Here is a 249,809-nt window from a genome sequence, read left to right on the forward strand (position 1 = left end):
GAGGACAGCGTGGGAAGGGGTGGGCAGGATGGCCTCAGGAGGTCTGCAGCTCCCATTTGGGCTCATGGTCCGGGACTGTCTTTCACCACATCAGTTGTTTCCTCTGCTGTGGGAGCAGAGTTCCGTGTTTGACATCCCAGCAGTCAGGGTGGCCCCAGCCAAGCCGCTAGGGTTCTGTGTCTGGGTCTCAGTGCTTTAAGCCAAGGACTCTTGGATGAAGTTTTTGGGTCTGGGATGTGGCTTTCCTATCTATACAACATACTAGGGGGTCCCCATGGATTGTCAGTTTCCTCTGTGTTCTGGTCTAGATTTCGTAGTATTTGGAAGAAAGGCTCCAGAGTTTGTGGTTTGGAGCTGTGGTGATTTCTGGTTTCAATAAAAAAGTTAAGGAAACATATTTCCCCTATATTCAGATTTTTGTTTTATTGCCTTTAGTTGATTTTGAGAGATGAGTGGAGTTTAAATGTTCGATGCCATCATTTTTACCTGGAAATTAAATGCTTTCTCATCCACATCTCTTTTCATCCTAACACCGCCCCTGGTAAGTGAGCAAGACAGTGTCACCCTGGGCTGGATGACAGCAGGGATGACAACTGGAAGACCCAGGGCCTGAGCATGGAGCACAACTGTATGGTTGCCTTAGGTAAGAGCAGGTGTCCTCACAGGCACCCTGCCCTGCCACAGGGAAAAATCCTTATACATCAGCCAAAATTCTCTCATACTTTGGGTTTGGGTATATTTGAGACTTGTGTGGCAAGTACATAGTACTCACACTGCTGCCTCTGTGGGCATCAGGCAGTGGCAGACATCACTAATCAATCACAGTACTTATCCCCCTGCATCTTTTCAAGATTACATTACAGGAAGACATTACCAACTAGCGACACTGGCAATTGAGATGCAACCTATGTGCTACTCCAGTACCAGAGATTCTTTAGCTACATCGAGCGTTGACAGAGGAGTCAGAACAACCTGGGTTGAATTTTAGTTCTGTGATTACTACCAGAATGGATTCAGGCAAGTCTTTTCTTCTCTAAGCCTCAACTTTTCTATTTGTAAAGTGGGAGTCATGTCATCACGTGATTAGAGGGAATACATGAGACAATGCATGAGTCATGATTACATAAAAACTACTTCAAAACCTAGGAGCTTAAAACAATAAACCCAGGCCAGGCATAGTGGCTCACACCTGTAGCCCCAGCACTTTGGGAGGCCGAGGCGGGTGGATCACCTGAGGTCAGGAGTCCGAGATCAGCCTGGGCAACATGGCGAAACCCCATCTCTACTAAAAATATAAAAATTAGCTGGGTGTGGTAGCACATGCCTGTAGTTCCAGCTACTCTGGAGGCTGAGGAAGGAGAATCACTTGAACCCAAAAACAGAGGTTGCAGTGAGCTGAGATCCCATCACTGCACTCCAGACTCCAGCCTGGGTGACAGAGGGAGACTCTGTCTCAAGAGAAAAAAAAAATAAGCCTTATTTAGCTCATGAGTCTACAGCACAGCAGGAGATTTCTTTAGCTCTGGACAGACTCAACTCATCTCAGCTAGACTTGTTCTTCTGTCTGTGGTCAGTGGGCAGGTGAGCTGGAGTGGCTGGTGTCAGATGGCCTTTCTCAAATGGATGGGTGGTTAGTTGGCTTTCATCTGGGGCAATGCGGGTGATTAGGCCCTGGGGTCTCTCATCCTCTAGCAGGCTCTCCCAGGCTTGTTTCCATGGCAGCAGTAGAATTCCAAGAGACTGGGTGGAAGAATGCAAGGCCTCTTGGAGTCCAGCTCTGAAATGACACTCTGTCGTTTCCATCCCATTCTGTTGCACGAAGCAAGTCACAGGCTGACCCAGGTACAGGGGGTCACCCTTATTGCCTGGCAGCTCACCATAAGCAGTTAGACCATAACCACACAGTTGCCTGAATGTTTTGCTGCTGAGAAATTTCTTCTGCCAAAGATTAATCACTCTTAAATATGTCATTCCAAGGCCCTAGGACATGGACACAATGCATCCAACTTCTTTGTTATAGTGTAATAAGGGTTACCTTTACTCCAATTTCCAATAAGATGTTCCTCATTCCCATCTGAAACTTCATCAGTATGGCCTTTACTGTCCACATTTTTGATCAACATTTTGGCCACAACCACTTAACCAATCTTTAAGAAGTTCCGGCTCATCTTCTAAGCCTCTGCCAACATCACTCTTAATGCTCCATTCCCAGCAATACAGTCTTTTTCTAGCCTATTCCTCTTCCAACCTCTACTCATTACCCAGTTCCAAAGCTGCTTCCACATTTTCAAGTACCTGCATAGCAACACCTGGTACCAATAGTCCATTTTGTATTGCCATAATAGAATACCTGAGGCTATGTAATTTATAAAGAAAAGAAGTTTATTTGGCTCACAATTCCAGTGGCTGAAAATTCCGAGACTGAACAACTGCAACTGGTCGGGGCCTCCTTTCTGCTTCTACTCATGGCAGAAAGTGGAAGGGAGGCCAGCATGTGCAAACAAGTCACATGGCAGGCCAGGCAAGGTGGCTCACACCTACAATCCCAGCACTTTGGGAGGCCAAGGTGGATGGATCACCTGAGGTCAGGAGTTCAAGACCAGACTGACCAATGTAGTGAAACACCATCTCCACTAAAACTACAAAATTAGCCAGGCGTGGTGGCACACACCTGTAATCCCAGCTACTTGAGAGGCTGAGGCAGGACGATCACTTGGACCCAGGAGATGGAGGTTGCGGTGAGCCAAGATCGCACCACTACACTCCAGCCTAAGTGACAGAGTGAGACTCCGTCTCAAAAATAAATAAATAAATAAATAAATAAATAAATAAATAAAATCACATGGCAAAGAGGAAGCAAGAGAGAGAAACTGAGGAAGCCAGATTCTTTTTAACAGCTCACTCCCAAAAGAGGGAGAACTCACTCACCCAGGAGGGTGAGAATTAATCTCTTCTTAAGGAATGTACCCCCATCACCCAAATACCTCCTGCTAGGCCCCACCTTCCAACACTGCCACTCTGGGGATCAAATTTTAACATGAGTTTTGAGGGTGGGAAACAAACCACATCCAAATCACAGCAGATGGAGAATTGTAGCCACTTTTGCAGTGAGTCTAACATAGTGTTTCACACTAATGGCCACGATTGAAACTCAATAGTAGGTTTTAGAAAAATTTTTAAATCCCAAATTGTCTACTTTTTCTCTTGGTTGATGGAGTTCTCTTGGTTGATGAAGACTGAGTATGCAAATAGGTTTCACCTTGTAAGTTAACTCCAAGTGAAGATGGGGAGATCTACACTTACTGGGAATGGTGCTGAAGCCAATTGGCACTGTCTGCTCTGGGTATGCAATAAGTGCATTGCTGGGGAAGGAGCGAGCAATAAGGTCAGAGTTTAGAAGAGCCAGGTTCTGCTCCCTCACACAGTCTCTGCTGTTTCTGGTGGACCACAGAGGTATAGGGGAAGAAGGACCTTACATTTTCTAATAACCTGATGACAGTCTAATGGCCCACATTTTTTCACCAAAACTGATGGGGATTAGGATTAACAGGTGCACTGTGAATGTCACTGAACATAGCATGAGAAGGCCTATATTCTAGCCCTAGGTCCCCATGGACCAGCTGTGTGACCTTAGACAAGTCTCTTACTTCCTGGGAATGGGGGGTGGAAGGAAGACGTGATGGAAGAGGAATGCCATCCAACCTTGAAAGTGGGGTTAGTCCACATCAGCCCTGAGTTATACAATGAATTAATTTTTCAAAGAGAGGCTGCCACCAACTCACATCACCTGACACACCCCATCCCAACTTTCCTACCCCTCCCAGTTTCCTAAGCAAATTCTAGAAGGTCACTGTCCCTATAAAATCAATGGGCCTGGACTTACCTCCTAATTTAATGCAAATCCCAGCCTGCCTTATTGTGCTGGAGTTTCTGTTCATTTCAACTTTCTTGGTGACACAATCTGTCTCATTTCCAGTTGAGTTTCTAATCCCTGCAATTTTCATGGTGCTAGTAATTACGGGGAAAAGTCTGAAGCACAGAAATTCTGCATCCTGCCTATGAGATTACACACTTTAGTGGAGTTTATTAAATTTATTTTGCAGTTACTGAGGAGATGAAACTCACTGTACAACTCCAGAGGGCAAAGCAAGGACTGGTCCATAGAATCTACCAGGAGGCAGCTTGGAATTCAAGGGGAAGAAGCATTTTCTGACAGTCAGAGCCGCTCAGCATGGAGTGAGCCATCCCAAGAGACTGGGGTGAGACTGGCAGGGCCCAGGCCTGGGGTGGTCAATGTGGGGCCAATGAAGTGCAAGGGCTTTGGGTCAGACCTGGGTTCATTTCTTCACTGCCCACTTTCCTGGAGATTCAGGCAAGTGAGCTCACTTTTGTAAGCCTTGGTTCCCCCTTGAGCAAGATGGTGTGTGCTGGCCCACCCCACACCCAACCATGCAGGAGCCTGAACCCTGATCAGAGGGGTCAATGCACCTCTGATGGGTGGTTCCTCCCTGTCTGGTCCTGGGGTCTGTGAGGAGGGGGCATCCACATTCCCCCAGGGTAAGCACCATCCTCCAGCATCAGCCTTATGGGTGATAAAGGGGGTTCATTTCTATTCAACATGCCCTCGACCCTGTCAATTGAACTGAGGAAGGGAAACCAGTGCCTTTATTGAGCCCCTAAACCTCAATGCTATTGCCACAAGGGCTGAAAGCTCGGCCACCATCTCACCTATATTCAGAGGAGAGAAGTCCAAGCCCATGGAAAGACGAGGAGAAGGACGGACAGGCTGCACCAATCCCTGCTGTTGGCCTGGGGGCCAGGCATGCACCCGGAGGGGGCAGCGTTAGCCGACTGAGCAGCCACACAACTGGGTATGTGAGTTTGAGGACCGGGATCAGCAGAGGAGAAGGGTTGAGGGGCAAATGTGAAGCTGGAGGGGTGGGATGGGGGCCTGGATATAATAAGGGCACAAGTTTACCATCACTGAGACCTGAATGGAGTCCTGTTCTCCCCCTTCCTAGCCATGCAGTCGTGAGCACATCATTTAGCCTTCCTAAACTCCACTTTCCTAGACTGGAAAATAGGGAAAACAGGGTATAGGGAGTAGTAAATAAGGTGGTGCATGCAAATCCCAGAGCGCAACATGCAGCAGCAGCTCCATAAACGTTGACTGCTGCCTTTATTCATTACTGAGTGGACATCAGTAGTCACCTACCATGGCAATTTGACAGAGTTCTCTCTGACCTCTTGACCTAGTTCAGGTCCTCTTGTCCTATATGTTTATAGAGCTGTCTTCTGCCTCTTTTCTAAGGCTCGTTACCCTTGCTGTGTGTCTACCTCCACCTCCAGGACATCTACTCCAAAACGGCAGGGAGCAGGAAGCCCTTCTTCTCCACTGTCTTGCCCCAGTTCCCAGCACAGTGCCTGGCACATAGCAGGTGCCCAATAAAGATTGCTGAATGAATTTTGCTGCCATACAGTGTTAAGAGCCATGACAGGGATATGCACAGAGGGCTGTGGGGTCTCAGTGGAGGTGGGAGGCGGAGTGTGGAGGGTAAGAGTCATAAAGGGTCCCACGAGCTGAATTTTGTCCCCCACAGAATGCATATATTGATATCCTAACTCCCAGTGCCTCATAATGTAACTGTATTTGAAGATAAGTTCCTTAAGGAGGTAATTAAGTTAAAATGAGGTCTTTAGGGTAGGCAGGAAACTTTTCCTTATAAGAAGAAGAAATTTAAACAGACATACACAGCACAGAGGAAATGCCAGATGAGGACATGGCAAGAAGGCAGCCATCTGCAAGCCAAGGAGAAAGACCTCAGAAGACACCAAATCTGCTGACACCTTGATCTTGGGCTTCCAGCTTCCAGAACTGTGAGAAAATAAGTTTCTATGTATAAGCTGCCCGGCCTGTGGTGTTTTGTTATGGAAGCCCAAGCTGATTAATACAAAAGGCTTCCTCAGAGGGTGGCTCTGAGCTGAATCTTCAAAATGAGACAGAGAGAAGAGAGTCCAGGCAGAGGTAACAGCAAGACCATGCTTGTCAGAAACCAGCTGGGCGGCTTGAGGTGGAGGCTCAAGTCAGGGAATGACAGGAGAAGAGATCAGAGATCAGCAGAAGCCCCACAGTAAACAGCCTCAAATTCCAGGCCTGAAAGATTTTAGTCTGAAATTCTTGAGCTATTTTTTTCCTGAACCTAATCACTTGATGTGTATTGACTCATTGAATCCTACAAGAATCCTGCGGATGTTCATTATCATCTCTATTAGCAGTAGTGGAAACTGAGGCAGAGAGCGTTTAGGGAAATTACCAAAGGCCACACAGCCTAAGTGATGGAGAAGGGAGTCGAACCGGGGTGCTGAGGGTCTGAAATCCATGTTCCTAGCTACTACACTGTTCCTCAGCAAGGGAGGGATAAAGTCAGGTTTTATTTTAGAAAGAGTCCTATCATGACAGCTGTCTTGGTCCATTTTGTGTGGCTATAACAGAATACCTGAAGATGGGTCAATTTGTAAAGAAGAAAGCTTTATTCCAAGAGCATGGCACTGGCATCTGCTCAGCTTCTGGTGAGGGCCCAGCGCTGTGTCAAGACATGGAGAAACAGAAAGGCATGTGCAAAGAAAAAGCAAACATGAGGAGGAATCTCACTTTAGAACAACCCACTCTCACCGTAACTAATTCAGTCCTGCGATAGTGAGAACTCACTCCCACAAGACAGCATTAATCTATTCATGAAGGATCTGCTCCTGTGACACAAGCAGCTCCCATTAGGGCCCACCTTCCAACACCACCACAGTGCAATCAAATCTCAACATGAGTTTCAGAGGGGACAAACCTTATCCAAACCACAACACCAGTCCAGAAAGTCGATTTGGAACATAAAACTCGAGCCTGGTGATAGGTTTAGAAGCAAGTGACTATAGTCCAGTGAAGAATGATGCAGTGACCACATTCTACCAGGTCGGGCTTAGCTGCAGAACATTTGTGTGGCAACCTCTCTTGATTCAAATAGCAATGTGTCAAATTCCTGTGTTGACCTTAGATCAAAACTCCTGGGGAAAGTAGTATAGGAAGCCCCCAAGCAAGTGATTAGGGGCCAATACTTCCCAGAGGACAAATGTGCATCTCAGGCGTGCTATTGATGAAGACTCAGATTTAGGTCAAATGCTAGAAAAGGCCTATGTCACAAGGAAGTGACATCAGGAGACAAAGCGATATGAGCAGGAGCAGCAGAGACCCTCAGAAGCAAGGACCCACGGAACCTGGAGACCGTGGGACCAGGCAAGGAAGAAGAGAACAGAAACCACCGTCCATGCAACACCTCAATGGAGGAGTTTTCGCTAGTTGCCTAGTAAGGAAACTGAAAATTTGTATAGAGACTTCATTCCGTCATTCGTGTATACTTCTTTAGCAGCTTCTGTATGCTTTGTTATGTACTGGTGCCTCAGTGGTGGACAAGACAGACAAGGTCCCTGTCCACATGGAAATTACATTCTCACAGCACCCTGTATCAGTCAGATTTATTAATGTTGGCCACCGCTGTAAACAAACCCCCAAACATCAATGTCTTAACACAATAAACATTTCTTTCTTCTCTGTCTTGTAGCTATGCTGTCTGGAACAGGCAGTCCCCTGAGTCACCTCTGCATGGGAAGAGAGGGATGGAGGAGTCACATTAGCTCCTGGCCACCTCAGCCTGGAAATGACACACCGATATGGTTTGAATGTCTTGTTCCCTCCAAATTTTATGTTGAAATGTGACCACCAATGTTGAAAGTGGGTCTAGTGGGAGGAGTTTGGGTCAAGGGAGCAGCTCCTCCATAAACCACTTGCTGCTGTCCTTACAGTAATGAGTGAGTTCTCATTCTATGAGTTCACAGGAGATCTGGTTGTTTAAAAGAGGCTGGCACTTCCTCCCTCTCTTTCTCACTCCCTCTTGCACCATGTGACACGTGGGCTCCCCTTTGCCTTCTGCCGTAATTGTAAAGCCCTCACCAGAAGTAGATGTCAGCACTATGCTTGATGTATAGCTTGCAGAACTGTGAGCCAAATAAACCTCTTTTCTTTATAAGTTTCCCAGCCTCAGGTATTCCTTTATAGCAGTGCAAATAGACTAACACACACATATTGCTTCTGTTCACAGTCCATGGGTCAGAACTAGTCACATGGTATGAACATAAGTGCAAAGGAGGCTGGGAACTGCAGGGCAGCATGTGGGCTATTTGGCAAATAACGTCTTGGCCACAGGCTCCATTGAATATCATTCAAAGTTGTATTTAGTCTGCAATTTCCTATATGGTGAATTGTCAACCGCCCTCTTCTCACAGGTTGATTCCATCTTTCTCAAGGAGCCATTCAGTCAATGCCTAAAGCCCTGGATCCAGGAACTCTTACAGTTCAGGTGACATGATGCCAAATGGAGGGGGATAGTCCCTCAGGGCCACAGCCAGGATTCTGGAGCCCAGAAAGGATCCAGCCAGAAAGACGACCCCTTAAAGAATTTCACCTCAAAAGAATTAACTATTGCCCTGGGTGACAGATAACTTGAGCACCATCTTTCTCCTGGATGTGACAGGAACGGAAAAGAGAAACAAGATTGGGGTGAGAGTCGGCGTATCCAAGCAGAATCTCATTAGTGGGAAGAAGCAGGTGTTAGCTTTGAGTGAGGTGTAGGATGAGATACTGAGTGACCAAGCTTGGAGCCTGCATTAAATGTGACAGCAAGCAAACCAGGAGACATGGCCAACCTATCACAGATTTCTCACCTGAGGGGTGTTAACATCTCTGAGTGACCAGGGCCACCCTCCCAGGAAGCTTCAGGAACCAGGAAACCGAAGAGCATGGAGTCATGGGCCTGGACAGGACCCAGAGCAGTTTCCACAATTTAACAATGGCCCATGCTCCTGCAAAGCTCTCACATTCATTACCTCTCTTAATTACCCAGGGGACCTACGTGTGTGTTGGAGAGGAGGAGAGAACATTCTTGTTAACCCCATGTGTCAGGAGAGAAAATTGAGCTACAGAGAGTGTACCACCTGGTCTAAGGTCACACAGCTGGCGCATGGAGCAGTGAGTGTGGTCTCTGTTAGCTTCCACATTGCCATCCCTCTCCAGGAACAGAGGAGAAATGATAAGTGGACCGAAGTCAGTCAGTGACAGCAAGATCTGCTCTGTCCTTACCAGATATTGTTCTGCTATGTGATTAAAGGGTAGCCTTACCAGCCCCCTGTAACTGTATCAGTCAGAACAGGCCGGCTCTGCCATGTAACAAACAGCCCCAAATCAACAAAGGTCTGTTACTCAGGCTTCTTGTCCATTGAAGCTCAGATGAGGCTCTGTCCATGTGGTCCTCACTCAGGGACCTTGGCCAATGAGTGGCCACCGTCTGGTACCTTGCCAGTCCCTGAGGCAGATGAATAAGAACTCTGAGGGGTCTCAGTCACAACAATATCCAGCTCAGAACTGGCAGGCACCACTTTTACTCACAACAAATGGGCCAGAATTATTTGTTCCACTTCTCTCCCCACAACCACAGGGACCAGGAAGTCAATCCTGCCTCATGCCAGGAAGAAGTGTGAGCTGGAGCACTGGGCAAGTGCTACCAATGGCCTCCCTATCCAGCTTCCCAGCACAGGTGATGGAGAGGATGATGGCACCTTTGGGCAAGTCCCAAAACTGTGGAGGAGAAGCACAGTTGAAGGGATAGAGAGAGATAATGCCCCACACTGAAAAATTGCTGCCTGTGGGCCCTACATATGCATATGTAACATGCAGCCAATTATCCATGCAGAATATCACATATACATAAGTAATGTGCATATATACGAAGCATATCCACATTGTCTAATTTAAACATCACAATAAATGTATGGGGTAGGTGGTCCCCCATTTTACAAATTGATTTGCACACAAATAGTTATGGATCATCTACTGTGTGCCAAGCTGTACCCTAGATGCCAGGGAAATAGTAATGAGCAAAACTAACCAACTCCTTGTCCTTACTGAGCTTACACTTTAGTTAGTGCAGGGTGTGGATAAAAACCAGATCAACAAAGGCATATATGACACAATCCTGGAGCAGGACATGTGCCAGGACGGGAATGAAGCAGAGGGAATGAGGGAGCCATGGGAGGCTGCAGGGTGCAGAGGGAGGGCAGCCCCTGAAGAGGGGGCACCTGAGCAGAACTAATGGATGAGTCATGTGGGTCTGAGGCAGACAATCATCCCAGGCAGAGGGAAGAGTATGTGCCAACGCCCTGGGTTGGGAATGTACGGAGCCTGACCCAGGATGGCCAGGAGGCCTGTGAGGCTGGAGCAGAGTGAGGAGGACATAGCTAGACAGGAGGTCAGAGAGATGGGGATTAGATCAGGCCAAGTCCTTGGAAAGGCCTCAGGAGAGGCCTTAGATCTCATCTGGAGTGTGATGACCTGGAAGGGTGAGGTGACCTGGAAGGGTGAATAAGGAGTGAGGCAAACAAGTGATTTCCACCCTCTGTGCCTCAGTTTCCTCATCCTCTGGGGTGACACTGCACCTGCTTCATGTGATGTTCAATTGAGGAAGAGCATGTGAAACACTCAGCACAGGAGCCCGCACACCAAATGCTCAGTGCAGGATGGCTGCTGGGTTCGAGTCCCCATGACACTTGTTTCACAAATGGAACCCAAGTGGCTCTCCTGCTATTCCTGCCCATGTCTTCCATCCTCCATCCTTCAGAATAACTCCCTTAGATGCCTAGGCAGGATCTAGTACCACTGAGTGCCATGTAAATGTCACTGTTTTGAGGTTGATACAGATTAGCCTGAGGCCCGAGATTCTCAAACACAGCAGCAGCACAGACACTTCAGGAGGCTGGCGCCATGCCATCTGCTAATGTCTATCTCCCAGGCTGGTGGCCTGGGGTGGCCAGGCTGTTCTGAACAATGACACACACCTGTTAACAAGAGGTCTAGAGAGAAAATGCACACAGGCAAGTCCGAGCCACCTGCCAAAGTGGAGTGCAAGTGAGGACCCAAGAAAACAAGGGCTGGTCTAGGCAAAGCAGCAGCCGTCAGGGCATGTTCACCAGGACTCACTGGAACGGCCAGGGCAAAGATGTCCATATTGGCTAGTAGGGGTTGCCACCCTGAGCCTCAGATGCTCCCATACCGCCCCAGCCCCTCACCTGGTGCCCCCTGCCCCAGCTCCTCACAGTCCAGCACCCAGAGAATTTATTTCCCACCCTGCTCTGGCAGCCTCCCTTCTGATTGGTCAGTGCCTTTGATAAAAATGGTGAATCTCATGCCTACTAAAAAGGCTATTTTTGTCGACTTGACACCCACTTCTCCTTTCTCTGGAGTTATGGCTCCTCCATTTGGGGACCCACTGTCACCCCCTCCTAGGTCCTTTGAGTTCCAAGAGGTGGGCTCATGGCCTCAGCCTGGCCAATTAGAGCATCCTATTCCTCCGGCCTTAGTACTTAGCTCAGGCATGGGCACATGACTTAGCACTAACCAGTGAAATTCTATTCTAAGACTTTTGGAATTACTGGGCTAGTGAAGCTCTACCTTCTCCTGCAATTTCTAGGGGCCACCAGGAAGAGCAGGCCTGCCTAGTAGACAAGTAAGGAGAAAAGCAGAGAGAGGTGGATTCCTGAAGACCTCATTTGAGCACCTGGATTCAGCCATACCTGAAATTCCTCTAGACTTTTTACTTAATAAGCCTATAGTTCTGCTTCTGCATTTCTTTCCCTTATAATAAAAAGGGTCCTAATTGATACAGTTATTATCTCCATAAATTATTGTTTCCATGAAGTAACATATCAACTGTCACATACCTGGTCACACACAGGCATGTAGTAAGCTCAAATTCAGCTGTCTTTAATGGTGATGGTCTTTAGGAAAACTGTAAGAGCTAATAGGGCTCAAGGAAGCACTATAACAGACCCTGCTCAAGGTGCAATTTGTAGAGCCTGAAATCACTCACTGAGGCAATCTAATTTGAGTGGTCCAAATTGCAGGCAATCTCCACAGTTTCCTGGAATCTTCATTGCTCACCTCCCAGGGCCAGTCTGTCCCCAGACCATGACAGTCCTGTTATCAGGCTTGGCAGGACACAAGCTATTGCTGCAACTGTCTGGCCAAACAGGCAACAACGTATGAAAGGTAATTTTCCTCCCTCTCACTTCCTGGGGAGCAGCCCCTTAGCTGCCATCAGAGCTGTTTGGTGGGGAGCAGGGGTTCTCTGGGAAGCCCACAGCTCAAATGAACCTTGACAGGTAATCCTTCTCCAAAGCAGCAGGTGAGTCGTGATTAGCGCTGCCAGCTGGAGAAGAAGTGGCCTGGAGAAGAAGTCTCCACTAACTCACTAGGTAAGACTCTGGCCTGGAAATTGTTTGAACTAGTGCAGATGTGGGGAGGCCTCCAGGTACTGGGAGATCCTCCTGTGATTACAGCCAGGATCCACCACCAAAAGGCCCTTCTAGATTGGTCTTTGTTCATGGATTGAGGGTTAAAGGTCAAGGTGAAGCAGAGGCCATGATCCCTAATGATCCTGTCATCTGTCTCTCCTTCTACATGATCTGGAAAAGTCTCATTGAAGACATTGAAGATGGGAAATGTCTCATTCACTGTGGCTAAGGCCTACACAGTACTGGCAACTAGGAGAGGTGTGTTACATGGTTGTTGATAATTGAATAAATGAAAAAAAAATTGAGAACCCCTCACTTCACAGGTGGGGAAAGAGAGGTCAACAGAAAACTCAGTTCATTTGTAGTCTGGATTTTGCAACAGCCACCACCAGCTGTAAAGAGAGTGGGCAGGGTGACCATATGATCCACTTTGCCCAGCACAGTCTAGTTTATGCCTATTACTATCCTAGTGTAGACATTAATTATGCTTCTTTTGCTCTCAAAAGTGGCCTCATTTGGATAATTTTTTCAGGATAATGGGGATTGGGGGTGGGGCAGGAGTAGTCTCTGGAGTGGAAGGGGAAGCTCCACTAACTGGTCACCAGAAAATACTTGAAGCTCACCTTCTTCCATTTGATCCTCACAACAACCCCTGTCTTAGGCGCTTTTTCCCGCTCCCTGGGTTTTCAGGTGTTAATGGATGATCCATGACAAAGACACGCCATGGCCAAGCACATTTTGGAAAGACCGGATTAAACAATGACGGCCACGCACATTTTGGAAAGACTGGATTAAACAACAACTACCTGGCAAACTGGTTTCCTTGCCACAGACTTTCTCAATGCCTTAAAATGTTAACACGAGCAATAAGAATAAAGAAAAGATACTCCCCCGATAACACAACTCCAGAAAGAAGGAGTTCATTGGGGAATAAATCTTCATACTATTTCCCTTTCATTTATTTTCTTACCCAGACAAGTAGTTTACCCACTTCAGAATGTTATTGAGTTAGCTGGGGAAAGGGGAGCCCACATACAAGCATCTGAAGAGTAGAAGCTCAAAATAGATGGTTTTTTGCTCAGTCAAGCAAGGCGGGGGTTTTGGCTCAGAGCTTAGTATGAGGTGGATGGAGGTGGGGAGGAAAGTATAAGAAGGAGATGGAAAAATTTAGCAGGAAAAGAAAATCAGGGTAAGCAGTGATCAGGAGACCCAGCCCCAGGGAATTTGTAGACCCCACAGGGAGTCCCCTGGACATTGCACAGTGCCTGAGATGGGGCTTAAGCCAGTTTATAAGACATGAAAGGAGACAGTGACACCAGGAATCCAGAGGACTTGGGACACCCCAGCTGGAGACATCTGAGGCCTTGGTGTTCTGTGATTTGGTTGTGAGTCTGCAGTGTTACAATGGTGGGTTGGGTGTTTGTTCCCAACTCTTCATTCCCTTCCCACCTCTGCCATATGCCCTTGCAGAGCACCGGAACAGGCAGGGTACGGTCTCCTGTCCCTGATCTTGGACTTGCTTTGCTTAATGTAACACTGATAGAAGTGGCAGTTACAGGTCCAAACTGAGGCCTTAAGAAGTAAGGGGGCCCTTGGGAGTCAAGAGTTTTGGATAAAAGCACAGGGAAAAGGGAGCTTGAGAAAACCATCCAGTAAAGTTGTGCATGAAGACTGGATCCACCCACAAGCTATGCAGGTATGGAACTGACCCAAAACAGCTCACTAAATAAAGGCTCTGAGAACTGAACTAGAATATAGTGTGTCCTGGGAGACACACACAGGTAATATCCCAATAGTACTGAAAAGTCTTTAAAAACTAAACTGAAGTTGAAACCACAGCCCACTAAAGTAGATCAGTCCTTGTGCCCTGGGCCCTATAAGGTTGACAGTATGCTTTAAGTGCCCTATTCAACCAACAACATATACAACATATATACAACTTCAGGAAAAATCCTCCCCTACAAAAGTAAATTCAAAAAATTAGAAAAAGCAACTGTTCCACAAGATGAACAGATACATGTATTAATGTAAGAACACGGGAAACATGAAAAAGCACTCTGATTCATAAAGTGAATGTTACTAGATCTAAAGTGAGAGATAGACTCCAATACAATCATAGTGGGGGACTTCAACATCCCATGCTCAGCATTAGACAGACCATTGAAACAAAAAAATCAACAGAGAATCATTGGATTTAAACTGGACTTTAGACCAAATAGACCTAATGGATATTTACAGAACATTTGATCCAATTACAGAATATAGAAATCAATATAAATAGGAACTTTGGAAACTGTACAAATACATGGAAATTAAACAACATGCTCCATTGGGTCAATGAAGAAATTAAGATGGAAATCAAAAAAATTCTTGAAACAAATGGAAATGGGAACACAACATGCCAAAACCTGTGGGATTCAGCAAAAGCAGTACTTACAGGGACATTCACAGCAGGCAACACCAACATCAAAAAAGTAGAAATATTTCAAATAAACAACCTAACAATGCTCCTCAAGGAACCAGAAAAGCAAGAACAAACCAAACCCAAAATTAGCAGAAGGAAATTAATAATAAAGATCAGAGTAGAGCTAAATGAAATAGAGACTAAGAAACAATACAGAGGATCAAGAAAATGAAAATTTGGTTATTCAAAAAGTTAAACAAACTTGATAAACCACTAGTTAGACTAATCAAGAAAAGAACTAAATAAACAAAATCAGAAATGAAAAGGGAGGCAATGCAACTGATACCATGAAATTCAAGACCACCAGAGACTATTATAAAAAACTATACATTGGCAAACTGGAACCTAGAGGAAATAAATAAATTCATGGAATATATAATCTACCAAGATTAAACCCAGAAGAAATAGAAAACTGAAGAGACCAATTATGAGTAGTGAGATCGAATCAGTAATAAAAGCCTCTCAACAAAGAAACGCCCATGACTAGACTGATTTAAAGTCAAATTGTACCAAACATATAAAGTAGAACAAATACCAATCCTCTTGAAACCATGACAAAAAATTGAATTGGAGATAACTCTTCCTAACTCATTCTACAAGGCCAGCATTACCCTGAAACCAAAACCAGACAAGGACACAACAAAAGAAAATGACAGGCCAATATCTTTGACGAACATAGACACAAACTCCTCAATAAAATACCAGCAAATCAAATCCAACAGCACATCAAAAAGATAATACAGCATGATCAGATGGGATTTATCCAGGAATGCAAGGATTATTTGACATATGCAAATCAATAAACATAATATATCATATCAACAGAATGAAGGACACAAATCATATGATCATCTCAATAGATGCAGAAAAAGCATTTGATAAAATTTAACAATTCTTCATATAAAAACTCTCAACAAACTATGAACAGAGTATCATACTGAAAGGGGAAAAGCTGAAAGACTTTCCTCTGTGATCTGGAACAAGAAAAGGATGCCTGCTTTCACCATTCCTATTCAACATAATACTGGAAGTCCCAGCCAGAGCAATTAGGCAAGAGAAAGAAATAAAAGGCATCCAAGTTGGAAAAGAAGAAGTCAAATTGTCCCCTTTTGCTGATAATATGATCTTATGTTGAGAAAAACCTAAACTCAACTAAAACACGTCCTACATTTGATCAATAAATTCAGTAAAGCTGCAGGATACAAAATCAACATACAAAAATCAGTAGTGTTTCTAAACACCAATGGTGAACTAGATGGGAGAGAAATCTAGAATGCAATCCCATTTACAATAGCTACAAAAAAAATAAAATACCTAGAAATAAACTTTACCAAAGAGGTAAAAGATCTCTACAAGGAAAACTAAAAAACACTGATGCAAGAAATTAAAGAAGATGCAAACAAATGGAAAGATATCTCATACTTAGGAACCAGAAGAATTAATATCATTAAAAAGGCCATACAGGCCGGGTGTGGTGGCTCATGCCTATAATCCCAGCACTTTGGGATGCTGAGGCGGGCAGATCACCATGTCAGGAGATTGAGACCATCCTGGCCAACATGGTGAAACCCCATCTCTACTAAAAATACAAAAATTAGCTGGGTGTGGTGGCATGTGCCTGTAATCCTAGCTACTCAGGAGGCTGAGGCAGGAGAATCACTTGAACCAAGAAGTCAGAGGTTGCAGTGAGCCAAGATCGTGCCACTGCACTCCAGCCTGGCAACAGAGCAAGATTCCATCTCAAAAAAAAAAAAAAAAAAAAAAAAAAAAAAAAAAAAAAGCCATACTGTACCAATGTCATTTTTCACAGAATTAGAAGAAATAATCTTGAAATTCAAATGGAACCAAAAAAAGAGCCCACTAGCCAAAGCAATTCTGAGCAAAAGGGGAAAAATCTGGAACTACCACACTACCTGACTTCAAAACATATTACAAGGCTATAGTAACCAAAAAAGCATGGTATTGGTATGAAAATAGACACATAGACCAATGGAACAAATCAGTTCAGAAATAAATCCACACATTTGCAGGCAACTGATTTTTAATAAAGGTGCCAAGAACATACACTGGTGAAAGGATGCCCTGTTTAATAAATGTTGCTGGGGAAACAGGATATCCATATGCAAAAGAATGAGACTAGATTCCCTATCTCTCCCCATATACAAAAGTCAACTTAAGATAGATTAAAGACTTAAATGTAAGACCTGAAGCTATTCAACTACTAGAAAAGAAAACATGCGGAAAACACTTCAAGACATTGTTCTAGTCAAAGATTTATTAAGACCTCAAAAGCACAGACGACTATAATAAAAATAAACAAATGAGACTATATTAAACTAAAAAGCTTCTTCACAGCAAAGGAAACAATTGACAGACTGAAGAGATAACCCGTTGAAGAAAATATTTGCAAATTATTCACTCAACAAAAGATGAATATCCAGAATTTACAAAGAACTCAAACAACTCAACAATAAAAAAAGCAAATAATTCCATTAAAAACTGGGTGAAGGACATGAGCAGATATTTCTCAAAATAAGACATACAAATGGCCAACGTGTATATTTAAAAATGCTCAACCTCACTAGTTATCAGAGAAATGCAAATCAAAACCACAATGAGATATCATCTTATCCCAGTTAGAATGGCAACTACTAAAAGACAAAAAATAACAGACGTTGATGAGGATGTGGAGAAAAGGGAACTCCTATACAGTGTTGGTGGAAGTGTAAATTAGTACAACCACTACGGAAAACAATATGGAGATTTCTCAAAAAGCTAAAAATAGAACTACCACATGATCCAGCAATCCCACTACTGGATATTTATCCAAAGGGAAAGAAATCTGTATGTCAAAGGGATACCTGCACTTGCGTGTTTAAGGCAGCATTATTCACAGTAGCAAAGATAAAGACTCAACCTAAGTGTCCACTGACAGTTGAATAAAGAAAATGTGGTACAGCTACTGAATGGAATACTAGTCAACCACAAAAAAGAATGAAATCCTATCATTTGCAGCAACACGGATGGAACTGGATGTCATTATGTTAAGTGAAATAAGCCAGGTACCGAAAGGCTACATGTTCTCACTCATATGTGGGACCTAAAAAATTGTTCTCATGGAGATAGAGAGTAGAATGATAGATACGAGAATGGGAAGTGTGTGGGGGTGGGAGGGGTCGATAACGAAAGGTTGATTGGTGAATACAAACTTGTAATTATAGAAGAAATAATCCCCAACATTCAAAAGCAGAATAGCGTGACTATAGTTAGCAACAATGTATTGTATGTTTCAAAGGAGCTGGAAGAAAGGACCTGAAACGTTACCAACACATAGAAATGATAAATACTCAAGATAATGGATACAGCAAATACTCTGACTTGATCATTACACATTCTATGCATGTAACAAATACTCATGTGTATACTATAAAAATGTAAAATATTGGCCGGGCGCGGTGGCTCAAGCCTGTAATCCCAGCACTTTGGGAGGCCGAGACGGGCGGATCACGAGGTCAGGAGATCGAGACCATCCTGGCTAACACGGTGAAACCCCGTCTCTACTAAAAAAATACAAAAAAACTAGCCGGGCGCGGTGGCGGGCGCCTGTAGTCCCAGCTACTCAGGAGGCTGAGGCAGGAGAATGGCGTGAACCCGGGAGGCGGAGCTTGCAGTGAGCTGAGATCCGGCCACTGCACTCCAGCCTGGGCGGCAGAGCGAGACTCCGTCTCAAAAAAAAAAAAAAAAAAAAAAAAATGTAAAATATTTTGTATAAATCAATATAAATAAATAAATGAGCCGAGTGAAAGAAGCCAGACTCATAACACCACATACCATATGATTCCACTTGTATGGCATTCCAGAAAAGGCAAAACTATAGGCATAGAGAACAGATGAGTGATTGACAAGGCTTAGTGGCAGAGAAACAGTATAACCAGAAAGGGGCAGCAGGGGAAACCTGGGGAGGTGATAGAACCATTCTGTGTCCTGATTCTAGTGACAGTTACAGGATTGCATGCATGTGTTAAAACTCACAGACCAGCGGGTAGGGAGCTAGGGGAGGAGGAGCATTAGGACAAATAGCTAATACACGTGGGGCTTAAAACCTAGATTACAGGTTGATAGGTGTAGCAAACCACCATGGCACATATATACCTATGTAACAAATCTACACATTCTGCACTTGTATCCTGGAACTTAAAGTAAAATTTAAAAAAAAAAAAAAAAACCTCATAGACATGTACACTGAAAAAGGTGGATTTTGTATGTAAATTTAAAATGTTTTTAAAGACAAAATGATATTTGAAAAAGAGTCATTGAATGTTCCTGTTCACCCCTCTGGTGCTCCTGTCATTTGTTGTGGCTGAAGAGCTGCTGATTCAAGGACAGAACTGAGGACAGACCTAGAACCTCCTTTACCCAGGAGGGTACCCTGCTTCACCCACCCTGGGGAACCAACCATGAGGAAGAAAAATACACGTTTGCTATTGAATCCGTTGGATTTTGAGACAGCTAATCATGGAGCAAAAAACTAATAAAGTTATGCAAACTGACTTGACCATAGAATCACCTTTTGGAAAACACCTGTTAGCATCTCTCAGAACGCAGCATTCCTTGGAACCTGCTGTTCTGGGCAGCTTGTTCTCCCAGAGAAGTGGTAGCTGACTCCAGGCCAGAATCAGGTCTCCTTTGTGTGCAGTCCAGGAATTTTCCTCCATGATCCCAGTGCGTGGAGGCTAGCTGCTTCCCTCAACTCCCAGGCCAAGTCCTGGGCTTTGGTGGCCTTGGTGATGCTGACCAGAGGTGGGCGGTTAGGGGCTCTATTCTCCAGGAATTCGGGGATCAGAACTGAGAGGAAGGGAAGGAGAGAAAGGCTGGCTCCTCAGGCCCTGCCTTGGCCACCTTTTTGCTGTTTGACCTTGGACAGTGACAGCCTCTCTGAGCCTTGGTCTCACTAGCTCTGAAACTGGGACAATTGTGTGTGGTGAGGACGGAGTGAGATGAGGCAGGTGGATGTGAGGGCTCCTCCGGCTGGGGTTCAGGAAAGCTTCATGGAGGAAGCTGAATCTGAGCCAGGCCCTGAAGCACTCTGGGCAGGGAATAGAAACTTCTTGGTACCATGGGCAGAGGGGCCCAGCAGGCAGGAAAAGTGTTTCTCTTGAGCTCAGCAGGGAGGGGCTAGGAGTAGCCAGGGAATCAGTGAAGATATCACCATGGCCCGTTGTGGGTCCCGCACTTGTCATGTGTAGACCGTGACCTCATCCACTGCTCACAGCAACTCCATGAGGCAAGGGTCACATGTGGGGAAACTGAGGCTCAGAGAAAGGAAGTCCAGGTTTGAAATTTGAGCTCATGTCTGATTGCCTCTAAGTCACAGCCCTTTGACAAAAAGTCTAAGGATCTTACAGAAATTGCAAACTGGCAGCCTGCAGCAGAATACTGCTCCCAAGATGAAATTCATTTGACACCTACCATGTAATAAAAATCTAGAAATTTCAAAAAATCAAGATCTTCAATTTCTCTTGAAAACTCAGGAAATTGGGGCCCTGCATTCTAACAGTCCCATATGGAAACCATTACCAAGAGCCAAACTCATCTTCAAGAGCATCTCAGGCTTCAGAGCCAGACGCCTGGGTGACCCTGGGCAAGTGACAAGCCCTGGGCCCCAGCGGCGTCATCTGTATGACGGGTATATCACCAGCTCCTACTGCACAGGGGTGTCCTGAGCAACAAATGGGTTTACCACAGGGGAAGTCCTTAGAGTGAGGCAGCTCACAGCAAGGGCGCCCCTGCACTCCCTCCTGTCCTCCTCTGATGGGACCTGCCCTCTCCCACTGGCCACAGTCCCATCCTCTGCCTGTTATCTCCACTGTCTTCACCCTTCACTCATTCAGGTGACCTGCCCACCCCCACCCGCCAGCCACTAGTTTGTGACCCCTGCACTTCCAGGGCTACGTCCCAGTCCAACAGGAGAAAGATTTTGGCAAGACTCAGCTATGAGTCAGAAGTATCCAGGCCAGAATGTTCTCAACGTGAGTTCCAAGCTAGATTCTGCCTTCAGTCTGTGTGTCAGAAACTGCCCGCCTGCATCTGGGGTGTTCTCACCAAACCATATGCGCCTATTCACAGGTGGCAGGGCGGCCTCCAGCATCCTGGGATCAGGAGAAGGGTCTCCAAGGAGCAGAGGCCCTGGGAGCACCCACCTGTATCCTGGGGTGATATCACTGTGACCGTAAGGACAGGCATGACATCTCCCACCTCCTGGCACCCAGGGCATCTCGAAGCTCTCTGCTGCTCCCCTATGTTGTGTCCAAGCCCTCTCTGAGCTCTCACCAGGAGCTCCAGGCCAGGGGAGGAAGAGGAGCCCCCGCTTCACCATCCAGAGAAACATCTGTCTGTCACCACCAACAGGATGGTGTGAATAGTCCGCTGGCTCCCATAGACTGTCACTGGAGCCAAGCAGGGGGCCTGGGTGAACTTGGAGAGAGAAAGGTTGATTTTCAGATTATGTCCCAATCCATAGTTGTCAAGGAAGAAAAAAGACCTCAACAATCGTGAAATTAAATGAGTTTCTGGATGCTGAGTAGTTTCTCCCCTCCCTCATGGACACCTTCCGCCTGTCCCTAGGGAAGGCATGATGAACGAGCTTACTGTGTGTTTGTTCACTCACTGGTCGTTCTGATCATCCGTGCATCTCTGCAGTCAGCAGAGATTCACTGTGCTCCTACTGTGTGCCCAGCTGTGTGCTTGGTGCTCAGAATCTAAGAATGAACAGGACAAATGCCAGCCCTTCCTCTGGGATCCACCGACCGGCAGGAATGAGCAGTTACCACTCAAGATTAAGTGCTGTGTTGGGGGAAGCCCAGGGCCCTGTAGGAATAGTCCAAAAGGATGGGAGAAGACAGGAGGACTTCCTGGAGGAGGCTGAGCTCAGTACTTTGAAGACCAGTGAGCCTGGCCAAGTCTGGGCTAGCTAATGGAGGCGTCTGAGGAGTAAGCTGTCAGGACTTCGGACTTTGTTCTGAGGGTAATGGAGAATCACGGGACGGCTTTAGTCGGTAGAGTGACATGATTAGATTCATGTCAAATCTTCACTCTGGCTGCTGTGGGGATAATGGGTTGGCGGGGAGCAGCACAGGGCGTGGAGAGGACCGACAGGAGCGTCTGCATCCCTGAGATGAGAGGTGATGGCAGCCTGAATTCAGGTATGTAAAATTCCCAGCACAAAGATGCACGAACCACCCAGCGGCGATCAGCACGTGGCAGTGAACAACCACTGCACGTGGAAAGCACTCCCTCTGCCCCGTCCTGTCTTCCCTCAAAAGCCCCCTAGGTATGGCCCCTCCCAGCCACCTCTCTTAAAGCTGCAGTGGCTCCTCCAGCTCCTCCAATCCTCCTTATCTTTCTCTTACTCCCTTCAAACGTGCAGTTTAATTTATTTGTTTATTGTGTGTTGTCTATGTAAACGCACACACAGAAGAATGTAAACTCCAGGTCAGTGAGGACTTTGTTGTGATTATTTGTCCTCTGGTGCATCCCTAGCACCTAAAAAGGTGCCTGGCACATAGTAGGTGCTCAATAAATAGTTACTGAATGAATGACCATTGACTGGTGGTCACCGTCATCATCATCACCTACCAGAAATGTGAGGTCCTCTTCTGGCCGGGGCCGGCGCTCAGGGAGTGGGCGTCACCTTCCTCACTGCCACTGGGGGTCAGTGGTAGAAGGGGTTTGCAGCTCCAGGTGGGAGGGGACAGCCAAGTAGGTGGTTTAAGGACCAGGAATACAATCGGGTGGAAGAGAATGAGTGTCAAAGGAATGCACCCAAGGGAGGGGAAGCAGAGTGTGTGACCAAGCTGAGAACAGCTGCGTAGCTGATGGTGCTAGGGGATTCAGGGAGGTACTAGGTCTAAGTAATGCCCAGACTAAGAAAGAGGCTGGAGAGCAGGGTCTGGGGCCAGGCCACGTCACAGATGGGGCCGTGTTAGCCCGTGTTAGCTCCCCTGTGGAGTCTTCAACCTGCCCTGTGCCAGGACATGGGGTGAAGGGCTGCCGTCAACCTGCACAGGAGACTCAGGCTCTAGCCTTCTCCCAACCTCCTCCCCGTCCTGACATCTCCCTCACCTGGCACTGGTCTGGGCATGAGAGTGGGCCAAGGGCACTGAGCACATCACCCTCTTCAGACTTTCAGACTGTCCAGGCCAGCCAGGCCTTCGGGAAACCCTTGTGTACCCACCATGGTACTTATAAGGAAACTGAGGCTCAGAAAGGGCAAGGGAAACCCCAGGCCACACAGTAGGTTGTTTTGCTCCCTCCGCCTTTCTTGCCTCTGAAGAATGGATGAGCCTGGATAGGAGGTCAGGAGGCCTAGCCTCTCATCCTGCCCTGCGTCCCTGCCCCTGTGCCATTGGGCAAGTCATTATGCCAGCCTCAATTTCCCCATCTGTAAATTGAGTCCAAGAGGACTCATCTGGCTTCCCGTGCACCCGTACAAAGCCATATCCTCCAACGTCTGCTTGTACTGTTTTGAACTGAACAGAACGTACCTCCTACTTCTCCTCTGCTGGAGGGGAGGGGAACTCAGATTTACTGAGCGACTCCTACACGCCCTGACATCTTATGACAGCCTCAGGAAGATTCCCCATTTTACAGATAGAGAAACTGAGGCTTAGAGATACGAAGCAACCTACCCAGCAACACAAACCCAGTGGGTGGCAGAATGGGGATAAACCCAGCTCCACATCAGATCAGCCCTACTGTTCATTCTGCACCCACAGCCTCCGTGTCCTCCAACCCTAACTCCATCCCCGCCCTGCAGGAGTCTGATCCCTCCTGTCAGCTCAGCCTGGCCCTGCTTGGCAGGCTGACTCGGCCCCTGGCTGTGCTGATCACTCCCTCCCTCTGACTGAGTCCCCAAGGCGTGCAGTGTCTTTGCAAACAGAGCTCTGGACTCTGCAGTCCAGGATCTGTTTGCTTTGAACTCCTCCATCCCCTTTGAACAGTGCTGCCAAGGGACCTTCTATTTTGAAAACACTAGGGCAGGAGGGACTTCTAAGCAGTCTGGGAAGCGGCTCTGGAGTTCCTGCTTCTGCCCACGACTGGGCTCTCAGGAGTCCTGCCAGCCCCAGATACTTCATTCTGCCCTCCTGCCCAGGGTATCCCCTCACGTGGTAGTCCTGATTTCCAGATGGAGGGGAAGGAGCCCTGGTTTGGGAGTTTGAATCCTGGCTCCAGCACACAATGCAAATGGTAGCCTTGGGCAAGTCAGGTTACTTCCCTGGTCTCTCCTTCCTCATCTGTAACATGGGGATTACATGGCAGGGTTGATGAGAGGATCCAAGGAGAAATGGCGAGGAATGTTTCTGGTTCTTTATTCATTCAAATTCATTGAGCATCTATTCTGAGCCAGGCATGGTTTCAGACCCTGGGGACACGAACCTGGGGACACAACCCTGAGCAAAATGAGCCTCCTGGATCTCAGAGTAGAGGCAGACAGGCGATGTCTAAGCCATGCAGTGCCAGGGGCTATGACATGGGGACATGTGTGCTATGAAGGCACACAAGAAAGGGCTGAGCAAAAGAATGATACCAAGGCATGGCGTTATAGACAAGGTCGCCAGGGCTTCCCTTAGGAGGTGACAGCTGAGCAAAGACCTGGTGGGTGCTCAGATGATGTGAGTTCCCTCCTCTCCCCACCCCTATTTGTCCTGCAAATGACTAATGCCAGCTGGACCACCTGCCCAGTACATCCCAGCCAGGGCTCAAGGGAAGACACAGTCCCTGTGATCCAGCAGGCCCAGGGTCAAATCCTGGCTCCCTTTCTACTTGCTGTGCCTTCTTGGAGGACTCACTTCCTCTCTTTGAGCCTCAGTTTCCTCCTCTGTCAATGGAGGTCATGGTCCTCACCTCCAAAGAGTCCTGGGAGAATTTATGAGAATCTGTGCCCAGCACAACAATAGTAGTGAGCGTGGCAGGCCCAGGACGAAGCAGCTCTCCCGAGGAGTGCATTTGCAGGGAAATTTGCCCAAGGTGAGCCCAGCTGGCTGCTCAGAACCTCCTATGGTTGTTTCACTGTGGCCAGGGGACACGTGTAGAGAACCCAGCTCTGTCACTCACAGGCTCGGATGGGTGACCCTGTCCTTAATGCTCAGTCTACCCTTTGACGAATGGGGCGCAGAGCACCACACTGGTCCCCACAGATGCGCGGGCTGCCCACAATTCCCTCCACAGTGGTGCCTTCTCTACAGCCCTAAGGCACAGCCAGTCCTCCTGGGAGATGCTGGGCCTGGAACCTCCAAGGTAAGAGCTGCCATGCCAGGTATTGGCCACAGGTAAGCCTAGGTGAGTGCTGGAGGCAGCAGTTGGTAAAGGGAACTGATGAAGGAGGTTCTGATGAAGAAGAGCGTCTAGAGGATAGAATCTCCCCTAACGTAGCAACAGCCAACAGTTCCACAGGCGTGGTGAGGGCAGCAGCCTTTGGGGCTGAGCTGGGAAGCAAGTCCCCACTGCCTGACTCTCCAAAGCTGCCCCTGGCACAGAGCCCACCCACCAGGCTCCAGGGCTCTCTCTCTCCTGGTATTTTCTGAAAATGGAAATCTTCCACTGTTACCATTCTCGTTACACCAGCCACACCCACTTGACATAAAACTTTCAATGCTGTCAGAGGGGTCCTGGAGGAAGGGATGAATACTCAGGACCTGCCTCCCCAGCTTGTGCACCCGGAAATGGAGCAGCTCAGGGACTACTGCCTGGGTTCAACTACTGGCACCACCAATTACTGTCACACATTCTTTAGCCCACAGTTTGCTTCTCTGTAAAATGACACGATAATAGCACCTATGTTAAAGGGTTGTTATGAGGATTAAATGAATGAACGTGCTTAGAATATCCAAGAAATATTGATTATAAGTGGTAAAAATAATCTTGTCCCTACAGAACAGAATAAAGAAAGTAAAATTCTCTCACCACCGTCTAGAGATGGCTACTGTTATACCCACATTTGGGGCCATATCTTGGCAGCTTTTTTCTGTGCATATCAATATACCTATTATCTCCTTTATTAACAAAAAAAAAGGAACCATGCTATATATATATTGTTTTGAACCCTGTCTTTCCCACATCACAATATATAGATTTACACATCTCATTGTTTCTTCTCCTGCAATTCCAGTTGAAGACCTGCTGTGTGCTGGACCCTCCACTAGGCGAGGGCAGAACAGAGAGTGGGGCAGGGGTCAGCTCTGCCCTCAGGTGTTCATGGTCCCGTCTGTTGGGCCTTTGTTGTCTAAACTGTTAAGTGTTTATAAAGCACACCGGGAGGAAATCCATGCGTGACCACCTTAATTTGTGCCTTTTTTTTTTTTTTTTTTTTGAGATGGAGTCTCGCTGTGTCACCCAGGCTGGAATGCAGTGGCACAATCTTGACTCACTGCAACCTCCACCTCCTGGATTCACGCCATTCTCCGCCCTCAGCCTCCCAAGTAGCTGGGACTACAGGCACCCGCCACCACGCCTGGCTAATTTTTTTGTATTTTTTTTTTTCAGTAGAGACGTGTTAGCCAGGATGGTCTCGATCTCCTGACCTCGTGATCTGCCCGCTTCGGCCTCCCAAAGTGTTGGGATTACAGGTGTTAGCCACCACGCCCGGCTCTAATTTGTGCCCTTAATTTGTTCCCATGGAATAAACCTATCAAGGGGGACGAGTTTCTGGCCACAGAGTGCAGGTGTTTTTAAGGTTTTTAATGCATGAGGTCAAATCACCCTGCAAAGGCTGTGCGGATTTCTCCTCCCAACCACCAGGTTGGGTTTTAAAGGACAATTCCAGCTTCAGGCTCACAGGAGGAAGCCACAGAGAGCTGGACCCAGAGGAGCCAGCATGCTGAGTTGGTCATAATAGCCCTAGCACCTGCTTCCCCGGGTTCTTATGACATACTCTTTCCCTATTCCCTCTTGATTTGCACACAAAAATAATAATAATACTGGACATGTTAAGATTTTTATGTTTTTCACCTGCCATCTACTTTGCGGTAAGTCTGTAAAGACTAAGAGGATGCTGTTTATCAAAAGGTTCCAACGTGCAGCAGGTGTGCAGTCTATAGGGAGCGCTGCAGCCAGACAGCTGGCTTCAGATCCTGGCTCTGCTACTCCCTGGCTGTGTGGCCCTAGGGAAGCTATTTAAAACCCTGGGCCTGAGTTTCCTCAGCTGTAGAATAGGAGCGAGGCTAATACACCTATGTAAAGCGTCTGAGACAGGGCCTGGTATACAGTGCATGTGACATGTGCTCACTGTCGTTGATGACGACGCCGCACTCAGTAGACACCAGGTTCCCAACCTCCTACGTGTGGCCAGTGCCTAGGAGGCAAGCCTCAATTCCTGCCCACATTGAATAATGTGGGGCAAACACTTATGACCAAAGGAGAAGGGGTAAAGGACTTAAAGTTGTATGTGCAGGATGACCCCAGTTAAAAATCGTACTTACATGGGCATGTACACACTCACGCACACACATTGGCAGCAGGTGGCTGCCTCTGCATTGCTCAGGAGCTTCATCAACTGTGCCTGGATAAATATCTCCCTGCTGCTGCCTATTTGCATGGAGTTGCCTGGGCAGGAAACGCTTGATCATAAGTCAATGCACCTGCCTCTGTGACTCACGTGACAGGTGGCAGGTGAAGCTTCCATCTTTCCGTCTGTTCTCTCCATCCATTGCATCTGATATGGATGGCAGGTCGAGACCAGCCTCACAGGCTTCTCTGGTCCCTGGTTTCAGTTGTACTTCTTGGTGGCTGTTAATTTTTTGTGGTGCCCCGTGCCCCACACCAGTGAATTTTGAGGAGTCCTCACTGCTTTCGAGTCAGATCATCCAAATGAAGCCTCCAAATTTGATGAAAACCTACAGAGCCATTTTCACCTGCTGAGATAACAGACAAACAGGAACTTGATTTATAGTCATAGACATAGAATAAAACTTCAAATATATTCACAGTGGCCATAATATAAACAATGGTCATCTCTAAGGAGTGGGATTTCGGGCAACTGATACTTTCCTCTTTATGCGTTACTTTCAGAATCATCTCAAAGCAAACAGCACGAGTTAAAAGGCTGCTCTGTGGTTCATGTTTTCCTCCACTGAGTCCCAGGCTCTTCCCCTGACCGACCACCCCAGCCCCACCCCAGCCAGGTAACTGCAGACAGGTGTGGTACACCTTCCTCACCGTGGGGATGTCAGGACTGGTCAGTATTGAGATTGTTACCCAGGTCAGGAATTTTCCAGAAAGGCAGACGTTACCTGCATCTTCACAGCCTCTCTGTCAGCCCCTTTGCACATAAACTTTGCACATAAACTCCACTTTTTCTGTCCAGAGAACTCTGGGTGCGGTCCAGGAGTGGCTGCAGCCACAGGCCATGACGACTGCGACCGGTGATGGTGGCCACCCTCCGGTGACCACCATGGGCCTGGCTCTCTACCGGACCCTTGGCAGATATCTCATTGCATCTACCCCAACCTTGGGCAGTGGGCACTGGCAGTCCCATTTGACAGAAGTCAAGTATCAGACAGGTGAAGTTACAGAACTAAGGCTACGCAGCTGGGACATGGTAGAGTCAGGATGCCAACCAGTGGACCCCAAGGCCTGATATAAGGCTCAGAACACCCCAATAACCTTCATCGTTCTGCCCCCACAAGCCTTCTTAAATAAAATCATTGAGGAAGGTAAAACATAGCTTCAAGACAAGAGCTCTGGCTTCCCCCAGGCTCACCTGTGCTGGAATCCTGGCGCAGCCCAGGGTTAGATCTCAGGGGCCCTGCTCCAAAGCCTGCCCCCACCTCCTCTCCAGGTGACCACTCAGACTCGGCCTTCGCAGCGAAGAGCCCAGAATCGGCTGACCAAAGCTCCTCCCGGCTTATGTGAGGGAGAGGTACAGGGAGGGTACCTTCTGGCTGTGCCAATGAATCCAGGTGCCAAAGGAGGCAGGGCTGGGATGGGGACATCTCTGAGGACAGCTGGTCAGTCAGTAAGCCTAGACTGCCTTTCCAGTCGACGCATCTCTAAGCTGTTCCCTCTTTGCCCTTCCAAAGACAACCTTGGGGAAACTGAGGCAGTTTGGGATGAACCTTTGGGATGACCCTCGGTTATCTCTCTTGTAACAAACCCAGAGAGCAGAGCTGGAGTCCTGGCACTTCTACTGAACTCTGTCCCTCCCTCCTCCACGACCCAGCGAGCAGAAAATGTGGGAGGAGGCAGATCGTCTGACTTGCTGGTCCTCAGGGCCTCGGGCCAGGGTCAGGCTTAGGAGGGGTGAAGTAGGGAGGAGGGACAGAATTTATGCCTTTAGGTTATTGCAGCACACATGTGAAAAATGAGGCTAATTGCAGCTCATCAGACACCACTCAACCTTAATAAAATCTAAGGCTGCTGTTTCTGTTCAGCTGTGGTTTCTATCCCAGCAGCGCCTGGGTGGTTATTTCAGCTCCTCATCCTGCTCTCATTGAGTTGGGAAAAGGGAGAGAGAAAGATCCCTTTCCGATTCAATCTTAGCATCAGCAAAACTCCGGAATGAGAGTTACCTGTGGGTGTTGGACGTCCCTGGAGGTTTTGGAAACTAGAACAGATAAAATACATAATAAATTATATTTTATGGAGGGACAGGGATTTGTGTTCCCTTGCATTCTCATATCTGCTGCCTTATTAAATCTCATCCTAACCAATGTAGGGTAGGGATTATGATATGCATCTTATGGACGAGGAAACTGAGGCTCAGAGGGCACATGACATGGTCAGTGGCATCAGCTACAGCAGCACTGGCCTCCAGCCTCCAGTCAGAGTGACTCCGGTGCCTGCCCTGTTACCCAAGGACATCTGACAATAACACCTGCACAAAATGTGGCTTTGTAATGACAAGCTTTGCAACAGCCCTACAATGTAGAGCTCTTAGCCCCACTCTTCAGATGAGGATGTGTCACAGAGAAGTAAAGTGACTGCATAAAGACACGTAGCTAGTGAGTAGGCCGGGTGCAGTGGCTCACGCCTGTAATCCCAGCACTTTGGGAGGCCGAGGCAGGCAGATCATGAGGTCACGAGATCGAGACCATCCTGGCTAACACGGTGAAACCCCATCTCTACTAAAAAATACAAAAAATTAGCTGGGCTTGGTGGTGGGCGCCTGTAGTCCCAGCTACTCTGGAGGATGAGGCAGGAGAATGGCATGAACCCGGGAGGCGGAGCTTGCAATGAGCCGAGATCGTGCCACTGCACTCCAGCCTGGGCAACAGAGGGAGACTCCATCTTAAAAAAAAAAAAAAAAAAAAGACACATAGCTAGTGAGTAACAAAGCTGGGACTCAAACTCTCCATTCATCCGTCATCACCTCCTGCAAGGTGGGCGGAGTGGGGACCAAGATCCACACAGAACGGATGGGAAACCTGAGACAAGGCAATGCAAGTAACCCATCTAAGTCAGTACTGCAGCTTGTTTGCAGCAGGGCTTATTCCAGAGCCCAGAGCTTCAGCTTTTTAGCCGGAAATGCATGAGACGAAAACATAATCTATTTCATTGCACTCTTGGTCCTTGGTTCTCCGTCTTTAGTTTGCTGAAAAATCACCCGCCATGGGGTGAGGGGGATCAAAACGCAGGCTCCCAGGCTCCTCCCAGAGATTCTGACTTAGTATGCAGGGGGGCCAGGGAATTTGTATTTTAAACAAAACATACCCTGGTCAACCTAGGTAATTCTGGCAGACTATTCTTGAAGAAACTGGCTTAGGTTGGTCCAGGCCCCATACGAAGTATCCTATGGGTATTTTATAGCCCAGTATTTGAGATCAAAGATTCTGGATCTATCTGGACTGGGTTTTAAGACCAACTCCTCCACTCACACCTTTGGATCCAGGGGGAGTTACCTAACAGCTCTGTGCCCGGTGTGCCTATCTAAAATTGAGAATAATAATAGTGCCTCCTTCATAATGTCCCTTGAGGAATATTGAGTTGATTAAACAGAGCACCTAGAACAAAGCCTGCTTAAAGTGTGGCTCTACAAGGACAATCTTTGCAATAGCCCTATAATGTGAAGCTCCTAGCCCCTACTCTACAGATGGAAAAACATGGCACAGAGAGGTAAAGTAACTTGTATAAGGACACACAGCTAGTGAGTGACAGAGTTGGAATTCGAACTCTCCACCAGCCATCTGAAACTCAGTACTCCTAACCAGTAGGCTGCCCTGTCCCAGCAGCACAAGCACCCTGGCCCTGCCCTTTGCACCTACACCTGCAGGGTAATGCCACACAGCAGAGAGTCAGGGGAGACCACCTCAGGCACTGGGCATAGATTTGCTACAAAATCCTGGAAATCTGCAGTTTGATTCTCCAACTGGTGCTGGCCAGAGGCTCCAAACAGCATCCTTTTTGGCCACAGATGCTTTGAGAGTTGTTGGAACTGTTATCTCATAAGGCCAAAGGGGTAAAACAGTTTGCACTGCAGCCTAGAATTGCTACGGAGACTTCTCTTCCTATGGTTTCCACTTAGAATTGGCAATTGACCCTGTTGTTGGATCAAAGTTGCACATTCGAATGTGGTATATGTAGCCTCCAAGATTCAAAAGGCCTAGGAAGCATTGTGCCTCTTTTTCATGATAGGTAATGTAAGGTGCAGGGGTTTGTCTTTCTTCCAGAAGGAGATATCTCAACATACTTCAGACCATTAAACCCTCCAGAAGGAAGAGAGAGGGGAGAGGTGATACATACTTTCAAACAACCAGATCTCATGATAACTCACTCATTCACTGTCACAAGAACAGCACCTAAGGGATGGTGCTAGCCCACTCATGAAAACTTTGACCCCATGATCCAATCACCTCCCACCAGGCCCCCACCTCCAACACAGGAGATTACAATTTGACATGAGATTTGGTGACGACACAGATCCAAACTGTATCAGACAGTCTCTCCAAGCCAGGGGCTGGCAAACTAATCTAACCCACAGCTTATTCTTGCATGGCTCATGAGCTAAGAATGATTTTTTATCATTTTAAAGTTTAGTTAAAAATTATAAATACCATCTTTGCTAGTCTATATCCCAGCACCAGTCTTAGTACCAATTCTGTGTCAGTTGGGATCTAGTCAGAAGGCAGGATCACACAGTACTTTTATCAGGAAAAGCTTCATATAAAGAATTATTGCCTAGAGCTGGGAGCAGTGGCTCAAGCTTGTAATCCCAGCTACTCGGGAGGCTGAGGTGGGAGAATTGCCAAGCCCAGGAGTTCAAAGCTGCAGTGAGCCATGATCGCACCACTGCAGTCCAGCCTGGGCAACAGAACGACACGCCCCTCTAAAAAAAAAAACAAAAGAGAGAGAAGAATGATTGCCTAATGATGCGATTAATTACTAACGAGTATAGAGAATGCTAGGCAGACATAGCCAATATGTGGAGTTGAGGCAGAGTACTCAAGGGATAAACAAATTTGAAAGAACTCCCACTCCCGTGCTATGATTCAGACCTCACTGGAGAGGGTGTGGCTGTAGCCACTGAATGGTAAGGAAGTTTCTGAGATTCCACAAGCTGAGGTTGGCAAGCGGGAAACCCACTGTGGTGCCAAACAGGCTTGCCAACAATCTGCTCTCTGGGGTGCTACCGTACCTTGTGGGGAAATCCACCTCCTCTGCAAGATGGAAATAACAATAGAACCCACAGGGTGGTTATGAGGGCTATATGAGTCTATGTATGTGAAAGACTAAGAACACGTGATGTTTTTCTAAGTGTATTAAAGTGTAGTTAAGCTCTCGATGAATGTTAGCTATGCTATCACTATTATTATTATTACTAGAATCATCATCATCATCATCACTTCATCACCATTATTACTGCCATCTCCAGGGAAAGAAAAGGGAACTTTCGAGAAGTGGTCTGCCTAACGCCACTCCCAGGACCCAGCACGCTGGAACCCAAGCCCCAGGCTATCTGGCGTCAAAGACCATGCTGTTTCCACTTATACCAAGCCAGAAGCCCCTACTTCGGTCTCTGTATTCAATAAACAGGGAAGCTGAGGTTCCGAGAGTAGAAGGGACGCGCCTGGAGTCACACAGTGGGAGAACTGGGTCCAGGCCACCCCCGCAGCCTTCTCCGGGAGGAAGCCTGAAGGCAACAGTAATCCTGGTCACCTGTGCGAATGTGAAACCCCTTGACTAATGTCACCAGCAGCTCCTGTCCTTTACTTTCTGTCTCCCTCTCCCCCACCTCATCTCATGTTGATTTAACCTGCAGTTTTATGGTCAATCATCTCATAGTAAATCCGTTTTAATCTCCCATTGGGTCACCCAAGATGTCTTTTTATTAGGAAATAAATAATGCAGCACTTTATGCCACACTGAGGGTTAGCCCTGGGAGCCTGGCAGTGGGAGGACAGGCTGCACAAACCTGGAGGAGTCTCGAGGCCCCCAAGACAGAGAGAAGTACAAGAATAATTACAAGACGACAGGTGTGTGGGCATGGATTGTGCAAGACATGAAAGCTGTAATAAAATCAGCTTTGTCTCCAAAGCTCTAGGTGAGATTTTAAATGAAAGGGATCAGCTCAGGGATGCTAGCTGTGCTTGGAGATAAGAGCTCTTGACCTAAGACTCTGCCTGTTGCTTACATGCCAAGCCACCTGAGCCAGTCTGGCCCTCTCTCGGCCTCAGCATCCTCATCTGACTGACAGGAGTGATTCACCCACCCTGATAATGAGGTCCAGGTCACAAGCTCCACCCAGAGAACCCTGGGTTGATGGCTCCTAAGTAGCCCCAGAGGTCAGCCTTGCCCCTCTTAGAGACCCCTAGGTTAAGGAGCCCTGGAGGTCAGCCCTGCCTCTCTCAGTTTCATCTCTCCTGACTCTCTAAGGAGAAAGGGCACTGGACAGGGAGTCAGGAAACCTGGGGCCTCAGCCCAGACTGGACAATGATTTGCTGCATAACCTTGGGCAAGGGTCTTCCACTCTCAGGGCCTCATCTGTAAAATGGGGGACATGCTGGACACTAATGTTCTTTTCAATGTTCCAGTTTCTGGGGCCTGCCCAGGTCGACTCACTCAATGGGAGGAAGATGTGGGGGCTGAAGGGAGCCTCTCTGGCCGGCTGCCTCTGCTGCTGCCCGTCTATGCCCCTCCACCTCATTTCCTTATCCCTGGGGGCCCCATCTGGCCCTGTCTTCATTCCTGCTCCCCAGTTGCCAATGGAAGCATTTCAGGGCATCTCAGTTGGATGCAGAGAACTGAGTCTCTGCCTCCAGATGGCGATGTCCTCTCCTGCTCCAAGCCCTAAACTTAGACACATTAAACATGAAAATCAGAAGCTCTAGCTACTTCCCCGAGCTGTCATCCTGCAAACTGTGCCTGGAAACGTGGTGCCAAATAAGAACAATAACAACAATGCTGCGACTCACTGAACGCTGACTATCGAGGCACCGGGCACTGCCTTCAGGAATTCACACGCATTCATCCATTTACTGCTCACAACACGCCTACCAGAAAGCAATGATTATCCCCATTCTACAGAGGCAGAAATTGAGGCACAAAGAAGGTCAGAGGGCTAATAATAGCCAAGCTTGGACAGGACTAGACACTCTGGCTCTTGAATCCTGATCATGACCCATGAGACCGGCCTTACTAGCTCCAATTTCCTGGACTTTGTCCCACAAGACCCCAGAGGCAAGCTCAAAGCGATGTTGGCTCCATAGGAGGGCGAGGACTGGCCCCCATCAGCCCCTTCGCTGAGGTCCCCAGAGCCTCCCAGGGATACTTTCCCTACAGAGAGTGAAGCACACTCAGCCCAGCCTCCAGGAGTCCCCAGTACTGCCCAGAAAGGAGAGGCGGGGGTTGGGCTCACCCCCGGGTGTGCAGGCAGAATTACATCAGATGGGGCTGGACCCAGAGCAGCCTAAAGGCCCCATGACCCTGAGAAGAAAGTCACGGAGACTGAATGCTCTCAGTGAAGGGAGCACCAGGGCTTTCTGGGTAAGAAAAAGTTCTGGAGTCTGGTCACCCTCCTGGAGGCTGGAGACAGCTCTGGCTGAGCCCAGGGAAGTCACATATCAACACCTCATCTTGCCCCTCAGAGAGTCACTCAGCCCAGTACTGGCCAGCACCACATTCAGGAGGTGACCAACTGGCAAGGACCAGCTTCTTTCTTGTGTCTGTCTGGTCCCCTAAGGACCTTCCCAACTTACTTCACAGATTATTATTGTCTTAAAGACAAAAAAAAAAAAAAAAACCAGAGCTGATTTCAGAGCTGTCATGGGACAGTGGGGAAGAGGAAGGGCTGGAGGTCAGCACAGAGGGCTGGGTGACTTAGTAATGGAATGAACTTGTGGCCTCCAGCAATTCGCTTCCCACCTCAGCCTCGGTTTTCTTGGTTGTAAATGGGAGCAATGACCTGACCTTACTGGCCTCAGAGAATTCAACGTGATCACGTTGATAGAGCTTTGACACTTAAAACTGTGCAATCACCTCTTTGCTTTTGATGGAATGTCTTTTCGTGACCTGGGCGGGAGGGAGGTACCAGCCAGTGAGAAGGAACAAGAAAACACTTAAAGTAAAACATGCAGCATGCCTTAGCTTTGAAAATCAAACCTTCCCTCGCAGGTTCAGGTCCAGGCCAGGACGCTCCCGCTGAGTTCTGGCTCTGCCCCTGCTCCCCACACTCAGGGGCTCCTGCTCAGCTTCTGTGTCTGGGCCAGAGCAAAAGAGACGCCTGGAGCCCGGCCAGCCCCTGGGTTGCTGCCCAGAGAAGGGCCAGGCGTCCAGGGAGTGGGAAGGGGCTAGGAGAGGGGCCAGAAGCCAGTGGGGAAGATTGTGTGTGTGTGTTTTTGTGTGTGTGTGTGTGTGTGTGTGTGTGTGTGAGAGAGAGAGAGAGAGAGAGAGAGATTGAGAGAGAGAGAGAGAAGCACAGAGAGAGAGAGAGAGAAAGAGAGAGAGAGAACAGGTGGGTGCAGAAAGAGAGCGACAGAGAAACACACACAAGAGATTGGCCTGGCCTGGCCACCCTTCCTCCTATCCTTGTCCTCTCCCACTTCCATGTGGCCTTGGGTGACCTCAGAACCTTGGTTTCCTTGGCTGGGGAACAGCATGATGTCCGTCTCACAGGGAAAGTGGGAGGCTAGAGATGAGGGATGTCAAGGGTCTGCTCGGTGCCCAGACTGAGAGGGCAGTTTAGCCTTCCTGCCTCTGTCCACCTGGAAACTTCCCTGACCCTCGTCCATCAGCAGAGCTGAGGTCTGTGGTGGGCTCCAAGCCAGCCTGCCTGGACCCCCTCCTGGACCTACTGCCTTTTCGCTAGGGCCCTGGGCTGTGGCTTGGCCCCTGTGACCTGGCGGCTCCTCTGTACCTGGGGTGATCACAGCCCTGTCCCATGCTCGGTGAGTCCCCGCACAGGGGTGCTCAATACAGGGTTCCCACGGGTCCCCATGCTCAGGGATAGGGGGTGGCACCAGCCATGAGGCTGTGCCCAGAGGGTCCCAAGGGAGCACCCAGAGGAACCAGGTCCACCGGGCACCTCTGTCGCCTCGTCCAGGAAACCAGGACTGTTGTCAGGTATTTACTGCTTGGTAAACATTTTGATGTTTCATTCACGAAACCTGCCTTTCCTGAGGCCTCCTGCAGTACAGGTTGGAGTGAAGAATTTAATGAGAGTTGGGCCTGCGGTCCCTGAACAGCTCCAAGCACGTGGCTCCCAGGAGGCCGTGTCTGCACTTGAAGCAGGAGTCTCCATCCCCGTCCCGCAGGTCACAGAGCGAGAGGGACGTACTGCACAGAGAGGTGAAGTGGAGTCACCTCAATATATACAAACACACACAGTCGATGGGTGGAAATAACAGTTCAGGCTTTTTTTTTTTTTTTTTTTTTTTTTTTGAGGCGGAATCTGGCTCTGTCACCCAGGCTGGAGTGCAGTGGTACAATCTCAGCTCACTGCAACCTCTGTCTCCCAGGTTCAAGCGATTCTCCTGTCTCAGCCTCCCGAGTAGCCGGGACTACAGACGCACACCACCACGCTCAGCCAATTTTTAGTAGAAATGGGGTTTCACCATATTGGCCAGGCTGGTCTCGAACTCCTGACCTCAGATGATCCACCTGCCCCGTCCTCCCAAAGTGCTGGGATTACAGGTGTGAGTTACAGCGCTCGGCCTCAGTTCAGGCTTTTCAAAGCACATAGTAGGTGCACAACAAAGATTGAGGAAGGAAGAGAGGAAAGGAGAAGGAGGGGAGGAGGGAAGGGAGGAATGGGGAGGGAAGGGAAGAAGGGAAGAAGGGAAGGAGGAAGGGAGGAAGGGAGAGGGGAAGGGGGAGGGAGAAGAAGAAAGGGACATTCCATTCACAGATATGTCTTGGTTTCCAGAATGACCTTGTGGATTGAGGGGGTGGCTGCTGTTATCTCTACTTTCTAGATGGGGAAGCAAAGCAAAGGCTCAGAGAGATTAAGTGACCTGCCCAAGGACACACAGCATCAATAGGTACTTCTGACTGCTGGGGAGCACGGGGTCTGCCTCACCTTTGACAGACAGGGGAGCTCACACTCAGGAAAGGGAAGTGATGAGCCCAAAGGCACAAGCCAGTGTGATGCCAGAGTTGCCAGGGCTTGCACCCAGGACTTCTATGACCCAGGACAGGCTCAGCTCCTGCACCCAAGCTGCCTCCTTCCTCTAGGCCACTCCGTACCCCCTTCCTCCTTCTCCTCCCACCCCAAAGCCTGCAACAGCCTCTGTCCCAGCCCTACGCTGTCCGCAGTCTTGGGAGACCAGATGTCTGGTGCTTGCCAGGCAAATGGAGATATGAAGTCCCTCCAGCCCTTTATAGTCCCCAGTAAGATGTTCTCCTTCTGTGTCCTGTCCCCATCAAAGGCCAGGGGAACAAGGACACTCAACAAATGTTCCACGTCATCCCAGAAGTGGGCCACACTACCCCCTGATGCCAGGACTCCAGATTGCCAAGTGCAGTACTGAAATACCTCTTAGGACACTGACACCAGACCTCACTGCCAGGCCTCTGCTTACATACCTCCTGTGATGGGGAGCTGACTCCCCGCAAGTCACCCACCATATTGAGAGAGCCCTGTCAGAAAGCCTTTCCTTAGCCTTCAGCTGAAGTCTGCCCCTGTGACATTTATTCTGTCCTAAATACAATTCCAGGGGCTACACAGGATCACTTTGTCCTTTCTCCCTTTGCCCTAAGGCAACTCTTTAAATATTTGAACGAATGATGCTTGTCACTTACTCATTCATGAAATGTTTACTTGAAGGCAACATCTTAGTTTTTTTCATTCTTCCATCCATTCACGCATCCATCCATCCATTCATTCATTCATTCATTCATTCATCTGACTGAGTGCCAGGCCCTGGGCTGCTTTCTGTGGGTACAGCTGTGAACAAGCCACAGTCTCCACCTGCAAAATGCCCCCAGCAGGGTGGGGGAGACCACGAATAAACCCGCGATCGCGCAAAATGTTTAAGTGCTATGATGGAGGGTGCAAATAGCGGGGGGAGACCAGAGAAGGCCCAGGGGGTAGGGAGACGTGAAGGGCAGAGGCAGCAAGGAATGTCTTAGGGTCTGAAGTTGGACAGAGACTCCTCCACATCCTGGGAACTGAAAATGGGAGGGAGCAGCCTGAAGCTGGGCAGGGATGGGGTGGAGGGACATGTGAAATCAGACTATGTAGGGCCCTGGAGACCATCCTTCCCACGTGACCCTGCAGCTCTGTACCCCACGTGGATTTCCTCTGCATCCTGGACAGCCCAGGAGGCCAGCGCTCTACATGACCTTGGTGTTCACAGGCAGATGTGAGACCCAAGGGACCTCGGAGCCAGGAGCAAAGTAGAGAAAAGGCTGCAAGGGACTCAGGAGTCCAGGCCAGGGCTGGGGGGCCAGGCCAAGGCAGGAGTACAAAGGGACCTATTTTGAGCCCTGTAGGAGTTCCAGGCCCTGTGCTGGGTTCCCCCATGTGTAGCATCCAATCTGGTCCTCACTACAGTCCTACAGGACACGGCTCATTAATCCACCTGACAGGTGAGCTGAGGGAGGCGCCCTCACGTTTCATCTCCTGTCATTCCCACAGCAATCCTGTAGGGAGTGGATCATTCGCTCTACTGGGGACTTGGAGGCTTTTCCTCGCTCATACAGGACTCCAGCCCGAGCTTAGCCTGTGTTCAGGACTCCACTGGAATGGTGGCCAGGGAGACTGGACTGTAGTGACTGGATAGTCCAGTCCAAGGATAGGCCTTGGCCTTGGGCTCGGGCTCTGGGGCTGCCCAGCTCTGCCCAGGGCTCGCTTCCTGAAGACAAGGATCACTGGGGCTAAGGGCTCAGGTCTGGGTCAAACAGACCCAGGTTTAAGTCCTGCCACAGTACGCACTGGCTGCTCCCCCACCAGGCCATGGACTCCAGGGATCAGAGGGACAGTAGCTGGGGGCCTAGAGGGCTGGGTAGGAGGGTGGACTCTGCTGTCAGATGCACAGTTCAAGTCTTGGTTCCCACACTGAGCGGCCATGCCCTAGGAATGCCACGTAAGCTCTTGAGCCTCAGTGTCCACATCTGTAAAATGGGGTGATAACAGCACCTGTCATCAGCTGCTTGTGAGAGGTCAGTAACCACGGGATGGGTGTAGCAGAGTATTCAGCACTGTAAGTGCCCCACCAATGGCAGACCAGATACTTATCTCCACCTCTTGGTTCCCGGGCAGCCCTGAGAATGTCGTCAGTGGAAGAAGCCCTTGGGTGACAAATGAATCCCTCCCTGCTGTATGATCCTCCCTGAGCCTTTGATTCCTGATCTATAAGACAGGGCTGGTGACACCCATGTCACAGGGCTGTGCTGAGGATAAACCTGAGACCCTGAAGGCCCCACCCCAGTGACTAGCAGCAGACAGGGCCCAGGGGATACGGTGCCCCACTTTCCCACTGAGCTTGCCCCGTCACTACTGTGAGGGATTTCCTTTCTCTGAGTGTCCATGGGGAGCCTGGGAGGGGCTTCTTCTCTATACAAGGTTGGAAGGCATTTGGTGCATTAGACAGTTGGTAATCCCATGAGCAGGCATTTGTCACGTGCGGGTGATGAGCAAAGCCGTTTACAACGCTATTATCCCACTGAATCTCCCCACATCCCCAACAAGGCAGGGACATGATGCCCCCACTTTGCAGGTGAGCAGGTCAGAGGTGCAGAGTGACTAGCCCTAGGCCCCATGGGTGGCAAACAGTGAGACCCAATTGGAACCCAGCCACCAGCCCCATCGACAGCCCACTCTCTCAGCCACCCACCCTCCCTGCATAAATAACCGTGATGAATGACCAGAGGTGACCGTCACAGAAGGAAGGCTGAGAGGACAGAGTCCTCTGCTTGGTGGGTCTCAGCTCCACTGGGATCTTGTGGGAGTCCTCAGAGAAGCCAGATAATCCCCACTTTCAAGGGGTAATTTTCTAAGAGAGGAAACTCTCACAGTCTCTGGTATCAGATCCAGAGTCTCTCAGTCCCCTAAAGGGGTTCCTGTAATGGGTAGTGGTCTGGGAGACAGCCCAGAGACCCAGAGCCCAGCAGGGGCATTGCAGAGACCTAGATACCCATTTCGCAATGCCTGCTGGGAATGATGCCAGACAGTAAGCCTGGCAATACTGTGCTCAGATCCAGCCCCGCCGCAGACATGCTGTAGGCTTGGGCAAGTTCTTTACCTCTCTGAGCCTCAGTTTTCTCATCTGTGAAATGGAAACACAGTATCTACAGTATGGAGGGCTATGAGGAATACTTGTAATATTTTATATGGGGTGCCTGGCACTCAGTAGGAGCTCTAGTGCTCTTCCCTCTCAGCCCTGACTAGCCTGGTGATTTGGATGACCCCTGAGAGATGACCCTCTGAGCGAACTGGCCTCAAGGCTTCTGCCCTCCTCCCTGGCACAGCAGCTCGGGGTCCAGCAGGCCACATTCTCTCTGTGAACTCCTTACAGATCAACAGTGGCTTGCTCTGAGGGCCAGGCCAGGCGGCAGTGGGTGGGGGTGGGTGCAATAGTCATTCAGAGGAGACGGGGGTGGGTAAGGGTCACCAGGGAGAAAGAGACTGTCCCCCTCACTGATTGAAGATGGTGGTGAAGAGATGGATGGTGATTATGATGGTAAGGAAGATTACAGATGGGAAACTGAGACTCAGAGAGGCGGAGTGATATGGTTTGGCTCCGTCCCCACCCTAATCTCATCTTGAATTGTGGTTCCCATAATCCCCATGTGTCATGGGAGGGACCCGCTTGGAGGTAATTGAATCATGGGGGCTGTTACCCTGATGCTGTTCTCATGATAGTGAGTTCTCACAAGATCTGATGGTTTTATAAGGAGCTTTTCCCCTTTGTTCAGCACTTCTCCTTCCTGCCGCCATGTGAAGAAGGACATGTTTGCTTCCCCTTCTGCCATGATTGTAAGTTTCCTGAGGCCTCCTCAGCCATGAGGAACTGTGAGTCAATTAAACCTCTTTCCTTTATAAATTACCCAATCTCAGGCAGTTCTTTATAGCACCATGAGAATGGACTAATACATGGAGCAACTGGCCCAAAGGCTCAGTGATGGAACTGGGATTTAAACATAGCTCTGTCCAAAGCCTGTGCTTTTAATATCTTTAGAAGGCACAAGATGGAGTCAGGAGCCCTCCTCTGTCTGCTTCTCACTCACCGTGCGACCTTGGGCAAGCTGCTTACCCTCTCTGATCCCTGCCAGCCCTCTGAGTTCATTCCACTCCTTCCAATTGCCACACCCTCTCCCTTTGTAGATGCCTTCTGGAGCCTCCTCCCTCCTGTACACCCACCTATAGCCCACATGCCCCTTGAACCCACCCATCCAAACCAACTCCCTAGACACTTCCCCTTACCCCTAGCCCAGGAAACCACCCACCCAAAGTCACCACTTATGGGTCCTCAAGTCTCGTGAGGTGTCCAGCCTCCCTTCTGGTAATCAGAGCAGACATTGTGATATCATCTCCAGGTCTTCCTTTTTCTGTCTTGTTCTCCCCACCTTCAGTCCTATATGAACAATTACTGAGCCAGTTCTTCCCTCTAACAGAACGGAGATCAGAAGCATAGGCTCTAGAGAAGAGCAGACTTAGTCTTGGGAATCTCAACTCTACCACTTGCTGTGTGATCCTGGACAAGTTTCTTTACCTCTCTGAGCCTTAACAATATGCCTGCAAATTGTAGATGACAATAATATTTACCTTACAGAGTGGCGGTAAGACTTAAATATGATCATGTATAAAGTGCCTGAGCGGTCGAAATTCTCAGTCAAGGATAGCTGTTAGTATTCTTATTCTCAGCCACTCCTCCACATTTCAGTAGCCCCCACTCTAGTTCAGGCTTCCATCTCATCTCTGTCCTTGCTTAACGAAAGGACCTCCTCCTCCTCCTCAGATCCCCTGCTGAGATGTTTCCCTCCCCATTCTTATCCTCCTTGCACACTTCTAGCCACTGACCCCAACCTTTCTTAGCTCCAAGATTTTCTTCCCCAGCCTCTGCCAGGGGCTCTCACTAAAATGACTTAGGCTGGAATTCATGGTTCTTCCCCTTTGCTCCATCAACCACAACCTGCCCTTGCAGCCACGGCTCCCACAACTTCCCTTCCGAAGGGTGACCAGTGCTCCAGGCAATCCAAGCTCCCCCATGGCCCCAGGATTCCTGGCGGAGGTTTACCTCTGTCGACCCTTTGCTCAGACTGTTTCCTAGGCTGAGACTATCCTTGCACTTATCTCCACATCTCCATGTCCCAGCTAAACTTCCAGACCTAGCTTGAGTGCCTCCTCCTGCAGGAAGTCTGCTCTGATTTCCCACCTTACTCTTGGCCCTGCTCCATTCTCACTGGGTAAGAGTTCTCCCCCTGTTTCCTCGTCCTGACTTCCAGAACAGTTCCCTGAACTTTCCTTGTCTATAGCACTTACCACAGTCTATTCAAATGTTCAGTGTACATACATAGTATATCCTCTGCTTTGAGAGTATGGTGAATTAAAGATGGAATTCTTTGCTATTCCTTCAGTCAAGAAGTGGGCACTAGGTCCCTTCCCACTGAATGTGAGCTGGCCTGTGACTGCTTTGACCAACTGAGTATGGTAGAGGTGACATTATTCCAGGTCTGAGTCTAGACTTCAAGGAGTCTGGCAGCTTCTGCCTTAGTCTTCTTAACTTAAAATTTACACTGGACTTTAAAATCACACAATTTAAGGTGGGCATGATGGCTCATGCTTGTAATCCCAGTGCTTTGGGAGGCCAGTGAGGGAGGATTGCTTGAGGCCAGGAGTTGGTGACTAGCCTGGGCAACATGGCAAGACCCCATCTCCACAAAAAAATTTAAAATTAGCCAGGCATGGTGGTATGTGTCTGTACTCCCAGCTACTCAGGAGGCTGAGGTAGGAGGATTCCTTGAGCTCAGGCATTCAAGGTTGCAGTGAGCCATGATCGTGCCACTGCACTCCAGGCTGGGCAGCAGAGCAAGACCCTGTCTCTAAATTTAAAAAAAAAATCACACAATTTATAAATTGGAAAGGAGACTTTATTTCTTATAAATGATTACAGCCTGCAAAGTGGCCATTTCGCAAGCTAGGAAGCATTGCCTCCTACCAAAGACATTACAAGGCCTTTCAAAGGAGGGCAGGATAAGACAGAAATTTAAGCTGAATAGGTTGGCCAAATATACATATTCAACAGTTTATGGGAGGAGCTATGAATATTCATGAAGGTGGTCACAAAGGCATTTAAATATGCAGTCTCTGTAAACTGGCCATGGTAGGTAGTCTTCTTATCAGGAGAAAGTTACCGAAATCAGTCTCTTGCCCAATCAAAGCCGTAGTTATGCCTTGTGGAACTGGGAGTCAGTTAGTCGGTGTCTGGTGGTTGGTGAGCTGTAGCTGCTCTAACATTGCTTATCTCAAGGTCAGTGCTTGTTTGGCTGATAGGGAAAAAAGAAAACCTGTGGCAATTAGAACACAGATTATTCTTGAAGTGTAGGGTTGTGTGATTTAACCCTTTCCTGGCATGGCCTTAGGTCCTGTTTATAATTTGGTATCTTTTTGCCACAGATAATCAATTCTGTCAGCCTTATGATCTCTACTGGTCAGCTGTTATGTCTAAGCTGTAAAAGGAAGCCAGTATAACTAGGCACGTCGGACTTCCTACCCTGTCAAGGCCGGGACTCCGTTTTTAAGGTTTTTCTAGGGTACCCTGGGCCAAGAGGGGGTCCCTTTAGTTGATTGTGGGCTTGGGATTTTAATTTTAGTTTACAGTCTCTTGCAGCCCTGTGCCTCCATGTAAGAGCTCCATCTATCATGATGCTATCATCTGGTGAGGAAGCTAAAGGCACGCAGAAGATTCTGGAGGAGATGCCATCTGAAGAAAGAGCCAAGAAGCACCAAAATGCCAAATGGTGAAGACGTCATCTTGGAAGGGACCCTCCAGCCCCAACATTGCTCCTGGCTGACACCAAGTGGCCCAGCTGAGCCCCTCCCAAATTCCTGGCCCACAACATGATGAGCAAAATAAAATGGTTGTTTTAAGACACTGAATCTTACGGTAGTTTGTTATGCAGCAATAAATAACTAGAACAGAATTATCTTCCCCACCCTATTTACTCGAGCAGGGGTCAGCGCCTTCCCAGACTTTGGCTTCTTGGCTCCAAATCACCTCCTTCAGGAAGCCCACCTTGACCTCCAGGTGAGGTCAGACCCTGGATCCTATGTGCTCATCACACCCTATACTCTTCATCACCACGTGTGGTCATCTGCATGTCTTGCGGTGCTTGAATTGTCTCTATCTCCCCCACTAGACTGAACCCTCTGCTGCGTTGCCACCCTTGGCACAAATGAGGGCTCAGTGAGTAATTGTTAAGTGAGTGAGTATGTCTGTCCCAGCCACAGGCACTGGGCAGGGGCAGGAAGGCAACCCCAGCTAGGCATCTACAGCACAAGCTCTGATTCCCTCCGAACTACAGGTTGGAGTCCAGGGCCTTGGTCACTCTGCCAACCCTGGCAGACCTTGTCTCCAGCTTTCTACCTCTGAGGAGCCCCTGGGGTGGCCCTCCCTGGAGAGAGGGACTGGGAATACCTGGGGTGTGGAAAAGGGGGTCTGGGCTAAAGAGGGAGGCATGAACATCAACCTCCTGCTGCCCCCATGATCCCAACCCACTGTCCGATATCCCCGTAGCCTGTTCTCTGCACCTGCCTCCAGGACGCCTACTTGGCTCCTTCCTTGACCTCCAGCAATTCCGCCAGCCAGCATCCCCCTGTGGGCCTTTGTCCACTTGGGGCCAGCTTTCGAATCCTGGCTCATCCATCTCTTCATTGCACTCCCTGCATCATGCACTGGCCTTCCAGTTCTATAGCAATGAACTCGTTTAATCTTTACAACAGCTCCATTTTACTAATGAAGAAACTGAGGTCAGACAGGTTCAGGGACTTGCCCGAGGTCACACAGGAAGTGGAAGAAGCAGGCTCCCGCTCTGTTTCTCTGGCTCAGAGTCCAGTGTTTTTCCCGCTGCCCCGGATGAGGTGACTCAGGGCCTCCCCTTGAATTTGGAACATGTTCCTTCCTTCCCCATGCCCAGCTGAGAGCTGCCTGCCTGCCCGAAAGCTGGTTCCCCCTTCCTTGGAACTCAAGGTCCTCCCGTCTGAGTCTCCCAGGTTTCCATGTTGGTACCAGCAGCAAATATGGAGTGGGAGGAGCAAGCGAGTAAGAGAGAGAGATTCCATCGATTCGTTGAGTAACAGAGAAGAGACATCAAGAAAGCCTTTATGCACTCACAGACACCACGTGCACCCTCCACACACACTCACACGGAAGGAAAGAGAGACACACACACAGTGCTCAGTGGGGGCATGGAGATGAGACCACACATAGGAAGAGGAAGGAGAGGGGGAAAGGAAGAGAAAAAACAGATTCACACGAGGAAGTAAAACCACAGAACGAGAAATGCCCAGCAGGAGATAAAGATAGAAAAATCAACTACACGAATATACGAAGGCAGTTACAGACAAATCCACGAAGAGAGAGCCGTTGTGAGAGGATATAAATGAGAAAGAGGCACAATCTCAGAGAGAGGGGGGATGCTCGCAGGACACACCCGCAGGCAGAGGCGGACGGAGATAGGAGAGAGAAACATGTCACAACAGATGCAGGCAGAGGGATGGAGGAACGAGCCGGGGAAGATGGAAAAGGCCACAGTGAGACCGAAGAGACGGGAGAGAGAATAATAAGCACAGAGAAAGAGCGATGAGGAGAGGCAGTGGAGAAGCCACAGATGCCGGAGCGTCAGGGCTGGGAGCTCGCACCTTCCCCTCCCCACCCCCCGCTCCACTCCACCACCTCCTGACTCTGCTCACAGCAGCCTGAAATGTAAGCCCTGAGTGGAGAAGTTAATTCTCCGAAGTCCAGCCGTCAAGATGCACTCTGCATTCCACCCGCGTGCCCTTAGCGACACAGAGGCGGAGGGGGATGCATCTGCACCTAGCACAGGTTTCTTCTCCTCTTGTCTTAGTTTTGAACCACTGAAAGGAGAGAGACCTGCCCAGCATTTGGTCATCAAGCCCACGCCCAGAGCCGCATGGTTATACCTGCTGATTTCTGAGCCATAGGCAGCTGGAGGTGGGTACAACCCACAGCCCCCCAACAGGCACCCACAGGGTACCCACCAGGGACAAGATACAGCCCCTGCACTAGGGACCCTCCACGTGGGAGGCAGACAGTCCTGGGTCCACATGTCCCTTACTGGTCCCTACCTGTGATGACTCACGTGATCTCCCTAAGCCTGCACGTCCACCTCTGTGAACTGGGATGGTCATGTCTACCTCATAGGTTGCTGGGAAAAATCAAAAGTGGATCCTGGTGATGCACATTACACAAAAACTGGCATATAGTAGGTGTTCAATAAACATTGACTTTCTCTAATTGGGAAAGTCTGGGAAATACAGAGATAACAGCAGAAAGTGAAGGGTAGCCACAAGACTATTCAGTCCTTCTAGTTGAGTCACAGGAGACTTTGATGGCTTTTGAACCAGGTCTTGAATGTAGGGAATATTTTAAAGTGAGAGATGGAGACGGGAAAAAGGGGGAGCTCTCTTGGCAGACGGATTGGAGTGCACAAAGGCGGGGAGGCGGGGATGGTCTCCAGAGTAGAGACCTGCCTAGTTTAGTTAGAGTGGAAGATGTGTGGACATGGGAGTGATGATCTAGTACAATATTCACATTTCTTGGATGGAGAAACTGAGGCCTAGAAATGTTAAGTGACTTGTTCAAACCCACATATCTAGCAAGTGTCTGATCCATCTCTTGAATCCAGAACTCAGTGACTTGGGGATTCTCCTCTTTACCAAGCCAAGTCAGCCCCTTGCAGGTGAAAGCAGAGACCCAGACTGAAGGCATCTTGGGTCTTCAGAAGTTTGGTATTTTTCTAACAGCTGAAGTCCCAAAAACTAAGCCTCAGGCAGGAAAGTAGGTAGCAGTTCCTGACTACAAGTGTCAATGTCTGCCAAGCCTAAGCTTTGACTGTAGATGCCACTGAGGTGGGGCAAGGGAACCCCACCAGGCCTGGGGGTTCAAAGGTGGGGCTCCACTTCTGACTGGGAAATCCTTCATTAGACATGGGTGAGGTCCTGGAAAATGTCCCATGAGCCTCTGGGAGTTTTCTGGCCTCGGGTAAGAGTTGGGGTTATTAATCCGTGACTTAGGAATGACAGGGTACGATTCAAGGAGATCGAAACCCCTGAAATGTAATCAAATTTAATATTACAAATACATATATAATTCCTAATTATATAACTCTAATTATATTCCCATATACCTTCTAAGGAGGGTAGGTGCTGATACATGAGGCCCTTCATTCTTCCGGCCACTTGGATGGGTTTGGACGCACACTCAAGGAGTAGGAGCAGAGAGCTGGAGCTCCCAAAGGCCACCAATGAAGGAGAGCAAGGACAAATAGCAGTGACGGGGGAGAATACCACCATCATTACAAATCAGGTCACAGAGGGTGAATTGGCAGTGACTTGAATCAATAATTCCTAGATCTGGGCCAGGTGCAGTGGCTCATGCCTGTAATTCTAGCACATTGGGAGGCCAAGGTGGGAGGATTGCTTGAGTCCAGGAGTTTGAGGCCAGTCTGGACAACATAGTGAGACCCTGTCTCTACAAAAATGTTTTTAAAAAATGATCCAGGTGTAGCGTTGTGCACCTGTGGCCCCAGTTACTCAGGAAGCTGAGGTGGTAGGATCGCTTGACCCTGGGAGGTTGGGGTTGCAGTGAACCATGATCATGCCACTGCTTGACCCTGGGAGGTTGAGGTTGCAGTGAACCATGATCATGCCACTGCTTGACCCTGGGAGGTTGAGGTTGCAGTGAACCATGATCATGCCACTGCACTCCAGCCTGGGTGACAGGGTAAGGCCCTATCTAAAAACTAATAATAATAATAATTCCTACATCCGAGGTAGGAAAAGAAACCCCAAGAAGGTAGCCTAAATTTTATTTTTATTTTATTTTATTTTTTTGAGATGGAGTCCCATTCTTGTTGCCCAGGCTAGAGTGCAATGGTGCAATCTTGGCTCACTGCAACTTCTGCCTCCCTGGCTCAGGCGATTCTCCTGCCTCACCCTTTCTAGTAGCTGGGATTACAGGCGTGAGTCACCCTGCCCAGCTGAAGGTACCCTAAATTTTATGATTATATGTAAGCGCACGTTTTCCTAAGGGGAAGATCCATAGTTTTCACCAGATTCTCAGAGAGATCAGTATTAATCAGGATAGGCTAGTGTTATGCTATAGTAACAAACAGCCCCAAATCTCACTGGCTAGGAGTTTATCTCTATTTCTTTATCTCTCACAAACTGCACTGCAAATCAGGTGATTCTCCAACGCTGCTGTCTTCCATGTGTTAACCCAGTTATCCAGGTTGCTTTGATCTTATGTCCCAACCATGTCAACATGCTGCTTCCATTATCTCCAACAAAGAATAAGGGAAAGCTGGAAGATCCTGCAGGGATTTTTCACTGCTTCAGCTCAGAAGTTTCACATGTCAAGTCCACTCACTGTCAATTGGTCAGAACTAGTCATAATGTCTGCCTACCTGCAAGGGAAGCTGGAAAGTATAGACTGCCATGTATCCAGGTAGGAGAGGAGAGCTGGATATTGATGAACAGTGGATATGACTGGGACCTCCTCTCCTTTAAAAAAATAAGTTAGGAACACTAAGGTTAGAGTAGTGAGTCCCAAAGTCTGAGTCATAGACTACCTTAATCAACACTATTCTGAAAGCTTTGGGGAGAGGCACATTCCCAGGCCACCAGCTTGGAGAGTTACGTTCTGTGGTCCAGGAATCTGTGTTTTCGACAAGTCTCACAGACAAATGTGCAGAACAAGTTTGGCAACCCATAGAGTAGACGGTCCTCTGGTCACAGGGCTAGGAGTTGCCTCAGAGAGCATCCTGGGTTGGCATCTTTAAAAAAAAACTTCCAGGCTTCTGGTTCCAAAATAGCGGTGTCGTAGCAAGCTAGTTTCACTCCCCCACCATAGAAAACCGGAAACAACTAGACAGCACTGAGATTATTGCCAGCAATATCCCAAAATTCACACATAAAGAGGCGACAGCTCCCAGGGCCACAAGAAGCGAAAAAACTCTGAGCAGATGCTAAGAGAATCGGACTTCCATATCCATAACATCCCTCTCCCAAACTGCCCAGCACCAAGTGCACGGAAAATTTCTCCGTGACTCTCATTTTCTACATCAGAAAAAGTGAGATTGAAGTAAACCCACCATCTTTGGTTTCTTTGGTTTCCTAGCAGAAGATGTGTCCCTGCCTCAATCCATGAGAAGTCTCAGGAATGCCTGAAGGGAGAAATATCCCTGCAAAGAGTCAGAGACAAAGAGGGGAGGCAGGACTACCATCCCCAATTCTGGAACCTCTGCTCAGTAACTCGGCCAAAGGAAATGCCAAATCAGAGTAGCCATTAAGCAGTACCATGCTGTAGGAGGTTCATTCCACAGGTTCCCTGGGCATGAACCCCTAGCCAGGCTTCCTGCGCTACTGGGGTATTCCCCTTTGGGACCTTCCCCGCATTCAGTAAAGGCAGCGCTCTAATTGCTTGTTTAGAACCAAGGCAAGCATGTGCTTAAGGCGCCATCTAGTGTCAAAAACGAGGCAGCAACAGAATGCGGGGAAAAAAATAAAGAAAGTCAACAGGTAAATTACAAACTCTCTGACAAGCGTGTCTAATAAAAACCAAAACAAACCAGCCAGAAAAGACTGCAAAAAATAATCCTTCAACGAAAAGACATAAACATATATCCACAATAAACAAAAGCAAAAAAGAGAACCATGACCTATTCAAACATACAAAGCAAGGAACCAGTGACTGACCCTAACAAGACAGTGATGTGTGAACTCTCTGACCAAGAATCCAAAATAGTAGTTCTTAAAAAACTCAGTTGTTGTGGGAAGTCAGGGACTCTGAACGGAGGGACCAACTGAAGCCGCAGCAGAAGAACATAAATTGTGAAGATTTCATGGACATTTATTAGTTCCCCAAATTAATACTTTTATAATTTATTACACCTGGCTTTACTGCAATCTCTGAACATAAACTGTAAAGATTTCATGGACATTTATCCCTTCCCCAATCAATACTCTTGTGATTTCCTATACCTGTCTTTACTTCAATCTCTTAATCCCATCATCTTCATAAGCTGACGATGAATGTCAACTCAGGACCCTGTGATGATTGTGTTAACTGCATAAATTGTTTGTAGAGCATGTGTATTTGAACAATATGAAATCTGGGCACCTTAAGAACAGGATAACATCGATTTTCAGGGAACAAGGGAGATAACCTTAAAAGTCTGGCTGTCTGTGGGCTGGGTGAAACAGAGCTATATTTCTGTTATTACCAAAACCAGGTAAGATAAATATCACTGAATTCTTTCCCCAGTAAGGAATATTAATAATTAACAGCCCTGGGAAAAGAATGCATTCCCAGAGGAGGCCTCTGAAATGGCCCCTCTGGGGGTGTCTGCCTTATGCAAATATAGATACGGATGAAACACGGCCTAGTCTCCTGCAGCACACCCAGGCTTGCTAGGATTAGGAAATTCCAGCCTGGAAAATTCTGGTCAGACCAGTTATCTGCTCTTGAAGCTTGTTTATCAATGACAATGCATGCACAGCTAGACATGGAAGTTCATTACTGATTCTAGTTTTGCCCTGACCTTGTGAAATCGCCATGACCTCCTGCCTTGTGATCTTTTTTCGCCCTTGAAGCATGTGATCTCAGTGACCCACATCCTATTCGTGCACTCCCTCCCCTTGGAAAATTGCTAATAAGACTTGCTGGTTTTATAGCTCAGGGAGCATCATGGAACCTGCCGACATGTGATGTCTCCCACGGACAACAAGCTTTAAAATTTCTCTCTTTTGTACTCTTTCCTTTTATTTCTCAGACCAGCCAACACAGAGAAAATAGAAAAGAACCTATGTGAAATATCAGGGGCTGAATTTCCCCCGACACTCAGTGATCTCCAAGATAACACAGAAGAGTAATTCCAAAATTTATCAGAGGAATTTAACAAAAAGATTGAAATTTTTAAAAATCAAACAGAAACCTTGGAACTGAGAAATACATGTGCCCAACTGAAAAATTCATTAGATGGTCTCAACAGCAGAATGGATTAAGGAGAGGGAAAAAAATCAGTTAGCTTGAAGATATGCTGTTTGAAAAATAATCCAGTCAGAGGGGAAAAACAAAAAAGAATGAAAAAGAATGAAGATCACCTACAAGACATGGAAAATTATCTCAAAAGACCAAATCTAAGAATTATTGGTGTTCAAGGGAGGGAGCTGAGCAAGAGCAAGAGGTATAAAGCTTATTCAAAGAAATGATAACAGATTGGGAGGCCGAGACGGGTGGATCACGAGGTCAGGAGATCGAGACCATCCTGGCTAACACAGTGAAACCCCGTCTCTACTAAAAAATACAAAAAAACTAGCCAGGCGAGGTGGCGGGCGCCTGTAGTCTCAGCTGCTTGGGAGGCTGAGGCAGGAGAATGGTGTGAACCTGGGAGGCGGAGCTTGCAGTGAGCTGAGGTCTGGCCACTGCACTCCAGCCTGGGTGACAGAGCGAGACTCCATCTCAAAAAAAAAAAAAAAAAGAAATGATAACAGAAAACTTTCCAAAACTTGAGAAATATATAAATATCTAGCTCCAGGAAAGTCAGAGGACACCACATAGATTCAACCCAAATAAGACTACCTCAAGACACATATTAATCAGACCCTCAAAGGTCAAGGACAAAGAGGGGGTCCTAAAAGCAGCAAGAGGAAAGAAGCAAATAACATATAAAGGAACTCCAATTTGTCTGACAACAGACTTCTCATACAGGCCAGGAGGGAGTGGGGTGATATTTTCAAAGTTCTGAAAGAAAAAAAAATAAACTGCCATCCAAGAATATAGTATCCAGCAAAGTTATCCTTCAAATATGAAAGAGAGATAAAGACTTTTCCAGACAAACAAAAGTTGAAGGAATTCACCACACCCAGACCCATTTTACAAGAAACGCTAACAAGAGTTCTTCAATCTGAAAGAAATAAAACTAACATTCAAATAGAAAACACTTGAAATATAAAACCCAGTGGTAAAATTAAGAAACCCAAAATACCCTAATACTGTAATTGTGGTGGAAATGAATTATGAAATCCACTCCTAACTCTATTGTGAATCCCAAAAGATAAATCTATCAAAAACAATAATAGCTACAGCAACCTGTTAAGATATTCACAATCTAAAATGTGTAAATTGGGACAACATAAAGTCAAAATTAGGGGGTGGAGTTGAAGTGTAAAGGTTTTTCCCATTTGTTCTTTCTTCGTTTCTGTTCTTTCCTATGTGATCTAAGAGAGTTGTCATCTCTTCAAAATAACTTGTCACATCTATTAGATGGTTTTATAAGCCTCATGGTAACCACAAAGCAAAACACCTACAATAGATTCATGAGATATAAAAAGCAGTGAATTAAAATGTACTATCAAAGAAAATAATTTCATCACAAAGTAAGACAAGGAAGGAAAAGATTTATAAAACAACCAAAAAACTAGCAACAAGATGGCAGCAGTAAGCCCTTACTTATCAATAATAACACAGAATGTAAATGAATTTAATTTTCTAACTAAAAGGCATACAGCAGCTAAATTGATAAAGAAAAAAGACCCAACTTTGTACTGCCTTAAAAAAAAATCCACTTCAGGCCAGGCAAGTGGCTGATGCCTGTAATCCCAGCACTTTGGGAGGCCAAGACAGGTGGATCACCTGAGGTCAGGAGTTCAAGACCAGCCTGGCCAACATGGTGAAACCCTGTCTCTACTAAACATACAAAAAAATTAACCAGGCATGGTGGCACGCTCCTGTAATCCCAGCTACTCAGGAGGCTGAGGCAAGAGAATCATTTGAACCAAGGAGGCACAGGTTGCAGTAAGCTGAGTTCACACCACTGTACTCCAGCCTGGGTGACAGAGTGGGACTCTGTCTCAGAAAGAAAAAAAAAAATCCACTTCACCTATAAGGACACACATAGACTGAAAATGAAAGGGTGAAAAAAGATATTCCATGCCACTGGAAACCCAGAAAAGAGCAGGAGTAGCTATATTTATATTGGATAAAATAGACTACAAATCAAAGACTAAAAAGAGGCAAAGGGCAGGGCGTGGTGGTTCACACCTTTAATCCCAGCACTTTGGGAGGCTGAGGCAGGTGGATCATGAGGTCAGGAGTTCAAGACCAGCCTGGCCAAGATGGTGAAACTCTGTCTCTACTAAAAATACAAAAATTACCCAGGCACGGTGGTGGGTGCCTGTAATCCCAGCTATTCAGGAGGCTGAGGCAGAAGAATCCCTTGAACCTGAGAGGTGGAGTTTGCAGGTTGCAGTGAGCCAAGATCACGTCACTGCACTCCAGCCTGGGCATCAGAGTGAGACTTCGTCAAAAATAAAAAGAGGCAAAGAAGGTTACTATAAAATGATAAAGGGGTCAATTCAGCAAGATGACATAACAATTATAATTATCTGTGCACCCTATACTAGAGCTCCCAAGTATATAAATTAAACTCTGATAGTTATAAAGGGAGGGACAGGCTGCAATACAACAATAGTAGGAGACTTCAACACCCCACCCCCAGTAATAGACAGATCATCCAGACAGAAAATCAACAAAGAAACATTGAAGTTAAACTACACACTAAACCAAAAAGACCTTACTGACCTTTACAGAACATCTCACCCAGCTGCTGCAGAATACATATTCTTTTCATCATCACATGGAACATTTTCCAGAATAGATTATATCTTAGGCCACAAAACAAATCTCAACAAATTTTTAAAAATTAAAATCATATCAAGTATCATTTATGACTGCAATGGAATAAAACTAGATATCAATAACAAGAAGAATCTTGGAAAAGACACACAAACACATGAAAATTAAACAACATACTCTTGAACAACCAATGGGTCAATGAAGAAATTAGGAAGAAATTTTTTAATTTCTTGAAAAAAATGAATGGCCGGGTGCGGTGGCTCAAGCCTGTAATCCCAGCACTTTGGGAGGCCGAGACGGGCGGATCACGAGGTCAGGAGATCGAGACCATCCTGGCTAACACGGTGAAACCCCGTCTCTACTAAAAAATACAAAAAACTAGCCGGGCGCGGTGGCGGGCGCCTGTAGTCCCAGCTACTCGGGAGGCTGAGGCAGGAGAATGGCGTAAACCCGGGAGGCGGAGCTTGCAGTGAGCCGAGATCGCGCCACTGCACTCCAGCCTGGGTGACAGAGCCAGACTCCATCTCAAAAAAAAAAAAAGAAAGAAAGAAAAAAATGAAAATGGAAATATACCTAAATCTATGGGATACAGCAAAAGCAGTACTAAGAGAGAAGCTTACAGCAATAAACATTTATATTTAAAAAGCAGAAATAAACAACTTGTGATGGTTAATACTGAGTGTCAACTTGATTGGATTGAAGGATACAAAGTATTGATCCTGGGTGTGGCAGTGAGGATGTTGCCAAATGAAATTAACATTTGAGTCAGTGGGATGGGAAAGGCAGACCCACCCATAATCTGGGTGGGCACAATCTAACCAGCTGCCAGTGTGGCTAGAGTATAAGCAGGCAGGAAAATGTGAAAAGAGAGACTGGCCTAGCCTCCCAGCCTACAACTTTCTCCTATACTGAATGCTTCCTGCCCTTGAACATCAGACTCCAGGTTCTTCAGTTTTGGAACTTGGACTGGCTCTCCTTGCTCCTCAGCCTGCAGATGGCCTAGTATGGGATTTTGTGATCCTGTGAGTTAATACTTAATAAACTCCCCTTTATATATATCTATCCTATTAGTTCTATACCTCTAGAGAACCCTGACTAATACACAACCTAACAATGCATCTCAAGGAACTAGAAAAGCAAGAACAAACCAAACCCTAAATTAGTAAAGGAAAGAAATAATAAAGATAGAGCAGAAATAAATGAAATTTAAACAAAAAAAAAAATACAGAAGATCAATGAAACAAGAAGTTGGGGTTTTAAAAAAACAAAAAAGATAAAAAATAGACAAAACTTTAGCTAGAATAACTAAGGAAAAAAAGATAGAAGACCCAAAAAAATAAAATCAGAACTGTAAATGGAAACATAATAACTGATACCACAGAAATACAAAGAATCATTTGTAACAGTACAAAGACTGCTACAGACAACTATGTGCCAATAAATTGGAAAACCTAAAAGAAACAGATAAATTCCAGGACATATGTACCCTACCAATATTGAACCATGAAGAAATAGAGAATCTGAACAAACCAATAATGAGTAACAAGATCAAGGACATGAGTTTCCCATCCAAGAAAAGCCCAGAAGTTGATGATTTCGCTGCTTGCTGAATTCTACCAAATATTTAAAGAAGAACTAATACCAATTCTACTCAAACTCTTCAAAAAAACTGAAGAGGAGGGAATACTTCCAAACTCATTCTACATGTCCAGCATTACCTTGATACCAAAACCAAAGACACAACAAGAAAAGAAAACTACAGGCCAATATCACAGATGAACAGATGTAAAAATCCTCAACAAAGTACTAGCAAGCTGAATTCAACAACATATTAAAAAGATCATTCACCATGATCAAGTGGGATTAATCTCAGGGCTGCAAAGATGGTTCAACGTACACACATCAATAAACATAATACATCACATTAACAGAACCAAGAACAAAATCCATATGCTCATTCAATAGATGTTGAAAAAGCATTTGATAGTATTCAACATCCTTTTGTGAGGAAAACTGTCAACAAGATCAGTATAGAAGGAACACACCTCAAAATAATAAGGGCCATATATCACAAACCCACAGCTAAATCACACTGAATGGGAAAAACTGACAACATTTCCACTAAGATCTGGAACAAGATGCTCACTTTTACCACTTTTAGTCAACATCACACTGAAAGTCCTGGGCAGAGCAATTACGGAGAAGAAATAAGGGCCATCCATAGGCCATTGAAAACCACCTATGGGGGGGGAAAAAAAAAACAAAAAAATAAAGGGCATTCAAATTGGAAAGGAAGAAGTCAAATTCACCATGTTCACAGATGGCACAGTTGTACTTAGAGAAGCCTAGTGACGCCCCCTAAAAAACTGTTAGAACTGATAAATTCAGTAAAGTTGCAGGATACAAAATGGACATACAAAAATCAGTAGGATTTATATATGCCAACAGTGAACAACCTGAAAAAGAAATCAAGAAAGTAACTCCATTTACAATAGCTACGAAGAATATAAGGTAACCTAGGAATCAATTTAACCAAAGAAGTGAAGGATCTATACAAGAAAAACTATAAGACACTGATGAAAGAAACTGAAGAGGACACCAAAAAATGGAAAGGTATTGCATGCTCATGGATTAGAAAAATTAATATTGTTAAAATGACAATACTACCTAAAGCAATTTGCAGATTCAATGCAATCCCTATCAGAATACCAAGCACATTCTTCACAGAAATTCCAAAAACAATCCTAAAATGTGTATGGAACCACAAAAGACCCTGAATAGCCAAAGCAATCTTAAGCAAAAATACCAAAGCTGGAGACATCACACTACCTGACTTCAAAATATACTACAAAGCTATTGTAACAAAATCAGCATGGTACTGGCGTAAAAACAGGCCCATAGAACAAAATTAAGAAGTCAGATATAAATCCACACACTTATAACTGACTCATTTTCAACAAAGGTGCCAAGAACATTCAGTGGGGAAAGGAGTCTCTTCAATAAATGGTGGTGGGAAAAAAACGGGATAACCATATGCAGACTATACCCCTATTTCTCACCATTCCCAAAAATCAAATCAAAATGGATTAAAGACTTAAATCTAAGACCTGAAACTATGAAACTATCAGAAGAAAACAGTGTGAAAACACTCCAGGACATTGGTCTGAGCAAAGAATTTTAGTGTAAGATCTCAAAAGCACAGGCAACCAAAGCAAAAATAGACAAATGGATTACATCAAGCTAAAAAGCTTCTGCACAGCAAGGAAAACAATCAGCAAAATGAAGAGATAACCCACAGAATGAGAGAAACTATATGCAAACTATTCATTTGACAAGAGACTACAGAATATATAAGGAGCTCAAACAACTCAATAGCTAAACAAATAAATAATCTGATTTTAATTTTAAAAGAATCAGATTCTTCTTTTTGTCTTAAAAGAAGACATACAAGTGGCCAGTAGGTATATGAAAAAATGCTCAACACCACTAATCTTTAGAGAAATGCGAGTCAAAACCACAATGACATATCACCTCACACCTGATCAAATGACTATTATCAAAAAGACAGGCTTGAGACTAGCCTGGCCAACATGGTGAAACCCCGTTTCTACTAAAAATACAAAAATTAGGCCGGGCACAGTGGCTCATGCCTGTAATTCCAGCACTTTGGGAGGCCGAGATGGGCGGATCACGAGGTCAGGAGATCGAGACCATCCTGGCTAACACAGTGAAACCCCGTCTCTACTAAGAAATACAAAAAACTAGCCGGGCAAGGTGGCGGGCGCCTGTAGTCCCAGCTACTCAGGAGGCTGAGGCAGGAGAATGGCGTAAACCCAGGAGGCGGAGCTTGCAGTGAGCTGAGATCCAGCCACTGCACTCCAGCCTGGGCAACAGAGCGAGACTCTGTCTCAAAAAAAAAAAAAAAAAAAGGACAACTAATAATGGATGCTGGTGAGATGCGGAGAAAGGGGAACACACACACTGTTGGTGGGAACGTAAATTAGTACATGCACTGTGAGAAACTGTTTTTTCCTCAAAAAACTAAAAATAGAACTACCATATGATTCAGAAATTCCACTACTGGGTATACGCAAAAGAAAGGAAACCAACATAATGAAGAGAATAAGCATGCCCATGTTTATTGCAGCACTATTCACAATAGCCAAAATATGAAATCAACCTATATGCCCATCCACAGGTGAATTAATTTTTTTAAAAAGTGGTACATATACACAATGGAATAGTATTCAGCCATAAAAAATGACATCCCATCATTTGTAGCAACATGGACAGAACTGGAGGTCATTACGTTAAGTGAAATAAGCCAAGCACAGAAAGACAAATATCACATGTTCCCACTCATATGTGGGAGCTAACAAGGTGCGTCTTATAAAAATAGAGAATAGATTGGTGGTTACCAGAGGGTGGGAAGAAGAGGGGGGATGAAGAAAGGTTGATTAATGGGTACAAATATACAGTTTGGTAGAAGTAAGACCTGGTGTTTGATAGATCAGTAGGGTGACTACAGTTTGTGATAATCTATTGTATATTTCCAAATAGCTAAAAGAGCATAATTCAAACATTTTGAGCAGAGAAAAAGACAAAGGAAGAGGCAAATGTCTAACCCTGAATATTCCAAACTGCATCCCCAGGAGATCTGATTACCTGGTATTTTCCAGGGCAGTGGGGCTTTAAGATGCAGGATACTCAAAGTACATCAAACAGCCCCATTATGACCAATTCCCTCTTTGCTGTTGTTTAATTTCTCCTGGAGAATAAGATTGGAAAGGCAGTGCTAATTTAATTTGCCAGAATGAATAAAGATAAGACAGTAACAGAGGGTGATGAAGCACTGGGAACACATAATTCATATCCCCGAAACCCAGTCTCCTTCCATCACAACTGCCTTCCCCATGCTGCAGCTAATTAAGCCAGAATGATGGCAGTTAATTATTTTTCTCTGTAGCTAGGGAAGGCTGGCTTCCCCGGCCAGGCAGTGGGCATGAGGGGGTTTGTAAAAGGGAAAATCAGATTAAAAGGAGGAACAGGGGCTTGTGGATCCCCTAGGGGCTCACAGATCTCCCTTACGGGGAGGGAGGTGGCACTTAGATAACATGTTCATTAGCTAAAAGTTCACCTGTCAATCCTGGTCTCTGGAGTCCAGTACTCCTGGAAGATGCATACGGGTGTATGTGAAAGTGGGTTCATCATTAAGCCCAATACTAGGTAGTCTTGTCAGGCTGGGTCCAGAACACAGAATGGCGTTCACAGGGACGGCATCACTATGACCTAGGCAGGCATCCCTGTGTGCAAAAAGGCTTTTCATCCATGCACGCAGGGGTGTTGCTCATCAGAGAGAAAAAAAGAGTAGCTTCATGGTACATGCTGGGGTCCTCATTGGTTTCAGAAGAACACATGGGTATACTTGGACACTGGTTCAGTCCTATACACATGAGTATGATATAATTAGAAACACTGTCTGTATTCAGACAGCCCTGAGGGTCCCTGCCCCACTGCTAACTAGTTGCATGACCCTGGTGAAATTGCTTCTGTAAGCCTCCGTGACTTTGTAGAGTAGGGATAGTCATAGCACCCGCTTTATGGAGTTTTGATGAGGACTAAGAGAAAGTGCCTGAAAGAGCCCAGCTCAGCACCCAGCCCATGGGAAGGGCTCTGATCATGAGTTATGATCCATGTTATAGTATGATGATCACATGGCTTCTCCTTTCTGAGTGCAGGTGGAGGGTGGGCCCTCTGGGCTGTTCATGCACTTCATAGAGAGTTGTATTTATGGCCAGAGGGGAGACCTTCCTGTCATGTCCGAGATGCTTTTTTGTGATCCTCCTTTGTGACTCAGATAATGAGGACTTGGTGCCTGGCTAGGAGGGAGGGAAAGAAGGTGGAGAGCCAGCCGCTCCTTCAGGGCCAGGAAATTTGGACTTTATGGAAAGCTGACAGTCTGCTTTGCTGAAATTGAAGGCAATTTGCAGCCACACAAAAGGGTGCATTAGAGAGGGAGGGCCGGGAGCCCCAGCAATGGGAGACTGGAGGCTGGAAAAGAAGAGAATGAAACTGGCCCAGAGAAGAGCAATTTAAAATGCAACCAAAGCACGAACACATCTGCCAGGGACCGGGGTTTCCATTCACATGGAATGAAGGACCCACGAGGCAGGTGCCTTGTCTGGCTGGTGGAGCAGGGGAAGGAAATCTCCACAGGGGCCAAGTCTCGGTGGGCTGGGCTTTATTTCCTTTTTCATGGAGTCCAAAATGAGAACAGCTGGTGTTGGGCCTGGGATTAGACTTAGATAAGGACTGAGATTTTTTCTTGGCTGAGGGAAAAAGTAGAGTCACAATCAAAGATGAAGGGGGTTTGGAGCTGGAAAGGTATCGGCCCAAGAGTGGATGCGGGCTGCGAGCGGGAGTTTCAGGGAGTAGGTAAGACTGAGGACAGTGGATGATTCCCAGCAAAAGACTCAGGACTGTGAAAGGGGAGGGTGGGATGTGGCTCCAGGTTTGTAAGGAGCCTAGCAACTTAAAGGAACAGGAGCCTGGATGGCAGTACCCCCACCCCAACCCCAGCTCACCGTGGGTTTCTGGGACCCCTTGGGAGCCCAGAAAGTCCCAGGTGGGAGAAATGGAATAAAATTCCACTACTCCAGTTTGGAGAATCATAGAGTACTGGGGATGAGAAAAGTCTTGGAAATGACCCAACCCATAACCATGCACAGGAAATTCCAAGGGCTAGAGATGGGCAGTGACCTGACCAAAGTCTCTGCAATAGTTTAGATTTCTTTCAGCAAATATTCACTGGCCTCCCTCTTAAGGCAGAGTATATTTATCTACCCTACTGATGTAGAAAAGCTTGCCCATGTGACTTGTTTGGGCCAAGAGAATGTGAGTGGAGGTGACAGTTGCCAATTCTGAGCCAGGACCTGAAGAAGCAGCCTGTGGTTCTGCTCACTCTCTTGGCCTGGTGCCATTTTCAATGAGAAGAACACGACCTCGGGAGCCACGACCCACAGAGGATGAGCAACACGTGAGGCAGACCAATGCCCGGCCCAGCTCAGAGCCAGGCACCCCCAGCCTGAACCTGGAACGGAGCTGCCCTGGTCAATCCCCACACCCACGAGCAGGAAAAATAAATGCCTACTGCAGTCAGCTACTCTCCTGGAGGCGGTGCTAAACAGCATTACAATAGAATAGCTGACAGACAGCCACACAGTAAGTCAGGGACTAAGCTGGACACAACCCAAGCAGCCCAGGAAGAATAAAGGACTCTTTCTGTCCACCTCTGTCCCCTGACCGGGCCATCGCGCCTCTGGATAACATGATGGCCCAGGTCCAACTCCTAAGAAGTGGTGTGTGGCCACTGCAGCCAAGTGCGCTGTCTCCGGGAGGCACCTGTTAAAACTCACATTGCCTGGAAGGGGTGAGCTGACCCCCCTCCCATCAGCCCAGCAGCAGGGACTCCTCTCAGACCAGGCAGAGATGCTGCAGCAATGGTGGGTGGCCTAGCAGGGGGCCTGGAAGCAGAGCAAGCCCAGGAGGGCACTGGACAGCAGCACCAGGGTGAGGGGTGGGAGCCTGAGTGCTGACAGGCACAGGAGGGAGAGGGGCGGGGTGCTCTGGAAACGCTGTGTCCCAGGGGCCACTCTCTGCAGGGAAGAGGCCCTGGGTATGGAGTGAGTGGAGGGAATTGGACCCTGCTCTATGCACACAGCTCCGTGGCCCTGGGCAGCCGGTGACCTCACTGCTCTGAGCCAGGGATGGGGATAAGAATGTCCCCTCCCAGGACTGCAGTGGGCAGTCAGATAACCTTTAACAGGTAACATGCTCAGCCCAGTGCCTGATAGATGGGCTCCCTCCCCAACCCCCGGTCAGGACACCCCAGGGATCAGGATTGTGGGCTCCCCAGTCTCACATCTGGGAATTGTGTCCTGCTTCACTGCCTCTGGCTGTGTGACCCGGGGCAGGTTCCTACCTTTCCCTGAACCTCAGTTTCTTCTTCTGCAAAATGGGGATCATAATAGCACCTCCCTCCGAGTTATGGTGAGGACACAGGGAGATAATCCTCATAAAGTGCCTTGCACAGGGCCTGGCACAGAAAACTCGCTCCATCAAAGGCAGTGGGTGTTGCCCCGAGCTGGGGAGTCTGAAGGGGACTTTTAAGACAGTGACGTCTGGCCCCGCAGAAGGGGTTGTTATTACCACAGCTCATTTGCTCTAGCTGTCCCTTCCGGGATTCACGGGTCCATAGCTATTCTTCTCCAACCCCCAAACACCTCTCTCTCCCTCCCCATCCAGCTTTGGCAGGGCAGGTCTGGCTCTATGTGAAAATGGATTTTTCTGTTCACATGAAAATCTCATGGAAAACAATATCTTTTTTTTTTTTTTTTTTTTTTTGAGACAGAGTCTTGCTCTGTCGAAATATCTTCTTTATAAACAAACACTCTGTCTCCATGTGTGGGAAGATTATTAACACAACTACCTGGGAAAATATGGTTCCTCCTTTCAAGCCACATTATGTTCAAAGCAGTGTCCACTCCACCATCTGTTACCTGTTTCCTTTCTTTTCTTCTGAATGAGAGCAGCCTGGGTTCATTGCTATGGACTCAGTTGTGTGACCCCAAAAATTCCTATGTTTCAGCCCTAACCCTCAATGCAATGGTATTTGGAGATGAGGCTTTGGGAGGTAATTAGATTTAGATGAGGTCATGAGGGCGGGGCCTCATGATGGGGTTAGTGTCCTTATAAGAAGAGACTCCAGGGAGTTTATGTGCTCTCCTTCTCTCTCTTGCGTGCCCGCTTTCTCAGTCTCTGCCATGTGAGGACATAGCAAGAAGGCGGCCATCTGCAAGCCAGGAAGAGAGCCCTCACTAGAACCCAACCCTGCTGGCACCCCGATCTGGGATTTGCAGTCTCCAGAGCTGTGAGAAAATTAGTTTCTGTTGCTTCAGCCATCCAGTCCATGGTACTTTGTTCTAGCAGCCCAAGCTGACTGACATTCCTTCTTGTAAAAGATTTGCTAGGGGAGATGAATCCAGGAAATTCACCAACTCCTGGAAAGATGACTCTTGGAAAAAGCATTCATTGTAAATGTGGAATAGGATTGAGTGTGAGTGGCTAAATCCAGGCAAGGGCATGGGACCATCATTGTGGGGGTTGAATTGTTTTCCTGGAGTTCTGTCTGTAATTAATTACCTGCTCCTGACTGGTTCTCACGGCTTCCGTGAGTGAAATGGTTGAAGTCTGGCTGGGTCCGTCAAACCGTAGAAGGCAGGCAGGTAAAACTCTACCTGTATCTTACCTGTCCAGCTCTCTGGAACCCAGGCCCCTTCTCTGTCTGACTCTACCCTTGGGCCTCCATGCCCTAACTGGGGTCCTATCTCTGGTCCACGGTCTTAGCATGGGGTCTGTGAGTCTTACTCTGGCTAGTGGCTTGGTCCAGCCTCTTGGGTTCATCCCACTGCAGAGCCAGGCACACAGCCTGGCAAGTGGAGCAGGGCTGATTTCACACCATCCTCAAACCTGGCCAAGATGGATCCTTGCCCCAGGTCCCAGAATTTGAGGACTCTGCTCTGTTCCTCCTCTGGCCATGCCTCTCCTCATAAGATGAGGAATCTGTGTGGCCAAAAGGATGTGACCTTTGGAAACTAATCTCCAATTGAGACACTAGTTTGGGTACCTGAGACTGCAGCATTCCCTGCCCGGATATCCCAAAGCCGACTTCCCAAGCCCAGGTGGGCCTTGTCACTGGGTCCCTCCTCCTGAAGGTGGCCTGCACTGCGGGCGGGGACCCAGGCCTGGGTTGGAGGGGAGGGGGTGTGAAAGGAGTTTGAACGTGCGCTGGTGTCCACAGGCATGGGAGGCCCTTGAGGTGTGGGAGGGACCTGAGATAAGAAGAGAAGGGGGCGGACCAAGGAGGGGCTAAGTCCGGTTCTTCCTGCATCTCCACACCTAGGGTGGGAACTCAGGGGCCTGAGAACTTTAAACCCAAAACTGGCCTCCTAGGTTGTTATAAAGTTTCATTTGTTAAAGGAGGAGGGTAGGACATCTTTTCTTCACCAGTTTGTTGGTTTGGTTTTAAATATTTTAAATTTATTTTAAAATAAATAAATTACCTTCATTTTAAATATTTGGAAATGTGGGCATCCGTTTGTCCTCTTGCCCTGGGCCCCCTAAATGTCAAGGATGGCCAGAGCATCCACTGTGCACAGACAATGTGCTTGTTCCTGGGGGTCAGAGCCACAGGCCACATCAGGCACCTCCCCATTACACGCTTAGGAGTGGGGGAGTCAAGGTGACCTTTCCAGTCTGGTCTGACTGAGAAGCAGAGAGTGAGGTGTAGTCCTCACTCGTATAGCACTCCCCCTGCAGTACCCGCCAAGGTACCTGTCCTGCCCATGGGGGAGCATTTGATGGCACCACGTGAGAGGGGCACGCTCTGCCTAAGTGCAAGTTCACTGATGTGCTCCAGAGAGAGCAGGGCCCTTTAAGGAGGTGTGGCTGGAGGAGGTGTGGCTGGAGATGGTGGCAGTCATCCTTCCTGCCTCCAGGTGAGGGCACCTCCAACCTCCTTGTCTGAAGAGACCAATCCTCTTCAGGGTCAGCAAAACATCAGGAGCATGGGCCAAGAGCAGATTCAGAGGCTGTGGTGGGGGAGCTTTGTCAGCCGGGAGAGGTCTTTGTCACTCCTGCCCCCATCCTCAGGAGTTTTAATGCCCAGCACAGGGCTGAGCACAGAGAGAGCCCCTGAGGCACATGGTTGGTGAAGGGATAACACAGCTGCGGGGCCAGGGTAGGGAGATCCCCCGGGACCCATCATCCTGACCCCTCCTCGTTCCTCAGCCTCTGCCTTCAGCATCTGGGGCCTTCTCTCAGTCTCCCAGAATGCACCAGGCTCCCGCCCACTGCAGGGCCTTTACACGTGCCCTTCTCTGCCTAGATTCCTCCCCTGGTCCCTGTGGCTCTTCTTACCTTCTTGGGGCAAGTCAAGTCTCTGTATTATTGGGCCTCTTTCAAAGCATCAGAGCCCCCTCTTGCCTGGCACTCACTCCAATTGTGATGAATTAATGATGTGGGCAGCAATTTCTTCAGCACATCCCTCCTCCACTGGCTGCAAATTCACCAGTGAGTCTATGCCACAGATTTGGCTGCAGCCCTCCGAGGTCCTGGGGGAGATTCAAGAAACAAGATGGTGCTCAGTAACTGAGGGGTAAGGAGGAGAGACGTCTGGATAAGCGTCTTGGTGAGGCTGATGGCCCTCCTCCCAGTCCCTCTCTCCTCTGATAAGAAGCCACACTGGCACACCTGAGACTGTTCTCCAGTGGCCTGAGGGCCTGCAGAATTGGTAGTATCTAGGAAGCGTTGGTGGAGTGACGGCTTTTTACTCATCCCATCCCCTTGAGGTCTGACGTCTTAAAATTCATAGAATCACAGCATTTCAGGGCTGCAGGGACTTTCCTAGGCACTTGCTGATAACCTGCCATGGCAGGAACTGATTTATTATCCTGTGCATATTTCAACCATTTACACGTACACACATACACAAGAATGTTATCTTTCCCCACTCAGTTTCTCCCCTTCCCCTGCCTTCTAAATGAGAATATTATCTTTGCAAGATGGTTTCTGATGTGGGTGTGCATGTGTGCGCATGATGCCAAGTCAGGAGAATAGGCAATGGAGAGAGGAAGAAAGGAGGAACCAGAAAGAATAAGCTGATCTTTCCACATAATGAAGATGAGAGGAGGTGACAGAAATAGGAGACAGAGAGAACAGCTCTGCAAGCTTGTCTGGGGAGCTGCTGGAGCTTCAGCTTGTGAAAGGGTCTGCAGTTCTTGATGGTGAAGAATGAGGCCTTTAGAGAAGAAAGAGAGAGAGAGAAAGAGAGGAAGGAAGGAAGGAAGGAAGGAAGGAAGGAAGGAAGGAAGGAAGGAAGGAAGGAAGGAAGGAAGGAAGGAAGGGGAGAGAAAGAAAGAAAGAAAGAAGAAAGAGAAAGAAAAAAAGAAAGAAAAAAGAAAGAAAGAAAAAGAAAGAAAGAAAGAGAAAGAAAGAAAGAAAGAGAAAGAAAGAAAAAGAAAGACAGAAAAGAAAGAAGAAATGGAGGAAGGGAAAGAGGGAATGAAGAAAGGAAGGAAGGGAGGGAGGGAGGAAAGAAGGAAGGAAGGAATGAAGGAATGAAGGAAAGAAGGAAGGAAGGAATGAAGGAATGAAGGAAGGTAGGAAGGAAGGAAGAAAAGGAGCCTCTCCAAGGGTGTGGCTTTGCACAGCTCCCCCAACCAATGGGAGTCAAGTGCATGGACTCAGTTTAGACCTATTTTCAGCCCCTCAAACTCTTGTTACCTGTGCTCTATTGGTAGCTGACTCCCAGCCCTGCCCTGGGGCCCTGAGAGCTAGGCTAAGGGTGGCCCAGATCTGTGCATCCAGGCTCAACAGGCCCCTCAGACTCCATCTGCCTGCCCCTAAGCCTGTCACCCATGCAGCCTCCTCAGTCTCTGCCCCTTGGACAGTTCTTAGCCAACTCAACAGCTGGGGTCAGTGATAAGAGTAGCTATTTTGAGGAATAAGAATAAGTCGATCTTTCCATATAACAAAGATGGGAGGAGGCGACAAAAATAGGAGATCCAGAGAGAGCAGCTCTGAGAACATGTCTCAGGGTACTGTCCTGCCCATTGTCCACATTAAAGCCACAGTTTCCTAAAGCACCCATCAGACCAACTCACTGCCCTGTTTACGGCCCACCAAATCTGGAGCCACTACTGCCACCCAGGCTCCCCCACCTCCCGCCACCACTGTGATTGTCCTGTTGTTCTCACCATGGAGGAAACTAACCTGGGGCTGTCCAGGTGTGACCTACACTTGTAAGCCACCCAGCAGCCTTGCCATTGAGCACCAGATGAGGCTGCAAACAGTGGCTTCGTCTGACCACTCACCATCTGCTCATTTCCAGCCACACCCCTCCAGGTCTCTGTCATTCGTCTGTGGCCTGGACTTTCTCCTGGGAATCAGGCCTCATGTTTTCCTGTAGAATATCCACTGGGCGCAGCCATCACTCACTCTCTGGGGACTCGGCACAGGACTCTCTGTCTCTATCTGTGCCCAAGTCAGGGAGAGTGTGTCCTCCAGTTCAGGGGCCACACTCAATAGCTCTGGGAGGAGAAGGAGGGTGGTGGCTGGCCAGCAGCCACCACCTGCCAGGTACCTGGATTTCCACCATGAGCAGTGGGTCTTGCAGGAGCCTCTTCAGACAGGCATATTCTCTGTGAAAAAAAATACATCATGTTTCTTCTGTTCTCCAGTTTTCTTCTCAATCATCGGAGAATGCTGAGCCCTAGATCCCCAGGCCTCTGTCACTGGGGGTCAGGTGCTGATATCATGTGACCTGGAGCCCCTTCCTTGACCACTCTGGACCTCAACCTTGCATCTGTCCTTGGGACAAAAATATGAGACTGAAAAGACAAGGCAAAAAACAGCCGCCTCCAAGGGTGAAGGAGAGGAGTCGAGGAGAGGAGACCTGTAAGCGCTTAGCCCGGCGCCTGGCAGGCAGGAGGAGCTCCATACGGGTTGGCTGCTGCTGTTGTCACTATCACGGCAGCAGCAGTGGGCATGGAGTAGTGAAGGGTTCAACCTCCAGAGTCAGCCTGGCTGGGTTGAAATCTAGGCTCTGCCATTTCCCAGTGTATCATTGGGGCAAGCTACTTAACCTTGGTGTGCATCAGCTTCTGCATTTGTAAAATGGGGATGGTGACAGAAACCTCACCACAGCGTTGTTGATTCAATGAGTTAATACGTGCAAAGCATTTGGCAGAGGTCTAGGCACACAGCACCTCCTCTGCTCACCTCCAGCCGGGCCCTCCCTACCCTATTAAGAGCAGCTGTTTGGGGGCCTGTCAGCCTCACCCAACCCCAGGCTCCTCAAGGGCCATGCGTGTCTCTATTAGGGTGATGAACGCATCCCACTTTTTCCTAGGACTGTCCTGGTCTTATCACCGAATGCCCTGTGTCCCAGGAAACCTCTCAGTCCTGGACGAACCACGAGGGTTGGTCACCGTAATCTCCATCCTTGCACCCCCCCAGGTTTGTCCCTTTGGGCCCAGCTCTGTGTCGCCTCCTCAGAGAAGCTAGCCCTGACCCACCACCCAGATAGGAGTGTCTCCCTCCTGGTTCCTCTGTCACCCGTCACATGGGTTTGTCTCCACGGCCACTATCAGGCGTCTTGTCCAGTGATGTTTCCACTTGTTTCCTATCCTCCTTCTCCACCTTGGGAAAGGAAGTAATCTGAGACCGGGAGTCCCGTTCCCCGTTTTCCACAGGATCCCCACAGAATAGGGCCTGGTATGCAGTCAGTGCTCAATACATACTTGTTAGATGAATAAATATCCATTTCCTCAGCACTATGTCCGAGGGAGGGGAGGCAGCACTGAGCAGGACAAATTCAGCACCCTGGGCCAAGCCCAGTGGCTTATGCCTATAATCCTAGCACTTTGGGAGGCCAAGGTGGGAGGATCGCTTGAACCCAGGAGTTCGAGACCAACCTGGGCAACATGGCAAGACCTTGTCTCTACAAAACAGAAAAACATGAGGGAATCAGTTACTTTACCCAGGAGGAAGCTGAGGCTCAGGGAGGGTCATAGGCCTTCCCCAGTCACACAGGAGTTGGTGATGAGGTTGCTGGGCTGGAAGCCCACTGCCCTGACCCCTGGCCAGCCTCTTTGGCCTCTGGTCTTTCTCTGCATCCTGAACCACCTCAGCTTCTATCAAACTGATCCTTTTTCCCTCTTCTCCAGCAATTCCTCGTTCACCTTCCACCCCGGTAACTGAGACCATTTCTCAACGTCCAGTCAAAGGAGTGAAAATTATTGGATGTGACTTAATAAAACAATCACTGCTGAACCATCCAGGTGCTGGAGAGCGGGGAGCAGCAGGCATGGCTGCAGACATGTGCGTCCACCTCGCTGCCTTGCCCAGGATGAGAGCTCAGAGGGGCTGGCTTGGGGCACTGGGCCTGCGCTGAATCTGCACTTCCCCAGCTAAGTGAGCCTGGGTCTGCCTTCAGCTCTGACAGCCTCCACTGCGAAAAGTGGAGTCTCACTGTGCACCCCACAGGGGTGGTAGTGAGGCCTGAAGATACCATGCAGCCCCAGCCCTGGGTGCGAACCAGCCTACTCCTGGAGGCCCTGGCGCTCCAAACCCCTACTGGCAAGGAGTGCTGTGGGTGCAGTGGTGCTGGTCCTGCCCCTTCACAGACGGGATGCTCACTACCTAGCCGTGCAAACCCACATCTCAGTGGCTCTATCTGGATGGAAACAAATCAATACACCCCACCACCACCACCACCACCACCACCACCAATTCTCCTGGCCCCAGAACAGGCCCTCTGAGTCCCTACTCTGCACACAGGGAGGACGGGGCACTGAGCAGAGACTAAGGTTCAAGTCCTGGCCCTGCATCTCCAGGGAGCTGCTTCACCCTCAAGGCACACCTGACTCATCTGTACAATGGGGTTGTTGTCCTGACCTCTCCAACTTGTTGAAGGGATTCTGATACCCAAGCTCCCCGTAAACCCCTAACACTCTGCCGCCCCAGGTTTTGGGGTTTGCTATTGATCTTGTTACTTTTCCGCCCCATGTCTGCTGCAGTTTCTCCCAGACCTTGGGAGCTCTTCCTCAGGGAGCTGGTCCCGGCTCCCACGATCCTCTCTCTCTGGGCCCTGAGTTCTCCTTAACAAGGTTTAGTCCCCATTTTTCAGCCTGAAGTTCATTCTTTTCTACTTGTTTTTCAGTCTGGAACAGCATTTATACTAGAGATCATCTGGTACAATTCCCTGATTGTCAGGTGGGGATATAAAATCCCAGGAGGTCTCTCAGGGACTCAGAGCTGGGATTAGGCAAGGGGTTCCGATGCCAAGTCCAGGGCTCTCTCTCTACCTTCCAGGTGGCCATCCTTTTGACAGCCCTCCTCTGAGACCCACCCATATGGGGTCTCTACACACAACTATGGCCCAGATCAGGCCAGGGCAGATGTGCAGCAGGGCCTGGGGACACAGCCGTGCCCATTGGAGAGAGGTAGAGGGGAGCAGGGGTTACAGAAGCATAGATTCCTCCACCTATGAAGTGGACACAGTAAGATCTCTCTCTCAAAGGTGCCGGAACAGAGAGGATTACTTGAAATTATCCCAGTCAAGGGACACTGCCTGGTTGAATGTGAAAACTTCAAGAACGGGGTTGAGAGGAACAGGACATGATGTTTTCGAGGAAGCTGATGAATAAATTGCAAGTCATTCAGAGGTATTTGAAGCTTACCTGCCTTCACTGAATCGATCTCCAACTCTTTCCCTCCTTCTAGCGGAGAGTGGAGTGAGGAATAAACAGCAGCTGCCTCCCACACACACTCACAGAAAGAGAGAGAGAGACCAGCCTCAGTGCAGACATCCCCTATGAGGGTGGTAGGGCTAGAACAGGGAGCCAAGGCCAACCTTCCTTCTGGGATCAACCACAATCCTAATACTAACAGCTACTGTTTGTTGAGTACCTACTTTGTGCCAGACACCGTGGTATTTTATATGCATTGTCTTTTTCTATTGTCTTTCTTTTTAATTGTTTGTGGGCACATAGTAGGTATATATTTAATATATTTATGGGGTACATGAGATAGTTTGGTACAGGCATGCAATGTGTAAAAATCACATCCTGGAAAATTGGTTATCCATCCCCTCAAGCATTTATCCTTTGTGTTACAAACAATCAATTTACACTCTTTTAATTATTTTTAAATGTACAATTAAATTTTTATTGACGATAGTCCCCCTTTTGTGCTATCAAATACTAGGTCTTATTCATTCTTTCTATTTCTTTTTTGTACCCATGAACCATCCCCACCTCTCCCCTGCGGCCCCATTGCCCTTCCCAGCCTCTGGTAACCATCCGTCTATTCTCTATCTCCATGAGTTCAATTGTTTGGATTTTTAAGTACCACAAATAAGTGAGAACATACACGCATCGTCTTGTTTCCACCTCTCAAGAAGACAGTGAGGTGAGCATTATGAACAGCCTCATGTTACAGAATTGCAAGAGGGTTAGATAGTGACAGAGAGAAGGCTCTAGATCGACATCGGGTTTGATTTCCACCTGTCACACTTGGCCATTGTGAGAACTTAAGCAAGTTATTTAGCCTCTCCAAGCCTCAGTTTCCTCATCTATAAAATGAGGGTTGACAACTTTGCTGGACTCTTTTGAGGAGTCTACGAGCAAACGGGTCAGTGTCTGGCATGTAGTAATTATTCACAAGTGGTGGTCATGGTTATTCATATTGTCATTATTGTTCAAACATTGCTTCTACATCATTCCTTTCCCCTGTGCCGTCCCAGTTGCCCACGCTGGGGAGAACTTCAGAGATGAAACCAACCAAAAATAGAACACTGAGATGTCTCATGAACTTTAAGTGACTACAGAGAATTAAGACTTCCCTGCTGGGAGGCAACACACACACACACACACACACACACACACACACACACACACACTTTTCTTCCAGCAAGGAGAAGGGAGGTGGGGATTCCCTGGACATTCTACAGTTCCTGGACATTCGGTAATTCCTGATGATTGCAGGCCCAAGCTCCTGGCATGTCTGGACCTGGGACCCTATTTGCTGGCACTAGGAGGAGGGTGAATGAAACCAGTGGGCAGGGACGTTTCACTCTGCCTGAGGGGCCTGCCCAGCTATGGCCACCTCCTCTTCAGCTCCAAGCCTCCACTCCTGCTTTAAGACAATCTGTCCACCTGACAGCTGCAGAATTGTGCCAGTACCCAGCACAGAGCCTGGCACAGAGTGGACATTCAGAAAATATTTATTGACTGAATTAACAAATTCTAAGATTCTATAATTCTAGGTGTCCACAATTCTATGACTCTGTGATTTGAGAATCTTGAACTACGATTATTTTAACCCAGCATCCTACTCTCCAGTGCCAAAGGGGGCCAGGCAGGGAACATGTATGAGTGAAATGAGCCTTATGTATTTGTATAAGAGCAAACACACACTGTGCAAACGGGGCAGGCTGGGAGGGACTCTGCTCCCCATCATGGCTGTGGCCCATTCTGAACCTAGTGTGCATAGATCTTCCAATATTTCAGGACATGGCAGATATATGGGTTTTTTTTTTCTTTTTCTGTCTTCTTTTGTTTGGTAGACATGATGGCCCTGTTTTTGCTCACTTTTAAAGAGTGGCATGTTTTGAACAATATAATAATGAGGGAAACTGAGTGCTGGGTTTATGGGAATTTTCTGGACTATCTTTAACTTTTCTGCAAATCTAAACCTACTCTAAAATTTAAAATTTTACTAAATGAGGGCCAGTCAAAGGAAATGGATCTGTGAGCAGAATCAGCCCATGGACAACCGTTTGCAAAGTCTGTTCTCAGCAGTGGTAAAAGTGAGTACTAGGTGTACAGCCAGTGCCCATGTCCTCAAGCGGCTCAGACACTCCCACTTCCCAGTCAGGCTGGGGAAGGTGGGGCCACCCCCAGAGACGGGCTGGGGGGACAGAGGGCGGAAGCTGGGGAGAGCAGGCTTGGCTGGGCTGGAGGTGGAGGTGGTTCCAGGCCGACACATTGAGAGGCCCGTTAGATGTCCAAGTGCAGAAGTGTGGCAGGAGCTGATGGAGTCAAAGCCCAGGTGAGCAGTGTCAGTTTGGGGGCGGCGAGTGTGTAGATGGTATTGCTACGGGACTGGGTGGTCTCATCTAGGGGAGAATGTTGATGGAGAGGAGGAGAAGGTGGACGACTGAGCCCTGGGCTCTCCCATCTTGAGAGAGCAGGAAGAAGAGAAGGACCCAGCTACGAGACTAAGAAGGGTCAGCCCAAGAGGTCAGAGGAAGACCCAGCGCGTGCATGCCCTGGACACAGTGTGGTGAGGTGGGGGATGTACTAGACTTTGACACCTGATGGCCCTATTTTTTATCAGATTCAGTACGAATTCTGAGATTCCATTATTTTAGCAGTCTCTGACTCCAGCAGTTTAGGGGAAATCCTGCAGACCTCAGGCTTGAGTCTGACAGAGTCTGAATCCTGATTCTGCCCCTTTCTAGCTGTGCACCCCTCTTTAGGCCTCAGTTTCCTGATCTGTCAGGTGGAGATAATAACTCTCTGTGGAAGTAGGAAGAGAAGGGAATGCTGGAGGGAGTGAAGGTCTGGACTCAACCCCCACTACGGTCCCCATAGTCCTTGGAAGAGGTAATGTCCTAGGTGTTCTTTTGAGCTCTGGGCCTCAGCTAGACTGCCCCCTTCAGCTGCTGGCAGAATGGACACACAATAGGAAGGCGGGTGCCTTATATAACCCAGGACTGAAGAGGAAAGTATTTATCACACAAGCAAATCACAGGAGGAACCAATCAGCAGAAACCACCAGTCAGATGGATCAATCTGATGAATTCGTTTATTCAACCAATCACGTGTTGAGCAGCTGCGGTGAGCTCCTATTAGGAGACAGGTGGGCTTGGTGGTACCTGCGGGTTCCCAACAGCCTTGGGCCTCCAGGCGGCTCCTACCTCCCCCAACAGGGAGCAGGTCTCACCAAACAAGCAAAGGAGAACTGGCCTCCTATGGGTGGAAGCCGTTCATCCTTTCCAGGCATGAGGGAGTGTAGGGAACTCCCACCTGACATTTCAGTGGTGCCTCGATACGCTCGCATCTCCAGGCCCCTGATGATGTCAAAATGTTATGATCTTGCTGGAAGAAGTGATGAATGGAGCACGGTGGAATTAAATATAGCCCTGAAACAGGATGTGGGCTCCCGAGCATGTAGCCATGGTGACAGCATCCCTGCTGACTTCACTCACCAAAGGGGACACAAGCACTTGGGGGGGAAAGGCACCTGTCAGGCCTTCCTGGGGACACTGCCCCAGAATATCTGTCTCATCAAGAGACTGAGGATGTTCAACTTTGTTTACTCATTCACTCACTCATTCCATCTATTTACCTAGCACCTATTTTGTGCTAGACATCGTGAACATCACAGGATGTTTCCCGTCCGGAGACAGCAAATAGTCTAGGAGAGGAATGAAACATAAATAAACATAATTGAAAATGTGTATGCTTATTGCGAAGTGAGAGAATAAAACAATGTGAGGGAGAACAAAAAGAGGGATTGATCTGGGGAGTCCAGGGAACACCCCACTGAGGAAACATTTGAACTGAGACCAGGAGGGTCAGAATGAGCCAATCAGGTAAATAGGAGGAGAAGAGATTTTCTGGTGGCCAGAGTGGTCTATGCAAAGGCCCTGAGGCAAGAAGGAGCCTGGGGCATCCTGGGAACACAGACCCCAGCGAGGTTGCAGCAAGGCTGGAAACACCACCAGGACTGGGTCAGGCAGGACTACGAGGGCTGTGCCAAGGCCTAGCAGCTTAACAAGGGCAGGAGTAGGCCATGGAAGAGGTTGAAGCTGGGTTGTGATGCCCTTGGTATCCTGTGTTTAAAGATTCTCTGTCAGCAGTGTGCAGAGTGGGCTGGAGAAGGGACAGGAAGAGAGAAGAATATTCCAGGAAGAGGAAGCAGCTCACAGGCAGGTCAGGCTGAAGGCGTGGGAGAATACGTTCCAGAAACTGCAGGAGCAGGTAGCTGGGAGCCGTGAGGGAGGGGAAGGCGAGGGTGGGGATTTGGACAGGGCCATGCAGGCTTCATAGCTGCTGGTTCAGAGTATGGCTATTAAATGGGGAGAGATGACATGATCCCTTTTGTAAGTTCCCTTTAAACTCAGCCTTACTTTGTCCTACAGCCACCAGTGATCACAGTGTAAGGAGGCTCAGCTCCTATAGGATGGGGGAAGGCATCCAACAGATAACAGTCCCAGCACTAACCTTTCTACCTGTGTGGCCTTGAGCGGGCTTCCGAATCTCTCTGCGCCTCAGCTCTCTCCTCAAGAAATGAGGCTGAGGCTCCCTGCTCCATAGGCTTTAGAGCGGGCCTGAGGAGCTCAGGTGTGTGGCGCGGGGGTTAGTGCTACCGTCCATGTCATTATGAGTCCATTTACCTCGTAGACAAGGAGTCACCACAACATTCCAGGAAGCAGAAGGGTCAGGAGTTGTCCCTTCTATTTTCCAGATGAGAAAACTGAGGTCCAGGGAGGGGGAGTGGCTCTCCCAAAGGTGGCAGGGGGTAGGCAGTGCCCAGGAGATCGTGAGGTATAGGATGGTGGGGTGGTTAGAGCTGGCCCTCTCTGGAGGCCCATGGACATAAGTTCCAAATCTCATCCCTGCCACTCACCAGCTGGTGCCTGACCTCTCTGGAACTCAGTCACCTCACCTTTTTTTTTTTTTTTTTTTTTTTGAGACGGAGTCTCGCTCTGTCACCCAGGCTGGAGCACAGTGGCCGGATCTCAGCTCACTGCAAGCTCCGCCTCCCGAGTTGACGCCATTCTCCTGCCTCAGCCTCCCGAGTAGCTGGGACTACAGGCGCCCGTCTCCTCGCCCGGCTAGTTTTTTTTTTTTTTGTATTTTTTAGTAGAGACGGGGTTTCACCGTGTAGGCCAGGATGGTCTCGATCTCCTGAGCTCGTGATCCGCCCGTCTCGGCCTCCCAAATGCTGGGATTACAGGCTTGAGCCACCGCGCCCGGCCTTTTTTTTTTTTTTTTTGAGATGGAGTCTCCCTCTGTCGCCCAGGCTGGAGCACAATGGCGTGATCGTGGCTCACCGCAACCTCTACCTCTACTTTCAAGAGATCCCCCTGCCTCAGCCTCCCAAGTAGCTGGAACTACAGATGTGCGCCACTACACCCAGCTAATTTTTGTATTTTTAGTAGAAACAGGGTTTCACCATGTTGGCCAGGCTGGTCTCGAACTGTGATCTGCCTGCCTCAGCCTCCCAAAGTGCTGGGCTTACAGGCATGAGTCACCATGCCCGGCCAGTCACCTCATCTTTAAAATGGGTTTTGTGCCCTCCTGTTCCATAAGGTGTGAGGATGGACAAGATGGTGCTGGTGAGGGACTGCACCATTCCTGGCACCTTCTCTACCATGCTCGTTCAATGGTAATTGTGGTGACAGGATCTGGGACTTCCCCCAGCCTGGCATAGGGTTCACAGTGGTCGAGGCTGCACCCATGTTTGTTGGGGTGAAAACTGCTTAATAAGCTGGCAACAAGGAAGCACATCAGGAGAAGGCAGGAGGACACTGCCTGGGTAGAAATTACTCTCCCCACTCTGGGGGCAGCTGCCCTGAGCCCCTCACACTTGGGCTTCTCTTCTCCCCTTGGCTGTTGGTGGGATCCACTGTCACATCTGCACAGGGATAACAATAACAATAACGATAATCCCAATCCTTGAATCTGTCCTCTCAGCAGAGCTTTGCCTGCACCAGCTGCCGCCCCGTCCACACCTCCCCAGAGAGAGGGCTGCTAAAGGCAGAGTCTTTAGGCAGGAGGTCCAACATCAACACACTGTGTGACTCTGGACAGATCCTTTCCCATTCTGGCCCTCAGTTTCCCCTTCTGCACAACACAGGTGTTGAACTACATACTCCCAGGGGTAGGAAGAGTCAGTCCATTTGAGCCATTAAGTTCTGTAAGGATGTTCTGGGAACACGCATGCATCTGCCCCCTCAGCTCCCACTGCCCCCTGACCTCATCCCCTCTCCTTTCCCCAGCACAAAGCTCTGCCCACAGTGACCTTCTGCTATTCCCCAGGGCCTTTGCACAGGCTGTTTCTCCTGTCCAGGAGTATGCTTCCCTCAGCTGTAAGCAGGGCTTGACCTTCACTTCATTCCCATCCCTGCTCAGATGTCCCCTAAAGTGTCACCAACCCCCATCTATCACTCTTTGACTCCCTAAATTGTTTTTGTCCCCTCAAAATACTCATGTTGAAGCCATAACTTCTAGTACCTCTGAATGTGACTACATTTAGAGATAGGGTCTCTAGAAAGGTGATTAAGTCAAAAATGAAGACCTAAGAGATTAGGACACACAGATATCAAAGTGTACACAAAGGAAAGACCACTTGAGGACACAGCACAAAGGTAGCTAGCCAAGGAGAGAGACTCCAAAGAAACTAACCCCGCCAGCACCTTGATCTTGGACTTCCAGCCTCCAGAACTATGAGAAAATACATTTCTGTTGTTTAAGCCACTTAGTCTGTGGTGTTGTTATGGCAGCCCTAGCAAAGTAATATGTCCCCACTATCTAGCACTGATCAGCCCCTGGCATTTGTTATATGTTCATTTGTTGTTGTCCCCTCCCTACACCATACACTAGAATGTGAGATCCATAAAGGCAGGGACTTGGCCTATTCTGTATCCCCAGACCACAGAACAGCACCTGGAACATAGTAGGTCCCCAGTAAATGAAGCAAGTGGAGCCAGACATCCATGATTTCAAGTTCTAGCCCTTTCACTCCTTCATGGTGTGACCTTGGACTGCCCCTTAACCTCTCTGAGCACACTGTATCTCATCTGTAAAATGCACCTAATAATTGTACCAAACTCAGAAAGGCTTGTAAAGTCATAGCAGACAAATGCAGGCAAACTGCCTAGCACAGTGCCTGGTGTGCAGTGTATGTTCCAAAATAAAAGATACAATTGTTGCTGTTATTGTAACAGTAGCAAGTTTGATCCTTCATTTAACCCTCTACAAACACAAGTTGATGCCTCTTCTGCTGTCTGATGCTGGAGACAGAAATCACTCTGGCCTCTGACCCAGGTATGCTCACAGGTTAGTGGAGGAGACAGACCGGGGGACGTGTGCCAAGACAGAAATAGGCCAAGCAGGGAGGGCTTCACTAAGAAGGGGATATTGGAGCTGGATCTTGAGGCACGAGTAACAGCTCACCAGATCAACGAAGAGGGGAGGGCATCTAGACAGGGAGAAGGGCAGGGGCAAAAGTAGGGACAGGTACTTCATGATGTGCATCTGGCTGATATCTGTGCCTCTGCATGGGCTGTGAGCTGAGGGCACTGGGAGCCTGGGAAGGGTTTCCAGCTGGGAGGGACCCAGCCAGCTTTGTGCTGCTGAGGAGAATTCTGGGTTAGACTGGCGGGGATGAGCTTGAGGGCAGAGAGCATGCATAGTGTGTGGAGCTGGGGCATGAGGTGGGCTTGACTAGAGGACCAAGGAGGGCACAAATGGTCAGGATGTGCCTCAGGTCAGCTGGAGAGAAGCAGTCAAGCCAATGGGCTTGACGTGGAAATGCCTGAGCTGCAGAACAAGGCTTCTTCAAACTCCCAACTAACGTTGGGGTCTCCCCACCGAGACAGACTGGTGGGCAAGGCTTGGGGGCTAGGGGGTCAGAGAGCTGAGAAGGTCAACCAGGGCATCACCCACATAACTCACAGGGATGTCAGGAGGAACATTCTCTCAACCAGAACCAGGGCAGGAAAGCTGACAGGACTAGAGAAGTTTCCTCCCACCAGACAGCCAAAGGGAAACACATTTGTTTTCAGGAGACAACGTGATTGTTCTTTGCACTGAAAAGGCATGAATAGAAAATTCCACTTTCCAAGACAGCCATTTCCTCCCCCAAGCATTAAAGGGAGCTTCTGTCCCCAGCTTATTGGTGCTTGAAATTCTACCACTGGAGCTCCATTCCTATGGCTTGAGGCTTTGCCATTTGTTAAAATGCAAACACCTTCAAATAAGTCATGTCTTCAACACAAACTTATTTTCATTAATTCAACAAATATTTATTGAGTTCTTTCTTTAAACCAGGCAGTACCCAGAGTCTGAGAACACAGAAATTAATTAAGTCTTATACAGAGCCAAACCTTCAAGGAACTGGCAGCTCTGTGTGGATAGCAGGTGGAAAGTAGAGGCGGGGATGCATTAGGAAACCTGACCATAACGGTGTTGGAAATGATGGTGGTGGGAGCGAGGTGCTGTGGGAAGGGATAGATTATTTATTTTAGGCAGAGATTATTTATTTTCAAGTTGCAAAAGGTGAAGCTTGACCTGGGATCTAAAAGATAAGGAGGGTAAAGGCTGGGGGCTGAGAATCCCAGATGGAGGGTACAGCAAGGGCAAATGAATGGAGTCATGAGCCAGTATGGGGAAGGGGGACTCCATGCCACTAAGCAGAGGGCTTGGCCATAAGGCCAAGGAGACATGGAGACAGGGCTGAAGCAGCAGGGGGAGTTCTGATTGACTGGATCATATTCATGATCTCAGGCAATGGCGATGGCGTCTATCTCAGGGCTTTGTTGCCTCCCCAGCCCCCACGTCACCACTTCCCACCAAGTACACAAACCCTCCCTCAGGGAACTACCCTGTCCTCTCAACACAAGCCCTGAATGACCCACCCTCAGCTTCAGGGCCGGATTCTGATTGGCCTAAGCCGGTCGGTCAAGCCTATCTTGCTGGGTACAGTGATTGGTTCTGGCAATGGCACATGACCCAGTTCAGACCAATGAATGGCGAGGAGATGTTTGCTGGGGTTTCTGGGAAACAGGAACTGTCCCTCTCTTCAGAGGGAGCTCCCGGAAGCGACTGGCTCTTTTCTGATCGCTGCAGAGTGAGGGTGTGATGGGCCAGCAAGGATGGGCAATAGTCGAGAAGGAGAGAGGAGAGATTGCCAGAGAGATGGAGCCCGAACCTGAACGCAGGATCAAAGGGCAACTGGGGAGCACTCGCTCTGGAGTTCTCAGTCGGCTGTGCCGCTGACTTACCAAATTTGCCTAAGCCCGTTTGTTGGTGTTTTCAGGTCCTAACTGATGCGGTGCCATTTTTCAAGTACAGAATTGGATAAGAGTTGGAGATAGGGAGCCGCCAGCAGGTGCAAGCACTTCTGTGGGTCCAGTCCCTTTACTTCTGATTCTGTCTCTGTGTAGGCTTATCACAAGTCAGGGTCTTGCACTGGAAAACATCTCCCGACCCCTCTTGCTGGCCTGGCACCTGCACAGTAAGTCCTGGTCGGGCAGCCGGGGTGTCAGGAACCCTGGGCTCTGTCCCAACCCTGTCTGCTGTCTGGCTGTGGGACCTGGGCTGAGTTACGCCCACTCTCTGGGCCAAATTTGTGATTCATCCACCAGCCCATAGATTGTGAACTCCCCGAGGGAAAGGGCAATGTCCAACCCATACATGTGGCCCCCAAGCCCAGGACAGGCCTGGCATACAGCAGGTGTCCATGGGGCTGTTGACCAGTGTGGGAGTGGCACCTTCCTGCTCTAACCTCCCAGGATCAGGGCCATTCATGATGCCGACAGGAACAGCTGCAATTCCTTCTGTCCACCCCAACAGCCTCCTGGAGGCCCTGGCCCGATGCTAGAGCAGCAGGAAATCTCACAGGATAAGATTTCACATGGAGGCTTTGAGGCAGAGGCCTCAGTTCGCACACAGCCTCTATCTCTGTTGAAGGTTCACTGAGCCACAATTAGACTATAGGGTGAGGAAAATCCCCCAAAGGCTCAACCCTTTACTCTCTGGCTGCAACTGACCTGGGCAAGATTTGAAACTCTTTCCTTAGTTCACTGGTGTCTGTGGCAGGGCTGAGGGAGGAAGAGCAATGATGAGGAGCCCATGTTATGAGACAAAAATCAAAAAGAGAAATGAGGCTGGGCATAGTGGCTCACACCTGTAGTCCCAGCACTTTGGGAGGCCAAGGCAGGCAGGTCACTTAAGGTAAGGAGTTCGAGACCAGCCTGGCCAACATGGCAAAACCCTGTCTCTACTAAAAATACAAAAATTAGCCAGACATGGTGGTGAGCACCTGTAGTCCCAGCTACTCTGGAGGCTGAGGCAGGTGAATCACTTGAACCTAGGAGGCAAAGGTTGCAGTGAGCCGAGATCATGCCACTGCACTCCAGCCTGGAAGACAGAGGGAGACCCTGTCAAAAAAGGAAAGAGAGAAAGAGGAGAGAGAGAGAGAGAGAGAGAGAGAGCGAGAAGGAGGGAGGGAGGGAGGGAGGAAGGGGAGAAAACGAAAGAAAAAGAAGGAAAGAGACAGAGAAGGAAGGAAGGAAGGAAAAAAAGAAAGAAAGAAAAGAAAAGAAATGGGCTGGGCATGGTGGCTCATGCCTGTAATCCCAGCACTTCGGGAGGCCGAGGCGGGAGGATCATGAGGTCAGGGGTTCAAGACCAGCCTGGCCAACATGGTGAAACCCCATCTCTACTAAAAATACAAAACTTAGCTGCACATGGTGGCAGGTGCCTGTAATCCCAGCTACTCAGGAGGCTGAGGCAGGAGAATTGTTTGAACCTGGGAGGCAGAAGTTGCAGTGAGCTGAGATTGTGCCACTGTACTTCAGCCTGGGTGACAGGGTGAGACTCTGTCTCAAAAAAAGAAAATAGCCGGGCGCGGTGGCTCAAGCCTGTAATCCCAGCACTTTGGGAGGCCGAGACGGGTGGATCACGAGGTCAGGAGATCGAGACCATCCTGGCTAACCCGGTGAAACCCCGTCTCTACTAAAAAATATAAAACACTAGCCGGGCGTGGTGGCGGGCGCCTGTAGTCCCAGCTACTCGGGAGGCTGAGGCAGGAGAATGGCGTGAACCCGGGAGGCGGAGCTTGCAGTGAGCTGAGATCCGGCCACTGTACTCCAGCCTGGACGACAGAGCTAGACTCAGTCTCAAAAAAAAAAAAAAGAAAGAAAGAAAATAAAAACCATGGGGTTCAGCTAATGTTTATTCCTTAAAACAGCAGAGCCACTCCTCTGCCCTATTGGGTGGCATGGGCTGAACCTCGGATTGCTCAGAGGACGAGGACCTGTGTGTCTGCATTCACAGGCAGGAGCAGGGAAGGCAGGGGTGGAAAGACCCACTTTCTCCCATGGGGAGAGGGTTCAGTCTAAAGAGACCTGGAGGTGGGTCAGTGGCTCAACGCGACCCTGTTGTATGTGTAGGGAGTTTGTGAGGGGACAGTAAATCTTGTGTGACATGTGAGGGTGGGCACGGATGAAAATAGAGGAGGAAAATGAGGAAGTGGTGGATGATGATCAGGAAAAGTTAAGAGCCAGAACATAAAACGCTGAATTCCAAGTCAAGGATCTTGGCCTTCACTCCGTGGGCAGTGTACCTCACACCACACACCCCAGAGGAATTTTGGCAGTGTGCCCAGAGATACATGAAGCCATAACATGGGTACAGGACATCATCCCTCTGTGTGGAAAATGCCCATTATTTTATATTTTATATTAAAACAATCATGGATATATCACAGAGGGCAAAATATGCATGGCTTTGAAATATTAGATTGGAGAATTCAAAGAACCTATGAGCCTGTGGCTGGAGTAGACGAAGCCCTGTCTGGATGCAGACCTCTCAGTAACCTGGATGTCCCCATGTCCTAATGCTATTAGCAGGAAGCTCCCAGTTTCTCCTTCCCAAACTTATCAAAATGGAACCTCAGCCTCCTCCAATACTGGGAGGGAAGAAATTGGGGGTGGTGGGGGCTGTCCATGGTGCTAAAACTGGATTAATCCATTTCCACAGATGAGCTCTGACCTTAAAGTTTCTATTCTGTCTTCACCTTCTGGAAGCTAGATGAAGGAGGGCGGCTCAGGAAGACCCCAGAAAGCTGAGCACCCCAAGGGCTAAGGAAGTAATAATCCTCAGGGCAAGGTAGGGCTGGAGAGTAGAGAGAGGACCTAGAGGAACCAGATTAGGACAATTATCATGTGTAGCATTCACAGGTCCTAGGAAAAACATTTTCTTGAGTTTGGAGACTTTCTCTGCTTCCTAAGAACCATTCAGTGTTCTTGAAGTGAGCCCTGAAAATGGTCCCTTAGGAAAATAGTTCCAGGATCTCCTCTTTGTGTGTGTGGGTGTGTATCTGTGTGTGTAGTTGCTTCTGTATGCATGTGTGCGGCTCACTATGCATGTAATAGACTCTGTGTGTGATGATGCACAGCTCATATTAAAACAACTGGCATCTCATAATTCAATTCCTTAAGAGGAAAAACCTAGGACAAATATTTAGCTGGTATTTTATCCCAATTCAAAAATGTGTACATCCTGAGTTGTCTCATCTCCACCCACAGCCCTGTAGTCACAACCACCCAGGTAGCATCTGCTAAGAAGAGAAAGCTCCAGTCTCCATGTGCAGGGGTGGGGGTGCCTGTCTTGGTGGGGGCTGAGGGGAAAGCCTGCAAGCATTTCACAGTTCCAAGAAGATGGAAAGCCTGCAGCTCAGCACAGCCAACCTGGGCTTGCAGACATGGTCTCTAGCTAAACTTCTTGTCTGGCCCATCATGACTAAAGGGAAGGGCCCTGCACCTGTAGTGTCTATACCCATCCGTCTTGGGCTGCTCTATTCCCCAGTCTTGCTGGGCCTTACAGGCCTGGGAACATCCAGCCTTCAGACATGGTGTTGGCCAACTCAGAACCTTGGCTGCAGGCAGAGCTGGGTTGGAGTCTAGGCTCCACTACTCACCCATTGTGGGACTGAGTTCATGTTGTTTCAACTGCTGCACCTCATTTGCTGTTGACCCCAGTGAGTGCCCCAGTGTGGCTGCCATACAGTCAGTGCTCCCTCACTGTGGATCGCCCTCTCTGTCTCCCTAACAGGAGACATGACAGTCATTTGCTCATGTACATTTCTTCCTGAGTGATCTAGTGACATGAAATTGGCCTTCAGCTTCTTCTTCTTTCTTTTTTTTTTTTTTTTTTTTTTTTTTGAGACAAAATCTCGCTCTATTCCCCTGGCTGGAGTCCAATGGTGTGATCTCAGCTCACTACAACCTCTGCTTCCCGGGTTCAAGTGATTCTCCTGCCTCAGCCTCCTGAGTAGCTGGAATTCCAGGTGCCCACCACCACGCCTGGCTAATTTTTGTATTTTTAGTAGAGACGGGGTTTCACCATGCTGGCCAGGCTGGTCTTGAACTCCTGATCTCAGGTGATCCACCCACCTCGGCCTCCCAAAGTATTGGGATTACAGGTGTGAGCCATAGCACCGGCCTCAGCTTCTTATATATTTATCAATTTAGCCACCATTGGTACATAAACTGTTGTCCTCACAGTAAAATTTGTTAGCTACATTCCTTTGCATGTGTGATTTGGGCTTCTGTGACTCTTCAGACTTCTCTCAACTCAGACAAATCCATCTGCTCATCTGTATGAACAAGCCCTCTTATCTTCCAGTGGGATGGATTTTCCAGCCTCTCCCAGAACACACACATTTGTAGATTTACAGCTCCTTTTTCCACTTCTGCTGCCGCTCTAGCTACTGCATATTGAGGACTTGCTCTTGGCCAGGCATAGTACTGAATGCTTTGCCAAGATTATCTCTAAGAAATGGACACCATTCTTATCCCCATTTTACAGATATGAAAACTGAAGTTTAGAACAGTTGAATGATTAGCCCAAGGTCCCCCAAATACTGAGTGGTGGAGCCAGTCTTTGATTTTAGATTTTTCTGATTCTAGAGCCCACAATTTCTGCTTGCATTTTGTACCACAGAATGGAAACAGTCCTCCTCCAAATGTTCCATTGTCTCCTTGTCTTTGTCCTTCTCTTCCTCCTCATCCTCTCCCGCCTCCTCCTTCTTTTCTTCTCACCCTCCTCTTCTTCCTCCCCATTCCTCTGTAAACCTCTTCTTTCTCTCTTTCTCTTCCCCAGATATTTGCCCCCAGCCCAGCACTGCCAAACCTCTGCAGCCAGGATGTTTAAGAGCTGAGATTCCATGTCACCTGCTGGGACAGCAAGGGGAATATGGCTTCAGAGACACCCCTACAATATGGGAGGAAGGAAGGCCAAGGCCTCCAGACTTACAACCCACCCTAAGGCCCCTCCCCTGGCTCGGAGCTGTGTGCCTAGAAAAAGATGCGTTGGTTTCTCCTTCACTTCTAGCAGCTCAGTGGAGGGACCATCCCTGTCTTCAGCATCCCATCGCTGCAGGTGTGTGGGTGACGATAACGCTGTTCCCAGGTTTACTTTCACACAGTGTGCCAAAGAGTTTCTTCTGGACCTCATGTGATCTCACAGCATCCTGGGAAGCAGAGCATTATGCCCTTTGAATGGGGAAACTCAGGTCACAGAGGAAGGTAGGAGCAGAACTAGCATCAGATCCCAGAGTCTCTCATTTGCAGGCCAGTGTCTGTAACAAAAGGGCAGGCCCAACCTGTGAGTCGGTCACGATGTCGGTTGTTTTAGTTTTTATTTCAGCACGAGTCTCACTGCCTGCTCTTCACAGCCGTGGGGGAGGGTGGGGCCAGAGCTATCTGGATTCAGTTCAGGGCTCCAGCTCTGCCACTGGCTCAATGTGTGTGACCTTGGGCACTGAGGCTCCTTTGCCTCAGTTTGCCACAGGCCTATTTTCTCATCTGCAAAATGGTCTTTCACGGGACCAGGGCACTGAGTTTGACTGCTCGGCTACCTGTGCTCAGAGCATCCCGTTCCCCAGGGGCTTCAGGGCTGGACGTGGCCTGCACAGCCACTTGGCTCCGCAGCAGCTGCTTCACTTCCTCAGCCAGGATTGTAATTCCTCCTGCTGGAAACTGGGTCCATGCGTTTGGCCTGAATAAGTTGATTTGTCGAAATTAGTATTTTCTGAGGCTGTTCACATCGGGAGCAGCAGGTAGTTCTTCCGTGTGCTTCAGAAAGTGCCCCAGAGTCCAGCTGGGACAAATCCATCCCTCCAAAGCGACATCTCCTGGAAGGCAGCACTGAATTACGTCGCATTATAACAGCATTTCACTCGGTTCCTGTGACCTTCATTTAGCCAGAGCCAGAATCTCCTGCTGAGACGCCCACTCCCCTGTCTGGAGACTTTTCCTGGCCTGCACCAGGCAGACTGCATCACAGCGGGTAGGACGGGGGTCAACGGCAGGGTGAGGCAGGGGCGGGCAGGGATAGGCCCCCTTGACAGAGAGGAGAAGGCGGGATTCAGAGGACCACATCCATGGGACAATTTGCTTCACAGGGCCAGTCACCCACCATGGGTGGCCCTGGAGACTCCTGTCCCCTTCACCCATTCCCTTTCTCACTCACTCAGCAAACATTTCTTGGCCACTGATGTGCCGGGATGACGTGCCAGGTTAAAGGGACACAGAGGTGGGGAAGAGCTTGCCTTTATCTCAGGGACTGACAGTCTGGAACAAGAGACAGAAACTCTGCGTCAAGTAACAACAACAGACATCAGGGAACGGGAGGAGGGAGCAGTTAACTCCCTCCAGGGTTAGGGGGACAGGGGTGTGTCTCAGGGTGGCTGCCGCAAAAGGTGCTCTTTTTGAAGCACATGGAAGAACCGCCTGCTGCTTCCAATGTGAGCAACCCCAGGAAATGATAATTTCAACAGCTTGCCCTGAGTCAAGGGCCCAGTGCTGATAGTTTATCTGAGAGGGAATCCCTCTCAGATAAAATGTGGAAACAGAGCGACTAAGCCGGGAAAAGAGAAAAGTCAGTGAAGCGTGAACTAAGCAGTGGGTTACAGCGACGGCAGCTTCGGGGCTCAGTCCTGCTGGGGAGCCTCTGAGGCCTGCGTGGAAGACGTCCCAGAGTCCACTCTCATGACTCAAGGGGCAGTGGGCCCTGTTCACCGCCTCTCGAGGCATTAACTCCTCCTGTCCCCTGTACTCCTAGCTGACACCTGCCACACAGACAAGCAAGTTCTCCAGGTGCCAGAGAAAGAGAGAAAGAGATACAGGCATTTGAGGTGGGAAGCTGTCAGCATGCTCAGAACGGTCTGTAGCCGCAGAACTCAGGGAGCCAAGGGGAGGGGGACACCAACCACATCTGTTACAGCATCTTAGGAAAGCTGACATCTGAGCTGGGTTTGAAGGTGAGTAGGAGGTTTGCAGCTGGAGTGAGCAGGGTGAGTGGCTCATCTGGGCAGTACAAACAGTATGTGGATGGGAGGGGAAGAAATGAAAGAAATGAAACAGATTGGCCCTCAACTAGAGGAGGAGAGAGTCTGTTCTGAGATAAGGTTAAGAGTCCTCTTCCCGAGTTGGCTGAGAACAGGTTCAGGAGAGAAGGGAGTATTTGAGGAAGTCAGGTCACTATTGGGAGTGAAGGAGTTGATGGTGGGACTAGGGCAGAGCTTAAGAAAGGTGGAGGATCTGAATAGTCCTTGAAGGGAAGGGAGGTCGGAGCAGATGACAGGGAGGTGGCAGAAACGATGGGTGATGCTGGAGCCCGCCGACGTTGGCAATCACCCCTTGGCGATGTTGCCAGTACTCACTGAGTGCAGTTTTCTCAGCAGCTTCCCGGCAGCTCAGGAGTTGAGAAAGCAGATGGTTGCATTGGCAAGTGGCTGGGGGTTGGTAAGGCAGGTAGGCGAGAGGAGAATGTCAGCCACCTGCAGGCACAGAATCCCTCGGGGGAGGTTTCACTGGCTTCCCAGTGCCTTCCTACCCTGGGACCTGGGAGAAGAATGGGGAACGGTTGAAAAGACCAGGGCTGGGGGTTTCAGTGCCTGGGTTCTCATCCAAGCTCTGCTGCTCCCTTTCTGTGTGACCCTGGGCAAGCCACCTCCCCTTGTGGGACCTCTCTTTCTACACCTATTAACTCAGGTCTTCTCATCCTCAGCACTACTGACATTGCAAGCCGGACAATTTCTTGTTGGGGGAAGGGGGGCTGTCCCATGTATTATAGGATATTTAGCAGCATCGCTGGCCTCTACCCACTAGATGCCAGTAGCATAACCATATTGTGGTAACCAAATGGCCCCCGGGAAGCAAAATTGCCCCCATTAAGCACTGTATTAATCAGAATAACAATAATATAATTGGAATAATAATGTAAGTGGAATAATAATGATAAGATCTATCCAGCCAGCCCACAAGAAGGGTTGTCATGAGGATCACAGAACATCATGAAAATTGAGGTGGGGAGAAAGCCTTTGCAGCTCATTACAGCAGCTTGGATGTAAGCAGACATCTGACACAAGCTCTCTTCACTTCCCCCGCCTGCAAAGGACATAGGTTAGAAGCTGAGCTGGACCTAGAACCCAGGCATCCTGATTCCCAGCTCCAGGCTTTGGCCTTTCCGCGAGGCATGCTGGGAGGATGCCACATCCTCATCTTCGCCATCTTCGCACAGAAACTGAGACTTTCCAAGACAGATCTGAAAGAGGCAGAGGTGAAGAGAAAGGCCAAGAGGAGAACAAGGGGGAGGCCAAATCTTCATCTCAAATCTGATTGAGATGGAGGCAGCAAGAAGGCCAAATGCCAGGGTGGAGAGTATGTGAACAGGGACTATTCAGGAGACAGAGACCACACCAGTAACCTGAACATGGAAAATGTAATGTAAATAACTGTTCATGAGGCCAGGCATGGTTGCTCACACCTGTAATCCCAGCACTTTGGGAGGCCGAGGCAGGCAGATCGCTTGAGGCCAGGAGTACTCCTTGAGGCCAGGAGTACGAGACCAGCCTGGCCAACATGATGAAACCCCATTTCCACCAAAAAATACAAAAATTAGCTGGGCGTGGTAGTGTGCGCCTGTGGTCCCAGCTACTCAGGAGGCTAAGGCAGAAAAATCACTTGAACTGGGGAGGTGGAGGTTACAGTAACCCAAGATCGCACCACTGCACTCCAGCCTGGACGACAGAGCGAGACTCCATGTCAAAAACAAAACAAAACAAAACAAAATATAAAAGGTTCATTAGTCAAAGGGGGTTAACTACTAACAGGGATAAAAAAAGGACTCTCGAACACAGAAACGACAAGAGAGGGGGATTTTACTACTTCTGGCAATGACTACGGGTGTGGCTGTGGTCTGTAAAAGTGGCTGCCAGTTGAGGAGAGCCTAGCCTGGGAGTGCAGCAGAGCTGATCCCTGATGGCTGCTGAGGGGAGTGCCCCTGGGTAGTTCCCACACTGAACAAAACAGAGGGAGGTCCAAAACCAGAAAAGAAATGTCATTCGGCCGGGCACAGTGGCTCATGCCTGTAATCCCAACACTTTGGGAGACTGAGGCGGGTGGATCACCTGAGGTCAGGAGTTCAAGACCAGTCTGACCAATATGGTAAAACCCCATCTCTACTAAAAATACAAAAATTAGCTGGGCGTGGTGGTGTGCTCCTGTGGTCCCAGCTACTGGGGAGGCGGAGACAGGAGAATTGCTTGAACCTGAGAGGCAGAGGTTGCAGTGAGCCAAGATCACGCCACTGCACTCCATCCTGGGCAAGAGAGAGAGACTCCATCTCAAAAAACAAAAAAAACAAAAAACAAAAAAACAAAACAAAAAAAAACAAAAAAATACCATCCGTTTCTATTGCCTTGCAATACCCCTCCACTGCCCTCTATTGACAGAGATTAACATTGCACCAGCCTGCAAACAAATGTTTATAGGGTCCAGCTCCAGTAACACAAAGCAGGACACAGAAGGGTGGACTTGAGAAACAATCGGTGGAACCATCACAGTCCTTGCCTTTGACTATCAGCTTCCATATATATCTTCTACACACTTTTAAACTTCCATTCACAACAAGGCAACTCTGTGTTTCCACCTAAGGAGAGCAGTTGTCCTTGTACACATAAGGAAGTTCCCACCCTTGCCTCAAAATAAGGAGATACATAGTTCCAACATCATTTACCCCTTGCTAGCTGTATGAACTACTCCTCAAAATCAGCACAGTCACACTGAATATTCTGTTTCCTAAAGGCCATATGGTAAAGTTAACCTCCAATAACTGGTACATAAATAACAATGGGGAGAACACATGGACACAACAAAGGGAACAGACACCCAGGCCTGCTTGAGGGTGGAGGCTGGGAGGAGGGTAAGGACCAAAAAAACTACCTATTGGGTACCATGCTTATTACCTGGGTGACAAAATAATCTGTACAGCAAAGCCCTGCCACACACAATTTACCCATGTAACAAACCTGCACATGTATCCCCTGACCTGAAATAATGTTTGGAAAGAAAAATAGGCCGGGCTCAGTGGCTCACACCTGTAATCCCAGCACTTTGGGAGGCCAAGGCGGGTGGATCACAAGGTCAGGAGATCGAGACCATCCTGGCTAACACAGTGAAAGCCCATCTCTACTAAAAATACAAAAAATTAGGCAGGCATGGTGGCAGGTGCCTGTAGTCCCAGCTACTCAGGAGGCTGAGGCTGGAGAATCACTTGAACCTGGGAGGCGGAGGTTGCAGAGAGCCGAGATTGCGCCATTGCACTCCAGGCTGGGTGACAGAACAAGACTCTGTTTCAAAAAAAAAAAAAGAAAGAAAGAAAGAAAAAAGAAAAATAATAATACCAACAGAAGGAGAGAGAAGGAAACAACATAGTCATAAATGTATACACATAACAAGAAATGAGAAAATATGCAAAGCTACTCTAGTCCTCATTTCTGTAACTGACCACAAGGCCATAATTTATATCCACTACTCATTCCGAATTTCCACTACCCTCAACCAGAACCTCAGCTAGTTGGGGATTTTTTACCGGGAAGAGTGAGTCAAAACATCATTCTTGAATGATATGAGCCCTCAATTATCCTGCCTTTTTTGGATTGCTGAAGTTTCCCATTAACCTTTACAGTTGGGCATGGAAGTACTAAGAGGCACCCCCGCAGAATCCCCTGAGTTCCAGACATAGCCCACCTGTCCCCATTGTGTAGAAGCAATCAAATTTTTCCTTGGAAACCAGGATCAATCATTCCATCCAATAGAGTAACCCTTTTCATCCGCCCGTTTGATAGGTGATGTAAGGACCCCAAATGGCTAGAGGCAGTCTCATCCTTCCATTCATTGGAACCAGTGTTGTGTTCTCTGGGATTCCCCCCATCTTTGCCTTAGGAACAAAGATATCTGAGCCAGCAGAGCTCAAATTTACAAAGACAAGAAGCAAACATTCTCCAAGTGGGTGATTAAGAATAATAACGAGAGGAGCCTGTACCAGTTTTCATTTATTGCTTCTGAGTTCCAAATCCAACCCTCATGGCCTGCTTGTGAAACTAGAACATTTTCTCTTGCAAGCTGGCATGGTGTTGATTTTGTCAATAGATGGCACTGACAGGATGTTGGACACTCTGATTCCAGAGTACTTGGCTTCTTCTTGCATTCGGTGGTGTGCAGGACACTCGGTAGAGCACACCGCTGGTGATAGCAGCAGCCCTCCCATATCTGGGTTCCCAAAGGCAGGATCTATACAAGCCCCAGCTGACTTTGACTTATCTTCCCAAAAATGGTTTCCTATCCTCCCACCCCAAATACTCTGAGAAACTTCTTGGCAGCCAGTGCTCCAGCTGGCTTCCCAGCAAGTTCAACAGAAACCCTCACAGGCAGCTTCCGAATTTCATCAGCATCTCAGCAGCCATGTCCACTAACGTTGGCCCACCATGAGACCATCTCTGGACTGAAATTCCAGTGAAATTTTCTGCCATCCAATAGGCTGCAACTGTACCTTCCTCAAGGGCCTGAATCCCTGCTGTGGAGAGGATCCTCTCTTCCTTCTAAGTTTTGGGCCTTGTACATTCTCCTTCATCTTAGTGGTATTCTTTAGAGTTCTCTTTCATTCCCCCTTAGTTAATTTCATATGTTTTCTGCATCTTGATTGAAAACTGAATGACATAGAACCACTCCCACTTCCACCCCTGATTAATGGACCCATGTTTTCTAACAATGAGGGAGGTAGCACTATACAATGGTGTCTGATCCAAAGCACATACCGCATCCTTTCAGGCAATGTCTCCCAAGTGGTGCCACACCTGAGCCTTCAGTAAGCCATTCCATCTTTTAATTAGACCATTCACTTCCAGGTGATGAGTGATGTGGTAAGACCAGTTAATTCCATGGGAATGAGCCCACTTCTGCATTTCCTCTGTTGTGAAATGAGTTCACTGGGAAGAGGCAATTCTGTGTACTATACCATGATGGTGGGTGAGACATTCTATGAGTACACAGATGGTGGCAGGGACAAAAGAATCACGGGCAGGGACATAAAATCTATCCCCAGATAATGATTCTATTTCAATAAGGAAGAATCGATGCCCCCTACATGATGGGAGAGGTACAATGAAATCAAGATGAAACCTGGTAGATGACCAGTCTATCCAGGAAATGGTGCCATATTGTGGACTCATGTTGGTCTCTTCCGTCAGAAGACTGAGCACCCAGCAGTGGCAGTGTCCAAAGAAGTCCTCAGGAAGGGGATGTTCATGTTTTTAAGCCCAGGTATCTCTTCCATCCCTGCCACTACAGTCACTTTACTCATGGGCCCACTGAACAAGCATAGGGACTGAGGAATAAAGAGGTTAACTGATCATCACAAAGCATGTCATATTGCTCACCTACTTACTGAAAGCCTCCACTGCAGTGGATGCCCTTTAGCAAACATTCACATGGGACACAAATCTTCACAGTCTATACCCATTCTGAGAAGCCCATCCACATGACTGTTCTGAAGAATTCCCCCTCATCAATCTTCCAATCCTGTTTCTTCCAAGTCTCTGACCATCCAGCCAAACCATACCATTAACAACCGCTCATAAATCAGTGCAGAGCCATACTTCTGGTCATCTCTTATTCCAGAATGGACAACCAAATATACTGCTTAAAAGATTTTCCCCCACCACTGTATTTCAAGGTCACCCTAATGGGGCTGTGATACCTCAGTCTTCTGTTTTGGGTGGTGTATCAGACAGCATCATCTGTAAACCAGGTTTGAGTTTTCATTGTTCAGCAACTGGTCATAAGGAGCTCCCCAAGAAGCCATAGGCATGATTTGAGGGGGACAAGGAAATGAAGCAGGAGTTGATGTTAAAGGAGTTTGAACTACTAATTCATACAACTTACTCACACCTTCCAGATTTGCCCAAGTGAGGTCTCTTTAATATCATTCTCATGAGATGATAGATTGCTGCCACACAAAGCGAACCTTATAGCTAGTTGTGTCAATAGAATCTTAATTAGCAATCTTAGGCTGCATGGTCACTTGATGTCCCAGTTAGGCATCCAGTCTCTACCACAGTCCAGTAGCAAGCTAGAAGCTGTTTCTTGGGGGTGGGGGCGGGGGAGTGGTGTCTGAATAAACAGGAATAGATTTACTTTAGAATCCTGAAAGTTTGCATTGTGATTCCCCTTTAGGGGCTTAACTGTGATTCCATACAGCATCCCTACCTGCTGTGGACAACTTGAGAATCACTGGATCTACTGGATCATCCACGTTGTAGAAAACCTTTTTCTGAAGCCTTAATTTGCTGCAGAACCTCCTTGACTCAAGACTGGAAACCTGATGGAGATTTTTGCTCATGAGTCAAAGTTACACACTCAAATGTGACACATGTTGCCTCTAAAATCCAAAATGCCTACCAAGTGCTATGCCTCTTTTTTAGCAGTAGGCAATGTGCAGCAACTTGACTTTCACCTTGGAGAGACAGCTCAACATGTTCCAGACCACTGAACCTCAGAAACTACCGAAACGACAGACCTCTGAAATTTTGTGGGATTTATTTCCCACTCTGTCATTCACATATGTTGTGCTTGCTACTTCCTGTTCATCAGGTATAATCAGCTCATCATCAATGTAGTACACCAGTGCAATGCTTTGTAGAATGTCAAAATGATCATATTATCTGTAGTCTAAATAAAAGGAGAAAGCAAGAGAAAATGACTTGGCTCTGAGGCAAGACTGTGAATGTGTACTGTCGGCCCTTCCAGGTAAAAGCAAACTGTTTTTGATGGTCCTCACTAATTGGTACAGAGAAAAATTCAGTAGATGGGTCAACAGCTACATACCAAAGTGGTATACTGAGTTGCTCCAGTAAAGATGCTCTATCTGGGGCAGCAGCTGCAACTGGAGTTAACACCTAATGAAATATACAATAATGTAGTCATTCTCCAAAACCCTTCCAACCTCTGCATAGGTCAAATAGGCAATTTGAATGGTGATGAGATAGGAATCACTACCCCTGCATATTTCAAGGCTTCATTAATCTCTGAAATTTCCCCAGGGATATGGAAGTGCTTCCAGTTTGCAATCATGGCAAAGAGAGGAAGTTCCAGAAACTTCTATTTAGGCACTTTCTTCCATGATGGACCTCATTCCGTAAGTCAGAGACCCAAAATGGGGTCTCTTCCAGTGAGAGTCTGCCAATTTCACTTATACATTCAGAAACTGGGGGAATGACCAACTGAACACATTTGGGCTAAATATCTATCATCTGATGATCTAAGTCAAGACTTTGAATGGTGGACCACAGTGGCATTTTGCATCCCCAGGAATTATCATAAATTCAGATTCAATGTCTAGTAATCCCCCAAAGGTCTGGGTACTTTCTTTCCCCAAATGCAGTCATTCTAGTAAGTGGCCACAGGTCCCCTTGGAGAAGGCTTTGAGGAAGTTTTTTTAAATTCTTTTTATTTCAAATGTTTTGGGGGCACAAGTAGTTTTTGGTTACATGGATAAGTTCCTTAGTGGTGATTTCTGAGATTTTAGTGCACCCATCACCCAAATAGTGCACACATACCCACTATGTAGTCTTTTATCCCTTGCACCCCCCAAACCTTCCCCCACTGAGTCCCCAAAGTCCATTATATCATTCTTGTGCCTTTGCATCCTCATAGCTTAGCTCCCACTTATAAGTGAGAACATACAATATTTGGTTTTCCATTCCTGAGTTACTTCACTTAGAATAAGGGAAGCTTGGAGGAAGATTTATGGTATATACTTATAGCACTACTGCAAGAATCTTCTTCAAAGGATCTGGCATCCTCTTAAATCAAAAGCTCTGATCTGTGAATTGCTTTAGGTCTAGAAATTGGATGAGAAACCGTAACTCCAACATAGTCATTCAAGTCAGGTTTTGGGCACCAGTGCTAGAGTTTTGTTTGTTCATTTGTTTTTCTGTTATATAGATCAAGCAGTGCTTTAGTAGGCTATCTGTCCATTTCCTTTCTGGGGACAAAGTGGTCAATTAGTCACCACCAAAGATCCCTATGGGCCAAGGCATTCTAATTACAGGTACATTCCTGCTGCCCTTTATGGTACATCACCCGTATTGTCTTTGGCTATTAAGCAATCCCACTTAGCCTCTGCTGCTCCAGGAGGCTATCATACCCGTGAAATCAAGAAGTTCATAGGAATGATAGCATAATCTATGGTAATAACTGGACTATGAAGGTGAACATCCACAGAGTTTCTTAAGGATGAAAGTTCACCTTTCAATAATATATTTCTCAGTGCCTTAGCTAAGAAGGTGTCTTCTGAGAATTTTCATGGAACATAGTTGGGGGAGTGGTTGTGCAGGTCACACATGATAAATTCACTCCAACATCCTCTCTCCTTAAGCCTTTGGATTCCCTCTTACACGTTATGCCATTGAACCTCTGGCATTTCAATTTCATTAAATGTAAGCCACCTTCAAGTCCAAGTTTCAGTCAACCAACTGAGTAAACCATTAGAGCCAACTTCAGCTGCACAACTTAACACATTAAATACCAAATCCACATCCATGAATTCAGAATTATTATCTTCCACCCTTAGAATCAGCTCTCATATATATTCCCTGAATTATGTAAAATCTTGCCATTAGCAAAATCTTGCCTTTCTTCTGTTGCATTGTCTCCTTCTGCATCACAGTGAGTACCTGTCCCCTTGGAGCATGCTGAGATTTGACCCTGGTTATGAATCTAGTGGTAACAAAGGGTGCTTGTGGCATCTCCTGAGGATAATGGTCATGCTGTCTCAAGGCATCTGCCCCATATGAGGTTATCACCACGTTTTCAAACAAAGGAAAACTAACCTCCCCAGATACAAGAAGGGAGGGCCTCAGGGAATCAGGATTCTCCATTTCATCTGAGTCCAACCAGATGTCCCTATTCCAAGTTTCAAGATCACATTCTTCCCTAATTTATACCCAAACTTTCACATGAAAAACTTGTGATGATATAAATTTAACTGACATTTAAATTCTGCCACCCACACAATTAAATTTTATGTTTGGTTTTCAGCAATATCAGCCCTGTGGCTACATGAAATATGAGATTCTTTTACGGATGACATGGAAACTCTGTGGTCCTCAAACTATGATTTCAGCTGACAATTAAATAACCTCGACTTGTCTTTTTTTTTTTTCTAGTAAGTGCTCCAGTGCATGCAAGATTCATCCCACACCACAGTCCTTGCGGGCATCATTACTGGTGTAATCATGGTCAGGTGCAGGAGTCACTTGAGTTCCCAAGACACTTGCTGCAGCTGGCATTGCACCAAAATCCACCACAGGTGATAGCATCGTTATGATGCCATTATGCTGTAGATTACGAGCATCTCATTCCCACTGGCAAGAAACTCAGCATTGTGCTCAAGCCCAAAGGCACAATGAAACCTACCAAAATCTCATCTTTGCGGGTCTGTCACCTGGGACCATTCCTGCTCTAGATTCCTTATCAATTAGGATCCGGTCAGGAGGCAGAGCTCACACCCATAATCTGAACATGGAAATTCTAATATAAAGAATTATTATCTAACAAAGGATAGTTAATTACTAAAAAGGGGAAAAGAACACTCTATGAGACCCAGAAGCAGCAAATGCAAAAAAGTAGCTACTGTGTCTAGGCTGAGAGAAAGTGAATAATCAAGGAATTAGGGCCTCAGAAGGTCCTCCTCCTGACACAGACCTCCTCTATGAGGGAGTGATGACCACGAGAACATGCAGCCTCCAGTGGCTAATAAACCTGCCAGGGAAAGTAAGCTGGTTCAGTTGGCAGACATGGCCGTCTTTGTGGGAACCTGATCCCACATAGGTGCAGGCTGGTGTGAAGTTTGAGTAGGGCTGGTCTATAGAATCAACGTCCAGGTGGAGAGAGTGAAGCCTGACGGTTCTTTTCTGTTATACAGAAAAGACGTTTGGAGCTGGTCCACACAGGCCACTGAGGTAATAGCACTGGGCCTTGGTTCCTGTGCTGAGGAAACAAAAATATGGAAGGAGGACCAGAACCTGGAAGGGAAGTGCCTTCCCGCTGCTATCACCTTACAGTGTCCATCTAGCGCCCTCTCCTGACAAAGCCTGATATACTTCCAGCTGGCACAAGAGAACCGTTCACAGGGTCCAGCTCCAGTATTACAAATCAGGGCAATGAAGGATGTATTTGGAGCTCAGAGACAATAAATTAATAACTGTCATGGGGGAGAGAGGCAGACATGGAAGGGAGCAAAGGGTTGATTGGGTAAGAGGCTAGAAGGGGAAGAGTTTCTATGCCTTTTTTAGGGAAAGGAGCATGCATGGGCTGGAGCCCTGGGGAGCAATCCCAGCCCTCTTCAAAGAGAGAATGCAGTCACAGAATAAACACAGCTCAAGAAAGCTACATTGTTCCACTTTCAAACCAATAGAAAATAAAATTCCTGGACAGGTTCCCTCTTCCCACTCCTGGGAGTAAGTAGGGAGTGGGTTGAGATACATTTCATTTTTCTTGAAAAGGCTTTCTCAGCTCCCGCTGACTCAGGCCACCTCCACCCTCTGTAGATTCAAGACATTAAATTGTCCAGTCGCTGGCTTTTACTGCAGGCCTACTAGATGCCCAGCCTTTAACCCTGTTTGACTGTGGGCCTCAGCTAAGCCTGTCTGTGGCTGTGGCTGAGCCTAGCTTGAGTGAGTGTTGAGAGGGCAGACTGGTTCGTGGACAAGAGAAACTTCCAGCAGACAATGTGTTTCAGGTTTAGATCTGCCAGTATTTCTCCAGTGATTACAAGAGCAATGGTTTGGAGTCAAGCGACATGGCTTCTAACCCTGTCTTGGCTCTTTTCTAGCTGTGTAGCCTTAAGCAATTCACCTCACCTCTCTGAGCCTGTTTCCTCATATATCAAATGGTTTTGGTAACATCTATCTCTCAGGATTTCTGGGAAGATTAGAGACAACATCCACATTAGGTATAATGCAAGGACCTGCCAAAGTAGGTACAGAGGCCCATCAGACCAAAGCTCAGACTATACCCAAGGTTTCATCAGGCTCAGAAAGCAGATACTGGCCGGGCGCGGTGGCTCACGCCTGTAATCCCAGCACTTTGGGAGGCCGAGGCGGGCGGATCACAAGGTCAGGAGATCAAGACCATGGTGAAACCCCGTCTCTACTAAAAATAGAAAAAATTAGCCGGGCGCAGTGGTGGGCGCCTGTAGTCCCAGCTACTCGGGAGGCTGAGGCAGGAGAATGGCGTGAACCCGGGAGGCAGAGCTTGCAGTGAGCCAAGATTGCGCCACTGCACTCCAGCCTGGGCAACAGAGGAAGACTCCGTCTCAAAAAAAAAAAAAAAAAGAAAGAAAGCAGATACTTAGGCCAGTAGCCTGGGCACTAATGAGCAATGCCAGCCCTATTGTCTCTGAGGGACGTTGAGCCCAGTGCTCTTCAAACAGGGATGCATTAAGAGAATAAACACAGCCCAAGAAAGCCACATTATTCACTTTGAAATCAGCAGAAAATGACACTTCTGGTCAGGGTCCCTCTTCCCACCCCAAGGAGAGAGTAGGAGGTGAGTTTAGATGAGTTTCCTTTTTCTTGAAAGGAGTTCTCAGCTCCTGCGCTCCCGCTGACTCAGGCCACCCTCACTGTGAGAATCCAGCAGGCTAGGATGATCCGGCAGTGTTTCAAGCAGGCCCGCCACCTGCCAGCCCTGGGCCTGGAGAGGCTGTTGATGGTGAGGTTCAGTGGAGGTGAGCCCAGCTAGAGCAGACTTGGGAGAACAGCCTGGCTGAGGGTTGAGAGCAGCCTCTAACAGCTGGTGTGGTGCAGGCATAGACTGGCTGTTGTTGCTGAGTTTGCATGAGCACTGGCTTTGGAGTCAGTCCCAAGTTCTAGTCCAGAGACTGAATCTTTTCTGGCTCTGACATTGAGAGCTCTGCCCTCAGTTCTCTGAGCTTTGGATTTCTTGCCTGCTAAATGGGCTTGGTGATACACAACTCTCAGGATGCTGGGGAGATTAGGAACAATGTCTGTATTAGGTACAATGCACAACAGTCACTATCATGATCACCAGGACCAGCCAGGGTTGGGGTGCAAGCCCGTCAGACTAAAGTCAGCGTAAAGCCACCAGCCTCAGAAACCAGATGCTTAGGCCAATGGCCTGGGGCCCCCTGAGCAATGCCAGCCCCATTGTCTGAGGCATGTTGAACCTGATGCTGTCCTACTTAGAATGAGCTCCTAGAAAGCACCTAGTTCTGCCTCCTCATGGACACATCAGGAGACTGAGGCCCAGATGTTTGCTCAGTGCCACACAGCATGGTGGTAGCTGAGCCAGCATTGGAATCCAGCCTCATGACATCAAGCCATGTGGTCATCCAAGGACTAAAAATGATGTGCTTAAGAGTATAGGCTTTGGAGCCAGACAGACCCGAGCTCCAGCCCCAGCTCTGCAACTTTCATTCATTCAACAAATACTCATTGAGTTCTTGTCATGTGCCAGGCACCATGCCTAGTGCAAGGGACACAGGAGGACAAGACCTCCATGGCCCTGGCCTCTCGCCGCTCACAGTCTGGTGGGAACAAATACCCAGTGAATGAACAAGCTCATCACCCACTGTGAGAAAGCAATGAGGGACAGACACAGGATGGGCCCTGAAAGGGACAGGGGCAGTGGTTGCTGGAAGGCCACTCAGGGTATTCAGGGAGGGCATCTCAGGAAGGGGACATCTGATCTGGGGACTGGACACCAGGCAGGAGCCAGGTATGCAGGACTGGAGAAATGTGTCCATGCAAAGAGCTCAGAATGATGGGGGAACAAGAGCCTGGAGTGAGCAGGAGCGTGCAGAAGGGACGTGGACAGAGAGGGTGGAGCCAGGACATGCGGGCCTCAGAGGTCATGGTCAAGAGTGCAGAGCTCATGCACACAGCAGCAGGAGGCACTGGAGGGTTTCCGTAGGTGAGTGACGGGATCTGCCCTGTTTTTTCAAAGGATCACACTGGTTGCTGTTGTTTGTGTGACCTTGTTGTCTCTCTGACCTGGGCAAGTTGCTTAAGCTCTCTGAGCCTCAGTCTCCTCATCTGTAAAATGGCGATGATCACAGTACCCACCTCACAGGTGGAACTGGAGACTGACATATGACAGTCTACAGAGGGCACTGAGCAGTGTGCATTTCAGTGCCGAATAGAGCTTTGCTTTCTCACATCCCCACATCCAAAGCCCTCATCCTCTACCAACTGGCTATTCATTGCCTGACTTGAACCTGTTGATCCTGACTATGCAATGACTCCATTATTTCTGCACTGCCCTTAAAGCCATGGGGGTGTTGAGGCCAAAGCTCATTAAACTCCTGTCCATCAGAAGTCAGCAGGGGGAGGTCCCTGGAGCCCAGGGAGAGAGAGTGGCCAGGCCCCACTCCCAATGAGGGCCTTGCAAATGGCCTTGGCATCCATCAGTGACACAGCTCCATCTCCTGGGTGCCTGGAATATATAATGCGTCCCAATCAGGGACCAGCAGAGAGGTCATAGAAGTAATCATTGCTTTCGCTGACTCCTACAGCAAGATTTATTATGGCATAAAGAACAACTTAGCTTCTGGCAGTAACAGGCAGCCGGCCTATCTGCACTTGTAGAAATCTTATTTGCTGGGGCCTGGATGGGTGGAGGTTTCTACCCACACCTGCTCAGCCAGAGCCCTGGACAGAACCCGGCTGGACCGTTCATCTTCCTGTGCTCCAGGCCACCTTGTCCAAGAGGCCACCACCTCTGACACATTTCACAGCATTTGGGAAGCAGTGCTTAGGCCACAAATTCCCCATCTGACATTGCACTGAGGGGATCCTTGGGCTGTTGACCCCAGGGAAGCCACAGAGCGGAGCAGATAAAGGCCCAGGTGTGGAGTCAGCCTAAACACGGGTTCAAGTCCCTGCTCTGCCATATGTTGGCCAGGTGACCTTGGGTGAGTAAACTCACTTCCCTGAGCCTCCGTGTCTCATCTCTAAACTGAAGGGGTAGGAATCCCCACTTTAAAGAGCTGCTGTATGGAGTGAGGGAGAGATAAAGGCTGTAGGGCACACAACACAGGAATAGGCACAAAATGAAAGGTGACCGTCACCATTTTCATTATCCAGGGGCTTCAGTATTATGGTATGAGATGCCTTTTATTGAGGGTCAATTATGTCACTAAGGACTACGCTGGCTCTTTTTAAATATTTTGTCCCTAGACCTCACAACCAATCCTGCAGATAGGTCCTGTTGTGTTTATTGCAGGGTTGTTAGGGGATTGTGCAAGGTCACCCGACTGTGGGGTGTGGAGCTGGGGGCGGGACTTGTCCTGCGGGTTCTGGAGCTGGTGCTCCTCCTAATACACAGCCCACCTCCCCAGCTCCTCTGAGAGGCCAGATGCCCCTGGTCAGTCGGGCAGGCAAGTCCAACCTCTCCTTCCTTCCATCCTTCGTGCCAACATTTCCAGGGCACTAGCTCCAAGACAAGCCCCTTACTGGGCAATGGACACAAGATGGCACAGAAACACTCCCTGCCCTTGAGGAGCCAGCACCGAACAGAGCAAAGGGCCGAGCCGCATCCAGACTGCTCCACACGCGTGTATCAGCGAAAGCTAACTGTGTATGTAACAAGGGATTCCAACAGACCGTCTTCAGAGAAAGAACCATTTAGCGTCTCTCCCAGTTCTAGGGGCTCACTGGGCAGTGTCTTCTAAGCTTAGCCATGGGGCTACACTTACCTGACAGGTCAGCTAGACTAGAAGGTCCAAGACAGCCTCACTCACAGCCTGGGAGTTGATACTGACTGTTCATGGCATGCGCTGGTTCTCCTCTGTGTGCCCTCAAATCATCCGGTAGGTGAGACAGGTTCCCTTGTATAGCAGAGTTCCAGAAGAGCGAAAGCAAAAACCGCAAGGCCTCATGAGACCCAGGATCCAGAACTCACGTGCCGTCACTTCTGCCCATGCTACTGGGCAGAGCAAGTCATTTTCTATCACTGGGCCAGTACCCATGACACACATTTGTGATCCATCACGTAAGGCTCAGAGGTCAGCTCAGAATGAGGATGAGGGGTCAGTCTGTGCCCCAGTCAAGTGTGATCCTAACTGGCCAATTAATTTTTAACTCAGATTAAAGTATGCTGAATTGTGAGGTCATTAGAATGGGTTGTATCCTCTGACCAGTGGAGAAACTGAGGCACACAGGGTCAGCCAGTGTGCAAATAGAATGAGTCAGCCTTCATATGAAGAAACTGAGGCCCAGAAACAGGAATTCTCTTGTCCAAGGTCAGGCAGCAAGTCTGTGACAGAGCCAGGAGTGACCCAGGTCCCTACCAGCCAGCCCGCTCCTCTTCCCTCTCTACCCCATGAGGCAGCTGGAGCTGGGAATGGCCTGGGCTGGGGCAACGGGACGGTCATCCTCCGCAGGGCTGTGTCTCCTCTGCCCCCATCTCTGCCATGTTTGTAAAGTGAGCCCTTTCAATGCGCCTGGCACTGCATAAGGCACTTAATCATTACCTCATCTGATCCAAACAGGACTGTCCCCACTTTACAGATGATAAAGTAGGCCCCAGAGAGGGCACTAACTCACCCAGGGTCTCGCAGCTGCTGGGCCCATCTGCCTGACACCACAGCCTGAGCCTCCCATGCTGCCCCAGAAAGAGCTCAACCTGATCCAGGGCCCCCAGTGGGGTGAGAGGCAGCTCTGTGGCCCTCAGGGGTCTCAGGTTGATATACCCTACCTGAGGAACTGCTTCAGAGGCCTGGGTGGGGGCAACAATGGCCAGGGTCCCTTGGAACCAACTCTGAAAGTGGAAGGACCCTGAGTGATGTCCTGGTCCACACTCCCACCATTTTACAAATAGAAAAACCAGGACTGGATCAGAACCCAGGCTTCTCCAGGGCCCTCCCACTGCACTGGAGGCTGGGGGCAGGTGAGCAGGCCCTATCAGGCTGGTGAGACACACACAGGGCTGCTCTGTGGCATTCAGAGAGCACGTTTATTTACAAAGCGCTTTACAAACATCAGCTTATGCCTCCCCACAGCCCCCTGCGAGGTAGGTCAGTAGTCATATCTACAGTTTACAGATGGGGAAATTGAGGCACAGAATGGGGGTGTGGCCTGCCCCATGTTAAAGAGACCTTCCCAACCACCCATCCAAAAATAACAAAAGAAACAAAAAAGCACTGGTCCTCCTTCCTCTGAACTCCAGAGGGTATGACCAGCCCTGCTCTAGCACTGCCCCTCCCCACAATGGGCAGCCTGACCAGGAGCCACAGGGGCCTCAACCCCAGGGGCTGTTGTTCAGCCTTGCAGATTGTCACTGGCCCAAGCTGAGCAGGACAGGCCAGTGAGGTCTGAAGATTAAAGGAAGAGGGGGGCGAGGTGACTTCATTCTGCAACAGTGGGTCACGCAGGGAAGGAGCCCACCGTGGGGCACAGCAGGAATCGGCAGATCCTGGTTCAGGGAAGCTCAGAGCACATATCAGGGAAGCAGAAGTGGGGAGGGAGAGTGAGCAAAATATCCCAGGGGCTGCAGGGAGCAGTGGGGAGGAGGGCACTGCAGTTCCCCTGGGGAGGACAGTCAGTGTGCCCCACTGGCTGTTCAGAACAGAGTCCTGCCTCCCCAGGACCCTCAGAGGCTGTGCCAGATGGAATCCTAGATGCCAAGCCCCAGTACACCCTCTACCCACTGCAGAGGGAGCAGGCTGAGTGGGAATCTTGGCCTGGGATACTCTCTGCAGGGCCTCACTCAACCCTGCCAAAGGCCAGGACGGTGCCAAGGGGCTTGGCTTGAGTACCCCAGAGCCGGCCGTCCTGAGCCCTTGTCACTCTGCCAGGCAGTGCCAGGCCTCTCAGCACAGGCCTGCAGGACCCTATGGAGGTGGGGCTGGGCTGCAGACTTGCTAAGCTCCTCCTTGGCCAACGACCTGCCCATAGGACAAAGTGAAAGACCCTGCCCACAGTGGAAGGGACAGCAAGATGGCCCAGCATCCACTCCAATGCTTGCCCCACGGGGGTGTGTTTGGGCAGAGCAGGAGGCACTGATCTTCCTCGCCAGTCCAGGATGGTGGGTCTGGCCCTGAGTGTGCAGTGGGTGCCCCAGGCCAGGGCCCCGCTATCTTGACTCCAGCCCCTCCAAGTATTCCAGGGCCACATCGTAGCAAAAGTGGTACTGATCCTGGGGAGAGAAAGAGAGGGAGGAAATCATGAGCCTGACCCCGACTCCAGTATTGTGGCGGGGGTGGGAACGGGGAGCGAGAGGGCAAGCATGAGCCCAGGCCCGCCCTCGGGGAGAAGGGGGAAATGGGGGTAATGTTTTAGGACCACAGGGCTAGAACCAAGGCCCAATGGTGGGGCCCAGATATGGGAGAGTGGTTGCTAAGGAACCCAGCCTGGCATGGACCAGGAAGGTAGAAGTGGCTGGGCACGGGACACAGCCCCTCACCATGGTCTCCACCATGTTGGGTTTGTAGTTCCGGAGGGTTTTGGCAGCAAAGAAAACGTCCACCAAGTTGTGGCAGCGTATCATCTCCAGGACGGTAGAGCAGGCGCAGAAGGTGCCACTGCGTCCTCCCCCATTTCTGAATGAGAGATGCAAAAGGTTTGGGGCGGGGCTCAGGAGTCAAAGGTGAGGGGTGGGGCCTTGGAACCTGAAGGTAAGGAAAGGGTCAGGGAACCACGAAGGAGGGGCAGAGAGCCTAGAGGAGCGGGGCGGAGCTAGGGAATCTAGAAGGGTGGGGCAGAGAGCCCAGAGGTAAGGGACGGAGTTAGAGAACACAGAAAGGAGGGGCCAGAGAGCCTAGAGAAGAGGGGCGGAGCTAGGGAACCCAGAAGGAAGAGGCCAAAGAGCCCGGAAATGAGAGGCAGAGCTAGGAAACCCAGAAAGGAGGGGCCGAAGAGTGCAAAGGTGAGGGGCGGGGCAAGGAAACTAAGAAGGGCCAAAGAGCCCAAGGTGAGGGGCAGAACTAGGGAACTCAGAAGGGCGGGGCAGAGGACCCTGAGGTAAGGGGTGGGGCTAGGGAACCCAGAGAGAGGAGGAGAGGGCCCAGAGGTGACCAGCAGGACCAGGTTAAGGAGGATCAGGGGCTAGGGCATCTCAGAAAACATGTTCTCAAGGCGAAACAGACTGCAGATTCTGAGAGAAAGGAGGCCAGACACACTCCAAGAGAAACACCCGGAGACAAACGCAGTGACAAAGAACGGCTGGGTAGCAGCAAGCGCGTACCCAGAGAGCAAGGTGGAACAGGAACGCTGAGAAGACCGGTCACCACCTGGCAACGTGGGCACACAGGCACAAACGTACCCACACCCCAAGTCAAGCCCACAGCCTCCCACAGAGCTCCACCCCCTCTGTGCCTCTCCCTCCTTCCCTGTGACTCCATGTGTGGGGTGCCTCCTGGGGGATGGCAGACTGAGGCGGCCCTCACTCCCCTTCTCAGGGGTCTTTCCCACCAGAAGAACCAAAACCCCTGGGGGCCAGGCCCAGACTGACTCAGCTTCCCACCAACTTCCAGTAGGCCCAGCCTGCCACTCGAGAGGCTCGGTAAGTGCTGAAAGCATGAAAAAGTGGGGAGCAAGGGAGTGACTGCACCCAGACATGAGTGAATACATGAACTTATGAATGGGGTATGCAGATGGATGGATGGATGGATGGATGGATGGATGGATGGATGGATGGATGGATGGAAAAAGTCGCATGTGTGCATGCATGAACAAAGGCTGGTATCCTGTTGGCATAAAAAGTGTGCCAAAATCTCATGGGGTAAAAAATTCTGACAAAGGACTCTCAAATTGGCAAAGTCAGACATCACACAGAGGGTACTAGGCAATTGTTCAGGGCTGAGTCTATAGCCTGGAAACTGACTGGATTCCTCCAGGGCCAGCCTTGGCTGGTTGGGCAGCATCCAGGTCACAGCCATCTGAGAGCCCAGGGGTTTCGGTGCCAGCTTTGCAGTCCAGCCAAAGCCGGCACCCTTTCAGACTGGACCTCTGCCCCTGGCTCCCCAACCCCTCCACCCGCCCTCCTGCAGGGCAGGTACTCACAGGCAGTGCACAATGGTGCGCCCATCCCCACTCTCGGCCTGCCACTTGTCCACCTCAGCCAGCAGGTGCAGGAAGGCCTTCTTGGAGTCAGGCGTGTCCCGGTATGCAGACCAGCGCAGGAACTGGAAGTGCCGCACCAGCAGGTGCCCCTCCTGCAGCTGGAGACAGGGGCAGCCAGCCACGGGGACATGAGCACCAGAGTCCCAGGGGCCCCTGATGACCCGGAGGGTCATTAAAAGCTGCCCCAGCCGCCACCCAGGGTCTTTCCCTGGGGCTCCTCAGACCACTCACCCGAGAGATGTTCTGCACCCGGAAGACTCGGGCCACTAAGTCTTCATCTGCTGTGCCCGACATAAACTCCACCTCCATGAGGCCATACTGCTGCCGACCTGGCTCTGGCCAGTACTGCAGGCAGGGCTGGGCATGGGCACGGAGAGGGGAGAGCTGAGTAGAGCCTGGCCGGGGCTCACCCCATAGCCATGCCCACTCCCAGGGCTCCACATTTGCCCTGTAGCTCCCACGCACCCTGGCCCACCCACTCACTCCAGACTCACCTTCAGCGGCCCTCCAGTCACCACCAATCACCCACAGGCTGCAAGGCCCACCTGTCCCAATACGTTCTGCACTGACACGTTCAGATCAGCCAAGACGAACCCTTCACAAACAGTGCACTGATGCCTACTGCTGTGCAGCTAGAAAGCTACACCTTAACCGGTTCACACGCTCCTACATGAGGCTGCCTGCTTCCAGGAATAGGCCTGGATCACTCCCACCCACCCCAGAACCTCCCCCAGCCTTCTCTCTCACTGCCTCTGCCCTTCAGCACCAGCTCCCAGAGGTGGGGTGTCCCTGATGCTGCAACACAGTCCGGTACTCCCACTTCTGCCCCAGGACCCCTCCATGGAGTCAGGGTTCTACATACAACCCCCTCCCAGACTCGACTGTGGAGGGACAGAGGAGGTACAGCCCTCCGACCTCATACACACACACGTACATATACACACACACGTGCACACACACACGCGCGCACACATCCTCCAGGCTAAGTATCCTGAGCCTCAGTTTCTAGTCTTAGCTCTGCCTGAAGCCCATGAAAGGCTCTTCCTTTCTCTTGGCCCCAGTTTCTCCATCTGTCAAATGCCTCCCAACCTCTTCCAAAAAGACACCATGCTCATCAGTCCCCTCTGACCACAGCCCATGACAGGAGACCACCACCTTCCCCGTTTTGCCTCAGGTCCCGGCAACGCGGTGCATTCAGAACTCTGCACAGGCTGCTCCCTCTCCACGGGTCACTCTTCCTCCACCTCCTCAGCTACTCAACTCTGCCCTTCCCACATATCTCCGGTCAGACACTACCTCCTCCAGGAAGCTGTCGCTGATACGTGGTCCCCTGGGTTTCTCTGTCCCTGTGCCAGCTCTTTGAAAGCCCTTTTCCCTCTGTGCTGTCACTATCAGTTTTTCTACCTGTTTCCTCCTGGACCAGGAGATCTGGGAGGGGCTGTGTCTCTTCTGCCTCTGTCCCCTCCCTGCCCACTGCAGGGAGCAGTTCCTGGGCAAAGTTGGTTGAACAGATGAGCAAATCAGTGCCCAGTGAATGATGTCTGTGTGAGCCTCCCTCTGGGCCTCTCCCCTCTACCCGAGCAAGGATGGTTCCTGCTACACCCAGGGCTGAGGCCCATTACCCTGTAGTCCTGGGTCATTTTCACAAAGTGCCTGATGCATAAAGAGCCCAGTTAATGAAATATTCTCCAGGAGGCCATTAAGAAGCTGTTGTACTCATTTTACAGCAAATCTTCCTAGCCTCGAGCCCAGCAGAAAGCCGGAGTGGGAAGGGGTCCAGAGACCTACAGCACATGGTCAGGCAGGGCTGGAAGGCTGGGTATCTGTACTTCTTGGGAGCTCCAAAGGGAAATGGGGGAGTCAGTGGGGCTGCCCCCAGGCTGAGGTCACTGAACCAGTGTCTGGGCCAATCTCAAATGCAACTGTCACACTCATCATCTTTGTCCCTGCCTACTGCCTACACGTACCACATGCCTACTGTGCACCAGACACAGCAGTGCCATGCATCCTATGCACACCTGACCTGGTCCTCACAGTAACCCCTTAAGAACAGGTCCTATGATGGCCCCCATTTTACAGAGAAGGAAAGTGAAACTCAAAGAGGTCCATCAACTTACCCTAGATCAAACAGTCAGAAAGTAGGAGGCTTCAGTTGTACTCTACCTCGGAGGCCCCCGTGAAGGGCGCTTTAGTGGAGTGACTAAAAGAGCAGAAGCTCTGGAATGAGGCAGCCGAGGCCGGGGAGCGCAGCTCTGCCCCTCCCCAGCCATGTGACCATGGAGAAAGCACTGTACGTCTTTGGGTCTTAATTTTCTCACTGAAGCCTTCCCTCCAAGGTCATTATAGATTCTAAATAAGACCATGAGTGCAAAGCAGTCCCTGGCTTAGCAGGGGGCCAATAAAGAGCAACTGTGGACAGATGCAATGGCTCATGCCTGTAATCCCAGTACTTTGGGAGGCCAAGGTGGGAGGATCACTTGAGGCCAGGTGTTCAAGACCAGCCCAGGCGACATAGTGAGACTGTGGTTCTATTTAAAAAAAAAAAAAAAAATCAGCCAGCTGTGGTGATGCAGCCTGTAGTCCCAGCTACTCCACATGCTGAGGTGGAAGGGTGGCTTGGGCCCAGGAGGTTGAGGCTGTACAACGCAGTGAGCTATGATCCCGCTACTGCACTCCAGCCCGGGCAAAAGAGTGAGACCTTGTCTCAAAAAAAGAAAAGAAAAAGAGCAACTAGTGGTCTCCCATCTAACACCCTTGTTTTACAGATGAGGAAACTGAGGCTCTAAGAAGGTGTATGACTCGTCACACAATAAATAGATGGCAGAACTGGGACCCAACTCTTGGCTTTGGGGACCATGCCGCTGAATACACAGAGGACCTGGGCAGCAGGTGGCCCGTCGGCCTGGCCAGTGGAGGCCTCACCCAGGCGGAGTTGGACTGGTTCAGCTGGTTGAGCATGACGATGGAGGTGCACCCGTAGTCGTAAACCAGTCGCCAGAAGTCAGGAGTGGTGCTCTGCAGCGGGTGCAGGGTCACGATGAAGGCCGCGCTCCGTGTGTAGCTCTGCAGGGAAACCGGGACCAGGGAAACCGGGACTCAGCGGGGCCCTGTTCCCGGCCCCTGGCCTGGGCTGAACCTCTGCCCCAGACTGTCTTCCCGCACTGCCCACCCTGAGTTGGGCGGTTGTGCCCCACAGGACCAGGCTGCCTCCAGTGGGCCATTTCTGATGTTGGTCGGCACACGGAGGCCCTGGGTTGACAGGGTGGGCCCAGGACCCCCAGAACTAAACAGCAAAAGTTTCCAAAGGTATGGTGAGGGGAGCTTGGGCATGAGGCTGAGCTCACGGCAGAGGCTGGCCAAGCTTACTCCCTGCCTCTGCACTTCGGCATCTGCTATTTTGGCTGCCTAGGCCAAATTTCCCAAATGTCTATATGGTTCTCTCCCTCACTTCTTTCTGGTCTTTGCTTATCACCTCCTCAGAGAAGCCCCCCCCCCACCACCTCATCAAAAATAGCCCCCCGCCAACACCCCAAATCCACATTAAACACTCTGCCTGGCTGTTTTTGTAGAAATTTCCAGTTGATGACATTTCATTGTATATTTATTTCCTGACTATCCCACTCCATCTCCTAAAAGCAAGGTTCAGGAGAGCAGAGCTTCCAGGGTGTGGTCTCCACCCAGAGCCCTGGAGGAGTAAATATTTTGAATAAATAAATCTCTAGGTCCCTCCCAACTCCATCAGTGAAGGGTCTGGGACCCCAGGCTCCCCAGGCAGTGACAGGCCCTGACGCTGCTCACTGCTCCCTCGTCCTGCCAGGGGAGCTGGCACCCGGCCTTCTCTCATCAGAGATCTGGCTCCCAGGCTCCCCTGGTGAGCTGCCCTGCCCCACCCTGTGCCATGTCCCCCTCTCTTTCCTGAGCTCTTCTCACCCCCGGTCTTCCTCCCGACCTAGGGGCTGGCACAGGCTCCCATGACCCTGGTCTTTGTCTGGCTTCTTCTGGCCTTGACCCTGACTTGGGCCCTGACCAAATCTTGATCTGCCCTTTGTAATCCTGCAAGTTGCAGTACAGAGAAACAAGGAGCCCCCCTGGTCCCCCAGTGGTCCCTCTCCAGGACTCTCTGAAGGCTCTTGATTAACAACTCCTCAAGGCCAGGCCCAGCCAGACTCCAAAACTCAGGCCTGGGTGCCCAACGGGGCTCCTTGCAGACTTGACCACCACAAAAAGACTCCAGCTGGCCCCTCACTGACGAGTTCAGGGCCTGTCTGAGAAATGGGGCCTCCTGGCTCCTGAGCCAATAGGACCCGCATGGCTGGGGTCAGACATCAGAGGCATCAAGGACCTCAGGATGGGACAGGGCTGTCCCAGAACTTCTCCATGTGATAACCCACCCATCAGGGCCAGGGAGCCCCAGCTCAGGACCCTCAGACAGTCTCCCTTCCAGGCCCCCAGTGTGCAGATGGGCACCCTAAGGTCAAGGAGGGGGCTGGGCATGAAGGTACAGCTTTCTAAGTTTAGTTCGAAGATCTTCCCAGCACTACATGCCACTCCTCCAGGACCCCTGACCCCTCAGCAGGCGGGATGTCCCCAGGCGAGCATGTGAGCACACATTCCATCCACCAAGCTGAGTGACAGTGACCGATGGGCCCCTCACATCTCTCTCATCAGCGGCTAGGGCTGCTCTTCCCCTCTCCTTCAGCTGATGCCCAGAAGCCCCGTGGGAGGTCACCCTCTTTAAAGAAACCCCGTTGTCCCCTGCACTGTCCTGCCAAGGGGTTCCTGGCCAGGCATCAGGCCATAAAAAGTCCATCTCCCTCTTACCCGCTGTGGGAGAACCTTCCCTGTCGGCATCCCTCATTTCTGTGTGGAGAGACGCAGCGGTGACACACCTGGCCCTGACCCACCCTTCACTCACTCCTCCCATAAGCGAGGCTGCTTGGCTCCACTCCCTCTTTTTCCAGGCCAGCCTACCCTCGGAAAGCATGCAGTCAACTGCTCCTGCTCCCTGCCAGTAACGGCCAGTCCCTGACAGGGAGGGGTGGCCTGCGGTTACACAGCTATGTTGGGGAGAGGCGAAGGAGCGGCACACCCATTGGTCACACATCTCAAACTCCATCTCCAGTTTTATCTATAACATTTGATCTCCACCCGTGTGTCTCCTGTGTCTATGTATGAACTGGTTCCAGTGTCACAGGGATAATAATCCTAGACCCTTCCTGCCTCAGACAGCAGCATCTTGGAGCCATTTATCAGGGGCCTAAAATGCCAGCACCCATCTCCTGCGCTGCTTGCAACCCTTAGTAAAGGAAGCGGAGCCTCTGAGCTGGGAGCAGGGAAAAAGACTTCTAAACGGCTCCTGAGCCCTCAGAGGGCCCACGCCCACCCAGAGAAGAATGGGGCCAGAGATCACTGTCCCAGGCCTGGTCCTGGAGCAGACTCCAGCTCACTCTCCCCAGGACAAGCTCCCCTGGCTCCAGACATCAGGTCTCAAGTTCCACCCCCAAACCCTCGAGGTCTCCCCAGCCAAAGCCCCCTGAATCACTCATCCTACCCCAGGCTCTGCTGGGCCTGATCCTGGAGACAGCCCTGCCTGAACTCCACAAACAGACCCCACTCAGGCAGAGTGTGGGGGACACTGGCTTGAATACCCTGAATGGAAGATCCCTAGGGGTAGGAGGGTCACGCACGATCCTGTTCCCCAGAATGGGCAGGGGTTCCCCCAACCAGAGCCTTCAGCTCTGTTCCCTTGGCTCGTGGACCTTCCCTGATGCTGCCGGGAGGGGGAGCCCCAGAGCCCACTCCACCCTGAGCTCTCACATCAGTCAGAGCCGCATTAATGTAGTTGTTGGGGTCCCCATCAGTGGAGATGAGGAAGGGCAGGCAGCGGTCGGGTGGCAGGACGTCCATGCTGCGGTTCTTGTCGCGGTTTCGGGGCAACAGGGCGATGCTGCACTCCTCCACGTCCAGCGGCGGGGTGACCGAGTTCAGCGTCTACAGGGAGCGGGGGTGGGGACAGAGAGTTATGTCCAGAGCTTGCTGGGCCTCCTCACATCCCCATGAAGGAGGCTGGACTGAGTTACTAACTGCATTTTATGGATGGAGAAACTGAGGTCCAGAGAGAAGGGTACAGGGCAGGGACCCAGACTCCCGGTCTCTAGGCCACTGTAGGGCCTGGACAGAGTTCTAGAGCCCACAGTCTACCTCCTTGCCATCCACATAACCTCAGACAAGCTACTGCATCTCTCTACCTCAGTTTCCTCGACTGTGAAATAGGGAAGTAATATGCCTACTTCATAGGGCTGTTGGGAGGCCAAAGTGAGATCATGAAAAGCACTGGGCTGGGCTCGGCACACACAGACGGGCACAGTGAGGATCTCTACTAGCTCATCAGTGCCTTCACTGAAGCAACCCCTGAAACCCCATGCCCTCCACAAAGCAGACTCCAGGCACTTGGAGAGGGGGTCACCTTCCTTGGTCACGGCCCTGTCTGAACAGAATGAAGTCCTAAGCACCGGGCACTGAATCACACCCGGATCTCTGGAGCATCTCCTCCACCCCCGTGCCGTCACGCCTCACACAGCCAGACCCAGGGGCTCTGTTTCTTTCTCTTGTTCTTGGAGATCCCTCACAGGGAACGCAGCCTATCATGATCCCCAAAGCCTGACACCCTCCTCCTGGAATCCTGCACCTCCTGTGAGAAGTGCCAGGTCCCCAGCACGTGCCATCCTGCTGAGCCACTGCAGGAACCTTGGAGTGGAGAGGACTACTGAGGTCTCTGCCCACCCAATGATCACTCTCAGGCTTCTCTGGAGAACCAGGCTTTTCCCATCTCAGCCATGTGATATGGTGAGCCTGGTCCTGCCCCAAGAGCCAGGCCTTGGGTACGTGACCAGAGCCAGGGGCAATCAGCGACCTCCATCTCTCTGACCTGTGACTGGTCCAGGGTGGGAACATGAGAGTCTGATCTAGGACTTTTGGGGGGATGCTGGGAGCAAGTGCCTTTTTCCAAAGTCACTGGACAACAGAGATGACAGGAGCCCAGCACTGCTGGGGGCCAGGTGCAGGTCTGAGAATGAAGCCAAAACAGGAGAGCAGAACCAAGGCAGAGAGAAACCACATGTTGGCATCATCATCTGAGCCCCTGGATCCAGCCACAACTGAAGCTGCACAATCCTCAGGCTTTTCAGTTACAAAAGCTGGATTTTTATCACTCACAACCAAAAGAATCCCAATGAATACAAACACTCCAAGGGACATATTCACACTTTTCTTCTCTGGGTAACAAAACTGAGGGTCAGAGAGGTAAAGGGACTTGTTCAAGGATTCTCACAGCTCTTAACTAGGTAAGCCAGGATTTGAACCTGGGTTTATCTGACTTCAAAGCCTGGGCTCTTAACTGCTTTGATGCACTCCCTCTTCCACTGTCCCAAAGTCCTTCCTAGTAGCTCAGCTCTGTCCCTCCAGCTGTGGCCTCAGGCTGGTCCCTGCTTCTTGGCCTTCAATGACTCCTGCAATACTAAGGACGCCCCAACACACACACACACACACACACACACACACACACACACACACACACACACACACCCCTATACACGTGCACTCGTCCCCCACCTGGAACACACACACACACACACACACACACACACACACACCCCTATACACGTGCACTCGTCCCCCACCTGGAACTCTTCCCGCAGCTGGGAGGAATTACTCTGAGGATCAATGCGGATCATCTCCTTGTAGGTGGCCTTGAACTCACTGACAGGGATGGTGGTCTCCCCACACAGGCAGGCCTCCAAGATTGCATCATGAATGAAGATGTACTGCTCCTGGAACAGGAGACGAGAATGAGGCCGAGGAGGGGCCTAGAAGCTGGAGATCTGTGGTGATGGGGCTTCAGCAAGCTCAAGGTTGAGGCAGGGTGCTCTGAGGTAGAGGCCAACCATGTGTTACCACAGGCTGGACCAAGCCTACCTGAAACAACCTCCATGGACATGCCCCTTTATCTCCTATTTCATCCCTATCCCCTATAACAACCCCGTGAGGTGCTCTGAGAGGTGGGGGACAGCACATGATCACACATCCAGTGAGGATGCAATCCCAGGTATGTCAGCTACAGGACCCGTTGTCTGACCCCACCCAACAGAACACAGGGGAGCAGTCCAGGATGACCCTATGCGGTTGGCGGCTCAAGGTCAGGGATGAGCTGAGGGAAGGGAAGAGCCTCAGGACACCCTTTGGGCATGCCCCGCCGGCTCCAGGCTCCTTCACGAGAAACTCCAGTCCTAGAAATAAGGGTGGGGACAGGGCCAGGTCCCCGCACCTCAGTCTGGATCATGTTGACGCGGCGGGAGCAGAGAGTCTTCACACAGTTGTAAATGTCCACGACGCCCTCACACTCTGCCATGTCCAGCATCACATCCAGGACGATGTAGCAGCCTGTGCGGCCGGTGCCTGCGCTGGAGAGAGAGCAGCCCCAGGCCACGTCAGAGCTTTGGGGAGGAAGCCCGGGACTAAGGAGAAGAAGAGAGGAGGGCACTGGCCATGTCTACACCATACAGAGGACAGGGACACAGAGGTGATTGCCCCTCCCCAAGTAAGGAGCCAGGGCGCAGGCTGCCGGATGGAAGAGCGCTGGTGAAATGTGCTAGACGACAGAGATGGGATGGGCCTTGGGGAAGGAGAGGAGAGAGGGTGGGGAGAATGCAAAGGTGACACTGGCTCAACCTAGCAACTTAGATTAGGAGAGGAGACCCTCGGAGCTAATTCAAGAATGTTCTTTCCTCCTGAAAACCACCAAATCTCCTACACATCCTCTAAAAGCCCACCCACTCATACCCATTCACATAGCTGGAGCATCCCTGACCCTTCCAGGATGATGTCATTCTTTTGAGGTCCCAAAGCAATGTGGGCAGGTTTTTATTAAAACACTCTTCATGGCCACGCACGGTGGCTAACCCCAGCACTCTGGGAGGCTGAGGTGGATGGATCACTTGAGGTCAGGAGTTTGAGACCAGCCTGGCCAACATAGTGAAATCCTGTCTCTACCAAAAAATACAAATATTAGTCGGGTGTGGTGGTATGTGCCTATAATCCCAGCTACTCAGGAGGCTGAGGCAGAAGAATCGCTTGAACCCAGGAGGTGGAGGTTGCAGTGAGCCGAGACTACATCACTGCACTCCAGCCTGGATCACAGAACAAGATCCTGTCTCAAAAAAAATAATTAATTAATTCAATAAAACACTCTTCCTGCTACAAAGTCATTGTTTACATGGCTATCTCCCTAATTTGACTGAGGGCACATCGAGATCCTTGTCCTCACACAAGGTTGCGCAGAGTTGAAGGGGAAGGAGAGTGGACAAAGATGACAGCAAGATTTCAGGTTTCAAAATGGTGGCATCCACGTGCTGGCAAGGACATACAGCAACTGAATATCCTGTATATCCCTGGTGGGGCTTAACTTAGCACAACCCCCTTGGAAAACTGCTCAGCAATATCTCCTAAAGCTGAACGTTCACACAGATAACAGTTCTACTCCTACATGCATACCACACAGAAAGAAATACATTTCTTGGCCAAAAGACATACGATCGAATGTCCTTAGCAGCACTACTCATAATAGCTCAAGATGGGAAACAACCCAAATGCCTATCATGGCAGAATGGACAAACACACTGTCATTTATTCACTCGATGGAAGATGATCCACTGTGGACGAACCTCACAAACCTAAGACTGAGGGAAAGAAGACAAACAGCAAACAGTACCTGATGTATGATTCCATTTATGACAAGTCCAAAAACATGCGAAACTAACTGTGCTGTAGAAGTCAGAACAGTGATTTCTCTGGGACTGGGGATGGGGGAATTCAGGCCAGAAACGGGCTCAAGGGGGCTTCTGGGAACTGTTCATGTTCTGTTCCTTTCCTTACTTCAAAAAAAAATTTTTTTTAGAGGCAGAGTCTCGCTCTGTTGCCCAGGCTGGAGTACAGTGGTGCAATTACAGTTTACTGTAACCTGGAACTCCCATACTCAAACCTCCCGCCTCAGCCTCACAGGTAGCTGGGACTACAGGCTTGTGCCACCGCGCCCCACTAATTTTTTTTATTTTTGTAGCAATGAGGTCTCATTATGTTGCACAGGCTGGTCTCGAACTTTTGGCCTCAAATGATCCTCCCACCTTGGCTTCCCAAAGTGCTGAGATTACAGGCATGAGCCCCTGTGCCCAGCCAATATTCTGTTTCTTAATCTGAGTAGAGCTGGTTATTTCACAGGTATGCCCAGTTTATGAAAATTCATATTTTTAAACATATTTCTGCACTTTGCTTTAAGTGTATTATATATCAATAAAGTTTTGTTTTGAAAAGATGGCATCTTAAAGAGGCCTAAAGAAATCAAAGAGAAGCTGGTTTAGGTGGCAGGGCAGGGACGACGACTCTACCATGCGGCATTTGGGGAGCTGATAAGAACACAGTAGAGGAACCACAATGAGACCCAGAGGCCGTGGACAAAGCCACAAAGGTTGGGGGTTAGGCTCTCCAGGAGGAGACAGAGGGCAGACCAGGACAGCGTGCTGGGTCCCCGTTTAAGAAGCAAGAGAAAGATGTGGAGCCAGGGAGGAAGCAGAGAGAGGAGGGGCAGCTGGGGTCACGGGAGCCAGTCAGGGTCTGCAGAAGGTGTGACGGCCAGTGGGTGGGCAAGGCCCACTGGGTTTGGCGGAAAGAACTGAAGTCCTTCCCACCCCCAGGCCAGGCCTAGCACGCAGCAGGTGTACAACGAAAAGCTGCTTACTGAAAGCAGGCAGAACTCAATCGTGTGGTGTCTCACTAGCCCCCCTAGGCCCTTCCCTATCTCCAGTGCCTCCTCAGCAACTGGGTCAAGGGGCTTCACAGGTCTTCACAGGTCTTGGGGAGCACATGAAGGTGCCAACTTCAGAGCCACAGCTCAAAGGGGACAGGGCCTTTGGGGGTTGCTCCCTCCTGCACTTTATCTCTAAGCAGGAGAACCCAGGCCTGGTCTCCACTATGGATCCTAAACTAACCCAACCCCAAGCCCAACTTCCCAGGGAGAATGGCCCCTTTTCTCCTTGGGATTCCCAGTGCCCCACCTGCAGTGGATGACAATGGGCCCGGCATCAGGTGGGGTGGAGGCCTTCACGCGCCGGATGAAAGCCAGCAGCCCCGTGGCGTGGTAGGGGACGCCATGCTCTGGCCACGCTGTGAAGTGGAACTGGCGGACCTCGTGCCGGGCAGAGTAGCCTCTCTGGGGAGACAATGGGAATAACAGTCAGAGTCCCTGGCAGCATCTATTAGACACCTGCTGTGTGCCAGGCACTGTGGTGAGCGTCTCATTGTATAATCTCAACTAATCCCAATGATCAATTTATTGATGAAGTAGATATTAATGTCCCATCGTACAAACAAGAAAACTAAGGCTCAAAGAGGAGAAGCCACTTTCCCAAGGTTAGAGAAACCGACAACATGCAGGATTTGGACAATGGTCTGCCTGATGCCTAAACCTGGGTTATGAAATACTCACCTCTGCCACTAGGTTGCTGTGTAAACATAGATCATTTTGACTCCCAGGGTCTTAATTTAAAGGAAAAAAACTACCTTTCCTCTGAGGACTTTACAGAGCAGATCAAATGGGATCGTGGACAGGACTCGCCAGCCAGTCACTGACTATGTGGCCTCTCCTGCCTGGCATAAGCCCTCTGAGCCTCACTTTCTGTATCTGGGCTAATCCCATGGAGCTTTCCAGGACTGAAACAATATGTGTAACAGGCTCAGCACAGAGTAGGAGCCAGCACCTGGCAGATACTGTCATCCCCTTCATTGTCTCGGCTTCCTCTTACGGGCACCAACAAAGGCAGTTACCTTCCTGCCCTTCCAGAGTGCTCCCAGCAAACAGTGACCAAGTAGCTTCCTTGCTGGGATGGGCAGCAGTGTGCTCCTCACCCTGCTGCTCCCAGAGTTGGGGGAAGTGGGAGTGGGCTCTGATCCCTGCTCAGGCACCCTCTGCAGGGAACAGGCGGCGGGGAGACTCACCCGCTCCAGGGCAAAAGTGCGCACGACATACTCAGCCAGGGTCTCCGTCTTCACCAGCGTGATCTTGATGTCCCCGTAGGTGTCTGAGTCCTCTGGCCAATACCGTGAGCATTTCACCTGAAGGCCCCACAGGACGGGACTCAGTGGGCTCGTTGCTGCCCGCTTGGCCTGCCATGCGCCCCAGCTCGCCCCACAGCCCGGCTTACCCTGCCCACCTCGACCAGCTTGGTGATCATGACGATGCTGGAACAGTGCTCCTGCCACACCATGCGCCAGAAGTCATAGACCATCTCAGGCTTCGGCCCTGGGGATGCAGAGGATGCTTGTCCCTGAGACAAGGTCTCCACCCCAGGTCAGCACACCCAGCACCATCCAGCACCACGCCCTAGGCCAGGAGGCCTCCTGAGCCCCAACAGGGGCTTCATGCTGCCCACAACACCCAGCTTGCAGCTGACGCCTGCCTGTAGGGCCCTGAGGCTGCATTGCATCAGGAGAGGGCCTGGCTAAAGAGCCCGCTCATCCTGAATGGGACCCTGGAGGAGGGCCAGATGGTTTGGCAATGGCATGAGTGTCCAGGAGGGACAGAGAGATGGAGAGTCGCGGAAAGAGATGCAAACAGAAGAACCCAGGCAGCCACCAGACGGAGAGGCCCAACCCACACCCATGAGACCTGAGCCCGGCTAGCCCTTTCGCAAACACCACTTTGGAGACAGGCAGGTGGACCAGCAACCGCAGATGGACCAAGCACATCAGGGAGACACAAACACAAAGAGGGGACAAAGGCAGTTGGCCAGATTCCAAGAGACCCAGCAGAATAGGGAGCAGATGAACAAGCAGGGAGCCAGAATGTGGCGAGGGTTGGGGGACATTCAGGAATCCAAGTGGATCAGCAGGGGAGGCAGAAAGGCAAGCTGAGGGCATTCCAGCATGCCAGGAGGCACACAGGAAGGTGCATGTGGGCAGAGGTGCCAGGTACCTTGAGTGGCTATGAAGTGGTTTGACCTGTGGTAACCCTGGAACAGGAGGAGAGGGAGCGGTTAGACCCCAGGGAGCAGCCCCTCACTCCCTCACACCCCCTCTGCCCTCCCCTCCCAGCGGCAGAACCCCTACCCCACCAGGGAACTGTGCCCTCGCGTCCCTAGGACCTCCTACCCAGGGTGACTTTGCATCCCCGCTAGTCCCTGAGGAAGTGGAGAAATGCAGCTGGGACACCAGAGTTGTGGACTTAATCCAACCTGGGCTGTGCAACCCCAGAGAGGACGTGACTCCTTTATGTGCCTAGAGGGACCCCCTGCCCATAAAGTGGAGAGAGGCATCTGCTTTCCGCCAGGCTGTCGTTGGGAGACAGAGTCCCCAATGGCCCTGCCTGTTCCCAGGGTTCCAGAAGCTCTAAACAACCCAGATCCCAAATGTGGGGTAACCAGAGTTTGTCAGTTATCCTAGCCCCCCTCGGGATAACCAGCATGGACAGTACCCCTCCTCGCTACTCCTCAGTCACTCAGAGCATGGTGGGCCTAGATGAGGGCTTCAGGATGGAAGTATATGGGCACAGGCATTACTCACGGCCCTTAGATAAAATGTTAAAATCTTTAAGATCAATAATAATGACCCTGTTATGGTCACGTACTGTGCTAAGCACTTTACCTGTACCACCTCCCACAAGAGAGAGGCCAAGAGCTACTTCATCCTCCATCCCCAGAGCCCCCAAGCTAAGGAGAGAAACCTGCCCTCCCACAAGCCACCCCAGGGCCACAGCCACCCATGAGGTCCTGCCATAAGGCCTCATCTTTCTAAGCGAAAGAATTCACCAGATACCAAGGGCATCAATGCGGGCAATGCGGAAAGGGGAATTAGTACTGCAGGGCTGGCACGGAGAAAACTAGCCCAGGCCCCTACCTCAAGTTTACACTCTCAACACAGCTCCCAGCAACAACTCTGGTCTCGTGAACTTCCCAGGCCTGAGGAGCCCGGGGGCCAGCCTGCCAAGGTTCAAATCCCAGCTCTACCTCTCACTAGCTGTGTGCCTTTGAGCAAACACCCCTTCATTTCTCTATGCCTCCATTTTCGTGTCTATAAAATAGAACAATTACAGCATTTACCTCTGAGGGGCTGTTGTGATGAGCAAATAAAGTAGTATGTTAAATGCCTGGCACTGGGTCTAGCACAAAGTCAGTACTTAATCAGTAACAGCCATTATTATTATTACTACTACTATTTTAAAGCTGAAGCAGTATCCTTGAAGATACAAATGCATCAAGTGGATCAAATGGAAGTCACGAATTGCTGGGGCAGAAGGTGATTGACTATGGGGTGAAGAATCCGAGTCTTGGAGCTGAATGGACCTGGGTCCCTGCCACAGCTATGCAGTAGTAGCTGTGTAACTCTGAGCGCTGAGAAGGTGCTTCTCAGTCTTTCTTGAGCATATAAATCTCCCGGGGATCTTGTTAAAAGGCAGATTCAGATTCAAAGGTCTGGGGTGGGGCCCAGGATTTTGCATCACCAGTTCCCAGGAGGTGTCCATATTGCTGGCCTCAAAACATCCTCTGAGTAGCCAGGCTCTCAACCTCTCTAAGCCTTTGTTCTCCTCTGCAATATGAGGATAATAGCAAGACAAACACTCAGAGATTCTGTTGGATACCTGCTCACTGTTCCCATGAAAATGACCAAAACACAGTCAAAGTGAGTAATGATGAAAAGCCTCCCAGCGTCTCCCAGCCCACAGCACTGGAACTTCATGTCTAGCTCAATTCCCTCCTGCTGTCACTCTATGCCACTGTCTCCACTGCAGTCTCGAACTCCAGTGCTCAAGCAATCCTCCCACGTCAGCCTCCCAAGTAGCTGGGACTACAGGCACAGGCCACTACATCCAACTAATTTTTGTTTGTTGGTTTGTTTGTAGAAACAGGGTCTCACTATGTTACATAGGCTGGTCTAACTCCTGAGCTCAAGCAATCCTCCTGCCTCAGCCTCCCCAAGTACTGACATTACAGGTGCGAGCCACTGCACCCAGCCAAGAAATATATTTTTTAAAGGAAAAAGGAGACAATATGGAAAAAGCACCCACAAAATAGCAAATAATCATATCAATCATTAAATATTATGAAAACAGTATATATGTATTAAAAACTCCCAGCCTAGGCAACATAGTGAAGCCCCATCTCTCTCTCTCTCTCTGTCTCTCTCTTTTTTTTTTTTTTTTTTTTTTGAGTCAGGGACTGGCTCTGTTGCTCAGTCTGGAGTGCAATGGCATGATCTCGGCTCACTGCAACTTCTGCCTCCCGGGCTTAAGCGATCCTCCCACTTCAGCCTCCCCAGTATCTGGGACTACAGGCATGAGCCGCCACACCCAGCTAATTTTTGTATTTTTTGTAGAGACAATCTCACTATGTTGCCCACGCTGGTCTTGAACTCCTGGACTCAAGCAATCTGCCTTCCTTGGCCTCCCAAAGTGCTGGGAAGACCCCATCTCTTTAAAAAAAAAAAAAATGAAAAAAATTAGCCAGGCATGGCAGCACACGCCTGTAGTCCCAGCTACTCAGTAGGCTGAGGTAGGAGGATTGCTTGTGCATACGAGTTCAAGGCTGCAGTGAGCCATTATCACACCCCTGCCCTCCAGCCTGGGTGACAGAGCAAGAATCTGTCTCAAAAAAAAAAAGAAAAACGAAATCAAATCAGAGAATAGCTAGATGAATTATGGTAGTTTTTTTTTTAAATTTTAAAAGGCTAAAAAATGGGCCAGGTGTGGTGGCTCATGCCTGTAATCCCAGCACTTTGGGAGGCCAAGGCAGGTGGATCACCTAAGGTCAGGAGTTTGAGACCAGCCTAACATGGTGAAACGCCATCTGTAATAAAAATACAAAAATTAGCCGGGTGTGGTGGTGCATGCCTATAATCCCAATTACTTGGAAGGCTGAGGCAGGAGAATCACTTGAACCGGGGAGGCAAAGGTTGCAGTGAGCCAAGATCGTGCCACTACACTCCAGCCTGGGCAACAAAAGTGAAACTCCGTCTCAAAAAGAAAAAAAAAAAAATGCATAATTTTAAAACAGAATATCCAAACTGTTCCCTCCAAAAAACATTCAAATTAAGGCTAAATTGAGGGGAAAATGGTCAGGGTTGAGTTTCAGGCAAACTGATCACGAAGGTATCTGAACACTAGGGAAAGTAGTTTTAGGAGGCTGACCTGGGGCTGTCCAAGATCTTGACCCTCAAGCAGCAGAAACAGGGCCCTCCAGGGCAGCTTCCCCTGCACCCTCCAAAGGGTCCTGTAGAAGGTGCAGCTAGGGAGGACTCCTGGGGAATGGCGGGGCCAGGGAAGGAAGGTGACAGACAGTGGTGACCAGTGCAGAATGGGGCAGGGGAAGCACCCCCAACACTGCTGCCCCTGCTCAAGGCAGTGGAGGATGGGAGGGAACTGCTTACAATAGGAACACTCTCGAATCTTCAGCCCTGGGCGGCCCCTGGCCAGGCTGCTGAAATGGACGGTTGGTGCTGGGCACATAAGTAGAAAGGAAGGACAGAGACAGAGAGAGAGAGAGAGACAGCCAGAGACTGTGAGAGAGTCTGAGATATAGCCAGTCAGACAGACAGGAGGAAGAGGAGGAGGAGGAGAAGGGGAGAGAGATACTTACTTCTCGGTTTATCCGAATCTTAATGATTCCAGTGAGGGAACAGTACAAAGCAAAAGAGACAGATATTAGGCCAGGGGCAGATGGAGGTGGACGGAGCACAGGAGTGGCCAGAATGGGCGATGTGAGCAGGGCAGGCAGAGCAGAGACGGGCAGGCTGGGCCGGGCTGAGCCACAGAGTGGGGAGTGGTGTGTCCCTGCCAGGGCCCAAGAGAAGCCAACTGGGACCTTGACAAGACCAAGGAGAGGCCCACTGTCACCAAAGCTGCCCAAGTCTGCGAGGCCAAGCCTGGCCCTGACTCCAACCAAGGGATAGGATGAGTGGGGGAGGCAGCAAGGGATTCTGGGAAACATGGCATGGCACATCTGGCCCCAGGAGGAGGAGAAGAGGAGGGAGAGGAGAGGCCACCTCCAGAGGCCCTGACTACCTCGGCTCCCAGACCTGTGCCTTGCTCCGCGTGGCCCCTCAGGCCTTTGCTTAGGCAGCTCCCCACCCGGGATACTCTTCTCTCTCCTCTCCAGCCACCCAGAGGCAGCTCAAGCCCTGCTTCCTCCACAAAGCCCGCCACGCCAGCCCTGGCTCTGCCACTAGCCTGCTGTGTAACACTCAATCTGTGTGATCTCTCTCCTGGCCTGTGCTTGCTCATCTCATCTGAAGTTATTTTGATTTGTAGAAATGTCTGTCTCACCCATTCGAACAGATACGTTCAAGGAAAGCAGAGGTCGTGACTGTCTTGTTCACATCTGTATCCCTGGTGCCCAGCACAATGCGTGGCACAAAGGAAGTGCTTAAAATTTATTTCATACGTGATTAAATGATGCTCTCCCAAACTTGGTTTGCTGTAGGGGTTAGGGGCCCTGTCCCGTCTCACCCCTCTTCCACACCTAGGGAGTAGACTCATCACCTCTCCTTGACACCCAAGCCCAAGCCTCCTGGCTGCCTACTCTGTCTCTGGCCCCTCCCTCCCATCCATCCAAGTCCTGCTGCTGCAGCAGGGGGCAGGACAGCCTCACGGCAGCAAAGGCTTTAGAGACAAAGACAGGCAGAGATTTGAGTCCTTTCTTTACCACTCACTAGCTGTGCAACCCGGGACAAGTTGCTTCGCGTCTCTGAGCCCCGGTTTCCTCACCTGTAAAGTGAGGTCATGGTGCTAAGTGCCTTGGAGGGTGGGTGGAGGGATTACGGAAAAGGAGATCTTGGGTGTAAAGTGCTTAGCACAGTGCTTGGCACCCAGTATGTGCTGGATAAACGTGTGTTGTTATTCTTAAAGAACCACTCTGATTATGGTCAAAACACTTTAACAACTCCCTGGTGCCCCTAGGAAAAAGCCCCCACTCCGGAGCCTGCCATTTTAGGTGTTCACAATCCAGCCCCTGCCTACCTCTTCAGCCGCACGGTGCACGGTGAGAATCCCATTCTCCATGCCTCCCGCCTTCCTCACCTCTTGGCCTAGCTGTCTGCCTCTTCCCTTTGCTCTGCTTCCCTGAAGCACCTCATCTCTCAGGCCAACTCCAGCCTACGGAAAGCCTTCCAGAATCTGCTGCCCACCGTCCTCCCTCCTCTGAGCACCCTGGCACTGACTGCAGAGATGGGGGCACTCCAAACTCAGCCACTTGAACCCCCATGTATCCCAACAGGTTTCTGCCCTGCCTGGATAGTAAGCCTGGAGCGGGCAGGGCCAGGTCTGCAGAAATGACAGGGCAAGGCACTCACATCTATGTAGTTGGCATTAATGTAGTCAGCATTGGGGTCTCCCAGCATCGGGTGCAGTTTCACTCGGTGCCGATCATCTGTAAACACAGAGCAGGTGGGCAGGGGCTGAACTGGGGAGCCCAGAGCTAGGCAGTCAGGGAGGGATTCCTGGAGGCTGGGGGATAGGGCACAGGCAGGGCCACCAGGGAACCTAGCGTCTCAGGGCTTACCAGTAGTCTCTGGGCACCATGGGAGGCAGGACACACCAGGGGGTAGAGTCTGGGCTATGGAGTCAACGAGGCCCAAGAGTGTATGCTGCTCAGGCAATTACTAGCTCTGAGACCTTGAGCAGGAATCTTAATCTCCCAAGCCTCAGTTTCCTTATCTGTAAAACGGGGATTATAGTATTTCCCGCTTCACAGGGGAATTGACGGGAATAAATGAAACAAGCACAGGGCGTGGCATGTGGCAGGCCCTCAATAAAAGGTGGCCAATGCTACTATCATCTCTGAGGCTGCCCCAGCTCACCCTGGCTGTGCTCCCCTTCCTGATGCCCTCCCGCCCACTGCCCTGGACCCCAGGCCCTTCCCCAGGACTCACAGGCAGGCATTGGCTCCTGCCGGCTGCCCTTGACCTTGTCTTTCTTCTTTGTGGCGTCCCAGCCTTCAAAGAAGCTCTACCAGAAGGGGAAGTGGTGGTCAGTGGGAGAGAGGGACCCTCACTCATAGGGCCCCTTCCCCTCAATGGGGATGATGTAGGCAGGATGGGAGTGGGACAATAAGGGCCAGGTTCAAGCTGAACTTGGGCCTGAGATAAAGTCATTGTCACTGTGGGTCCTTTTATCATAAAGCCAGGCACCAGGGTCAAAACCAAGGCGTGTGGGGGGAAGGGAAATGAGAAAAGAGGAAAAGAGGGTCAGGGTTCAAAGACATTTTGGAATAAGGGTCAGGCTGAGAATAGGACTAGAAAGAAGGTAAAGATGGGGGTCAGATTTAGATTAGGATAAGGGCGATGTCAGAGTTCAGACAAAGGTGAGATGAGATCCAGAGTTCAAATGGAGCTTAGGATGACACTCAGGATCAATGTCAGGCTGGGATTAGGTCAAGGTCAGTGTCGGTGGGCAGGTTCAGATTAGGGACAGAATAAGGATCCCGATCACAGTCCACATAAAGATGGAGACGAGATTCAAAGTCAGATTTCAAATCAGGGTTAGCATGAGAGTGAAAAACCGTATCAGTCTAAAATTCGGATGAGGGTCAGAGTCAAGGTCAAAAAGGTTGAGTTGGGAACTGTCAGAGCAGGGGTCCAACCAGGGCTAGGCTGAGGGTTGCCAGGGTCAGAGTCCACAGAGAGTGAGAACCAGGTGAGGCCTCCGCAGGGGTCCTGCTGGCCCGGGGCCGGCGTGCACCTCGTACTCCTGCTTGAAGCCGTAACCCTCAGCCGTCTTCATCTGGTTGATGTGCTGCAGAAGGTCCGCCACACGCACTGCAGGGTGCAGCTGCCCCGTGTGGTACGGGGAGCCCTTCCGGCCACAGGGACGCCTCGGGGAGCCCCCCAGGAGGCTGCTGGCCTCAGTGACCCCACCGCTGCGCTGGTCTCCTGCAGTCAGAGAAAGACAAAGCAGTTCTTGACACACACGTCCCAGCCTTGGGGGCCCTGGAGAGACTGGGGGGGGGTATGGGGGAAGGGAGGCACAGCCAATGCCAAGGATGGCTGGGTTGTTGGCTGGAGCCAAGCACCTAGTCAGGCCCACCCTGTGTGATCCTGGGCACATCCCCTCCCTCCGAATCTCAGTTCCACCTGTAGAATGAGCAGGTCAGATCAGGTGGTCTCCGAAGGCCGTTGTGGCCCTGCCTGGCTATGATTCCATTATCCCCTCACTCCACCCCACGAGCCTTCACCGCACTCCCTGCAGAAGGCAGCGCTCCGCAGAGCCCACGACAGACAGCCCCTTGTTCCTCCCTTCTTCCAGAGAACAACCTGGAACACTGGCAACTCCCAGCAATTACCCCCATTCAAAGACAAGCAAATTGGAAATTAGCAGCTACTGCCAACCCCTCTGCAGATTAATGTGAGGCACCTGAATAGGAGCCTGTCTCCTGCGCAGGCAGTTCCACTGTCAGCCCGTGCAGGGCCGCAGCCAATGGGGGAGTGGGTGGAGAGGTGCGTAGCTCCTCACACACCCTGGGAAACCACCCTCCCCGCAGCCCCCAGGACCACCCTGTCCCCGGCTGTTCTGCTCAGCATTCCCAAGGACGTCCCACTCTGGTCTTGGAGATCAGGTCCTGGAACTGAGAAAACAGCCACACCCGCCTTGGGACACACACTTCCACTCACTCACTTAATACTCATGCATTGCTTAACAACAGGGATACGTTCTGAAAAATGCATTGTTAGGTGATTTGGTCTTTGTGAGAACACCACAGAATGTATTTACACAAACCCAGATGGTACAGCCTACTCCACAGACCTGGGCTGCACAGCATAGCCTATTGCTCCTACGCTACAAACCTGTACTGAATACTGTAGGCAATTATAACACAACGGTAAGTATTTACGTATCTAAACACAGAAAATGCACGGTAAAAATATGCTATAAAACATAATAAATGGGCCGAGTGCGGTGGCTCAAACCTGTAATCCCAGCACTTTGGGAGGCCGAGACAGGAGAATCACAAGGTCAGGAGTTCGAGACCAACCTGGACAACATGGTAAAACCCTGTCTCTACTAAAAATACAAAAAGTTAGCTGGGTGTGTTGGCATGAGCCTGTAATCCCAGCTACCTGGGAGGCTGAGGCAGGAGAATCACTTGAACCTTGGAGGCAGAGGTTGCAGTGAGCCGAGACTGCGCCACTGTACTCCAGCCCAGGTGACGGAGTCTTTTGCAAGACTCTGTCTCAAAAGAAAAATAATAATAATAATAATAATAAATGGTACACCTGTATAAGGCAATTTACCGTGAATGAAGCTGCAAGACTGGAAGCTGCCCTGGGTGAGTCACTGAGTGACTGGTAAGTGAATATGAAGGCCTAGAATATTCCTGTACACTACCATGAGCTTTATAAACACTGTATGCTTAGGCTACAATACAGTTATTTAAAAATAGTTTTCTTTCTTCAATAATAAATTAACCTTAGCTTACTGAAATGTTTTAATTTGAATTTTTTGACTTTTATAATGACACATGCACATAGTACAGCTGCACAAAAATATTTTCTATCTTTATTCTATACACTTTTTTCTATTTAAAATTTTTTTTTGGTTTTTTAAAATTTTTTGTTAAAAACTAAGACACACACACACACACACACACACACACACACTAGCCTAGGCCTGCACAGGGTCAGGATCATCAGTATCGCCGTCTCCCACCTCCACAGATCTTGTCCCACTGGGAGGTCTTTAGGGGCAATAACACACATGTAGCTGTCATCGCCTATGAAAACGGTGCCTTCTTCTGGGACCCTTCCTGAAGGACCTGCCAGAGGCTGTTTTACAGTTAACTTTTTAAAAAATAAGTACACTCTAAAATAATGATTAAAAGTATAGTATATTAAATGCATAAACCAGTAATACAGTCATCATTATTATTAACTATTACGTACTGCACATAATTATATGTGCTAAACTTTTTTACAACTGACAATGCAGTAGGTTTATTCCAGCATCACCACAAACCAGTGAGTAATGCATTGCACGACGACATTATGATGGCTACAATGTCACTAAGTCATAGGAGTTTTTCAACTCCGTTATAATCTTATAGGACCACCATGGTATATGCAGTCCATTGTTGATCAAAACTTCATTATGCGGTGCATGACTGTACTCATGTCCCTCCTCCTGCCCTGGGTGAGGCTGCAAGGGGCTTATTCAAGTCCAGCCCTCCCATTTTCGAGCCAATCTCTGCCCAGGTCTAAGCTGGCAGGATCCAGTGGGGGACTGTCAGTGGGGCTTAGATACCTGCCCCTACTCCATATATGTTATCCTTCTCCCTCCAAAATCCCTCCTCCCCCTACTTTTCTTGCCTGATGAACTCATACTCATCCTTCAACTCTCAGCTGAAATGACCCTCCCTGCAAGAACCCTCTCCAGGGCCTGGCCTAGAATTCCTACTCAACAACTAACTGGCAGACTGAATACAGGATCACCAGGAGACCCCCTGATGAGCCCAACTTCCCCAAACTCCAACCAGGTCAGTAAGGCTGCCCCATTGTGCTTGGGTTCCACCTTCCTGTGCCATGGTTTGAAGATGGCCTCACCTCATTTGTTTCTCTGCTCTCAGGAACCACAGTCTTGAGCTGTCTATAGTTCAATGTCTGAAAGCAACTGATTCCTATATTTTAGCTGGATTTCTGGTTGCTTACAGCTGGATGGCAAATCAAGTACCAGTTATGCCATTGTGGTGGGATGCCCAAACCCTTAATTTTACAGATGGGGAAATTGAGGTCCAAAGAGAACAGACTGGCCTAATATGGTGGTTGCCAGAGTGTTTCAGAAAATAGTAGGGATGTGAGATCATTAAGTGGTATCCCATTAAAAAGAAGAGCAAGAGGAGGAAGAGGAATTCTGTGTTTTAAAGGAGTCTGTGAAATTCTAGTTTAAACAAAAACAAACAGGTTTCTTCCCTGCAAGACCTCTCGGGGCTTTTGGCGTGTTTGTGTGCATTTTAAATCTTCAAGAGAAGAGTGGAAACAGCGATGTTTCATAAACATCTTTCGCCACGGAGGGCTTTTCTTGTTTGTTTCATGAAACATCCTCAGGGGAACACGATGCAATGTAGACTCTGAGAGATGGGCTCTGGAGTCAGACTTCAGATCAATTCCCAGCTCTGTATGTGACCGTGAGGATGTTACTTACTCTCTCCACACTTCCATTCTCACATGTCAAGTGAAGGTGAAAATTGTTACAATCCAATACAATGATGTAAATATTAAATATAATAATGTATATAAAGCACGCAGCCCAGTGCCTGGCACACAGCGCGCACCTGCAAGGGCAGCTATTGACATTACTAGTCATTTCCAGGAAAGGAAGGAAGCTCCTGAGTGCCAGAAAGCCAGGGAAGCTGGCTGACAAGAGTCTTGGTCCTTCTCTGCTGTAAGATCTTGGGTCTGTAACCTAAAAGGCAACTTGAAAAGATGATTCCAAGGAGCGTCCATAACACACACACAAGACAAGTGCAACAGTTTCAAGAAAAGGGACTTCTGTTGGCTCAAAGAACTCAGAGAAGAAACTGGCGAGATGGAGAAGCCCTTGTGCTCTTTGTGGAAAGTGGGCCGACAGAGAGCTCTCCTGGCAGAGAAAGGAGCAAATGAGGGTGGCAGAGAACCAAAGAGTTTATCCCAGAGATCCTGAAGAGCTGGCAGCCCTGGCACAGCCCCACAAGGAGATGTGCAATCAGCGCACAGTGGCTGAGAACAAGCAAAAAGTCCCACCTGGAAAGCCAGAGCCACATCTGGGCAGCTGACAGCTGAGCCTAAGAACAACACAAGATGTTCTACAAATAAGACCACCAGGAAAGGACAGGATGATGATGTTCCCAAGAGGACCCTCCAATTTCTGGGCCCAGAGAGGACAGGTCTCTACTCTCCTTGCCTATGAGTTCCCCTGTGGGACTTGAGACACACTTCCTACTCCACCCCATCCCCTACCCCTAAGGACCAATTTGCCCAGAGGCCCACCTTCAAAGTCTCCACCCCAGGGCTCTCCCAGGCCCTTCCTGGCTCCATCGTGACTGTGGAACATCTTCTGTGAGTAACCACTGGACAGCTGATGTTTTACGGGGAGGGCCGAGGCCCAGAAAAAAGAACACTAGGTTTGGAGTCAGAGAGACCTGAATTCAAATTCTGGCTCAAGTTCCTTGACCTCTCTGGGTCTCAGTCTCCTCATCTGGAAATGAAAATCCTCAGCCCTCCCTCAGCGATGGGCACTTCCCCTGATTCCCACCACCCTCAGATGAAGAGAGGCCCCCAGTTATACCATTTGGTAGCACCCCAAACTTTTCCTCCACTGTTTGCAATTAGCAAGTAAGTTTCTTTCCTAAAGAAGCACAGCCTGTAATAAGAGCTAGCCATATCTAACATATTGAGTGCCCCGCACAATTCTTAAGTCACTTATTCCCTAGAATATCCCTATGGCGGAGACACTATCATTGTTCCTCTTGTGCAAATGAGAAAACTGAGGCCCAGAAGAGTTAAGTTACTCACTCATTAAATGGCAGCACTAGGATTCAAACCCAGGCTTGAATTCACCTGACTCTGAGACCCTGCTGTCCCCACTGCTCTCTCTGCTAACCTGATTAAGGCGCATTGATGGGCAGGGAAAAAACTGGCACTTATTTGACAAACAATTTGGCCAACACCGACTGGCACCCACAGGAGTCAACAGCTCCAGACAGACAAGGCCCAGGAGGATCTGAGGGTTTTCGCAGGCAGGACTTCAGAGACAACGGGGCTCATTCCAACACCTTGGGAAGGTTCCAGCTGGCTTCTTCACACCAGCCCCGCCATCAGTTACCCACGGTGATAAGTCCTTCATTTAAAATTTGCACAGAAGGATGCACTAAAATCAACATGGCTTTCCATTCTAAACCAAAAAACCTGGCCTCCACTGTTTGGAAAAGAAGGAAATGGAAGCCAGACCAGCATGTGGAGGGCAGAGAAGAAAGAGAGAGAAGGTGCTGAGGCTCAGTTCAGTTCATCTACTGGACATTTTTTTTTTTTTTCTTTTTTGAGACAGAGTCTTTCTCTGTCTCCCAGGCTGGAGTACGGTGGAGTGATCTCAGCTCACTGCAACCTCTGCCTCCTAGGTTCAAGCAATTCCTGTACCTCAGCCTCCCAAGTAGCTGGGATTTCAGGTGCCTGCCACCATGCCCAGCTAATTTTTGTATTTTTAGTAGAGACGGGGTTTCACCATGTTAACCAGGCTTGAACTCCTAACCTCAAGCGATCTGCCTGCCTCTGCCTCCTAAAGTGCTGGGATTACAGGTGTGAACCACTGTGCCTAGCACCTGGACACATTTGGAGTTTCCAACCATCACCTCTGCCCAAGCTCAGTGCCCCTTCCTCCTCACCATCAGTCAACCGTACCCATCTCACCAAAATGCTGACCATTCCTGCCCAAGGGCATATTTTCTCAAAACTGACAGCACTGATTGTCCCCACTATCCACATAGCAATCAGCCTGGTCCCGACTTCCCTGGGTCAGTCCTGACTCCCCATCTCATCAGTGAATCCCAGGAGCAGAGCCCGTGTTTCCTGCTTCTATCTCTCAACAAGACTCAGCAGCTAGGCATGAGCCCACACCACCCTGATCTCCTGCTCTCTCTAGCACACACTGGAGGATTCAGTGCAGTCACACCTCTCCCTGTCTCCTCCCGTGCCCGTCATCACACATTTGCACATACTGTGCCTCCTCTACACATGCCCTTTCCTTCCCATCTCTGCGGTCTGAATCCTACCCATCCCTCAAGGTGCAGCATGATGCAGTAGAAACAAGTTTGCAATTCAGAAAGATTTGCATTTAAGTCCTGAGTCTGCCACTTTCTGGCTGTTTAACCTGGACAAGTGACTTCCCCTCTCCAAGCCTCTATTTCCTCATTTGTAATTTGAAGGGTTAATAACAGCTACTAAGCAGGCAGGCACGGTGGCTCACGTCTGTAATCCCAATACCTTGGGAGGCCGAGGTGGACAGATCACTTGAGGTCAGGAGTTTGAGATCAGCCTGGCCAACATGCTGAAACCCCATCTCTACAAAAAATATAAAAATTAGCCAGGCGTGGTGGTGGGTGCCTGTAATCCCAGCTACTAGGGAGGCTGAGGCAGGAGAATCACTTGAACCCGGGAGGCAGAAGGTTGCAGTGAGTCAGGATCGCACCACTGCACTCCAGCCTGGGCAACAGAGTGAGACCCCATTTCAAAACAAAAAACAAAAAACAAAACAAAACAAAAAAAAACAGCTACTAAGCAGGGTAAAATGGTATAAAATGGTGAAAATTTAATGAGAGATGACAAAGATAATATGATTAATAAGTGCATAACACTGAGTTTAAAAACATAAATAAAATGACCAAATACCTAGACAAATATAATTATCAAAAATGTAACTTTCTATTTAAAAAAATAGAAAGCCTGAATAGTTGCTTAGTCCTTTAAATATATCAAATTAGAAGTTTAAAATCTGGCCAGACACAGTGGCTCACACCTGTAATCCCAGCACTTTGAGAGGCAAAGATAGGTAAATCGCTTGGGCCCAGGGGTTCGAGACCAACCTGGACAACATGACAAAACCCTGTCTCTACAAAAAAATACAAAAAAAAAAAAAAGTGAGGCATGGCAGTGGGCACCTGTAGTCCCAGCTATTCAGGAGGCTGAGGTGGGAGGACTACTTGAGCCCAGGAGGTTGAGGTTGCAGTGAACCATGATCACACCACTGTAGTCCAGCCTGGGCAACAGAGTGAGACCCTATCTTAAAGAAAAAAAAAAGAAAGAAAGAAAAGAAACATCGACCAGGCACGGTGGCTCACGCCTATAATCCCAGCACTTTGGGAGGCCAAGGCGGGCAGATCACGAGGTCAAGAGATCAAGACCATTCTGGCCAAAATGGTGAAACCCCGTCTCTACTAAAAGTACAAAAATTAGCCGGGCATGGTGGCGGGCGCCTGTAGTCCCAGCTACTTAGGAGGCTGAAGCAGAAGAATTGCTTGAACCCGGGAGGCGGAGGTTGCAGTGAGCCGAGATTGCGCCACTGCACTCCAGCCTGGCGACAGAGCGAGACTCCGTCTAAAAAAAAAAAAAAAACTAAAGAAACATCATAATCATCATGACCGAGTTGAATTTATCCCCTGAATTTAAGGTAATTTTTTTAAAAACCTAAAAATGTCACTAATCCCATTAGCAGACAAAAGGGGAAAAAATAATTACCACAATGATTGCAGAAAAAAGTATTTGGTAAGTTTAATGCCCACTTAAAACCTCTCAGCAAACTAAAAACTAAAGGGAACTTGGTTAGCCTGATAAAAGCATTTCTACCAAAACCCCAAAGCAATCTTCATTCTGTGTTTAAATGTTAGAAACATTCCCTTCAAAATCAGGAAAAGAAGACAAAGATTCCAGCTACAACCACTCTATTCAACACTGAAGGTCCCAGCCAGAAAACCATGGGAAAAAAAGAATAAGAAATTGGAAAGAAAAAACAACTATTTCTTCTGCAAAAGATATTCACAGATCCTTTAACTGCTTAGAAAGCCTGAAACATTCTACAGACAAATGAGAATAAGAAAGCATATCAAGAAGTATGAATATAAGGCTGGGCACCATAGCTCACGCCTGTTATCTCAGCACTTTGAGAGGCCAAGGTGGGTGGATCACCTGAGGTCAGGAGTGCGAGACTAACCTGGTCAGCATGGTGAAACCCCATCTCTACTAAAAAGATATAAAAATTAGCTGGGCGTGGTGGCGCGTGTCTGTAATGCCAGCTACTTGGGAGGCTGAGGCAGGAGAATCACTTGAACCAGGGAGGCAGAGGTTGGAGTGAGCCGAGATTGCGCCGCTGCACTCCAGCCTAGGTGACAGAGTGAGACTCCATCTCAAAGAAAAAAAAAAAAGAAGTATGAATATAAGATCAATATACAATCAAAAATAAACTGCATTTCTCTATATAAGAAATAGAAACGTAATATTTGAAAAGTGTACCATTTGCAATAGAAGTCAAAAATAAAGAACCTAGGGACATCTATCTAAAAAAAGATGTACAAGATTTTATGGAGAAAATTATTTTTTTTTTTTTTTTTGAGACGGAGTCTCACTCTGTCGCCGGGGCTGGAGCGCAGTGGCCGGATCTCAGCTCACTGCAAGCTCCGCCTCCCGGGTTTACGCCATTCTCCTGCCTCAGCCTCCTGTGTAGCTGGGACTACAGGCGCCCGCCACCTCGCCCGGCTAGTTTTTTGTATTTTTTTAGTAGAGACGGGGTTTCACCGTGTTCGCCAGGATGGTCTCGATCTCCTGACCTCGTGATCCGCCCGTCTCGGCCTCCCAAAGTGCTGGGATTACAGGCTTGAGCCACCGCGCCCGGCCCGGAGAAAATTATTGAAAGACATTCAAGACCTAAATAAATGGGGCAATATACGTCACTTTCATGGGTAGAAAGACAATTTCATAAGATGTCGGTTCTTCCCAAATTGATCTATAAATTCAATACAAATCCATCCAACAAAGTTTTTCAAGAAGCTTAAAGAGATGACTCTAAAATTTATAACAAAGAGAATTAGCCGGGTGTGATGGCTCATGCCTGTGATCCCAACACTTTGGGAGGCTGAGGCGGGCAGATCACTGGAGCCCAGGAGTTTCAGACCAGCCTGGAGTAACATAGTGAAACCCCACCTCTACCAAAAAAAAAAAAAAAAAAAAAAAAAAAAAAAAAAAAAGCAAAGATTAGCTGTGCATGGTGGTGTGCCCCTGTAGTCCCAGCTCCTCAGGAGGCTGGGGTGGGAGATTGCTTGAGCCCAGAAGATGAAGGTTGCAGTGAGCCCAGATTGTGTCACTGCACTCCAGCCTGGGTGACAGAGCTAGACCCTATCTCATTAAGAAAGAGAGACAGAATGAAAACAAAAATAGCCAAGACATCCTTGATGAAGCACAAAGTTGGCACGGCTTCATGTTTCAGACATCAAGACTTAAATAGCATCGATAATTAGACCGTGTGGTTGGGAATCAATGAAAACGACCAATGAAAGAAACAGGGAACTGAAAAATGATCCATGTATCTGTAGAAATGTGGTGTGCGAGAAGGATGGCACCGCAAATCAGCAGGGAAAGCGTGAACTATAATAAATGATGCTGGGACAGTGGCTTATCGCCATGGAAAAAATAAAATCCTTAATTTATACCACCACACACAAAAATCAATTCCAGATGGATAAAGATTTAAATATAAAATGTAAAATGTTATAAGTTCTAGAAAAAAAGCAAAAAAAAAAATACTTTATAACTTTGGGTAGGGAAAACTTCTTTAAAAAACACAAAAAGCAGAAATCACAAAGAAAAAGACTGATGAATTTAAGTACGTGAAAATAAAAATCTTCTGTTCATCCAAAGACACTATAAATAACCTAGGAAGATGAGCCACAAATTGGGAGAAGATATTTGCAATTCATAAGTGACAAATGATTATTATCCTAAAAATATAAAGAACTCCTAAAAACCACTAAGAAAGCAACAGAAAACCCAATAGAAAATTAGGTGAAAGACATGAACAGGCATTTCATAGAAAAACAGACCTGAATGGCCAATGATGACTTGAAAATCTGTTCAACCTCATTAGTCATCAGTGAAATGCAAATTAAGACTATAGAGAATTACCATTTTATACAAACCAATGTGGCAGAAGTGAAGAAGGCTGGCAAATTTTGATCTTGATGTAGAGCAACAGAAACTCTTACACACTGCTGCTAGGAAAGAAAACAGGCAGAGTTGCTTTGGAAAGCAACTTGGCACTCTTATTAAGCTGAAGATGCATGTACTCCATAATCCAGCGATTCTATTTCTAGAACCTTGTGTGCAGGTGCATCTAGAGATCCACATCAGAATATTCATAGCAGTCTCATTTGTGATAACAAGAAAACTAAAAACCAATCGAATGCCCATGGATGACAGAATGAAGAAGTCAATTGTGATACAGCCATACAATGGGAAACTACACATTTGTAAAGTACATGAACTGCAGCAAAATATCCACATGGGTAATTTTAGAAATATGATGTTGAGTTAAGAAGTAGTGTGTGATTTCATTTTTATAAAGCCTGAAAATGAGCAAAACTATACAATGCATTGTTTGGGGATATATGTACACATGGTAAAACTAATCCCCAAAAGGCTGGGCGCGGTGGGTCATGCCTATAATCCCAGCACTTCGGGAGGCCGAGGCGGGTGGATCACCAGGTCAGGAGATTGAGACCATCATGGCTAAGACGGTGAAACCCCATCTCTACTAAAAATACAAAAAATTAGCCAGGCGCAGTGGCGGGCACCTGTAGTCCCAGCTACTAAGGAGGCTGAGGCAGGAGAATGGCCTGAACCTAGGAGGCGGAGCTTGCAGTGAGTGGAGATCGCGCCACTGCACTCCAGCCTGGGTGACAGAGCAAGACTCCATCAAAAAAACAAACAAACAAAAACTACCCCCAAAAAAGGTAGGAAAATTATAAACACAAATTTCAAGGGAGGCTGGGCACAGTGACTCATGCCAGTAATCCCAACACTTTGGGAGGCCAAGGTGGGCAGATCACTTGAGGTCAGGAGTTCAAGACCAGTGTGGCTAACATGGTGAAACCCTGTCTCTACTAAAAATGCAAAAACTGGCTGGGCGCGGTGGCTCATGCCTGTAATCCCAGCACTCTGGGAGGCCAAGGTGGGTGGATCACCTGAGGTCAGGAGTTCAAGACCAGCCTGGCCAACATGGTGAAACCCTGTCTCTACTAAAAATACAAAAATTAGCTGGGCGCGGTGGCATGTGCCTGTAATCCCAGCTACTCAGGAGGCTGAGGCAGGAGAATTGCTCCATCCCAGGAGGCAGAGGTTACAGTAAGCCAGGATCGCGCCACTGCACTGCAGCCTGGGCAACAGAGTGAGACTCCGTCTCAAAAAAACAGAAAAATTAGCCGGATATGGTGGCAGGTGCCTATAATCCCAGCTATTTGGGAGGTTGAGGCAGGAAAATCGTTTGCACTTGGGAGGCAGAGGATACAGTGAGCCGAGATCATGCCACTGCACTCCAGCCTCAGCGATAGAGCGAGACTCCATCTAAAAAAAAAAAAAAAAAAAAAAAAAACCACAACAATTTCAAGGGAATATTTACATATAAGAAAGAGGTAGAGGATATAGCTAGGGAGGTGTACCAAGATAATGTTCTAATTCACCAATGAGGTTCATTGCTGTTTGTTGTATTGTTATGATTTTATGACTTTCATAAACATTACATATTCTCTTCTGTACAAATCAACACTAAACAGAATAAAAACATGTGGGATGAAGCAAGTTATGACACAGACCTAGTACATGACGGCTGACTCACTATATTCTGTGAATACAAGCACAGCCCTAAGTGATTTTGCACACATTATCTCATTTAGTCTTCACATCAGCCCTACCAGCAGAGGCGATCTGCATTCCCATTTTATACATGAGGAAACAGACATCCAGAGGGCTTAAGCAACTTGCCCCAGGTCACACAGCTAAGAAAGGGAGAGGCAAGCCCAGGTCCGACTCTGTATCGGTCTCTCTCAGCCACTGTATCCCCACCTCTCACATAACAGGTGCTCAATAAGGGGTGAGGCCACTCTGATCCCTCTGTTCCTACAGCAGCACCTCCTCTTAACAATTGTCACAACGGACCTTGCATTCCTCTTATGCTAGCAGAATTCCTTGCAAGACTCCTCCAGTACACAATGCAAAAATGCCACCTGTGCTGGCTCTGTACCCAGTAGGTATCCAGCAGGAGCACCATAGATGCTTCACTTTTGGTTGCAGGTGTTACAGAACTCATCTGATGTGGGGACCCTATTGTCTCAGGTCGGGAGCCCCAGAGCCATGAGGAAGGTGTAGGAGGACAGGGCACTCACCCCGGGTGCTGTAGCCATGGGTGTCCATGAAGGACAGGCCCAGCCGCTCGTCCTCCTGCAGGGTGCTCTGGTCTGTGAAGCTGCGGTCCACAGCACTCATCATGTGTGTCTTCTCCTGGCGGTAGTTGACGGTGGCCTTGGTCATGTTCACCGGCTTCCTGGAGAGGGGGGTTGAGGGGAGACACGGGCACTGTGTGGGGCTGGACAGCACCCAGAGGTGGGTGGGGAGGCCCTGGAGTAAGGGGGCCTCAAGGCCAAGAGCCAGCAGCTGTCCTAGAAGCATCTCTGGATGCTGAGGGCTCTGCCTCCATCCTTCATTCACTAGACCCAGAGCTGCTGCCTCCCTGAAAAGGGCCTGGGAGAGCCCATCCTAGGGACCTCTGCTAAGGGAAAGGGGTGGAGCAGCAGTGGCCTCAGGCTGGGATCCCACTCCTAAGTTTCACTGGCCCCCTGGGCTTAGGAAATGGGAAAGAAAGTCACTCCAGAGCTAATGTGGTATACAGCAGACAGCTCCCCTCACCCCCACTGCACCCCAAACTAGGAATATGGCTAGTCCAGCTCCGGGCCCAGCATGTCCCCACCTCTCTCTCTTCTCCCCGTGTTAAACAGGCACCGCTCTCCAGACTCCTCTTTCTCCTGCAGGAAGGAGGGACTACAACCCCTCCTTCCCCGCAGAGGGTCTGGCTCGTGCTCAGCCAGGGCTCGGGGGCTTCCCCCATGCACACAATGATCTCTGCCCTTGGCTTCTCCCTACTCCCAGTAGCACCCAGGATGGTCCCAGCATAGACCACCACAGACTTGTAAAGAGACCCACAGAAGGTCCAGATTCCCACCACTGCCCACCAGTCCGTCCTGCTGCTCAGAGCAGCAGGGAAGAGAAACAGAGACCTCCTCTCCCTCCAGGCCCAGCTTCATGGATAAGGATGGCAGTTTGTGGCTTCAAAGGAACTTGGAGGAAAGTGGGAGGGAGAAAAGGAGGTGGGGAGACAGGGCTGTGGACAGAGGACAGCCGGCCAGCCTGGCTGAACATGGAGCCCAGAGAGGACCCGTCAGTGAGCGGATGCTGGCCTAGAGGGCGGTCTCCTGTGGTGTGCCACAGATTCTGTTCCCAGCCCAGGACTCTTGGCCTACCTGGAAGAAGAGCTACAGAAACAAACCAACCCGATCCCCAGAAGATGGAAACCGGGAGGGACACCTAACGCTGTTGGCGTCCAGCTGAGCTCAATGCGAGATTAAGCAGAGGGAATTTAATACAGATTCTTTGAAAAGTTCTGCATCTGGTTTTGAAAACTAACTGCACAAGCAGCAGGGAGGGAAAGGTGTCTGTCGACGGCCCCTACAGGAGCCAAGCTGGGGGCTCAGCACGAGTCACTGGGTGTTGAGTTGCTGGAAAAGCTCGTGTCAGGAAACAGCAAGGTAAGGAGCCATCCAGGGAGGAAAAGGTGAGAGACCCACTGTCCTCAAGGCTGGCCTGGCACTCTCTGGGCCTGCTCTTCGAGGGAAAACCAGCACAGGTGCGGGAAGAATGTTCTGGAAGGCTTGCAGAGTAGAAGACAGAGACAGAAGACAGAGTAGCATAGGCAGGCTGTGGTGTCAGCAGGGGCCTGGGTTGTATCCCAGCTCCGGCGCATTCTGTGACCTCCCACAAGTCCCTCGGTCTGAGCCTCAGTTTCCTCATCAGTAAAGTGGGAGTGATAAGAGCTCCTATTTCTCAGAGCTGTTTTGAGGACTCTGTCAAGAACTGAGCACAGGGCTTGGCCCAGAGGAGGCTTCCAGGAAGTGGTGGGTCTGCAGAGCCGGGGCTGCCTGGCTGGAGAAGGGATCTGTGGGGGCCTGAGAGTTGCCTGTGCTGTGGGAGGTGCTGCCAGTCTCAAAACAGGTAGGCCCCACCCACATGCACACAAGCACACACATGCACATGGACGTGGGCTCCAGAGCGTGTCCTGAATGTGGATTTAGTTGGAGGTCAGGACATCCTTCTAACACGGAACAGTAGACGTAAGGGGCTGCTCTGGTGGTGAAGGGGACATTGAGGTTCAGGGACTTGCTGGGGGTAACTCAGCAGGGCCAGCTCTGAACCCATGCCTCTGAGGGGCAGAACCAGCACCTGTGACCACGACTTGAAGAGGAAGATGCAGAGGGGAGGGACAGAGCAGAGGAGAGAAAGTCAGAGGCCAAGGTGATCACAAAGAACAGGGTGGACACCAGGCCAGGCTGGGTGCAGCGAGACTAAGCCCAACCAGAGAGGGTGGGGGCAGGGGATCTCCCCCTAGGCAGGGCTGGGGACTCCCAGGCAAGGTGGAGCTACTTACGGGTAGTAGGAGTAGGCATAGTGGTCTCTCCTGGCAGCATGCAAAGAGAGAACAGCACAGTCGTGTTCGAGGTCCATCCACCAAGGCCAGGCTGAGGCAATGCCCATGCAGCAGGGTGGGGCCTGAGTGCTTCCCAGGCTGGGGAGGGGGCTGGCCAGGTACTGGACAGGTCAGAAGGACCTTCTTGGTCCCAAGAGCTGGTCAGGCTCAGATATTAATGACCAAGACCCAAGGCCCTTCTGGAACCTTCCCCAAGCCTACTGCAGGAGTGAGGAGGAGGTGGGAAAAGGGCCTGGGGGGCCACAGAGCTTTCACACACAGTCATACACATATGCACACTCACACACACATGTAGATATAGGCTCACATACACTCATACACGGAGAAACACACATCAACACACACAAATGCAGACACACAGGTGCAGACAGGCATACACACGTATTCAAACACACTGACACACACTTAGACATATATTCACACACATACACACACACACATTAGACATCCCTGACACACACAGACTCATACTCTCCAGGCTAACTGCACTTACCAGGGCTGTTCTCGTCCCTGCAGACAGCACCCCACCCTCCCTCCCTGCACGGCCCTCTGCCCCTAAGGGGTCAGCCTTTTGCCTGCACCTCCACCTGGGTGGGGACAGAAAGGGGGCAGAGTGGAGAGGACTCCAGATGGATGCCCAGGATACACCTAGCGCCCGCCCTCGCCCACCCTGCAGGCCCCTGGGTGTGGGATCCACTAAAGGAGCCTGGTCATCCCCTCCGGGAGCACCTGGAGTACAACTTCGGTCAAAAGCCCTACCTTACCGCAAAGCACCCACAGTGTAAAGCAGGTTGGATTCCCATTTCACAGGCAAGGAAGCTGAGTCAGGGAGCATGGGCTGCCTGGGCCTCTCTGGGAGTCAGTGGCAGAGTCCAGAGCAAACACCTGCCCCAGGACCTTGGCCCTGGAACCTCCTCTGTGCTCCCTTCCCAGGCTCTTCAGAGGTCTCCATTCACTTGCCCCCACATCACCCTGTCAGCAGGGACCCCAAAGAATGACCTTCCACAGGAAATCCTGCAGATGAAGGGGAGGAGAGTGGAAGACGGACCAGCAAAGGCAGCCGCTTGGCCCCAGGTCACAGAGCACATCTCCTCCATCCCAGGGAGAGAAGGAAGGGTCCAGGGCGCTGGAGCTGTTGCAGAGGCCCCACGAGGGAGGCCACGGCTGAAGAAATGGCATTCTTCTGGCCTCAGTTGACACACTGTGCCTTCAAAAGGGCCTTCCTGGACCACTCTCCCACGAGTGCCAGCTACATGACGTCTCCTATATTCTCTTTGCCCCCAACACCCAGCACCTTGTTCTTTTCACAATTTGTAATTATCTCATCCATTTGTGCTTTTTTCTAATTTCATGCCAGGCTCTCCACTGGCTACAAAGTACAGGACGAGAGAATCCTTGTCTTTCTGTCTCCCTCGGTTTCCCCAGGGCCCCACACATTGCAATCCCGCAATAAATATTTTGTTGAATGGAGTAATCAATAAATGAGTAAAAACAAATAAAAGAACTTCGCCTCCATGCGCTTCCACTTTCTTCTTTAAAAAGTGAGGTTAAGGCTGGGCGTGGTGGCTCACACCTATAATCCCTGCACTTTGGGAGGCCAAGGTGGGTAGATCACCTGAGGTCAGGAGTTCGAGACCAGCCTGACCAACATGCTGAAACCTTGTCTCTACTAAAAATACAAAAAATTAGCCGGGTGTGGTGGTGGGCACCTGTAATCCCAGCTACTCAAGAGGCTGAGGCAGGAGAATCACTTGAACCCAGGAGGCGGAGGTTGCAGTGAGCCAAGATCGCACCACTGCACTCTAGCCTGGGCAACAAGAGCAAAACTCTGTCTCAAAAAATACATACATACTCATCCTGGCTAACATGGTGAAACACCGTCTCTACTAAAAATACAAAAAAAAAAAAAAAAAAATTAGCCAGGCGTGGTGGTGCGCGCCTGTAGTCCCAGCTACTTGGGAGGCTGAGGCAGGAGAATGGCATGAACCCGGGAGGTGGAGCTTGCAGTGAGCCGAGATCAAGCCACTGCACTCCAGCCTGGGCAACAGAGCTAGACTCCGTCTCAAAAAGAAAAAAAAGAAAAAAAAACACATACATACATACATAGTGAGGTTAATAATAATCTCCCACAGGGACTGCTGTGAGGCCCCAGCACCAGGAAGCACCCAGCAGTGCCCACAAACCACTCCTCCCTACACCTCAGAGTGGGGAGACCCGACTCCCCTGGGCTAGATCGTGGGTATACACAGACAAGACAGGGCTTTCTCTGCCCTCATGGAGCTCTTAACCCAGGAGGGAAGACAAACATTGAGCAAAACACTACAAGTGAGTAAATGACAAAGTGCAGGGAGAAGGAAGTGCTGCCATGGAGAAGGGTAGGGTATGGGGACTTCTGAAAGCAGAGCCGGGGGATCTGACCTGGCCTGGGGTCACCAGCCTCCCTTCCAGGCCCTGGAATTCCCCTACAGCAGATGCATCCAGTCTGATCGTCCACAGAGGCAGCGCAGGATGGAGAATCTGAAATCTCCTCCCAGCTGGCCCCCATTTCCCATAATCCCCCTGGGTCTCCCTCCTGCCTCCAATAAGGCTCCACGGGGGTGTAGTAACTGCCCTCCTCAGCAACCTCCTACTCTTGTTACTTATGTTGGCACCCCAAGTTGATCTGAATACCCCCATCCCTGCCAGGGCTGCTGCATCCCATGATACCCACAATGCAGACTGCAAGAGCCCTGGGAAGCACGGAGGGCCTTGAAGGCCAGGCTCAGATCCAGGGGGATGCAGTAGGTGCTACACAGTGGGACTGAATGGCTTTTAGAGGAAGTAAGGAGGTCCGGGGTGATGGGGGATGAGGGGTTCCTGGAGGCATCTGGGATAACCTGGGTTTACAGGGTAGCAAATACATAATGGAAGGTCTCCTAGTGAGGCCCTGACAACATTTCTGATCCACCCTGTCCTGGGCCCAGTGCTCTCTTTGCAGGGATGGGTGACACCCCCTACTCTGCCAATCCTCTTCTCCTTGAGGGTAGATTTCTAGAACCTCAAATACCACCTGAAACTGAAATCTGTCTCCTCCATTATAGGCCTCTCCAGCCCCAGCCCTATTTAGAGTCAATTCTCAGGCCCCCCTGCTGGGGAGAAGTCAGGGGCTTGCCACTTTGGGGGCACCGCCTATGTATCAGACTGGGTGACGCCTTCACATTTGTAGGCGAGCCTGAGTTGAAGTCAGGCCCTACTGCCCATCAGGCAAGTGGCCTGGGCGAATGCTTTCATTACAGTTTCTTCATCCAGAAAAAAGGGAGTCAGTCAAGATCCAAGAAGGAAATGTTCTCTGACACATCCCGAGTGCCTAGTACACAGTAGGTGTCTAATAACTAATGTACTCCTGGATGATGTGTGTGAAGCTCCTGGCACATAGTAATTCCTCATTAAATGATACTTTAAAATAGTCTCTCTTAAAGCTGTGCAGGAACAACGAGAGGAAAAATCAGAGAGTATCGCCCTGACTGGGCCATCCCCCCACATCTCCTCCACTCCACTGCACACTCCACTCCTAGACTCTCTCTCTGTTGCTGGTGTCTGGCCTCAAGAAAGGTAGCCCCAGCCAGCTCTCTCTCATCTTCCTGGATCCTATTATCTGCTCCCGGCAGCCCAGAGATATAGCCAACCTCATCCACGTATACCCAGCTTGGCAGCAGTAGGGGCTATAGAAGCCAGAGCCCAGGTGGGGAAGGGTGGAGCTGGCTCTGCCTCTGGCTCTCTGGGTGGCCTTGGGCAGCCCTGCATCCCCTCTAGGCCTCAGCATCCCCATCCCTCATTTAAGGTGCTTGGACCACAGTGTCCCACAGCTGCCTGGTGGGAACATGGTGGGGCAGAGCTGGCAAGCAGAAAGGTCCCAGAAGCCCCCACCCAGCCTCCGACCAGCACTGCTGCTCAGCCTTCATCTGCTCCATGTACTAGGCTCCCAGGGAAGGGTTTTCTGGTGTTTTGAAGGCAGGTTCTGTTTCTTTAAAAAGATTTGAAAACCACTAGACTAGATGGCCTTGAACTATCCGGCAGCTCTTACGTTCTGGGGCTCTGAGCCTCTACAATTCTAAAGCCTAAGATTCCTAGAGTCCTAAATCCTACATTTCTGAAACTGCAGGATCCTAGGTTCTGGATTCTACAATGTCCTGGGATTTATGCTGCCCTCTGCAAATCTGCTAGGAAACACATTTCGTGCAAACACAAGGCTGGACCTTTGAGACCTGAGGGATAGTAGGGGCAGCAGGTGGAGAGTTTTCTCAGTCACAGGCCCAGGAGGGTTCCTCAAGGATCCACAGTAACAGGGTCCAGGGCAATGTGAGCCTGAGAGAAGGTGGGTCCCAGGAAGAGACATGGCTCAGGGCCCTTGGGTTAAAGAGGGGTGAGCTCCATCCCCTGCTCAGGTCAACTGCACAATCCATGAGCAGGGCAGACACCTTGGCTGAAGGTCTGCAGAGGGGTAGGGGTTCAAAGCCAGGTCACCTCCATGCCGTCCCTATTGAAAGAGTCCCAGCAGGGTAGCTCCTTGGCACCAGGCACTGAGCACCCCTTCCTGAACAGCAGCGCCTGGCACCAGCCAGACCCTACTCCAGGCATGCCTCTCCAGGGCAGCCCCATCTGCCCAGTCTCTGGCTTCCCACCACCCAGCTCAGATCCGTCTGCAGAGCTGATGCCCAGGCTGGCAGCCCTCCACACACCTGCAGGACAGCTGTCCTACCAGCTCTTAGCCACTACTCCTCTGTGCCACCAGGCCTCTAAGGGGTAGAAGCCACTGGTGGGACAGGGCACTGGCCTCACTCACCCTTTGCGGATGATGACAATGATGGCACCCAGGAGAAGGATGAGGACAGCAAGCCCCCCTGCACAGATGCCCAGGATAAGCCCCATCTCCTCCGATCTCTGGGACACCTCCAGGGGCCGCTTGCTTTCCTTGCAGGCAGCTGGGGAGAACAAAGCAGAACAAGGGATCAGAGGAGAGACAGGGACCATCGAGCCCCTCCTGTAGGTGTCTGTGCCCAAGGAACAAACTGGGCTGCACAAACCACCCCACATCCTCAACACATGTCCTGCCTTTCCAGCAAATCTACCTCCTCACCATCCCTGACACCTCCTGCACTTCCACGCCACAGTCCTCACTGACATGGCTCCTTTGCCAGGAATAGCTTCCCTCACTCCCCACTTTCTCAGATCCTCTCAGCTCTCAGTAGATAGGGGAGAGCAGACACCTGGGCCTTCAGCCCCACCCTCTTGCCCTCCTGGGAGGTAATAGGGATTAGGAATTGTGTACCTAGGGCATGGTTAGTCCATCTCAGGATGGGAAACCAACCACATTCCCTGTGTGAAAGCATGAAAGATACCTACAGCACAGGGCCCATGCTGACCTCACCTTCTCCCCCACCACAGGAAAGCCGGGTAGATATGTAACCTAGAACCAGCACCCAGTACCCATCACCCCCAAGGCACAACTGTAATGGCTCCTCTCCACAAGCCTGCTCCAGGTCCCTGCTGTCAGCCTGGGAGTTGGCGCCCTTGAGGTAAGGCACATGGAAACCCAGCAGAGAAGCCCTTCCTGGCCCCAGCCTGCCCAACCACCCTCCTCTACTCCCACAGCCCTAGGTTCTCAGGATCCACCTCCCCAGCGCTGGGCAGGTGAGAAACCTGCCGCTGAAGGGCTGCAGGAACCCAGCGGACTTACCTTTCCTGGCAATGCGGATGCAATTCAGCCGGGTCTCCTGGAGGCACAGATGGGGGTCTCAGCGCTGCTGAAGCCCCGACCTCTCCCTCCCCAGGGTGGGAACCTCAGACAGCTTTCTTGGGCCTGTTCAGGGCTTTGTCTGGCGCTGATGGCATCAAGGGACACCCCACCCGAAGGCAGGCCTGGGGGGACCCTTGAGAGCGGGGCCTAGAGGGGAGGCACCTGCAGTGCCTTAGGAAAGGGGGATGAGATCGGAGGCAAAAGAGAAACAAACGTCATGGGGAAATGAGCGGGGCCTCGGACAAGGGGGCAAGGCCTAGGGCCAGAAGTCCAGCTAGGAAGTGAGAAACCAGGCAAGAAACAGAGAGAGGAGCCTGGAAGATAGGGCGGGGCTTCAGGGAGGAGCAGGTCCTAGGCCTTAACACAAGAACGCGGGAACCTGAGATGGACTCCTCCGGGAAGAGAAGTATCTAAGATAGAAGGCAGGGCCTCAGGAAGGGGCAGAGACTAGCCTGGGGACCTGGATAGAAAGGAGAAGCCTGGGAAAGAAAGCTCAGGAAGTGGATAGTGTTCTGTGAGAAGGAGCCTGGGGTCTGGAAGGTTGGCTATGGGAAGGGTGGGACCATGGGGGAGGGACTATGGGAAGGAGGGCTATGGGGGAGGGGCTGTGGGAGGCACGGCTATGGGAGGCGGGGCTGTGAGAGGTGGGGCTGTGGGGGTGGCTCTACGGAAGGTAAGGCTATTGGAGGTGGGGCAATGGGAGGTGGGCAAAAGGAGACAGGGCTATGGGAGGGGCAAGGTTATGGGGGAGGAGCTGTGGGGGCAGGGCTATGGAAGGTGGGGCTACGGGAGGTAAGGCCATGGGGGTGGCCTATGGGAGGAGGAGCTATGGAAGGTGGGGCTATGGGAGGTGGGGCTATGGGAGGTGGGGCTAAGGGAAGGGCCGGGCGTGGAGTCTGTGCTGGGCCTGCTGCAAGGTATCCCCTGTCTGCCATCCCCCACACCCAACCACGCCCACCATGACCCTGGCCGGTCCCTCACCCCCTTCAGGTGGCTTGCTGCCTGGAAGTAGATGAGATAGGCCTTCCTAGGCTCAAGCGGTGGGTTCCAGAAGCCTCGGTAGGTCTGGTTGTCACCCACGGTAAAGGGCATGGCCTCAGGTAGACTGCTGGCCGCCAGTTCGGCCCCGAAGTAGTGCACCAGGCCTCGGGCCAGCGCCGCCTCAAAGGTCAGTGGCACTGGGAAGCAGTCCTGTCCACCTGGCTCCCGCCGCAGCCTCCGCGCCCGCTCCTCCTCCACAATCACCTGGTACACACTGAACAGGGAGGAGAGCATACAGGGGATCACAGGCGGCCAGAGCACTGGGAGAGCCAGCTGGCAGTTAAAGGCATGGGCTTTGTGGTCAAAGCCTGGGGACTAACTTCCACACTGCCTCTTACTAGCTGGGCAAATCCCCTAACCTCCCTGGGCCTTGGTTTCCTCCTTCATAAAATGGTAGTAATTGTGAGACTGTTCCAGAAGGTAGATGGGAAGAACAGGCAAGTTAAGCAAGCAGCCAGCGCATGTCAGCGGTTATTCCTGTTACTAATCCAGGCTAAGAGGATCGTGGACCCTGCTCAATAGAACCAAGCCATAAGGCCCCATCCTGCTTCCTCCATGAGTCCTCCTGTGTGTGTGACACAAGACCTGGGAAACCAAAGCGACTGACAGCTCCCTTCTGGGACTCAGTAAATGACAGGGTTAGCCAGATTCATTCATTCATTCATTCATTCAGGGTTGACCAAGCTCAGATGATGAGCCCTGTGCTAGACACTAGGCATCTGGGCTTCCTAAAACTGACCTCTAGTGAGAGACAGTCATTTAGCAAACAAGGACACCCAACACTATGTCTCTAGCACCCTCTCAATGCCGAGGCAGCCTCTGATCAGCAAATCAGAGCCTTGCTGTCTCAGGATCCTGACTACCCACTCTGGTTCGTGCTCCCTGGTCCTGGACTGTGTTTCTGTTTTATCTCTTTACTAAGTAGGTTTCTGCTATGAGCTCCTCCAAATCCTCTGCAGAACAAAGTGGAGAGTAAATACGTGAATGCTGACAAATTTAAATATTTCCAGTTACAGTCTCGGTCACATCTTGGTGTGTGACATCCCATACTGACAGCCTCTGCTCAGGGAAGCAGAAATGCCTTTTCCTTGTTCACCAGATGTTTCTTTTGAGCGTCCAAGTTGTGGGGAATCATCCCAGAGTGTTGGACACCAGCCCATGGCTTGTCACTAGCCCATTATAAACACCAGTCCAAGCCCCTCTCAGCCTCCATTACCCCAGGCTAAGGTCAGCCCTCTCCTAGCCCTAAGTCCCACTGGGAGGTAATCATTAACATTAGCCATGAACAAACAAAGTGCATCTTAATCTAGAATAATCCTCATTGTGCAGATAAAGAAACGGAGGCTCAGGAAGGTAACGGGATATGCCCAGGGTCACGCAGCCATCTTGCCGCTCCCCTCCCACCAAGTCCCATCCCCTGCCCCCACCTAGCCTTGAAATCATCATCCTGACGGACCCTGACCAGTGCTGCTCACAGGATCCCTCAGGAGGACAAGGAAGGAAGGGTTCTCAACCCCTCCCAGACTCAGTGGCACAAGGGCCCTGAGGCTCCAGCAAAAGGCAAAAGACCCTGCAGACCCCGTGACTTTTTCCCGGGTCTTCCTTGAGGGTCTGGGAATCAGCCCAGGGCAGGATTTGCAGTGGCAAATACAGGAAAGAGAAAGCAGAAGAGGAAAGGATCCAGTGGTGGGGGGTGAGGAGGTGAGGGACTGCCACGGTCACCCGCTCTCTTCCTGGTGAACTGACTAGGATCCTCACACACCCCCCTCCCCCACCTAAAGGCTGTCACCCTCTCCCAGAACATGTACCTTCGTGGAAAGAAGGAGTGGACCAGAAGGGCAGGGAGGCTCTATAACTTCTAGAAAAGGTACAGGCACAGCAGACAGACCTGGCTTCCAAATCCCAGCTCCACCACTGACTAGCAGTGTGGCCTTGGGGGCAAGTGATTTAGGCTCTCTGAGTCAGTTTCCCGATACGTAAAATGAAGGTAATAAAACCCATTCCATGGGACTGCCATGAGGATAAATGGCTTCATGCAGATAAAGCCCCTAGCACAGGGTCTAACGGTGCGTGCACACACTTGCACAAACGCCCTCACGCTCTCACACATGCACACTTATGTCTCCCACACGCACTTCTCACACACCACACATCCCAGGTCTTTATCATAAAGACACACCCAGGTTCACATCCCATGTACACACACACACACACACACACACACACACACAAACACACACAGTCTTGTCTCCAACACACTCTCCCTAGCAGAGGCAGTCACCACGGCACCAGCAAGCCCAGCTTCCTCTGGGGAGATGATGGGGAGAAGCCAAGCCCCTAGCCATTCCAGAGAGATGGCCCTGTCTGGCTGGCTGCCCTAGCCTTCTAGAAAGCCCATCACTATGCTTCCAGGAAAAGGCTGGGATGGTATAAGGTCCCCAGAGTTTCACTTCTCCAAGGTGTCTGAGGAAAGGCCCCCTGGACAGACCTGGACAGTCCCCTCTCCAGGCTGGACCTATCCAGGGTCCTCCTGACAGTTACCATCTAAGACCCACGGCCTCAGAGGGGAGAGACTGCAGGCTTCTCGCCTGCCAAGCATCAGAACATCCTCCTCCAGACACTCCGAGCCCTGCATGGGAGACTGAGGGAGGAAAAGGGTGAGCTGGCCTAGGTTGGGGCTCTGGGTCAGAGGAGGGGACTCTTCCCCATGGCCCTGGCCTCCCATCCCTCCGTCCCCGCTTTCCCACCTGATGGGCGCACCGCGGCCCTGTGCCGGCCTCAGCAGCACGGTGATGGTGTTCTCAGACTCGCCCAGGGGAGACGGCATGTCGGCATAATCAAAGCTGGGAGCTGGGGAAGGGGACAGGGTCATAAGCATGGAGCTTGGCCACTGGACCAGGAAGACCAGGCTTCCAGCCTCCTTGACCACAGTCCTCAGATCTCCTCTACTTTAACCTTAGCCTCTTTGTTCCTGCTGACATGACCTGAGCTACCCTGGCCCCTGACCTCAGGCACCAGCCCCAACCTCAACCTTCTGATTCCACTGACCACAGTCTCCTGATTCCTCTGACTTCATCCTTCCTGAGCCTGACTTTAACTCCTAAACGGCATATTCTTCTCAGCAGGGGCCCTCTGTAACTACCCCTGCCATGCCCCCCATTTCCCCTCTGCCTATGGAACCCTGGGATTCTGGGCCACCTCCAAAGAGGCTGGGCCAGGTCAGGTGGGGCTCACCAGAGATATTGGTGGTTATCTCAGTGAGTGCTGCCTGTCCGAAGCCTTTGCCTGTGCGGGCCCGCACGGAGAATAGGTAGGTGGTGCCTGGGTGCAGGTTGGAGAAGACGTGGTAGGTCTCGTTGCGGAGCTTGGAGATGGTACGTCGTGGGCCCGGCACGTTCACTGCCGGGTCTGATGACTCAATGCTCTGGTAGCTGATCTGGGGACAGGATCGGTAGGCAGGTGGGCACAGGAAGGGCAGAGCATCCCTGACCAGCAGCCTCCACCCACCATGTTCCAGGGAAGTGAGAGATAAGGCTAAGCAAAGGAGACAGTGGATGCCATCAAGCCAGGCTTCTAGTCATCTTCGCCTCTCCCTCCTGCCTTCAGGACCCTTCTCTAGAATTCACAGGGCACAGACCTGGCCATAGTTGAAGAAACTATGACAATCACATCTGTCCTCCCATGCACCTCCTACTGTAGCAGCAGAGAGAAAGAGGGTCACCTCTCACCTTCCACCAGGGTTCCCCACTGTAATAGGGTCCCAAACCCACCTCATACTGAGTGATGAGACCATTGGGCTCCTGGGGTTCCTCCCACTTGAGGAAGATCATGTCCTCCAGTGGAGTGAAGGTCAGGGACTCAGCTGCAATCCCACCGGGCACTGCAAGGGAAAGGTGGCAGGGGTCAGGGGAAAGTAGGCTTTGGTGCCAGACACCTGGGTTTAAATTCCAGGCTTGCCACTTCCCACCTAGTTCTCACAGACTACTTAGCCTCTCTGCACCTTACTTAACTCAGCTGTGAAGTGGGGATGAGACAACCCCTCTCAAGCCAGGACTCAATGATGTGATGTACATAAAGCCCCAAGGCAAACATCAGCAATTGCATATGGCTCAACCTATTACTAAGTACTCAAAATGGATAGCTGGCATTTTCATTACTGTGTAGGTTGCATTCAGGAGAGAAATACGTTTGAAGGTTCCAATTTTGTTCCAGTTGGGTAGTTTTCAGAAAATATGCACGTGTGCCGGAGAAATGAAAACAGCAATTGCACTGGGGTATTGGGATTATGGGTGGAGATATTTTCTTGTCTAAAAATTTCTAATTACATAAATGACATGTTCAATGTAGAAAACCAAAATGAGCTTAAAGAAAATTAATGGCATCTACAATTGTATCACCCAGAGATACTGTTAACATTTCAGCATTAACACTTGCAGGCATGGCTTTGTTTTGTTTTGCTTTTGTGTAAATGTATACTGTTAATGCCAGGCACAGGACTGTCATTTAGGAAGAGAATGGTGTTTGCTTGGGAAAACACCTTGATAAACCACTATGGGGAAGCTGAAGTCCTAAGGCAGAGAAAAGCAGAAACTAAGGAAGGAGCTGAATTTTGCGTCTAGGCCAATGCTGTGCAGAACAGAAAACTATGCACGTGCGGCAGCAAGACAAAGCCAAGGAGCTTGGGGTACCTGGGATCTGCAGGAACCCAGGGGAAGGCTTAGGACCTGTGCTAGTATTCGAGTGTAGCTCTTAAGAATGACAACTTGTTGGCGCGGTGGCTCATGCCTGTAATCCCAGCACCTTTAGGAGGCCAAGGCAGGCGGATCACTTGAGGTCAGAAGTTCGAGAACAGCCTGGCCAACATGGTGAAACCCCGTCTCTACCAAAAATATAAAAAATCAGCCTGGCATAGTGGTAGGCGCCTATAATCCCAGTTACTCAAGAGGCTGAGGTGGGAGAATCGCTGGAACCAGGGAGGCGGAGGTTGCAGTGAGCTGAGATTGTACCACTGCATTCCAGCCTGGGCAACAGAACAAGACTCAGTCTCAAAAAAAAAAAAAAAAATGACAACTGTGAAGCCAGATGGCCAGGTTAGAAAGCCAGCTCTGCTACCTCTCTACTGGTCATGTGACCTCTTCTGTAAAATGGGAATAGAAATAGTAACCTTCCACACAGGGTTGTCATGGGTATTAAATGCAGTAATATATTAAAACCATTCAGAATGGTGCTTGACATGTACTAAGGGCTAAATATTAGTTTGACATATGTAGAACACTGCATTCAACAGCAACAGAATACATGTTCTTTTCAAATACACATGGAATGTTTACCAAAATTTAACGATATGTTGGGCCATAAAGTAAGGATCAAATTTCAAAAGATAAAATTTAGAGTATATACTCTGACTATAGTGGAAGTAACCGAGAAATCAATAATAAAAAGACAATCAGAAAAGTCCCAATTGCTGGCCAGGTGTGGTGGCTCATGCCTATAATCCCAGCACTTTGCAGGGCCAAGGTGGGCAGATCACCTGAGATCAGGAGTTCGAGACCAGCGTGGCCAACATGGCAAAACCCTGTCTCTACTAAAAATACAAAAGTTAGCCAGGCATGCTGGCAGGCGCCTGTAATCCCAGCTACTCAGGAGGCTGAGGCACAAGAATTGCTTGAACCCAGAAGGCGGAGTTTGCAGTGAGCCAAGATTGCGCCACTGCACTCCAGCCTGGGTGACAGAGTGAAACTGTGCCTCAAAAACAAACAAAAAAGAAAAGTCCCAATTGCTTAGAAATTAAGCAACATAAATCTAAATAACTCTTAAGTCAAAGAAGATGGTGTCACTGCACTCCAGCCTGGGCAACAGAGCAAGACTCTGTCTCTAAATAAATAAATATTATAAACAACTTTATCTCAAGAAATTTGACAATTTAGGTATAATGAACAAATTGCTTAAAAAAACACAGTCCATTGGGCCAGGCGCAGTGGCTCACGCCTATAATCCCAGCACTTTGGGAGGCCAAGGCGGGCTGATCATGAGGTCAGGAGATCAAGACCATCCTGGCTAATACAGTGAAACCCCGTCTCTACTAAAAGTACAAAAAACTAGCCGGGTGTGGTGGCAGGCGCCTGTAGTCCCAGCTACTCGGGAGGCTGAGGCAGGAGAATGGCTTGAACCCGGGAGGCGGAGCTTGCAGTGAGCCAAGATAGTGCCACTGCACTCCAGCCTGGGCAACAGAGTGAGACTCCAACTCAAAAAAAAAAAAAAAACACAGTCCATCTAAACTGATACAAGAATAAAAAATCTGAATATCCCAGTATCTATTTTAAAAATTAAAATTTACTAAAAATCTTGCCACAAAGAAAACTCTATGCCCAAATGGCTTCACTGCTGAATTCTTTCAAACACTTAAGGAAAGAAAGTAGACCAATCTAACCCAAAGTCTTCCAGAGAATAAATAGGAGCTATCATTACTTTGGTGTTATACAGTTGGTTTAATCCTAAGCAAAAAAAAAAAAAAAAAATACCCTCAGTAAATTTCAGTCTCAGACATGGCGTATCTATGGAAGGCACACAGGGCCCTGGGAATTGGGGCTGAGACTCTTACCATCCTCATCCGTCTGAAAGGTGACCTCCTTGCCCTCTTTGCGCCCCTCAGGGTTAGTGAGGACAAGCCTCACATGAACGTTCCGATAGGGCAGCAGGTTCTTGATGGTGTAGCGGCTGACACCCTGCTCTGTCTTCACACACTCTCGGATGGTCTGGTTGTGGCTGCTGCCCAGGATATAGTGATAGCACAGCGACACAGTATAGGTGTGGCAACGCGTCACGTTGTAGCCCAGTGGTTCCCACTGCAGGGTCAGCTGGCGGGCCTGGATCTCAGCGAAAGCCAGGCCTTTGGGGGCCCTCATGGGCTCTGGAGAACACAGGAAGCAGAGAGAAGAGGTTAGAAGAAATGGGAAGAGAAGAGGAAGAAGAACAGGGAGAAAAAGCATCAGTCAGCTTCCTGAAATCATCCCTCCATTGCCCCCAAGAGCTCAGGGGGCCCCTCCCAAAGAACATGAAACAGGAAGTAAGTGTGTGCTCTGGAGTCAGGTGGGCTACATTTGAATCCTGGCTCTGCCACTTGCAGCTGGCAACTGCTGGCTGCATCACTTCACCCCTCTGATCCTTAGATTCCTCAACTACAAAATGGAAAGATAATAGGCCCTGCCTCATAGGATCATTGTAAGGTTTAAGGAAATACACACAAAGGATGCATGACAATGGCTAATATACAATAAGCTCTCAAAAATATTTGCTTTTTTTTTCTTTTTTTTTGAGACAGAGGCTCACTCTGTCACCCAGGATGGAATGCAATGGCATGATCTAGGCTCACTGCAACCTCCACCTCCCAGGTTTGAGCAATCCTTCCACCTCAGACTCCCAAGTAGCTGGGATTACAGGCATACACCACCACACCTGGCTAATTTTTCTATTTTTGGTAGAGACAGGGTTTCACCATATTGGCCAGGCTGGTCTTGAACTCCTCAAGTGATCCGCCCACCTCAGCCTCCCAAAGTGCTTGGGTTACAGGCGTGAACCACCGCACCTGGCCATTAATTCATTTTTAATAGCATAGTTCACCTCCTTATTCAAGATCACCCTGGACTACATACAACAGGCCAGTCTGAATCAAACTGTTGATACATTTTTCTTAAGGTATTAATTCCAAACTTGTTCTGAAACAATGTATAGTAATACATATAATATAATAACATACAGAAATCAGGGTAATGAGGGGAATGAAAGCCAAATAGTTAAATAAAGCCAGGGAATGACAGGGAAACAGAAAAGAAATACATGACATTAGGTCCTATGTGGAGGTCTAAAGATAAGGTTCAAATTCAGTGGTGGGTTCCCTGGCTGTCAAAGCAAAAAGGGAAGCACAATCTATTATATAATGATAATAATAATAGGCTGGGCAGGGTGGCTCACGCCTGTAATCCCAGCACTTTGGAAAGCGGAGGCAGGTAGACCACCTGAGGTTAGGAGTTTGAGACCAGCCTGGTCAAGATGGAGAAACCTCATCTCTACTAAAAACACAAAAATTAGCTGGGCATGGTGGCACATACATGTGCCCAGCTACTCAGGAGGCTGAGGCAGGAGTATTGCTTGAGCCTGGGAGGTTGAGGCTGCAGTGAGCCATGATTGCACCACTGCACTCCAGTCTGAGTGACACAGTGAGACCCTGTCTCAAAAAAAAAAAAAAAGAAAGAAAAGGAAAGAAAAGCCAAGCCAAGGCTTCTGAAGCAAATGCAAGATGGAGCTCCGGGCTCAGCCCATAGTCCTGCATCTGCATTGACCAGCTGTGTGATCTTGGGCAAATCTCTGGGCCTCAATTTCTGGATCAGTAAAATGAGGGAAGACACCAAGATTGTGCCAAATGATCCTTTTCTCTCTTGCACCCTGATTCCGTCAAGTGTAGTTTCACTACTCTCAAGTTCTGTGAGGGCCTGCAAAGTGTCCCTAGCTAGAGGGACCTCAGCATCCCTTAATGAACAAGTGAGAAAGCACCGCTACACAATCTCTTAAGAAGAATAAGTACAACCCCAAGGAGTCTTTTTTTGTTTGTTTGTTTTTGTTTTGTTTTTTTTGAGACAAGGTCTTGCTCTGTCACCCAAGCTGGAGTGCAGTAGCAGGATCACGGCTCACTGCAGCCTTGATCTCCCTGGCTCAAGTGATCCTCCTGCCTCAGTCCCCCAAGTAACTGGCACTACAGGCACATGCCACCAAGCCCAGCTAATTTTTATACTTTTTGTAGAGATGGGGTCTTGCTTAGATGCCCAGGCTCATCTCAAACTCCTGGGCTCAGCTGATCCTCCTGTCTCTGCCTCCCAAAGTACTGGGATTACAGGCTTGAGCCACCACGCCCAGCCCCTCGTGGCAATTTTTGTGTGATTAATTTGTTCAGAATTCCCCTTATGAAGAAGATACAAAGGGAAGCATTTGCCCAGGCTGCTCCTGTCTTGGGAGTGCACCGGTAACACAGTTTCCAACTCTGGCCCCAAGTATAGCACAATAACAAGTTTCTGTTTCCACCCAGAAGGTTTCCTTTCTTCCCTGGAATGCACACAAGCAGCATGTCTCCAGTTATATATGGAGCCATCCAAGAGAGATTTCAGCACTCACTAGGAACAAAGCCTGCCTCCTGACTGGCTCCCTTCTCCCCACAAACAGGGCCCACCCAAATCCCATCCCATATGGACACTGAGGGGCTGGCTGCCACTGCTCCCTGTATCCTGGGTACTGTAGGCTGCAAGCCCATTCACCACACTTAGGTTTTCTCTCCCATTCCTGGCCCATAGAGATTTTTCTGATTTTTTAAATGTAGTTTTGTTTTAAGCCATCATTCTTCTATGTTTGCACCAGAGGGTCAGATCTGGGGTGTGCTCACTCGCCATCTTTCCCAGAGGTCCTCGCGTTATTCTCCGACTCTCTGGCTGTGGTCCTGGCTGCCCTGTGTGCCCTGTCCTGGGAGTCTACAAGAGCCGAGGTACCACTGCTTTATTTGCACTACTGGGAGTGGCTCTCTGTTCCCTGCAGCTCGGCTCACACCATCCCCACCCCCTGGAATGCAGCCCTACATTCCTTTCCAGCCTCTAGGGCTTGGCAAAGCACTCTGCTTCCTAGTCCTCCTGCAGCATTTACAGAAGGGCAGGAGAAGTTCCATGTAAACAGCAGACCTATGCTGGGTGAAGACCATGGCAAACAGGACAGTAGATGTCCCATCCAAAAGGGGCAGCTACTGCTCACCTCTAGATGACTGCTGCCAAGCAGGACTACAGGTTCACAGTTGCCAGATCCTCCCATTTTTCAAGAGGAGCCAGAAATTCCGACTTTCATGTGAAATCTCCAGATTTTTAAATACTGGCAACCTACTCAAGCTTCTTAAAAATCACCTTACAGGGTCCAAGATAGCAACTGTGGAGGATGAAACTCCCAACTTCAGACTTAGGCATCTCATTCTTCGACAAGTGTGCTACCTCCCATCTACCCAGGTAGACTGAGGGCTCTTTGAAAAGAAGGTCCACTTCTCTTTTTTCTTCCTCCCTACCCTGATCGTATCTGGACAGATCCAGGGAACTCAAATAGTTTGTTGCCTACAGACTGATATGTTGATTGAGGGGTGTGAATCCATGAGTTTCTCCATGTTTCTAAAAACCATCTGGTACCCAGACACACTCTCTTCAACTGTCAACACACATTGACAAAACAGAATCTGGGGACCTCAAAGCCCCATCCCTCTAAATTACACAGGGCTACAGGTCACTCAGAGATCAGAGGTCAAAATGCACATTAAAACAATGAGGATAACATTTAACAGCTGTTGAATTAGGCCACCATGTGTTGACTTTAATAAGGCTAAACAAGATGCAATAACCCTGAAATGTTCAACTTTTTTTCACAGGAGGAGCTTTGGACTGGGATCTGGTACACCCAAGTTCACATCCTATCTCCACCCCTCATTAGTTATTTTTATTCTTTGTTTATTTGTTTGTGTTTGTTTTTTTGAGACAGAGTCTCACTGTCACCCAGGCTGGAGGGCAGTGGTGCTATCACTGGCTCACTGCAGTCTCAAACAATCCTCCCACCTCACCTTTCTGAGTAGCGGGGACCACAGGCACATAACGTCATGCCCCCGGTTAATTTTCTGTATTTTCTGTAGAGACGGGGTTTCACCATGTTGCCCCAGGCTGGTCTCAAACTCCTGAGCTCAAGTGATCCACATGCCTCAGCCTCCCAAAGTTCTGGAATTACAGGTGTGAGCCACGGCACCTGGCCATACTTCTGTGGCTTCAGGCAAGTTACTTAATCCCCTTTGAATGTGGATGTCAGGTTCCTCCACTAAAAAATGGAGATTATGGCTGGGTGCAATAGCTCATGCCTGTAATCTCAGCATTTTGGGAAGCCGAGGCAAGAGGATCGCTTGAGCTCAGGAGTTTGACACCAGCATGGGCAACATAGTAGTGAGACCTCATCTCTCTACAAAAATATAAAAATTAGCCAGGCATGGTGGTGCATGCCTGTAGTCCCAGCTACTTGGGAGGCTAAGGTGGGTGGATAGCTTGAGCCCAGGGGATAGAGGAAGCGGTGAGCCAAGATCATGCCACTGCACTCCAGCCTGGGTGACAGAGTGAGACTCTGTCAAAAAAAAGAAACAAAAACGTAGATTATAACGCCTAAAGAGCAAGTGTGAGAGTTACACAAGATGATATGAGTCAAATTGCCCAGCCTACAGTCATTACCAGCCTGTCGAAATTAATAAACATGTGTAAATTAACATGAGATGCCAGTAGCAGTATAAATTAGCACGACCATTTTTTAAAGCAATATATTTAAAATCCCTTTTTTCAACCACTCCTGACTCTTTATCCTAAAGAAATAACTCGGGGTGGGGGGAGAAGGGAAGAACTATAAGTGCTAGATTTCTTAATATAGTATTATTTATCATTATAGAGGTCTGGAGGGAAACAGTCGAGCCAAATGGGGACATTCAATGGACTTCTAGAGTCAATAAACATAATTATAAACAACATAACACATGTAACACCACCAAGCAAATGAAGCAGCATACAGAATGCTTTCTACATCCCAATGCAAGGGTGGAAAAATGTCTACTGCAGGCATATGGGCAGAGATGTGAAGAAGTCAGAAAAATTAAAACAGCTGTTGGGCTAGGATGATGAGCTTCGGAGTGCTTATTTTTAAAAACGCCTTCGCCTGATGCTATATTATTGTTTTTACAGTAAATAATATAGTGTGAAGGGAGTTTCATGGGGATGGAGGAGATGACAACACAGCTGGCCAACAGCAAAACAACTGCCGGCCAACGCGCCTAAGCAGGGAGGGGCCACGATGTCAACAAAGAGAAGCGAGTAATTCAGAAGGGCGGCGGGGGGGGGGGGTGTGTTTGCACCCTGTCTGCCAGGCCCCTGCCCCAGCTTCCGTCCTGGCCAGCCTATGAAAAGTGTCTCGCAGTGCCCAGCACAAAGTGGGCATTCAGCCCATGATGGCGGCAGCTGCTGCTGCTGCTGCTGCTGTTAAAAACACTGGATTGGCCGGGCGCGGTGGCTCAAGCCTGTAATCCCAGCACTTTGGGAGGCCGAGACGGGCGGATCACGAGGTCAGGAGATCGAGACCATCCTGGCTAACACGGTGAAACCCCATCTCTACTAAAAAATACAAAAAACTAGCCGGGCGAGGTGGCGGGCGCCTGTAGTCCCAGCTACTCGGGAGACTGAGGCAGGAGAATGGCGTGAACCCGGGAGGCGGAGCTTGCAGTGAGCTGAGATCCGGCCACTGCACTCCAGCCTGGGCAACAGAGCGAGACTCCGTCTCAAAAAAAAAAAAAAAAAAAAAAAAAAAAAAAAAAAAAAAACACTGGATTAGGCTGGACGCACTGGCTCCTGTCTGTAATCCCAGCACTTTGGGAGGCTGAAACAGGAGGATCCCTTGAAGCCAGGAGTTTAAGATCAGCCTGGGCAACACAGTGAGATCCTGTCTCTACAAAAAAAAATAATAGAGAGAGAGAGAGAGAGAGAGAGAGATTATCTGTGCATGGTGGTGCGAGCCTGTAGCCCCAGCTGCTTAGGAGGCTGAGGCAGGAGAATCACGTGAGCCCAGGAGTTCGAGGCTGCATGCAGTGAGCTGTGATCATGCCACTGCACTCTAGCCCAGGTGACAGGGTGAGACCCTGTCTCTAAAAACAAAATGAAACAAAAAAATAAAACAAAACATTGGATGAGAAATCAAGAGATTCAAACTTTGATTCTAGCTCTGCCATGGACTCGCTGTGTAGATTTGTACAAGTGGCTAAATCTCTAAATCTAAGTTTATTCATCTGTAAAATGGGAATAATCAACAGCCGTCATCACAAAACCTGGGTTCTTGACCCACTGTCTGATCACAGCCAAGTCTCTTCCCCTCTCTGGTTTCAGCTTCCCCATCTGTACACTAAGGGGAGTGCAATAGAGATCCTCTATGGAACCCTGCACTATGATTCCTTTTATCCTAAGTGGCAAATCAGAACTGCCTTTGAAAGATTAAAAATACCATCATTTACTGGGTGCTTACTGTGTGTTAAGTGCTATACTTCACATACACTTAATGCATTTTCATGCAATTGTCTGCATTTAACCCAAAACACTGGAGGCTCCAAGGTTCAGGCTTTACAACTCCTCTTTCTACCATCTGCATTTATTCCCTAAAAATCTAAGGACTAAATCGGGGATTCTCAGCCTCAGCACTATGAACATTTTAGACTAGATAATTATTTGTTTTCAGTGGCCGTCTGTGTATTGTAGGATGTTGAACAGCTTCCCTGGCCTCTATCCCTTTAGATGCCAGTAACACCCCATTGCTGCCACCCAGTTGTGACAACCAGTATGTCCTCAGTCACTGCCAAATGTCTCCTGGGAGACAAAATTGCCCCTAGTTGAGAATCATTAGCGTAAAAGATCTCATCCAACCTCAGGGCTTTAGATGCCATCTATACCATCTCCACACTGATCACGTTCAAATTTATATCTGCAGCCCGAACCTCTTCCCTGAACTCCACACTCATGTATCCATCTGCTGATGGGTATCTCCACTTGAATGTCTAATAGGTATCTCCAAGTCAACATTTCCAACACAGAACTCCTGATCTATGACACCCACGTCAAATCAGCTCCCACCACAGTCTGCTCCTTCGCACGAAACGACAGCTCCATCGTTCCTGCTGCTCTAGCAAAATGCCTTGGAGCCATCCTTGACTTCTATTTCCCTTTCTCTCATCCCATATTCAATCCATCAGCAAATGCAGTTAGCTCTGCCTTCAAAATAAACCCAGAATCTGACCACTTCTCCCCACCACCACCACTTCCACTCGGCTCCCAGCCATTACCACCTCTCAAGCAGATCACTGCAGTAGCCTTCTCCCTGGCCTACTGTGGCACCTTTGCCCTCCTGAAGAATGTTCTCCACAAAAGGGCCAGAGGGATCCTTTTCAACAAAAGTAGATGATGCTCACTCCTGCTCTCCAAACCCTTCAATGGCTCCCCAGCTCTCTCTGCATACAACGGCTCTAAGTCCCACATCTGCAGCTCAACTTCAGCCTCTTCTCCTGCCATCTCCCGCTCAGTCACTGATGCAGTGACACCGGTCTCCTGGATGCCCCTCGCACGTGCCAAGCATGCTCCAGCCTCCAGGCCTCTGCGCTGGCTGCTCAGTTGGCCTGGTGCTTGCTTCCCCCAGCAAGTCCCCAGCTCTCTGCAAGGCTCAGTCCCTCACCTCCTTCAGATCTCTGCTCGAATGTCACCTTCCTTGAGACTTTTAAAGATAACAACCCTCCAGTCCCCACTCCCTGCTTTTCTTCTTCACGGCACTTATCACCATCTGACAGGCTATACAGTCCTCCCTCAGTATATGCCGGGGATTGGTTCTAGGACCCCTACATATAACCGAATTCACACATATTCAAGTCCCACAGTTGGCCCTTCATATATGCAGGCCCTAGAAACACTGGAGTTTTTTGTATTGTTGGTTTGTTTGTCTCTAGATAAGATCTTGCTCTGTCATCCAGGCTGGAGTGCAGTGTGAAATCTTAGCTCACTGCAGCCTTGATCTCCGGGGCTCTAGCAATCCTCCTGCTGCAGCCTCCTGAGTAGCTGCGACTACAGGCACATGCCACCACATTCAGCTAATTACTGTTGCTGTTCTGTTGTAGAGACAGGGTCTTGCTATGTTGCCCAGGCTGGTCTCAAACTCCTTGCCTCAAGCATTCCTCCCATCTCAGCCTCCCAAAGCACTGCGATAACAGGTATAACCCACCATGTCCAGCCCACAAATACCGTATTTTTGATGCATGTGTGAGTGAAAAAAAAATCTACGTAAGTGGACCTGCCCAATTCAAACCTGTGATGTTCAAAGGTCAACTGTATACTTCACTTGTTTACTTATCTATTATCTATTTCCTCTTGCCAAAATGTCAGTTCCATGAAGAACTCACATGTTGGTGGCCTTTGTCTGTCTTGGTTACAGTCATATATCCCTAAGAACCACAACAGCACCTCGCACGTAATAGGCACTCAATAAGAATTTGTTGAATAAATCTTCAAACTAACCCTATATGGTAAATGTTATTATTCCCATTTTGTAAAACAGGGTAACTGAAGCTCAGAAAGGTTAAGTAACCTGACCCAGACCCCTTCACTAGAAAGCAATTCGCACTGAAATACTCCAGCCCACCACTCAAGAGTCTCCCAAAGTGTGACATTAAACCAGATTTTAGACCTACCACCCAAGGAGTTCCCGAAGTGTGGCTTTAAACTGGATTTTAGATAATTCACAGATCAGCTTTTTAAAACACAAATATCGATTAGCAACAAATAACACTGACCTAAACCCCACACCTTACCCAAAATAGATCATGAACTTAAACATAAAATGTAAAACTATAACACTTTTAGAAAAAAAACAGGAGGTCGGGCACGGTGGCTCATGCCTGTAATCCCAGAACTTTGGGAGGCTGGATCACCTAAGGTCGGGAGTTCAAGACCAGCCTGACCAATGAGGATAAACTCCGCCTCCACTAAAAATACAAAATTAGCCGGGCGTGGTGGCACATGCCTGTAATCCCAGCTACTCAGGAGGCTGAGGCAGAAGAATCGTTTGAACCCGGGAGGCGGAAGTTGCAGTAAGCTGAGATCATGCCATTGTACCCCAACCTGGGCAACAAGGGAAAAACTCTCCATTAAAAAAAAAAAAAGAAAAAAAGGAGAAAATCTTTGGAAGACAGGGATAGGCAAGGAGTTCTCAGACTTGATACCAAAACCACAATTCATAAAAGGGAAATTTTATAAACTGAACCTCATCAAAACTGAAAATAGTTCTGTGAAAGTCCATACAAAGAGGGTGAAGGACAAGCTACAAACTGGGAGGAAATATTTACGAACTCCACATTTAACAAAGGACTGGTACCTAGAATGTACAAAAAACTCTCAACACTTAACAGCAAAAAAAGACAAAAGAATAATCCAATCAGAAAACATTCAAAGACATGAACAGACAATGCACCAAAGAGGATATACAGACGGCAAACAGCACACGAAAAGATGTTCGTCCAGGTGCTGTGGCTCATGTTTGTAATCTCAGCATTTTGGGAGGCTGAGGCAGGCAGAACACTTGAGGTCAGGAATTCAAGACCAGCCTGGCCAATATGCCGAAACCCCATCTGTCCTAAAAATACAAAAATTAGCCAGGCGTGGTGGCATGCACCTGTAATCCCAGCTGCTTGGGAGGCTGAGGCACAAGAATTGCTTGTACCTGGGAGCTGGAGGTTGCAGTGAGCTGAGATCATGCTGCTGCACTCCAGCCTGGGTGACACAGTGAGACTCCATCTCAAAAAAAAAAAAGAAAAGAAAAGAAAAGATGTTCGACATCACTAGACGCTGAAGAAATGCAAATTAAGACCATGATGAGCTATCACTACATACCTCTCAGGAAGTCCAAAATAAAAAATAGTGACAACACTAAATGTTGGCAAGGATGCAGAAAACTGGATCACTCATACATTGTTGGTGAGAATATAAAACCACACAGCCACTCTGGCAGTTTCTGATAAAACTAAACATGCAATCACCATATGACTCATTGATTGTACTCTTGAGCATTTATCCCAGAAAAAATGAAAAGTTATGTTCATGCAAAAACCTGTGTGTGAATGCTCACAGAAGCTTTACTTGTAATAATGAAAAAGTGGAACCAGCCCAGATGTCATTCAACAGGTGAATGGTTAAACAGTCTGGCATTTCCACACCATGCAATAAAAAGTAATAAACTAATGATATACACAACTTGGATGAAGGAAACTATGCTGAATGAAAGAAATCAATCCCAGTGCCAAGATAATTCAATAAGGAAAGAATAGACTTTTCAACAAATGGTAATGAAGATCTACATACAAAAGAATGAAGTTGGCCACGCACACCTATAATCTTAGCACTTTGGGAGGCTGAAACAGGTGGATCACCTGAGGTCAGGTGTTCGAGACCAGCCTGGCCAACATTGTGAAACCCTGTCTCTACCAAAAATACAAAAATTAGCTGGATGTGGTGGTGCATGCCTGTAATCCCTGCTACTCAGGAGGCTGAGGCAGGAGAATCGCTTGAACCTGGGAGGCGGAGGTTGCAGTGAGCTGAGATTGCACCATTGCACTCCAGCCTGAGTGACGAGAGTGAAACTCCATCTCAAAAAAAAAAAAAAAAAAAAAGAATGAGGTTGGATCCCTACCTCACACCACGTTTGAAAAATTAACTCAAAGTGGATCAAAGACCTGAATATAATAGCTGAAACTATAAAACTATTAGAAAAAAAACACAGGAGTAAATCTTCATGACTGTGGATTAGGCAATGGTTTCTTAGGTATGACATCAAAAGCACAAACAACAAAAGAAAAAGATAGATAAATTAAAAACTTCCATGCTTAAAAAAAAACTATCAAGAAAAAGAAAATATAATCCACAGAATGGGAGAAAGTATTCGCAAACATTAACATCTGATAAGCATCTAGTGTCCACAATATATAAATAACTTTTTTTTTTTTTTTTTTTGAGACAGAGTCTCTGTCACCCAGGCTGGAGTGCAGTGGCACCATCTCAGCTCACTGCAACCTCCACCTCCTGGGTTCAAGTGATTCTTGTGCCTCAGCCTCCCAAGTAGCTGGGACAACAGGCACCCACCATCACACCTGGCTAATTTTTGTATTTTTAGTAGAGACTGAGTTTCACCATGTTGACTAGGCTGGTCTCGAACTCCTGGCCTCAAGTGATCTGCCCTCCTCAGTCTCCCAAAGTGCTGGGATTACAGGCCTGAGCCACCACCGTGCCGGGCCTACTCAGAATATATAAGTAATTACAACTCAATAATAAAAAGACAAATAACCCAATTTAAAAATTGGTCATGACCGGGCGTGGTGGCTCAAGCCTGTAATCCCAGCACGTTGGGAGGCCGAGACGGGCGGATCACGAGGTCAGGAAATTGAGACCATCCTGGCTAACACAGTGAAACCCCGTCTCTACTAATACAAAAAACTAGCCGGGCAAGGTGGCGGGCACCTGTAGTCCCAGCTACTCAGGTGGCTGAGGCAGGAGAATGGCGTAAACCCGGGAGGCGGAGCTTACAGTGAGCTGAGATCGCGCCACTGCACTCCAGCCTGGGCGACAGAGCGAGACTCCATCTCAAAAAAAATAAAAAAAAATAAAATAAAATAAAAATAAAAATTGGTCATTTTTAATACTGTGAATAGACATCTCTACAAAGAAGAAGATATCAAAATGGTCAATAAGCACATGAAAAAATGCTCGATATCATTAGCCATCAGGGTAATGCAAATCAAAATCACAATGAGATACCATTTCATATACACTAGAGTGCTTATAATAAGACAGATAATAACAAGTGGTGACAAGGATGCAGAGAAACTAGAACTCTCATAGACTAGTAGTGGGAATTTAAAGTGGTACAGCTGCTTTGGAAAACAGTCCAGCGTTCCTCAATGAACAAACACAGAGATATCTTATGATATATATGGTACATATTCAAGAAAAATGAAAACATATATCAATATAAAAATCTGTACACAAATATAGCAATACTGTTCATAATAGCCAAAAAGTGTAAACAACCCCAATTTCCATCAACTGATGAATGACAAATAAACTGTGATATATTCATATAATGGAATATTATTAAACAATAAAAAAGAATGGAATATTGATACATGCTACAATGAGGATAGACCTTGAAAACATCATGCTACATGGAAGAAGGGTCAGGTGTGGTGGCTCACGCCTGTAATCCCAGCACTTTGGGAGGCCAAGGCAGGCGGATCACCTGAGGTCAGGAATTCGAGACCAGCCTGGCCAACATGGCCAAACTCCATCTCTACTAAAAACACCAAAATTAGCCAGGCATGGTGGCAGGTGCCTGTAGTCTCAGCTACTCGGGAGGCTGAGGCAGGAGAATCCCTTTAACCCAGGAGGTGGAGGTTGCAGTAAGCCGAGATCATGCCACTGCACTCCAGCCTGGCGACAGAGTGAGACTCCATCTTAAAAAATAATAAATAAGCCGGGCGCGGTGGCTCATGCCTGTAATCCCAGCACTTTGGGAGGCCGAGGCGGGCGGATCACAAGGTCAGGAGATCGAGACCACGGTGAAACCCCGTCTCTACTAAAAATACAAAAAAAAAAATTAGCCAGGCGCGGTTGTGGGCGCCTGTAGTCCCAGCTACTCGGGAGGCTGAGGCAGGAGAATGGCGTGAACCCGGGAGGCGGAGCTTGCAGTGAGCTGAGATCCGGCCACTGCACTCCAGCCTGGGCGACAGAGCGAGACTCCGTCTCAAAAAAAAAAAAATAATAATAATAATAATAATAATAAATAAATAAATAATAAAATAAATGGAAGAAGCCAGTCACAAAAGACTATATATTGTATGATTCCATTTATGTGAAATGTCCACAGAGAGGCAAATCCATAGGGACAGAAAGGAAATTAGTGGTTGCCTAGGGCTAGAGGTGTTCAGGTGAAATGGGGATGACTGCTAAAGAGTACAAAATTTCCTTCTGAGATGATGAAAATGTTCCAGAATTGATTGTGTTGATGGTTGTGTAACTCTGTCAATACAGTAGTCCCCCCTGTATCTGCAGGGGACACATTCCAAGAACCTAGTGGATGCCTTAAACCACAGAGAGTTCCGAACCCTAGATAAACTATGTTTTTCCTATACATACACACCTATGATAAAGTTTAATTTCTACATTAGGCACAGTAAGAGATTCACAACAATAATAATAAAATAGAACAATTGCAACACCACACTATAATAAAAGTTATACAAATGTGATCTCTCTCTCTCAAAATATCTTATTGTACAGTACTCACCTTTTCAAGCCTCAAGTTGACCACAGGTAACTAAAACCATAGAAGGAGAAACCTCAGGTACACAGGGACTACTGTATACTGAAAACCACTGAACTGTACATTTTAAGGATTGAATTGTATGAGATGTGGATTATATTGCAATAAAGCTGTTACCCAAAAAAAGCCAATTCCAGAGGTTATATACTCTGATTTCATTCATATAATATTTTTGAAACAACAAAATTTTAGAAATGAAGGACAGATTAGTGACTACCAAAAGTTGGGGAGTAAAGGAAGAAAGGGAGGTGAATGCAGTTATAAAAGAGTCCTTAAGGGGATTGAACTATTCAGTATTTTGACTGTAGTGGTGAATACACAAACCTACACATGTGATAAACTGTGCAGAACTACATACACACATGCACACACACAAACAAGTACAAGCAAAGCCAGAAAAGTCTGAATAAGATCTGTGGTTTTTATCAATATGAATATCTTGATTGTGATATCATACTATAGTTTTGCAGCATGTTACCACGGCAGAAAATAGGGTGAAGTGCACAGAGAATCTTTCTGTATTTTTTTTACAACAGCATGTGAATCCACATTTATCTTAATAAGTCCATTAAAAAAACACACTAGGCCAGGCACGGTGGCTCACGCCTGTAATCCTAGCACTTTGGAAGGCGGAGGCGGGTAGATCACCTGAGGTCAGGAGTTTGAGACCAGCCTGGCCAATGTGGTGAAACCCTGTCTCCAGTAAAAATACAAAAATTAGCCAGGCATCATGGCACATGCCTGTAATCCTAGCTACTTGGGAGGCTGAGGTGGGAGAATCGCTTGAACCCAAGAGGCGGAGGTTGCAGTGAACCAAGATCGTGTCACTGCACTCCAGCCTGGGTGACAGAGCAAAACTCTGTCTCAAAAGGAAAAATAATAATAACAACAACACTAAAGTCACAAAAAGAAAAACCTGTTGTGTTCTCAATTCCTCTTCTGATTAAACAAAAAAGACCCTCATCTGGCACAGGTGTACCATCCTCCAACAGCTGCTTTGCCCTTTTTAACAAGGAGGAGCAGACCTCAGGCTCAATGCCCAAATAAGAGAAACCAGCTAGAATATGTAACACACTTGTATTTGATGGTGTTTAGTTGCTTATTTTATCTAGATGTAGAATTACGAACATAGATTCTGGAGCCAGCCAGTCAAGAGTTCCAGTCCCATCTCTGCCACTTAATAGTTGTGTGCTCTTGGGCCAGTCACTTAACATCTCGGTACCTCAGTCACATCTGTAAAATGGGTATGACAAGAGCACCTACATCGTGGTGTTGTTGTAAGTTTTAAATCTATAAATATGGGTTGGTGTGTGTGTCTACACACAGATATGTTTAAGTGCCTGACACAAAGTAAAGTATTAGCTATCATCATCTTTGACAAAACAAGGGTTAAGGAAAAATCGCAATGTTTTAGAAAGGTTTACAAGCACAGATCCAGGCCACGCTTCCTCTCGAATGCGCCCCTCCATAGCCCTGGGCCCATACCCAGGTGTCCCACACCAGGGACTGAGGTCAGGAGTAGCGGCTGCACCCACCTGCGCATTTGGTGCGGCTGATGAGGGGTGGCCCCGGGCGGCCAGTGCCGCCGTCTCCAGGACGCGTGAGCAGCACGCTGATCTCATACTCTGTGTCGGGGTCGAGGTGCCACAGCTTGTAGGTCTGTAGGCTGACGGCATGCACTTCGGCCCAGGGCCCGCGCGCCATGCGGTACTCAATCTCCTTGCGCACGATCGGCCCGTCGCCAATAATGGAGTTGGTGTTGAGCTGGATGATGAGGTAGGTGGGACCAGCACGCAGCAGCTGTGGGGGCGCGATGGGAGTGGGGGGCTCTGCGAGGAGATGGGGGAGAGGCGGGGCGGACCGATGCTGCTGTGAGACCCCAGCACCCAACTCTGCGTCCCACCACACCCAAATCCCTCCCCATCCTCCCAGGGCCTCTCACGCTGCTACTAAGCCCTCAACCAGACCTGCTCTCCTACCCCCACTAAATCCCCAGGCCCTAAGGGGCACCTGGTTCCAAAGGCTGGCCCCGCCCTCGCCCATCAGCCCACAACTCCTCTCTCAGGCCCCTCCTAATCCCCCAAATCCTCGTCTCCTGGAGCTGACCGCAGGCCAGCTAGGATCAACACAGTGGTCACACAGCCAGACCCCCATCCCCTCTAGGCTCTCACCTTGACCCTATCCGTCCCCCTCGACGCCAGCCCCGACCCCTAGATCAGATCTCATCCCGGTTGGACCACTGCCATCTACACAGGCCCACCTTCAGATCGCACCCCCGCGATACTCTGCCGGCCCCACCCCCACGACCACGCCCCCGGGCAGACCCCGCCCCGCCGCCGGCCCCGCCCCTCGAGGGTGGGGGTCCCGGCGCTTCCCGGCGCTTCCCCGCGCTTCCCGGCGTGCGGCAGCTGACCCTTGACGATGAGCTCCGCGAAGTTGGAGACGCCCGCTCCGCGCGGGGCCTGGGACACACAGCGGTACAGGTCCTGCTCCGCGCGGCTCACAGCAGCCAGCGGGAAAGTGGCCAGGAAGCGCCGGTGGCTGATATGCCGCACGCCCGCCGCCGGCACCAGCGCCCCGCTCTGCCGCTGCAGGGAAGAGAGTGAGAGGGTCAAGGGCGCCTCGAAGCGAGGTGTCCCGATCTCGCTCTGACCCGGGCCCCATTTAGCCGTCCCTACTACACAGCGCAGACATAGGTTCCTGGAGCCGCACTCTGACCTGGGGAATGGGGGCCCAAGAGAGGGCAGAGCGGAGCTAGGGGAGGGCTGGGACGCTGTGCGCGGTGCTGGAGTACGAAGCAGGGACTCAGCATCCTGCAGGGAGTCAGTGCCAGAAGCAGCCACCAACCCCCCCACCCCGCCCCCAGCCAAGGTCACCGCTCCCACTCACCTGCAGGAGGAAGCGTTCGGCCTCGGCCGCTCTGCCCGCCGCCATGCACTGGAACGACGCGTTCTGGCCCGCGTTGACCTCCACGTCGCCCAGGCGGGAGAAGTGTGGGGCCTTTGCTGCGGGGTTACAGCCGCGTCGTGAGCTGGGCCTGCGCCCCCTGCAGGCAGGAGCCGCGGCCGCCCGCACCCCTTACCCCTGCGCCCCCAGTGGGCCAGGACTCACCGCAGGGGTAGCTGAGAAGCAGGATGTCGTCTAGGCCCATGTAGCCCCTGCGGTCTGGGGAGATGAGGGCCTCAAACAGCACCTGGGGGAGGCGGGAGGGCCCCTGTCATACTGATATCCCTCCAGCCTTGCCTGGGGAGGTGCCCACTTTCAGCTTGGCCTCAGCTTCCTCTGCCTCAACTAGCAGAGGTCAGCCCCACTCACACTGACGCTCCCTCCCAAGCCAGCTAGTTGGGAGTGGGATCCCAGCGCCCATAGTGAATAAGGTGGAGGCCAGAGTTTCCATCCAAATCCTGGACAGTTACCCTCAAGCAGTCACACAGGGTTTCCAGGTCAGCACTGTTCCAACTCACCCTTGACCTGGGCCCAGAGGCTATTCCTAGGAACAATGACCTCAGATGCTAAACCCAGACTGGCCCCAGACTGACCCCTGGCCTTGACCAGAGGTTGCCTCTGATGCTGAATGCAGACACATTCTAACTTCAGCCACTCATCCACTCTGACCTCAAGCTGACATCCATCTGCCCCACCTCCAGGCACAGGCTGGCCGCTGACTGAACCCAGCCCACCTGATATTCATTGGGCCAGAAAGTGCTGACAGCCAGCTCAGCCTGGTGCCACTGGCGGCCATGGGATCCAGTCATATTCCAGACAGCACTGCCCAGGGGGCCCCCATTAACGCGCACGTAGACACCCAGGGTGCCCGGGCTGTGCCCGTCCCGGCTGTACAGGAAGTAGCTGAACTGCACACAGTGGGTGTCATTCTCGCTCAGGCTCTGGAAGATGACATGGGCTCGCTGGCCTGGGGCATGCTGGGAAGTGTTGACCATCAAGTAGGAGCCTGGAAAGAGAGGAGGAAGAGGCAGGAGCTGAGGAGACCTCAGGGGAGGGCCAGGGCCAGGGGGACACTGAGAAGGACTCCAGGCATCGGGACCCACCAGGAGTCAGGGATTCTGAGGTCTGGCCCCAGCTCCACCTTCCTGGGTGAGTCCCTTCACTTCCTAGCATCTGTTTCCCATAGGAGACCTGGAGCAGTAAAAAACACAAACCTGACTTTGTCAAAACCATTTAAAGGCTGGGCGTGGTGGCTCTCGCCTGTAATCCCAATGCTTTGAGAGGCTGAGGTGGGTGGATCACCTGAGGTCAGGAGTTCGAGACCAGCCTGACCAATATGGTGAAACCCTGTCTCTACTTAAAAAAAAAAAAATTAGCTGGGTGTGGTGGCATGCGCCTATAGTCCCAGCTACTCGGGAGGCTGAAACAGGACAATTGCTTGAACCTGGGAGGCAGAGGATGCAGTGAGCCAAGATCACGCCACTACACTCCAGCCTGGGTGACAGAGCAAAACTCAGTCTCAAAGAAAAAAGAAAAAAAAAAGGGCTCCTTACAATCTACAGGTCACAAAGCCCATGCCCGGCCTCACCACAGCTTTCCCCATGTTCTGAGCCATCCCTGGAGGCAGGGACTAGGTCATTCAGCCCTGGAGTCAAGATATTGGCACATGACAGCCCCTCAAAGGCCACCCCTTCCAAAGCCCTCCCTCCGCCTCCCACCAAGGGTTTCTCTCCTGGCCCCTGGGTCATTACTAAAGTGCCTGTCTGTCTCCCACTAGCCTGTGAGGTCTCAGGACGCAAGCTGAATCAATAGGTAGAATAGAGATTGGATGAAAGGATTCCAATTTCCCTTCCAGACCCCATCCCTGAGTCTAAATTCCTGGGATACAAATCCCCTTGACTTCCAACCTGGAGAAAGGCAGCCTGTCCCTTCCCCAGAGACCCAGCCTGGGTACTGGGGGAGTAGAAGTGGACTAGGCTGGCTCAGGACCTGGCTGGAGGATTTGGGCTTCCCAAAGGGCACCTGAAACCACCCAGCGCTGCCTCCTCCTGGGCTTGGCTGCCAGCCAACATAAGCTCATTCAGATCCCTGCTCCAGGAGGGCTCCCTGGGGACTCTGCTGGAGGGGATCTCATTCATCTCTGTAAGCTAGAAGGCCTATGGAGGCGGCTCCTGGATCAGTCCCGGCAGGGCAGTGGTAAACTAAACTCAAGTTCCCATCCCCATCCAGGAAGGGGCACTTCCCAACCCCCAACACACTCCCTCTTGGCCCACTCATGCTACTTCTCTCTCCTCTCCCTGCAAGCAGCTGTGTGCATCTTTCTCTCTCTTTCAATCTGACACTTCGTTCTTTCCTCCTCCTTCTGCTCCCTCTGCCTCTCCCTCCGCTCACTGCATCCCTCCCCTTCTCTTTCATTTACTCCCTTTATCCCTGTCGCTCTTGCTTCTCTTCTCTCCTGCTCTCCATCTCTGAGTGTGAATCTCCCTCCTTTCTTCTCCCTCGACCCCCAGCTCCATTTCCTAGAATGTAAGAACCAGGAGGACAAAGACTGTCCATCTGGCTCACCACCACATCCTCAAGACCTAGCACAAGGCTCACACTAATTGCTAAATTCCCCTCTCCCCTTTCTCACTGGGTGTATCTCTGCTTGTACGTGACAAGAGAGGTAGAGCACACTCAGGGTGGTCAGGACTGTAAGAGGTGAATTCCAATCAGCTGCTTTGTACCTGAGTGCCAACCATGTATCAGACGGAGGCTGGGCCCTGGGAATATGGAGAGGCCCCCACGAGGTCCCTGCCATGGTGGGTACCTTTACAGATTATTTTCAGAGAAGTCAAACTGTGATACCCACTAACACCTGCAGAGGCAGAGATAAGTGCCCCAGGAAGGGCACAGTGTGAGCGAATGCACAGAAGGGGAGGGGCAGGGCAAGCTGTGAGAGTCTGCAGGAGGCACCTGTGCCAGGTCATGAAGGTCTTCTCTCCTAGTGGCTTCAAGTCCTGGCCCCACCACTGAGAATCTTCGCTGCCCCTCCCTGACAACAGATGCAATCTCAGCCATGCTGTGAGCTGGGCAGTAAAGACCCTGGGCACTAGTGTGATGGGGCAAAGGGAGGGGGCTTCAGGCTGTGGAATATGGGGATTCACTCAGAAAGCCCATTTGATACCCACACTATTTATGTCCTCTGACACAGCCCTTATCAGTAATAAAGTTGACAATTTGGCCTTTATTTTTCACATTCTTTTTTAATTCCCAGTTGATTCTGCAACCCGTGAAGAGGAGTACTAGTTGTACAACTCCTCTTCCCCAAAGGTCTTCCCCAAAGACCCTCAACAATAGCAACTAAATAACTGACTCCTGCATGCCACCCTTGTGCTCTGTACTTCATACGCATCATCTCATGACCCTCTGAAATGGAGTCCTGTTTGCCTCATTTTACAGTGAAGACAATGGAGGCTCACAGACGTTAAGTGACTTGCCCAAGGTCACACTTCTGGTAAAGTGATGGAGCCAGGGTTTGAGCCCAGGTCTTCATGACTCTGGAATGAGTGCTCTAGGGGCCATGATGAAAGCAGGAAGTCAGTACTAGAATCCATATTATTAGTCTCCTGCCTCCCAATCCAGAGCTCAGGATGACAAAGCTGCCCCATCTTGAAACAGGAACAGAGCAAGGTAGAAGTTGAGAAGGATCTGGGACTTCCAGGAGGAAGAGGGCAGAGGAAGGAAGGTTTTAAACACATCTAGTCCCAATGTTACTGCTCTTTCAGCATCTCCAAGTCCTGGAGAGATCAGGATTCAGGGGCTTTTGGGGAGAAAAGAATCTCTGAAGACAGCCTCCCAAAGATGGAGGATTTAGGAAGAACTGAGAGTGGGAGTGGGCTGGATCCTGAGCTAGGCAGCAAGGGAAGTAATTGGAAGTGAGTTTTAACTCACAGCCATGAGGGCCTTTAATGGCTTGAACCTGCACTCATTTCACACACGAAACTACCTGACATGCACAATTAGACAGTGTTGAGAGAAAGCCACATTCAGTGTCACATATGACATTAAAGATGCAAATGCAGATGGCGCCCAGAGAGGTTAAGTAATGTGCCCAAGGTCACACAGTAGGTGGGTAGAAGTGCCTCTGGAAGGAGAAGAAGGGGTAATGGCGATGGAGAGTAGACTTACCATGGGGCAGGTCCGCAGGGGCCCGGGTGCCAGGGTGGATTCGCACTTGCTCCCACTGGAAGTCATCGTACTGGGCCTGGCTGTATTCACAGGGCACTGCTGGGTCACTTGCCTCCTCAAAGGTGCAGCCAGCTGTGAGAGCAGGGTCTGGTTAGCCCAGGCTAAGGCAGGGCTACTGGCCAGCAGGGTTCCTGGAGGGTAACCCCCACCCTCCTCCCTTTCTTCAGGCCCTTCCCCACACTGCTCCCTCCCTCTAGCAAAATTCTCCCTCCTCCACCCTCTCCCTCTACCATGGTCCCCCTCACTGTCCCCTCCCAATACCAAGACGTCCCTACATGCCTACTCCCCCAGTACTTCCCAGGACCGCCCCCCACCCCACCACCACCACCACTGGCACCACCATCACCACCATCCATCAAAGACCCTCCTCAATAAAAACTACTTATCAGGATTGCTATATTATTGGAACTTCACAACAATCCATAAGATCAGGAATAGAATTATCTCCACTTTGTGGATAAGGAAACTGAGACCCCAAAAGTCTGAGTGACTTCATTAGGGTCACACAGCTCACTGGTGACGGAGATGGGGTTTGAACTGAGATCTCCTGATTGTTACCCAGTGTTCTGTCCCCTGCCCCTCTATCTTCCCATAGAGGACAGACAGTGGGCCCTGGGCCTGGCAGGACAATGCGTGTCATAATCCAGCCCAATGAGATCTCCTTTAAAAATAACAATTGCCACCAATCCACTCAAGCCGGGCACAATGCTACATGGTGGACGTACAGAGCCTCGTTCAGGCCACGCATTCTGAGTCAGGCACCACTATTTTTCCTACTTGACAGATGTCGATGGGATTCAGACATTGCCCAAAGTCAGTCAAGTTAGGGTCTCTGCCTGTGGGAATGTGACATGCAAAAGCAGAGTCATGTGTGGATGAGGCACATGTATGACTAGATGAAGCAACTTCCCATGATTTGCAACCAGTACTAACAGTTTAAATGAGAAAGGGGGAGGAAGTGGGGATTGAAATAGATGTGAGTCCTTTGGTTGGTAATGAGGTCTATATATCTCAGTGAGTTCATCAAAGGCCTAAGCTGGTTGCCTAATAAACCTGAGAACACTATTGGTTCAGAAGAACTGAAAGTTTCTCCCTGCCACTCACTCCAAAACCTTAGTGTTTGGACTCCCAACAGGAGCCTGAGGCACCAGAAACCCAGGAAAATGCCTAAGCAAGTGGCGAGGAAGCAAGCGCAAACCATGCCAGACCCTGTCCTGGGTGCCTGCCAGTCACTGGTACTCCTCCCGATTTGACAGATGATGTGACTGAGGTTCTGAGGAATGAAGGGATTTGTCCACCGCACCACGTGGTGGATCAATGAGTGGGCTTTGGCATCACAGACTTGGGATCAAATCTTGACTGCAATTTGCCAACCCCTGTGACCAGGGGCAGGTGGCTTCTCTTTCTGAGCCTGTGTTTCCCTATCTGCACATAGGCTGGTTGAGGATTTGATGTAGTGGCCCACTTAGCACAACACCTAGCATACGTAAGCACTCAGGAAATAGCAGCTCTTATATGTACCATGCAAGTCTACATAAGGAACAGAGGTGGGATTTGAACCCATGTGGGTCAGATGACAAAGTCCAGGCTTCCCACAAAAAGGGGTTTCGATACCAGAAGGAGCAGACCTGAGCTGCTTCCCAATCTCAAGAAGAAGAGGGACAGGTATAGATAGTTGTGGTATTTACATATATTTAGCTGGTGCAAAAGTAATTGCAGTTTTTGCCACTTTTTTTTTTAAAGTAATGGAAAAAACAGCAATTACTTTTGCACAACCTAACATATATTTATTTATATATATAAAAGCCTTTGTACAGTCTTATAATGTTGGGACACTTTAGGCCTCAGAAACAGGCCTCAGGAAACAAAATTTCTCTCTGACCTGCTCCTGTCCTCCTTTCACCTGTCCAAGGCAGGGCTCTAATCCAATCACGGGTCATTCCAGAGAGGGTCCTGCCCGATACCCTAGAGGAAGGATGCCACAGAAAGGCCAAGACAAGTTTAAGCAGACAGGCCTTGCTGGGTTTAGATCAGGTGCTTTATGTGCAATCACATTTGTCAATCATGCTTACGTAAGGAAACCTCTGTAAATACCCAAAAGGACAGGGTTCGGAGAGCTTCCAGACAGTGGAACACATGGAGCTTCTTGGAGGGTGGTGGGTCCAGAGAGGGCAAGGAAGCTCCATGTGCCTTCCCCCATACCTCACCCTATGCATCTCTTCATCTGTATCCTTTGCAATATCCTTTATAATTAACCAGTTAATATGTTTCTGAGTTCTGTGAGCTGCTCCAGCAAATTAAACCCAAAGAGGGGGTCGTGGGAACCCCAACTTGCAGCTGGTCGTTGAAAGTTCTGGAGGCCCAGACTTGCAACTGGTGTCTGGAGGAGGAGGCAGTCATGGGGACTGAGCCCTCAACCCATGGAATCTGATCCATATGCTGGAACTGAATTGGAGGACACCCAGCTGGTGTCTGCTACAGAATTAATTGCTTGCTTGGTAGTGGGGAGAAGCCCCCACACATTTGGTCACAGCGGTCTCCTGCGTTGATGGCTGCTGCTGTGGTGGTGTGAGGGCAGAGGAAAAACGCCATTTGAGGGAGGTTTTCTCTAACAACAGTACTTGGGGAATGAGTGCCACATGCCACATGACACTTGAGGAAGCTTTTCCCAAACAACAGCACTTGGGGGGTGAGTGCCATGTCACAGGCACAGTGCTACAGGCATCTTCACACGCAGCAAGCAACTTCACTTAGGAGGCTCTACTGTTTCATCTGCAGCTGCAACTCCTCTAGGTTGCGATGCAGATGATGTGAAGTAGCACATGAAAAACACACCCAGGCCAGGCACAGTGGCTCATGCCTGTAATCCCAACACTTTGGGAGGCCAAGGTGGGCGGATCGCCTGAGGTCAGGAGTTCGAGACCAGCCTGGCCAACATGGTGAAACCCCGTCTCTACTAAAAATAAAAAAATTAGCTGGGTGTGGTGGCGCTTGCCTGTAGTCCCAGCTACTTGGAAGGCAGAGGTAGGAGAATCGCTTGAACCTGGGAGGCAGAGGTTGCAGTGAGCTGAGATGGTGCCACTGCACTCCAGTCAGGGTGACACAGCATGACTCTGTCTCAAAAAAAAAAAAAAAAAAAAGAAAGAAAAAGAAAGAAAAAAGAAAAACACACCCAGAAGAGCCAGGCACAAAGGGCTCCTCACTGCTGGGGGCTCCCTGTCTTCTCCTGCAATGGTGAGACGTAGGTGTGAGGATGGCACCAAGCAGATGGGATGAAGTAACAGAATACTCTTTCCAGAGCTGGGGCAGGACCTTGGCTGAGCTCTTTGGCTCTTTGTTTGAAAAGCCGTGGTCAGCATCATGCCTTGTTGACTGTGGGAGGTGGTTTTAACCCCATCTGTGCCTGGAGGGCCTCAGCTTCCCCTCTAGAAAAACACCCACAGTGCAGCAGAGAGAGAGAACATGGCAAGTATAGAGAGAGAGCATAGTGGTCAGGGAGGACTTCCTGGAGGAGGAGGCCAGCTAACTTCAGCTTGAGCTGGGCCTGCCCTAAGGCTCTTAGCCAAGGCCTCCTTGAGATAGAGGGGTTGCCATAAAAGGAAGCCCAGGATCTAAAGTCCTGGCTGGGGTTCAGGCCTTTCCTGTTCCTTCACAAGTAACAAGGCCGCTGCCCCGATGTCTCACCCACCGCCCTGGGGAGAGCCTGGGAGTGCCAGCTCCTTGGCTTCCTCTTATTCATCCTGAGCCAGGTCACACAAACTGCCAGGACTCCCAGACTGACTAACCTGGTCAGAATGACACCCAGACCACCTGACCTCAGTCAGAGGAGCCCCCAGATAGACTGACACCAGTCCTGTGATCCCCAGACAGACTGACCCAAGTTGGTGACCCCCAAATAGACTGACTTCAGCCAGCCTGGCTCCCAACTGACTGTCCCTGTTGAAAGTGGCCTCAGCCTCATACAGATGACCCCAGACTATCTCACTTCAGCCAGAATCACCACCAGACTGACTGAGTGATCCTAGACCTGCCCACCCCAGCCACAATGACCCCTGACCTCTGCCAAATAACCCCTACAACTGACCCCAGCCAGGGTGACCTCCAAGGAGTCACTCTAGATGGATGGGCTGACTGATTGACCCCATCCAGAGTGATTCCTTTTTTTTTTTTTTTTTGAGATAGAGTCTCGTTCTGTCACCCAGGCTAGAGTGCAGTAGCGGAATCTCAGCTCACTGCAACCTCCAGCTCCCAGGTTCAAGCTATTCTCGTGCCTCAGTCTCCAAAGTAGCTGGAATTATAGGCACGTGCCACCGTACCCAGCTAATTTTTGTATTTTTAGTAGAGACGGGATGTCGCCATGCTGGCCAGGCTGCTCTCAAACTCCTGGCCTCAAGCAATGCCCCCACCTTGGCCTCCCAAAGTGCTGGGATTACAGGCATGAGCCACTGCGCCCAGCCTCAGGGTAATTCCTTAACCGGATTGACTCTCTCTCCCTGACTCATGTCCATCTCTAGACCTGTGTCTCTGAGCCAGGCCCAGTTCTAGCTCCAGCCCATAGTGGGTAACATCTCTGGAGCCAGGCTCCCCAAGAAGCATCCCAACCTTACCCCTTCCCCTCATCCCCTGAGATGGGAACGGTGAGCTAGGAGCCAAGAGCCCCAAAGCCAAGTCCCAGTTCTGCTAGAGACCCAACTCCTACTGGAGGCCACTAAATCTGACTTTGAGTTCAGAGCAAGAATGGTAGCAAGGAATCCTTCCGGACTCCACTGACACAAACACGGGCACAGACATGCACATATACACATCAATACCTCTGCCAGGGGGCTGTGAATTACCACCACCACCATCTGTACTGGCGAATCCTCTTAGCAACTCTGAAGGTAGGTAGTCTTATTTTTGTCTTATTGTGAGTTTATTAGGCACTACTATTATTCCTAATTTACAGATTAAAACAGACTCAGAGAGATACAGTTGCTTACTCAAGACCACACGCCAGGCGCGGTGGCTCAAGCCTGTAATCCCAGCACTTTGGGAGGCCGAGACGGGCGGATCACGAGGTCAGGAGATCGAGACCATCCTGGCTAACACGGTGAAACCCCGTCTCTACTAAAAATACAAAAACTTAGCCGGGCGAGGGGGCAGGCGCCTGTAGTCCCAGCTACTCGGGAGGCTGAGGCAGGAGAATGGCGGGAACCCGGGAGGCGGAGCTTGCAGTGAGCTGAGATCCGGCCACTGCACTCCAGCCTGGGCTACAGAGCAAGACTCCGTCTCAAAAAAAAAAAAAGACCACACAGCTACGATGTGCAGAAGCTCAGACTTAAACCCTCTATCTTTATTCCAGGAGACTGGGCATAAACAAAACAAAACAAGGCCTGCCCTTCTGCTGGCCGGAAGTGTTAATTCAGCTTCATTCACGGGGGATTTGTTCCCTGCCAGTACAAAGCAGGTCCCAGGCTGGCACTATTAGAGGTACAAGGATGATGAAGACTCCGCCCTGCCCTCAGGGACCTCCTAGTCCCACTGAGGGTGAGGAAGAGGGAATGAGGGAATAAGAGAAGGTTCAAGGCCACAAGAGGGGGTCCAGGGAGGGAGCCAGGTCGAGGGGGAAGGCCTCCTGGAAGAGGCGGCATCTAAGCAGAGCCAGGAAGGATGGGGAGAGATGGGTGGAAGGCATTTATGGCAAAGGGCCCAGGGGAGCAAAGCAAGGCGCTGAATAAACACAGTTTGTCCAGGGCACAGAGAGGAGCCCAAGTTGGCTAAAGCCATGAGAGCTATGACTGGAGGGAGGGGAGGTTGAGGCCAAAACATGGAGGACCCTAAACACCAGGGTGAGGAGCTGGGCCTCATTTTGCATTGAGGAGCCACAGAAGGTGTCTGAGTAGGAAAGTGCCTGGATTCAGATGAGATAAACGATATATCCTATAAGCCACGAGTAGGGCAGGTGGTGTCTCCAGAGAGCACAGCAGGATCCAGAGGTAGCTTGGGAACAAGCCACCAAGGGGTCCAGAGTCAGATGTCAGAAACTGGTGAGGACAGGGGCCTCGAGTCCCCTTCCAGGATGCAAACAGCACACCCTCCCATCACACTCAGAGAGGTGCAGAGCACACAACGCACCTATGCCCAGAGCCCCACACTCAGTGTTCACACACACTCCCTTTCTGCAGCCTGGGCCAAGCCTGGGGATGCGGTCTCAGCTAGACTGGGAACGGAGAGAAAGCCTGTCCCTGGGCACCCCATATCTACGGAGGCCTCCCTGAGAGGGTGAATTGAATCAACCCAAGACCCCCAAGGGCTCCCCCAGCCTCAGCTCAAACTGGCCCAGCTACATTCCTCAGCTAATCTCCCCAATCTGGCAGGCGGTTGCCTGAGCAACCGTCAGCCACAATTTGGGAAGGCAGGGGGATGGTTTAGCCACATCCGGCTGGGCTCGGGATGGGGTGATGTAAGGGGCAGAGCTGCCTCTGGAAGAGTGTGGGAGGGGTCTCCCTGGTGGGAGGGGCTCTACATCTCCACACGCATGTTTCCACATGCAGGTGTGCATGTGCAGGTGTGCGTGTGCGTATGTGTGTGTACACATGCACTCATGGCTGTGAGATGACAGGACAGCCTGGTACTGAGTTTCAAGGATTCAAATGGCAGGCGGGAGACCTGGATCTTACTCCTGCTGAGCCTCTAAGTCCCTCTGTGACCTTGGGCAGGTGACTTGCCCTCTCTGAATCCTTACCTCCTCACCTGTAAAATGAGAATAGGACTGCTAAGGTCGGATGACAGATTGCAGTTGCGTGAGTGTGCACGTGAGCAAGTCATCCGGGGGCAGAGGTGCGTGAGGGTAAGCATGGGTGTCAGAAAGGGGAGGTCTCCTGGGCAGGCGCTGTGAAGCCGCGGGTGTACAGACGTGCATTTACAAGCAAAGGTACAAGGGCATATTTAGTGGTAAGCTTGCACCTAAGGGGGAGGTGGGTGTGTGCAGTAAGGTAGACGGGAGTTGTGCATACGTGTGGGTGTGTGAGTGTGAACACCACAAGCACTGCACACCAGACTTGCCTCACACCAGACAGGAAACAGCACTCCATGCCCAATGCGGCTGCAGCTGCAACCAGTATTTTCTGAAGACCCCTGGCAAACAGAAACTTTTGTGCCCTTTGGTTTGTCCATAGAACATCCAATTCCCAAGAGTGGTCCCGGGAGAAGCAAAACTTCTCCCAACAGATTGCAAATTTAGGGGCTGGGATTTCACCCGAGCCCAGGTACACACCCAGTTGTGGGTGGGGAAACTCAAATACAACCCCAACAACAACAGTGGACTATTTCATCATCCAAGGTTGTACCCTTATTCTCAGCAGCCCAACCCAAGCCTGGAACCAACACTGGCCTCACCCCTGACTTTCTTGCCTAACCCAGCCCCATCCTGGGTTCTCCACCCCAACTACATCTTCATCTCAGGCCTGTCTAATCCCTATCTCCTCCCTGCCTGAGGTCAAGGACCATCTCTCATGCGTTTGAACCCCATCCCAAGTCCTATGTACAGCCAACAGTGCCTGGACTTATTGACCCCATGATCCCAGCTAGTCTGACCTTCACCAACCACACCCAGCTCTAGAACCATGGCACCAGCCCAGAGGCCTGGCCCAGCCCACCTTGCTACTCTCCTTGCCCAAGTCAACTCATCTAGACCTAGGCCGAGGCTCCCAGAGCTGCCCGAAGAGCCCTGATGAACCGATGGGTCATTAACTGTAGTCAGGGCTGGGAGCAGTATGCCCATTTTCTAATCACCCAGGAGTCACCTTAGCTGCAACCAGAAAGATCGCCCAGGGCTGGGCCACAGGGAAAGTTGAGCTAGCACCACCCACAGAGCCAACACACAGCCTGACAATGCCAACATCTTGCCATCTCCACTGAGAATGGAAGGAAACCAAGTACAGCAGGGGATCTTATGCCAGGCCCACTCCCCATCTCCCTGATCAATATGTGCTGCAAATCCCAGAGTTAGCAGTAGAGCTGCCACACTGGCAGTATGAGGGGAAGGCACAGGCCAGGGCTGGATGCCAGACAGACAGAGGAAAAGGGCCGAATGGAGGACTATGTTGTGCAGTGGTACAGCGGGCAAAGAGTTCACAGATCTGTCCTGCAGACACCCTGCGTCATATGAAGACAGACTGCAGAGTAGAGGGGCATGGGGCTGTGCACAAACCCGAGCAGTGTGAAGATCTGTACTTGATAAAGGTCCATGGAGAGAGGCCTCTGCAGTGCCACAGTGCAAGGTGTTGAGGGTGCAGTGCAGCAACTTCGTGGTGTAGAGACAGAATACAGTTACACAATGCAGGGAGCAGAGCATACAGTGTGCGCAGGCCTCATTACAGACATCTGGTACAGCATGGCAGAACTGGCCAGGGCCATGATGCAGCACGGAAGTGCCACATCCATCATGGGTATGACCCAGAGCTGCACAAGGCACACTGTGCCACTGCAGTGCATTTAGTGGTACACTGGGCTGGCACTCAGTGCTACACGATAGGTGTATGGAGGAATGCCAGCATGGTAAGTTTAAACCTTACTAGTTCAAGCTTCATGCATTCTCATGGGAAGGGTGTGTGCCCTGCATAGACATGCAGCACAGGCACACAGAACAACAGAGAGATACAGGGATGGGAAACGGGCAGTGAGTGCAGAAGAAACTGCTGGGTGCGGCAACCCAGCCTAGAATATAAGCCCAATAAATACAGTCCCGAGGAACAGAGTAGGTGCAGACTCGAGGCAGGGGTAGGAAGTGGCACAAAATGGAGTACAATTAAGATAGTGTGTGAAGCTGGGCACAGTGGCTCACGCCTGTAATCCCAGCACTTTGAGAGGCCAAGGCAGGTGGATCACTTGAGGTCAGGAGTTTGAGACCAGCCTGGCCGACACGGTGAAACTTCGTCTCTAGTAAAAATACAAAAATTAGCTGGGTGTGGTGGCGCATGCCTGTAATCCCAGCTACTCGGGAGGAGGCAGGAGAATCACTTGAACCCAGGGGGTGGAGGTGGCAGTGAGCCCAGATTGCTCCATTGCACTCCGGCCTGAGCAACAGAGTGAGACTCCATCTTTTAAAAAAAAAAAAAAAAAAAAAAAAAAAAGATGCTGTGTGGAACCAATGGATTCAATGCAAGGGCTCTGGGTCCTACAGTCCGGTAGAGTGCACACAACCCAAGCGTGAACAGGTTCATTGCAGGGTAGAGGCCCTGGGCAGTAATCCTGTGCAGTGCACAAATGCAATGTCAGATACTGTGCAGTGGTGCTGCCTGTGCAAACCCAAGCCAGTCCTGAAGCCCAAGAAAGCGGTCCCAAGCTGTACTATAGGTATAGACTCCCTGAGTCATGTGCAACGCGGGGCAGTAAGGACACTCAATGCAAAGATGTTGTTCACCTAGGGCTGACAACAAAAACCTGGAAAAGGACACCAGCCTACAGATACCTTGGTGGTAGGACAGTGCGAGGCCGGGACACCACAGGGGCAGCGTTTCAGCAGCAGTGGTGCATTGCAAGGGTTGGGCCATGAAGCACATACCCAGTGCAGCAAAGCAGTGCACATGCACAGAAGTGCTACGTGGGGCGAAGTGCACTGTTGGTACAATGCAACCGTGGAATGCAAAGGGGCGGTGCCCAGAAACTCAGGAAAAGTTCACAGTCCTGATGCAATACTGACATCCATGCAATAGTGCAGTGCAGTACAGAGATGCCGTGTGATGCCAAGATGCAATGTTGTGGTAGCATGCCATCTGTTGGCACGGTGCAGTGCTGCAATGCGAGGAGCTATGCCCAAACCCCAAAAGAGTCCACATGACCAAGCACCAGTGAGGTACTGAGGTACAAAATATAAATGCTCTATGATACAAACATGCAATGTGGCCACAGAAAACCACGTGTTGATCTCAGACAGTGGTGCAGTGTGAGGGGCTCCACCCAGAAACTCAGAAGAATCCACCTTCCCAATGCAACACTGACATCCAGCAGAGTGACACAATATGCAAGAGAGCAGGAAAGACACACACACGGCAGGACCATGGCAGCATGGAGGCACAGTCCAATGGACAATGCAGAGGCAGAGCATGCAGAAACTCAGGAGAACTCACATCCTCAATGCAATGCAGCAATCCCAGCGAAGTAGGGGGCTGAGACACAGGGCAGTGCGAGGAGGCTGGACCCAGGAACTCCAGATAGCACATATCCAGAGCAGTCCAGAGCCTGGCACACCGCAACAGTGTTGGTGGGAGGGTCGCGATGCGGAGAGGGGAGCTCAGATCCCTGGAAAACCCTCTACCTACAGCTCTGCCCGGCCACGCTGGTTCACCCCACAAGTTGGGGGCCAAAATCTCATCTGGCTTGTCCTCCTCCCTCCAACATCTTCCACCCCAGTGACTCTCCAAGGGTAAAGGATGAAGCCACTGCCAACCACAGGATAGGCCGTCTAGAATCGAGTACATGGTCCAGGTATTATAATTAAGCAGAGCCCCAGCATGCTAGCAGGAAAACAACGAATTCAAATTCTGCTGGTAAAGCTTTCGGACAATTAAAGTACAGCCCCTGGCCCCCAGCCCAGGGCACCACAGAGGAGAAACAGAAAGAAAGACCTATGGGATTAGGCCCTGGGACAGGGTGGGCAGGAAGTAGGACCAACAAGAGGTTAGGATGTCAGAGAAGAGCCAGAATCAATCAACCTGGCTAGTCACTCCCCAACCACCACCCCCATCCCCACCTCTATTACTCCCTCCCAGGCCTGGACTTCATCAGAAACCAAGAACAGACTTTTCTGGGCACACAGGATGCCCGCACGCATGCACATACATACATCATAACAGTGAACACTTACACAGTGCTTACTATGTGCAGGACCTGTTCTAACCTACATAATCATAACCATAAAACATATCCTCATGACAAACGCATGCAGTGTGTTCTATTACTATCCCCATTCCACAAATGAGAACACTAAGGGCCCAGAGAGGTCAGTAACTTGCCAAAGTATCACACAGCTAGAGGTGGTGGGCCCAGGATTAGAACCCAGATGGTCTTGGCCCTGAACCTATGCTCTTAACCACCACACGCTAGACAAACACATATTGACACGCCACATGCACAGCCGCACATGTACAGCTGCAAGTCCACATGTACGCTCATGTAAACACACATACATACACATTCTGAGCAATGCATTTCCCACTCTCAGCTGAGACTCACCTGTCCTATCCACTAGGTTTCTGATACCTCCCAGTTGTCACCTCTTATCCCAGCTGTCCCATATCTCCCTGTTCTATCATCTACCTGTCCCCCAACCCTCAGTTGTTCCCCCAATACTGCCTGTCCCTTCACTGTCAGCTGTCCCATCCCCCAGGTATATCTTTCCCACCAGTTATCTTCTATCCCCCAGTGGTCCCCCAGGCCCCAGCTGTCACCCAGCCCCAGCTTTATCTTGCCCTGTCAAATATCCTCAGCACAGCCCCTTCCTAACAGCCCCATCTCAATCTTCCTCCCCAGCTCCTGCCCTCAAACTCCCAAACCTCAGCGGCCCTCCAAGCCCCCTTTCTCCTTGTCCCTTCTGAGTCATCACAAGGTCCTGTGGTTTGCATCCTGGGAATCTGCCCAAGACCTCCTGCGTCATCTGGAAGCAGCATCTTCTGAGCTGTCCCCCTCAGGGGTCCTCCCACAGTCATTCTGCAGGCAATGGCAGCCCCCAACCCAGAGCCAGAGGAGGAGGCTGCGCTGCAGAACCCCAGCTCCTGCCTTCACCCCTCCAAGTCTTCCCTGTGCACCCAGAGGCATCGAGATGCAGTCACTTAGTGTGCATCTGCCATGTATAGGCCCTGGGGACCACAGATGACAAAGACACAGCTCAGCCCCCAGGGCATCCCAGCCTAGGGGGAAAAAGGAGATGGAAAACTGCAGCACATTGTCAGACGTCCAGTATGGGAGGAATTAGACCAACTGCACGGGGAGAGGGCTAGGAAGGCTTCACTGCATCAGTGGCAATGGAGCTGAACTGTGAAGGCTGAACAAGTTGGTAGATCCCCCACCCCCACCACGAGGTGAGAAGTGGGGAAGAGCACAGTGTATGCAAAGGTAGGGAGGTGTGAACCGGCATGGCAGGCTCCTGGATCCGCAATTCACCTGGTGATTTGGAGCAGACAGCGGATAGGCAGGAGTGGGGTCAGGGAAGAAAAGCATCGTGTGAAGCTGCTTCAGAAAGAAACGGCTGGTCACGCAGGGCCTCATCTGCTATGCTAGCGTTTGGGTTTTGTTCCGAGTTCAGGGGAGCCTTCAGCTTGAGACAAAGGAGTGACAGCATCCTATGCCTGCCTTAGAAGCTTATTCTGGCCACAGGGTGGTGGAAGCATTAGAAACCGAAAGGCTGGGCCAGGCGTGGTGGCTCACGCCTATAATCCCAGCACTTTGGGAGGCTGAGGCAGGCGGGTCACGAGGTCAGGAGATCGAGACCATCCTGGCTAACACAGTGAAACCCTGTCTCTACTAAAAATACAAAAAATTAGCCTGGCGTGGTGGCACGTGCCTGTAGTCCCAGCTACTTGGGAGGCTGAGGCTGGAGACTTGCTTGAACCCAGGAGGCGGAGGTTGCAGTGCGCCAAGATGGTGCCACTGCACTCCAGCCTGGGTGACAGGGTGAGACTCCATCTCAAAAAAAAAAAGAAACCAAGAGCATGATGGCAGGCAAAGTAGAGGCCAAGAAGGCTACCAGGCTACTGCAATAGTCCAGGCAAGATCTAATAAGGCTACAGAGAAGGAGCCTGGATTGAACAAAACCTTCGTCAACAGCCACTGAATCATGGTTCATCCAGCCCAATTCCCTTCCCAGAGATGCCCAGGCCTCACTAAAGGTGCTGCAGGCCGCCTCATGCCTCTACACCAGCGCCGTCTGCAGAACCTTCTGAGAGGATGGAAATGTCCTCTGCCTGCATTAACCAGTACAATGAGAGCCACTAGCAACATGTGACTCCTGAGGACTTGAAATCTGACTAGTGCAACTGAGGGACTGAATTTTTGTTTTAATTAATTTAAATATATAGCCATACATGACTCAGGAGCCACTGTATTGGAGAATACAGGTAGAGGACAATTTCCATCACCACAGAAAGTTCTATAATACAGCTCTAGGCTGACTGCTGAAAAACAGAACTATCGGGGCCCCTTCTGAGGCTTGTGGCTTTGGAGTCTGAAGAGCGATCAGAGGGCAAGTCCCAGGGAAGGGGCCACCAGAGGTTGAGTTGGGTACAGCCACCAGGACATTCCCACCCAACATGTCCACACCCCTCATGGACACATCTCGGATACACAGACACCACCACAGGTCACAAGGGCACCTCCACAACTAAACATACAAATAGACACATGAGGCCAGGCGCAGTGGCTCACACCTGTAATCCTAGCACTTTGGGAAGCTGAAGGAGGTGGATCACCTGAAGTCAGGATTTCGAGACCAGCCTGGCCAACATGGTGAAACCGCATGTCTACTAAAAATACAAAATTTAGCCAGGCATGGTGGCAGATGCCTGTAATCCCAGCTACTCGGGAGGCTGAGGCAGGAGAATCGCTTGAACCCAGGAGGCAAAGATTGCAGTGAGCCAAGATCGTGCCACTGCACTCCTGCCTGGGTGACAAAGCCAGACTCCATCTCAAAAAGAAAAGAAGAAAAGGCTGTGTGCGGTGGTTCATGCCTGTAATCCCAGCACTTTGGAAGGCCAAGGCAGGCAGATCACAAGGTCAGAAGTTCAAGACCAGCCTGACCAACATGGTGAAACCCAGTCTCTACTAAAAATACAAAGATTAGCCAGGCGTGGTGGTGTGCGCCTGTAATCCTAGCTACTCAAGAGGCTGAGGCAGGAGAATCACTTGAACCCATGAGACAGAGGTTGCAATGAGCCAAGATCACGCCACTGCACTCCAGCCTGGGCGACAGAGTAAGACTCCATCTCAAAAAAAAAAAAGAAAAACTCAGAAGAAAAAAAAAAAAATAGATACACGGCACCCCACACCCAGACTCACTAATACCTTGATACTTCAATGACTGGGTCCCTGTTGCTTCATACGCAGACACCCCCACCCTCAGATACCCGGACACTTGGGGATCCCTTCAACTGGACACTCAGGCACTTGGCCAGCCCCATACCTGGACACAACACAGAAACACTCCCCACTTAAATACCCACTAACCTGAGGACTCCCAGACACATGGATACACCCACCTCCAGACCCAGGGATGCTGGCATAGCCTCTGTCTGCACACCCTGATCCTCCCACACGAGGGTACTGGGATGCCCACACCTAGATACCAAGACACCACCCATCCAAATGGCTCTGCACCCAACTCCAGGAATGTGATACTTGAATAGCCAAACACCCTCAGCACCAGGCTCCCCAGGGGTCAAAGCAACTGGTTACCTCCCTCCTCCAAACTCAGATCCTGCCACACCACGATAACCAGACGACTAGACACCCTAACAGGTCACATGTGTCCATGCCCCTAGTTACAATCCCTACACACCACCTACTCTGACTGCCCAGATGCTGAGTCACATCTGCACACACCTCAGCCAGCCTCGCCAACCCCATCTGCCAGGACCACCACGGGACCCAGTTCTCCCTTCCCTCCAGTGCACAAGCGGTCAGAACAGAGGCTGTGACACCACCTGCCCACCCTAAGATCTAGGACTGAGGACTGAGGACTGAGGGAGGGTCTTCCAGGAAGCTCCCCTCCCACTCCTAACACAGGGCCCTGCGGGGTCCCTCCCTCCTCCTCAGCCACTCATACAGACCGTTGAGACTCAATGCCTCACCAACTGCCAGGTCCCTTCACAAAAGGCTGAGACTGGGGACTGGAAAGGCCCTGCCAGCTGCCAGGGGTGGGGCTGGAGCTTGGGGGAGGGGCTGGCAGGCAAGAGGCCCATTCCCTTCAGTCTCTTGCCAGGGACTTAACCTCCCCAACTCAAAGCTCCCAGATGACACTCTCAACATGGCCTTTTCACAACATAACACCATCCCCCACCCTCCAGGAATTTTCCAGATTCCTGGAGGGAAAACCTCATTCTTCAATCTCTACCTTCAGTGGAATCAGTGCGCCCCCATCTGGCATCTCCACCTCTGAACTTGACTCCCTTAAACTATTCTTTCAGGCCATATATATTTATTCAGACCCGGTGGGCCAGGCCTTGTACCTGGCACTGAGGATTCAGAAGTAGACTAAAAACCCAGTCTCTGCCCTCAGCTCTCGGTCTGGTAAGGGAGACAGCACTAATAAACTGTAATTACAATAATTACAATGCTATGTAAAAATCCTATGACCCCCACCCCCCACTTCCTAGGCTAGGACAGGGCATCACCAAGGAAGGCTTCAGGGAGTGGATGATGATTAGAGCTGAGAGCCGGCCGGGCACGGTGGCTCAAGCCTGTAATCCCAGCACTTTGGGAGGCCGAGACGGGCGAATCACGAGGTCAGGAGATCGAGACCATCCTGGCTAACACGGTGAAACCCCGTCTCTACTAAAAAAATACAAAAAACTAGCCGGGCGAAGTGGCGGGCGCCTGTAGTCCCAGCTACTCGGGAGGCTGAGGCAGGAGAATGGCTAAACCCGGGAGGCGGAGCTTGCAGTGAGCTGAGATCCGGCCACTGTACTCCAGCCTGGGCGACAGAGCGAGACTCCGTCTCAAAAAATAAAAAATAAAAAATAAAATAAAATAAAATAGAGCTGAGAGCCGATCAGGTTGCAGGAGTTCACCAGCGAAGAGCTAGAGTTAGAAAGTTCTGCAGAGAAGGCCGGGCGCGGTGGCTCAAGCCTGTAATCCCAGCACTTTGGGAGGCCGAGATGGGCGGATCACGAGGTCAGGAGATCGAGACCATCCTGGCTAACACGGTGAAACCCCGTCTCTACTAAAAAACACAAAAAACTAGCCGGGCGAGGTGGCGGGCGCCTGTAGTCCCAGCTACTCGGGAGGCTGAGGCAGAAGAATGGCGTGAACCCGGGAGGCGGAGCTTGCAGTGAGCTGAGATCCGGCCACTGCACTCCAGCCCAGGCGGCAGAGACTCCGTCTCAAAAAAAAAAAAAAAAAAAAAAAAAAAGAAAGTTCTGCAGAGAAAGCACAGCTTGCCCAAAGGCCCAGAGAGGAGACGGCAGGCTGTGGGCATTTGAGTCTTTGGGAAGAAGGTCAGGCTGGCCAGATCATAGGATGCAAGGGGAAGTGACACAAAACAAGATGCAGCTGGACAGGCGGGCAGGCGCCAGAGTCAGCAACAGGGCCAAGGGATAAGGACTTCACCCTGAAGGCAATGGGGAGCCTTCAAAGGGTTTTAAACCCTTTGAGTTAAAATGTGTTGTACGAAGATCCCTGGCACCATGAGGGAAGGAGGGAAGGAGGAGGCTGGAGCCTTCCTGCAGGTGAAAGATAGCTGAAGATGGACAGAAGGAGACAGATTAAAGAGTCTCTGAGAGGGCAGACAGGACATTCCAGTATGCAGGAGGGCGACTAGAAGGAGAAAAGGGGGCAGCGGGAGGAAAGAGGAGCATAAGGCACCCCCTGCAACTCTGGCTAACCCAGCCCTGCATGGGGAAGGCCACCCCACACACCCAGCTTAGCTGATGAAAATCATGGAAGGATGGTGGCCTGTCTCCATCAAGCATGATGCTTGTCCTAGGGTTTTTTCTGACACCAGAGCTGGGCAGCAGGCTGTCCAGGAGCTCAGCGTCCCCACCCTGGCCACTGTCACTGCTTCCTGCTAAGTCCCCTCCCCCAGCCCCAGGTAAAATGGAGGAATGCCCAGACAAGCCTTTATTGCCTAACCTGAAACCACTGGGCAGCCGCTCCCTCATTCCTGCCGTCCACAACTCCTGCCACCAAAAGGACAAAATAGCGAGAACACAGCAGAATAAGTAACTACCAGGTTTGCAAGGCTGAGAAGGCATGACACACCACCCCTACCCGGAAGCTCCTCGGGCATTCAGGGAGCTGCGCTGACTCTGTCCAGACTGGAGACAAGGGGATATCACATTTATTCTACTTGGGCTTCTGAGTTCATCTCTAAGAGTAACAAAGGGGGCCAGGAACTTTAGAAATGAAGTGATTTGCCAGAGGTCACATGGACAGCAAGTAGCAGAGGCAGAATTTGAACCCCAGATCCCCCAGCTTTAAATCACAGCCTCTGGGGCTTTATAACAACTCTCAAATCCATTTTTTGTTCCCTGGCACTCACAGACATAGCCTTACTTTACAAGGTACTTGCTATCTACCAAAAGTGCCATACACCATTATCATGAAGGCTATGAGGCAGAGAAGGAAACTGAGGCATCAAGAATGGCAGTAACCTGCTCTAGGCCTCACTCCCAAACTTCAGTTCCTGACAGTCCTCCTGTTGGCAGGGCTTGGGGCTTGTGAGTGCTCTTGAAACCAAAGCGACGGTGGTAGGAGCCGGGGTGGGGCGCATACAGTACCCCTTGGATTTGATCTCACGGTGGGAGGGGAAGGCAAAGTTGCTGCAGGACAGGGAGAGAAGTTGGGGAGGATGGGGAGGGAGGTCGCCTTGGGCGTCCTTTCTGGCATGGGGGAGGTCAAAGCTAAAGCTTTGCCCTATGGCCCCGGAGAGCTGTAGGGCGAGGCCCAAGCGCTGGCCACTACGCGGCAGCCACTGGAGTTCCGGCCCAAGACACCGGAGGCGGCATTAGGGCCGCGAACGCGATCCCGGGGAGGTCAGTTGTCTGCGGCTGGCGACCGCGAGGAGGCGGCTCCGCTCCGGCACGTGTCTCGGCTCGGATCCCGCCCCGGGCGTCTCCCGGCTACCCGCAGCCCGCGGAGCAGCTCCACCGGTGGCGAGGGTGGGGGAGGTCACCGGGAGCAGGGCCCCGAAACTCCGCGGGAAGGAGCCGTGATCTAGGATCCCAGGCCTCAGGGTGGGATGCAGGACACGCACACGCACACACACCGAAACACCGTCCACACTCCGACGAGCACACGGACACACAAACACAGGCTCCGTATACATACATTCAGCTGCGCTAACACACACGCGCACGCACACCAAAAGACACCAGACTCCGAAACACACCCGGAGAACGCGACCACACAGCAGACAAGCGCGGAGCCACACGCTCACACTCACATTCACTCACGCACACACCTGGCGGTCCCGGCCGGCCGGGAGGCCGCCCAAAGTTGCGGGCTCCACCGAGGGAGTGTCCCGGGCGTCCCCAGCGCGTCCTGCGCGCCAAGGGAGGGGGCGCCGTCCCCCGACAGCGAGCCAGGCCCTGCCCGCGCTCCGACGTCGCAGCCCAGCCCGGGGACAGCCCCCGCCCGGCCGCCCGGGGCGCAGCCGCAGCCGGGCCACCGCAGGAGCGCCCGCCGGCCCAGCCCTCCCCTCTCCGCCCGCCGGCCCCTCGCCGGGCCCCCGCTAGCCCCGGCGCCCCGCAGCCCAGGCGCCGCCTCGGATCAGCAGCCCGCCAGCGCCGCGCGGAACTTGCGAAACAACAAACAGTCCGACATGCCCGAGGCGGCGGCTGCGGGGCCCGGTCCTCCCCTGAGCCTCGGGCCCTGCCCGACCTGGGCTGCCCAGGGGGCGCCGCCGCGACAACTTGTTCCGGCCCAGCGCGCCACACACGCGCACACGCACACGCGCGCACACACGTCCTGCCACCGCCCCCTCGGGCGGCCCCGGGCCCAGGGCACACTCGCAGCCGCGGCCCAGGCGCGCTCCACACTCGCAACATTCCTGGACGCGCAGCCAGCACACACGAACACATTCGCACACACTCACATCCGCTCCAGACTCGCTCCCACACACGCATTCCCGGCACACTTGGCATTCACTCGGACCCACGCGGCCCCCGGCGGCACACACCACATATCCCAGGCACTCCCCGCACGAACACAGCGCACGGACACACACGTTCCGGACCCGTTCCCACGCCTTCACACATGTACACGGATCTCAAAAGCACACACGCCACACACGGGTTCCCGGATCCACACTCAGGCGGGATCCAGAGAGCACCCCCGGCCACAGGCATAACACAAACACACAACCCATTCTCAGACACAAAACAAACAGCACTCCCAGCCACTGCCTGCAAAATACAAACAAATGCAACACATTAGCAGATACAACTCCCGCAACACAACCAAACTCAGATACACACACAACCCACTTGGCCACACAAACACTACACACTGGCAGACCCACAAGACACTCAGCGCACACCCAATGCCTCGATGCACACAACATTCACCCCCAACATACTCGCAGACACACATCACCTTTTCTTGCGCACAGAACTCAGGGACACACAACATTCGCAGTCACGCAACACCCCGGGCACACAATCGCCCATCCTACGCTCAGACACACACCGGGAGCACGCTCGTAACGCCTGGTCACTCAACACTCACACTTTCTTCCGAGCTACGCCACGGGCCCCGAGGCTCGGCGGGGCAGGCTCGGTCCGGCCGCCGCGCGCTTACCTGCCGGAGTCTCGGTCTCCGGCGCGCAGAGCTGGAAGGTGAGCGCCAGCACGAGCGCCTGGGCACTGGCCATGGTTGGAGCGCCGCCGCCCGTCCCGGGGCCCGGCGCGGGGGACGCCGCCGCCGGAGCCCGAGCCCAGCCAGAGGCGAGCCGGAGCCCTAGCTGGAGCGGAGCGGCGCGGCGCGGAGCGGGACTGGCGCCGAGTCCAGAGCGGGAGCCGGAGCAAGCGGGGCGCTGACGTCAGGCCCGGCCGCGGGTTCGGCGGTCTCGCGGCGCTCCCTGCTGGCCGCGGCGGGTGCTGCAGGCGGGTCCGGCCGCTCGCTAGCCCCGGCGCGCCCCTCCCCCGCTCCCGCATCCTCCCGGCCATGAGGCCCAGCGGCTGGGCCTGGACGCCCACGGACCTCTCCACGGACCGGGCACCAACACTGCCAGGCGAGCACGCTCATGGCCCACGCCTAGCTCCCGTACAGCGCTATCAGGGATAGTGACCCAGGGACACCCGGCCTCTGTCCCATCCGATGCCTGAATCCCTTCTACCTTGGCGCCTTCAAATGCGTGTTCTACATACCTCCAGGAACAGGGCGCTCGCTCACCTGCCAAGAGCGGTGGTTGGGGCTTTGGAAACGCCGGCTTTTAGAAAGTTTATCGTTTCACGACGTGCAAGTCTACCACCCTCACTAACCCTCACTGGTCCTACTCTATCCTCAGGCTACACAGGTTAAATATATTTGGGCCTCTACCCAGAACAAGCCCTTGAACTGTGATCAGCAAACTTGTTGCTCATTACTATATAAGACCGGGTACCTTCTATGTGTTTTACCCACGTGGACTCATTTAATCATCATATATTAGGTATGCAACAATTATATTGCATAGATACTGTTATGCAACAGGATTTGGCAGCACCAAGATTTGAATCAAGGTTGTTTGGTTTGAATTAAATAGGGGCTGAGACCTGCCTCCCATCCAGACACCTATTCATTCAACAAATATTTACTAGGGTCTATTCATTTATTCTACAATTACTATAGGCTACGGTAGAGATATAAAAGAGACAAAAATTCCCTACTCTCATGGATCTTACATTCCAGTGGGAAAACAAGAAGAGTAAACAACTAAAAAAAAAAAAAAAAAAAAAAAGCAAACCCTCTGGTGTATGTCCCTTATCACGGTCTCATATACCAGGAAATTTGAGAGTGGTGGGGGGACAGGGAAGGGAAGGGGAATTGTTGCAATCTCAAACAGAGCATGGGCTATATGATGAATACATTATCTGTCTCCACCTCTAGAAATAAGCTCCCTTGGGGAAAGACTCATCTTGTATTTCAGTGCCCAGTATCTGGCATTTTTTTATTTTATTTTATTTTATTTTATTTTATTTTATTTTATTTTATTTCGAGATGGAGTTTCACTCTTGTTGCCCAGGCTGGAGTGCAATGGCGCGGTCTTGGCTCACTGCAACCTCCATCTCCCAGACTCAAACGATTCTCCTGCCTCAGCCTCGCAAGTAACTGGGATTACAGGCAGCCACCACCACGCCTGGCTAATTTTTGTATTTTTAGTAGCGACAGGGTTTCACCATGTTGGCCAGGCTGGTCTGGAACTCCCGACCTCAGGTGATCCACCTGCCTCCGCCTCCCAAAGTGCTGGGATTACAGGCATGAGCCACTGCGCCCAGCCTCTGGCATGTAACTGATGCTCAGTAAATACTGAATGGATGGAATGAATGAAAAGCAAATGGTCCTAGCCTTCATGAAGCTTACATTCTAGTGGGAGAGCCCAACAGCAAACATGTACATAAATATATCATTACCATCTAATATATGCATGCTAAAGGAAACGAGGGAGTATACTGATAGATAGGGAAGGGGCGTCTCCTTTAAATAAGTGGTCCAAGAGTGCTTTGCTGTACAAATGACATGGTGCCATTTGAACTGAGACCTGAAGTATGAGAAGGAGATAACCTCATGCAAATCAGTGGGGAGGAACATTGCAGTCAGAGGGGCCTGTGCAAAGGCAGAAGCTCGTGGGTACAAGCAGCTGCAAGGAAGCCAGGCAGCTGGCATGGAGTGAGTCGGGGGCAGAAGGGAGCCAGGTGCAGCTGAATAAGTCAGCAGGGTCTGTAGGTCAGGCAAGAAACTATGAGCAAGGAAGGGGCTTGAGGTTCAACCCTAAGAGCAACGAGTGGCCACTGAAGTGGAGTAATTAAGCAGAAGAGTAGTAAGGAGTAATAAGTTCTGATCTCTGGGTTTTGTTTTGTTTTGTTTTATTTTAACAGCTCCAGCTAGAAAGACTGCTGAAGTAGGGAAAGTCATGGGCAGATGGGTCTGACCCCTGGGCAGTGACACTGAACAGAGCATAGGAGTTCAAGGTATATGGAGGCCCTCCCTGTGCCCTGCCCCCTCTCCTAGCTGGCTTCATGCTGAGATGGGCACACCTTGAAGCTGCCCTGGGGCTGGAGGAGGTAGAGTTGAGCTGAGAGTTCCTGGGCTCTTAGTCTCCTCTCTTGTGAGAGCTGATGAGCTCCACGCTGAATTAGGAAAGGGACCAAAAGACACAGAGCAGGCAAGAATCGGACACAGATAATTAAATAGGGAGAGGGAGGCAGAAGCAAGAAGAAATCAAGGGGAAACCTTAGGGAAGAAACTAAGATATAAAGATGCTGGAGCAGAGAGGAGCCAGAGGGGCCCATCCAGAAAAGGAAACTCAAGGAGAGAAAACCAGTGAACAGAAGAAACAACCAAGGGTGCTGTTTGCAGAGGACTCTTGAGGAAGCCTCATAACAGTTTTACCAGTGATCCCATTTTACAGGTGTGGAAACTGAGGTTCAGAGAGCATATGACACTTGCCCAAGATCACACAGCTAGTAAAAGGAGGGTGGGCCCCAGGTTTGAACCCAGAGCTGACTGATTCCACATTCCTTTGCTCTTTGCGCAGGGGAACACGGCAGAGACTATAACGGAGGGAGAAAGAGAATACAAGCAACAGGTAGACAGATGAGAAGAGGACACTCTGCTTTACTTTTAAAAGACAACAAACTTCGGCCAGGCACAGTGGCTCATGCCTGTAATCCCAGCATTTTGGGAGGCAGAGGCGAGGTCAGGAATTTGAGACCAGCCTGACTAGCATGGTGAAACCCTGTCTCTACTAAAAAATAAATAAATAAATACAAAAATTAACCGGACGTACTTGCGGGCACCTGTAATCCCAGCTACTCGGGAGGCTGAGGCAGGAGAACTGCTTGAACCTGGGAGGCGGAGGTTGCGGTGAGCCAAGATCATCCCACTGCACTCCAGCCTGGGCGACGAGAGTGAAACTCTTGTCTCAAAAATAAAAAATAAAAACCCACAAACTTCTATAATCCTTGAAAGAAGGAAATTCCTGGCCCAGAGTGACCAGCCCAAATCTAAGGAAAAGGAGATGGCACCACAGACAGTTCTAGGCCATGAGGAAATTCTATTACCTGCAATTCATGGAATATTTATGACACCTACCCTGTGCCAGGCTCATATCGGGTGCTGGTGTCATAGAGATAAACCAGACATGGCTCCACTCTTGCCTGGAGCAGGGAATAAATAAGAGACGATGTCCTAAAGGCCATAACACAGCTCCAGAGAAAACACAAAGGCAGCAGCAGATGACCTAGGGAGTTGTGAAACATCAGAGAAATGACATCTGAACCTGGAGTTTTCGAGGCAGTGAAGAGCATTTCAGGCAGAAGGAGTGGCCTGAAAAAAGGCAGGAGACACACTGGGGAAGATGGGTATCAAATGCAGCTGGATCACAGGCTATGCACGGTCCAGCAGGAGAAGGTGAAGCTGGAAACACAGCGTGGGAGTCAGAGTGCAAAGAATCTTGAATGCAAGGCCAGGAAATTGGACTTCAACCCCTCAGTCAATAGTCCTCAAACTATGCCCCTGCGAGAACCCAGATGGCCTAGACTAAAAGTGAGGGCTATCGGGATGCATAGGAGGCTACAGTCCAGCCCCAAGGAGAAGGACTTGCTGGATGATTCTTCAGGCTTCCTGACTGGGCTCCCCAGAAATTCAGAGGAGCCAGTTTGGTGAAGAAGAGAATGTCGACATCTCAATGTCACCTAGGGAGTCTTACAACAGAAGGTTATGTTGTACTTCCCAGCTCAAATAGGCCTATGTGTCACTGGGGAAAAGGATAAGCAGGACTGGTCATCGTGTGTGTGCCCATAAATGTGGGGCCAAGCCTTTCCCCCACAATGGGACACCAACTTTCTCTAATAATCAAAACAAGTGCAGACATTTAGTGAGCACAAATTATGAGCCAGACCCTAGTCTGAGAGTTTTATGTGTGATATTTCTCATTTAATCACAATAACCCCCGATAATATTTATCAAATGCTTCCATGTGCCAAGCATTGTACGAAATGCTTCAAGTGGATAATATCTCACTTGACCCACACAACTATCTTGAAACAGATAACTAGTATTCCTTCCATTTTAAAAATAAGGAAATGAAGACACAGAGGCCTGGTGACTTGTCAGAAATCAAATGACTGGAAAATGACAGAGCTAGGACACAAAGCCAGATTTGTCCGAATCTAGCTCACAGCACTTTGCTGTGCTCTCTTCCTCAGAGGAAAGGCTTGGCGATGGCAAGCTTCAAGTCAATAAAATCCAGAGAAAGGAACTCTTCCTTATCCTTCAAAGCCCTGGCTCAGTATCTTAAAACCTGTTTCCTGGGACACCTGCATCAGAATATTCTTGGGAGCTTGTAAGGATGTAGATTCCTGGAACCCCCATCCGCAAGATTCTAATTCAGTAGGTCTAAGATGGGACCTCGGATTATTTTTATGCACACAGAAGATTTTGAATCACAGGGCTGGCTCCAACAGCACCTCCTCCATGAGCCCCCACCTCACCCCACTCCATCCCAGAGCACCTCTCTTCAGACTACAGCATTGCACTCTGGCATGAGCCACAGCTCATCTGGGGTTTTAGTAATGTTCATGTCTTCCCTACACCAAAAATAAGACTAGATCCTTCATGGGGCTACACCTTTTTACAAGCATTTTCCAGTGTTCCACTTAATCCCTTTCTACACTGTGAGCATTTTGAGAGGGGGCCCTTCTCCTTGTGATTCCCGTCTCATATCTGAACAGAGTTTTTTACAATGCGTTCAGAGTTTCACTTGCCCATGGTGGCCAAGCTAGGAAGTGGCAGGGCTAGGATTTGAACCTAAGTTTTCTAACTCCAAGCCCCGTATTCCTGCCTCCACAGCAGATTTCCTGTACTCTCCTCAGTGTAGGGAAGTAAGCTTTGCCTCCCTATGCCGTTACATGGTAGTGGAGATTAAATTAGATAATAGCTTAAAGAGCCTGGCTCGGTGAGCACTCAATATATTATGTGGAGAAGGGTAAACTGAGGCCAGGGAGAGTAAATTATTTCCTCCAAATCAAACACCAAACTGCAGGCTGTAGACACGGCTATGGGCCAGCCCCAGACTCTCCTTGTTGAGAGAGCAGCTTTGGCGGCCTCGCAAGCTCCGCACCCCCGGACACACACGCACTCTAGCGAGGCGCCACCACGTGGGCAGCGGAGGAAGGAAACGCCCTTCAAAGGGAGCGTTCGGGAGTGGTCACCCAGCGGGGCGGGGCGGGGCGCAGGCGCGCAGTCGCTGGAAGATGACGTAGCCGGGGGCGTCAGGCTCTGTGTTGGTTGGAGGCAGCATGTGGGTCTGCAGCACGCTGTGGCGGGTGCGAACCGCCGCCCGGCAGTGGCGGAGGCTGCTCCCAGCTTCTGGCTGTCACGGACCTGCCGCCTCCTCCTACTCTGCATCCGCCGAGCCTGCCCGGGTCCGGGCGCTTGTCTATGGGCACCACGGGGATCCGGCCAAGGTCGTCGAGTAAGAGACAGCGCCGAAACCGGGGAAGGGAACTGGGGTTTCTGGAGGGCTTTAAGACGAGCTGTCGACTGGGAAGAGAGGGACAGGGTCCGAGGAAGGGGGCAGAGAATAGCAAGACGAAGCCGAAGCCCAGGGCGCTTTGGGTAGCTCAGAAAGACCGTACTTGAAGGTAGCTAAAGACCCGAGAAGCAGTTATCAGGGTATGAATGGCTGATGTTTATTGATCGAGTATTGTGTCAGGCAATCGCTTGTTTAAATGAATGCTCTCATTTAATTGTCACAACAGTGTTTTGGGGTAGTTACTTGATTTATCCCCATTTTGCAGATGAAAACTGAGGCAGAAGAGGTAAAATCACTCGTCCAAGGTCACACAGCCAGTCAGCGGCAAAGTCAGAATTTAAACCTATGTCTGACTGACTGACCTGCCTGAGTTCTTACTCTTCTATTATGATTTTTTGGAAGAAGTTTTCAGAATACTTTTACGTCCATTTGGATCTTCACTTGTCAGTAAAGAGTAGGTCATAGACCATTGTTTCCAGAGGGCAGGGGACTTGCCCAGAGTGATATCGCTAATAAGTGATTGGAACGGGACTGGAATCCATGGCTTCTGATTCCAAACTCATGTGAGTTTCTCTTCACTCCACCGTATATGCATCTTGGCTTATAAAAAGAGCTGCTTTGGTGCCATACAGACCCAAGTATCTATGTTTGGTCAAATATAGGCTCAACCTCTTACTAGCTGTTTGGTCTTAGAGAAGTCACTCAACCTCACGTTACTTTTATGACTTTGTCTTCCTAAAATTCTGTTGGATCTTATTTCATGCTTTGTGCATGTGGTTGATAAAAACAGTATGTCAGTTGCCAGCCATTATAAATCTGCACATAAATAGCCATTCAGAAGGGCTATCGGGCCACTGAAGTGGAGCTAAGGCAAAAGCACAGGTCTGAGAATCAGAATACTTGGGGTCAAATCCTTGTCCTAGCTTTGCACTTGGCAAGTTACTGAGGTTCTCTGAGCCTTGGTTTCATCATCTTTAAAAATGGAGACAGTACAGACAAAGTTCATAGTGGTAATCAGCTAAGATCTGTGCAGTGCTCTCCACCAAAAAACACCTGCATACTCTTGTGCAGTACCTTCTTTTTAACTCTTTGGTTCCCAGCAAATTGTTTGATTATTTTCCAAAGGATAGGCAAATGTGGCATTACTTCAATGGTTAAAATTCGGGCTAGAGCTGGTCACAGTGGCTCACACCTGTAATCCCAGCACTTAGGGAGGCTGAGGCGGGTGGATCACCTGAGATCACGAGTTCTAGACCAGCCTGGCCAACGTGGCGAAACCCCATCTCTACTAAAAATACAAAAAAATTAGCCAGGCTTGGTGGTGGGCGCCTGTAATCCCCGCCGCTCAGGAGGCTGAGGCAGGGGAATCACTTGAACCGCGGAGGCGGAGGTTGCAGTGAGCCGAGATTGCACCACTGCACTCCAGCCTGGGTGACAGAGCGAGACTCCATCTCAAAAAAAAAAAAAAAATTCAAGCTAGATGTTTTGACAGGTTGTGAGGATAAGCCTCAGATAAATTCAAGGTCATGCAATCAGCCTAGCCACATCCAGCATTACAGAAATTGAAAAGAATGTCAAGAAGACACATCAGTCAGTAAACTCCAAATTGTATGTGGATCGCAGGTAATAAAGCACTGTGTCAGGGAAGACGTCTCACTAAGGACTGTGTTGTAAGGAACTGGTACAGCTCTGATGAACAGTCCTCCATTTCCAGGAACGTACACCAAATGAGAACAACATAGTGTCTCTCCCACGGACTTGCAGTTTGTGTCTGCAGCAGGACCTGCTACAAAACAGGTGCTCCTAAAATGTTAGTTCAATCTAAATCTAAATTTCCGGAAAAAGTGTACCTGTTATTAAGTTCGGCTGTGGTGATGAGGAAGGCCTGGAAAAGTTCAGCTGAATGCAGTTGCCTCCTAATTGATTCCCTCTTGGAGAGCCAAAGAAGCTGAAACAGACTGGTCTGTTTGCAGATGCCACTTGGGAAAAAAATAAATAAATAAAAAGACAGCTTCTATTATTTCCTTCTGTGGAACTTCAGTAATTTCCCTCTAGTTCAAAACATGATACTTCCGGCCAGGCGCGGTGGCTCATGCCTGTAATCCCTGCACTTTGGGAGGCTGACGTGGGCAGATCATGGCGAAACCCTGTCTCTACTGAAAATACAAAAATTAGCTGGGTACGGTGGTGCACGCCTGTAGTCCCAGCTACTCGGGAGACTGAGGCAGGAGAATTGCCTGAACCGGGAGGCAGAGGTTGCAGTGAGCCGAGATCGCACCATTGAACTTTAACCTGGATGACAGAGCAAGACTTCCTCTCCAAAAAAAAAAAGATACTTCCATAAAGCATTATATTCAACTTTGGCTTCACAGCACAGTCACCATTTGTAGTGCTTTTATTTTTTGTATTTGCCCACATAAAATATCAGACAGCTTTTATTTTTTATATATTTATTTATTTATTTTGAGATGAGAGCAAGCCATGTTGCCCAGGCTGGTCTTGAACTCATGGGCTCAAGGGATCCTCCTGCCTCAGCCTGCTGAGTAGCAGGGATTGCAGGTGTGTACCACCACACCCAGCTTGACCTGTAGTGCTTTTAGAAACTACCGTACATATTCCTAGGCCCCACTCCTGAGGTACTTAGTAGGTCTGTGCTGGCTTGGAGCATCTGTTTTTTTCAAAGCTCTCCAGGTGTCTCTGCTGCCCAGGCCAGGCTTGAGAACCACTGCCCTATGGATAGATTGTCAGACAAGCAGTAATTCTCTCCGTGCTCCAGAAGGGCAACTTTCCTTTCTGACCCAGATTCAGGTGGCTTTACTTGTTCTCATATGGACTGAAGCCAGAGACTGGGATTCTCTTTGTAGTCATGTCTTCGAGGTTTAGGGTAACCACACTGTCACAGAAAGAATCAGGTGTCCTTTACACATCCTGGTAACTAGGTGTCTGGGTCAGGTTACACCAGGTAGGGGTCATGGGACTACCTAGAGTCTGAACAGAGCATTCTCAGAACTAGTGTGGTTTGTGATGCTTGCGCTGTGGGCCACACCTCTGCAAGCAGGAGGGAAGGAATGAGGAACAGCCTGCTCAGGTCTGACTTCTCAAAAGGAGGCCTCCAGGTTTCTCCTGTTCTCACATCCCTGTTTTCATTCCTGTTTGTCTCCAAACATTGCTGCTGTTCTCTCCTAAGCCATTTTCCCCTGTTGCTTAATTTCTTTCCCTTTCTTCCAAAATGGGGTCCCCTAAATAAGTATTTGGGCCTTTTTTATTTAAAAGATTAAACTGCGGATCTAAGTAAAGACTGTGCAGAAGAATGACAAACATTCGAGAAATTTCAGAGTTCTCCATAGCCACTGTCCCTTGTGCAGAGTTCTAGATTCCCTATCAGATAGTTCCCAGAAACCCAGGGGCCATGGATGGTGGCTCATGCCTGTAATCCCAGAACTTTGGGAGGCTGAGGCGGGCAGATCACCAGAGGTCAGGAGTTCGAGACCAACATATCAAAACCCTGGCTCTACTAAAAATACAAAAATTAGCCGGGCACAGTGGTGCGTGCCTGTAATCCTAGCTACTTGGGAGACTGAGGCAGGAGAATCGCTTGAACCCAGGAGGCAGAGGTTGCAGTGAGCTGAGATGGCACCACTGCACTCCAGCCTCGGCGACACAGTGAGATTCTGTCTCAAAAAAAAAAAAAAAAAAAATGATAGTTCCCAGAAACCCTTAGTTCTTCTCTTGCCTTCTTTTTTTCCTGAAAGTCCCCTCAGAACTTTACCATTCTCTGGATCTTCTGGTGAAACCAGCTTTCATTTATTGAAAAGCTGTATAGCAAGCATTGGGCTAAATGCCGCCTATATATAAATCACAACAATCCAGTTTGATTATCGTTACTTCCACTTTACAGATAACGAAATTGAAGCTCAAGTAGATTGAAAGGCACTTATCCAAGATCATACAGCTAGGATGCCCCTTCTTTATTAAAAGTCCTTGATATAGACATAGGCCTGAGGAAACAATGGCAGTCACCTCAAATTATTTTTTAAATAAACTTTAAAAAATATATTAAATAAAATATATAGATGGGGTTTCACCATGTTGCCCAAGATGATCTCAAACGCCTGAGCTCAAGCGATCCTCTTGCCTCAACCTCCCAAGGTCTCAAATGATTTTTGAGAATGAGATGGACTATAAAATTGGGAAAAAGCTTAGAAGAGAAGGTGAAATTGTAGGTCATTCAGGTAACCCCAAGTTCCTATGCTATAGAAAGGGCAGCCCCAACCTTGGGAAACTTTAGAAATACCATTCTCTGTCTCTTCCCCTTTTCAGGATCCCGAGGCTTTTGTAAAACAGCATCCTGATCATCTTGGCTTTCTCACCTGCCTGCTGCTAGTACAAAAATGAAAATGAGCTAGAAAACCCGTGGACGTATACCCATTCTGTCTTTTTGTTTTTGTTTCTTTTTTGAGATAGAGTCTGGCTCTGTCCCCCAGGCTGGAGTGCAGTGGTGCGATCTTGGCTCACTGCAACCTCCACCTCCCAAGTTCAAGTGATTCTCCTGCCTCAGCCTCCTGAGTAGCTGGGATTACAGGTGCGTGCCACCATGCCCAGCTAATTTTTTTTATTTTTAATAGAGGCGGGGTTTCGCCATGTTGGCCAGGCTGGTGTTGAACTCCGCCTCAGGTGATCTGCCCACCTCAGCCTCCCAAAGTGCTGGGATTACAGGTGTGAGCCACTGCGTCCAGCCTCCCCATTCTGTCTTAAGCCAGATAGACTTTGGAGGAGCAGGTGGTGGGGCCCCAGGCTATCCATTCTCACTATAGGGCACTGTTTACTCTCAGGAATTTCTTCTTTTTACAGTTAATGTAAAGCAAAACTGCAGGTGACTTGATTGTTAAACCCAAATTTTAGTACTTTGGGGGAAAAAAATCGCATTCTGGGTTTGGTGCTCTGTTTAGAGCCCTTTATTGTGGCCATGAATGGCGTGGGAACAGAACGCATGGATGTAGTAAGTTGGCCAGCATGTATTCTTTGAGAGTTTACTGAGTGCAAGCCACTGAGGGTACAGAGTTGAATCTGTTGTGGTCGTTACCCTCAGAGCCTCACAGCCTAGTCCAGGAGAAAGGCCACCATCGTCCAGTGGTGCAAATGCTGTGATGGGATATGTTCAGAGTGCTGTGGACACCCAGAAGAGGGGTGCCTAACCCCCTCGGGGTAGTCAGAGTGTTCTCTGAAGAGACAGGGTGTAAACTGAGTGCCCCAGAGATCCAGTGAGCAGGAAAGTGGAGAAACGTCCCAAGCAGAGGAACCTACATGTGCAAAGACCCCGAGGGAAGAGAAAACATGGTGTGTCTGATCGGTCCGTATTTGTTGACTGCCCACTGTGCACTCATATGTATGTGAGAAAGGTGTCTGCTGAAACCAGCTCAGAGGGGACTACCCTCAGATCACAGGGCTCAAGCCTAAGCAGATTCCACATTCTATAACTCGTACATTACCTTCCATCGGGCCTTCAGACTAGGCTGTGGAGTTTAGGGCCAAGCCGTGCTACCCTGATTTTCTCATTGTTGCCGCTGAAGGTGAAAGCTGCAGGCACACCCCCAGGAATTACACAAAAGACTGGGGTTTTCCCTCCGTCCAGAGAGGCCGGGAGGAAAGCTGCCCCTCGGTGCCACTCCAAGTTGTCTCTTGCCCTCTCCTAGCAGCTCTCTGGGATGAACTGGCCTTTCCCACCCTGGGTGAGGTGGGAGGGGTCCTCATTTTAGAGAAGAAAAAGCAAAGATGATACGAGGTAAACCTGTGACTTGGGATGTTTCTTGCCTGTGTTCCAGTCCCACCTCTGCCACCAATTATGGCAGTAAGGAAATCACGTTAGTCTCCAATTATCTTCAGCTACTCCTTGATAAAATGAAGAGTGACCAGGGTCAGCAGTGGTAAATACGGGTATGTGTGCTGTCCCCACGCAGACCTTCACAGTTCCTTTCTATAGACCTCAAAACGTACACTCGTCTTTATCACATTCTCCCCAGACAACGCTCTTCCTGCCAAGACAAGATGGGCCCTCAGCATCCTTCTCAGCATAACACTGCAGCCATGGAAATTATCATGAGACGTGAATCCTCTTTGCTCCAACAATTGTCCAGCTCTGACAATTCTATGAAAGTAGCGCAGGCCTTGACTGCCTGCTCACCAATGGTTGTTCCAGCAGCCTCCAGGGAGCAATGGTTTGACTTGAAATCTGGGATCCTGGGCACAAGATTTCACCAGGGACCCTCCCTTGGCCCTTGGTTGGTTACACAATCAATAGCCCTCCCAGCCTCCAGCCAGACAGGAACTGCATGGTTGTGTTTTTACCTGTCAAAGAGATCCAAGCAGCTTGCAGGCAGGCAGGGACTGTGCAAGCTGAGTGACAGACACTGCAACTCCCTTGTAGTGGAGTGTCAGCAGATGTAGAATATCATGGGGCCTGCAGACTTTCTGGTCCTCTTAGTTTAGGGAAAGTAGGGGATTGAGAAGGTTTCTTTGCTAACTGGGTAGAAACTTCCAGAAGTTGCCCTAAGTTTCTGATTCCTTCAGTTCAAAATGATTGTGCTAAAGAGCCGAAAAATGAGTCCTGAATGGTGGGAGTCCTGGAAGCCGTAAGAGGTGCAGGGAGGTGTGGTTGTGTCCAGCACACCAAACCACGTGGAACAAAGGAGCTTTGCTCAGGTAAAGGAGCTCTCCCTGAGAGCCCAGGACTCCCTTATTTCCCAGGGAGCCAGGCCCTTACAAGCTGTGAGCTGAGGAACTTCATTCCTTCACAATTGCCTAGTTGTGCCCTGCTTATTAATTATTAGTCAAATCCAGGAACAATGTACCTAGCACACCAGGCATTTCACTGAATCACAGAAGGCAGCTTGGTGACCAGGGGACCGCAGACAGACTGGGGAGGACCACATGAGGGTCAGTTACATTCACTCAGTGCCCTGTGATGACACAAACATTCTTGGTTCTGTACTAAGTAGATGAGAAAGTCTCTGGCTAGTGACAATTTCTCCCTACCTGTTCTTCCTGCTCGAAATGATATTGACCGTTTGATGTGATTGAGTAAAAGATGAAAGATAAGTACAAATGATTGCTAATTAAATGTGGAACGCAGGAAGGATATCTCAGCAGAGCTAGCTAATGCCCACCTTACACAGCAAGTATAACTGTGCCAGTCTCCGGGGTACTGGCCTCTTTTCCCCCCTCTCAAAAGGCTCTTTCTTCTGCCTGCTTTTGTCTCCCTTGTACTTCGTATGGCATCACAGGTGTACAGCCTTGGCCTCAAAGGAGCCATTGTGACCTTATCCAGGCTGGGATCTGTTGATTGAGGACAGTGGCATCCCCTCAAGTTGCATGGCGCCATTACACTCACAGAGGGAGGACGCGAACGGTATGGGGGAAGCAATTTGAGATCTAGCCAGGCTGGGTTGGGTGCCTCATTTGTACTCCAAAACATAGCCACTGTTTCCTTTAGTGAGTTTTTTTTTTTAAGAACGGGGAAGAAATTGCTGTCATTACACTAGAGGTTTAACTCTTGGAATTCAGACTTGGTCCCTGTTTTCCCTCCTGTCTCAGCAGAATGGTATCCTTGACGACGTGGTTAGCACTGTCTGCGGGAACAGCAGTGTGTGTGGTATTGATGGCATTCCCTGGGGCAGGCCAAGGCTGGCCTCCTGGTGAGAGGCAGCTGGACCCCTTGACCCCCAGGCTTGCAGCAAGCGTGGGGCCAGCCCCCGCCACCATCCACCTGTGTTTGTAGCTTCAACTTAACTTCCCATCTCCTAGACCCTCACCCCTGCTTGGCCCTCTTCACTCTCCTTCCTCCCACTTCAGTGAATCTCAAATGACAGAGCTGCTGGGCTTCCCAGAAGACAAAGAAGAGAACCAGGGGCCCAGAGCATGGTTTCTCAAATTGCTGTTTGGGGCAGGCTGCGCTGTGAAAATATTGTAGTGTTCCCAGCCCGCGTTAAATCTGGAAAGCTCTGGATGACACAGGCCACATGGGTTTCTTTATTCGGGGACTTCTCAGAGCCTTTATGACTAACGTGTAGTCAGAATCTTAGAAAAGGGGCTTAGTAGGCAGCATTTCCCAAACCAATTGGATCCCAGAAAATACCTAACAGCCAGGCGTGGTGGCTCACGCCTGTAATCCCAGCACTTTGGGAGGCCGAGGCAGGTGGATCACGAGGTCAGGAGTTTGAGACCAGCCTGACCAACATGGTGAAACCCTGTCTCTACTAAAAATAAAAAATAAAAATAAAATTAGCTGAGCATGGTGGCATGCACCTGTAATCCCAGCTACTCAGGAGGCTGAGGCAGGAGAATTCCTTGAACCTGGGAGGCAGAGCTTGCAGTGAGCCGAGATTACACCACACCACTCCAGTACGGGTGACAAAGCGAGACTCTGTCTCAAAAAAAAAAAAAAGAAAAGGCCGGGTGCCATGGCTCACGCCTGTAATCTCAGCACTTTGGGAGGCCAAGGCAGGCAGATCACAAGGTCAGGAGATCGAGACCATCCTGGCTAACACAGTGAAACCCCGTCTCTACTAAAAATACAAAAAATTTAGCCAGGCGTGGCGGTTTGCTCCTGTAATACCAGCTGCTGGGGAGGCTGAGGCAGGAGAATGGCATGAACCTGAGAGGCGGAGATTGCAGTGAGCCGAGATCGCGCCACTACGCTCCAGCCTGGGTGACAGAGCAAGACTCTGTCTCAAAAAAAAAAAAAGAAAAGAAAAAAGAAATACCTAACAGCATCTCCAAGGAAAATTCAGCACACACAGTGTAGTGAATGCTGGCGTAGTGTTCAACAGCCTGCATTTTGGAGTCTAGCTTAAGATCAAGACTCTTGAGCAAATTATTTCTCTGAGCCTCAGTTTCCTCTGCTTTAAATTTGGGTGATACCACCCTCCACATAGGCATTTTGAGGACTGAACGGCATCATGTATATAAAATGTTAAGCATACTTGGAGCTCAGTAAGCCATCGACATAAGTTGTCATTTCATTGTTGAGTGAAATCACCCAAAATAGGTTTTTCGACTCTCCTAGACTCCACCCACCCAGCCAACTCACAGTTCTATATGTCTAGCCCTGAGCACTGTCTGCTCTGTATCCATACTGCGGGTCACCTGTGTCCCCTCTCCAAATCTACTCTTCCTTCCTCCCTAGCTCAGCATTCAGTTGTCCAAGCCAAAGGCCTGGGAGCCATCAAAGACTTCCCTTCCCTCCCGACACATGGAACTGGTCACCAAGTGACATTAGTGTGTTTATTTAAAAGATTTTACGTTACTGAATCCTTCTCTCCATTCTCATGGCTCTTATGCATATTACACCTGTTGCCTGGTCTACTCCTGGGTCAGATTCTTTGTCATTCCCTCCGGCAGGAAAACCTTTTGTCTTTTCTCCATCCACCTTGTAAATGCCTATTTATCCTTCAAATTATGGTATCCTTTCTTCCAAAAACCCTTTTCGAATCTTCTGTTTTCTTCCTCCCACCAGGCTGGACACTGTCAGCCAACTTTAGCACCACAAGCCTCCTTCTGTTACAGCCCTTCTCCCAGTGTTTCCATGGATGCGTTCCCAGTCCATCAAGGCCCTGAGAAGGAGATTTGTTTTATTTATTTTTTTTTTCCTGAGACAGGGTCTCCTGTTGCCAAGGCTAGAGTGCAGTGGTCATTCACAGGTGTGATGATGGTACATACTAGCCTTGAACTCCTGAGCACAAGCAACTCTCCTTCCTCAGCCTCCCAAGCAGCTGGGACTACAGATGCATGCTACCATGCCCACCTTTATTCATCATGAAGCCCCTTGGCACAGTATCTGGCACTTTCACTGTCAGTAAATATTTGTTGAATTACGTTTACTTGAATTTTCCAAAAAGTTGCTGTCTTCCTTTCAGTGACTCAGTGATTCTTTTCAGAGGTATAACCAGGGAATTGTTTCAAAGGTTTGCTTGGATATTCCCACAACTGATAACAGCTGCCATTTCTTCAGCATCTACTGTGTAGGTACTACCATAAATGCTTTACATACATTAACTCATGTAATCCTGTGAACTGAGTTCTCGTGTTATCCCATTTTACAAGGGAATATTCTGAGATTTATCTAGCTGATAAATGACCAAGGTAGGATTCAAACCCAGGGCTGCCTGCTTCACTCCAGATCCATGCTCTACCCATCATCTGTGAACTGAGATCTACCTGTATTCTCATCTTGACCACAGGCATCTAGGTTTTTAAGAAGTGTAGTCTCGCTGCACATGTGATGTATATGCCTAGACTGAATGCCCTGAAGTATAATCTCCATCTTTATTTGAGCCCATCTTTCAGGAGTATTTTCATAAACAGCCTAGAAGGAGGAAGAGCAAGTACAAACAGCTAAGACCCTTTGGTTTGGGCCCTGCCCCTGATTTCCTTAATGACTGGCACTTTTTTTTCTTTTGAAACGGAGTCTCACTTTGTCGCTCAGGTTGGAGTACAGTGGCGTGATCTCCACTTGTTTCAACCTCTGCCTCCCAGGTTCAAGCAGTTCTCCTGCCTCAGCCTCCCAAGTAGCTGGAACTATAGGAACACACCACCACGCCCGGCTAATTTTTGTATTTTTTTTTTTTAGTAGAGACGGGGTTTCGCCATATTGGCCCCACTGGTCTCCAACTCCTGACCTCAATTAATCCACCCACCTCGGCCTCCCAAAATGCTGAGATTACAGGCGTGAGCCACCACACCTGGCCATGACTGGCACTTATGCCACATTTTCTCACTAGTGAGAAATTTATTCAACAGTGTGTTGAGACTAAAAGTTCTCTGCCCTCTGGGAGCTCACAGTCTAACAAGGAGACAGCACATACACACACATTCTGGCTAACAAAACTAGGTGATAAGTAAAAAGAGCTCTGAACTCAGAGTCTGAAAGACCTGAATCCAAGTCTGCATTTGCATCTGCGGTTCCAAAATCCTGAAAGCTCTGGAAACTGACAGTTTTTTTCTATAACTTATTTGAAGGAAACCTGATCTAACATGAGGTTTTTATGTGGTCTTTATTCATCTCACTTGGCATGAGTATTCCTACATTTTGCTGCAGAAACATTCATGTGTCTGATCACAGGGTGCTGCAGCAGCCCCCAGTGGGTATGTAGATAACACATGGCCCCAAGAGTTTCAGAAAAGGGATTGTGAACCTATGTCTTCTCCTGATCAATTGACAAAAATGTATGAAATGGCTTCACAAACTAAACATTAGTAAACTCATATGAGATAGTCATAAATAGCATGATGTATAATTCTGTACAATGGGAGCACCGAGCAAGTGATTTTTTTTTTTTTCTGGACTAGGAGGAGGGTTGAAAGATGTCTTAAGGGAAGTAAACTTTGAACTGGGCCTTGAAGGGTGAGTTGAATTCCTCACTTCATAGAGAAACATTCTGGGCTGTAGGAAGAACGTATAGGAAATGTGTAGAAAAAATGTCTTTAAACAGCTTGAGCACATGAACTTTGTCAGCTTACAGAAAACCTCTGATGATCTGTGAAAATGGAGGAGAGAAGCGCTGTGGATAATATAAAGGGGCAGCTAGTCCAAAATCCATTTGCTCTGGGCAGGATTTTTCTTTTGAATGCAGACTTAATACACACATTGAGAGTGAAACATCACTATCTGGGCTGATGTCTCCTTGCTTCGCGCCCACCTGTTAGCGCTCCCTCCCTCTCCCCATAAGGCAACTACAGCCGGTCCAGCCTGTGCTCGTTTCACTGCCCTCTGCTTGGTGTGGGGTCAGCACCTTACCTGCTGGCTTCTCTAGATCACACTGCCAGGTTCAAATCAGGTCAGCCACTTGCTACTTTGTAGTGGCCGTGAGCAAGTTATTTACCTCTTAGAGCCTTTGTTCCTCAGCTGTAAAAGCAGAACAATAGTATGAGAGCTATTGTAATAGGAGAGCTGGCAGGTAAAGCACTTAGCAGTGTGCCTGACTGGTAAGCACTGAATAAACAGTAGTTATTACTATTGCAAGGACTCCCCATCCTCCAGCTATGTGTAAATACATACATTCCTTAATTGAGTAGCTGGGACTACAGGCACACACCACTACACCTGGCTAATTTTTGTATTTTTAGTAGAGATGGGGTTTCACTAGGTTGACCAGGCTGGTCTCGACCTCCTGACCTCATGATGCATCCACCTTAGCCTCCCAAAGTGCTGGGATTACAGGCGTGAGCCCCCACGCCCACCTATTATTAAACATTTCTAGAAAATCACACTTTTACCACAAGATCAAACCTGTGGTGTAATTAAAAGGTCAGATTTCTGCAGGAAGTAGGTGGAATTACATCAGCTTAGTTTGGTGATACTGTTGCCTAATGCTAAGAACCTCTTGTTGGCAGTTTTATGTGTCTTGGGTAAGTAAAAATGAATTATTACTTAATAAATGCATTTGGGCAGAGAGAAACATTGCAAACATGAAATCTTAGGGGTGTGGAGAAAGAAAGCAAGCAGTCACTGGTGATTAAAAAGTCACAGGCCCCTTGGGTCTAGTACACTGACCAGTACTATCTGGTTGGCAGATCTCCTTTTTTAAAAAACTTTTTTGAAATAACAAAAGTAACACATGTACATTGCAACTTGGCCTCCCTCAAAAGCTTTCTTGCAGGTTTTGCCCATTAAGCAAAGTTTCAGTGGGATAAAGATGTTGCCACCGTGGTGTCCAAGACCCACCACAAGCAGAGGGACTTACCACTGACAACATGGAAGAGGCTCCCAGAGGGGATCAGGTTCAAACCACTACTGCAACTCTGTTTTACAAATGGAGAAACAGAGGCCTAGAGCAGAGAAGAAACTTGCCCATGGTGACCCAGGCATCCTGTGGTGGAGCTTTACGCCCAGGACCCTCAGCCCTCCACCCAGGGTCCTTTCTGCCAGACAAGAATCCTCCTCCAGAAGGGACATCACTCAGTGAATCACGGCCACCCATAGAGGTCTTTGTGAACTACATAGGCCATCTCCCCATTACCCCCACACTCCACAACTAACAGAAATATCTCCTCTCCCCTGTATATGTTACGACCAAGAATAAAATCAAACAGGTGGAGGACATGTCAGCTAGCCTGGGATTTCCCAGGTATGCCTGTTGGTAAGAACTACTTGGGGTGCCCTCATCTGGAGATTCTGGCTCAGTAATTCAGAGGTAGGCCTGATGATTTATATCCATGAGCATACCAGGTAATTCTTATAACCAAGCGAGTTTTGGGAAACACAGGGCTCATCTAGGCCAGCAGAGTTTTCCTGTCCCAGAGAGGGCAGTGGGGTTGAAAGGCCAGGTGCAGTGGCTCACACCTGTAATCCCAACACTTTAGGAGGCCGAGGAAGGCGGATCACAAGGTCAGGAGTTCACGACCAGCCTGGCCAACATAGTGAAACCCCATCTACTAAAAATTAAAAAAAAAAAAAATTAGCTGGGCGTGGTGGCAAGCACCTACAGTCCCAGCTTCTTGGGAGGCTGAGGCAGGAGAATCACTTGAACCCGGGAGGCAGAGGTTGCAGTGAGCCGAGATTGCGCCATTGTACTCCAGCCTGGGTGACACAGTGAGACTCTGTCTTTAACAAAAAAAAAAAAAGAAAAACACTGTAGATTTTCCACTTGTGGTTAATGAGAGTCAACCTGTATCCTATGTTGATTTCTTTTTTTTTTTTTTTGAGACAAAGTTTTGCTTTGTCACCCAGGATGGATGGCACAATCTCACCTCACTACAATCTCTGCCTCCCACATTCAAGCAATTATTCTGCCTCAACCGCCCGAGTAGCTGAGATTACAGGCACCCACCACCATGCCCGGCTAATTTTTTTATTTTAGTAGAGACAGGTTTTCGCCATGTTGGCCAGGCTGGTCTTGAACTCCTGACCTCAGGTGATCCGCCTGTCTCAGCCTTCCAAAGTGCTGGGATTACAGGCATAAGCCACCACGCCCAGCCTTCTGTACTGATTTCTTATGGTACCTCTCTTTTATAACAGAACTATAATTCCTGGGCACACATGGCAGCTCAGAAATGTTGCCTGACCTACTTTGGGGAGATGATTTGAGCGAAACACCCAATCTAGCCTGGATGACATGAACATCTCCGTTTGGCTTTGTGCTTAGACTCAAGAACCTGGAGCTAGCTGCTGTGGGAGGATCAGATGTCCATGTGAAGATGCTGGCGGCCCCTATCAATCCATCTGACATAAATATGATCCAAGGTAACCTTGGTTTCTGTGGCTTATGTTAATTGGCTTTTTTGTTCAGCTGCCACCTCGTTTTCATTCCTCCTCAGGTGTGGGTGTGAAATGCCTGTGATTAGCAGCAGCTGTTCTCCAGATGAGCCGTCTACAGGCTGTGTCAGCCCTGTCTGGCCTCCCCTTTCTGGCATGTGAGGATTTTTGAGAAGATTGCAGTGGGGAGTAAACTAAACCTTGTGAAGTGCCTACGACATGCTGGTTTTATTTCGTATGTTATCTGATCTTCATAATAACCATGAACACTAAAGAATATAGTCCCCCTATACAGACAAGTAAGCTAAGGCTCAGAGGTTGGTTAGGCAGACAGTCCAAAGCAGAGCCCAGATCAGGCCTAGGATGGCATGTACTCAAGTCCATGCTCTTTCACTGCCCAAACATCACTGGTTGACCCTTTAATGCTCTTCTTCCTCAGGAAACTATGGCCTCCTTCCCGAACTGCCAGCTGTTGGAGGGAACGAAGGTGTTGCACAGGTGGTAGCAGTGGGCAGCAATGTGACCGGGCTGAAGCCAGGAGACTGGGTGATTCCAGCAAATGCTGGTTTGGGTGAGTTTCTCCAGGTGTCAGCTGCCTTTTCGTTCTTCCAGATCCTATTTCACCCACTCTGTAGATGTCCACTGATTGGCTCAGTGTACCTGGGTAATGCAGGGTTTTTTGTTGTTGTTGTTGTTTATTTATTTATTGAGACAGAGTTTTGCTCTTATTGCCCAGGCTGGAGTGCAATGGTGCGATCTCGGCTCACCACAGCCTCCGCCTCCCTGGTTCAAGTGATTCTCCTGCCTCAGCCTCCCAAGTAGCTGGGATTACAGGCGCCCACCACCACACCCAGCTAATTTTTGTATTTTTAGTAGAGATGGGGTTTCACCATGTTGGCCGGGCTGGGTCTCAAACTCCTGACCTCAGGGATCCGCCCGCCTCGGCCACCCAAAATGCTGGGATTATAGGCGTGAGCCACCACACTTGGCCTTGTTTTATTTTATTTTTTTTGAGACAGAGTCTCACTTTGTCACCCATGCTGGCATGCAGTGGCACGTTCTCGGCTCACTGCAACCTCTGCCTCCCAGGTTCAAGCGATTCTCCTGCCTTGGCCGCCTGAGTAGCTGGGATTACAGGTGCCCACCACCACGCCCGACAAATTTTTGTATTTTTGGTAGGGAGGGGTTTTTATCATGTTGACCAGGCTGGTCTCGAACTCCTGACCTCAGGTGACCCACCACCTCAGCCTCCCAAAGTGCTGGGATTACAGGCATGAGCCACTGTGCCCAGCCTGAATTTTGTTTATACATGGAGATGAGCCAAAAGGCATTTCATGTAGAGGACGTAAAATGAGCAGAGACACAAAGGTGAGATTGGGAAATGGTGGAAAATCCACTGTAGCCTCAGCAGAGGGTTTGCACATAGTAGAGGATTGCACGAGTGAGAAAGAAGGCCAGAAAGGCAGGTTCAATCACTTGAGCCCAGGAGTTCCAGGCTACGGTGGGCTATGATTGCACCATTGCACTCCAGCATGGGCAACAGAGTGAGACCCTGTCTCTATTTTTTTAAAAAGGTAGCTCGGGTCCACATGGGGTAAGGCCCTTCCCAAGCCAAGGTAATGAGCAGGATTTTCTTTGATATATTATAAGGAGTCATAGGTGAGTTTTATTTTTTAGCACTTAACAGTTTTCAAGGCACATCTGTTATACACATCGATCCTCACAGCAGCTACAAGAGGGAAGCAGGACATGTATTATCCACCCATCGGACACAAACTGAAGCTTGAGAAGTAAAGTCCTGGCCCAAACTCAAACAGCAAAATGACAGTGCTCACTGGATTCTTTCTCCTGGGTTCCCACTACACACCAGTGTTATGATCTTCTGGGTGTAACTTACAGCAACCCAGCTCAAACTTGCTGTAAAAAAAGAAGTTGGGGCTGGTCATGGTGGCTCACGCCTGTAATCCCAGCACTTTGGGAGGCCAAGGTGGGTGGATCACCTGAGGTCAGGAGTTCGAGACTAGCCTGGCCAACATGGTGAAACCCCATCTCTAATAAAAATACAAAAAATTAGCCAGGTGTGGTGGCACGCGTCTGTAGTCCTGGCTACTCGGGAGACTGAGGCAGGAGAATCTCTTAAACTCAGTAGGCGGAGGCTGCCGTGAGCCGAGATCACGCTACTGCACTCCAGCCTGGGCAACAGAGCGAGACTCCATCTCCAAAAAAAAAAAAAAATAAGTTAAGGGCAGGTGCAGTGGCTCATGCCTGTAATCCCAGCACTTTGGGAGACTGGGGCGGGCAGATCACCTGAGGTCAGGAGTTCAAGACCAGCCTGGCCAACATGGTAAAACCCCATCTCTACTAAAAATACAAAAATTGGCCGGGCGCGGTGGCTCAAGCCTGTAATCCCAGCACTTTGGGAGGCCGAGACGGGTGGATCACGAGGTCAGGAGATCGAGACCATCCTGGCTAACACAGTGAAACCCCGTCTCTACTAAAAAATACAAAAAAACTAGCCAGGCGAGGTGGCGGGCGCCTGTAGTCCCAGCTACTCGGGAGGCTGAGGCAGGAGAATGGCCTGAACCCGGGAGGCGGAGCTTGCAGTGAGCTGAGATCCGGCCACTGCACTCCAGCAAGGGGGACAGAGTGAGACTCCGTCTCAAAAAAAAAAAAAAAAAAAAAAAATACAAAAATTAACCAGGCATGGTGGCATGCCTGTAGTCCCAGCTACTCGGGAAGCTGAGACAGGGGAATCACTTGATCCCAGGAAGCGGAGGTTACAGTGAGCCGAGATCGTGCCACTGCACTCCAACCTGGGCGACAGAGTGAGATTCCATCTCAAAAAAAAAAAAAAAAAAAAAAAAAAGTTAATTGATCTGTGGAACTGGGAAGTGTAACAGGTTGAAAGCTTTGGGTTCAGCTGGATCTAAGAGCCCCAGTACTATCAGAGTTGTGTCTCTCACTTGTTCTCAGATGGGCTATCCCCACATATTGATATAATCAAACCAGCAAATACTTATTGGCCACTCTCTTTGTGCCAGGCACTACTCTAAGCACTTCATGTATATTAACTCAATTGTTCCCACAACATGAGGTGGTTATTTCCTCCCCATTTTGCAGGCAATACAACAGTAAATGCAATGGAAAACTGTAAACTATTGAGCAGTTTGTCCAAGGTCACCCAGCCAGAAGTGATGGAGTTAGAATTCAGATCCACTCTGATACACCCCTCTCGTAGATGGCCACCAGCAGCCTGAGGTTCATATCACCCTAAAAACAAACAAATGAGCACATCCTCCACAATCATGTCCAGCACATCCCCCAGAAGGGCCCTGAATGGGCCTTGCCCATCCCGGAACCAGTCCCCTGGGGTGGGGTAGGGCCACTCCGGTTGCTCTGATTGAGTCTGTCACCTTCCTCCATGGTACAGAAGGTGGGGCCTTGTGGTTGACAGCCCCAGAGATTAGAAAGGAGCACTTGTAGAAAGAAAAAAAAATACTAGGGGGGAAAAAAAACAGTAATAGGAGTCTACTACAAGCTCTTTGCTTCTCTAAGATCATGGAGGCTGCCAAGAATGGCTGCACCATCTCCTACACCCACCTGGCGGTGAAGGAACTCAGCCATTTGAGCAAATTGAGAGCTGCGAGGATTCACTGGATCCTGATGCCAGTGCTTCGGGCCAGCCCCTGTGCTGAGTGAAGGTCCTATCAAGGTGAGCAGACAGTTCCTGCCCTCAGAGTGCTCTTGGCTGGCAGTAGGAGGCCCAGGAATGGAAACACAACACTTAATACAATACAGTATTACAAGCACTATAATCACAGGATTGACACAAAGACAAGAGTCCTCTATCTTGGAAAGCCTTAAAAAAGGCTTCCCGGAGAAGTGATGCTTGAACTCAGTCTGGAAGAGCTGCTGGAAGTGCAGCCAGTGGGCTAGGTGAGGAGGGGCTTCCCAGGCAGGGAGTGCAGCATGTGTGAACGTAAGTGATAAGAGAAGGCACAGCACTGGTGGGGAGCTGCAGGTAGCTCAGGATGGCTGGCTCATGGGTGGGAGTGGAAGAGAAGTGAGGTGGAGCTGGAAAGGTGGGCTGGAGCTGGGTCCTGGTGGGTCGGCATCCACAGTGCAAGGGGTACCAACGGAGAGTTAAGTAGAGGAATGATTTGTTAGGATTTGTGCAATGCAGAGAATGGTCTGCAAACCATTGGTCTGGAAAGGCAGAGGGTGGAGGCAGAAAGCCTGTGAGGAGGTGGGCAAACAAGTCAGGCTTCAGATGATGAAGGGTGAGGGTCTGAATAAGACAGGGCCGTAGGGCTGGAGAAGAGGGTGTGGAGTCAAGAGCTAAAGTAACAAGATTTGGCAATACTTTCAGTTTGGAAATGAGAATAAAGGACGTCTGCCAGGTGTCTGGGTAATTGTACGTGTGGTGGTGGGGGTACCCAGAACAGGGATTCTTCCCTGGAGAAAAGGTGATTCTTTTTTTGTCTTGTTTTTCTTTTGAGACAGAGTCTCTCTCTGTTGCTCAGCTTACTGCAACCTACACCTCCTGGGTTCAAGCAATTCTCCTGCCTCAGCCTCCCGAGTACCTGGGACTACAGGCGCCCACCACCACGCCCAGCTAATTTTTGTACTTTTTTTTTTTTTTGAGACGGAGTCTAGCTCTGTTGCCCAGGCTGGAGTGCAGTGGCCGGATCTCAGCTCACTGCAAGCCCCGCCTCCCGGGTTCACGCCATTCTCCTGCCTCAGCCTCCCGAGTAGCTGGGAGTACAGGCGCCCGCCACCTCGCCCGGCTAATTTTTTTTGTATTTTAGTAGAGACGGGGTTTCACCGTGTTAGCCAGGATGGTCTCGATCTCCTGAACTCGTGATCCGCCCGTCTCGGCCTCCCAAAGTGCTGGGATTACAGGCTTGAGCCACCGCGCCCGGCCAATTTTTGTACTTTTAGTAGAGCTGGGGTTTTGTCTTGTTTGTCTTGTTGGTCAGGCTAGTCTTGAACTCCTGACCTCAGGTGATCTGCCCCCCTCAGCCTCCCAAAGTGTTGGGATTACAGGCATTGAGCCACCGCACCCGGCCAAAGGTGCCAGCCAGAGAGGATGAGGATTTTATAATTGTGAGTACTGCAATTAACTCAGTGTATTCAGTAAACATTTTGTAAGCATCTGCAGCATGCTGGACTCGAGGACACAGCAGTGAACGGACATGGTCCTTCTTCTCATGAAGACTGCCATTTAGTAAGAGTGGCAACTATTAAACATATAAGTTCTCAGCTGGCCACAGCTTGGTCATTTTCCATGGTTCTGAGCTGCCCAGCTGTTGCTGAGCCCATAGCCGGCCTTTTCCCACGTGCAGCTGATCCCAGGGGAGACTAGACCAGATGGTGTACATAGATCTTTGCCAACTGACTTTCTCCTTGGGAAATACGCAAAACCTTCCTGAGGAAGCACAGAGCCATAGAAAGAGCACTGGCTCTGGAATCAGGGGCAAGTTCTCTTTCCAGCTTCACTGTATGACCTGATTTAAGTCACAGCTACTTTGTGCCTCAGTTTTTTCATCTCGAAAATGGAACTAATAGTCACTGCCTACCATGTCTCAGTAGACTCTTAATAAAACTCAACTGAGCGAATATATGCAATGATCTTTGCAAATGCCAAATTTCTCTATGAATTAGATCAGGAGTTGGCAAACTTTTATCTTAAAGGGCCAAATAATAAATATTTTAGACTTTGTAGGCTATACCATCTTTGTGACTACCCAATTCTACTATTGTAAACATACAGACAATATATAAACAATTGAGTGAGCATGGCTGTGTTCCAGTAAAACTTTATTTGCAGGACCGGGCGTGGTGGCTCATGCCTGTAATCCCAGCATGGGAGGCTGAGGCGGGCAGATCGCTTGAGTCCAAGAGTTCAAGGATGGCCTGGACAACTTGGGGAAAGTCCATTTCTACAAAAAATTAGCCAAGTGTGGCAGCGTACACCTGTAGTCCCAGCCACTGGGGAGGCTGACATGGAAGGATAGCTCAAGGCCCGGAAGCAGAGGTTGCGGTAAGCCACACTCCAACCTGGGCAACAGAGCAAGACCCTTGTCTCAAAACAAAAAAACACTTTATTTACAAAAACAAGTGGTGAGCCAGATTTGGCCCACAGGTCACAATTTGCTGACCCCCAAGTTAGATAATGGAGATGGTTAAGGGTCAGTTGCATATGAGTGAGGAATTGGGAATCCTCAGAGCTAAGGTCTGGGAATTAGCATCATTAAAGGAAAACAATGTGTGTTATACACCCACTGTATGCTAGGCATAGTGATAGTCTCTGTACAAATGTCTTTAGTTTAATCTTCCCACTATGACATAAGTGTTATTTTCTGCATTTCACAGATTAGGGAAATGGAAACTCAAAAAAGGTAAAGTGATCATTCAAAGTCACACACTAGTGAGTGGCAGAACCAGGGTTTTTAAGCAGGTATCTCCAACTTCAAGCCTAAGAGTTCTACTTGAAATCCTGAAAGCCCTTGTCTCTGACCATGGGTGCTGCCTCCCTCCCACCCAGCGTCTCTTGAGAAGAGGATTAGGGACTGCTAAGCCCCAGAAATTCATATCAAGGGCTGGATTTCCATTGTCGTGCCATAAGAGGAATTAGAAAATGCCCTGGATTTCATACATAGAAAGCCCTGCACTAAGCATTTGGCACAGGGTAGAGTGCAATAAGTGTTAGCTGAGATGAGTGGGAACAATGATTTGAAGGCCAGTCTGGGGAAAGCCCACAGGATGCTGGGGCACTTCCTGGATTCCAGAGGAATCCTTGCCTTTTCAGTCTCTTATTTTCTCAGCCATAGACCTACTCTAGGATTGACACAGCCTTCAATAAAAAGTGTTCCCAGGCCGAGCTTGGTGGCTCACGCCTGTAATCCCAGCACTTTGGGAGGCCGAGACAGGCGGATCACGAGGTCAGGAGATGGAGACCATCCTGGCTAACATGGTAAAACCCTGTCTCTAACAAAAAATTAGCCAGGCGTGGTGGCAGGCATCTGTGGTCCCAGCTACTCGGGAGGGTGAGGCAGGAGAATGGCGTGAACCTGGGAGGCGGAGCTTGCAGTGAGCCAAGATCGTGCCACTGTACTCCAGCCTGGGTGACAAAGCAAGACTCCGTATCAAAAAAATAAAAATAAAAAGTGTTCCTGCCTCCCATCCCCAGTTCCTGGTCCCTAAAGCCCACATTGACATCCCCATTTCCTACAGCACGGTTAGTGATTACCCAGGCTGCCCCCTGCTTCCCACAGCTGGCCCACATAGGACCAGGATACCATTAGAATCCCAGCAACTAAATAGTGAGCAGGCATGCCCAAGAGCTTTGGAAGCACAGGCCAAGGGCCCCAAGCTGCCACAGTGACCAGATGCTGAGCCAACAAGGCTCCAAGCAATTTCCCTAAGGTGACACAGTGAAGACACAGTGGAATCAAGGCTGGAGTCTCTCTGACTCCAAAGCCTACACTCTTCACCCCTTCTTCATACAAGATCCTGCCCATGTGATGCAGACCCCTCACCCAGTCCTCACCAAATCCTATTGATTCTATCTTTAAAACAGAACTCGAATCCATCTTCTCTTCCTCATCCCCACTGCCAAAGTCCCAGTCTAGGCAGCCATCATCTCATACCTCAACCCCCGCAAAGACCTCTCGCTTCCACACTGCCCCTCACTACTCCACAGTCTTCACCCAGCAATAAAGTGATCTAAAAGCACATATCAGATCATCTCAGTCTCCTCTTAAAGCTTGTTAGAGGCTTCCCACTCACTCATTCACTAAAACAAGATCAGCTCTCCATACCATGGTGCTGAGGTCATGCTTTCATACCGCAGATTGTGACCCATTTGGGAAATCAATCTAGTGAGTTGCAAATAGCACTTTTTAAAATTAAAGTTGAGCAGAAAAGAATAAAAAATAGAGTATCTCTTACATAGTAAGGGTAAGTATTCTGTGAAACACAGGCTTGTGTTACATGTATATTCATGTATGTATATGTACGAATTCACAGTGGAATTCATGGTTACTGTGGGTCAGAATTCTGAAAGTGTCACATCACCTGCCCAGCCCCCGTTGCATCAGCCAGGCCAGCTGCGTCTCAAACCACTCTTCCCATCAGTCTCCACCCTGCGGTGCAGCATCATCCCATCCCAGTCCTGTGTCTGTCCTGCTGCAGCATCTCTGCATCTGCTGCGTCCCCTGCCTAAGATGTTCTTTGTGTGCTCTGAGTCACTCTTAGCCTGTCACCTCCTCAGAGAAGTATCCTTGACTCGCATCTAAAGTAATTCCCTTGCTGTTACTGTCTCTATTTATAATTTATCATTATCATAACTGCTTTTTTTCACCTGTTCAACTCCACTAGAATGAAAGCAGGGAATGTGTCTGTGTTGTTCAAGTGCCTGGGTGCAAGATAAATATCTGTAGATGGAAGGAAGGCAGCCCAGATACCCAGGTTCCAGCTCCAACTCTGCCTAGATAAGCCAGGGGGCTTTGGGCAAGTGACTTCCTCATTTCCTCCCCTGTTGCATGAGGGGTTCAAAGTCGATGCTCGATAAGGGCCTTCTCAGTACTGACATTCTGGAATTCTTTTGTCTGGAACTGGAATGTGGGCTGGGAGTTGATGCTCATTTCTTTCCAGCTTATAGAATTTTTCATTTCCTTATCTCATTTGATTTCTACAGTAGCTCCTGGAGGAGGCGAGTCAGGCTGTTCTTGCCTGTGCCATTTACACATTAGAGTAACTGAAACTCAGTGACAGGAATTTTCTCAAACCAGCAGAATAGCAAAACCAGGTTTGGCATCTGTGCTCTTGACTTCTACTTTTATGCTTTGTTCCCTAAAACCACCTGAGTCAGGCCGGGTGCAGTAGGTCACGCCTGTAATCCCAGCACTCTGGGAGGCCGAGGTGGGTGGATCAGCTGAGGTCAGGAGTTTGAGACCAGCCTGGCCAACATGGTGAAACCCCACCTCTACTAAAAATACAAAAATTAGCCGGGTGCCTGTAGTCCCAGCTACTCGGGAGGCTAAGGCAGGAGAATCACTTGAACCCAGGAGGCAGAGGTTGCAATGAGCTGAGATTGCATCATTGCACTCCAGCCTGGGGAACAAGAGCGAGACTTCGTCTCAAAAAAAAAAAAAAAAACCCCACCTGAGTCAGCTTGCTCTGGATGAGAAGAATGAGGACTGTGTAGGAAAAAGGGGGCTTTCTCAGCTTCTCCTGCCCTAGTGGTAATATTACTACTGTCTTACCCTTAGATTGCAGCATTTTGAGGTCATTAACTCCCTGCATGGTGACATTAGCTAAATCTGATGGTAACTCAGAAAAGCAACCTCTCTGAGTTGCCCTTACAACAGTATTTGGCATTTTTTGTTTTGGTTTGTTTTTTGGTTTTTGGGTTTTTTTGAGACAGGGTCTTGCTGTGTCACCCAGGCTGGAGTGCAGTCACACAATCATAGCTCACTGTGTCCTTAAATTACTGGGCCCAAGCAATCCTCCCACCTAAGCCTCATGAGAAGCCAGGACTGCAGGGCATTATACCCAGTTAATTTTTTTTTTTTTTTTTTTTTTTTTTTTTTTTTTGTAGAGACAAGGTCTCACTATGTTGCCCCAGCTGGTCTTGAGCTCCTGGCCTCAAGCAGTCCTCCCACCTTGCCTCCCAAAGTGCTGAGATTATAGGCATGAGCCACCACACCCCATTTTTACTACATGTTTAAGATCAGAATAACTATCTAATTTGGGCCGGGCACAGTGGCTTATGTGTATAATCCCAGCACTTAGGGAAGCTGATGCAGGCGAATCACCTGAGACCAGGAGTTCAAGACCAGCCTGAGCAACAAGGCAAAACCTTGTCTCTACTACAAATAAATAAATTAGCCATGTATGGTAGTGCACGCCTGTAATCCCAGCGACTCAGGGGGCTGCAGTGTGAGAATCACTTGAACTCAGGAGGCGGAAGTTGCAGTGAGCCGAGATCTCGCCACTGTACTCCAGCCTGGGCTACAGACAGAGACTCTGTCTCTAAAAAAAAAAAAAAAAAAAAAAAAAATTAAAAAAATAACAATCTATTTTGCATAATTATCATGAGGATTCAGACATTCAGAGGAACATCCAGATTTTCTTCTTTTTCTAAACATCCTGGATGCTATCCTGGATGCTTCCAGTGGATACTATCCATTATCCTGGCTGCTCATTGGCCAAGGAGAGTGAGCTGGGGTTGAATGTGCTCAGGGCTCCTTCCTTATGATCCTGGTCTCATCCTCTGACTCAGGAACCTGGCGGACCGAGGCTGTGTTCAGCGAGGAAGCACTGATCCAAGTTCCAAGTGACATCCCTCTTCAGAGCGCTGCCACCCTGGGCGTCAATCCCTGCACAGCCTACAGGATGTTGATGGACTTCGAGCAGCTGCAGCCAGGTAGGAACCCGGAGTTAGGGGAGCAGGTCAGGGTCTCCCAACTAGGGTGCCACTCACATCCTGACCCCAAGGCCAGGAGAACTTGCAAGGTGGAGGTTTTGACGGGGTGATGGACCTCTCACCGGGGTGAATGTTGTTGCTTTCACGTAGAAAGATGTTAGCTTGGTTCCTAGGAAACATGCCGAAACCTCACGAGGAGTACACTCTCGAAAACTGCTGCAGGGTCACATTCCCTAGAGCTTGGGATTGAATTCTGTCATTCAGCAAAAATGTGTTGAGCTGTGTTAAGCTCTGGGATACAAAGCCAGACAAGATAGACACAGTCCCTGTGTTTTCAGTAAAACGCTGAACTTAGTGTTAATAATTCCACTCAGCGTTTACATAGCACTTTCCAGTTCATAGAAGTGCCTTGACAGGCATTATCCCCATTGAGTGCATTAAATCTTCAAAGCGTTGCAGTGAGGTTGGTACCATCATTGGTTAAGAGCTCAAGCTTTGGGCAGATAACCTGGATCTGACCCCAGGCTTTACCTTTCCCTGACTGTGAATTCGCCTCTCAAATCATCAGATTTTTCTTCTGTAAAATGGAGAATAAAGAACATGGAGGGTGAAACACTACAGCATAACACTTCACACAGTGCTGGGCATGCAGTGCAGAGACTGTCCACTGCTTTTATTCGTCTTCCCTTTCATAAATGGGAAAACTGAGGTCCAGAGAGGTAAACTATTTGCATGAGATCAGCCAGCAGGTAAATGACAAAGCCAAGTGTTTCATTTGGGTTTCCCTGAAAGCGGAGCCTAAGACCAGGACTGGGTGCAGACAGTTTGTTTCGGAAGCAGAAATGAGGGGGAGTGGGGAGAGTGAGACAGAGATGGAGGCAAAGCCCATGAAGCCCGGTTACTGCTATGGGCAACTACTGCTCAGGCTGTTTTTTTTGAGACGGAGTCTCACTCTGTCGCCCAGGCTGGAGTGCAGTGGCATGGGCTCACTGCAACCTCCGCCTCCCGGTTTCAAGGGACTATAGCTTGGGATTGCCACCACATCCAGCTAATTTTTGAATTTTTAGTAGAAACAGGGTTTCACCATATTGGCCAGGCTCGTCTTAAGCTCCTGACCTTGTGATCCGCCCACCTCAGTCTCTCAAAGTGCTGGGGTTACAGACATGAGCCACCCCCCCCACTGGCCTGCTCAGTCTTGCTGGGGGCCCTCTGAAGACTCTCATAGAACCCACCACAGAATTAACCCTTAAGGCCGGGCATGGTGGCGGCGCCTGTGATCCCAGCTACTCAGGAGGCTGAGGCAGGAGAATCGCTTGAACCCGGGAGGCAGAGGTTGCAGTGAGCCAAGATTGTGCCACTGCACTCCAGCCTGGGCGACAGAACAAGACCCATCTCAAAAAAGAAAAACTAACCCTTGAATGATGAGTTTTCCACTAATTCTCACACCCCATTGTTTAAGGGTCACCCTAAGGGCATTAACTTTCTGGGCTTCCTCTGCACACCGTGCACATCCGTGAGGCGCAGTGGCTGTAGAACTCACCCAAGCCACCTCTCATGCCAGTGAGGAAACTGAGGCCCAGAGCTGTTGGAGTGTGATGAAACATGGTGCCCAGCCACTGTCCAAGGCCTGGCTGAAAGCCGATGCCAGTTCCCACAAAGAGAAATATAGGTTTCTCACAACTATGACAGAGGGGTCCTGGGAGCGTTTGGTAGAAAAAGACAGTGGCTGTGACCAGGGACCTTTGCTGGAGTCCTAGTGCAGCAGATGCTTTGTTTGCCTGCGTCCCATGCCCTAAAGCCACCTCCCATTTGGGCTGCAGCTGTGGTAACAGATCTAGGCATTTCAACGCTGCCCACCCTAAGTACCCACTGTGCACCTCTCCACTTTCCTGCCTCAAGGCTGATGTGGCCAGAACTGTTGAGTCAACTTAGGATCTTGACAAATGGTGAGAATTACATTTTACATTGTGATCAGTTTATACAAATAGGGACATATATATATATATATAATGGAAACCAAAGTTTCGTGAAATACCCTTACTATGTGTGACATACTCTGTTATTTTTTATTCTCCTCTCAATTTTAACTTTTAAAAAATGCTGCTTGCAGCCAACTAGATTGATTCATAATCCACTAGTGGGTGACAACCTGTACGTTGACCCCTGGTGAAGGAGAATGGGCATTCTTCTTCCAGGAAGTCCTCGATCTCTAGTTTCAGCCCATTGTGTGACAGATCCCTGCTGTCTCCCAAAAACCAGAAAGCATTTCAAAGTCAACAAAGCACTTTCCCGGACATGATGCATTTGACTCTAATCAGGGGCACTTTTTTTTTTTTTTTTCATAGAGAGAGTCTTGCTCTGTCGCCCAGGCTGGAGTACAGTGGCGTGATCTCGGCTCACGGCAACCTCCACCTCCCGGGTTCAAGCGATTCTCCTGCCTCAGCCTCCCTAGTAGCTGGGATTACATTTTAAGGGAAGGAAACTGAAGTTCACAGAGGTCATAACTTGCCCTGTCTGTTTAGTTACAATCATTGGTGAAACTGAGACTCATGCCCAGGTCCATCTCATTCCAGAGCCCACGTTTTTCCCAGCATGTCACACTGCCTTCCCCAATGGCCAGGTCCAAAGCTAAACCTGGGCTTTGCCACAAAACTGTAGGACCCTGTTTCAGGGGCTGCCAATTTCTCCAGCACAGCTCTAATCCCATTTCAAGGCAGTGCGCCTTTATTAAACACCGCGGAGGGGAATAGGGCATGGTCCTGCCCTCTCAAGAAGCTACAAGCTGTTCATAGAAATGGACCTATATACAACAAAGTATAAGACTAAGACGGGGCAGACCATGGTATGTGCATTAATACAGAGGCCCACAGAGCACTTTGGGAGCACATAGAGGGGAAAATCCAGGAAGGCTTCATGAAGGCTACACTTGAGCTGCACTTCAAAGGATCTACAGGATTTTAATAGGAAGGAAGAGAGGAGGGAAACATTGCAAACCAAGGAAATAACCTAAGCAAAGACCTGAGGACATAAAAGTTGGGAGGGTTATGAAGGCTATAAAATCTTTTCCATAGCAGGGCAGGGTCTAAATTATGTCCAGTGTAGATGCTGAGTTACCAAGTCCTGGGAGGCATCGTGAGTGTTGTGGAAGTTTAAGAGGCATTAGGGGAACAGTGAGAAACAATGTAAGCTCTGAGAAGACTCAGCAGCCAGGTCCTGGGTCCCTGTTGAGCCTGAGGACTCCCTTGCCTACAGTAGGATCCCTGGCTGGAAGCCTTTGATCTATTGCAGATCTATACAGGGCTTGATTTGGTTCTCTTCCCGGCTCCACAGGGGATTCTGTCATCCAGAATGCATCCAACAGCGGAGTGGGGCAAGCAGTCATCCAGATCGCCGCAGCCCTGGGCCTAAGAACCATCAATGTGGTCCGAGACAGGTGCGAGGGGAGGAGGCTCCATCCCAGACCACGACTTCGGCCTTTCCCACCTCCCATCCCTGCGGTGCCCACTTGTACACCAGAGGGCGCCCTTGCACAAGCATAAACTGGCCTTAGGTGTCACTAACAGGGTTGGTGGCTGAAACAGATGAGTCAGCCCTAAGAAATGAAGTCCAGCTGGCTTTTGGTGATAGGATGAGTGAATCTGAAATGTAAAGAGAGGGCAGGAAGGAGGTGGAGACTGCTCTTACTGAACAGCTAAGACTTTCTGAGACTCTTGGCTTGTGATAACCTCATGTTTTCAAAACCCCAGTTCATATTTGGTAATGTTTTGAGCTGTATTATTCTTTCTGTGAGCCGTCTAACCCAAGGCCCCTTTACCCTTGCTTTTGTGTGGTACTTGGAAGTGCACTAAATACAGATAGGAAGGAGACAGAGGCAGGTTTATCATCTGTCTTTTACAGATGAGGAAACTGAAGTTTCAGAGAGCAGCTTGCCCTGGAAGACACAGCAAGTCAGTAACAGACTCGGTTTCCTCACTCTCCATCGTATCGTCCAGTTTCTCTAAGCCTCACTGTTCATGAATGTGGCTGTGGCTGTCATGGAAGCCCAGTCTTAGTATAATTGACACCAGCTTCATTCAGTTCCTCACTTGTACTAACAAAAATCATTCCGTTTGCCTTAACCAAAGAGACCCAGGACCACTCCCGGGCTAGAGTGTGCACAACACTCTGAAGAGCCCTTGAAAAGAGGGGGAAGTGGAGTTTGTCTTTTCAGAGGAAGAAATCAGGAAGTTAAGTGACTTCTCCCTGGGCACAGATGGCTTCTAGCACTATTGAGCTGTCAGGGCCTGTGGAAGCCACCCAGTCTCACTCTGTTTCCAGTGAGGAGACAGCCAAGAGCTATTGAAGCCGGATGAAATTAGGTGGCTGGTCCCTGCTCAAGCCTGGCTTAAACCTAACCCCAGCTTCCTGCAAAAAGAAGCATGGGTTCTCCCAGCTGTGGTAGAGGGGTCCTGGGAGACTTTGGTGGAAAAAGCCGGCAGATGTGACCAGGGAACTATATTTGGTTTCCAGACCTGATATCCAGAAGCTGAGTGACAGACTGAAGAGTCTGGGGGCTGAGCATGTCATCACAGAAGAGGAGCTAAGAAGGCCCGAAATGAAAAACTTCTTTAAGGTACCTAGTAAGAGGGACATTGCCCCTCCAGTCCATGCACATCTCCCTGAAGAAAGTTGACATGCATTAGAGAAGCTGGGGACTGGCACCATTGTTCCTCTCTGGAAACCTCCCTTTGCCTCTTCTTGGTTGGTTAAAGCCCATTCCCCCAGCCAGGCGGCAAGCAGCATGCATTGAGTGCCCAGATGCTGGGAGGGAGGCACGAGAAACAGAGTTTAGGAAACCCAATGTGACTTGCAGTTTTAAACATTTGTGGTGGGCCATGTCAGCCCACATGTGTGACTCTAAGAACTGGCAGGAGAGGACCTGAGGAAACAGAGACACAGAAAGAGAAAGGAAAGAAGTAACCTTTCCCAACTACCTGCCTTAATTTTATCTGATAATTTCCACAAAAGCTATTCAAAAGAATTGCTATCTGTTTTACTTAGAAAAGAGGAAGTGCTTAACCAAAATCATATAGTTTATAAGGGGGAGAGTCAGAGCTGGCCTCAGTCTCTCTGAACTGAAAGCCTCTTAACCTTCAAGAACCTCCACCCTACAACATGCCTAGTAAGTGACCAGACCCTCAGCCCCTTTTTACTGAACCATCAGGAGGAACCAAAGACACACACTCAAGAGCGTGCACTTCTTGCAAACATTTCTGAAGCAGTAGATCAGCATATATAATATTAGCCAAGTCACAAGGACTGAAAAGGGGAGCACACAGGGAGCCGAAGCCCACCAAACTGCATGCAGATGCCCTTTGCCTATTCTTTCCCAGAGAAGATGAGTTCTGCCAGATCCTAAAATGGACAACAGGATTAAGTTGCTACAGAAAAGGCCCTTCTTGGCCAGATGAGGTGGCTCATGCCTGTAATCCCAACACTTTGGGAGGCCAAGGCAGGCGGATTGCTTGAGTCTGAGAGTTTGAGGCTAGCCTGAGCAACATAGTGAGACCTCTGTCTCTACAAAAAAATTTTTAATTATCTGGGCATCATGATACACATCTGCAGTCCCAGCTACTCGGGAGGCTGAGGTGGGAGGATTGCTTGAGCCTGGGAGGGTGAGGTAGCAGTGAGCCATGATTGCACCACTGCACTCCAGCCTGGGTAACAGAGCGAGACCCTGTCTTAGGAAGAAAAAGAAAAAAGAAAGAAAAGACCCTTCCTAAGCAGAGAAAAAGGTGAGTTCAAAGGCATAAACACATACACACGTGCATGCACGCAAACAAAGGCATAAACATCTCATTTTATTTACTCCCTCCTTCTAACACAGCACTTGGGCAAGCTTCAGACCCCACATGTAGAGGGGGGTCGCTCCCTCACGGCACTTTTGTTGCTTTCCAGGACATGCCCCAGCCACGGCTTGCTCTCAACTGTGTCGGTGGGAAAAGCTCCACAGAGCTGCTGCGGCAGTTAGTGTAAGTCCCTTGGGCCTGCAGGTCCAGCTCGCCGGAACTCTCCAGGTCTTTAGCTGGGATGACCATCAAGTGACCGAGTCCCAGTGGCCAGTTCAAGCCAAGACCAGGTCAGCACAATGTTGAGTGGAAACTAGGACCAAAGTCATCCAGCTATTTGGGCACTGCTTTCTCAGCCTCCTCCTTTGTAGATGACCAAAAGGCCTATCCAGCTTTATTTTTCCAGGGGACCCCAGAAGTAGACTGCTAAGCTGTCTGCCATAGAGGAATAGTCAAGGATTTATAACCTAGGGATGTCTGAAAAAGTCACTTAGTCCTAGCTTATTTAACCTTCCAAATTTGTACTAGCTTTTAAAATAGATTCTAATTTTAAAGGGAACATTATGCTTATTACAAAACATTTTGAAAACATGTAAAAGTGCAAAGGAAAACTTAAGCATAAAAGTTTCCTGTTGGCTGGGACTGTGGCTCATGCCTATTATCCCAGTACTTTGGGAGGCCAAGGAGAAAGCATCACTTGAGGCCAGGAGTTCGAGATCAGCCTGGGTAACACAGTGAGACCCGATCACTACAAAAAAATTTTTGATTTTTTTTTTTAAGTTACCTGGCTAGGCATGGTGGTTCATGCTTATAAAATCCCAACAAGACGAGCAGATCACTTGAGGTCAGGAGTTTAAGACCAGCCTGGCCAACATGGCGAAACTCCATCTCTACTAAAAATACAAAAAAAACTAGCTGGGCGTGGTGGCAGGCATCTGTAATCCCAGCTACTCAAGAGGCTGAGGCATAAGAATCATTTGAATCCAGGAGGTAGAGGTTGCAGTGAGCTGAGATCACACCATTCTACTCCAGCCTGGGTGATAGAGGGAGATTCCATCTCAAAAAAGAAATAAAAGTTACCTATCACCCCACCACCAAGGGGGATAAGCCTTGTTGACAATATTAATGCATGTCCTTCCATTCTTCTTTCCTTTAATATAAGCTTCTAGGCCGGGCACGATGGCTCACGCCTGTAATCCCAGCACTTTGGGAGGCTGAGGCGGGCGGATCACGAGGTCAGGAGATCGAGACCATCCTGGCTAACACAGTGAAACCCCGTCTCTGCTAAAAATACAAAAAATTAGCTGGATGTGGTGGCGGGCGCCGTAGTCCCAGCTGCTGGGGAGGCTGAGGCAGGAGAATGGCGTGAACCTAGGAGGTGGAGCTTGCAGTGGGCTGAGATCGCACCACTGCACTCCAGCCTGGGCGACAGAGGGAGACTCCGTCTCAAAAATAAATAAATAAATAAAATAACCTTCTTGAGCTAGAGTGTGCGTAAAAAGACACTTCCTGACTAAAGCAGGAACCCCCTCAGTAGCACGGATTCAACTAGCACATACTTGCTGAGCACTTACTAGCTACCAGGCACAGAGAGGGCCGTGGCACTGATGCGCCCTCTGAGATCTCACAGGCTAGATGAGCAGGCGAGTCACGTGGCCAGAGCGCTGTGGTGAGTATTCATCATGCACCAGAGTGTGCAGTGCTTGACTTACCCCTCCCACAACCACCTAGACAGGGGGTGCAGTTCTAATCTCTGTTTTATACTTTTCAAAAATGAGGCCCAGGCCGGGTGCAGTGGCTCATGCATGTAAACCTAGCACTTTGGGAGGCCGAGGCAAGTGGATCACCTGAGGTCAAGAATTCGAAACCAGCCTGGCCAACATGGTGAAACCTCGTCTCTACTAAAAATACAAAAATTAGCCAGGCATGGTGTTAGACACCTGTAATCCCAGCTACTTGGGAGGCTAAGGCAGGAGAATCGCTTGAACCCAGGAGGTGAAGGTTGCAGTGAGCCAAGATCATGCCATTGCATTCCAGCCTGGGCTTCAGAGACAGACTGTGTCTCAAAAAAAAAAAAAAAAAAAAAAGGCTCAAAGAGGTCAGGTACCTGGCCCAAAGTCTAGTCAGCAGGAGAGCCAGGCTTGACCCCACATTTGAGCACACCGCTTCAGCCCTATACCTGACAGCCCCGGTGGCAGACCTCAATCCCAATGTCATTGCAGGAGGAAGCGTTGTGCAGTGGTTATGAGTGTAGGCACTGGAGTCAGAATGACTGGGTTCAAGCCCCAGCTCTGTCTGTGACTTACTAGCTGTGGGCCTATGGAAAGTTAGGCAGTACGTGAAAAGCAATCCAGGCCTCCATCTCTTCATCTTTAAAATGGGGGTTTTATAAACCCTCTGCCTCTGAAGGGTAATCTAACACAGGGGCCCCCACGCCTCAGACCAATGCCAGTTCGTGGCCTGTTAGGAACCAGGTCACGCAGCAGGAGGTGAGCGGGGGGTGAGCGAGCGTGGCTCCCTGAGCTCTGTCTCCTGACAGATCAGCAGCAACATTCGATTCTCATAGGCCTGTGAACCCTGTTGTGAACCACGCATGCAAGGGATCCAGGTCCCGTGCTCCTTATGAGAATCTAATGCCTGAGGATCTGAGGTGGAACAGTTTCATCCCAAAACCATCTTCCCTCCTCCAGTCCATGGAAAAATTGTCTTCCATGAAACCGGTCCTGGTGCCAACAAGGTTAGGGACCACTGGTCTAAAGGACACTGGGTGATATACAAATTGCTGTACAAATGATGGATGGGCTTCAGCTTTCTCATCTCTAAAACAAGGTTGTTACGAGGATTCCCTGAGGCAGTACATGCAAAATGCTTAGAACTGTGCCTGGCACATAGTAGCAGCCTGGTAAGTGTTAGCTACTAGTCTGATTAGACCAAGTGCAGCAGGGATACAGAAGAGAGAGGGCTTGGCTCCCAGGAGCTACTTTCTACAGCAGGTGGCAGTCGAGGGGCACTTAAGACCAAACTACCCAGCAGCCTCAGGGACAGAAGTACCTGCCCTAGGACAGCAGCTCCTTCCATTCGGTAGTTTTCAAAGTCTACCTTGTATTGTCCCCAAATGTGCTTGAAGTCATCCTTGATCAACAGACTCCTAGAAGAGCCAGGGAGTGGGGAGGGGAACACAGGTTAAGTCAAGCATGTGAACTCCAGGCTTATGCACTTAGAAATTACATTAGCTTCACTCCCGTATGTCAGCTGACGTCGGGGTGTGGGTGTCAGACAGCAGGTACTGAGAAGGCACCTCCTGCAGTGAGAGGATGCTTGTCATTGTTCCCTCCACCATCCACATCACTCCTTATCTGTAGATATCTGTAGAGCTGTTTCCTCACATTGATTCTTAGAATGAGCATTGACAGATGAAGAGATGAGGTCTGGGCCATTTTCACTGCATCACCCAAGGTCGGACACCTGTAGTGAAAGCAGAGCCAAGGCTGAACTCAGGCCTCGAGCTCATCTGGGGAGAGCAAGTTTCTTTTCAGCACTTAATCAAAGCCTGACTGGTTGGGTTAGATCAGTGGATTCCCAACCCTGGCTAAACATCCAAGTCATCCAGATGGGGGGTGTGTGTGTGTTTAATATACATTCTTGTATCCTGATTCATTGGGTCTGGGATTGGACCTAGGAATCTGGTTTGTTGTTTTGTTTTATACTGAGACAGTCTCACTGTGTTGCCTAGGTTGGAGTGCAGCAGTGCAATCTCAGCTCACTGCAGCCTCAACCTCCCAGTCTCAAGTGATCCTCCCACCTCAGCCTCCTGAGTGGGACCACAGGCATGTACCACCATGCGCAGCTAACTTTTTTTATTATTATTTGTAGACACAGGGTCTCACTGTGTTGCCCAGGCTGGTCTCAAACTCCTGGGCTCAGGCAATCCTCCCACCTTGGCCTCCCAAAGCGCTGGTATTACAGGTGTGAGCTGCCATCCCCAGCATTTATTTATTTATTTATTTTCTGAGATAGGGTCTCACTCTGTTGCCCAGGCTAGGGTGCAGTAGTGTGATCAGGGCTCACTGCAGCCTCACTTTCATGCCCTCAAGTGATTCTCCCACCTCAGCCTCCCAAGAAGCTGAGACTACAGGCATGCCACCTTGCCCGGCTAATTTTTTGTACTTTTTTAATAGAGATGGGGTCTCCTTTTGTTGCCTAAGCTGGTCTTGAACTCCTGGGCTCAAGTGATCCACCTGCCTCAGCCTCCCAAAGTGCTGGAATTATAGGCATGAGCCACTGCACCCAGCCGGAATCTGTATTTTTCAACCTTCCCCAGAGATTCTGAGAGCAGGGTTTAGGAACCAGGGTTGAAGCAGAAGCACCATAGCAGGTTCAGGAAGGGCTCTGTCTCTGCTTTGCACCCAGTCTTTGTTCTCTTTGGACTCTTTAGGCGTGGAGGAACCATGGTAACCTATGGGGGGATGGCCAAGCAGCCCGTCATAGCCTCTGTGGTAAGCTGGGTCGGAGGGAGGCATGCCTGGAGCCGGGCCGGACACCTCAGCCAGGCCACATCCCCTGGCACGACAGCTGTCTAAACTTAGGCAATGCCCCGTCCCTGGAGGGGAGTCTGTACCCTTACGCGATGCCTGAAGTTCTTGCCCTCAGAGCCCAGCATGTCCTTCCTGTGTCCGCAGAGCCTGCTCATTTTTAAGGATCTCAAACTTCGGGGCTTTTGGTTGTCCCAGTGGAAGAAGGACCACAGTCCAGGTGAGTGCACGGCCCAGTGCAAGGAGTCACAGATGAGGGCAGTGCCTAAAAATGGCAGCAGAAATTACCAGCTACTGAGCCCTGGAGGGGTGATTGGGTCCCCAGTCCCACAGAAGGATCAAAGAGAATAGCCTTAGGCCAGCTACAGTCAGCAAATAGTTATTGGACTAAACTAGGTTAGTCTTAGGGGCACAGAACAAAACAGACACTGCCCCCATCCTGAAGAGCTGACAGTGGGGAAAGATGGATAGCAAAGTAGAGAGAATAGACTCTGGAGCCAGCCTGCCTGGGTTCAAATCTGCTTCCACACTACTGGGTAGAGGTTCTGCCTAGACAGTGGTGGGACCCTGGGCAAGTTACTTAATCTCTGCCTCAGTTTAAATTCATAAGTTTAAACTCTTGTTAGCCGTGTTTGACAGAGGAGGAAATCGAGGTTCAGAGTGGTTAAGTAGTATGCCCAAAGTCACCTCCCCACGGGGAGGGATGCAGCCAGGATGTGAACAGATCATCTCCTGTTCGTCTCCTGGAGGACTGGCTCCCTAGAGTGGGATCTCCAAACTCAGGATGAAGAATAACATGGGATTATCCAAGTGAAGGGGAGGAAGGTGGTGGCGTGAATACAGTGTTTCAGGCAGAAAAAATCGAAAATCGTATGTGCACTGAAGTGCTTCCGAGCGACCTGGAGTGCTAGATCTGAGCTGGGGCTGAGAAATTGGGTGAGTGGGTTGTGACCAGGTTACAAAAGGCCTTATAAACCTGATTAAGGCATTCAGACTCACTGGGGTTTTTTTGCTGTTTTGGGAGGTTATTTGTTTTGAGACAAGGTATCGCTCTGTTGCCCTGGCTGGAGTGCAGTGGTGTGTTCACAGCTCACTACAGCCTCAACCTCCTCGGCTCAGGTGATCCTCCCCTCAGCCTCCCAAGTAGCTAGGACCACAGGCACATGCCACCATGTCCAGCTAGTTTTTGTATTTTTAGTAGAGATGGGGTTTCATCATGTTGCCCAGACTGGTCTCAAACTCCTGGGCTCAAGGGATCCACCCGCCTCAGCCTCCCAGAGTGCTGGGATTATAGGCATGATTTACCGCGCCCAGCCAAGACTCACTCTTTTTTTTTTTTTTTTGAGACGGAGTCTCGCTGTGTCTCCCAGGCTGGAGTGCAGTGGCGTGATCTCGGCTCACTGCAAGCTCCGCCTCCCGGGTTCACGCCATTCTCCCGCCTCAGCCTCCCAAGTAGCTGAGACTACAGGCGCCCGCCACCACGCCCGGCTAGTTTTTTGTATTTTTAGTAGAGACGGGGTTTCACCATGTTAGCCAGGATAGTCTTGATCTCCTGACCTTGTGATCCACCCGCCTCGGCCTCCCAAAGTGCTGGGATTACAGGCTTGAGCCACCGCGCCCGGCCGAGACTCACTCTTAAAGGCAACTGAGGAGCCACTGAAGTGTTTTAACCAGTAGATATGACTAGATTTGAAGGTTGAATGAATTTATGTCTATGGAAAAACACTTCTCAGCTAAGGCCTTCACTTCTCAACTTCCTGTACCATATAGGGTCCTTCAGAGGAGGCAGGCCCAGGGAGGGGATGTTGGTAGCCTCAGGTCGTGGGGTTCTAAGGGAGTCCTGGGCTCTCAGGGAGAGCTCCTTTTCCTGAGCAGAGCTCGACTGTTCCACATCACTTGGCATGCCAGGCACACCCACTCCCTCCCCGTGCCTCCTCTGGCCTCCCTGCCTCCGCCATCCTTCTCCTCTCACCATTCAGTGCTCCTGGCTCCACTGCGGCTAGGCTCTGTGAGTCTGTGCCATCTTAATCACCACTCTGAAGAGTGGTCTTTGCCTGCCTGCCCCTCAGACCGTAGAGCCACTCCTGTGTTCCTCTCTCCCCACCTGGACTTCACTGTCCTAAAGACAGGCAGGGACCAGGCTGCCTCCACAGCCACCCCATCCTTGGCACAGCCAGGACTCAGGGCTTTATTGGAGCTCGGTGCCAGCTCCTGTCCATAGGGCAGCCCCGTGCCACATCTCACCAATCTCCAGCTGCTGTTCCCCTGTCTGATTTCCTCCAACCTCCCGCAGACCAGTTCAAGGAGCTGATCCTCACACTGTGCGATCTCATCCGCCGAGGCCAACTCACAGCCCCTGCCTGCTCCCAGGTCCCGCTGCAGGACTACCAGTCTGCTTTGGAAGCCTCCATGAAGCCCTTCATGTCTTCAAAGCAGATTCTCACCATGTGATCATCCCAAAAGAGCCGGAGTGACGTGAGAGAGGAAGCAGATCTGAGGGGCTGGGTGCAGGCCCCTCAGTCGGGGTTCCCACCTTCCCCAGACTACTGCTCTCCTCACTGCCTCTTCCTATTAGGAGGATGGTGAAGCCAGCTGTGGTTTTCCCCAGGGCCAGCCTTAAGGTATCTAATAAAGTCTGAACTCTTCCTTCCAAAAAGTAGAAGTCATCCCTGTCAAGGACCGTCACTCTGCACTGGTCAGCTCACAGCACCAAGAGGCCCCCTTCCTGCTTTTCTGTCACGTGTTCCCCCAGTAATCATTTTCTGACCACCCTGAAAGCAAAGCCTGGGTGGACACTGCCAGGGCAAAGACCAGTAGGCCACCATCCCTGGCTTCAAGCTGCACAAGCCCACAGAGGAGGGTCCTGTAGAACGCGCGCTTTGCTGTGCTTCTCAGGAGTGTGCGGCCCAGTCCAGGGCTTCGGGAGGATCAGCTGCACGGAAGAGTCAATGCCAGGCTGAGGTCATCAGAGCCCTGAGGAACGAGGACGTGGGATCTCCACTGTCATGGAACTGCCGTTCTAACTGAAGACATAGACAGTATACCAGTGGTTCTCAACCAGAGGCAATTTTACCCCCAGGAGACATTTGACAATGTCTAGGAATATTTCTGGCAGTCACAGCTTGGGGAGGAGGTTGCTACTGGCATCTAGCAGGCAGAGTGAGTACTGCTGTTAAACCCACCACAGGACACGCAACAGCCTCCTGCAACAAAGAATTACCCAAGGCCTGGCGCGGTGGCTCACACCTGTAATACCAGTACTTTGGGTAGCCAAGGCGAGCGGATCACTTGAGCCCAGGAGTTCAAGGTCAGCCTAGGCAACATGGTGAAACGCCATCTCTACAAAAAATACAAACATTAGCCACCCGTGGTGCTGTGCACCTGTAGTCTCAGCTACTCGGGAGGCTGAGGTGGGAGGATCACCTGAGCCTGGGAGGTCTAGACTGCAGTGAGCCATGATCATGCCACTGCACTCCAGCCTAGGCGACAGAGCAAGACCCTATCTCAAAAAAAAAAAAAAATTCAGCTCCCAAATGTTCAATGTTCATGAGGTCATTGATAAACCCTGCATTAAACAGTCTCACAGTAATTGCCATAGTGACTAATGCTGTAAAGAAGATCTGTGGGGTGCTGTAAGAGCAGAATGAAGATCTTGCCCTAGGCCCCAGGGTCAGGGGTATGCTTCTGTGAAGTTTGAAGGTGGGCCCTGACAAATGAGTGAGCTTTATTCAGGCCGAGAGAAGAGCTTGACATGTGACATACTGGTATTTGCTTCACGATTCATTTGCTCAAAGCAAAGAACAGAGGCTTCAGGGTGTCTCCCTTATCACCTGGCCCTCTGTACCCAGCACTCAGGAGCCTCATTTAGGACTCATTTATTGAGTGCCTAGTGTGTGCCCAAAGCTAAGGATACCAATGAAAGAAGTGCTGCTGGCCCTCAGGTTGCTTAGCCTAGTGTAAGATTGACCAGTACAGTGTAATGATGAGGTCACTGACATGGAGGTGTTCAGAGGGCCTTGGGAGGACACACAGGGGCCCCAGTTCTGCCTGAGGGTATCAAGGAAGGATTCCTAGAGGAGGTATCTTCTACAGCCAGTCTTGAATACCGAGCAGGAAACTGCATATCAAGCAAAGCCAACAGCACATATGAGAGTTCAGAGGCCTGAGAGCCTGGCACTCAGGGAACTGCAGTCAAGTGTAGCTGCTGCCTTAGACATGGAGGAAATGTGGGAACTGAGGTGGGAGACATGGGCGAGGGTCAGATCACAAAGGACCATGATGTCAGGACTTACCCTGAAGCCCTAGGGAGGTACCAAGGGATTTTAGGAGTGGAGCAATATGGAAAAAACTGGCTCAGAAGGTTTTATTTATTTATGTATTTATTTTATTTATTTATTTATTTATTTATTTTTGAGACAAAGTCTCACCCTGTAGCCCGGGCTGGTGTGCAGTGGGGTGATCTCGGCTCTCTGCAGCCTCCACCTCCCAGATTCAAGTGATTCTCCTACCTCAGCCTCCCGAGTGGCTGAGACTACAGGCGCATGCCACCACACCCGGCTAATTTTTGTATTTTTAGTAGAGACGGGGTTTCACCATGTTGGCCAGGCTGGTCTTGAACTCCTGACCTCGTGATCCACCCACCTCGGCCTCCCAAAGTGCTGGGATTACAGGCGTGAGCCCCCGCGCCCAGCCGGAAGTTTTAATTGCGTGCCAATTTGCACACAGACTCCCAGCATAATCATCTTTTCTTTGGGAGCATCTTGTGTGTCCGCTGGAAAAAAGGACTCAGCTTCAGCCTGGGGCTGGGAAAGGTCTGCATTGCCCTCTGGGGAAAATTTGCCACCTTCTGGGCTCAAGATCAGCCCCAACTCTTTCCTGTTCCCTGTCCTCTAAGTTAATGGGACAAGTGATTATACAGATGATCAATGCAGGCAAGTGAAAAAAGCCTGAGAAGGAGGGAAGGCTGCCAGAGGCCACAGGAGTAAAATTAAGATTAGGTTCTTTTAGGCCAGGTGAGGTGCCTCACATCTATAATTAGCAGGGCGTGGTGGTGTGTGCCTGTAGTTCCAGCTACTCAGGAGGCTGAGGCAGGAGAATCACTTGAACCTGGGAGGCAGAGGTTGCAGTGAGCTGAGATCGTGCCACTGCACTTCAGCCTGGGCAAGAGAGAGAGACTCTGTCTCAAAAAAAAAAAAAAAGGATTATTCCAGGGGAATCCGTAAGGTTGGGGTTTAGGGAGAGTGGTGAGCCTGAGTCCTGGTGAAGGAGCAGGCCCCTGGTGCCCACTCTAAGAGTAGGCATACAGGAATGTAAGTAACACCATGCTTCAAGATCTGGAGGAACATGCAGAATGTCCTGAGAAGAGTGAAGGCAATGATTCCTTGTACCTTTAGGGGTCTGGAGGTGACATTTGGACTGATCTTTAAAGGATGATTATAATTTACTCAGGGAAGGGTGACAAGCATTACAGACTAAGAGACCATATTAGGCAGTTGTAGAAACAGGGCATTTATGTTAGAACTGTTTCATTTTCCCCATTCTCTTCCTGAGAATTAAAACCTACCACTTTTAGGTGGGTATATAGTAGGCCGGAATAAACACCGTTTCTCTGCATCCCTTGCAGCTAACAAGATCTGCCCCAAGTGATGTAAGCAGAGGTGTTAGGTGTCAGTTTCTTAAGAACCTCTTTTTTTTTTTTTTTTTTTTAATGGAGAAATGGGGTCTTGCTCTGTCACCTAGGTTGGAGTGCAGTGGCACAATCTCGGCTCACGCCAACTTCCACCTCCCAGATCCAAGCAATTCTCCTGCTTCAGCCTCCCAAGTAGCTGGGATTACAGGTGCCCGCCACCACGCCCAGCTAGTTTTTGTATTTTTAGTAGAAACAGCGTTTCCCCTTGTTGGAAAGGCTGGTCTTGAACTCCTGACCTTAGGTGATGATCCGCTGGCCTCTGCCTCCCAAAGTGCTGGGATTACAGGTGTAAACCACTGTGCCCAGCCCAGGAACCTCTTTAAAATATAGCTGGCCTGCATCCTGCAACCTTTTTCTTCCCCTTCCCCTTCCACCTTCCTTATAGCTGGATATACAGACGTGATTCCTGGAGTTTACCCAGCCATCTTTGACTATGTTAAGAATGGGACAGCAGGTCAGGTGCGGTGGCTTATGCCTGTAATCCCAACACTTTGGGAGACCAAGGCAGGTGGATCACGAGGTCGAGAGATCAAGAATATCCTGGCCAAGATGGTGAAACCCCATCTCTATAAAAATACAAAAATTAGCCGGGCATGGTGGCGGGCATCTGTAATTTCAGCTACTCAGGAAGCTGAGCCAGGAGGCTGGGAGGTGGAGGTTGCAGGGAGCCAAGATCCCACCACTGCACTCCAGCCTGGTGACAGAGCAAGACTCCCTCTCAAAAAAAAAAAAAAAAGCTGGGCGCGGTGGCTCACGCCTGTAATCCCAGCACTTTGGGAAGCGTAGGCGGGCAGATCACTTGAGCCCAAGAGTTCGAGACCAGCGTGGGCAACATGAGGAGACCCCATCTCTACAAAAATACAAAAATTGCCTGGGCATGGTGGCTCACACCTGTAACCCCAGCCCTTTGGGAAACTGAGGCAGGCAGATCACCTGAGGTCAGTTCGAGACCACCCTGGCCAACATGGTGAAATCCCATCTATACTAAAAATATAAAAATTAGCCAGATGCAGTGGCTCACACCTATAATCCCAGCACTTTGGGAGGCCGAGGCAGGCAGATCACCTGAGGTCACTTCGAGACCACCCTGGCCAACATGGTGAAACCCCGTCTCTACTAAAAATACAAAACTTAGCTGGGAGTGGTGGTGCACGCCTATCATCCCAGTTTTTCAGGAGGCTGAGGCAGGAGAATCGCTTGAACTCAGCAGGTGGAGGTTGCAGTGAGTCGAGATCGCGCCATTGCACTCCAACCTGGGCAACAAGAGTGACTCTCCTTCTCATACAAAAAACTTAAAATAAAATAAAAATTAGCCAGGCATGGTGGTGGGTGCCTGTAATCCCAGCTACTAAGGAGGCTGAGGCACAAGAATCGCTTGAACCTGGGAGGCGGAAGTTGCAGTGAGCTGAGATCTCACCACTGCACTCCAGCCTGGGTGACACAGCAAGACTCCGTCTCAAAAAAAAAAAAAAAAAAAAATTACCCAGACTTAGTGGCGTGTGCCTGTAATCTCAGCTATTTGGAGGCTGGGGTGGCAGGATCACTTGAGCCCAGGACGTCAAGGTCTCGGTGAGCTGAGATCAAGATCAAGCCACTACACTCCAGCCTGGGCATCAAAGCAAGACTCTGTCTCAAAAAAAATTCAGACTGAATAATCTCTGTGGAGCTGGGACAGCTCTCCTGGCCCACTAAGTAAATACATTCCCTTTTTTTTTTTTTTCGAGATGGTGTCTCGCTCTGTCACCCAGGCTGGAGCGCAGTGGCATGATCTTGGCTCACTGCAACCTCCGCCTCCTGAGTTCAAAGGATTCTCCTGCCTCAGTCTCCCAAGTAACTGGGACTATAGGCGCATGCCACCCTGCCTGGCTAATTTTTCATATATATGTGTGTGTGTATGTATGTGTGTGTGTGTGTGTAGAGACAGGGTTTCACCGTGTTAACCAAGATGGTCTCGATCTGACCTCATGATCCGCCTGCCTCAGCCTCCCAAAGTGCTGGGATTACAGGCATGAGCCACCGTGCTGGGCCAATATATTTCTTTTAAATGGCTAAAGGAGGAATTCCTGGCTCCAGGAAATTAAAAGAAGACAAAAAGGCCGGGCACAGTGGCTCACACCTGTAATCCCAGCACTTTGGAAGGCCGCGGCCGGCAGATCACCTGAGGTTGTGAGTTCGATACCAGTCTGACCAACATGGAGAAACCCTGTCTCTACTAAAAATACAAAATTAGGCCAGGCGCGGTGGCTCACACCTGTAATCCCAGCACTTTGGGAGACCGAGCGGGCGGATCATGAGGTCAGGAGATCGAGACCATCCTGGCTAACACAGTGAAACCCGTCTCTACTAAAAAATAGAAAAAATTAGCCTGGCGTGGTGGCGGGTGCCTGTAGTCCCAGCTACTTGGGAGGCTGAGGCAGGAGAATGGCGTGAACCCGGGAGGCGGAGCTTGCAGTGAGCCGAGATCGTGCCACTGCACTCCAGCCTGGGCGACAGAGCGAGACTCCGTCTCAAAAAACAAACAAACAAACAAAAAAATTAGCCGGGCATGGTGACTCATGCCTTTAATCCCAGCCACTTGGGAGGCTGAGGCAGGAGAATCACTTGAACCTGGGAGGCGGAGGTCACAGTGAGCCGAGATGGCACCATTGCACTCCAGCCTGGGTAACAAGAATGAAACTGTGTCTCAAAAAAAAAAAAAAAGACAAATAGGCATTACCTGCTAAAACAAAGCTTGAGCATTATCTGAAGCCCTGTGGCTTCCTGACTTCTGGAACCATCCACCCGGTGACTACCTATAGTTGCTGCCATAATATTGGTAAATGGAAGCCGGGCGCAGTGGTTCATGCCTTTAATCCTAACACTTTAGGAGGCCAAGGCGGGCAGATAGCCTCAGGTCAGGAGTTCAAGACCAGCCTGAGCAACATGGAGAAATACTGTCTCTACTAAAAATACAAAATTAGCTGGGTGTGGTGGCGCATGCCTGTAATCCCAGGTACTCGGGAGGCTGAGGCAGGAGAATCACTTGAACCTGGGAGGTGGAGGTTGCGGTGAGCCAAGATCACACCATTGCACTCCAGCAATGAACAAAACTCCGTCTCAAAAAAAAAAAAAAAGAAAAAATGTATATATTGGTAAATGGAGGCCGGGTGTAGTGGTTCACGCCTGTAATCCCAACATTTTGGGAGGCCAAGGCAAATGGATCATTTGAAGTCAGGAGTTTGAGACCAGCCTGGCTGAAATAGTTAAACTCCGTCTCTACTAAAAATACAAAACTTAGGCCGGGCGCGGTGGCTCAAGCCTGTAATCCCAGCACTTTGGGAGGCCGAGACGGGCGGATCACAAGGTCAGGAGATCGAGACCATCCTGGCTAACACGGTGAAACCTCGTCTCTATTAAGAAATACAAAAAACTAGCCGGGCGAGGTGGCGGGCGCCTGTAGTCCCAGCTACTCGGGAGGCTGAGGCAGGAGAATGGCGTGAACCTGGGAGGCGGGGCTTGCAGTGAGCTGAGATCCGGCCACTGCACTCCAGCCTGGGTGACAGAGCGAGACTCCGTCTCAAAAAAAAAAAAAAAAAAAAAAAAAAAAAACAAAACTTAGCCGGGCATGGTGGCAGGCACCTGTAATCCCAGCTCCTTGAGATGGTGAGATGGTGAGGTAGGAGAATTGCTTGAACCCAGGAGGTGGAGGTTTCAGTGAGCCAAAATTGTACCACTGCATTCCAGCCTGGGCAACAGAGTGAGACTCCGTTTCAAAAAAAAAAAAAAGTAAACTCCAAATCCTTCCCATGATCCTTGAGGCCCCTCAAGATCTGGTCTCTCCAGGAGTTCAAGGCTAACCTGGCCAACATGGCGAAACCCCATCTCAACTAAAAATACAAAACTCAGCCAGGCGTGGTGGTATGCGTCTTTAGTCCCAGCTACTTGGGAGGCTGAAGCAGGAGAATTGCTTGAACCCAAGAGGCAGAAGTTGCAGTGAGCCGAGATCGCACCACTGCACTCCAGCCTGGGCGACTCTGTCTCAAAAAAAAAAAAAAAAAAAAATTGATAAGTGTGTTCTGTCTTGGGAGATGAGATAATTACGCCCATTTTCCTCAGGGGAAGACTGAGGCCCAGAAGAATAAAGTTATTTGGGAGAACTTTATTCCTCCCAAATAAACTTTGGGAGGCCGAGGTGCACAGATAACCTGAGGTCAGGAGTTTGAGACCAGCCTGGCCAACATAGTGAAACCCAGTCTCTACTAAAAATACAACAAAAAATTAGCCAGGCGTGGTAGCTCATGCTTGTAGTCCCAGCTACTCAGGAGGCTGAGGCACAAGAATCGCTTGAACCCGGAGGCAGAGGTTGCAGTAAGCCAGGATCTTACCACTGTACTCTAGCCTGGGCAACAGAGCAAGACTCGGTCTCAAAAAAGAAAAGAAAAAAGCTCTTGCGTTAACCTGTGTGTGCCAGGCTGTAGTTGTGCATCAGAACACCCACCAGCCCCACACTTATTGTCAGGCCCCATGCCCTGAGTAGAGCACTAGGCCAAGCCAGAGCAGCTGGAAATGGTGGAGAAGAGAAGGTCCAGTCCTGGTACAACATCTGCTTGCATCTGAAGGCAGGAACATTCCTGGTAAGACAGCAGGGCTAGCTGAAAGGTAAGTGGAAAGGAGACATTGGCACCTTCTGAAAGAGAAAAAAGAGATTCTTACAACTTTCCTGTGTCATTGAGATATTAATGTCACCACTTTACGGAAGCAGCAGCCTCGAGAGACGTGAAGTGAGTTGTTCCAGATCACACAGCAGGCAGCAGAGCTGGCACTAGAAGCCAGGTCCGCTGACCATATCTGGTCACTACAGCAGACAGTTCCAATTCTTTTGGCTCCACAGGTGGCCTTGGAGGTCACACTCTCCTCAAGACTCCTTGATTTTGTTCTTGACATGTCAACTGGAGGAGAGTTCAAATTTCCCTGAGTCTGTGTCTCATGGGGAGGCATGAGAAAAAGGCAGAATCAGGAGGCCACTGAAGTAGTCCAGGTAAGAGATTATTTATGTATTCATTCAATAAGTATTTTAAACACTCTTTATGTGAAAGGCACTGTTGTTAGGTGCTAGGGATAGAGCAGAAAACAAAAAACAGGGCCCCTGAGACCAACGAGCTTACATTCCAGTGGTGGAGAAAGACCATGCACCAGTAAATAAATAAACAAGGTAATTACAGACTGTGTAGTAAGTGTTGTGAAATATGACAGATAGCATTTGAGATAAGGTGGACAAGGAAGGCCTGAGGCCTGAATAAGTAGCCAGCCATATTCCAGGCAGAGGGAGTAACACATATAAAAGCCCTGACTGTGAACAGTCTGATGAGGCCTGAACTAGTTTAAGAAGTGGGAATGGAGGCCGGGCGCGGTGGCTCAAGCCTGTAATCCCAGCACTTTGGGAGGCCGAGGCGGGCGGATCACAAGGTCAGGAGATCGAGACCACAGTGAAACCCCGTCTCTACTAAAAATACAAAAAATTAGCCGGGCGCGGTGGCGGGCGCCTGTAGTCCCAGCTACTCAGGAGGCTGAGGCAGGAGAATGGCGGGAACCCGGGAGGCGGAGCTTGCAGTGAGCCGAGATCGCGCCACTGCACTCCAGCCTGGGCAACAGCGTGAGACTCCGTCTCAAAAAAAAAAAAAAAAAAAAGAAGTGGGAATGGAAAGAAGGGATGAATTTGTGAATATTTAGAAGGAATAATCAGAAGGACAGACTGAATGCGGTGGTTGAAGGTTGAACTTTGGCACCTTGCTGATGGTGGTGCCACTTGCATTGGGAAAGGAGGAGCAGGTTTTAGGGACAAGCATTTCCCCTCTGGAGGGCTCTCTTTCCCATCTGTACAATAGGTTGACATAACAACCAAGCTTAGTGCTAGGATTTTTGTTTTGGTGGTTTTTTGTTGTTTGTGTGTGTGTGTGCATTTGATAGGGTCTCACTCTGACACCCAGGCTTGAGGACAGTGGCATGATCACAGATCACTGCAGCCTCAACCTGCCTGGGCTCAGGAGATCCTCCCACCTCAGCCTCCCAAGTAGCTGGGACTACAGGCATGCACCATCATGCCTGGCTAATTTTTTTGTTATTTTTTCTGTAGAGACAGGTTTTCGCCATGTTGCCCAGGCCAGATTGCTAGTTCTTAAGAATGTTATGTTCCTCACACCTTACTGAATTCCAAATGAATTAAAGATTATGGCCGCACGTGGTAGCTTACTCACACCTGTAATTCCAGCACTTTGGGAGGCCCAGGCGGGTGACTCACCCAGGGGGTTGGAAGTTCAAGACCAGCCTGACCAACATGGAGAAACCCTGTCTCTACTAAAAATACAAAATTAGCTGGGCGTGGTGGCACATGCCTGTAATCCCAGCTACTCGGGAGGCTGAGGCAGGAGAATCACTTGAACCCAGGAGGTGAAGGTTGCAGTGAGCGGGGATCGTGCCATTGCACTCCAGTCTGGGCAACAAGAGTTAAACTCTGTCTCAAAAATATACATATAAAAATTAGCTTGGCGTGGTGGCACAGGTCTGTAGTCCCAGCTACTCAGGAGGCTGAGGCAGGAGAACCACGTGAACCCAGGAGGCATAGGTTGCAGTGAGCCAAGATCATGCCACTGAATTCCAGCCTGGGTGACAGCAAAACTCTGTCTCAAAAAATAAAATTAAATTAAATTTAAAAAATAATATATAGGAGGTCGGGTGCAGTGGCTCACACCTGTAATCTCAACACTGGGAGGTCGAGAAGGGAGGATTGCTTGAGCCCAGTTGCTTGTTTGTTTCTTTTTTGAGACAAAGTTTCACTCTTGTTGCCCAGGCTGGAGTGCAATGGCATGATCTTGGCTCACTGCAGCCTCCGCCTCCTGGGTTCAAGCTATTCTCCTGCCTCAGCCTCCCAAGTAGCTGGGATTACAGGCGCCTGCCACCATGTCCAGCTAATTTTTTGTATTTTTAATAGAGACGGGGTTTCACTCTGTTGACCAGGCTGGTCTCGAACTCCTGACCTCAGGTGATCCACCCACCTCGGCCTCCCAAAGTGCTGGGATTATAGGTGTGAGCCACTGTGCCCGGCCTGAGCCCAGTAGTTTAAGATCAGGCAGGAAAACAACGAGATTCCATCTCTAAAAAAGTAGAATAGGCCGGGCACTGTGGCCTGTTTTTGAGATGGAGTTTTGCTCTTGTTACCCAGGCTAGAGTGTGATGGCATGATCTCAGCTGACTGCAACCTCTGCCGCCTGGGTTCAAGCAATTCTCTGGCCTCAGCCTCTTGAGTAGCTGAACTACAGGCCCACACAATCACACCTGGCTAATTTTTTGTATTTTTAGTAGAGATGGGATTTCCCCATGTTGACCAGGCTGGTCTTGAACCCGTGACCTCAGGTGATCCTCCTGCCTCGACCTCCCAAAGTGCTGGGATTACAGGCGTGAGCCACCGCACCCAGCCACTAATTATTACTTTCAAAATAGATTTCTTGCCGGGAGTGATGGCTCACGCCACCTCACCTGAGGTCAGGAGTTTGAAACCAGCCTGGCCAATATGGTGAAACCCAGTCTCTACTAAAGATACAAAAAAAATTAGCCAGGCGTGGTGGCACATACCTGTAATCCCAGCGACTTGGGAGGCTGATGCAGGAGAATTGCTTGAACCCAGAGGCAGAGACTGCAGTGAGCCAAGATTGCACCACTACACACCAGACTGGGCGACAGAGCGAGACTCCATCTCAAAAAAAAAAAAAAAAGCCAGGTGCAGTGGCTCACACCTGCAGTCCCAGCACTCTGGGAGGCCGAGGCAGGCAGATCACGAGGTCAGGAGATCAAGACCAGCCTGGCCAACATAGTAAAACCCCTTCTCTACTAAAAATACAAAAAAATTAGCCGGGCGTGGTAGCAGGTGCCTGTAATCCCAGCTACTCTGGAGGCTGAGGAAGAAGAATGCTTGAACCCAGAAGGCAGAGGTTGCAGTGAGCCGAGATCGCGCCACTGCACTGCAGCCTGGGTGACAGTGCGAGACTCAGTCTCGGGAAAAAAAAAAAAGTAGAATAAATACAAATTTAAAAATAAAATCCAGAATCAAAGAAAAACAAAGGATGGATAAATTGATCCCATAAATATCTAATGTTTTTGCATGGCTAAAAAAACACTCTTGGCAAAGTCAAAAGTCAACAAATGGAAAACATATTTGCAACTCATTTGACAAAGAGCTGATTTTCCTAATATATAGTGAGCACCTATGAGTAAGACAAATGAGGAAAGGATATACACAGACACAAATAGGAAAATATATCTCAAACATATGAAGAGAGATTCATATCTCTGCAAAATATGGTATTTGCAAATTAAACCACTTGGAGATAACATTTTTCACCTCTCAGATTGGCAAAGATCAAAAAGTTTGATAACATGGTGTTGATGAGGATATGAGGAAACAGCCACTTAAGGGGAATTGAGCAATAACTATTAAAACTCTGACCCAAGGCCGGGCGCGGTGGCTCAAGCCTGTAATCCCAGCACTTTGGGAGGCCGAGGCGGGTGGATCACGAGGTCAGGAGATCGAGACCATCCTGGCTAACATGGTGAAACCCCGTCTCTACTAAAAATACAAAAAACTAGCCGGGCGTGGTGGTGGGCGCCTGTAGTCCCAGCTACTCGGAGGCTGAGGCGGGAGAATGGCGTGAACCCGGGAGGCGGAGCTTGCAGTGAGCCGAGATCGCGCCACTGCACTCCAGCCTGGGCGACACAGCGAGACTCCATCTCAAAAAAAAAAAAAAAAAAAAAAAAACTCTGACCCAAATATCCTACTTCTAGGAATAGATGCTATATATATATATATATATATATATCGAGAGAGAGAGAGAGAGAGAGAGAGAGAAATGCAAAGTTACTGCAGCAGTGTAACAACAAAAGGTTGGAACTTATTCCAATGTCCTTCACTGGGGCACTGGCTAAATAAATTACTGTGTATGAAATGGTATGAGCCATAAAACTAGTCCTTTTATACTCTTATGGAATAATTTTCAAAATATGCTTTGTGCAGAACCATATGTATAGTATCCTACTATTTGGTTTATAAGGGTAAATTAACCTCCTAAAGGACATTTCAGAAACTTTGCTTCTGGGAAGAGAAACTAAGTGGCTGGTGGACAGCAAACACTTTTCACTGTATATCATTTGAACCTTGAGTTATCCTTTCAAAATATTTAAAAAGCAAAAACAAGCAAAGAAACAAAACCCTTTGTGGTTCTAGGTACATGGAGTTAGTGAGAAGGGAACTAATATTTATTGAGCTCTTACCATG

General features: G+C 49.5%; 2 protein-coding genes and 2 long non-coding RNA genes across 30 annotated transcripts; 3 read left to right on the forward strand and 1 right to left on the reverse strand.

Annotated features, from left to right (window-relative positions):
* The first annotated feature begins 21,886 nt into the window (after nt 1-21,886).
* On the forward strand, nt 21,887-33,146 carry LOC102119781 (uncharacterized). The gene is made up of 3 exons (XR_273949.5): nt 21,887-22,056; nt 27,920-28,032; nt 32,718-33,146. It is a non-coding gene; the product is annotated as an uncharacterized lncRNA (long non-coding RNA).
* A 46,455-nt stretch (nt 33,147-79,601) lies between these two features.
* On the forward strand, nt 79,602-100,108 carry LOC135968801 (uncharacterized). Its single transcript, XR_010583763.1, has 3 exons — nt 79,602-80,031; nt 96,094-96,236; nt 98,510-100,108. It is a non-coding gene; the product is annotated as an uncharacterized lncRNA (long non-coding RNA).
* A 2,777-nt stretch (nt 100,109-102,885) lies between these two features.
* On the reverse strand, nt 102,886-194,034 carry PTPRU (protein tyrosine phosphatase receptor type U). Of its 23 annotated transcripts, none has more exons than XM_045376357.2 (32): nt 193,839-194,034; nt 174,291-174,422; nt 170,855-171,126; nt 170,286-170,367; nt 170,064-170,179; nt 169,588-169,762; nt 168,710-169,003; nt 153,784-154,092; nt 150,953-151,062; nt 150,417-150,618; nt 149,930-150,032; nt 147,123-147,396; nt 146,082-146,118; nt 145,188-145,326; nt 140,306-140,335; nt 137,994-138,151; nt 125,786-125,976; nt 124,978-125,053; nt 124,399-124,475; nt 122,688-122,705; nt 119,033-119,069; nt 118,263-118,360; nt 118,057-118,173; nt 117,117-117,271; nt 114,335-114,524; nt 113,691-113,840; nt 111,829-112,002; nt 108,934-109,074; nt 106,243-106,368; nt 105,952-106,109; nt 104,354-104,489; nt 102,886-104,086 (listed from the first exon to the last, which is right to left on the reverse strand). In XM_045376357.2, the coding sequence occupies exons 1-32, from the start codon at nt 193,909-193,911 to the stop codon at nt 104,024-104,026; spliced, it is 4,413 nt and encodes a 1,470-aa protein (XP_045232292.2). In that variant the 5' UTR covers nt 193,912-194,034; the 3' UTR covers nt 102,886-104,023. The 23 variants fall into 23 exon arrangements, with proteins under 23 accessions (XP_045232292.2, XP_073870385.1, XP_045232252.2 ...); XM_074014284.1 differs by lacking the exon at nt 193,839-194,034 and adding an exon at nt 192,502-193,249 and having other exon boundaries at nt 114,335-114,470; nt 118,272-118,360; XM_045376317.3 differs by lacking the exon at nt 193,839-194,034 and adding an exon at nt 192,502-193,249 and having other exon boundaries at nt 118,272-118,360.
* Nucleotides 194,035-199,522: 5,488 nt separating this feature from the next.
* Nucleotides 199,523-238,405, forward strand: MECR (mitochondrial trans-2-enoyl-CoA reductase). Of its 5 annotated transcripts, none has more exons than XR_012423416.1 (10): nt 199,523-199,716; nt 213,915-214,012; nt 214,464-214,595; nt 224,313-224,456; nt 226,802-227,889; nt 228,966-229,068; nt 230,394-230,467; nt 234,720-234,780; nt 234,964-235,036; nt 237,110-238,405. XR_012423416.1 is itself a non-coding variant. In XM_005544186.5 (10 exons), the coding sequence occupies exons 1-10, from the start codon at nt 199,541-199,543 to the stop codon at nt 237,265-237,267; spliced, it is 1,122 nt and encodes a 373-aa protein (XP_005544243.3). In that variant the 5' UTR covers nt 199,523-199,540; the 3' UTR covers nt 237,268-238,405. The 5 variants fall into 5 exon arrangements, 2 of the variants coding, with proteins under 2 accessions (XP_005544243.3, XP_073870504.1); XR_012423412.1 differs by having other exon boundaries at nt 227,787-227,889; nt 230,394-230,574; XM_005544186.5 differs by having other exon boundaries at nt 227,787-227,889.
* Nucleotides 238,406-249,809: the final 11,404 nt, after the last annotated feature.

Source organism: Macaca fascicularis, chromosome 1 (genome assembly GCF_037993035.2).
Source record: "Macaca fascicularis isolate 582-1 chromosome 1, T2T-MFA8v1.1".
Taxonomy (NCBI): Eukaryota; Metazoa; Chordata; class Mammalia; order Primates; family Cercopithecidae; genus Macaca; species Macaca fascicularis.

What these genes read in the sequence shown, in the direction of transcription:
- PTPRU (XM_045376312.3), bottom strand. Translation starts at nt 193,183, where the DNA reads ATGCCAAGTGTGCCGGGAATGCGTGTGTGGGAGCGAGTCTGGAGCGGA. An exon ending in AGCTGGTCGAGGTGGGCAGG is followed by an intron (nt 118,174 to 118,262) that starts GTAAGCCGGGCT and finishes TGGGGCCTTCAG; the next exon opens with GTGAAATGCTCACGGTATTG. An exon ending in GCACTTTTGCCCTGGAGCGG is followed by an intron (nt 117,272 to 118,056) that starts GTGAGTCTCCCC and finishes TTGTCTCCCCAG; the next exon opens with AGAGGCTACTCTGCCCGGCA.
- MECR (XM_005544186.5), top strand. Translation starts at nt 199,541, where the DNA reads ATGTGGGTCTGCAGCACGCTGTGGCGGGTGCGAACCGCCGCCCGGCAG. An exon ending in TGACATAAATATGATCCAAG is followed by an intron (nt 214,013 to 214,463) that starts GTAACCTTGGTT and finishes CTTCTTCCTCAG; the next exon opens with GAAACTATGGCCTCCTTCCC. An exon ending in ATCAATGTGGTCCGAGACAG is followed by an intron (nt 227,890 to 228,965) that starts GTGCGAGGGGAG and finishes TTTGGTTTCCAG; the next exon opens with ACCTGATATCCAGAAGCTGA.